Genomic DNA, 288,358 nt, shown 5'->3' with positions numbered 1-288,358 from the left:
GGAATTTATTTTTCTGCAATAACATGTAAGCATACAGTAACATACCTAAAAAGAAGGTATACTCTCTGTACCATCAAAGAGGAAACATGAGAATATTGTTAGTTGAGCAAGAAGAGGAAATGAAAGGTGATTATAAGTTTGAATTGATTCATAAGATTAATAAAATTATTTAAATACCACAATTCCATATAGTGAATCTATCCATTAGCTTTTAAGATTATAGTGGCCCATGATCACACAGCCATCTCTGCTATTTTAAAGTTAACCTTGGCAAATAGATTTCAGTAGAAATAAAATTTGTAATTATTAAAAACTTGATCTTTATGTAAATTTTCTTCTTGAAGATCATGGAAAACTATACCCAAGAGTGACACCAATATCCACGGCGTCGGATAGGCACCAATTATGTTTTGTTTGCTGTATCCTCTATATCTATTTGAGTGTGTGTACACACACCACACACACATACACACACACACACATATAAAAAACAGCTATGTGAGCACATGTGCATGCACGCTCAGTTTCTCAGTCATGTCCATCTCTTTGTGACCCTATGGACTCTCGCACACCAGGCTTCTCTGTCCACGGGATTTTCCAGGCAAGAATACTGGAGAGGGTATTTAGCACATAAAAGGTGCTAAATTCATATGCTGAATAAATGAATGTATGCTGTAGTGATGTTTTCTATTGGTAATCTAGTTTAGTGCTAGAAGCACAGACTTGGGAAATGGAAAGACCTGCATTTGCAACCCATTTCTGCTGTTAACTAATTGCTGACCTTGAACAGTATTTAATTTTCCAGAGCTTCTGTTTGTTCACATGTAGAATAAAGAAAACTTACATCGTAAGTCTTTTGTCAGGATAACTGGAGGGGCCTATAAAGCACTTAGCATACTGTCTGAAACCTCAAAGCATCCAATACATGGAAGCTACTATAAATATTGAATGAAGCTCTTCTGTAGATAGTACATGCTTCTAGGGACTTAGAAATTTATTATATTTTTCCATAGAGAAAAGACTTCCTAATCATACGGATTGGAGATGGGGAAGAAGGATGATTCGAGTTACTGTTATAAGTTCCCTCTCTTGTTCAGAGAATAGTAAAGATAGTTGATAAGTACTTATATTAAAATGTTTAGTATAACTTCTAAACTATTAGACAAAAGGAAATGGTGTGAAGTACTCAAAAAGAAGAAAGGGAATAGCATAGAGAACACAACATAGAAAGAAAGCATAAAAATGAGGAAGAAATAAAATCAGGTGTATCAGTAATTATAGTAAGTGTAAATAGATTTGTCAGTAATTCAGTCAGACCTTTCTTGTAGCTTGCTATACCAGGCATGTGCTAGGCCCAGTATGTAGACTGGTAAGTAAAAGCAATGTGATGAGGATGCAACCTCTCTGCATCTCTTGTATTGCCTTTCCTGTGCATTCATTTCATTCTTAGCTCAGTTGTTTTTCCTTCCTGGAGCTGCTGAGAAGTGTTCTACCAACTTAGCAACCCTGGCAGAAATAGCGGAGCTCTGTCTCAGAGCTCCAGTGGAACTCCTTCAACAGAGTCTCAGGAGCCTGGCTCATGCCAGAAATCAGACTGGCATGAAAAAGGATCTAAAAGAGTGGAAAAGAATCTAAAACAGTGGGTATACATATATGTATATCTGATTCATACCATATGGAGAGGAATATGTTAGTTCAGATGTCCACTGACAGATGAATGGATAAAGAAGATGTGGCTCATACCGACAATGGATTGTTACCCAGCCATAAAAAAGAATGAAATAATGGGATTTGCAGTGACATGGATGGACTTAGAGATTATCATACAGAGTGAAGTGAGTCAGACAAAGACAAATATTGTATGATATCCTTTATATGGAGAATCTAAAAAAATGGTACAAATGAGTTTATTTATAAAACAGAAAAAGAAACTTGTAGAAACATGTAGAAAACAAACTTACGGTTACCAAGGAAGAAAAGGGATAAGGGCATAAATTGACACACTACTATAAATAGGGGCTTCCCCGATGGCTCAGATGGTAAAGCATCTGCCTGCAATGCGGGAGACTCAGGTTCAATCCCTGGGTCAGGAAGATCCCCTGGAGAAGGAAATGGCAACCCACTCCAGTACTCTTGCCTGGAAAATTCCATGGACTGAGGACCCTGGTAGGCTACAGTCCATGGGGTTGCAAAGAGTTGGACACAACTGAGCAACTTCACTTTCACTATATATAAAATAGATTACAAGAACCTACTGTGTAGCAGAGGGAACTACTCAATACTCAGTGATGACTTATATGGGAAAAGAATCTAAAACAGTGGGTATACATATATGTATATCTGATTCAATCTAAAAGAGTGGATATATGTGTATGTATACCTGATTAACTTTTCTGTATAGTAGAAGCTAGCACAACATTGTAAAAACTACTCCAATAAAGATTATTTAAAAAATAAAGACCAACTGGTGCTTTTGCCAATTTGAATGGCAAGTAGATCCCAGGTTGGCTCAAACTTCAAACATCTGCAACACTTGTACTCTAATTAATATCTGCTAATATGACAAGTAGTGAAGTAAAATTTGATAATTGCTGTGGTGTTGATGTTCAGTTGGTAACTCATGTCTGACTCTTTGTGACTCCATAGACTGTAGCATGCCAGGTTTCCCTGATAATTTCTAAATTTAACTTCAAAAGAAAAAACCAGAAGTTAAATATTAGGTACATGCTGTGGACATCTGTAGTGCCTGAACCTTCAGCAATAGGTTCTTTAGCACAGAATCCACTTCCTGGAGCTCTAGACCTCTCCCAGTCTTCTATGCCCTCTCCAATCTTGATATAGCTGGATTTAGAAAATAGGTTCAGAATAGTTTCCATTATAATTTGAAGTCATTGTTAATATTTTCATATCACTAATGAAGCTGATAAGAGGTATGAAGTCATTCTGATTTAAAATTTTTATTTATTTACTTATTAATTTATTGTCATGATGTGCTTTTTTCTGAAAGATTTTTTAAGAAAATCTTTCTGCTTTGATGTTCTGAAATGTCATAATAATTCATTTGTGAGTATTTTTTCATTAATTGTTTTTGGTACTTGATGAGGGTTTTTTTTTTAGTGTGCAAAGAGAAGTATTCTATATTTTCAGATCTTGAAAATTTTTCTATTTCTTTCATCATTTCCTTTTTGCTTCTTCTCTGTTTAAATTTCAAGTACTTGTATGTCTGATATTATGTTTTTCTCCTCCTAGCTTTTTTTTTCTGTTATAATTTCTGCAGGTATTTTTGTCTTCCTTTTTTTTTTTTTTTTTTTGAAAGGTTTTCTTCTTAAAGCCTTACATTATTTTTATTTTAAATAAAAATTAGTTTTATTTTTAAATAAAAATTAGTTTTATTTTTAAATAAAAATTAGTTTTATTTTTTTCTTTTTTTTATTATTATTTTTTTTTAGTTTACAATATTGTATTGGTTTTGCCATACATCAACATGCATCTGCCACGGGTGTACACGTGTTCCCCATCCTGAACCCCCCTCCCACCTCCCTCCCCATACCATCCCTCTGGGTCATCCCAGTGCACCAACCCCAAGCTTCCTGTATCCTACATTGAACCTGGACTGGTGATTCGTTTCTTATATGATGTTATACATGTTGTAATGCCATGCTCCCAAATCATCCTCCCTCCCTCGCACAGAGTCCAAAAGACTGTTCTATACATCTGTGTCTCTTTTGCTGTCTCGCATACAGGGTTGTCATTACCATCTTTCTAAATTCCATATATATGTGTTAGTATACTGTATTGGTATTTTTCTTTCTGGCTTACTACACTCTGTATAATATGCTCCAGTTTCATCCACCTCATTAGAACTGATTCAAATGTATTCTTTTTAATGGCTGAGTAATACTCCATTGTGTATATGTACCACTGCTTTCTTATCCATTCATCTGCTGATGGACATCTAGGTTGCTTCCATATCCTGGCTATTATAAACAGTGCTGCGATGAACATTGGGGTACACGTGTCTCTTTCAATTCTGGTTTCCTCAGTGTGTATATGCCCAGCAGTGGGATTGCTGGGTCATATGGCGGTTCTATTTCCAATTTTTTAAGGAATCTCCACAGTGTTCTCCATAGTGGCTGTACTAGTTTGCATTCCCACTAACAGTGTAAGAGGGTTCCCTTTTCTCCACACCCTTTCCAGCATTTATTGCTTGTAGACTTTTGGATTGCAGCCATTCTGACTGGCGTGAAATGGTACCTCATTGTGGTTTTGATTTGCATTTCTCTGATAATGAGTGATGTTGAGCATCTTTTCATGTGTTTGTTAGCCATCTGTATGTCTCCTTTGGAGAAATGTCTGTTTAGTTCTTTGGCCCATTTTTTGATTGGGTCATTTATTTTTCTGGAATTGAGCTGCAGGAGTTGCGTGTATATTTTTGAGATTAGTTGTTTGTCAGTTGCTTCATTTGCTGTTGTTTTCTCCCATTCTGAAGGCTGTCTTTTCACCGTGCTTATAGTTTCCTTTGTTGTGCAGAAGCTTTTAATTTTAATTAGGTCCCATTTGTTTATTTTTCTTTTATTTCCAATATTCTGGGAGGTGGGTCATAGAGGATCCTGCTGTGATGTATGTCGGAGAGTGTTTTGCCTATGTTCTCCTCTAGGAGTTGTATAGTTTCTGGTCTTATGTTTAGATCTTTAATCCATTTTGAGTTTATTTTTGTGTATGGTGTTAGAAAGTGTTCTAGTTTCATTCTTTTACAAGTGGTTGACCAGTTTTCCCAGAACCACTTGTTAAAGAGATTGTTTTTTCTCCATTGTATATTCTTGCCTCCTTTGTCAAAGATAAGGTGTCCATAGGTGCGTGGGTTTACCTCTGGGCTTTCTATTTTGTTCCATTGATCTATATTTCTGTCTGTGCCAGTACCATACTGTCTTGATGACTGTGGCTTTGTAGTAGAGCCTGAAGTCAGGCAGGTTGATACCTCTAGTTCCATTCTTCTTTCTCAAGATTGCTTTGGTTATTCGAGGTTTTTTGTATTTCCATGCAAATTGTGAAATTATTTGTTCTAGCTCTGTGAAAAATACTGTTGGTAGCTTGATAGGGATTGCATTGAATCTATAGATTGCTATGGGTAGTATACTCATTTTCACTATATTGATTCTTCCGATCCATGAACATGGTGTATTTCTCCATCTATTAGTGTCCTCTTTGATTTCTTTCATCAGTGTTTTATAGTTTTCTATATATAGGTCTTTAGTTTCTTTAGGTAGATATATTCCTAAGCATTTTATTCTTTTCGTTGCAATGGTGAATGGAATTCTATCCTTAATTTCTCTATTTTCTCATTATTAGTGTATAGGAATGCAAGGGATTTCTGTGTGTTGATTTTGTATCCTGCAACTTTACTATATTCATTGATTTGCTCTAGTAATTTTCTTGTGGAGTCTTTAGGTTTTCTATGTAGAGGATCATGTCAGCTGCAAACAGTGAGTTTTACTTCTTTTCCAATTTGGATTCCTTTTATTTCTTTTTCTGCTCTGATTGCTGTGGCCAAAACTTCCAAAACTATGTTGAATAGTAGTGGTGAGAGTGGGCACCCTTGTCTTGTTCCTGACTTTAGGGGAAATGCTTTCTATTTTTCACCATTGAGGATAATGTTTGCTGTGGGTTTGTCATATATAGCTTTTATTATGTTGAGGTATGTTCCTTCTATTCCTGCTTTCTGGAGAGTTCTTATCATAAATGGATGTTGAATTTTCTCAAAGGCTTTCTCTGCATCTATTGAGATAATCATATGGCTTTTATTTTTTAATTTGTTAATGTGGTGTATTACATTGATTGATTTGCGGATATTAGAAAATCCTTGCATCCCTGGGATAAAGTCCACTTGGTCATGGTGTATGATCTTTTTAATATGTTATTGGATTCTGATTGCTAGAATTTTGTTAAGGATTTTTGCACCTATGTTCATCAGTGATATTGGCCTATAGTTTTCTTTTTTTGTGGCATCTTTGTCAGGTGTTGGTATTAGGGTAATGGTGGCCTCATAGAATGAGTTTGGAAGTTTACCTTTCTCTGCAATTTTCTTGAAGAGTTTGAGTAGGATAGGTGTTAGCTCTTCTCTAAACTTTTGGTAGAATTCAGCTGTGAAGCCGTCTGGACCTGGGCTTTTGTTTGCTGGAAGATTTCTGATTACAGTTTCAATTTCCGGGCTTGTGATGGGTCTGTTAAGATTTTCTATTTCTTCCTGGTTCAGTTTTGGAAAGTTGTACTTTTCTAAGAATTTGTCCATTTCTTCCACGTTGTCCATTTTATTGCCATATAATTATGGATAGTAGTCTCTTATGATCCTTTGTATTTCTGTGTTGTCTCTTGTGATCTCTCCATTTTCATTTCTAATTTTATTGATTTGATTTTTCTCCCTTTGTTTCTTGATGAGTCTGGCTAATGGTTTGTCAATTTTATTTATCCTTTCAAAGAACCAGCTTTTGGCTTTGTTGATTTTTGCTATGGTCTCTTTTGTTTCTTTTGCATTTATTTCTGCCCTAATTTTTAAGATTTCTTTCCTTCTACTAACCCTGGGGTTCTTCATTTCTCCTTTTCTAGGTGCTTTAGGTGTAGAGTTAGTTTATTTATTTGACTTTTTTCTTGTTTCTTGAGGTATGCCTGTATTGCTGTGAACTTTCCCCTTAGCACTGCTTTTACAGTGTCCCATAGGTTTTGGGTTGTTGTGCTTTCATTTTCATTCGTTTTTATGCAAATTTTGATTTCTTTTTTGATTTCTTCTGTGATTTGTTGGTTATTCAGCAGCGTGTTGTTCAGCCTCCACATGTTGGAATTTTTAATAGTTTTTTCTCCTGTAATTGAGATCTAATCTTACTGCACTGTGGTCAGAAAAGATGCTTGGAATGATTTCAATTTTTTTGAATTTACCAAGGCTCGATTTATGGCCCAGGATGTGATCTATCCTGGAGAAGGTTCCATGTGCACTTGAGAAAAAGGTGAAATTCATTGTTTTGGGATGAAATGTCCTATAGATATCAATTAGGTCTAACTGGTCTATTGTATCATTTAAAGTTTGTGTTTCTTTGTTAATTTTCTGTTTAGTTGATCTATCCATAGGTGTGAGTGGGGTATTAAAGTCTCCCACTATTATTGTGTTATTGTTAATTTCCCCTTTCATACTTGTTAACATTTGTCTTACATATTGTGGTGCTCCTATGTTGGGTGCATATATATTTATAAGTGTTATATCGTCTTCTTGGATTTATCCTTTGATCATTATGTAGTGACCATCTTTGTCTCTTTTCACAGCCTTTGTTTTAAAGTCTATTTTATCTGATATGAGTATTGCTACTCCTGCTTTCTTTTGATCTCTATTTGCATGGAAAATCTTTTTCCAGGCCTTCAATTTCAGTCTGTATGTGTCCCCTGTTTTGAGGTGGGTTTCTTGTAGACAGCATATGTAGCGGTCTTGTTTTTGTATCCATTCAGCCAGTCTTTGTCTTTTGGTTGAGGCATTCAACCCATTTAGGTTTAAGGTAATTATTGATAAGTATGATCCCATTGCCATTTGCTTTATTGTTTTGGGTTCGAGTTTATACACCGTTTTTGTGTCTCTTGTCTAGAGAATATCCTTTAGCATTTGTTGGAGAGCTGGTTTGGTGGTGCTGAATTCTCTCAGCTTTTGCTTGTCTGTAAAGCTTTTGATTTCTCCTTCATATTTGAATGAGATCTTTGCTGGGTACAGTAATCTGGGCTGTAGGTTATTTTCTTTCATCACTTTAAATATGTCTTGCCATTCCCTCCTGGCCTGAAGAGTTTCTATTGAAAGATCGGCTGTTATCCTTATGGGAATCCCCTTATGTGTTACTTGTTGTTTTTTCCTTGCTGCTTTTAATATTTGTTCTTTGTTAATTTGATTAATATGTGTCTTGGGGTGTTTTGCCTTGGGTTTATCCTGTTTGGGACTCTCTGGGTTTCTTGGACTTGGGTGATTATTCCCTTCCCCATTTTAGGGAAGTTTTCAACTATTATCTCCTCAAGTATTTTCTCATGGTCTTTCTTTTTGTCTTCTTCTTCTGGGACTCCTATGATTCGAATGTTGTAGCATTTAATATTGTCCTGGAGGTCTCTGAGATTGTCCTCATTTCTTTTAATTGTTTTTTCTTTTAATTTGTTTTTCTTTTTTCCTCTCTGATTGAATTATTTCTACCAGTCTATCTTCTATTTCATTAATCCTATCTTCTGCCTCCCTTATTCTACTATTTGTTGCCTCCAGAATGTTTTTGATCTCATTTATTGCATTATTCACTATATATTGACTCTTTTTTATTTCTTTTAGGTCCTTGTTAAACCTTTCTTGCATTTTCTTAATCCTTGCCTCCAGGCTATTTATCTGTGATTCCAGTTTTATTTCAAGATTTTGGATCATTTTCACTATCATTATTTGGAATTCTTTATCAGGTAGATTCCCTATCTCTTCCTCTTTTGTTTGGTTTGGTGGGCATTTATCCTGTTCCTCTACCTGTTGGGTATTCCTCTGTCTCTTTATCTTGTTTAAATTGCTAAGTTTGGGGTGGCCTTTCTGTATTCTGGCAGTTTGTGGAGTTCTCTTTATTATGGAGTTTCATCGCTGTGGGTAGGGTTGTATCGGTGGCTTGTCAAGGTTTTTTGGTTAGGGAAGCTTGTGTCGGTGTTCTGGTGGGTGTAGCTGGGTTTCTTCTCTCTGGAGTGCAATGAAGTGTCTAGTAGCGAGTTATGAGATGTCAATGGTTTTGGAGTAACTTTGGGCAGCCTGTATATTGAAGCTCAGAGCTGTGTTCCTGTGTTGCTGTAGAATTTGCATGGTATGTCTTGCTCTGGAACTTGTTGGCCCTTGGGTGGTGCTTGGTTTCAGTGTAGGTATGGAGGCGTTTGATGAGCTCCTGTCAATTAATGTTCCCTGGAGTCAGGTGTTCTATGATGTTCTCAGGATTTGGACTTAAGCCTCCTGCTTGTGGTTTTCAGTCTTATTTTTACAGTAGTCTCAAGACTTCTCCTTCTATAAAGCACCATTGATAAAACATCTAGGTTAAAGATGAAATGTTTCTCCACAGTGAGGGACACCCAGAGAGGTTCACAGAGTTACATGGAGAAGAGAAGAGGGAGGAGGGAGTTAGAGGTGACCTGAATGAGATGAAGTGGAATCAAAAGAGGAGAGAGCAAGCTAGCCAGTAATCACTTCCTTATGTGCACTCCACAGTCTGGACCACTCAGAGATGTTCATGGAGTTATACAGAGAAGAGAAGAGGGAGGAAGGAGACAGACCTGGCCAGGAGGATAAAAGGGGGGAATGAAAAGGAGGGAGACAGATCCAGCCAGTAGTCAGTTCCCTAAGTGTCCTCCACTGTCTGGAATACACAGAGATTCAGAGAATTGGGTAGAGAAGAGAAGGGGGAGGGAGGAGACAGAGGCGACCTAGTGGAGAGAAAGGAGAGTCCAAAGGGGGAGAGAGCAGTCAAGCTAGTAATCTCGCTGCCAAGTAAAAATAGGTACTGAAGACTGGGTTCTTAAGGGTATAAAATTGATAACAAATACCAAAAAGCAAAGATTAAAATTCTAGAGTAGAGGTTGGATTTTCAAAAATACTATATTAAAGCAAAGAAGAAAAAGAAAAAAAAAAAACAAAGTCACAAAAGTTATTTAAATACATATATGTATGAAGTTCGCTTTAAAAATAGGTTTTTAAAAAAAAAGTAATAGTAGGTTATAAAAATGAAAGTTAAAGGAGTAATAGAGGACTTAAAAATTTTTTTTAAGTTACATAAAAAAAGAAAAGAAAAAGAAAAAAAAAGAATGATCATAAAAATAGTGAAAATATATCTAGGACTTTCTCTGGTGGTGTTGTGGGTAGTGTGGGGTCAGTTCATTTTCAGATAGTTTCTTGGTCCGGCTTATATTTCTCAAGATCTATAGGCCCCTTCCTATGTATTTGGTACTAACTACAGGGTTTTAATCTATTGCACCTGTCACTCCCAAGGTGGTTCCCTCTGTTTCAGCTTCTTCTGTTTGCTGGTATCTTCAGTGTCTGATTTCCGCCCTGACACAAGGGGGCGGTGGTGGACACTTTTTTTTTTTTTAGGCTCACTTGTTCAGTTGCACTGTGAGGAGGGAGGGACACTGCAAACAAATAACACTGGCGTGTGCTCGTAGTGTCTCAGCCACACTGGGCCTGCCCCCGCTCATGGCGCGTGCACCCTCCCTGCCCACACAGCTCAGGCTCTAGGTTGCTCCGCCGGGAACCGTCCAAGGCCGGCCCTGGGCTGCATGCACCTCCCAGGTCTAAGCCACTCAGGTTCAGGCACTCGGGTAGTACTCAGAGGCGCAGACTCTGTTGGGCCTGCGTTTTGTACCCTTCCCAGCTCCGAGCAGCTCAGGTGATGAGGTGTTTGGCGAGTGCGGTCACTGTGACTTATTGCCTCTCCTGTCCCTGCCGCTCGGTTTTCTGGGTGTACAACCAGCCCACCTTCTCAGGCAGATGACTGTCCAGAACCCCAAGAAGTCTTAGTTAGCAAAGAAGCCTGCTTGCAGTTTGGTAGATAATGTCTCTCTGGGGCTGTGATTGCCCACTTAGGGCTCTGGCTGCCTGTCACCGGAGGGGGATGGTCTGCAGCTGGCTAGTTCTGTTCTGCCCTTTGTTCTGTGTGCGGGCCTGGTGGTGTCTTAGGGCTTTTCGCGTGGTAGCTATCCCACAGTCTGGTTTGCTAGCCCAAATTAGTTCGCTCTGATTACCTTCGGGGGCATTCAGGCCCGATCCTTACTCTAATCAATGCAGCCCGTGCCTCCCTGCCCAGCCCCCACTTGCTAGTGGTGGGCACAGAAGTCTGCGCTTCTTCTCTGCTGGGGGAGTTACCATTGGGCTCGTAATCTGTGGGTTTTAATTATTTACTTATTTTTCCTCCCTATTATGTTTCCCTCTGTGCTTCCAAGGCTCGGCACAGACTCAGCAGTGAGAGTGTTTCCTGGTGTTTGGAAACTTCTCTCTTTTTAAGACTCCGTTCCAGAGATGAATCTCCGTCCCTACCACTTTTGTCTCTTTTTTTGTCTTTTGTATTTTTCCTACCTCCTTTTGAAGATAATGGGCTGCTTTTCTGGGGGCCTGATGTCCTCTGCCGTCATTCAGAAGTTGTTTTGTGGATTTTACTCAGCATTTAAATGTTCTTTTGATGAATTTGTGGGGGAGAAAGTGGTCTCCCCGTCCTATTCCTCCACCATCTTAGGACCGCTTCCTGTCTGAAACTTTCAAAAGTCAACGTTATATTTAGCAGAGTCTCATTCCCTAAAGATATTATTTAGTTGTGATTTAAGGCCAGTTCAGTTCAGGTGCTTGGTCGTGTATGACTCTTTGCCACCCCATGAACTGCAGCATTCCAGAGTTCCTGGTCTATCACCAACTCCCGGAGTTTACTCAAACTTATGTCCATAGAGTCACTGATGCCATCCATCCATCTCATCCTCTGCTGTCTCCTTCTCCTTCAGCCTTCAATCTTCCCCAGCACCAGGGTCTTTTCCAATGAGTCAGTCTTTCACACCAGGTGGCCAAAGTATTGAGGTTTCAGCTTCAGCATCAGTTCTTCCAATGAATATTCAGGACCGATTTCCTTTAGAATGGACTGGCTGGATCACCTTGCAGTCCAAGGGACTCTCAAGAGTCTTTGCCAACACCACAGTTCAAAAGCATCAATTCTTTCAGTGCTCAGCTTTCTTTATAGTCCAAATCTCACATCCGTACATGACTACTGGAAAAACAATAGCCTTGACTAGACAGACCTTTGTTGGCAAAGTAATGTCTCTGCTTTTTAAAATGCTGTCTAGGTTGGTCATAGCTTTCTTCCAAGGAGCAAGCATCTTTTAATTTCATGGCTGCAGTCACCAACTGCAGTGATTTTGGAGCCCAAGAAAATAAAGTCTGTCACTATTTTCATTGTTTCTCCACCTATTTTTCATGAAATGATGGGACCAGATGCCATGATCTGGGTTTTGGAATGCTGAGCTTTAAGTCAGCTTTTTTCACTTTTCTCTTTTTCTGTCATCAAGAGGCTCTTTAGTTCCTCTTCACTTTCTGCCATCAGGGTGGTGTCATCTGCATATCTGAGGTTATTGATATTTCTCCCGGCAATCTCAATTCCAGCTTGTGTTTCATTCAGCCCAGCATTTTGAATGATGTACTCTGCATAGAAGTTAAATAAACAGGGTGACAATATACAGCCTTGACATACTCCTTTCCCAATTTGGAACCAGTCTGTTGTTCCATGTCCAGTTCTAACTGTTGCTTCCTGACCTGCATACAGATTTCTCAGGAGGCAGGTCAGGTGGTCTGGTATTCCCATCTCTTGAAGACTTTCCCACAGTTTGTTGTGATCCACACAGTCAAAGACTTTGGCATAGTCAAAAAAACAGAAATAGATGTTTTTCTGGACCTCTCTTGCTTTTTCTATGATGCAATGGATGTTGGCAATTTGATTGTTTGTTCCTCAGCCTTTTCTAAATCCAGCTTGAACATCTGTAAGTTCATGGTTGATGTAGTGTTGAAGCCTGGCTTGGAGAATTTTGAGCTTTACTTTGCTAGTATGTGAGATGAGTGCAATTGTGAGGTAGTGTGACCATTCTTTAGCATTGCCTTTCTTTGGGATTGGAATGAAAATGGACTTTTCCAGTCCTGTGGCCACTGTTGAGTTTTCCAAATTTGCTGGCATATTCAGTACAGCACTTTCACAGCATCATCTTTTAGGATTTAGAATTCAAGGCCATATATATTTTGAAAATCCATGTACTCAGCGTTTGTTTTTACATCACTTCTGTATATTTCAGTTATGCATGTTTATACTAAAATTTCATGTTAGTACATAAGAAGTAAAGTGAAAGGTAAAAGATCTTCATCTTATAACCAAGATTAGAGGAATGAAAAGTAGTTTTGTTAGATATTAGCTAGCTGGGGGCTTCCCAAGAGGTGCTAGTGTTTAAAAGTCTGCCTGCCAGTGCAGGAAACTCAGAAGACATGGGTTTGATCCTTGTTTTGGAAAGATCCCTGGAGAAGAAAATGGCAGCCCACTCCAGTATTCTTACCTGGGAAATCCCATGGACAGAGGAACCTGGTGGGCTGAGTCAGACATGACTGAGCACACACATAGAGATATTAGACAGCCAGTTTATGGTGCAGCTGAAAACACCAAGAATTAATAGTACTTCACAGGTTTATTACAGTCATGGAATATATTGACAAGGAGAGAGGAGGCAAATCTGATTAAAGTCATATGTGCTATTTTCTTTCCCCCTCTATTCAATCTCTATGATATCAATTGTGAGAAGTAAGCAATGAAAGTTAGCTAGCTGGGTCTAGCTTATGGTTTTCTGCCCTGTGAGCTTGGGAAGAACACCTGGGCAGTCAGGAGTCCCATATCCATATACATATCTGTACCTATGTCCATATCCATATGTACTTAGGTTGCATTTTAAAAGCAGAGCTGCTGAAACATCAAGCCTCAGTTCTTTCCTTTTCTTAAACTCGTGGCATGAAAAGAATCCCTGACTGCCTGTTCCTTCCATTCCCTATTGTCCCATTTCCTTCACAATCTGAAATGGATTCAGTCTGTCTTTTCACTCTACCCAGTTTTTGGAGCTTTTGTGTCACAAGATCATATCCATTGTGCTTTTCTCATAGCAATTTATTATGCCACAAATACAGGAATAATAATAATAAATGATTGAGCTTCCCTGGAGGCTCAGATGGTAAAGAATCTGTTTGTAATGCAGAACACCCGGGTTCAGTCCTTGGGTCAGGAAGATCTCCTGGAGAAGGGAATGGCAACCCACTCCAGTATTCTTGCCTGAAAAATCCCATGGACAGAGGACCTGGTGGGCTACAGTCCATGGGGTCACAAAGAGTTGGACACGACTGAGTGACAAACACTTTTACTTTCACAATAATAAATATTAAGTATGCTTATTGTTTATGGGATTCTCCAGGCAAGAACACTGGAGTGGGTTGCCATTTCCTCCTCCAATGCATGAAAGTGAAAAGTGAAACTGAAGTCGCTCAGTCGTGTCCAACCCTCAGCGACCCCATGGACTGCAGCCTTCCAGGCTCCTCCATCCATGGGATTTTCCAGGCAAGAATACTGTAGTGGGGTGCCATTGCCTTCTCTGCATTGTTTATGAACTCCTTGCTAAATGGTAATAAAGAAAAATGATTTAGAGCACAGCCTTTATATTGCTTAGATTTCAGTCTTTGTTTTGTCACATAGCTATTTCATAGTGAGTGAATTAATCAGTCTCTCTATATCTTAGTTATTTCATCTGTGAAGTGGAGATAATATTCCTGAACACATAGGGCTAAGATGAGGATTATATGATGATTATGAAGTACTTAGCACAGTGGCTGGTATTTAGTAAGTACTCCATTATACTCTGGTGGCTTATTTAGGAAGTTTATATAACTCTTTGAACTTCCAGCATCTATTATATATAGTGGATAAAAATTGAAATCATCAGACAGGCAGCTGTTAATCTTTACCTTTAAACATAACAGTGGACACAAATTCTCATCCATTTTAGCTTTGTTCTATCATCTCTTCTTCCTACATCTTTATTATTCTTATGCTTTCTGAATTGGAGATTCTCAGAGAATTATTTTCCTTTTTCCTGCTTCCTTATTTCTGAAAATAATCATTGTTTTAGCCTACGCATTGAGCAAAATTTCTTAACTTTTCATCGAGTTTTTGTGATTTATTCTCTCAAAAAAATTCATTGAACACTTACTTTGTACCAGATACAGGGGATAAAGATATGATATGCCCTAATGATGCTAAAGCTGAAACTCCAGTACTTTGGCCACCTCATGTGAAGAGTTGACTCATTGGAAAAGACTCTGGTGCTGGGAGGGATTGGGGGCAGGAGGAGAAGGGGATGACAGAGGATGACATGGCTGGATGGCATCACGGACTTGATGGATGTGAGTCTGAGTGAACTCTGGGAGTTGGTGATGGACAGGGAGGCTTGGTGTGCTGCGATTCATGGGGTCACAAAGAGTTGGACACAACTGAGTGACTGAATTGAACTGAACCGAATTGTGTCTGGGGACAGTGAGGTTCAGGAAAAAGCTTTCCATCTAAGTGCATCTTTCTCCTGGCCCTGCTGTGTGTTTCATGGGTTTTTTGTTTTTTGTCTTTCTTTCCAAGCTTCTGTTCAAGTGTAGAAGTGTTCCAGCTTGGGGGACAGTTCTTGGTAGCTGCGTATTTCCAACCCCAAGCTTCTGATACAACTCTGGTGTCAGCTCTTTTATTTTTCCAGTTGTGTTTTGTTAAGAATACATTCTGTTACTAATTTTTTTCATGATTTTAGGTCACATTGATAGCTTTTATCTATGTAACAAAATAGTTATTTTATTCTTTTGAAACTCAGTTTCTCCTAGCCTTGTCTTTCTATTCTTTAGAATGTTTGAATTCTATAATTTTTATTCTTAAGTTCTTAAGTTTAAAATTTCTTAATTTCTTTGCCTTATCTTTTCCCTTTCCTTAGATCTCAATTTTCCTATTATTTAAATTTTTATACGTTCTCATTTTATTTCATTTATACAAGTGAGTCCAGTCTTAAAAATCATCTTATAACATTACTCTTATTTTCCCACTTGACAGTGTGGCAGTTGATACTCAGAGAGGGAAGGGCTTGTTAAGGTGGCAGAGATAGACTGGCAGGATTATATTTAAAGTATTCACTTAAGAAAAATTTTCATGTGTTTTTTTAAAATTCTTGGACCTTCCCTCATGAAGTCAGCTGGACATTTTGAGCTCAAATCTCAGGAAGCGATATTACAAATGAAACAGGATTATAAAAGAAAATTTCCTTGTGATTTCTTTGTTTCAACAGCAAAAGTTTAAGGTGAATGTAAATGACTCAAGAACAGATGAAAAGCATAAGGACAAAACTAGATAAAAGGAGCTGTTTTTATCCTTCTCCCAATCTCCCAGCCTTAGTGAGGAAATAATTATATTTGTTTTGTGAAGAGAAAAAGACTTGAAAAGGAAGTTATGAGGTCGTAGGTGAGTTTCTCTTAAAGAGTCCTATACATGCTTCCTCGGGGTGCAGGTGGCAAGATTTCCCAGCTATGCTTTTATGTTTGAAAACACAGATGGGAACTGTGCCTCAGCGTGTCATGGGCATTGTAGGCATAGGATGGTATGAAGACCCCAGGATGGAAAATGGCTCACTGTGTCCTGAGAGAGCCTTTCAAGAATGTACGAGACCCCATGTGTTGTAGAAACAGCAAAATCATCATGTAAACCCTGGATTGGTGTGAAAGATACAGAGAAATCTGTATATTGAGAACAGGAATAAGGGATAACTCAGGGACAACTTTCATGCACCGATGACAGAGATTAGTTGGGTTGATGGACATATCACAAATGTTATCAATCAAATCCCACCATCCCTTTTTTTAATGTCACAAAATGAATTATATAACATCTATTCTCTAAGAGGCTATTTTATTAGAATTAAATTCAAGGTGCACTTGTTTCATTTTTATAATCACACTGCATTTCCATATTTTTGCGGCTCTTTTCACTGCACTGGAACAATCAGGGAGATGAAACAGGAAAGGAATAAACTCCCCAAGGATATCCTTGCACTTTTCATTATTTGGGATCTCAGAACAGCAGAACACAGCGGATCCTGAAACATAGAAGTGTAATAATAAAGCCATTAAATTCCTTGAGAAACAGTGATGTCAGCAAAGCAATTACATACTGTATTGAAAAACTGAGTTGCCTATCCCCACCCCACTCCACCTTCATCTAGTTTACCTATAAGAAATACAGGATGGGGTGAAAACAGGACTTGAAATCAGCTATAACAGGAAGACCCCAGCTTTGAGCACCATTTCTTCTGGCTACATAATCACAAAGACATCCAAACCCTCTGCTACAGCTTATGATCAGCTTCCATCAATCCTAGAATCTAATCCCATGTCTAATTAGGGAAGAATAAATGGGTTCCTTAGTTCCTTTCTGTTTGTAGTGTGTCTACTACCTGCTAGATCCATTCCCCTCCTCTATTATTTGTTTCTATAATTTTAGATGAGTTTTCTTGACTCTTCATTCTTGATGTAAATGGGCTGACATGCTAGGTCTAAACCAACAAGGTATATAGCAGGCTAAAATTTAAATGCCTATCTTAAAATAAAAAGAAATCATAAAACAAGCAAACGATATAGGTAGAGAAGTGGGGAGAGACTAGGAAAGAGAGATGTTCTTAAGAACCAGAATTAGAAAGTCAAAGAATTCATCACAGAAGTAATTCCTCATTTACTCCTTGTTACTTGCTCTCCACTGTCTCCAGCACTCAGGACAGTCCTGGCAAAGAGTGTACCATCACTCAATATGCATTGAGTATATAAATGAACACACTGAATAAACACTTCATCCCTAAAGGTATGCTAGCTGGAGCAGATTGACATTTGTCAAGAAATGATGTAGAAAAGCTTTGTGCCCTGGGTAGAGTCTGAACCTTTGCCTCGAAGATCCTTGTAAGATTTTATCATGCCAATAATGTCAACTCATGTATTCTAGATCATTTCTCTAACCAGAAAACTATTGCATAATTGACCATTGTGGAGTAGACTGGTGCTTAGTGTTATACCAACTCCTCAAACATTTCTTTGAGATAGGTTAATACAGGTCTTTCCCAAAGAGGAACTTGCAGATAAAACCTTTTCTTATCCTTGTGACAATAGGAAATAGGATACAGTATATGAAAGAAGGTCTTCAAGTAGCCATCTTTTTTTCACAAAACCACTTAGGAATGTTTGAAAAGTCATTTTTTCTGTGAGTTCAGGGTAAAGAAGTTCATCAAAGAAAACACTCACGTTTTTCCAGCATGATACAACTCGAAAGCTTTGTGGAGCTGGTCAAAAGGCAACTGATGGGTTATTAATGGATCTATATTAATTTTATTTTGTAGGTAAGCAGTCACTAGTTGGGGAAAACAGTCTTTGGTTTTATAATCTGCAAAATAAAAAGGCTATTGTAATAAGATTTGAGAAATATCAAACTAACCAAAAGAAAAATAAGTAAGCTGTGGAGATGGGTAAAGTATTCTGAAAATTTGCCACTGATGAGTTCATTTGTACATCAGAAGTTGTTGGCTTTTGTTGCTAAGTGTGGCTGCTACAGACAGTTCTGTTACCTAGAACACCTTTGGAAAAAAAATTGGGTTGATATTCACATGTTATTGGGTTAAAAACTAATTAAAAATAAAGTAGAGTCTCCAGCCCACCTCCAGGGTTTAACATTATACAACGATTTCCTCATCTCTCTATTCACACACATTGAGATGGCATGGGAACTTTTGATCAGAGCAATGGATGGAGATGGGAATATTAATTAAGTAAAGCTATTGGTCAGTACTGCTCAGAAATAAGGGCTCCTATGGAAAGACAAATATCAGTGCCAAATACCAAGTTGGTGCCTGTAATTATCCAGAAAGCCTCACTGTTAAAATAGCACAACAAACTTTGAGTCCACCAGTGCAGAACTGAACTTGGCTGGATTATTCCAAACACTGGGGAAACCCAGAAACTATTTTGTAGGAAAACCCAGAAACTATTTAAAATTTTTTATTTAAATGTAAAAAAAAAAAAAAACCTATTTAATTAACTAATCTGCAAAATATACCAATTCATTGGAGAAGTCTTTGAAAACTTATACCATTATAGGTCTGTTTTCCAAAGGAGAAAATTTTTGAATTACGTTTCTACAAAGTTGAAAGAGATTTTGTGAAAGCATAAACAACTGACTTACCTCCTAAACACACACCCTTCAGTGTCCGACCAGTGGAAACTGTTTGAGCAGAAAGGGAAAACTTTGAATTTGGTGGAGACACTCCAATGATTATGCAGACACCATGGCTCACGTGGCAGGAGTCCCAAGCAGCAACCTGATAATGAAAATAATGACCATAAGTAGATGCCCACACATAAGGAACAACTATCTGCAGTGTTGGAAGGAATTGTGGAGTTCCTAGATTTCAGACCTCTTCCTAGGCAGATGCTACTTACTTTGAGCTCAACTTCAACACTGCCAGTGATGGAATCTCATTAGAGAACCAGTAGAGTTTAGTGGTGGAGAAGGCAATGGCACCCCACTCCAGTACTCTTGCCTGGAAAATCCCATGGACGGAGGAGCCCGGTAGGCTGCTGTCTATGGGGTCGCACAGAGTCAGACACGACTGAGCGAGTTCACTTTCACTTTTCACTTTCATGTATTGGAGAAGGAAATGGCAACCCACTCCAGTGTTTTTGCCTGGAGAATCCCAGGGACGGGGGAGCCTGGTGGGCTGCCATCTATGGGGTCGCACAGAGTCAGACACGACTGAAGCGACTTAGCAGCAGCAGCAGCAGAGTTTAGTGGTAAAGAGCACAGACCCTGCCGCAGTGTGACTTTAGGCAAGTTACTTAACCTCCATATGTCTGTTTATTTGTAAAAAGAAGAAGAATACCAACTATGTCATAGATTTGTTACAAGGCTTAAGTGATTAAAACATTTAGAACGTTATCTGGCACAAAGTACTGTGTGTTTATTTAATAAAATTACCCACCACCTCAAAGACCACACATACTATTATTCTTTGCCTGACCTTCTCACTTGTATAACTCTGTTCAGTTCGTTTATATTTAATAAAAGCAAATATATATACATATGTGTGTGTGAAGCTTCATTTTAAAAAACCCAGTTTTTTAAGGGTGTGGAGTATACTTCACGTCAATCTATTTGCTTCCTTTTCTGGTTCTTAACCTTCTATCTCGCCCCTTCCTGCATTTTGCCTATGTCTCTTTCCTGTTACATCACTGCATCTACTTCCTTCACCCTTTAACCATGTACATTAGATACACGCTGAAGTGAATCGAATGCCTAATTCTTTCCTCTACCCTGTCAGTTCTGAGTCTAGGGTCTACCTTATTCTCCCTGAACTTAACATACTGGTGCATAGGCTCATTTTTCAAATAATGAATGGTTCTGATACAGAACACACATGAATATCATATGTGAATTACATAATGTTGATACTTAAATATAAAAACATGTTCGTGGACAAAGAGCTAGGACTACAGGAAAGGAAATAGTGCTTGTTTAAACTTCATATATTATAGTGTCATATCTTTAAAGTATATGTTGCTTTTATTTTTAAGATGGATATTTTAGAGTGACTATAAATTCCATTTTTAGGTTTGGGGTCCACAGGTCCAAAACATATGTTCAGGGAAGTTTTATACTTAGTGTGTCCCCACCCACTAAGCAAGCATCTATAGACACAATTCGTTTTACTGTGCTTTGCATTTTTCAGATATTGTGTTTTTTACAGATTGAAGGTTTGTGGCAACCCTGTGTTGAGTAAGTCTATCAGCACATTTTTTCCAACAGCATTTGCTTCCTTTTTGTCTGTGTCACATTTGGTAATTCTCACAGTATCTCAAACATTTTCACTATTATTATATTTCTTATTGTGATATGTAATCAGTGATCTCTCTTACTATTACAAAAAGATATATTGTAAAGTAAAACAATAAATAAATAAATAAAACTGAGATAAAAAAACAAAAAGACAATGACTGTCACTGAAGGCTCAGATGATTAGCGTATTTTAGCAATTAAGTATTTTAAAATTAAGGTGTGTACATTGTTTTTTCTTAGACAAAATGCTATTGCATACTAATAGACTACAGTATAGTATATGTGGTGGAAAACCAAAAAATTACTTGACTAACTTTATTATAATATTCACTTAATTGTGCTGGTCTGCTTCTACTCACTGTGACCCAGACCCACACACCATGGTTTCTGCGAGTCCGATGGCCTCAAAGGCAAAGTCAACACCGATGCCTGTCATTTCCTTGACTGCCTCCTGGACGGGCTTCTTGAGATTTGAAGGGTTGAGACAATCTGTGACCCCTAATGCTCGTGCCCGAGGAAATTTTTCCTCGTTGATATCAACTCCAATGATTCTAGAAGCACCAAAGGCTTTACAGCCCATGACAATAGCTGAGCCGATTCCTCCAAGTCCAAAGACCACACAGGTAGAACCAGGAGTGACCTACAAATTCACAAGTCATGTGTGTGTTAGGAATCAAATCTGGACACTTGTATAATTAAGAAAACAAACAAAAACCACCATTGAGGCTTTTGGAACTATTGACCCCAGTTGAAACATTTGGACTGTTTTGGTCTTGTTTTTATGTTTTCTCGGCAGATCACTATAACATACTAATACAGCTATTTTCCTCACCTTGGCCGAGTGAACAGCAGCCCCATATCCTGTAGGCACCTCACAGCTTATGACACAAATCTTATCCATGGGAGCAGCAGCATCAATTTTTACCACCGAAATCTCAGGCACAACAGTATATTCGGAGAATGTACTTGTGCGGAAAGAATGATAGATCTTTTCTCCTTTGCAGGTGAACCTGCTTGTGCCATCCAGCATTAATCCAGAAGAGGGTAGAATGCTGTTCAGCAGTGACACAGACAGGCACAGCAGCAACCCAGACACACAGAGTTGTAAAGAGAGAAATGAACACCTTTAGCTCCAGGTCAGTGCTTGCACAATATAAGCGATTTAATAAAAAGTGAAAAGATAAACAAAAGATGGACAAATCTACTAACTCTTGCTTCTCACAGAAGTTTCCCTTGGGATTCAAGCAGGCACTGCATTCTCTACACTGTGGAACAATGAGTGTGAGGACTTTATCTCCTATATATAGGAAGAAAAAACCAAAAACATTAGTTTAAAATATTATTGAAACACAATAGTGCGGTGATAGAAATTTTATTGAATGATTTGATAACTTGCTGTGGACAGATTATGACAAATATAACATACCCCATAGCTATTTTGGAGGGAAAATCCTATAACCTGGTTTCAGAAATTCCATTATTATTTTGGGCAAATGATGGAAATATGGGGATATTCCTTGCTGGATAGATAATTGTAGGCCTGCTTTTACTCTGGAAATAAATAAAACTGGGAATGACCCTTAGAGATGTCATCTACTCTAACCTTTTGGTTTTCCTTTGAGAGATTTAAGTCTGCAGCGGTTGTTACCTGCCTGAAGCTGGATAGCAGCAGAAACCTTTCTATGGAGCCTGCTTGCCCCACGATGACACAGGGACCCACAGCAGGTCTGTGACATGTTTTCTTCAGGGGACTGTGGTTCAGGATATTCTCAGTTCTAAGAGTAAAACGAATAGGTTTCTTTCTGCAGAGAGAGGCTGCTTCTGGAGCGCTTACTACAGAGGGTAGTTTTTAGGTTGCACAGTTTTAGAGTGCATACTGATTATGTGTGGGTCCAAAATTTAACCCTCCTGGGACCTAGGGTTACAGGTTGGGAAGGTGAAGAGAATTAATGAACACAGTCATCACAGACTTATAAAACTGTACAAAGCCTTGTCAAAGGTCTACTACCTTGTCCCTAAACATGTGTATGGTTCTTACATGTATTTGTAATCTTTTAAAAATCTCTTTGAGTTTATGAGACTTCCCTGGTGGTCCAGTGGCTAAGACTCCACACTTTCAATGCAGACAGTCGTGGTCAGATTTGATCCCTGGTCAGGGAACTAGATCCCCCATGCCACAACTAAAAATCCTCCATGCCACAGCTAAGACCCGGTGCAGCCAGATAAATAATTATTTTAAAAAGTCTCTTGTAAGTTTAGATAAGGAACATCTTAACTTCACTGGCCCTAAAAAATTCCAAAGATACTGGATCTCAAAATCAGGAGAAGCTCAAATTCTGCTGCCTTATCCTGTCCCTCAAATATTCATCATTTTCCACAAAACTTTCACTGGGATTTGTTTAGTTAAAGAGGAGTTAGCTCACTAACTATTGGCATTATCTTCTTGGCGATGTGGAGAAGACTGTGTCTTTTTACTTCTGTCCCTCCTCCTAGGCCTAGTGTCAAGCATGGCAGGTACTCCATCATTGTTTGCAAAATGAATACCCTGACGATAGCTTTGTGAATGTCCTGACCGCATGCCCTTTCTTAAATCTCATTGTGTGCCTGGTTCCAAGCTGTGAGGTTCTGTGGACTCTTCACATGTGTGATTCCTCTTATTTACTCTGACCATTTCAGATGTGCCAAGAATGGCTGTGTCAAGGTCCCTTGCGATATGCCTGGGGAAGAGTGTTTACTTATTTGATTCTTTGAAATATCATTATCATCCTGTCAACAAAGTTCTATTAATACATTCTACTTGATCAGAACATTCATTCGTCAAACATTCAATGCATTCCAAACCTGAACAGGCACTATACTAAGTATGTGGGGGACACTATATATATATATAGAGAGAGAGAGAGAGAGAGAGTTGGCCCTCAAAAAACAAGCCAGTGGGACTACATTGGACTAAAAGACTCAGGCACAGCTAAGGAAACTATATAAACAAAATGAAAAGGCACGCCTACTGAATGGGAGAAGATATTTGCAAGCAATATATCTGATAAGGGACTTTCCTGGTGGCCAAGATGATAAAGCATCTGCCTACAGTGCGGGAGACCTGGGTTCGATCCCTGGGTCGAGAATATCCGATCCTCTGGAGAAGGAAGTGGCAACTCACTCCAGTACTCTTGCCTGGAAAATCCCATGGACAGAGGAGCCTGGTGGGCTACAGTCCATGGGGTCACAAAGAGTCGGACACGACTGAGTGACTTCACTCTCTGATAAGGGACTTATATACAATATTTGGGCTTCCCTGATGGCTCAGATGGTAAAGAATCTGCCTGCAATGCAGGAGACCCAAGTTCCATCCCTGGGTTGGGAAGATCCCCTGAAGAAGAGAATGGTTATCCACTCCAGTATTCTTGCCTGGAGAATTCCGTGGACAGAGGAGCCTGGAGGGCTATTGTCCAAGGGGTTGAAAAGAGTTGGACATGACAACGTAATAACACACACACACAATATATTCAATAAGCTTATACAACAATGAACTTAACATCAGGAAAACAAGCGACCTGATTTAAAAAATGGACAGAGAACCTGAAGAGACATTTTCCCAGAGAAGGCATATACAGATGGCCAACAGACACACGAAAAAGTGCTGAACGTTACCACTCATCAGGGAAAAGCAAATTAAAACCACAGTGAGATACCACCTCACACCTGTCAGAATGACTACTATCAAAAAGACAACAAATAAGTGTTGGTGAGGATGTGGAGAAAAGGGAGCCCTCATGCACTGTTGGTAGGAATGTAAATTGGTGCAGAAACTATGGAAAACAATGTGGAGGTTCCTCAAAAAATTAAAAATAGAATTTCCATGTGATCCAGCAATTTCACTCTTGGGTATTTACTCAAAGAAAACAATTAATTCAAAAAGATACATGAACACCAAGACTTATTGTAGCATTATTTGTAATAGCCAAGGTATCAAAGCAACTTAAGTGCCCACTGATTGACAAATAGATAAAGATGTGGAGTGTATATATACTATGCATATGTGTGCGTGTATATATATATATATATATATATACACACATATATATACATACACCCAGGGGAATATTATTCAGCTATAAAAAATGAAATCTTGTCTTGTGTAATAACATGGATAAATTTAGAGGGTGTTATGCTAAATGCTGTTGTCCCAGGTGATGCAGCGGTAAAGAATGTGCCTACTGATTTAGGAGGTACAAGAGACACAGGTTTGATCCCTGGGTCGGGAAGATTCTCTGGAGGAGGAAATGGCAACCTGCTCCAGTATTCTTGCCTGGAAAACTCCATGGACAGAGGAGTCTGGCAGGCTACAGTCCACAGGGTCACAAAGAGTCAGATAATACTGAGCGAATGAGCACACACAGGCAGGCTAAGTGAAAGAAGTCTGACAGAGAAAAGCAAATACCATGTCATCTCACATATATGTGCAATCTAAAACACAAAACAAAACAAGATGAAAACAGATTCATAGATGCAGAGAGGTTGCCAGAGGGGAGGGAATGAGAGGACAAAAGAGGTGATGGGGATTAAGAAGTACAGATCTCAAGTTATGAAATAAATAAGCTGTGGGGCTGTAATATACCAGCATAAGCAATATGATCAGTAATACTGAAATAACTTTTTTGGGGATAGATGATTACTAGACTTATCATGGCAATCATTTCATAATGTCTGCAAATATCTAACCACTCTGCAACACACCTGAAACTAGCATTATATGCATATACACACACACACACACACACACACAAAGAATGTTCAAACTACCGTACAATTGTACTCATCTCACACACTAGCAAAGTAATGTTCAAAATTCTCCAAGCCACGCTTCAATAGTGCATGAACCATGAACTTCCAGATGCTCAAGCTGGATTTAGAAAAGGCTGAGGAACCAGAGATCAAAATGCCAACATTTGTTGGATTATAGAAAAAGCAAGAGAATTCCAGAAAAACATCTACTTCTGCTTTATTGACTATGCCAAAACCTTTGACTGTATAGATCACAAGAAACTATGTGAAATTCTTAGAGAGATGGGAATACCAAACTACCTTACCTGCCTCCTGAGAAATCTGTATGCAGGTCAGGAAGCAACAGTTAGAACTGGACATGGAATAATGGACTGGTTCCAAATCAGGAAAGAAGTACATCAAGGCTGTATATTGTCACCCTGCTTATTTAATTTAAATGCAGAGTACATCATGTGAAATGCCAGGTTGGATGAAGCACAAGCTGGAATCAAGATGCCGGGAGAAATATAAATAACCTCAGATACACAGATGATTCCACCCTTATGGCAGAAAGTGAAGAGGAACTAAAGAGCCTCTTAATGACAGAGAAAGAGAAAAATGAAAAAAGCGGACTTAAAGCTCAGAATTCCAAAACTCAGATCATGGCATCTGGTCCCATCATTTCTTGACAAATAGGTGGAGAAACAATGGAAATAGTGACAGACTTTATTTTTTTGGGCTCCAAAATCACTGCAGATGGTGACTGCAGCCATGAAATTAAAAGATGCTTGCTCCTTGGAAGAAACGCTCCGACCCATCTTGACAGCATATTAAAAAGCAGAGACATTACTTTGTCAACAAAGTCCATCTAGTCAAGGCTATGGTTTTTCCAGTAGTCACATATGGATGTGATAGTTGGGCTATAAGGAAAGTTGAGTGCCAAAGAATTGATGCTTTTGAACTGTGGTGTTGGAGAAGACTCTTGAGAGTTCCTTGGACTGCAAGGAGATCAAACCAATCAATTCTAAAGGAAATCAGTCCTGAATATTCATTGGAAAACTGATGCTGAAGCTGTGGCCAATACTTTGGCCACTTAATGCAAAGAACTGACTCATTGGATAAGCCCCTGATGATGGGAAAGATTGAAGGAAAGAGGAGAAGGGAACATCAGAAGATGACATGGTTGGATGGCAGAGGATGAAATGGTTGGATGGCATGAATTCGATGGACATGAATTTGAGCAAGCTCTGGGAGTTGGAGATGGACAGGGAAGCCTGGAGTGCTGTAGGCCACGGAGTCCCAAAATATTAGACATGACTGAGCGACTGAACCGAACTGATAGGATCTTAATTCCCCAGTCAGGCATTGAACCCAGGCTGTTGGCAGGACAGCATGGAGTCCTAACCACTGGACTGCTAAGGAATTCCTTTAGCATAGTATTGTGTGTGTGTGTCAACTGTATTTCAATAAAAAAGGAAACAGTGAATTCTTCTGCAGTTATGTCAGAATAAATTAACTTGCCAGATTATAAAATTTCCCTTTCTGCTGACAAATAATTCATTAGAAAAAAGTTTTCGCTGACATATATTTGACAAACAAAATTGTAAGTTTATATTGATTTGACACATTTATATTGCAATATGATTGCCATTTTCATATTAGCTAACACTTCTATTGTGTCATGTAATTATAATTTCTTTTAGTTTCAGTAACAATTAAAACCTAGTCACTTAGAAAGTTTAATGTTTATAATATAGTTTTATTGTCTATTTGAAAAATAAAGAAGCAGCCCCTGCTCCTAAGGAGATTTTAATCTACTTAAAAGTACACTGGTCCTATTGCTGTGGCTTATCTCAGCCACTGCTACTCTGGATTGCTAGCACTGGCAGCAGAAAAACTGTGTGACTCTTGGAATCACTGGATATATTTATTACCACAATATGTGATTAGGTAAAACAATTTAGAGGCAAATCAACTTATTTCTCCTGTAAATATGTTAATACATTTTGGTGGTGGGTTGTTTGTGCAGAGGTTTTTGTGGCCCATTTCCTACCTGGTTTCACTGAGCTCACTCCTTCGCCAATACTCTCCACAATTCCAGCTCCTTCATGGCCTGGGATGAAGGGATACTTCAGTGGGATTATTCCTTTTATAGCATGATCGTCAGAACCACAGATCCCTGTAGATATCATCTGGGTAAGAATTAAGGGGCAAGGATAAATTAGTTTGGAATTTTTCTTCTGTCTGAGACTTATTATGAATAATTTTTTTTACATGAATGACCTCATTTGATCCCTATAATAATATTCAGAGAAACACAGGGCAGGTCTGCTGCTAAGTCGCTTCAGTCGTGTCCGACTCTGTGCGACCCCAGAGACGGCAGCCCACCAGGTTCCCCCGTCCCTGGGATTCTCCAGGCAAGAACACTGGAGTGGGTTGCCGTTTCCTTCTCCAATGCATGAAAGTGAAAAGTGGAAGTGAAGTCGTCTAGTCGTGTCTGACTCCTAGCGACCCCATGGACTGCAGCCCACCAGGCTCCTCTGTCCATTGGATTTGCCAGGCAAGAGTACTGGAGTGGGTTGCCATTGCCTTCTAATTACCCCTAATTTAAAGATGTGGAGAGGAAGACTCAAAGACTTAAAATGACTCACCCACTCTCATGGTGCATGTTCAGATCTGGAAATAAACTAGGCTTTTTGAAATCTACTCTGTACACCTTATGTCATCAACTAGTTTTGCAATATGAGAGTCTGTTCTATCCAATGAAGGATTTTTGACCACGTATCCATAGCACCACCATTGAGAAACCCAAAATTTTAAACCCAGTATTGTGGAATGTTTTCCCAGTCCTCTGGGAAAATAGATTTTAAACTAGCATATTGAAAACATTAAGTTAATAATATAAAATGTGTTTAACTGTTGCAAAATTTAATTGGCATTGAGAAGTTTTAAACCTTCTCAGTTAATAGCCTAAGTTTTCTTGTCTGTGGATAGACTCAATCCACTTATATTGATCATAGAAGTGAAACATTTCCTGTACCATAGCCTCTGTATTACTCCTCTGCCAGGAATTCATCCAGAAAGCATACAGGCAGGGATACTGACTAATTGTTTCAGTATCAGTAGTGGGAGTGCGGGAACACTGGGAACAGCTTTGATACATGAAATAAGATTTCCTTACACTTGCCTTCACAAGTTCAAAGATTTAAATTTACCTTAATACGACCTTCCCCAGCCTTTGGTGGCTCAACCTGCACTTCCTCAAGTGAAAGAGAAGAGTTTGTTTTCCAGGCAATGGCTGCCAGGCATGTGATTGTCTGTTGATACAAGGACAATAAGATGACATCATTTAGCGATAACATTTAACTTCTGATCATACAAATGACACTTACTTGCTAATTTGTAACAATAAGAAAATCACACACAAAAAGAAAAGAGATCATTGCAATTTCAGACATAAGCTGGTAAAATTTTATCATATTTCTTTTGAGTCTCTTAAAATATTTTTATACAGTAGAGATCATGTCATATAAGCAGTTTTGCATTTTAGGGTTTTTTGTTTGTTTTGTTTTAGCCAGTGAAAGCCACGATATATTGAACATTTACTGTTTGCTTGTTCTAAAATGTTTTCTCGTGATTTCAAAATGCTTTATAATTTTAAATAGCTGTTTTATATTTCATCATTTGAATATATCCAAATATTCTTAATCAGCAACTAAATCATTTCCATTGTTTTGACTATTATATATTGTTTATAATTTTGACTTGCCTGGTTCCCTTAAGCAAAAATTACTAGGGGAAGGATAGAGACATGGTTAGAGTGAAACTGATTTCTAAGTAATTCTACAGAAAATTTGAATGATTTTGCACAACTCCTAGAACTGTAAAACAGTATCTGTCATCATTTTTCCCACTCTCATTAGCATTGACTGTACTCATTAAAAACAAAGTGACTGTCGGAAAAAGCTATTTCTTTTTATTAGTATTTTTTAATTTTAAGAATGTTGAAACTTTTTATGTTTATGTGAGTTATACATATTTTCTTCTTTTTGTGGAATGTTTGGTCCTATATTTTATGTAAGTATCCACTGGCATCTTGGTACTTTTTTACTATCATTTGACCTATTTGTGCATTAAATGAGTGACTGGTTGTCCACTATCTTGTCATACATGATTTTTCCTTCTTGATTTTCGACCTTTAATTTTTTATGAAGCTATATGTGCATATACACGACTGAGCAACTGAACTGAACTGAACACACATTAACATTTTGATTCATAAAAGTATGTTTTCCTTTATTATTTAGTCCATTTCCATGGTTTGAGAATTCTCTCCATTGTTGATGTTGTTCAGTCACTCAGTCGTGTCTGGCTCTTTGCGACCATGTGAACGTCAGTGCACCAGGCTTCCCTGTCCTTCACTTTCTCTCCATATAAAGACCAAATAAATATTTGTTACCCTCTTTCTGACCTAAATCAAATCCCTTATGATTATACAGTGGAAGTGAGAAATAGATTTAAGGGCCGAGATCTGATAGATAGAGTGCCTGATGAACTATGGAATGAGGTTCGTGACATTGTACAGGAGACAGGCATCAAGACCATCCCCATTGAAAAGAAGTGCAAAAAAGCAAAATGGCTGTCTGGGGAGGCCTTACAAATAGCTGTGAAAAGAAGAGACGTGAAAAGCAAAGGAGAAAAGGAATGATATAAGCATCTGAATGCAGAGTTCCAAAGAATAGCAAGAAGAGATAAGAAAGCCTTCTTCAGCGATCAATGCAAAGAAATAGAGGAAAACAACAGAATGGGAAAGACTAGGGATCTCTTCAAGAAAATCAGAGATACCAAAGGAACATTTCATGCAAAGATGGGCTCGATAAAGGACAGAAATGGTATGGACCTAACAGAAGCAGAAGATATTAAGAAGAGATGGCAAGAATACACAGAAGAACTGTACAAAAAAGATCTTCACGACCCAGATAATCACAATGGTGTGATCACTGACCTAGAGCCAGACATCCTGGAATGTGAAGTCAAGTGGGCCTTAGAAAGCATCACTACGAACAAAGCTAGTGGAGGTGATGGAATTCCAGTTGAGCTATTCCAAATCCTGAAAGATGATGCTATGAAAGTGCTGCACTCAATATGCCAGCAAATTTGGAAAACTCAGCAGTGGCCACAGGACTGGAAAAGGTCAGTTTTCATTCCAATCCCAAAGAAAGGCAATGCCAAAGAACACTCAAACTACCACACAATTGCAGTCATCTCACAAGCTAGTAAAGTAATGGTCAAAATTCTCCAAGCCAGGCTTCAGCAATATGTGAACCGTGAACTTCCAGATGTTCAAGCTGGTTTTAGAAAAGGCAGAGGAACCAGAGATCAAATTGGCAACATCCTCTGGATCATGGAAAAAGCAAGAGAGTTCCAGAAAAACATCTATTTCTGCTTTATTGACTATGCCAAAAACTTTGACTGTATGGATCACAATAAACTGTGGAAAATTCTGAAAGAGATGAGAATACCAGACCACCTGACCTGCCTCTTGAGAAAATTATATGCAGGCAGGAAGCAACAGTTAGAACTGGACATGGAACAACAGACTGGTTCCAAATAGGAAAAAGAGTTCGTCAAGGCTGTATATTATCACCCTGCTTATGTAACATATGCAGAGTACATCATGAGAAACGTTGGACTGGAAGAAACACAAGCTGCAATCAAGATTGCCAGGAGAAATATCAATAACCTCAGATGTGCAGATGACACCACCCTTATGGCAGAAAGTGAAGAGGAACTCAAAAGCCTCTTGATGAAAGTGAAAGTGGAGAGTGAAAAAGTTGGCTTAAAGCTCAATATTCAGAAAAGGAAGATCATGGCATCCGGTCCCATCACTTCATGGGAAATCGATGGGGAAACAGTGTCAGACTTTATTTTTGTGGGCTCCAAAATCACTGCAGATGGTGACTGCAGCCATGAAACTAAAAGACACTTACTCCTTGGAAGGAAAGTTATGTCCAACCTAGATAGCATATTCAAAAGCAGAGACATTACTTTGCCAACAAAGGTCCTGCTAGTCAAGGCTATGGTTTCTCCTGTGGTCATGTATGGATGTGAGAGTTGGACTGTGAAGAAGGCTGAGTGCCGAAGAATTGATGCTTTTGAACTGTGGTGTTGGAGAAGACTCTTGAGAGTCCCTTGGACTGCAAGGAGATCCAACCAGTCCGTTCTGAAGGAGATGAGCCCTGGGATTTCTTTGGAAGGAATGATGCTAAAGCTGAAACTCCAGTACTTTGGCCACCTCATGCGAAGAGTTGACTCATTGGAAAAGACTCTGATGCTGGGAGGGATTGGGGGTAGGAGAAGAAGGGGATGACAGAGGATGAGATGGCTGGATGGCATCACTGACTCGATGGATGTGAGTCTGAGTGAACTCCGGGAGTTGGTGATGGACAGGGAGGCCTGGCGTGCTGCGATTCATGGGGTCATGAAGAGGTGGACATGACTGAGTAACTGAACTGAACCCTCTTTCTAGATTTTTATAGTTTGATTTTAAAATATTTAACTCTTAAATCTACCTCAAATTATTTTGTGTAATATAAATTTATAGAATCTAAATGAATTGTCTCAGCATGAACTCTTGATGAATTTTTCTTTCATTTATTCTTAAATTAGCACCTTTACTATAGAAGTTCTTCAATTTACAAGTTTCTTTTTGGAAACATAAATTTGTCTTACTGTCTATTCTTGCACTGACACCTCAGTAAATAACTTTTTGATATTTTTTAATACCTGGTGGTACTAGAGCCCTTCATAACTTTACTGGTGTTTCATTTGCAAGTTTACTGCATTAGTAACTGTAAGACATTATGAGCTGAGTAAACTATGTCTTCAAAAAACTTAGAAATCAATCAAGGAGATATAATGTCTTATAACACAAAGAAAAGGGAAAAATGCCACAAAAGAAGTTCAAATAAAAAAATAAAATTATATACTTTATGGAAAACGTCTTCTATTTCAGAAATGGTACACACTCAAGGTAGAAACTTGGAAAACTCAGATAAGGGAAAAGGAGGGAAAACTTCAAGTCTAGTACCCAGCAATCAGCATTTTTAAGATTTTATAAACAGATTAATTAAAACATTTTTAAAAAATTTTTATTGGAGCATAATTGGTTTACAATATTGTGCTGGTTTCTGTCAAACATCAGCATGAATTAGCCACAAGTATACATATGTCCCTTCCCTCTTGAACCTCCCTCACATTTCCCACCCCGTCTCACAGCGGTCAGAATGGCCATCATTAAGAAATCTACAAACAATAAATGCTGTTGAGGATGTGGACAAAATGAAGCATTGTTTTTAAGAGTATGACTCTGGAAGGAACATAACGTCTAGTACTAGGAAACTGAATAAGTAAATAAATAAAAACAGCACAATCATTTCCTTGGAATGAATTTCTTTGTTAAATGATAGGCACATTTTTAAGGCATTTAGTACAACACTGTCAAACTATCACCCAGTAAGTTTCTATCAGTTTACTTTCCTAACAGTGGTGCATGAATTTCCATAGGGAGGAAAACATTGAGTATTATCCACAGAAATCTTTGATAAGCTGTCTGGAGAAAGTATCTTAGTTTTGTTTCAAAGTGCACTTTTTGGATAACTAATAAAGATGATATAGACCTATTTGTAAAGTAGCACTTACCTTTCCCAAGGTGTCCATGAGGAGTCTCTTGTTTTTCTCTGTGTCTTATAATGTCCCAAAGAATATCACTTCTTTGAATCTGCTCCTGGGGAAACTGGACTATTTATGTGCTGAGAGTAATTAAAAATAATTACATAATGACACGACAACATCAGGAAACCAGAGAGGTGAACGGTTGGCAAATATGTGAAAGTGAAGGATAGCAAGGAATATGAGAGAATGATTCAGGAGTGTGTCGACAAGGATGCTCTATTGGGGAGAAGCAGTTTGAAGAGAAGCAATAGGTGAAAAGGCAATGAAGTGATTATAAAAAAAGGTGAATGAACTAAGAGAAAGATCAGCTCATAATTAGTTAATAAGAATTTCTGGAATATCAAGTAATGCCAGGAATTGCCAGATGCAGGTGATACCAATATAACACTGGGTCTCCAAGAGTCGAAAAGATGGAAAAGCACAAGTAATAATACAAAATACTGTTTAAAAGCTGAGAAATAAGTGATGACAAAGACATGACAAAGACAAATAGATGACAAAAACGATGACAAAGACAATGTGAGGTCATTATGAATGATGAGAGATGAGATTCAGATGAGACTTGCCGTCCTTGTTACTATCGTGGTGAGTATCCTGCCTGTCACCTGGGAGACTGAGGTTCCCTGGAGGGGAGGCAACAGGCTCTTTGGGGCTTCCCTGGTGGCTCAGATGGTGAACAGTCCACATGCAATGCAGGAGACCTGGGTTCGATACCTGGGTTGGGAAGATCCCTGGAGAAGGGCATGGTACCCCACTCCAGTATTCTTGTCTAGAGAATTCCATGGACAGAGGAACCTGCTGGGGTTGCACAGAGTTGGACTCGACTGAGCCACTAATACTCTTTCACTTTAGCTGCATTTTTATGTAAAATAAAAGAGTAGGTAACATATTCCAAATAGGGGGTTAAGCTCAATCAAGGTAAAGTGAAACTGTGTAATGTGGGCTTGGAGTAATGCTGCTGATGATGGCGAAGCCGCTGCTCCTGTTAATAAGGATGATATTTGGCTTGATAGTTGGCTTCTGCAAGAGATAGATCAGAGAAGGCAATGGCACCCCACTCCAGTACTCTTGCCTGGAAAATCCCATGGATGGAGGAGCCTGGTAGGCTACAGTCCATGGGGTCCCGAAGAGTCGGACACGACTGCGTGACTTCACTTTCACTCTTCACTTTCATGCATTGGAGAAGGAAATGGCAACCCACTCCAGTGTTCTTGCCTGGAGAATCCCAGGGACGGGGGAGCCTGGTGGGCTGCCATCTCTGGGGTCGCACAGAGTCGGACATGACTGAAGCAACTTAGCAGCAGCAGCAGCAGAGATAGATACTAAGGCAAATATTAGATCAGAAAACATCAAGGGCATTGTTTATTAACTTGCAGAGTAAGAAATGTGAGTTCTTTGCTGGTCACTCTGGAAGCCCTTGATTCACATCACTTAGACATGATTTATTCACTGTCATTCAAAGCTTCCCTCGAGGAAGTCAGTGAAACAGCTTCTTTGATGAAAACCTTTATAGTTCGCAGATGCCATGAGGGGTGAGTAATTTAGCTGTCAGTAGGTGTGAGAGAATAGTTTGAAAGTAGATTCAATAATTACATGTCTCTAGGCTTGGAGCGTTTCTAGCAAAAGAACTCTCTTAACCCCCTAATCACGTGTTCATAACTCTTTGTTTTCTTTCGTAAGGGTTTCATAACTGCTATCTAATTTTCTCAGGGCCTTGCCCTAATACTGCTTCTCTCTTGTTCTCCCTAGTAATTATTGAAGCTCGAATCTCAAGACTTGGGTGAGAAACTGGGCTGGGCAGAGAAGGCTGGCTTTCAAGCTCAGGAGAATCCTGGAGTCTTCTGTGGTTCAGCAACAACCTTTCACTAAAAAGGGTTTTTGTTTGTATAATTCATTTGGAACTTACCACATACTCTCTTTTTTGTGGTCTGTTTTATGGGTGGAGACTACTCTCTGGATTAGATTTGAGTCAAGAAATTCAGAAATCAAAACTGTAGAGTAAAACTTTTTTTCTTCTTCTCTTTTTCTTCCTCCTCTTCCTCTTCTTTTAGGAGAACTGGGTTTGAATCTTTATCCAGGACAGTTTAATGATGGTTATTTTTAGGGATTAAATTTGCTTAGATATTTTTAATCTTGAACATCAGTATTAAGTTGATTTCTATTCAATTCAATCATTATCAATCTTTCTTTTATATCAATCTCTATTTCACCTTGTAGAGCTGCTATCTGTCAAAACATATCTGTAGAGAGACTGGCGTTTGTTCCAGCACTCTCCTCCTCTTCACAGCACAGCAGTCAGACACCAATCAGTCAGCAAAGATGCTCACCTCCCCCAGTATTTCTTTCACTTTTAAAAATATTAATTAATTAATTAGGCTGCATCGGGTCTCAGATGTGGCACCGGGGGTCTTCACTGTGTCATGCGAGATCTTTCGTTGCAGCGTGCTCTCTCTAGTTGTGGTACCTGGGCTTCATAGTTGCTCTGGAGCATGTGGGATCTTAGACCAGGAATTGAACCCACGTCCCCTGCATTGCAAGTTGTATTCTTAACCACTGAACCACCAGGGAGGTCCCATCGTCCCTGGCATTTCTCCTCCACTCAGTACCAATCAGCACTGACTGAACACCTCCTCATTCCAGGCACTCGGGTGGGTTCAGCAGAGTGACAAAGATGGGTAAGAGTTGGCCTCTACCTATGCCAGGAGGCAGTATGGGCCAGTGGTTATAACACGGATATAGATTTGGGAAGATCCTATCCTTACTATCTATGTGAACTTGGAAGTATTAACTATCTTTGTCTGTTTTTAATCTACACAAAGAGGGGTGAACAAATGAGGTAATCCTTTTAAAGCACTTATCAGGGAGGCTGTCAGATAGGACAACCCTCAATAAACATTCACTCCAGTGATTATCCATAAAAAGAAGCTTATAATCTATGGGAAGGAAGACAGGCAGACCAACAAGTCTTGTATGTATCAGCCTGTCTGGGAAGTGCTGTATCATGGGTATAAACTAGTGCTTTGGAAGCAGAGAAGCAGATGGCATTCTGAGTGGAGGGCTCAGGAAGCTTGGTAGAGGAGCCAATGTTTGAGGTAGACTTTAAATAATCTTGGAGAACAGAGAATACTCACTGGGTCATTTCTACTGCCCTTTGTTCAGTGTAAGCAGTATGTGTATGGTTTCCAGAGAATAGGACTTTGATTTTTCTTCTGTCCACGTTTGGAGGCCTCATACAATCCATCATTTAATCGAGGTTGTCTGTCAATGTGGTGTCTGTCAATGTCTGTCAATGTGGATAAATCAACAAAAAAGACATATTTCCCTAGAATTATTGAGGAAACTTCCACGCTGGCTCAGACAGTAAAGAATCGCCTGCAATACAGGAGACCTGGGTTCAATCCCTGGGTTGGGAAGACTCTAGAGGAGGGCATGGCAACCCACTCCAGTATTCTTGCCTGGAGAATCCACATGGACAGAGGAGCCTGGTGGGCTACAGTCCATGGGGTCGCAAAGATTCGGACATGACTGAGCGACTAAGCACAGCACAGCACATTCTGTCAATGTGGATAAATCAATGAAAAGAACACATTTCCCTAGAATCACTGAGGGAATTATTTCATGACTAGTTCTTTGCCATGTAAATAAGCTTTAATTATGTAGTTGCTGAGAAAGGACTGAGGAACATTCATCCACTAGAGAGGCAAGGGTGGTCATACAATTTCAAGTTGCTTCCAATTTGGAAGGGTCTGAAGGAAAGAAGAAAGTCCAGATCTTGTGTTCGGTGTACAAGGTCCTTCACAATCTGATGCTAACCTTCTCATCCACCTGACCCCTTCCTACTCTCCAATACAGCACCTATGTTCTTTATAAAGCTTTTATTTTTGTACCCCAAACAGAAACCCATCCCTCATTTAACCCTTACCCATCATTTTCCTTATTCTCTTTTCTGTCCTCTTAGTCTATTCAAAGTGAAAGTCACTTAGTCGTGTCCAATTCTTTGTAACCACATGGACTATAGCCCCCCAGGCTTCTCTGTCCATGGGGATTCTCCAGGCAGGGATACTGGAATGGGTTGCCATGCCCTCCTCTAGAGGATCTCCCAATTCAGGAATCGAATCCAGGTCTCCTGCATTGCAGGTGGATTCTTTACCAACTGAGCCACCATGGAAACTATTCAAATCCTACCCAGATCTTGAGACTGAGGTCAAAAGGGCCTTCTATGAAGATTTGTTAGCTCTGTTTCATAGTCATCTTGTCAGCACCAGCAATACTTTTGTGTCATATGGGACACATTTTTTGCTTTGAACTTTTAATTTTGTGTTGGGGTATAGCCAATTAACACAGGTTTGATCCTTGGTTCAGGAAGATCCCCTAGAGAAGGAAATAGCAACTCATGCCTATATTCTTGCCTGGAGAATCCCATGGACAGTGGAGCCGGGCAGGCTACAATCCACAGGTCACAAAGAGTCGGTCAAAGAGATTGAAGTGACTTAGCATGCGTAGCCAATTAACAATGTTGTGATAATTTTAGGTGAACATCTAAGGGACTCAGCCATGCATATGCATGTATCCATTCTCCCCCAAACCCTTCTCCTATCCAGGATGCCACATAAGAGCAGAGCTCTTGTGCTATACAGGGGACCTTTTTTTTTTTTTCCTGTTGTTTTCTGTATTTGACATAGAGATCAATTACTTACTCTACTGGAAATTTCTGGTCTGGGGCCTTCTTAAATTTCATTTATGTTCTCAATGACATTTAGTAGCATGTATGCAATAGGTGTTTAATAAATAATTATTGGGTTCTTGTGCTTAGTTACCTTAGAGCAAGCTTGTGCTAACCATGCGATATCCAAGGAAGTCACTACTACCTGGCCTTAGACATCTCCCAGTGTGAAGTCTGTAGGTTAGCAACACTATTAAATGCTCACATGACTGAAAATGCTTGCATTCTGCTCTTTAATGCTGAATCCTCTGTCTGGGAAGTCCAGTTTTCTGTCTGTCAAACTCTCTGCCCATTTTTGGATTGGGTAATTTTTTTTTTTTTTTTAATTGTATGAGCTCTTTGTATATTTTAGAGTAAGCCCTTCTTGGCTGTATCATTTGCACATATTTTCTCCCAGTCAGTGGGCTATCTTTTTGTTTTGTTATGGTTTCCTTTGCTGTCCAAAAGACAGTAAGTTTGATTAGGTCCCATTTGTTTATTTTTGGTTTTTGTCTCGGGAGGCTGAAGAAAGAAAACATTGGTATGATTTGTGTCGGAGATTGTTTCACCTACATTCTATTTTAGGAGTTTGTGGGATCTTGTCTTATATTTAGATATCCTTTAAACCATTTTGAGTTTATTTTTGTGTATAGTGTGAAGATGTGCATGCAGCTGTCCAGCTTTGCCAACACCACTTGCTGAAGAGACTGTCTTTCCCCATTGTATATTCTTGCCTCCTTTGTCAAAAATTAATTGTCCATAGGTGTGTGGGTTTATTTCTGGGCTCTCTGTTCTGTTCCATTGATCTGTATGTCTATTTTTGTACCAATACCATGCTCTTTTGACTACTGTAGCCTTGTGGTATTGTCTGAAGTCTGGAAGGGTTATACCTCATGCTTTGCTCTTTTTCCTCAAGGTTGCTTTGGTAAATCTGGCTCTTTTTATGGGTCTAAATAAATTTTAGTATTATTTGTTCTATTTCTGTGAAAAATGTCTTGGGTAATTTAATAGAGATCACATTTAATTTGTAGATTGCTTTGGGAAGTATGGCCATTTGAAAAACATTAATTCTTCCAATCCAAGAGCATAGGATAGTTTTCCATTTCTTTGAATCATCTTTAATTTCCTTTATTGATGTTTTGTAGTTCTCAGCATATAATTCTTTCATCTCCCTTGTGAGGTTTATTCCTAAATATTTTATTTTTGGGGGTGCAATTTTAAAAGACTGCTTATATTCCTTTCTGATATTTCATCATTAGCATAAAGAAACACAACTGATTTCTGTATGTTAATTGTGTATCCTGCTACCTTTCTGAGTTTATCAGTTCTAGTAGCTTTTGTGTGGAGTCTTTAGGGTTTTCTGTATATATTATCATGTCATCTGCTGATGATAAAATTTTACCTCTTCTCTACTAATTTGAATACCTTTTAGACCTTTTTCTTGTCTGATTGCTGTGGCTAGGACTTCCAATACTATGTTGAAGAGAAGTGGTGAAAGTAGGCATCCTTGTCTTGTTCCAGATTTTAGCAGGAAGGCTTTCAGCTTTTCACTGTTGAGTATTGTATTGGCTGTGGGTTTGTCATAAATAAATTTTGTTATGTTGAGATATGTTCCATCTACCCACTTTCATAATGGTTTTTATCATGAATGGATGTTTAGTTTGGTCAAATGCTTTTTTCTGTATCTATTGAGATGACCATGTGGTTTTTGTCCTTTTTTAATTTAGGTAGTGTATCACATTGATGGATTTGCATATGTTGAGCCATTTTTGAGACCCTAGGATTAATTCAGCTTGGTCATGGTGTAAGACCTTACTTATCCGTCATTGGATTTTGTTGCTAATATTTTGTTGAGAATTTTTGCACCTATATTTATCAAAGATATTGGCCTGTAGTTTTCTTTTTGGTAGTGTCTTTGTCTAGTTTTAGTATCAGAGTGACGGTGGCTTTGTAGAACATCTTTGGGAATATTCCTTCCTCTTCAATCTTTTGGAAGAGTTTGAGAAGGATTGGTATAAGTTCCTCTTTGACATTTGGTAGAATTTCCCAGTGAAGCTATCAGGTCCTGGAATTTAGTTTGTAGGGAGTTTTAAAATTACAATCTTTTTTCACTTCTACTGATTAGGCTGTTCAAATTACCTATTTGTTCTTTATTTAGTTTTGGTGGGCTATATGTTTCTAGGAGGTTGTCCATTTCTTTGAGGTTGCCAAATTTGTTAGCATATAATTGTTATAACTGTTCACAGTATTCTCTCACGATTTTTTGTTATTTCTACAGTATCTATTATTATTTCTCCTCTTTGTTTTTTATTTTGTTCAATTGGATCTTCTCTTTCTTAATCTTGGTGAGCCTGGCCAGAGGTTTGTCAATTTTTTTTACCCTTTCAAAGAACCAGTTCTTGGTTTTATTGATTATTTCTATTAAAAAAAAAATCACTATTTTATTTTCCTTTTACCTCTCTGACCTTTTGTACCTCCTTCTTTCTGTTGACTTTAGGTTTTGTTTGTTCTTTTTTCTAATTCCTTTATGTACTGGGTTAGGTTGTTTATTTGAGACTCTTCTTGTTTGTTTTAAAGACACTGAATCAATATGAATGTCTTTATAAGAACTGTTTTGTTGCATTCTGTAGATTTTGTTTGATTGTGTTTTCACTGGCATTTGCTTCAAGGTATTCTTTAATTTCTTCTTTGAGTTCATGTTTGACCCATTGATTTTTTTAGTCTCCATGTACTTGTTTTTCTCATTTCTTTTTCTGTGTTTGATTTTCTGTGGCATGTAATTTCATGCCATTGTGGTCAGAAAAGATGCTTGAAATAATTTCTATACTCTTAAATTTGTCAAGGCCTGTTTTGTGCCCTAGTATGTGGTTAATACTAGAGAATGTTCCATATGCACTTGAAAAGAATCTGTATCTGGCAAGAGCTGGTACTTTGAGAAGATAAGCAAAATTGACAAACCTTTAGCTAGACTTTACAAAAAACAAGAAAGGGCTCAAATAAATAAAAGAGGAGAAGTTAGAACCAATAACATAGAAATACAAAGGATAATGAGAGACTACTAAGAATACTCATATACCAACCAAATTATCAACCTAGAAGAAATGGGTAAATTTTGGGAAACATACTATCTCCCAGGACTAAATCAGGAAGAAATAGAAAATCTGAACAGACTGATTATAGTAAAGAGGTTGAATCAATAATCACAAGCCTCCTGGAGTTTGGGGAGAATGGATACATGTATATGTATGTTGGGCACTTTGCTGTCTACCTGAAACTATCACAGCACTGTTGATTGGCTATACTCCAATATAAAATGAAAAGTTAAAAAAACTGATGAGGAGGGAACACTTTCAAACTCATTTTCTGAGACCAACATTACCCTGATACCAAAACCAGATAAAGACACTACAAGGGAAAAAAAAAAAAAAAGAAAGAAAACAGGCCAATATACCTGATGAAAAAGAATACAAAAATTCTCAACAGAATATTAGCAAACCGAATTGAACTGTACATTAAAGGAATCATATACCGAGAAAAAAGAAATAATCACAAATCTCCCTATGAGAAAAGTCCAGGACCAGACAACTACATTGATGAATTCTACCAAACATTCAAGCATTAATACCAATCCTTCTCAAACTCCCCCTAAAAATAGCAGGAACACTTTCAAGCTCATTCTAGGAGGCCAGCATTACTCTGATACCAAAATCAGGCAAGGATACCACAAGAAAAGGAAATTACAGGCCAATATCCCTGGTAAACATAGATGCAAAAATCCTCAGCAAAATATTCATAAACTGAATTCAACAATATATAAAAGGATCATATACCACAATCAAATCAAATTTATTCCAGAGGTGCAAGGATGGTTCAACACTCAAAAATCAATCAATGTGACATACTACATTAACAAAATGCAAGATAAAAATTATATAAACATCTTAACAGATGCAGAAAAAACATTAATAAAATTCAACATCTAATTATGATAAAAAAAAAAAAAACTTTCAACAGAGTGGGTATAGAGGGAATGTACCTCAATAAAGGCCACAAATGACAAACCCAGTGACACAATACTCAGCAGTGAAACTCTGAAAACATTTCCTTGGAGATGAGAAACAGGACAAGGATGCCCACTCCTGCCACTTTTATTCAACATAGTATTGGAAGACCTAGCCAGAGCAATTAGGCAAGAAAAAGAAAAGTCATCTAAATTATAAAGGGAGAAGTAAAACTGTCACTATTTGCAAATGAGATGATAGTCTATGGAGAAAACCCTAATGACTCCATCATAAAACTGTTAGAATAAATACAGTAAATTTGTAGGATATAAAATCAATATACCTAAATCTGTTACATTTACATACAGTTATAATGAACTAACAGAAAGAAAAAGAAAACAGTATCCTTTACCTGAAACCATAAAAATAGAAGAAAACATAGGCAGTAATCTCCTTGACATTGAACTTGGTGATGATTTGTATGTGTGTGTTTGACACCAAAAGAAAAAGTAATAAAATTAAAAATAAACAAGTAGGACTACATCAAATTATAAACCCTCCACAACAAAGAGACTAATAATAAAATGAAAAAAAAAACAACTTGCTGTATGGAAGGAAATATTTGCAAATCTATCTAATGAGGCTTTACTATCCAAGTAAATATATAAAGAACACATACAATTCAATAGGAAAAAACCAAACAACTGGATTAAAAATGTTCAGAGAACCTAAAGAAATATTTTTCCAAAGAAGACATTCAAATGCCCAACAGACACATGAAAAGGAGCTTGATATTACTAATCATCAGGTAAATGCAAATCAAAACCACAGTAAGATATCACCTCACACTTGTTAGAATGACTATTATCAAAAAGACAAGAAATAAAAGAGCAGGTTTAAGATCCAGCTTTCAAAAAACTAAGATCATCACATCTAGTTCTTTCACTTCATGGCAAATAGATGGGGAAAAAAATGGAAACAGTGACAGGCTTTATTTTCCTGGGCTTCAAAATCATGGTGGACAGTGACTGCAGTCATAAAATTAAAAGACTCTTGCTCATTGGAAGAAAAGCTATGACAAAGCTATACAGTGTATTAAAAAGCAGTGACATCACTTTGCTGATAAAGTTCCATATAGTCAAAGCTATGGTTTTTCCAGTAGTCATGTACAGATATGAGAGTTGGACCATAAAGAAGGCTGAGCACCAAAGAATTGATGCTTTTGAACTGTGGTACTGGAGAAGACTCTAGAGAGTCCCTTGGACAGCAAGGAGATCAAACCAATCAATCCTAAAGGAAATCAACCCTGAAGAGTCATTGGAAGGACTGATACTGAAGCCGAAGCTCTCATACTTTGGACACCTGATGCAAAGAGCCAACTCATCAGAAAAGACCCTGATGCTGGGAAAGACTGAGGGCAGGAGGAGAAGGGGAAAACAGAGGATGGCATCACCAACTCAATGGACATGAGTTTAAGCACGCTCAGGGAGATGGTGAAGGACAAGGAAGTCTGCATGCTGCAGTCCTTGGGATTGGAAAGAGTCAGACACAACTGAGTGACTGAACAACAACAGCAAAAACAAGTATTGGCAAGGATATGGTGAAAAAGGAATGCTTGCACAATGTTGATGGGAATGTAGAAATTGATGCAGCCACTATGAAAATAGTATGGAGGTTCCTCAGAAATTTAAAATAGAGCTATCATATGATCCAGTGATTCTACTTCTAGGTATTTAGGCAAAGAAAACAAAAGCACTAACTGGAAAAGATACATCCACCTACATGTTCACTGCAGTACTATTTATAATAGCCAAGCATAGGAAAAAACCTAAGTGTCCAGGTGAATCGATAATATATACTCTACTATGTATATATTGTGGAATTTTATTCAGCTATAAAGAAACTATAAAGAAGAATGAATACTTGCCACTTGTGACAACATGGATGGACAACAAGGACGTTAACCTAGGTGAAATAAGTCAGACAGAGAAAGGCAGATACTAAAAGTCTCCTAATTGGCAAGTTTAGACTTAAATTGAAGAAAGTAGGGAAACCACTAGACCATTCAGGTATGACCTAAATCAAATCCCTTATGATTCTACAGTGGAAGTGACAAATAGATTCAAGGGATTAGATCTGACAAAGTGCCTGAGAACTATGGATGGAGGTTCGTGACATTGTATAGGAGTGATCAAGACCATCCACAAGAAAAAGAAATGCAAAAAGGAAAAATGGTTGTCTGAGGAAGCCTTACAAATAGCTGAGAAAAGAAGAGAAGCTTAAGGCAAAGGAGAAGAGGAAAGATATACCCATTTGAACGCAGAGTTCCAAAGAAGAGCAAGAAGAGATAAGAAAGCCTTCCTCAGTGATCAATGCAAAGAAATAGAGGGAAAAAAATAGAATGGAAAGACTAGAGATCTCTTCAAGAAAATTAGAGATACCAAGGGAACATTTCATGCAAAGATGGGCTCGATAAAGGACAGAGATGGTATGGACCTAACAGAAGCAGGAGATATTAAGAAGAGGTGGCAAGAACACACAGAAGAACTGCACACAAAAATATCTTCATGACCCAGATAACCACAATGGTGTGATAATTCACCTAGAGCCAGACATCCTGGAATGTGAACTCAAGTGGACCTTAGGAAGCATCACTACGAGCAAGGCTAGTGGAGGTTATGGAATCCAGTTGAGCTATTTCAAATCCTAAGAGATGATGCTGTGAAAGTGCTGCACTCAATATACCAGCAAATGGAAAACTCAGCAGTGGCCACAGACCTGGAAAAGGTCAGTTTTCATTTCAATCCCAAAGAAGGGCAACACCAAAGAATGTTCAAACTACCACACAATTTGCACTCATCTCACATGTTAGCAAAGTAATGCTCAAAATTCTCCGAGTCAGGCTTCAACAGTTCGTGAACCTCCAGATGAACCTCATAAACTTCCAGATGTTCAAGCTGGATTTAGAAAAGGCAGAAGGACCAGAGATCAAATTGCTAACATCTGCTGGATCATTGAAAAAGCAAGAGATTTCCAGAGAAACATCTATTTCTGCTTTATTGATCACACTAAAGCCTTGGTCTGTGTAGATCACAACAAACTGGAAAATTCTGAAAGAGATGGGAATACCAGACCACCTTACCTGCCTCTTGAGAAATCTGTATGCAAGTCAAGAAGCAATAGTTAGAACTGGACATGTAACAACAGACTGGTGCCAAATTGGGAAAGGAGTATGTCAAGGCTGTATATTGTCATCCTGCTTGTTTAACTTATATGCAGAGTACATTACACAAAATGGTGGGCTGGAGGAAACACAAGCTGGAATCAAGATTGCCGGGAGAAATATCAATAACCTCAGATATGCAGATGACACCACCCTTATGGCAGAAAGTGAAGAGGAACTCAAGAGCCTCCTGATGAAAGTAAAAGAGGAGAGTGAAAAAGTTGACTTAAAATTCAACATTCAAAAAATGAAGATCATGGCATCCAGTCATATCACTTCATGGCAAATAGATGGGGAAACAATGGAAACAGTGACAGACTTTGTTTTGGGGGGCTCCAAAATCACTGCAGATGGTGACTGCAGCCATGAAATTAAAAGATGTTTGCTCCTTGGAAGAAAAGCTATGACCAATCTCAACAGCATATTAAAAAGCAGAGATATTACTTTGCCTCTAAAGGTCCATCTAGTCAAAGCTATGGTTTTTCCAGTAGTCATGTATGCATGTGATAGTTGGGCAATAAAGAAAGCTGATCCCTGAAGAAGTTGATGTTTTTGAACTGTGGGTATTGGAGAAAACTCTGGAGAGTCCCTTGGACTGCAAGGAGATCAAACCAGTTAATCCTAAAGGATTCAGTCCTAAATATTCATTGGAAGGACTGATGCTAAAGCTGAAACTCAGTACTTTGGTCACCTGATGAGAAAAGTTGACTCATTGGAAAAGATCCTGATGCTGGAAAAGATTGAAGGCAGGAGGATTAGGGGACAATGTAGGATAAGATGATTGGATGGTATCACCAACTTGATGGACATGAGTTTGAGCAAGCTCTGGGAGACAGTGAAGGACAGGGAAGCCTGGGTGTGCTGCAGTCCATGAGGTCATAGAGAGTTGAACACAACTGAGCAACTGAACTGACTGAAATAGTCTCATTTGCATATGGAAATTCAAAAAACTAAACGCAAAGATATAAAGAACAGAATGTTTACCATAGGTGGAGGTTGGGGGTGAGTGAAATAGGTATAAGGGTAAAAAGTACAAGCTTTCAGTTTATTATTATTTTTTTTGATTTTTTTAATTTTATTTTATTTTATTTTTAAACTTTACATAATTGTATTAGTTTTGCCAAATATCAAAATGAATCCGCCACAGGCATACATGTGTTCCCCATCCTGAACCCTCCTCCCTCCTCCCTCCCCATACCATCCCTCTGGGTCGTCCCAGTGCACTAGCCCCAAGCATCCAGTATCGTGCATCGAACCTGGACTGGAAACTCGTTTCTTACATGATATTTTACATGTTTCAATGCCATTCTCCCAAATCTTCCCACCCTCTCCCTCTCCCACAGAGTCCATAAGACTGTTCTATACATCAGTGTCTCTTTTGCTGTCTCGTACACCGGGTTATTGTTACCATCTAAATATCCCAAGGATGTAGTATATAGCATAGAGAATATAGCTTATAATATTGTAATGCATTTTTGAAAGTTGCTAGGAGAATAAGCCATAAAGGTACTCATCACAAGTAAAAAACCAATAACAAAAGAAATATTCAGTCCTCAAGTTATTTCTCAATCTCTCTCTCACCCATTCTAAAATTTGGAATTAGCTAGGAAACACTCATTATTTAAACTTAGAAAGTACTAAATTTCTCTTCACTTCAAAGTTGTAGTTATAACCCTTTAAGGCGATTAGGCATCTCCCAAACACTGGAAATTATTGGTTTGTTGGTGAATGGTAGTCTTTAAATATCATTTTTAGGTAAGAATTGTCTGATGACTTCTGACTTGTTCATAATAAACCTACTAAATTATTTGCTGACATGGCAAATACTTCAAAGAGCAAGACTGGACAAGGAAACCTCTGTAATTTCTTTGTTGTGAGTTATTTATTACCTTGTGAGTTATTCAGCAACCTCCAGGTTCTTTTGATGACTGAGATGAGATTATACAGATGATCTTCTGGACCTTGGATCCAAAGTGGATGAAATGAGCAGAACAAGGACACATGCATGATCATTAATTTCATCAAAATGGTGCTTGGCCTTGAGTGCGTATAGTGCTCTCATTCTAGTTTCATTCTTGCCACACTGAGTTTGGTTTCTCTTCCTATGCAATGTCCCGTTTCCTGAACATTGCTGCGTATTTTTTCAGATAAACGTAATTTAATTTATTTCAATAAAATTGTCCATTTAACATTTTTGGGGGACTACTTGGTAGAGGTTATTTGTTCAATAATCATTTGCTAATGGAATTAAGTATTAGGGTGTCTAAGAATATAATTATTAAATACATACTTGCTCTTACTCTACTTTAACTTTTGAGTAATTTTTGAATGCTTCTGTCAAAATGACTTTCTAATTCTAGAGTAGCTTGTATGATTTGTAAAGTAGCAAAGGATTAATTTAATTATATTATTATATAATATAATTTAATTGTATTACTTCTTTTTATTTACTATTTTTGGAGGAGCTAAGTCACTGTATCAATGCTATTAAACCATCAACATGCAATTACTCCTCTACAAATTTTGAAAATTTTCTTCATTTTGACTAAGCTTTTTGTGGTTGGCTGAAAGTGAGTGCAAGCTATATATATTCATAGTTAACACTTTTTAAAGCAAACCAGCAAATATGGAACCCACTCCAGTGTTCTTGCCTGGAGAATCCCAGGGATGTGGGAGCCTGGTGGGCTGCCGTCTATGGGGACGCACAGAGTCGGACACGACTGAAGCGACTTAGCAGCAGCAGCAAATTTGGAAATTCTTGATTCTAGAGTCAAAATTATCGCTGAAGGCCAGCAGGACACACTGACCGTGTGCACCATTACAGCATACCAGCCACTCTGTGGTTCCATTTTTCTACTTTGATTTCAACGTCCCCTTCCCTGCCAATGTCAATGTGAATAAAGAGGAAGTTTTGGGTGCAGAAGGCACCCCCACCTCCCTCTCATACACCTCATGGAGCATTGTGCCCCTCTGTGAGAACACTAATATGCTCACCAACCCCGCTCTCCACCTGCTCTCCACGCCTCGGGGGAAGGAACTGGATGCAGACCTCTGTGCAACCAGTAGGATTTTATGCCCACTATGTGACATGGGCCTTTAGAACCATCTCTTTGTCCTCAGTATCTCACATTATCAGCACCAAGATAAAAGCACTGGAGCACCCATCAAAATGAGAACGTAGTGTTCCATGATGTTAGGACATTCTGAAAACCTAGGGATATTCTGAAAGCTCCCCCAACCCTAAATATCTGCTTCAGTGTCTTTGAGAAGACCATGACACGGTTCCCTACATTTACATGGCAGTTCATAGTTGACAAAGCCTTTTCACTGGCATCATTCCATCTAATTTTCTATGAACCTGTAATCAGTTCATGACTTCTTAAAACAAAGGATAAAATGGGCTTAGAGAGGTTGAGTGATTTACTGAAGGTCACAAACAAGTGGTAGATTACTTGCTCTGAGTCTAGAGTCCTTTCTACAATATCGAAGCAAGTCACATGTAAACTAAACTAAACTAAGCTAAAACTCTTTACATGAATAAGCTTTCATTACACATTTAGAGATGAAGCTCAAAATGTAAATCTTCCTTAGAGAAAGGATTAACAAGTGGGTACCATAGGCTTTCACAAGTTCAAAACGATTAAATATTTTGGGGTTGCAGACTTAAGCCATGGTAGTTAATAGAAAAGTTCTCGTTCAAAAATACTTTTGCAAAAACATACATCTATATGTGTATGTGCATAGAAAATCCATTGCTTTGGATGTTTGTGCCATTTCTTAGTTACCCATTTTACATGCTGTGTCCACAGCTGCTTTATTCCCATCCCTAGACTTCAAGTTGCCATATTACTTTTTAGCTACCTTATGGCTCATTTTCAGTTAACTACAGTTGCAATGATAATAATTAAGATCTTTTAACCAATAAACTTCTTTCTTGAGTAAAAATTAGACTTTTTGGAATATGATTCTAAGAATAGTTCAGTTTTCAGATTTAGTATTCAAACTTCACATTTATCACATGTAGTGTGAAAATGTAGTATAAAAACACTTCCCTTCACCTTAAACGTGTGATATTTACCTTAAAAAATTTCCTTCATTTAGAATTTCTGGACCTTCTCCACTTATAAATCAGAGTGTATTCTTTTTCAAACTATAGTTTTTACTGTAGGGTTTTGCTACATTTCCTAAAGAGGAAAATACAGACAGTGGACATACAGGTAGACAATTTTGAGTACAATACACCATCACATATATGTTGAGGGGAAGTATAATAAGGTCCTTCTCAATGACTACGGCTAAAAGACTAAGGGTGGCAAAGACACAAAAAGTACAAGAAGTCAAAAGAAATACCATTCCTTAGTCTGAAAGGTGACATGATTCAACATGAGCAGAATGATTAAGAAGACTTTATTAGACTCAATTACACATATGATGGTTTATCTAGCTCTCACTTAAATTTTTAAAATTTGCTTGAAAAATGATTTCACATTGATTTTTATTTCTTTTGGAAAGCTCCCATGTGCAATTTATTGGTAGTACCTCTGAAGGACAGAATTATTGATGATGTTTGGCTGATGTTTCAGATGATAGAGGAGGCAGAAGACTGCCAGAAGTGAAGGTGTGTGTATGGTCTCAAAATGTCAGGATGGTACGGACACTGAAACCGAAAATAAAAGATAGAAATTGTTTTAGTGTTTAGATAATATACACTCTTCCATGGGAGAGTACAAAGAGCATTCAGTTTGTCTCTTTGAAAAGCTGTGTTTGTTTCCTGCTATTCCATTCCCATTCCTAATGCACTCAAGTCAAGTAAAAGGTCAGCTCATCTTTTCTTTCTGTTGTCTTTCTCCAACCTGAATCTCAATTATAACGTTCTGAGTGTGACTATCATTTAGGCTTCATTGTGTATTAGATTTTCAAAATATCATTTTTGAGAGTCTACATTCCTTATACAATAACAAATACAAAATAACAATTGATAATTACATGTAATAAGTTCATGCTATCTGTCACTCTGTAGAGCCTCATCATGTATTTAATCATTTAAACCTCTATTTAAACAACACTATGTGGCAGGTTCTAATATTATTTCCATTGTAGAGATGATAGATGCAGAGATTTAGAGAGACTTGTACCTTACTTTAAAACATACATCTAGTGTGGGCTCCTGGGATTTAAATCCAAATAGAAAGTTGCACAAATTACAAGATGATAGATAATGTGCCTAAAAGTGCTGATAATGTAATAAAGTTAAGACCATGCTAAAATTTTAACAGAGCTTAGATAAAGAAATGCTTAAGAAAACTTAAAAGTAGAAAAAAAGTTGATTTGTGTTTGGAGAGACTTTATTCTTTGGAAGATCAGAAATGTAACATTTTACTGGAACTAATGTCCTTTCTAAAAACCATCTTCTGATGGATAAATGGTTTAGAAAAAGATGATCTATGTATCTTAAAAAATTATTAGTATATATGTATATATGTGTGTGTATATATATACATATATATGAAAAAATGTATATAGATAATTTAGGAACTAAAGAACAATATAAAGAAGAAAGTAAAAATAACCTGTAATCCCACAACTTAGAAATAATCAATGTTAATATTTTCTTGAATTTTGATTATCTTTTTTCTAAACATATGTTAAGTTTTTATTGCTCTGATTGAAAACTTGGAACAGTATTATATATATAAGTTCTGTATTCTCTACTCTATAACCTAAAATTACATCAGGAGAATTTCCCAATTTAATGAAATCATTTCCTTTTAAATGGCTTAATTAATTTCTAGTAATGTTTGGAATTTATTTAATATTCTTTTAATGTTCAACTTTTAGGATGTTTCCAATTTTTGCTGTTATAGATAATAAACATGCTTAAAGATATGTTCATTTGCATATCTCATAATTTCTGTAGAATAGATTCTGAGAAATGTAACTGTTGGGACATAGGATCTACGTTTCTTTTTTTGAGGTTTCTTATACATATGACCAAACTGCTTTTTAGAAAGGATGTGATCTGGTACTGTTTGGATGCTAGTTTCTTTCCTTCTTCAATTATATTTATCAGACTAAGTGTCTAGTATATATTATGTGTATAGCTGCTCAAGAAATAGTGTTTAAAACCAAAAAACCTGATGAGCAGAAGTGTGAAGTCACAGAGAAAGCAGAGACTGTGGAACAAGAAGGTGGGAGTTAGGTAAAACTACCTATAACTAACTGTGTCTCATTTATAAATGCAAGTGATGAAATTCTTCTTTTTAGGTGTTTGTAAAAGATTAATATTAAAGGTAGAAAATGAAACTGACTTTGTTTTGTAAGTTTTGAAGAAAATGTAGATTTAAACATTTAAAATAGCATTTTGTACCCTTCCTCTTTGCAATAATTTTTATTTGTGAAAAATCCATTGTAGATGGAAAAATAAGAGTAAAAATAATAGTCAGCATTTTTTGAAAAAAGTAATATATGCATAGAAAATGATGCCTGTATAGCTCCACTGACTTCCATAATGAGTTTTTTGGATGTCTGGAATGTAATTTAAATTTGTAGCTATTAATAGTCAACCATTTTAAGTGGCCAGGCAGGGACTGGGATAACTCCATGTTATATGACTATATGTCTCTGATTCTTTTTCCTTGCAAAGCAGAGAATATTCTTGTGAAGATGGCAGAGGGTCTGATCATTCAGATTTGCTGTGACCAACATAATTTAGCTTCAGCAGAACAAGAAATACAAAGCATTTTAGTTTCTTGCAATATAATCTTATGTGTTCTACATGCAGAGACTGAACTGGGAATGGAAAACCAAGGCAATCCATCCTTGCCTTTCTCTCATCCTTCAACCTCTTTTTCTCTGTTAGTCAAACCCCACCAAAACTTAAAATCTACCTCATTCCAGAGCGAAGCAGGTCAAATCCTTCATTTATTTTTTCAAGTGGTAAAACATGGGTAATTAACTGATCCAGTGAAAACTTCTTAGCCATGAAATCAGTCACAAGTTTGGGGACAGATTCTTTACTTTTGAAGCCTGAAAAGAAAGTGACATCAATGTTAGATTCATCCAGATATAAGCAGAGGTTTAGAGACAAGACTTTCTACATAAAATTTAAATGAAAGTTTATAAAGTGTCCACAGACTACTGTTGCTGAGGTTAATAAGAGTGTATGTTTCAATATCTTTTTGAAGTGATTTGACTTTTAAAAAAATCTCCCCGCCCAACAAACCAGAGCCTTTGGTTATTAGTTCCCTCATAGAGAAGTTATAGTGTAGATGGTTGTTCTCAGAGTCAAGAAGAGATTCAGTAGTTGTCGACATCTGGGCAGTGAGTGCAGACATAAATTGTTGCTATGGGTTTCCTGGATCCTCCTAGGCATCTCAGTGCATTATGCAGTCACCAGTGTCAAAAGAGATGATGCTGAAAGATCCTAGTCAGTTTATGGGGACACCACTAAAGTCTACCTTGGGACTTTTTGGGTACATTAGTTCCACATCTAGTTGATTTGGAGCCTCTAGATACAAAGGAATCTTAGTGTATTTTTAACTACATTGCATTTTAAACCCTTGCCTTGTCACTTGCAAAAGGGAAGAATTCCTGACCTTAGTAAGAATTTAGCGCTCAAGCCTAACTGCTGCTGCTGCTAAGTCGCTTCAGTCGTGTCAGACTCTGTGCGACCCCATAGACAGCAGCCCACTAGGCTCCTCTGTCCCTGGGATTCTCCAGGCAAGAATACTGGAGTAGGTTGCCACGTACCACCAAAAATAGCTCCTTTCCAGGTACGTCCAGTCAACAGCAACATGGGGTTCACAGAGATATTTTGGGCATGAGGAGATACTCCTACAATGACGCTTACACCATATGCTTCTTGACAGCACAGCAAGGCAGACATCTGGAATAAAATTAATATGTAGCATCATTAAAGTGGATTCTCTGGTAGTCCCCATTTGTGAAACACAGTATCATGTGCTATGGATCTAGTTAAATTGTGAGTGTGTGGCTGGAAGAGATTGGCTTTTTCTTCACTTCCCATTATTTCCTAAAGCCACTACATGTGGCTTTAGAAGATGCCCAGAAAATATTTTGAATGAAACGGTAGATGAATGAAATTGTATGTTTTATGTACATAAATCTTCTTTAGAAAATAATAAAGATGAAAATACCATTACACATATATAATCTGATTCTTCAAATAAAGGTAACGTTTATCATCATGTGACCCCAGAGCAATCTGAAATGGTTAGTTCATTTAATTATTAAGTAGATATCTTGCACTAAGTACTTTGAACCAGGTATTTTGATGGTGAACCAGATATATGGTCAGTTATATCATCAATATTTATCTCTTCTCCTCTTGATGGTCTTCCTTTTTAATGGATCCATATTTCTACTGCCCATTTAAATGGGCACCTTTTTCCTAATTTATATACATTTACCCTAAAGACCATCTCCAAGAAAAAGAAATGCAAAAAGGCAAAATGGCTGTCTGAGGAGGCCTTACAAATAGCTGTGTAAAGAAGAGAAATGAAAAGCAAAGGAGAAAAGGAAAGATATAAACATATGATCAATGCAAAGACATAGAGGAAAACAATAGAATGGGAAAGACTAGAGTTCTCTTCAAGAATTTTAGAGATACCAAAGGAATATTTCATGCAAAGATGGGCTCAATAAAGAACAGAAATGATATGGACCTAACAGAAGTAGAAGATATTAAGAAGAGGTGGCAAGAATACACAGAAGAACTGTACAAAAAAAAATCTTCATGACCCAGATAATCACGATGGTGTAATCACTCACCTAGAGCCAGACATCCTGGAATGTGAAGTCAAGTGGGACTTAAGAAGCATCCCTATGAACAAAGCTAGTGGAAGTGATGGAATCTGGTTGAGCTATTTCAAATCCTAAAAGATGATGCTGTGAAAGTGCTGCACTCAAGATATCAGCAAATTTGGAAAACTCAGCAGTGGCCACAGGACTGGAAAAGGTCCGTTTTCATTCCAATCCCAAAGAAAGGCAATGCCAAAGAATGCTCAAACTACCGCACAATTGCACTCATCTCACTCGCTAGTAAAGTAATGCTCAAAATTCTCCAAGCCAGGCTTCAGCAATACGTGAACTGTGAACTTCCAGATGTTCAAGCTGCTTTTAGAAAAGGCAGAGGAACCAGAGATCAAATTGCTAGCATTTGCTGGATCACGGAAAAAGCAAGAGAGTTCCAGAAAAACATCTGTTTCTGCTTATTGACTATGGCAAAGCCTTTGACTGTGTAGATCACATCAAACTGTGGAAAATTCTGAAAGAGGTGGGAATACCAGACCACCTGACCTGACTCTTGAGAAACCTGTATGCATGTCAGGAAGCAACAGTTAGAACTGGACATGGAACAACAGACTGGCTCCAGATAGGAAAGGGAGTACATCAAGGCTGTATATTGTCACCCTGCTTATTTAACTTATATGCAGAGTACATTGGAGAAGGCAATGGCAACCCATTCCAGTACTCTTGCCTGGAAAATCCCGTGGACAGAGGAGCCTGGTAGGCTGCTGTCTATGGGGTCACATAGAGTCGGACACAACTGAGTGACTTCACTTTCACTATTCACTTTTCATGCATTGGAGAAGGAAATGGCAACCCACTCCAGTGTTCTTGCCTGGAGAATCCCAGGGATGGCGTAGCCTGGTGGGCTGCCGTCTCTGGGTTTGCACAGAGTCGGACACGACTGAAGCGCCTTAGCAGCAGCAGCAGCAGCAGCAGAGTACATTATGAGAAACGCTGGGCTGGAAGAAGCATAAGGTATCAAGATTGCCAGGAGAAATATCAATAACCTCAGATAAGCAGATGACACCACCCTTATGGCAGAAAGTGAAGAGGAACTAAAGAGCCTCTTGATGAAAGTGAAAGAGGAGAGTGAAAAAGTTGGCTTAAAGCTCAACATTCAGAAAACTAAGATCATGGCATTTGGTCCTGTCACTTCATGGCAAATAGATGAGGAAACAGTGAAAACAGTGTCAGACTTTATTTTTTTGGGCTCCAAAATCACTGCAGATGGTGATTGCAGCCATGAAATTAAAAGACGCTTACTCCTTGAAAGGAAAGTTATGACCAACGTAGACAGCATATTAAAAAGCAGAGACATTACTTTGTCAACAAAGGTCCATCTCGTCAAGGCTATGGTTTTTCCAGTAGTCATGTATGGATGTGAGAGTTGGACTGTGAAGAAAGCTGAGTGCAGAAGAATTGACGCTTTTGAACTGTGGTGTTGGAGAAGACTCTTGAGAGTCCCTTAGACTGAAAGGAGATCCAACCAGTCCATCCTAAAGGAGATCAGTCCTGGGTGTTCACTTGGAAGGACTGATGTTGAAGCTGAAACTCCAATACTTTAGGGCCACCTGATACGAAGAGCTGACTCATTTGAAAAGACCCTGAATCTGGGAAAGATTGAAGGCAGGAGGAGAAGGGCATGACAGAGGATGAGATGGCTGGATGGCATCACTATCTCAGTGGATATGAGTTTGGGTGAACACCAGGAGTTGGTGATGGACAGGGAGGCCTGGTGTGCTGCAGTCATGGGGTTGCCAAGAGTTGGACATGACTGAGCACTGAACTGAACTCCCGTTTTTTTGAAGTATGATTGACAAAAATCGTTTATTTTTAGGTTGTACGCCATGAGTTTTTAGGATGTATAGTGTGATGATTTAATATACATATGCCATGTGAAATAATTACCACAATTAAGTGAACACATTTATAATCTCACACAGTTACTAGTTTTTTTTGCAGTGAGACCATTTAAGATCTTCCTTCTCAGCAAATTGGAGTTATATAAAACAGTATTATTAACAGTATTATTAACTATAGTTAATAATACTATAGTAACCATGCTGTACATGGATGTCTCCAGAACTTGCTCATAACTGAGAGTTTGTACCGTCTGACATCTACCCATTATTCCTCCCCTACTTCCTCCAGCCCCTGGCCACCACTGTTCTACTCAATGGTTCTAAGAATTTGAATTTTTTTAGACTTCACATATAGGAAAGATCATACAATAATTGTCCTTCTGTGTCTGGCTTATTTCACTTTGCATAATGTCCTCCAGATTTTTCCAAGTTTTTGCAAATGTCAGTACTTCTTTTCTATGGCTGAATAATATTCATTCATATATATACATATATACAGTTCACAAATGTATATTATACACACACACACACCTCACAATTTCTCTATCTATTCATCCATATGGACATTTAGGTTGTTTCCATATCTTGGCTATTATGAATAATGCTGCAATGAGCATGGGGATGCTCATGTCTAAGATAGTGAGTTTATTTTCTTTGTATATATTTCCAGAAGTGGGATTGCTGGATCACATGATAAAAGATCTATCTTAAATCTTTTGAGGAGCATTTACACTGCTTTTCATAATGGCTGTTTTATATTCCCACCAACCGTGCACAAAATTCCCTTTTTTCCACACCCTCTTCAACACTTGCTATTGCTTTTTTTTTTTTTATAATATTCATTTGAAGAGGTATGAGGTAATAATCCCTTTGTGATTTTGATCTGCTTTGCCTTCTAATTAATGATGTTTAATTCAGTTCAGTTGCTCTGTTGTTTCTGACTCTTTGTGACCCCATGGACTGCAGCATGCCAATCCATCACCAACTCCCGGAGCCTACTCAAACTCATGTCTATTGAGTCGGTGATGCCATCCAACCATCTCATCCTCTGTCGTCCCCTTCTCCTCCTGCCTTCAATCTTTCCCAGCATCAGGGTCTTTTCTAATGAGTCGGTTCTTCACATCAGCTTCAGCATCAGTCCTTCCAATGAATATTCAGGACTGATTTCCTTTAGGATGGAGTGGTTGGATCTCCTTGTACTCCAAGAGACTCTCAAGAGTCTTCTCCAACGTCACAGTTCAAAAGCATCTATTCTTCGTCGCTCAGCTTTCTTTATAGTCCCACTCTCACATCCATACATGACTACTGGAAAAACCATAGCTTTGACTAGATGGACCTTTGTTGGCAAAGTAATGTCTCTGCTTTTTAAGAAGCTGTCTAGGTTGGTCATAGCTTTTCTTCCAAGGAGCAAGCTGTTGGCCAAAAAAGCCATATAGCTGTTGGTGAAAATGGGCATATTTTAAATGTGCTTTGACCTTCTGTGAGCTTTTATTTATTTTTACTCTGTAACTTAAAAAGAAAGCCTTTTCCCTCCAGTCAGGTTTTTAGACATGTGTGTAGTAAGAAAGTTGTTTAGGAAAACACCCCCCACCCTAGAAATATATAGTAGTTGACCCTTTGATTTTGGAGTATGACACTTGGACGATCAGAGAACCTCAGGACATGTGGCTATCAGATACTTAAAATAATCCAATTCCACAAGAGAAAATGGAGGAAAAACCATATTAAAAATGGCATAAGGAGCAAGTGACAGCCTTGGAAAGCGACAGCCTTGGAACATCAGTCGTCTATGGAATAACTGTTCCTGGTCAAGGCTGCAAAGAGCTTTACTCTTAAGGTGCTGCTTCCTGTTAGCAGCACTGCTGGGACTTACTGGAGAACCTAAAGAGAGTGATTGTGTTGGTCTCTGGGGGTTTATTCACTAGGATTCTAGAGAACTCTGCTTAGGGCGAATGTAGCTAGAGATGTGTTCTCTGTTGCAATTGATGATATCTGTAATTATTTGAAAGTAGTATCATGTATGGGGTTTCCCTGATGGTCACACAGTAAAGAAAGCCTGCAGTGCAGGAGACCTGGGTTCGATCCTTGGGTTGGGAAGATCCCCTGGAGGAGGGAAATATCATGTATATTTTAAAGATGATGTAAGTTTTGCACAGTTGGAAATGGTACTTCCTTTTGACAACACCAGATAACATTTATTAAGAGCTTACCACTGACAGGTGGCAGTTGCTAAATATATTACATGTGTCATCTCATGTAATCCGCAAACAACACTACAAGATACATATCACTTAAAATTTTTTGGTGGGAAAACCTGTTGACCTTTTAAATTATTCAGTTCAGCACACAGATTTGGATGCTTTTTATGTACCAGGCACTGTGCTGTCTGCTGTGATAAATGGGGCATATTTTCTGTTAATAAAATGATAAGGAGCCTAAAGTTTCTCATTGGTTTTTTTTTTTTTTTGGTCCAAGTATGGTCTTGAAAAAAGAGAATTCATTAAAACATACAAATATTGTTAAATCATTTTTTGTTAAGAATGTGTTGAAAAATCAAACTTGCCAACTTGAGAACAGAATTTATATTCTTTATATGTACTTGAGTTTGAATTTTTAAAACTAAAAATTAAATTTATGATGGCTCAGTAAACCCCCCCTCCCTCTCTAAACAGGACATGATACTCGTACTCGTGACAGGTTTTTTTTGTTTGTTTGTTTGTTTGTTTTTGACTGATGGAATGAGATTCCTCATCATAATAAATTAAGCAACCCAGGTAACAAATAGGAAATGGAAAATCATCATAGTTTTAAAAATATTCTTTCTATATAATGCTTATATTCTGCCACATTAAAGAAAACTCTAGAATGCAGAAGCTTATGTCTTGACACATTTCAAAATACATACCATGGTGTCAAGCCGACCGATGACTTCAAATGAAAAATCTACACCTCCACCACTCACTTCTTTCAGCACCTCCTCGATGGGTTTCTCGTAGTCCTGAGGGTTGATGCACTCCGTGGCACCCACCTGTTTGGCCCTTGCAAATTTGTCTTTGTTGATGTCCACTGCAATGATCCTGGCTGCTCCAGCTGCTTTGCAGCCCATGATAACAGACAGGCCAACTCCTCCAAGGCCAAACACGGCACAGGTGGAGCCCTGGGTGACCTGTGTTTTCAGAAAATGTGAAAATGGATTAAGTAATGATTGTTAAGGGCTTTCCAGGTGCCTCAGTGGTAAAGAATCCACCTGCCAATGCAAGAGATGCGGGTGCAATCCCTGGGTCAGAAGATCTCCTGGAGAAGGAAATGGCAACCCACTCCAGTATTCTTGCCTGGGAAATCCCATGGACAGAGGAGCCTGGTGGGCTACAGTCCATGGGCTAACAAAGAATTGGACATGACTTAGCAACTCAACAACCACCACCACCAACAACAATTGTTAGAAAGGGCCTAAATTGTATAAAGCGCCATGCTTTGTTTTTTTCAGAAGTTACTCAAATTATGTCCAACCTTTTGTAAAAACCTCTTTTGACTTTAGCTACCTCACACTTGAAATGACGGGTTTGAATTAGATTAGTGTTTCTCTAATGTTCCTGGACATTAGACTCACCTGCTGCTGCTGCTGCTGCTGCTGCTAAGGCACTTCAGTCGTGTCCGACCCTGTGCAACCCCATAGACGGGTGGCCATCAGGCTCCCCCATCCCTGGGATTCTCCAGGCAAGAACACTGGAGTGGGTTGCCATTTCCTTCTCCAATGCATGAAAGTGAAAAGTGAAAGTGAAGTCACTCAGTCGTGTCTGACTCTTAGCGACCTCATGGACTTCAGCCTACCAGGCTCCTCCGCCCATGGGATTTTCCAGGCGAGAGTACTGGAGTGGGGTGCCATTGCCTTCTCCGTTAGACTCACCTAGGAAGCTTTAAAAAAAATCTCAATACCCAGGTCACAGCCCATAAGCAATTAAATCAGACTCTGTGCCGGTAAGTGGAAAAAGATATGCAACCCACTCCAGTATTCTTGCCTGGGAATTCCCATGGACAGAGGAGCCTGGTAAGCTTCAGTCCATAGGATCACAGAGGGTAGGACACGACTTAGCAACTAAACAACGACAACAACTCTGCAGGCAAGACCAAGTCTCCAAGTGACTCCAGCGGGAAACCCAGGCTGGGAGCCAGTGGACTGGATGACCATTGAGCTCTAGATGCTAGTGACTCCCCTCTTGAAGAAAATCTAGTGCCTCAAATCTGTTGATGCCAGCTTCAGTCCATCACACATACACAAACACAATTCTAGGGAAATTAATAATAAATGGAAGAGAGGAGACTGAGAAAATAATCCAACTGAACCCTCAATAATTAACACCTTGGTTCAAAAACTTTCAGTAGTCATGATGTATAATGAGAGCAGAAAGAAGCTGTGAAGTAGAGAAGAGTTATCCCCAGCTTAAGCAAACTTAACAACAGGGGAAATTTAACAGGTAATTTTAAGATAATACAGCTTGAGATCAATGTGTTCTTAATGGGTCTTTATCTCTGCTTTAAAAAATACACAAATGAAAAATAATGCAATGAAAAGCTGGTTTATATTTTAATAATGGATGAAATCCATTATCACAAGTACCCTTGGCTTCCACTCTGTGCGCAGGTTCAATTAGACAATCTGTTCAGATGATGCAATTGCACAAGGGACTTAGTGCTAAGGTCACAGAAATTTGGAAAACACGCACTCACAATAGCTTAACTTACCTAAGGGACTGTTTAATAAACCTAGTCTGTTATAGTCAGACTTCACTGTGGATAAAATGTTCCTCCTGTACCAAGAAAACATTCTGTGGGGGTACAACACCACTTTTTTACCTTAGAAAAAGATGAGGCTTGTGATTGTGATTTAAAAGTGTTGGTAAATATCTACTGTGGTTTGTCATTCAGCAGGAGTTTTGAGGAGGCTAGTCGCAGTTGTCATGTTAACTACCTGTAAGATGTAGGGCAAATGGCTTTATGTCTCTGGGTGTCAGTCCATAAAACAAAAGGATACTACTAGATTTCCAACCTTTTAGGAAGAGAAGACTTTAAAGAATTTCTCCTTAAAACCTGCCACATTGAAGTTTGGGTGTGTGTGTGTGTTCATGGCTGGGGAGGAAGTATAGCAGTGGAATAAATGCTTCATGCATCATCGAAGCCTTATTGCTTTCCTCGTAGAGATACAGGGAGTGGGCATGTTGGTGACCCTCAGTTTGGAGGTATATCAGGATATCAGGTCAGGCTCTGGAATCTCCTGTTGATCCTAATTCTGGGAGTAGAGGATCCATGAACTAAACTCATAGTCAGCCCCTTCATTTTGTTTACTTTTGCTTCCTCAAAACTTAGCAGAACCTATTGTTCATGGCTCATGTAGGCACTAAATGAATGATAAAATGAACTCCTAGGTCTAAAACTTAGTAATACCACAAAGAACACGTACAGAAGAATAATTATGGAAAACACCTTTACTTGTTCTTAACTAATTATCAATAGCTTTTCATTTGTGGTAACAGATACATTTTCTAGGACATGCCCTGAATTCCTTCTGAGGGTATCTTCTACTTTTAATCAACATCCTCAATTCTGTGGAGCATAGCAATGCTATTATGGTAGAAGAGGGGAAAGCTTCCAATAAATGTGAAGAATGATCTCAGATTCCTGTGAGAAATTGCTTTGCTTTTAGCTCGTGACAGTCTGAGTGTAGCTGGTTTTATCACTCATTGTTATTCCTACCTTGGCAATTTTGACTGCAGACCCATAACCAGTAGAAAATCCGCAGCCAATGAGACAGACTTTCTCCAGTGGTGAGTCTGCATGGATCTTGGCCACTGACATCTCATCCACCACTGTGTACTGGGTGAAGGTGCTGGTGCCGAGGAAGTGGTGGATGGGCTTCCCCCTGCAGGTGAACCTGCAGGTACCATCATTAAGGGTCCCCCGAGGCTCCTTCAGCCTGGTCAGTGCAACACACAAACACAAGCGGGTATAAGACAGGAGCAAAACTAGCGTGCAGCTTCCTTCACTGCCAAGGAGAGTAACAGATACTCACTGGTGTTTCAGGCAAAGGTTGGCTTCTGGGTGTTTACAAACATTGCACTTTCCACACTGGGGAATAAAGAGTGGGATGACTTTATCACCTGGGGATGAGGATAAAACAGATTCTTCTTAAATTTCTACACAGGAATTAAGAAATTAAGTAAGAACTTAAAGCTTCAGTTCGGTCAGTTCAGTTGCTCAGTTGTGTCCAACTCTTTGCGACCCCATGAATCGCAGCACGCCAGGCCTCCCTGTCCATCACCAACTCCCGGAGTTCACTCAGACTCACATCCATGTCCATCGAGTCAGTGATGCCATCCAGCCATCTCATATCCTGTCGTCCCCTTCTCCTCCTGCTCCCAATCCCTCCCAGCATCAGAGTCTTTTCCAATGAGTCAACTCTTCGCATGAGGTGGCCAAAGTACTGGAGTTTCAACTTTAGCATCATTCCTTCCAAAGAAATCCCAGGGCTGATCTCCTACAGAATGGACTGGTTAACTTAAAGCTTATACATATGTATTAGAGGCACTTGACTTTGAGAAGTCTCCAAGAATAGGGTCCTGTCAGCATTATGTCTTGGTCATTGGCTGTCAGTATTGTTATCGGTTTGAGTTTATATATACTGAAGACGCCCAAAGAAATTGCAAATGTGGAAAACATGATTTTTAAAAGTAGTTCCACTGTGTTGATAGTTCTCTTTTATTGTGTGCCCTTTCTCTTAGGGATTTTATAGATATGATCTCATTTAATATTTAGTAATTAAACCTTAAATAGTCTTACTACTAATATAAGTATAAATATATATTTCAGTTGTGAGCAGTCTGCCATAGTTCCACTAGATAATCTGTTAATAGTTTATAGTAATAGTACAGTAATAGTAATAGTAATAATACAGTAAAAATAAGAACCTCAACATCCATTTCCTGGCTTTTCAAAGTGATTATCCTTATCTCTATTATGAAATGAATCCTTCTTTTAAAAAATTAATTCTTTTTTAAGGAAAACAAACAAAAAAAGGACAAGTAAGAATTTAAGACAGTCTTCTGAAAACCTCAACCGTCAATAATGAGTTAGATACTTTCTTTTAGGATAGGAACTGACTTTCAAATGTTTGTAGCTGATGATTTGTAGATAATTTATTTTTACTGGTGGAGGGAGCAGGGTGAAAAGTAGGGGTGTCATTTGTTATTAATAGATTTCTAACTAAAGGAAATATTAAGAGCTGAAACTCAAACCAGACAACTTATTTTATTGTTTTTGGTTTACAGGTCAATTAAATGTTTTGTAAGTTGGGAGGTCAAATCTACTAGCTAAAGTGATTTTTTAGAATTAAACATAATTTTTATTTTTAATCATCTATGCTACTTATCCAAAAGACTCAGAAAAATAACATTTAAGAGATTATATGCAATGATGGCATGGAAATTTTCTGTTTATTCACTGTTTACCTCTAAAAATATTTGTATTAATATATAATAATAGGATACAGTAAATATTCAAGAAAATTGGTAACCAGTCACGTTTAATCATCGTTTAAGGAAAAGTGGGGAAACAGTGGAAACAATGTCAGACTATTTTTTGGGCTCCAAAATCACTGCAGATGGTGACTGCGGCCATGAAATTAAAAGACGCTTACTCCTTGGAAGAAAAGTTATGACCAACCTAGATAGCATATTCAGAAGCAGAGACATTACTTTGCCAACAAAGGTCTGTCTAGTAGAGGCTTTGGTTTTTCCAGTGGTCATGTATGGATGTGAGAGTTGGACTGTGAAGAAGGCTGAGTGCTGAAGAATTGATGCTTTTGAACTGTGGTGTTGGAGAAGACTCTTGAGAGTCCCTTGGACTACAAGGAGATCCAACCAGTCCATTCTGAACCCTGGGATTTCTTTGGAGGGAATGATGCTGAAGCTGAAACTCCAGTACTTTGGCCACCTCATGTGAAGAGTTGACTCATTGGAAAAGACTCTGATGCTGGTAGGGATTGGGGGCAGGAGAAGAAGGGGATGACAGAGGATGAGATGGCTGGATGGCATCACTGACTCGATGGATGTGAGTCTGAGTGAACTCCGGGAGTTGGTGATGAATAGGGAGGCCTGGTGTGCTGTGATTCATGGGGTCGCAGAGTCGGACACGACTGAGCGACTTAACTGAACTGAAGGAAAAGTGGCCATATATTCAAAGGGGAAACCTGTGAATGGGCTCCACGTCCCACCTGAGAAGAGATTATGTTGATTCAGTCCAGAGCTCACAATCCCCACTGTGTGAAGTCAGCCCTGAACAGGTTCAAAACACTGATTATGTTTGTCCCCACTATGTCTAGACATGTTTTTTCTGTCTCATCAGTAGTTTTCTTTGGACCTGGTAGAAGACAGTGCTTGGCAACACTAACATGGGAATTAACTGATAATGAACTCTACCCTGGCAGACACTGGGTCTCTTTCAATCCTCATGTATTCCCAGGATCTAACGTGGTGCCTGACATCTAGTAGGTCCTCAAGAAATACTTGCTGATGTAGAGAATACAGTAGTGCATGGATGCATATATGCCTGAGTCAGGCAGGAAGCGGGTAAAGAAAGAGACCTCTGTCCCAGCTCAGCCTTAAATACGTCATCTCTCATTGCTTCAGTGTCATTATCCAGGCTACATCATCTTGGGGCCCTGAGCCAAGGCACATTTCCTAAGTGTGAATTCTGTACCTGGTCTTACTGTAGTCACCCCTTCTCCAACGCTCTCCACAATGCCGGCTCCCTCATGACCTAAGACCACAGGAAGACGTGTGACCAGAGATCCATTAACCACATGGTCATCTGAGCGACAGATTCCTGTGGCCACCATCTATAGGGTAAAGGGGGGTTGATTAGATTCAGATAAGACTATGACCCTCAGATTGACTTAACATACTCATTTTCCTGAAATTGCATTGAAGAATTTTAAAGCGTTTTGCTAATAATTCCTACACTTCCAAATACAGTTTCAAATTATACCTGAAGTTATTCAGCCTGGTAATGCTCCACTTTCCTTTTATGCAGAGTAATCTGTGAAATAATTGTTTCTGAACTATTGAAGTCATATAATATGCAGCCTTTTTGATAGAAATAGAAAATGCAGATAAGAAAATAAAGTTACCTAAGTGCCACCACATAATGCTAATTGATTTTAAATGATATATATTCGTTTGCACTTTTTTTTGTTGTTGCTGTTGTTATTTAGTTGCTAAGTCGTATCTGACTCTTGGCGATTCCATGGACTGTAGTCCACCAGGCTCCTGTGTCCGTGGGATTTTCCAGGCAAGAATACTGGAGTGGGTTGCCATTTTCTTCTGCAGGAGATATTCCCAATGCAAGGATCGAACCCACGTTTCCTGTGTTGGCAGGCAGATTCTTTACTGCTGAGCCACCACATAAATTCTTCTTCGTTTCACTAGGATTATACTGTACATACTCTTTGGTCTCTTTTTAAAAAATTTAACAATTTTGATTTACAGCTTCCCTTGACAACAAATGTAATTCCACTATCTGGATGACTGTATTACAAGTGCTTTGGTTACTTTCATTGTTACATTCTGAAAAATTTAAACCTAAGATTAAATAGAAATGGAAAAAATTTTACCTTAATACGAACTTCATGGGCCTTAGGGGGTGCAACCTCCACCTCCTCAATGGAAAATGGTTTATTGAGCTCCCACAGCACAGCTGCTTTGCATTTTATTACCTGAAAATTGAGCAGAGAGATGACACCATTGTCCCCCTAGCCTCGAATTCAGGGAATGTGCCTTTAATCTTTTTACATGTACCATCTAGCCCCATGTCTGAAACTTAATATTGTTCCATGAACATGAACAACCTCTGATTTGCAAAAAGAATAATAGTGACTTTTTATAAAAATGTGTAAGGCAGTAACACAAGGAAAGAGAAACAGAATTAACTGTAGGGAGACATTGAGATAAAAATGTAATATATTCTTCTATGAAGAAAGATCATCATTGTTTTTCCCTCTGAAGGTTCTATTTCCTAATGTGGTTCTGAAATTGGTTGTTTATCCAAAGCTGTTGTCTTGTCCATGAAGTTCTAAATCACTATCATATTACTACCAGATTCAGTGTCTGTTGACATGAAATTCATTTCCCTCTTGCTCAATTCTCCACTTAAGCCAAAATGATTTGACTTTAGAATTCCTAAGCCTCCCAGCCTAGAATTTCTTTCTCAATTTGCCTGCTCTTTTGATTTCTCTCTCTATTTCTTCTATGGGCTCCTTGTTTGCATCACTCATTTGGAAGTTAGATTTGGCAGCTCTGTTTTGTTATATAATTTATGAATAGAAATTTCTTTCAGATTGGATTTGAGCCTAAAATTGTAGAGATTAAAACTACACACACACATAAACACACACACACATACACACACACACACACACTTAAAAATGGGAGAACTGTGTTTGACTTTCTAGCTAGCATAGCTTACCTACAGATGTTCTTACAAATAACAGTTAAGCATATATGTTTAGTGCTTGGGAATGTAACATAAGGGTTGTCCTCACTTTTGCAAAGCTGGTGTAATTGAGAGTTTTTTCTAAAGAGAATTAACAACATACTACAAACATGATAAAAATTCAATTGAAATTTATCTGATAATTTATTTTTACTATATATACACCAAATCCTTCCACTTTGCAAAGTGTTCATCATGGCCAATGCCACAAGAAATATAAGAGTGCTTGGATATAATACACTAATGGTAGAGAGGTATTGAATTTTGGGGTGCCAATGATGTAGCAGGCACAAGTGGCTGTGTTGGGTGAAATACGAGTTTGACTTTTAAACTTCACAGGGTAGTATTACTGAATCATTAGTCTTATTTTTCAGATGAAAAGCTTGAGGCTCAACTGACTCAATAGTTGAGAGTACTTTTCCCAAAGTTACAAACCTGGGTGTCTGAAGAATGAATACCATTTTATCTTTCACTACTTGATGATAGTAAAAGATTAACAAAAGATTAGAAGTTAGATAACAATAATAGCAGTGATTAATATTTAGTGAGTTATTTCTATGTACCAGGCACTATTTTAAATGCTTTCCAGTATTAGTTTATTAAATTCTCACAACCACCTTACAAAAGTAGGTATTATTACTATTGTCATTTAGCATTTGAAGAAAATATAATGCCAGAAGGTTAAACATAAGTGAAGTGTTATCATATAGCTAACAGTTATTGACATTGTACCTGAGGAGGGGGGATTGATTGCCTGTAATTCATAAATTTAATTAATGCATTTGGCCTACCCTTTTGATCTCTGAACTCTGAGTTTTGAAAAATTAAAATTTTCTTTTTCTTAAGTATTCTTCATTTGAAATGTAATATGCTACTGTAAATGCCAATCAGCAACGCATGAAAATAAAGTTAAAATAAGAAAACTGCCAACTGATCATCTGTATGGTTTCCAACCAGTCTTATTGATATAGGCCTGATATATATATAGGCCTGATATAGGCCACACTATACAGGCCTGCCATTATAGCAAGATATTATATTGCACAATTCACTCCTTACACAGCAAGCCTACTAGAAACAATTGCACAGGCTTTTGCCATTAAGCAGTTAAACAACATGAATTGATTGTATTGAACAACCACGTGTATTTCTCTGTACCTGTAAGCACATTGAACAAATAAACATGAGTCTGTGGAAGGCTTAGAACCAAATATATCTGTTCTCAGTGTAAATAGTGGTTCCAACAGTATCAGTATTATTATTATTTTTTTTTGTTTTGTAAAATCACGTTGGCTTTTGCATGAAGATAACATTTCTATGGGAATTCCCTAAATTGTGCCATAATAGGACACTTTAAAATCACAATTTGCATGTTGATTCTGGTTTGCTTTATCTTTAAATTTTTTTTGTTTTTTGATTGGAGTATAATTGCTTTACAGTGTTGTATTAGTTTCTGCTGTACAACTGTGAATCAGCTACACGTATACATATATCCTATCCCTCTTGAATCTCCCTCTTACTACGCATTTCCCCCCCCATCCCACCCATTTAGGTCACCACGGAGCACTGAGCTCGGCTTCCTGCGCTTTACGGCAGTGTCGCACCAGCTGTCTGTGTGGTGTCGCACCAGCTGTCTGTTTCACACACGATATGCGTCAGTATATGCGTCAGTGCTCCTCTCTCAAGTCACCCCACCCTCTCCTCCCCTGCTGTGTCCACAAGTCCATTCTCAACGTCTGCATCTCAGTCGGTTTGCTTAGCCTTGATGATTCTAATGCTTTGAGGTCAATAAAAGTTTTGTCACATTTAACTTTCCTATATTCATAAAAAGAATGATTATGATCAAAGAGAATAACATTTATATTATAAAGAATAATATTAAGTTATATTATAAAGAATAACACATTTATATTATGATATCTTAATATAGACATAACTTCTTGATAAAAACATTTCATTTCTAACATTAGACTTGAAAATTACTCATGACTGGCTATAACTATTTCACATTTACTTAATATAGGAAATATAGATTTTAATATATATAGATGCTCTACATACTTCTTAAAGATATTTAGGTATTGCCCTTCTCAATTGTAGTTTAGTATACTTTGTATATTGAAGCATATATCTTAAGTTGTATTTCAGTATAAATTATTTCTAATTTATATATGAATTCTGTTATTCATTAAATAGTGTATCTCTATATATTGCATGGTTGATTCCCAGGTGGCTCAGTGGTAAAGGATCTGCCCACCAATTCAGGAGATGCAGGAGACATGGATTCAATTTCTGGGTCGGGAAGATCCCCTGGAGAAGGAAATGGCAAACCACGCCAATATTCTTGCCTGGGAATTTCCATGGACAGAGGAGCCTGGCAAGCTATAGTCCATGGGGTTGCAAAAGAGTCAGACACGACTGACCGACTAACACACAGGTTGCTGGCTGCCGGGGTCCAGCCCCGGTGGATCCAGGGAATTCGAAGCGGGGACGGCGTCGGCGAGGATCAGGAAACAATTGCTTAATTAAACGTTAATTAAGGATATAAAGAGTAATAGAATGAGGATAGCTCAGTGAGGAAATTTAGTGGAGAAAAGCGGCTGAAATAAGGATAGCTCAGTGAGGAAATTCAGTGGAGAAAAGAGGCTGAATAATTCAGCCAGAAGGTAAGAGAAAGAACGACATGGTGAGACCAAGTTTTGGTGAACAAGGCCCGCACTTTATTTTCCAAAGTAGTTTTTATACCTTAAGTTATGCATAGAGGATAATGGGGGAAGGGGTAGAGTCATGCAGCAAGCCAGGCTTTCTTCCTGCAAACTTATCATATGCAAAAGCTTAGGTGATTTGCATCATCTTCTGGCCCAGAGGCCTGTTTCTCTAAAGGTGATTATTCTAAAGTCAGGCGCCAGCCTCAAAAAGCATTAGATAAAGTTGCATTCCTACAGAGCAAAGGTGTGGTGGGCTATAACAAGAAAAAGAATTAACTCAAGGGTCCCAGGTTACAAACATTAAAGCTACTACTTACACCAATTATATTAATCAATACACTGCCAGGGACACAGCAGATAAGGGATATGGAAACTTAGCAGCAAACATTGGCCCAACAAGTGAAAATCCTTTCACCAATACAATTTCTAATCAATCTTTTAACTGCTCAAAGGAATCTGTATTTAGACAGTTTAGAACATCTCATGCCTCTCACAGTTGGGAGGCTCTGAACAATCACGTGTGGCCGGAAAAACCTATTCAGGCAGGCTAGAGGATTTCCAAAGGAGTTTGTAGGTTAAACACTGTCACACCCAGGAATTATTAACTGGAGCTGTAAGCTAACTCTTTTTTTCAGAGAGAGGTAGTGGGGGACAGCCCCCCATAAAGTCAGAGGTGTAGGTGAAAGCACAAAGCAGAAAGTAGGCAGACTCTGGTTTTGGGGGTAGATGGGGGACTCCTGAGGCTTGATCCCGCCTTTGCGTATGCCGAGCCTCCTTCCTCATGACCTTTGTCATGGGCGGAGTTCCTCACACTGGCTATGGGCAGTGATAGAATTCCAGTTGAGCTATTCCAGATCCTGAAAGATGATGCTGTGGAAAGTGCTGCACTCAATATGCAATATGCACTCAAAATGCAATATGCTGGCTCCCGGCAGCTGGCCTCCTGAATAAAGGAAACTTTCCTTTCTAGCCAATGCTTGTCTCTCGAGCAGTCAAACATGAGTATTACATTAATTAGAATAATTCTAAAAAAAAAAAATTGCCTTACTTTTCCTGCTGTGCTCATGTTTCTTCTTTTCTCTGCTGGCAGGAGATGTGAATTACAGACTTACAGGCTCTTCCCTGTTCAAGTACATACAAGAGATAGATTGCACAGATTCTTATATGCTTGAACACCATCCTGTTACCCACATGTGATCTGGGATCTTTAAGCCCTGCCCATCAGCTTATTCTTAGACCTAGTAAAACCAACAGTAACAGGGCACTGAACCAGCACTCAAATATTAACTTTGTTTGCAATATGCTAATTTCAAATAACATCTTGACTTCATTAGTTAAATATTTTCTTACATGTACCTTTTTTTTTTTTTTCTGGATTACATATTTCTCCTCTCTCATTCCCACATAGGATGTTCAGAGTTCTGTTTTCCCTTTGTATAAACTGAGCTCCGACTTCAAATCAACATAACACAGTTAGCAAGGAGGAGTAAGAAAGCAGCACAAAAGGCATAGGACAGAGAGAGCTACAAGCCCGAGCGATGTGTTTGCTCCAGCACGCTCCCACTCTTCACAACAGAGAAATCAGACACCAGTCAGTGACAGCAAAAGTGGCATTTCTGCTCCATACAGTATCAATCGAAACTGACTGAGACCCTCCCTGTTCCAGATATTCAAGTGGGTACTATGGGGTGACAGTGATGGATAAGAAATGACGTCTACCCGTGCGAAGAGGCAGTATGAGGCCGTGGTTATAGCATGACCTTGGAGTCGAGCCGACCCTGTCCTTACTAGCTGTATGAATTGGACTTGTTGTTAAACTGTCCTTGGCCTTAGTTTCCTTATCTATAAAATGAAGATGAAGAGTATTGTCACCTGGAAAGGTTGTTTGATGAACAAATGAGTTAATCTTTTTAAAGCACTTAGGGATCCTGACAAATAGGATGGCCTTTAATAAATATTAGCTACAATGATCATCCAAAAAGTAAACTCATAATCTATGGGGGGAAAAGGCACAGCAAACCAAGTCAGACGATCTGTAACATTCTATATCAGAGAGAGAGCATCCTGTCTGAAGAACTCAGAGGAGGCTTTGTAGACCTTTCAGTTAGAAACTAAATAATGATCATTTTGGCAATTATTCAAGAAAACTCACTGTGAACTTCCATTGTTATTTGTTCAGTGCAGTGAGTATGAGAAAGAGAATATGAGCTTGATTTTTAATAAATCTCAAGTCTTTTACCAACAATTGGAGGATATGGTTCATTCAACTACTTAATTAGACTTAGTCTGTCAACATATGTTAACAAACAGGGTATATTTCTCTAGAATTGTCAAGGGAACAACACCACTGTCTGTTGTCAAATTTACATATGCAGACATGGAAAGCCATACTACAGCTACACTGTCCACCCAGCAGAGAGGGTCGAAAGGTCTTCTGTCTCACTGTGGTCTTATAAACATTGATTAGACACCACTTCTACTGAATGGCTACCATACTGCTCTCACTCACCTTGACTCGTGAAGCACAGCAGTGCAAAAAAAGGGAGTCTGACCACTTCTCAGAGATTCTGGATGGTATCAAAGGGCTGATATGTTCCAAGCAATTCAAAAGACTCGTTGGGTTGACTTGTTTATAGGATAATGGAAGGATAAGGTATTGGCAATACTGTAAATTCTTAATAAATTGTTGGTTTATTTATGAGATATAAATTTGCAGGAAGCTAAAGGCCACAATTAACTGAGCATCTACTATATTTCTAGAACTCCACTGGGAGTTTTTCATGCATTCTCACCTACTATCCTCAGAGCAATCCTACAAGGAAGATACTCTTATTATTCCCATTTCATAGATTAAGTAAGAGAAGCTCAGAAATTATAGGTCCCTAAGTATCCTTTCTAGATCAGAAATATTGGCTTCAAGAACATCAAGATACTCAGGCTGATGTTAGTAAGAATGAATGCATGCTAAGTCCCTTCAGTTGTACCCGACTCTTTGTGACCCTATCTACGGACCATAGCCCACCAGGCTCCTCTGTCCATGGGATTCCCCAGGCAAGAATACTGGACTGGGTTGCCATGCCCTCCTCCAGGGGATCTTCCAAAGCCAGGGATTAAACCCGCATCTCTTACATCTCCTGCATTGGCAGGCAGGTTCTTTACCACTAGCACTGCTTGGGAAGCCCATTAATAAGAGTGTTAGGGTGTAAATATAATAGACAATCACATAAGCATCAAAGGGCTTGCATATGGAAGTGAATTGCATATGGAATATCAGGGCTAACTGACTATTTCACATCTTTGATTCTCCCTCTCTGTTTGAACATAGCCTGGCCTTGGCTTCTGTCTTTTAATTAAAGTCTTTCTGTCAAGCAGTTGGGTCAGATATTATTTTATTCTGTCTCAGCTGCTATTAATATATAAAAAATATCATAGACTGGGTAGTTTAAACAGAAAATGTTAATTTTTTACAGTTCTGGAGGCTGGAGACTCCAAAGTCAAGGTGCTGGCAGATTCGGTGTCAGGTGAGAGCCTACTTCCTGTTCATAGATGACCATCTTTTCACTGTGTCCTCACATGGGTTAAGGAGCAAGGAAATCTCTAGGGCCTCTTTTATAAGAGCACTAATCTCACTCATGCTAGCTCTACCCTCCTGACCTTATCATGTCCCAAAGGCCCTGCCTCTAAATACCAGCTACTGGGGACTAGGTTCAAACTTATGAATTTTGGGAAATGCAAACATCAGTCTATATCAGGTGCCCAGTCATGAAATAATTAGTATAAAACAGAGGGTTGAGGTTTAGCAGGTGTAGAGTTATACCATCTCTAATGGTATCATGAAGTTAGAAAGTGGCAGTGGCAGAATTCTAGCCAGGTCTGCTCAATTCAGAAGCCTATATTTTCCCCATTACTTTATAAAAATAAATCAGGGCAGAACAGGGTTTGAGTAAGATATTTATCTGTCCACAAAGGTAGCCCCCACATTATATAAGGCTTGACAAAGAATACTTTATCTAGCAAGGAGATTAGAAATCCAATTCAAATTCCTTATTTTATAGGCCAAATGACTTGGCAAAGCAATGTGGTCAATATTTACTTAAAAGATATTCGGAAAGGAAAAAGATACCAATACTTCCCATGGTTGCATAAATAATCTAACAGCTTCAACTATTGTGTGGTTTGGGCAGATAAACAGAAAGATTAGTAATAGCCAAACATTTAAGTTGCTATGGCAATATGTTTAATCTGCTCAAATCCAATACCATAAATCAAGTATTTACTTAATACTTTACTTTGACATTGAAGCCTAAGTTAGTGAAGGAGTTAAAGTTATCTCTTTTTCCCCTAAATTAGAAAATATTTTGGCAACTTTGACTCTTGACCATGACCTAAAAAAACATGTAGAGAATGTTTAAAATATTTGTTTGTAGATCTTGTGAAAGGTGCTAGGAAATAATCTCAGAGAAGTGTTAAGGCAAAGCCATGCAGATTTTCTTGACAGTTTTCCCTGAGTTCCAAACTTGAATGATCTTAATATGTAGGTGAAAGGCTTTGGCATAGTCAATAAAGCAGAAATAGATGTTTTTCTGGAGCTCTCTTGCTTTTTCCATGATCCAGGGGATGTTGGCAATTTGATCTCTGGTTCCTCTGCCTTTTCTAAAACCAGCTTGAACATCAGGAAGTTCACGGTTCACATATTGCTGACGCCTGGCTTGGAGAATTTTGAGCATTACTTTACTAGCGTGTGAGATGAGTGCAATTGTGCGGTAGTTTGAGCATTCTTTGGCATTGCCTTTCTTTGGGATTGGAACGAAAACTGACCTTTTCCAGTCCTGTGGCCACTGCTGAGCTTTCCAAATTTGCTGGCATATTGAGTGCAGCACTTTCACAGCATCATCTTTCAGGATTTGAAATAGCTTAACTGGAATTCCATCACCTCCACTAGCTTTGTTCGTACTGATGCTTTCTAAACCCACTTGACTTCACATTCCAGGATGTCTGGCAAGTCAGGGAGCAACAGTTAGAACTGGACATGGAGCAACAGACTGGTTCCAAATAGTAAAAGGAGAACATCAAGGCTGTATATTGTCACCCTGCTTATTTAACCTATATGCAGAGTGCATCATGAGAAATGCTGGACTGGAAGAAACACAAGCTGGAATCAAGATTGCCGGGAGAAATATCAATAACCTCAGATATGCAGATGACACCACCCTTATGGCAGAAAGTGAAGAGTAACTAAAAAGCCTTTTGATGAAAGTGAAAGTGGAGAGTGAAAAAGTTGGCTTAAAGCTCAACATTCAGAAAACGAAGATCATGGCATCTGGTCCCATCACTTCATGGGAAATAGATGGGGAAACAGTGGAAACAGTGTCAGACTTTATTTTTCTGGGCTCCAAAATCACTGCAGATGGTGATTGCAGCCATGAAACTAAAAGATGCTTACTCCTTGGAAGGAAAGTTATGTCCAACCTAGATAGCATATTGAAAAGCAGAGACATTACTTTGCCAACAGAGGTCCGTCTAGTCAAGGCTATGGTTTTTCCAGTGGTCATGTATGGATGTGAGAGTTGGACTGTGAAGAAGGCTGAGTGCCGAAGAATTGATGCTTTTGAACTGTGGTGTTGGAGAAGACTCTTGAGAGTCTCTTGGACTGCAAGGAGATCCAACCAGTCCATTCTGAAGGAGATCAGCCCTGGGACTTATTTGGAAGGAATAATGTTAAAGGTGAAACTCCAGTACTTTGGCCACCTCATGCGAAGAGTTGACTCATTGGAAAAGACTCTGATGCTGGGAGGGATTGGGGGCAGGATGAGAAGGGGACGGCAGAGGATGAGATGGCTGGATGGCATCACTGACTAGATGGACGTGAGTCTGGGTGAACTCCAGAGTTGGTGATGGACAGGGGGGCCTGGTGTACTGCGATTCATGGGGTCGCAAAGAGTCGGACACGACTGAGGGAATGAACTGAACTTAACTGAATATAGGTGTTTTAGTGAAATATTGTGGTTCAGTGTGGTGAAATGCTATGTAAATATAATTTTTGAGATGATACAGACACAAAAATATTAAGTAATGATTTTTGAAAAATTAAGTATAGTTGATTTACAATGTTGTGTTAATTTCAGGTATACAGCAAAGTGGCTCAGTTATACATATCTATCTATCTTTTCTTTTTTGGATTCTTTTCCCTTGTAAGTTATTACAAAATATTGAGTAGGTCCTCGTTGGTTACCTACTTTATATATAGTAGTGTGTATCTATTAATCCCAAACTCCTAATTTATCCCTTTCCCCATTCCCCTTTGGTAACCATGTTTATTTTCTATGTCTGTGGGTCTATTTCTGTTTTGTGAATAAGTTCATTTGTATCATGTTTTTAGATTCTGCATTTAAGAGATATCATATACAATGTTTAAAGTAATGCAAAATGGCATGAATTCCACACTTCAATAATATGAAAGTATGTACCAAGGAAAGATGTGATCTACACACTGAAAACTGTTGTTTAATGATGAAGAAGACTATGGTGATTTTCCACAGGATAGAATTATTTTTATTGATCATCACATTACATAACAACTTTTCTTGAGTAATTACTTTATTAGTGCTTTATTTACATTGGTTTAATTTTTATTAGTGCAATATTATCATACATCACCTTTTGTAGATGGGTAACTGAAGATATTAGATTAAAAAACAGATTGTGATAAGTTTCTAAGAAGTTTTCTCCAAAGTTCTTTTTTTTAAAGTGTTTATTGAGGTTGTTACAGTATTTTTTCTGTTTTCTCTTTTGGGTTTTCGGCCAAGAGGCATGTGGGATCTTAGCTTCCCAACCAGGGATGGAAAGGGAACTCTTAACCCTCACCCCCAGCATTGGAAGGACCTCTAGCAAGTCCCCAAAGTTTTTAATAAAGAATAATAATGATAATACTAGTAGTTAACAATTATGTATATTTTGTATCTGCCAGGCACTGTTCTAAGTGCTTTATATTTACCAAAAATTCTCAAATCAATCCGATGCAGTAGAGTATTCCTTTTTACAGATGAGGAAATGGAGGCCCAAAACCAAGTTCTTCAGCCAGCATGGGGCAGAATCAGGATTTGAACAATTGAGCTCCAAAGCCCACACTCATCTGTTTACTGCTCTAGTCCCAGGACTTAGTGAAAGTAGCAAAGGACGAAAAGAGAAATTACAAAGGAAAAATTAAAGTACATGTGATAAAATCTGAAAAACTCCAGTGTTTCAGTGCAAATGAGTGGGAGAAATCAGTTTTATTGATTAACAGGAGAAGTTGATTTGAACATGTTGAATTCTAGATAACCTTGAAATATTCTGAGAGGAATGTCCAGTTGGGAATGTAATAAGCAATATAAAAGGACTCAATGTATAGATTTAAAGAGTATGCAAAGAGAGGTCAGAGAACTTCTGGTTTTCAGTCTGTCATGCAAGAAGCTTGGAAGTCACCACACCATCCTAACAGCAAGTAAAATGTTGAATAAACTGAGAAATCAACTCTTCATAGATCCATAAGAGAAATGAGGTCTCAGGGCAGAATGGTTCCTCCAAATTGGAGAAGTCAACAGGTGAATACAAAGCATCACAACTTACTGGTGTAGCAACGTCTGCAGGAACCAGCCTTGAATAAGACCTGAATTGTAACTGATGAATTGCTGAGGCTCAGTTAAAAACTGAGGGAGTTAAACAACTTCAGGGGGGGATCCAGTCAGAAGGAAACCCCCACACTTTTGTGAGTTTTGTCTCCTGGATCTTGACCAAATTCTCAGTTATTGGAGAAAAATCCCCTCCTGCTTCTTGCAAGGGGAGAAGAGCCTTTTGGAAATAGGCCAGTATATTTTGTTCTTCTTAACAGGCCTTTGATGGTTCCACTAGTCATGTACTGATGTGAAACCCAGACCATACAGAAGGCAGAGTGCCGAAGACTTGATGCTTGCGAACTGGTGCTGGAAAAGACTGTTGAGAGTCCCTTGGACAGTAAGGAGATCAAACCCATCAGTCTTAAAGGAAATAAACCCTAAATACTCATTAGAAAGACTGATGCTGAAGCTAACTTTGGTCACCTGGTGCAAAGAGCCAACTCATTGGAAATGAGTTCAATACTTTGGCCTCCTGATGTGAAGAACTGACTCATTGGAAAAGACCATGGTGCTGGAAAAATTGAAGGCGTGAGAAGGGCAACAGAGGATGAGATGATTGGATGGCATGACCGACTCAGTGGACATGAACTTGGGCAAACTCTGGGAGACAGTGAGGCATAGGGAAGCTTGGTGTGCTGCAGTCCATGGGGTTGCAAAGAGACAACTTGGCAACTGAACAACAACAATGCCTTCCCTCAGAGAAGCTAGTTCACCAAAGCCTAACCTTCTGGGGTTTTCATGAGAGCCTAGATTATCTGGGCAAAGGGAAACACCCAACCCCAGCCAGCTCTAGCCATCTTGTCCCACCTAAGGGGGCTTGAGAGGTGGGCTGAGAAGCCCTGATGAAGTGCACGGTGCAGGGGCCCAAGCTCACTGAAAGACTGTAGAACCATAGAATCTTCCCCTCTCTCACACCTCGCCACTGCATTCCTATTTTCAGCAGTTCCTTTTTGCCCAATATAACATGTCCAGATATCAAGAAAAAATTACAAACTATACTAAAAGCAACAGTTCAGTTCAGTCGCTCAGTCATGTCCGACTCTTTGTGACCCCATGAATCGCAGCATGCCCGGCCTCCCTGTCCATCACCATCTCCCAGAGTTCACTCAAACTCATGTCCATCGAGTCAGTGATGCCATCCAGCCATCTCATCCTCTGTCGTCCCCTTCTCCTCTTGCCCCCAATCCCTCCCAGCATCAGATTGACTTTTCCAATGAGTCAACTATTCGCATAAGGAAAAACAACAGAGTAAGCCTCAAAAGCAGACTCAGATATGGCAAAGATACTGGAATTACTGGACTGGGAATTTAAAACAGCTATGATTAAGATGCTAAGGTCTCTCCTGGATAAAGCACACAGCACGCAAGAGCAGATGGACAGTGACAGAGCAGATGCAGAGAGATGCCCTGTCCTTTCCTCGAAGGAAGTCGGGATGAGTGGAGCTTGGCATTAAATAGGTATAAATGTTTGGTGCTGAGACCAGCCCAACAATGAACTGACCTGAGGGAGTTGTGCTGCAGAAGAATAAAGAAAAATAAGACTCAGAAAGAAACTGGGGATCATGGGGCTGATGCCATTCACAGGCAAAAGCTCGGATCCTAATCCTAGCATACCTTTTCTTGTTAACATCTACTTCCTGTACATGCTCTAGAGATATCTGTTCTTTACAATCTTAGATTGGGGATAAAGATACACAATGCACAGCCCTCAGTGTCAAAGCTTCAGGCCTTTCATAACTTTGTAGCCCTTCGGCTAGTGATTCCTGTCTCAGCAACTCCCTCAAGGCTCTGGTTATGGGAACAGTCAGTAATGGTTTTCTGTCACTCACATCAGTATTTCAACATCTTGTTTTCAAGATGTCTTTCCAAGATGTCCCTTTTATTGCTCCCAGCCCTTCGCTTGGGGGTGATAAGAAAGTCATTCTTATTTTTCAAGGAAGCCATGTTAATTATAGTACAGGTCTGTGCATAGCATATTCCCTACAGTTTTGCTCTTAATATTGATCTGTTGTCATGGTTTACACTTTCATAGTCTGCTCTGTGATGTTGGGACTGTGCCTTTGCAAATTCAGTTTCTCCAAGTCCCTTGATATGTAGCTTCCCTAAAGTTTCTGTCACAGAAATCTGAACACAGGAAAAAGGGAGGAGCCTTTCTTTGCAGTTCTCATTACTGTTATGCGTGTCACACAGTTGGCTCCACTGGCCAGGTGCTTATAGGCGCTCGGGGCTCCAGGCTTGCTTCATGCATCAGAGGAAGCAACGGTGGCAGCAGTTGAGTGCTCTCTTGGCAGAGTGAGTGTGAGCTTTGGCTTCTGAGCAACCACTGTGCTGTATCCTGTCCTCAGAGGCCTAAGTCACAACCCTGGGGGGCTCTTTTGCTCAGGCTTCCGTTTTGGCTACCCTGCCGCATTTTTTTCACTCTCCCAGCCCTTTTGAGGCTTAATGCTCTTTGTGATCTCAGTATGCCCTTGTGGCTCCCGACTATCCTATAACCCATTTTCTGAATTAAATCCATTTTATTTGAAACATAGAGTTTTCTGCTTTCCTAACTGGACACATTGATACAGCTTTGGCACCAGGATTGGTTCCAGAAGCAGACCCTCAAATAAATGTTAATGCCAATTGAGTTGATATCATGTTTATGGTCTTAATTTGTTGAAACAGAAAGCACTGGGATGAGTGTGTTTAAGGGATGTGAGAAGAAAGGCGAAGATCTAGAATTGTCAACAGAGAAGCCCCTGGAGCAACTGGGTTAACAAGGCCCAGTTGCTCTTTCCCATGGCAGATTTATACGGGCCTGACTTACAGTGTTCTGTGCACCCTCCATGTGCCTACAAGTAGAAGTTTTCCAGAACACTTCTGTCAGGGGAGTTTGTAGTTTCTTTGGTTCTGTCTTGCAACAGCAAAAATTTGAAGCAATGGATAGACCAGTGTTATAGCTCAGTTTTACTTGGCAAGCGAAGGAAATCACATCCTCGAGGTGTGAGGGTGGGCCTCCACCCCCCACCCAAAAGACACAAAAAGAAGAGGGGCCTGAAGCTCAGTGTTGGCTCCTCTTTTATATGTTTTTTTCTCCTCCCCTTGAGCCTTCCCTGTGTAAATTGGGCTAGCCAGGAGGGCTGTTGCTTCACCTGAGGTTCTCACTCTGGTCCTTGGACCTTCCTTTATTCCTTTTTCGTGGGCTTTTCACTGCATTGTCTTTTAGCTACCACCATTCAGGACTTCCTTTTCCTATTCTAACTACCTGACATCCCCTCCTCAAGAGATGGGAGGTCTAATTCTTTGGGAATAGGGGCATCGAGGTCTCTCTGGCTACTTCCTGCTGAACTCGGGTGGCAAGGGGCCTTGAGCTGCCCCCTCTTGCTAGTCTCAGGCCTCAGAGTCCGTATAGTGGTGTCCATAATAAGTAATGCCCAATGCTTTTGAATCTATGGGGCTGCACAGAGTCTGACATGACTGAAGTGACTTAGCAGCAATGCTTTCGAGACCCCTTGGGTGACCTTAGAAGTAAATGATGTCCCATTGTCACTTTGTAATGACCTGGGGAGACCAAATCTCAGAATGATTTCATGGAGCAGTTTTTTTTTTTTTTTTTTTTTTTACCACCTCCTCAGCCTTCTCAGTCCTGGTGGGAAAGCCTTCAATCCATCCTGTGAATGTGTCTATCATGACCAATAGGTATTTATACCCTTGAGAAACTGACATCTGGGTGAAGTCCATCTGCCAGCCCTCTCCTAGGTATGTCCCATGTCATTGGACGGGCTGGGCCAGCTGGGTCTTTGAACTCCTTGGGAATTGTTTAACTGGCAAGTGGGACAAGAGAAGACCACTTGCCTTATAGTCATTTGGAGGCCTGTTCTTCTGAAGGACCTTTTTAGTAATCTTTGGAGGACCTTCTTCTCTAAATGGTGTCATGTAAGGAGTTAACCAACTTCCATTGGAGGTTCTCAGACAGAAAAAGGAGTCCCTCCTTTAGGAACCACCCCTAAAAAAGGGGTGGTTCTTGAAAGCCCTCACTCTTAGCTTTAAGAGTCTCAACTTCAGTATATGAAGGAGTTTCTGGAAAATTAGTCTGTGGAACTAAGATGGCAACTCCTATTAAGTCATTATTCTATAATGCTGCTCTCTTAGCTGCCTGATCAGCTGCCTGGTACCCGCAGGCCCCTTCCATGCTCACTTTTTGATGTCCTTTACAATGGGAGACTGAAAGCTCAGTAGGCAGATGGACTGCCTCCAAGAGCCTAAGGATATGATTGATGGAACCCTCGGGTGGTCAAGTGGCCTGTTTCTTTCCAAATAGCAGCATGTGCATGTAGCACCAGAAAGGCATACTTGGAGTCAGTGTAAATGGCTACTTTTTTTCCTTTTCCCAGCTCTAAATCTCGAGTCAGGGCTATGTCAGCTAACTGGGCGGAAGTAGCTAGCGGCAAAGGTTTAGCCTCTAGGGTCTCAAAATTTGAGACTACTGCATATCCAGCTCTTCTTTTCTCATCCAAGACAAAGCTGCTTCCATCAGTATACCAGATTTCCTCAGGATTGGTCAGAGGATCTTCTGACAATACCCCTCGGGGTTTTGTCTAGTGGTCCAAAGTTTTTAGGCAAAATTGAAAGGGGAGAGGGCTCTTGGAGGTAGGCAGAGGGTGGCGGGTTAAGAACCTTACAAGGAGATATAGTAAGGCCTGGATTTTCCATCAGCCCTACTTTATATCTGAGGACTCTTTGATCAGACATCCATAAATGGCCTTTCCCATTCAGGAGTTGTTTCACTTGATGACTGGTAAAAATAGTTAGTTTGCCCCTGAGAGAGTTTTAAACCATCTTCTATCAGGACTGCAATAGCTGCAACATTTCAAAGGCAGGGTGAGATCTCTTCCCAATAAGGGAGTAGGACACTCAGAGGCCACCAGAACCCGGTGGGAAAATATTTGTCCATCCCAGCAACATAGAAGTACTCAGGTGAATCTTCTTGTAATTTTTTTTCCTGTAGCAAAATGGTACTGCCTTGGGAGGAGAAGCTTCCAGAGTAGAAGTTCAGGTCAGGAGCCCCTGTGTCAACCAAGAAATTCTCAGACCCACCTGCCACATCCAGTTGTACCCTTGGCTCCAGCCCTGTCATGTTTATCTGTGACAGGCGGGCTGGCTGAAGCAGGCTGCTTCAGTTCTGTTGAACCCATCGTGAGGGAAGGCTTGGTGCTTGACCTCAAGGCTCTTGGGTCCCAAGGGAAGAGTGCCACCCAATGTCCCAATTGATGGCATTTGTAGCAAGCCATTCTAGGAGACTTGTCACAGTTTGGACACTCTTTGGCCCAATGTCCTGCCTGTCTACATGCTAGGCATTTGCCTTGTGCCCTGTCTTCAAGGAGTTGGGGTTTGTGATAGGGCTTTCCTGGAGGGCAGACAGCATCTGAGCATGCCTTGTCTCTTTTCTTTTCTCCCTTTCCTGGGCCTTGGCTTTTCCTGTTCTCTGTTATAAGAGGTATGGGAGGCTGTCTGAACCATCTCATCCAAAGAGGCAGCGGGGTCCTGCTGCTGTAGCTGTTGTAACTTTATCCTGATGTCTGATGCACATTGGGACAGAAATTTGTCCTTTAAAATCACCTGTCCCTCATAAGAGTCTAAGTCCAGATTGGTAAACTTGTGGAGGGCCTCTTTTAGCCTTTTCAGAAAGGCAGTGGTGTTCTGGTTGGATTCCAAAGCTATTGCTGAGACCAGGCACAGCCCCACAACTAACATGCTTCCTTCTGTTTCCATGGGTGGACTTCCTTAGGGGTGAGTCTTTCTGAAGCTTATCCTACCCAATACTGTTGCAAGAGTATTGCAACTGAGAGCCAGGCGTCCCCGGGTTAGGATGCAGATGCCCAGGCAGGCTGAAGCATGACAGCCTCCTAGAGATCAACTCCCCGGGTAGGTCGAGGCAGGTAGGCCTCACGAGAATTGGATCCCTGGGCAGGTTGAGGCATGTAGACCTGCTGGGCCCCCCAGACTGGTTGATCCCTGAGCACATTGAGGCATGATAACCTCCAAGGACAAGATCCCTAGGCAAGTCAAGGCAGGTTGACCTCCTGGGACCCCTGGACTGGAGTTGGGCATCCCCAAGATCTCCAGCATGATTAATGCTGGGTAGAATTAAGGGGTTGTAATCTTAACTCATTGCTGATTTGTCAACCGCAGATAGCAATAGATATCATGATGTAAAGCAATCCAAGTCTTTGTCCTGAGATTGGGAACCTAGCGAAACAGTGATAAGCCTTATTCTCTTATTGCTCTGAGGGAAAGCAAGTCACTGATTTCCTTCCAGGTCCTCCATAAGAACAGCTTAGGGTTTTTCCATTGGTAAACCTTTCACTGTCATCAGTTCAGTTCAGTTCAGTCACTCAGTAGTGTCTGACTCTTTGCGACTCCATGGACTGCAGTACACCAGGCCTCCCTGTCCATCATAAACTCCTAGAGCTTACTCAAACTCATGTCCATTGAGTTGGTGATGCCATCCAACCATCTCATCCTCTGCTATCCACTTTTCCTCCCACCTTAATTTTTCCCACCATCAGGATCTTTTCAAACGAGTCAGTTCTTCGCATTAGGTGGCAAAAGTATTGGAGTTTCAGCTTCAAGATCAGTCCTTCCAATGAATATTCAGGACTGATTTCCTTTAGGATGGACTGGTGAAATCTCCTTGCAGTCCAAGGGACTCTCGAGAGTCTTCTCCAACACCACAGTTCAAAAGCATCAATTCTTCAGCTCACTCAGCTTTCTTTATAGTCCAACTCTCACATCCATACATGATTACTGGAAAAACCATAGCTTTGACTAGACGGACTTTGTTGGCAAAGTGATGTCTCTGCTTTTAAATAAGCTGTCTAATTTGGTCATAACTTTTCTTCCAAGGAGCAAGCATCTTTTAATTTCATGGCTGCAGTCACCATCTGCAGTGATTTTGGAGCCCAAGAAAATGAAGTCTCACAGTTTCCACTGTTTCCTCATCAATTTGCCACGAAGTGATGGGACCAGATGCCATGATCTGAATTTTTTGAATGCTGAACTTTTTGCTAATCTTTTCACTCTCCTCTTTCACTTTCATCAAGAGGCTTTTGACCTCTTCACTTTCTGCCATAAGAGTGGTGTCATCTGCGTCTCTGAGGTTATTGATATTTCTCCTGGCAATCTTGATTCCAGCTTGTGCTTCATCGAGTCCAGCGTTTCTCATAATGTACTCTGCATATAAGTTAAATAAGCAGGGTGACAACATACAGCCTTGACATACTTCTTTCCCGATTCGGAACCATTCCATTGTTCCATGTCCAGTTCTACCTGTTGCTTCCTGACCTTCATACAGATTTCTCAAGAGGCTGGTAAGGTGGTCTGCTATTCCTGTCTCTTGAAGAATTTTCCACATAGTCAAAGGCTTTGGCGTAATCAATAAAGCAGAAATAGATGTTTTTCTGGAACTCTCTTGCTTTTTTGATGATCCAACAGATGCTGGCAATTTCATCTCTGGTTTCTCTGCCTTTTCTAAACCCAGCTTGAACATCTAGAAGGTCATGGTTCATGTACTGTTGAAGCGTCATAGACCCACTCTATGTTACCATGTCATAACAGAAGTAATGACAAAGGAGTGGGTTATCTGGTTCTGTCAGGGGCATTAAGAGTATTTTAATAATAAGCAGGGTGGAGTGATATTGCCTAGAGGGGGGCAGGGTCCTGGTTGTAGGAGTTAGTAAATGGCTTAAGAACAAATTGATAAGAAGGAACAGACCAGATGTTCCATAAAAGTGGAGTGGAGATTTGATCTGGGGGTATGTTTGTAACTTTAGGAGAAGGATGGCAAGAGTTTGTGCCCAAACAGCCTGCAGGGCTAACTCCTGCAGTGGCAAACATTATCCCTGGAAGCCCAATTGCCCTTGAAGGAGGCCACCAATAGATGGACTTCTAGCAGGCATTGTGTGCCTGTCATCTACCCTAGGGGGTTCACTGAGAAATGCTATTGTTGCACACGTTGCAGAAAGCTTATCTAGAGAGATTGGAGTTTGCTTCTCTCTGAATCTGAACAAATCTACCTCTTTTACCTATCACTGTTTTTTTCACTGAATTTTTTTCAATGAGACATCAAGAGCCTGAGCTTCGTTACTTCCTGAAAACAGGCACCATGGGTTTTGGCCAGGTTCAAGCCCCAGTTGGATACAACTGAGTGACTAAGCATAACACAGAGTCCCTGCCATATGGATATGAGTCCCAAACTTAGGTAAATGATTTCAAGCACAACTTTCAGAAATGGAAAGATGATGACCTAACCAATACTTTGTAAGCAGTAGCATAGATGGAGAGAGGAGCTGAAGGATGGGAGGAAAAAGCAGTGGGGAAAATGTGCTGAGGAATCCCCTTCATAACCTGCCAGAAAATCTGCTAAATACCTGACCTGTGCTCACAGTTTTCATTGGCCTAATCCTTGGCACAAAGAAGATTAAGGAAAGAAGAATCCCCACCCACTTGGGCAACAGCTACTAAGGCACAGCAAATAGTAGGGCCTTTGGGACACCCTAGGGCACCCACTGCCACTTGCCTGTTTGCAGGGGGTTTGAGGAAAGAGGAAATGAGAGATTGTAAGGAATTAAGATTTTGTTAGACATATGTCCTTCCAGCCATGGCAGCAAGGTCTTCCTACCCCAACCAGAGATTTTCTGGAATCTGAGACTGAGCTGTGTGAGCTTATACCTCTTTTGTTTTTGCTGTTCCAGTTTCCAGCACTCTGGGCTTCTTGTCACTTGCACTGCACTGGATTTCTTCGCATTCAGATTCCACCGTGGGAGCTTTTGCTGAGTTGGGCTTCTGTTGTTCTTGGCCTCTGCCTTGCAGGGGTGTCATGTGGTTGTTTCAGCCAAGCAAAATCTGAGAAATGGCACCATATATGTCAGGGGAGTTTGTAATTTCTTCAGTTCTCTCTCGTTGCAGTAAAAATTTGAAGCAACGGACAGACCAGTATTACAGTTCAGTTTTATTTGGCAAGCAAAGGAAAATACATCCTCGAGGTGTGAGGGTGGACCCCCACCCCCACCCCCAACCCCCACCCAGAAGATGCGAAGAGAAGAGGGGCCCAAGGCTTAATTTTGGCTCCTCTTTTTATATCCCTTTTCTCCTCCCCTTGAGCCTGCCCTATGTAAACTGGGCTAGGAGGGCTATTTTTTTCACCTGAGATTCTCACTCTGGTCCTTGGACCTTCCTTTGTCCTATTTTTGTGGGCTTTTCCCTTCTTTGTCTTTTATCCACCACCATTCTGGACTCTTTTTTCTTATTCTAACTACCCAGTCCTGGGTGTTTTTTGGAAGGAATGATGCTAAAGCTGAAACTCCAGTACTTTGGCCACCTCATGTGAAGAGTTGACTCATTGGAAAAGACTCTGATGCTGGAGGGATTGGGGGCAGGAGGGAAAGGGGACGACAGAGGATGAGATGGCTGGATGGCATCACGGACTCAATGGATGTGAGTTTGAATGAACTCCAGGAGTTGGTGATGGACAGGGAGGCCTGGCGTGCTGCAATTCATGGAGTCACTAAGAGTTTGACACGACTGAGTGACTGAACTGAACTGAACTGAATACTTCCAAGGTGTTGCAACATAGTGCCTTTTGAATTCTTATTTGATGCAGTCACTGAAAACATAACATTCAGCTACATATACCTATTTTTGTACATGCTATGAAATTGGTTTTAAAACATTCATTTTATGCTTTATGAATTTTGGAATGTAACCAATTTTTCCTGTCTTCAGCATTTTTCCAGTTTTTTATTTTTATTTTACCAAAGTGATACAGGAATATACAAATGCAAAAATGTTTCCTGCAAAGCCTAACCACAGCATTCACTTTACCACTTCTTCCTACATTTACTCCTCCCTAGAAGCCACTGCTTTCAACTTTTGAAACTTACTATTTTGTGTTTTCTCTCTGCATCTCTAAGGAGCATGCATATATTCCTAACTTGGTTTTTCTTTGGGCTTTTGTTGTTCCCATTTTGATGGATGAGAATTTGGGGCCATCATTACCACAAAAGGACTATACTTCCCCCCATTTCCCAACAAAATAATAGATGTTAGGGTAATTTATATTATAACGGCTATGTAAAGGCTACTTACACATGAGTCATGTAGTTTGCACTGCCTTTTTTCTTTTTACCTGAACAGTTTTGCTTTTTCCTAGGATTAAATACTGACTTTAAAAAACTATTTTGTTTTTGTCTTTATACTTAACTAACTCAAAGCCCAAAGCATCACCAGCTGCCTAATTCTCCACTCAAGACATACAGATGCATCAGGAATCCCATGAATTTTGTCTTGATGGGAAGTCTCTCCTGCAGTGGTTGACTTGCTCCAGGATGGCCTGGGTGTGCTCTGCATCTGGGGTCAGGTCTATCTGTTGGGTTGCTTTCTTGTGTCTGCTGTAACAAATTATAGTGTGTGCATGTGTGCTCAGTTGCGTCAGTCGTGTCTGACTCTTTGTGACCCTAGGGACCACATAGCCCACCAGGGTCCTCTGTCCATGGGATTCTCCAGGCAAGAATACTGGAGTGGGTTGCCATGCCCTCATTGCCCTCTATTTCAGGTGCATTCAGTGACTACTAAAAATATGAAGATTAACTTCCTCAGTTCTATAACATTTAGTTATGTTGCTTTGTTAATGTTCTTCCCTCTCTGCCCCCTCTCACTCTGCTTTGTCTGTTCTTTGATTCTGAAACTCCTACTACTCAGACATTGAATGTTTTGATTTGGTACTCTAATTTTCTCTCTCCCTGCCCTTCTCTCCATTTTTCTCTTTGTGTATTTACTCCCTCTAGCTTCAAATCCCCTCTTAAAATGAAGGTGCAGGTGGCAGTGTCAGGGTTTGCAGAGCATGGTACTATCTTCTTAGGGGTTGGGGGCATTTACAAGCCTAATGTTGGCACTTGGTTCTTAGTTCTAGTGGTGAGGACACAGATGGGTTGGAACAGAGCCTTAGTAACGTCATGCAGTAGGGTACCATCTCAGAGCACCCTCCTGGCTTCCAGCAATGACAAATTTGATTTCCAAGATCAAGAAATTCTATTGATTTCCTCCAAATGGTTACAACTTATATTCAAGGAAATAGGGGCCCTAACTTTTTGCTTACCATCCTAGCTAGTCCCCTGATACATTGTGAATGATATTTATATGATGATTGATAAATTTATGGTTCACTTAAGACTTGTGTTACTGCTTGAACATTTATAGCTGGGTAATAAAAGATCTCAGTTTGCCAGAGACAGTTACTGTTGTCCCAGTGTTATTACTGATAGCTCATTTTTCACTTTCAGGAGTGTTCTAGTGTCATTGTACTTATGCCTAGATATAATTTAGGTTTCAGTTCAGTTCAGTTGCTCAGTCGTGTCAGACTCCTCAGGATCCCATGAATCGCAGTATGCCAGGCCTCCCTGTCCATCACCAACTCCCGGAGTTCACTCAGACTCACGTCCATCGAGTCAGTGATGCCATCCCGCCATCTCATCCCCTGTCGTCCCCTTCTTCTCCTGCCCCCAATCCCTACCAGCAACTCTTTTCCAATGAGTCAACTCTTTGCATGAGGTGGCCAAAGTACTGGAATTTCAGCTTCAGCATCATTCCCTCCAAAGAAATCCCAGGGTTGATCTCCTTCAGAATGGACTGGTTGGATCTCCTTGCAGTCCAAGGGACTCTGAAGAGTCTTCTCCAACACCACAGTTCAAAAGCATCAATTCTTTGGCGCTCAGCCTTCTTCACAGTCCAACTCTCACATCCATACATGACCACAGGAAAACCATAGCCTTGACTGGACAAAGCTTTGTTGGCAAAGTAATGTCTCTGCTTTTGAATATGCTATCTAGGTTGGTCATAACTTTCCTTCCAAGGAGTAAGCATCTGTTAATTTCATGGCTGCAGTCACCATCTGCAGTGATTTTGGAGCCCAAAAAAGTAAATTTAGGTTTAGTCAGTTACAAAAGGCTTCCTTGGGATAAAGAAAACTTTTCAAGTTTCAAGAGTTAGAGGTTTATGTTAATTATTTGAGCAATATTTTCTACAGTGGTGACCTATTCCAATAATATTGTAAAAATTGAAAAAAAAAAAAGAGTAATGTGGAAGAACACTTAACTAATTTTTACTATTTTATGAGTCATACAACTAAGTAGGATTAGAAAGAGCAAAGGTTAATGTAGCTTAAAAAATTAAATAGACTCATAAGGAAACTATTCTCAGAAGCTGTGTTAGAATGAGTCAAAGTCTATATTAATTAACTACAAAATATTCAATTTTGATAGGAACTGATTATTACAAAACCTCTGTTAAATATTCACTGAAAGATTTTAAAGTCATGATTGTGTTGAAGTATGTCAATTTTATTTGTGTAAAACTTGCAATAACCTGGAAATGGGCCATTGCATGAGAATAGATAAAATTATTGAAATTAAAATGTGTGAGAAGTACAATAGTTATATTGTAGCTTTATCAAATTGGTGTGTGAATTTGAGATTAACTCAATGAGATTAATGGTCTTATGTGTGGACTTGATTTTCTTTTTTTAACTTACAGTCCAGAAGATGTTCTGTGTGCTGCTGGCACACACAACCCTACAAAACCAGAACTTATTTATTAGCCTAAGCTGCATGCTAAGGGGAATTAAAAAAAAAATCCTAGTGTGCACATATGTGTTAAATATTATCTAGATAGGATATTTAACATATTATGCTGCTACTGCTGCTAAGTCGCTTCAGTCGTGTCCTACTCTATGCGACCCCTGAGACAGCAGCCCACCAGGCCTCCCCGTCCCTGGGATTCTCCAGGCAAGAACACTGGAGTGGGTTGCCATTTTCTTCTCCAATGCTTGAAAGTGAAAAGTGAAAGTTAAGTCACTCAGTCATGTCCGACTCTAGCGACCCCATGGACTGCAGCTTACCAGACTTCTCCGTCCATGAGATTTTCCAGGCAAGAGTACTGGAGTGGGGTGCCATGTTCTTTTCAATGAAAGCAAACCAGAAAAAGAACAAGATCTTTCTTATGTAAGCATTCTGTTTTTGTTCCACCACTCCCCAGAAATTGCAGGTAACCTTGGTGGTATCCAATTACCTTAAGGTAGATCGCTGGAGCCTCAAAACAGAATTAGTATTTGTTTATTCTAATGTCAAAAATAAATATCCTCCTAGAATGCTTTGTCTGTAATGTGAATTGCAGGGAGGGCAACCAAAGAATGTCAAAAAATATCTTAAGGACTAGTTCTGCAGTCTAAATTCAGGCCCTGGGAAAGTAGAAGTTAAAAGAAAGCTAGAGTGAAGTCTATTCCTCTATTTATGAAAGAGAGTTAAAAGCAACCGCCCAGCCCCCACCAAAGCTCAAACAAAAATAAATAGCAGGAAGGGTTTGGAGGAATCATGACCTATTTGTGTGACACACAGAACCTTCCTCTCTTATAGAGATATTCCAGGGTACATAATACTCAAGTCACCGATTATTTCCAAGTATGAGGATTTTTAAGCCATTTTTATTTATTTATTTCATTATTTATTATGACATTAACTTTATTGATATAAACTTTTTATACAAAAAATGCACCCATTTCAAGTTTACACATTGATAGGTCTTGCTCAATTAATATTCCTCTAAATCTACCACCACAAACAAAGTATGGAAAATTTCCTAAAAAATTCCCTCATGCCCCTTTGCAGCCAGTCTACCTACACACACCCAGCCCCAGGTAACCACTGATCTTTCTATCTTTAGCTCAGTTCAGTTCAGTCGCTCAGTCGTGTCAGACTCCTCAGGATCCCATGAATCGCAGCACGCCAGGCCTCCCTGTCCATCACCAACTCCCGGAGTTCACTCAGACTCACGTCCATCGAGTCAGTGATGCCATCCAGCCATCTCATCCTCTGTCGTGCCCTTCTCCTCCTGCCCCCAATCCCTCCCAGCATCAGACTCTTTTCCAATGAGTCAACTCTTCACATGAGGTGGCCAAAGTACTGGAGTTTCAGCTTCAGCATCATTCCCTCCAAAGAAATCCCAAGGTTAATCTTCAGAATGGGCTGGACTGGTTGGAACTCCTGCAGTCCAAGGGACTCTCAAGAGTCTTCTCCAACACCACAGTTCAAAAGCATCAATTCTTTAGCGCTCAGCCTTCTTAACAGTCCAACTCTCACAGCCATACATGACCACAGGAAAAACCATAGCCTTGACTAGACGGACCTTTGTTGGCAAAGTAATGTCTCTGCTTCTGAATATGCTATCTAGGTTGGTCATAACTTTCCTTCCAAGGAGTAAGTGTCTTTTAATTTCATGGCTGCAATCACCATCTGCAGTGATTTTGGAGCCCGGAAAAATAAAGTCTGACACTGTTTCCACTGTTTCCCCATCTATTTCCCATGAAGTGATGGGACCGGATGCCATGATCTTCGTTTTCTGAATGTTGAGCTTTAAGCCAACTTTTTCACTCTCCTCTTTCACTTTCATCAAGAGGCTTTTGAGTTCCTCTTCACTTTCTGCCATAAGGGTGGTGTCATCTGCATATCTGAGGTTATTGATATTTCTCCCAGCAATCTTGATTCCAGCTTGTGTTTCTTCTAGTCCAGCATTTCTCATGATGTACTCTGCATAGAAGTTAAATAAACAGGGTGACAATATACAGCTTTGACGTACTCCTTTTCCTATTCGGAACCAGTCTGTTGTTCCATGTCCAGTTCTAACTGTTGCTTCCTGACCTGCATACAGATTTCTCAAGAGGCAGGTCAGGTGGTCTGGTATCCCATCTCTTTCAGAATTTTCCACAGTTTATTGTGATCCACACAGTCAAAGGCTTTGGCATAGTCAGTAAAACAGAAATAGATGTTTTTCTGGAACTCTTTTGCTTTTTCTATGATCCAGCGGATGTTGGCAATTTGATCTCTGGTTCCTCTGCCTTTTCTAAAGCCAGCTTGAACATCAGAAAGTTCACGGTTGACGTATTGCTGAAGCCTGGCTTGGAGAATTTTGAGCATTACTTTAATAGCATGTGAGATGAGTGCAATTGTGTGGTAGTTTGCGCATTCTTTGGCATTGCCTTTCTTTGGGATTGGAATGAAAACTGACCTTTTCCAGTCCTGTGGCCACTGCTGAGTTTTCCAAATTTGTTGGCATATTGAGTGCAGCACTTTCACAGCATCATCTTTCAGGATTTGAAATAGCTCAACTGGAATTCCATCACCTCCACTAGCTTTGTTCGAAGTGATGCTTTCTAAGGCCCATTTGACTTCACATTCTAGGATGTCTGGCTCTAGGTCAGTGATCACACCATCGTGATTATCTGGGTCGTGAAGATCTTTTTTGTACAGTTCTTCTGTGTATTCTTGCCATCTCTTCTTAATATCTTCGGCTTCTGTTAGGTCCATACCACTTCTGTCCTTTATCGAGCCCATCTTTGCATGAAATGTTCCCTTTGTATCTCTAATTTTCTTGAAGAGATCTCTAGTCTTTCCCATTCTGTTGTTTTCCTCTATTTCTTTGCAGTGATCACTGAGGAAGGCTTTCTTATCTCTTCTTGCTATTCTTTGGAACTCTGCATTCAGATGCTTATATCTTTCCTTTTCTCCTTTCCTTTTCGCTTCTCTTCTTTTCACAGCTATTTGTAAGGCCTCCCCAGACAGCCATTTTGCTTTTTTGCATTTCTTTTCTATGGGAATGGTCTTGATCCCTGTCTCCTGTACAATGTCACGAACCTCATTCCATAGTTCATCAGGCACTCTATCTATCAGATCTAGGCCCTTAAATCTATTTCTCACTTCCACTGTATAATCATAAGGGATTTGATTTAGGTCATACCCCTATGGTCTAGTGGTTTTCCCTACTTTCTTCAATTTAGGTCTGAATTTGGTAATAAGGAGTGCATGATCTGAGCCGCAGTCAGCTCCTGATCTTGTTTTTGTTGACTGTATAGAGCTTCTCCATCTTTGGCTGCAAAGAATATAATCAATCTGATTTCGGTGTTGACCATCTGGTGATGTCCATGTGTAGAGTCTTCTCTTGTGTTGATGGAAGAGGGTGTTTGCTATGACCAGTGCATTTTCTTGGCAAAACTCTATTAGTCTTTGCCCTGCTTCATTCTGTATTCCAAGGTCAAATTTGTCTGTTACTCCAGATGTTTCTTGATTTCCTACTTTTGCATTCCAGTCCCCTATAATGAAAAGGACATCTTTTTTGGGTGTTAGTTCTAAAAGGTCTTGTAGGTCTTCATAGAACCGTTCAACTTCAGCTTCTTCAGTGTTACTGGTTGGGGCATAGACTTGGATTACTGTGATATTGAATGGTTTGCCTTGGAAACGAACAGAGATCATTCTGTTGTTTTTAAGATTGCATCCAAGTACTGCATTATGGACTCTTTTGTTGACCATGATGGCTACTCCGTTTCTTCTGAGGGATTCCTGCCCGCAGTAGTAGATATAATGGTCATCTGAGTTAAATTCACCCATTGCAGTCCATTTTAGTTCACTGATTCCTAGAATGTCTGTATTCACTCTTGCCATTTCTTGTTCGACCACTTCCAATTTGCCTTGATTCATGGACCTGACATTCCAGGTTCCTATGCAATATTACTCTTACAGCATCGGACCTTGCTTCTATCACCAGTCACATCCACAGCTGGGTATTGTTTTTGCTTTGGCTCCATCCCTTCATTTTTCTGGAGTTATTTCTCCACTGATCTCCAATAGCATATTGGGCACCTACCGACCTGAGGAGTTCCTCTTTCAGTATCCTATCATTTTGCCTTTTCATACTGTTCATGGTGTTCTCAAGGCAAGAATACTGAAGTGGTTTGCCATTCCCTTCTCCAGTGGACCACATTCTTTCAGATCTCTCCACCATGACACAGCCATCTTGGGTTGCCTCAGGGGCATGGCTTAGTTTCATTGAGTTAGACAAGGCTGTTGTACTAGTGTGATTAGATTGACTAGTTTTCTGTGAGTATGGTTTCAGTGTGTCTACCCTCTGATGCCCTCTTGCAACACCTACCATCTTTCTTGGGTTTTTCTTACCTTGGGGGGGGGGGTATCTCTTCACGGCTGCTCCAGCAAAACGCAGCCACTGTTCTCTATCTTGGATGAGGGGTATCTCCTCACCACCACCCTTCCTGATCTTGAACGTGGGATAGCTCCTCTAGGCCCTCCTGACCTGCGCAGCCACCACTTTCTCTCTTAGTATAGATTGTTTAGCTTGTTCTGTATTCGTATATACATAAAATCAAGCCAGGACAAACTCTCACACATTTAGCTTCTTTCTTCATCATCATGTTTTTGAGATGTGAACATTTGTGTATATTTGTACTCTGTTCCTTTTTATTGTGAGATAGCAGCTCACTGTATGGATTTACTGGATTTGTTTACCCATCCATTAGGGGATGGACATTTCAGTTGCAATTTTGGCTAGTGTGAAAATAGCCACTATAAACACTTGTAGACAAGTGTTTTTGAAGACATATGTTTTCTTTCTTTTGGATAAATATCCAGGACTGGAATCACTGTGTCATATGGTGGAGAGATGTTGAATTTCATAACGAAATAGCCACACTGTTTTCCAAAGTACATTTTACATTCCCACTAACCGTGTACATGAATTCCAATTGTTCCACATCCTCATCAACACTTGCTATTGACAGTCTTTTAAATTTAAGCCAATCTAGTTAAGTTCAGTGTTATTCCAATGTAGTTTAAATTTTCACATACTTCAACACTAATTTTTTGAGCCTTTTGTTCTTATTGACCATTTGTATAATTTCTTTTGTGAATTGTTTAAATCTTTTAGTTATTTTTGTTGGGCTATTTTCATCCTATTTGTTGGCAAGAGTTCTTTGTATATTCTAGATACAAGTACTTTGCCAGGTATGTGCTGAGAATATTTAATTCCATTCTTTGTCTTGCATTTTTGTTTCCTTAGTGGTGTTATTAGAGGAGTATAAATTTTTAATTTCAGTAATCTCTTAGTTATTAATTTGCTCCTTTATAAGTAGGGTTTTGTATTCTAAGAAATATTTGCATGAGCCAATATGCAAAAAATTTTCCAATGAAGTCTTCTAGAAATTATACAGTTTTACCACTCACATTTATGTCTATGATCCAATTTAAGTGATTTTTGTGTGTGAGTATCAGTTCAGTTCAGTTCAGTCACTCTGTCGTGTCCGACTCTTTGTAACCCCATGACTCTCAGCACGCCAGGCCTCTCTGTCCATCACCAACTCCCAGAGTTTACTCAAACTCATGTCCATCGAGTTATTGATGCCATCCAGCCATCTCATCCTCTGTCATCCCCTTCTCCTCCTGCCCCCAATCCCTCCCAGCATCAGAATATTTTCCAATGAGTCAACTCTTCGCATGAGGTGGCCAAAGTATTGGAGTTTCAGCTTTAGCATCAGTCCTTCCAATGAATACCCAGGAGTGACCTCCTTTAGGATGGACTGGTTGGACCGCCTTGCAGTCCAAGGGACTCTCAAGAGTCTTCTCCAACACCACAGTTCAAAAGCATCAATTCTTCAGCGCTCAGCTTTCTTCATAGTCCAACTCTCACATCCATACGTGACTACTGGAAAAACCATAGCTTTGACTAGACAAACCTTTGTTGGCAAAGTAATGTCTCTGCTTTTGAATATGCTCTCTAGGTTGGTCATAACTTTCCTTTTCCAAGGAATAAACATCTTTCAATTTCATGGCTGCAATCACCATCTGCAGTGATTTTGGAGCCCCCCAAAATAAAGTCTGACACTGTTTCCACTGTTTCCCTATCTATTTCCCATGAAGTGATGGGACCAGATGCCATGATCACAACCAAGATAATCATGATGGTGTGATCACTCACCTAGAGCCAGACATCCTGGAATGTAAAGTCAAGTGGGCCTTAGAAAGCATCACTTCAAACAAAGCTAGTGGAGGTGATGGAATTCCAGTTGAGCTATTTCAAATCCTGAAAGATGATGCTGTGAAAGTGCTGCACTCAATATGCCAGCAAATTTGGAAAACTCAGCAATGACCACAGGACTGGAAAAGGTCAGTTTTCATTCCAATCCCAAAGAAAGGCAATGCAAAAGAATACTCAAACTACCGCACAATTGCACTCATCTCACACGCTAGTAAAGTAATGCTCAAAATTCTCCAAGCCAGGCTTCAGCAATATGTGAACCATGAACTTCCAGATGTTCAAGCTGGTTTTAGAAAAGGCAGAGGAACCAGAGATCAAATTGCCAACATCCTTTGGATCATCAAAAAAGCAAGAGAGTTCCAGAAAAACATCTATTTCTGCTTTTTCGTGTGTGTATAGTAGGACATTGAGGTTCCTTTTTTTTTTTTTCTGGGCTTCATTTGTTTTCATAAGCTACTTATTCCCTCACCATTTCTTGAAAATCTCTCCTTTTATCTGTCACATTACTTTGGCACTTTTACTTAAACACATGCACAAACACACATGGGTGTATTATTTTTGGATTCTGGAATCTCTAATATGTTCTATGGCTATTTGTTTATTGGTGTGCTAATGCTGAACTATTTTGATTGACATAGCATTATGATAATTCATAAGTCATCCAACTAAGTTCTTATTTTTCAAAAGTGTTTTGGAGACTCTATGTCCTTTGAAATTTCATCCAAGTTTTAGAACTAGCTTGTCATATTCTACAAAACAAGCCCACTGTGAGTTTGGTTGGAATTGTATTAACTCCATAAATCAATTTGGGGTCAAATTATATCATAACAAACTTGAGTCATCTAATTCATAAACATGGTTTTATCTCTCCTTTTAATATCATCAATAGTATCTAACAGCACTGTTTAGCATACTTGAGGGTATAATTCTTATATATATATTTTGTTCATTTTATCCCTGAGTATTTCATATATTGAATGATATGTAAATGAAATTTATTTTTCAACGTTTAATTATTACTATATTAAAATATAATTGATTTTTGTATATTGACATACATATTCACTAACCTTGCTAAATTCACTTCCTAAGTCTGGAAGCTCTTTGTGCATTCCTTTAGGGTGTTTTCTGTATATAGTCACAATATCTGTTAATACAAGCAGTTTAACTTCATCCTTTCTAATATTGAGGCTTTTTGTTTTTTTTGGTCTTAAGAAACTTGTTTAGACCTTCAGCACAATGTTGAAATGGTGAGAATGGAGTTCTTTGCCTTGGTTCCAAATAGGCATATGGTCTTAAACTAAGTATGAACTAGCTTTAGATTTTTTCATAGTTCTCAGAGATTTTTCTTATCATGCATGAATGTTAGATATTGTCAAAGGTTTTTCTTGCATCTGTTGAGATAGTCATATGAGTTTTCTCCTTTACCCTGTTATGAATTACACTTACTCTGTGGTTAATTACATCAATATTTGTATATATTTTAAAAAATTACTTATTTTATTTCTTTTTGGTTGTGCTGGGTCTTTGTTGCTGCATGTGGGCTTTCTCTAGTTGCAATGAGTGGGGGCTACTTTTCATTGCAGCTCTTAAGCTTCTCATTGCGATGCCTTTTCTTATTGCGGAGCACAAGCTCTAGGCATGTGGGCTCAGTAGTCATGGCTCTTGGGCTTTATAGTACAGGATTTAGTTGCTGTGCAGCATGTGGAATCCTTCCACAGCAGGGATCAAACCAGTGTCCCCTGCACTGCATGGAACATTCTTCTCCAATGCACCACCAAGGACGTTCAACATTTGTATACTAAAGCATCTCCCTTCCTAGGATAAATCCCACTTGATTATGACATTATCATTTTTACATATTATTGATCTGCTAATATTTTGTTAACGATTTTTGTGTCTGTGTTTATGAACTCTAGTTTTGCTGTAAAATGTTTGTCTGGCTTAGACGTCAGAGTAGTAGTGACGATAAAATGGGTCCCCTCTTCCTCTATTTCCTAAAGTTATGGAGTAAATTGTTATTCTTCCTAAATATCCCTAGTTAGAAGTGGAGTTTACTTTGTGGGAAGAGTTCTAGTTAAGAATCCAATTTGAAAGATAGACAGGAAAGAGGTGCAGGATTAAGCAAAGTGCCTGAGCCCTTAATCATAATGTGAGTTTGTGAAACTTCCAAAAGTAATAAGTACTTGAAAAGAATAGAACATGGAAGTAATATTAGAAAGTAGAATTAAGCAAGAGATTATAGTGCTTTCTCTCCCTAACATAAACAAACTTTTGAACTTCCCACATGTATATTTATTCTGTAATTCAGAACTGCATAATTAGTGACTCTGAATTTAATATCAACATTATATAATATTCCATAAAGAATATGGTGAATTTAAAGTTCTGTGCTTCTTGATAATTTGAGCACCTCCACTCTATAAGGTCTTTCTGACTCTAAAACCTTGTAGGAAGAAGAAAACTCTTATTTTACTTTGAGGTTTTGTCACAAACATTCAATGGTTGGATGGGATCCTTTGGTTTACATTATTTTTATATAATAAAATTGAAGGTCCTACATGAGATTATGCAATTTACTCAGGTCATGTAGAGTTTATGAAACATCTGAAATGGGAACTCCGTGCATTTCCTAATATACCTCAGTAATATCGGGGTCTAGGCATTGCATCCCTGGGTTCAGTTATAGGGTTAACATGATAGAAAGTAGCCATGCCTGCTACCCCTCCATACAACCAAGCCAACAAAGATTAAAAAAAAAAAAAAAGAAAGAAAGAAAATGTCATCCACAGTAGAAATCCAAAAGGTCGGAGTAGATTTCCTGTCAAATCAGAGTAGATGTCATATCAAATCAGAGTAGATTTCCTGTTTGTATTGAGAAGTGTAGACTTTGAGACACACCTCGTACTTTAGCCTTTGAACCATATTGTAACTTAACAGAGGAAATAAGAATGTATTTTGTTTTACCTCTCTTCTCTGTGCTTTTTTTTCAACTTGAAGGGCTGTACAGACGACTGGGAAAAGTGGCCATTCCTGAAGTATGAAGTGTTGACTTTGTTCATTATAATTATTCTACTGTCCTGGACAGGTCCTACAACATTACTGCCTCCCTTTCTCCACCCAGGCTTTTCCATAAATGCTATGTGTGAAATGAAAGGGGTCTGGAAAAGGCACATGGCAACCTTAGGTGCTTAGTGACCTAAGCAAAATGGTTGCAAATGTGGATAGAGTGTAGGAAGAGTTCACAGAAATGTCTAGTCCCATGCATAATATTGTTCAAATAGAAACTGCATTCTGCATGGCAGTTACGTTGCTAGTCTGCCTAAAATGAACTAGGAGCTAAGCACCTAAATTAGCTTTAGCTACAGAATGAGGCTAAGGTAAAGGTTGGAGTCCAAGTGGTATCTGAGTGAGTGGGAAACTTATACAATAAGCTATAGGTACAAGTTTAAAGAGCTTCCCTGGTGGCTCAGCAGTAAAGAATCCGCCTTCCGGTGCAGGAGACGCAAGAGACATAGGTTCGATCCCTGGGTTGGGAAGATCCCCTGGAGGAGGGCACAGCAACCCACCAAGTACTCTTGTCTGGAGAATTCCATGGACAGAGGAGCCTGGTGGACTACAGTCCATAGGGTTGCAAAGAGCTGGACACGACTGAAGTGACTTAGCACGCACGCACAAGTTTAAAACGGCTTCCCAGGTGGCACTAGTGGTAAAGAACCCACCTGCCAATGCAGGAGATGCTGGGGATGCACATTCTATCCTTGGGTTGGGAAGATCCCCTGGAGGAAGGAATGGCAACCCACTCCAGTATTCTTGCCAGGAATATTCAGTCATGTCCGACTCTGCTACTAACACACATGCACACACACAAGTTTAAAAATCCCCTCAAAATGGAAGCAGTAGAGAGTAGAATGGAGAAGGCAATGGCACCCCACTCCAGTACTCTTGCCTGGAAAATCCCATGGACAGAGGAGCCTGGGGGGCTGCAGTCCATGGGGTCGCACAGAGTCAGACACAATTGAGCAAATTCACTTTCACTTTTCACTCATGCATTGGAGAAGTAAATGGCAATCCATTCCAGTATTCTTGACTGGAGAATCCCAGGGATGGTGGAGCCTGGTGGGCTGTCGTCTATGGGGTCGCACAGAGTTGGACAAGACTGAAGCGACTTAGCAGCAGCAGCAGAGAGTAGAACTGATACTCTTGACAGTAAATCAGTAACCTAAAGAACAAACTTGAGACACTCATCAAGAAACCCTACAGTTGGTTAAAAGAAACATAAAACTTCTTAAGACAAATGATGGTTAAAAATAAAAGAATAAATAATAGGTAATAATGATTTATTCATTCAGTTAATTTTTATTGAGCATGCTCAGTCGCTCAGCCATGTTTGACTCTGTGACCCCATGGACTGTAGCCTGCCAGGCTTCTTTGTCCATGTTTTTCCTGGCAAGAATACTAGAGTGGGTTGCCATTTCCTCCTTCAGGGTATCTTCCCAACCCAGGGATCAAGCCTATGTCTCCTGCTTAGCAGGAAGATTCTTTACCACTGCACTTCCTGGGAATCTTTTATTGAGCATCTGTTGTGTTTTAGGCATGTATTTGGCAAATTCAAACAAAGAGAAATAAAGATGGTTTCATAAATATCATATAGAGTTCAAAATGAAGAAGCATGAGACCAGATAAAGAGGATCATCTTGTATTGATAAGAGGAAAGCTGAATTATCAAGAAATATCCTGGCATTAAATAATATTATGTTTTACAAGTTTTATTATAGAGAAAATGATAGAAGCAAACAATGAGAAGTTGGAAGTGCTAATCTGCTGTAAGAAAGAGGAATGCATACAGATTGAAACTCTTTATCCATGAGAATTCTTGGGCTCCAAATTACAAAATACAAATGAACAATGACTTTAACTCCTGCTAATTAATGTGAGGTCTACAGACCAACAGCATGGGCATCACCAGGGAGTTTTTTAGAGATGAAAAATCTCAGGACCCACCCCATACCTACTGAATCAGAATCTACATTTTAACAAGGTCCCCATCTGATTGAAACACATGTTACTTATTAATATTCACACATATACTTGATATGTAAAGATTTTGAGTAATAAAATAATTTTATATGTGTGTATAATAAAGTTATATGTGCTATATACTCTGCTTACAGAGTTAACCTCTTTTTTTGAACATTTATGGAAGACATAAAAAATTCCTCACTAGGCTATAAACAAGATTCCTATTTGCTCCAAAGAGTAGAAATTGTGCAAAACATATAGTCTGAGAAGTAGATTAAAATTTAACTATACTGATTTGAACAAAAATCAGTCAGCCAAACAATAACAAAACTCTATAACAACAAACAGAAACTCTCATTAGCTATTGTTTCAAAGAAGTAATTAAAATTATCTTCCAATCCAAGAATGCGGTATATTTTCCATCTGTTTGAGTTGTCTTCAATTTCTTTCATCAGTGTCTTATAGTTTCAGAGTACAAGTCTTTTGCCCCATTAGGTAGATGTATTCCTAGGTATGTTATTTTTGATGTAATGGTAAATGGGATTGTTTCCTTAATTTGTCTTTCTGATAGTCCATTGCTAATGTATAGAAATGCAATAGATTGCTGTATGTTAATTTTATATCCTGAAACTTTACTGACCTCGTTGATAAGCTCTAGCAGTTTTCTGGTGGTGTCTTTAGGACTTTATATGCATAGTGTCTTGTGATCTACACACAGTGACAATTTTGCTTCTGCCTTTTCAATTTGGGTTTCTTTTATTTTTTTCTTCTCTGACTTCTATGGCTAGGATTTCCAAAACTAGGTTGGACAAAGTCATGAGAGTTGGCATCCTTGTCTTATTCTTGATTCTAGAGGAAATGCTTTCAGTTTTTCACCTTTGGTATGATGTTACCTGTGAAACCCACTTGTCACATATGGCCTTTATTACTTTGAGATATGTGAGATATGTTTCCTCTGCTGCTGCTGCTAAGTTGCTTCAGTCATGTCCAACTCTGTGCAACCCCGTAGATGGCAGCCCACCAGGCTCCTCTGGCCATGGGATTCTTTAGGCAAGAATATTGGAGTGGATTGCCATTTCCTTCCCCAATGCATTCATGCATGCTAAGTCGCTTCAGTCATGTCTGACTCTGTGCGACCCTATGGACAGCAGCCCACCAGGCTCCTCTGGCCACGCGATTCTTTAGGCAAGAATGTTGGAGTGGGTTGCCATTTCCATCTAGGCCCACTTTATTGAGAGCTTTTCAAAATAATGAATGGATATTAAACTTTATCAAAAGCTTTTTCTGTGTCTATTGAGGTGATGATATAGTTTTATTCTTCAATTTGTTAATGTGGTGTATTGCAATGATTGATTTGTGGATACTGAAAAATCCTTTCATCCCAGATAAATCCCACTTGATCAAGTTATATGATCCTTTCAGTGTGTTGTTGGGTTTGGATTATGGACTTTTTAGAAAGCTACATACCAAGAAGTGTCAAATAGGCAAATATGCTTATAGGGTCAGAGTTCCAGAGAGAGGCCTGGGCTGGAGATGTAGACTTGAGGGCATTAGCACAGAAGATTTGAAACCAGGGAGTGAATGAAAGCACCATCAGGGGAGGGATGATGACAAAAGTATGTTAAGGAACAACATTAAAACAATATTTTAAAATTAAAACAATAGGAAGTCTTTAGGTCGTCTTTGGTCCAATATATTAATAAGATTGATATTATAATATATTAATAAAATTGATACCTAAGGAGTAGAAAAATTTTCTAGAAAAGGTATAAAACATCAGGATATGACTGGTTTAAAGACCTGTGACTTTAACTGTAGAGGCAATAGTGAAGTCAGTTTGTGTAGCAAAATTGGCAGTTTCCTTCTGTAAGGCAGGAGAATTTAACAGTCACCAAGGATGATACAGGAGCCAAGATGTGATCAAATGTGTAGGTTGTTGGAGAGGGGTCAAAAGCTCTACTGGTTAACAATGAGATTGCTATCTTTTCCTCTCTTGTCCTGTATACATTGCTTGCTTTGCTTGCCTTTCTGGTTTCCTTAAAATCCCTGTTGGTTAACAACTCATGTACTCTTCCAGTGATATTTCTTTTCACCTTCAGTTTGTCATTAATCAATCCATGCTGTCTTTATTCTGGGGTTTTGGGGTGAAATTGGAAGGTAGGAAGGGGAAGAACATGAAAGTAGAGCTGGTAAAGACAAGAGCAGGTCCTATTGGCTTTGCCAGAGAGCATGTCTTTGTGGGATACAGTGGTCTGTGCAGGAAATGTTTAGGTTGGGAGCTGTGGTTCTCTTTCATTAAAGCTTGTAAAGAATCCTGAGTGGATGGGAAGGATCAAACATAAGAGGAAGACATCACCTTTTCTTTAAAAAATGCAGGGGGTGGTCCTAAGATGTCGGAGGAATAGGACGGGGAGACCACTTTCTCCCCAACAAATTCATCAAAAGAACATTTAAACGCTGAGTAGATTCCAAAAAACAACTTCTGAATGCCGGCAGAGGACATCAGGCACCCAGAAAAGCAGCCCATTGTCTTTGAAAGGAGGTAGGAAAAAATATAAAAGACAAAAAAAGAGACAAAAGAGGGAGGGGTGGAGCTCCATCCCGGGAAGGGAGTCTTAAAAAGAGAGAAGTTTCCAAACACCAGGAAGCACTCTCACTGCCAAGTCTGTGGCGAGCCTTGGAAGCACAGAGGGCAACATAACAGGGAGGAAAAATAAATAAATGATTAAAACCCACAGATTATGAGCCCAGCGGTAACTCCCCCAGTGGAGAAGCAGTGCAGACGCCTGCACCTGCCACTAGCAAGCGGGGGCTGGGCAGGGAGGCACAGGCTGCGTTGCTTAGAATAAGGATCTGGCCTGAATGCCCTGAGTGCAATCTGAGGGAACTAACTTGGGCTAGCAAACCAGACTGTGGGATAACTACCACGCAAAAAGCCAGCCCTAACCTAAGACACCGCCAGGCCTGCTACAGAACAAAGGACTGAACAGAGATAGCCGGCTGCAGACCATACCCCTCCAGTGACAGGCAACCAGAGCCAGAAGAGGGCAATCGCAGCCCCAGAGAGACATTATCTACAAAACTGTAAACAGGCTTCTTTGCTAACTAAGACTTCTTGGGGTTCTGGATGGTCAACATCCACCTGAGAAGGTGCACCAGTTGTATACCCAGAAAACCAAGCGGCGGGGACGGGGGAGTCGATAAGTTGCAGCGACCGCACTCGCCAAACACCCCATCACCTGAGCTGCTCAGACCTGGGAAGGGCACAAAACACAGGCCCAAATGAGTCTGCATCTCTGAGGACTACCTGAGTGCCTGAACCTGAGTAGCTTAGACCTGGGAGGTGCATGCAGCCCAGGGCCAGCCTCTGATGGTTCCCAGTGGAGCAACCTAGAGCCTGAGCAGTGTGGGCAGGGAGGGTACACAGGCAATGAGCGGGGGCAGGCCCAGTGTGGCTGAGGCACAGCTAGCACACGCCAGTGTTATTTGTTTGCAGTGTCCCTCCCTCCCCACAGCGCGACTGAACAAGTGAGCCTAAAAAAGTGTCCACCACTGCCCCTATTGTGTCAGGGCGGAAATCAGACACTGAAGAGACCAGCAAACAGAAGAAGCTAAAACCGAGGGAACCACCTTGGAAGTGACAGGTGCAATAGATTAAAACCCTGTAGTTAGTACCAACTACATAGGAAGGGGCCTATAGATCTTGAGAAATATAAGCTGGCTCAAGGAACTATCCGAAAATGAACTGACCCCACACTGCTCATAACAACACCAGAGAAAGTCCTAGACATATTTTTACTATTTTTATGATCATTCTTTTTTTTTTTAAATTTTAATAAAACTTTTAAGTCCTCTATTACTCCTTTAATTTTCATTTTTATAACCTACTATTACTTTGCAAAAAAAAAAAGACCCTATTTTTCAAAAGCAAACTTCATATATATATATTTAATATTTTTTGTGACTTTGTTGTTTTTTTATTTTTTTCTTCTTTTCTTTAATATTGTATTTTTGAAATTCCAAACTCTACTCTAGATTTTTAATCTTTGCTTTTTGGTATTTGTTATCAATTTTGTACCTTTAAGAACCCAATCTTCAGTACCCAATTTCACTTGGGAGTGAGATTACTGGCTTGACTGCTCTCTCCCTCTTTGGACTCTCCTTTTTCTCCACCAGGTCGCCTGTGTCTCCTCCCTACCCCCTCTCTTCTCTACCCAACTCAGTGAATTTCTGTTTTCCAGATGGTGGAGAACACTTAGGGAACTGACTACTGGCTGGATCTGTCTCTCTCCTTTTGATTCCCCCCTTTTATCCTCCTGGCTACCTCTGTATCCTTCCTCCATCTTCTCTTCTCTGTATAACTCCATGAACATCTCTGAGCAGTCCAGACTGTGGAGCACACATAAGGAAGTGATTACTGGCTAGTTTGCTCTCTCCTCTATTGATTCCACCTCATCTCATTCGGGTCACCTTTAACTCCCTCCTCCCTCTTCTCTTCTCCATGTAACTCTGTGAACCTCTCTGGGTGTCCCTCACTGTGGAGAAACTTTTCATCTTTAACCTAGATGTTTTATCAATGGTGCTGTATAGAAGGAGAAGTCTTGTGACTACTGTAAAAATAAGACTGAAAACAAGAAGCAGGAGGCTTAAGTCCAAACCCTGAGAACACCAGAGAACTCCTGACTCCAGTGAACATTAATTGACAGGAGCTCATCAAACACCTCCATACCTACACTGAAACCAAACACCACCCAAGGGCCAACAAGTTCCAGAGCAAGACATACCATGCAAATTCTACAGAAACACAGGAACACAGCCCTGAGCTCCAATATACAGGCTGCCAAAAGTTACTCCAAAACGATTACATCTCATAACTCATTACTGGACACTTCATTACACTCCAGAGAGAAAAAATTCAGCTCCACCCACCAGGACACCAACACAAGCTTCCCTAACCAAGAAACCTTGACAAGCCACCTGTACAACCCCACCCACAGTGAGGAAACTCCACAGTAAAGAGAACACCACAAACTGCCAGAATACAGAAAGGCCACCCCAAACTCAGCAATATAAACAAGATGAAGAGACAGAGGAATACCCAGCAGGTAAAGCAACAGGATAAATGCCCACCAAACCAAACAAAAGAAGAGATAGGGAATCTACCTGATAAAGAATTCTGAATAATGATAGTGAAAATGATCCAAAATCTTGAAATCAAAATGGAATCACAGATAAATATCCTGGAGACAAGGATTGAGAAGATGCAAGAAAGGTTTAACAAGGACCTAGAAGAAATAAAAAAGAGTCAATATATAATGAATAATGCAATAAATGAGATCAAAAACACTCTGGAGGCAACAAATAGAATAACGGAGGCAGAAGATAGGATTAGTGAAGTAGAAGATAGAATGGTAGAAATAAATGAATCAGAGAGGAAAAAACAAATATGAATTAAAAGAAACAATCTCAGAGACCTCCAGGACAGTGTTAAACATAACAACATTCGAATCATAGGAGTCCCAGAAAAAGAAGACAAAAAGAAAGACCATGAAAAAATACTTGAGGAGATAATAGTTGAAAACTTCCCTAAAATGGGGAAGGAAATAATCACCCAAGTCCAAGAAACCCAGAGAGTCTCAAACAGGATAAACCCAAGGCAAAACACCCCAAGACACATATTAATCAAATTAACAAAGATCAAACACAAAGAACAAATATTAAAAGCAGCGAGGGAAAAACAATAAACACACAAGGGGATTCCCATAAGGATAACAGCTGATCTTTCAACAGAAACTCTTCAAGCCAGGAGGGAATGGCAAGACATACTTAAAGTGATAAAAGAAAATAATCTACAGCCCAGATTACTGTACCCAGCAAGGATCTCATTCAAATGTGAAGGAGAAATCAAAAGCTTTACAGACAGGCAAAAGCTGAGAGAATTCAGCACCACCAAACCAGGTCTCCAACAAATGCTAAAGGATATTCTCTATTTCTGCTTTATTGACTATGCCGAAGCCTTTGACTGTGTGGATCACAACAAACTGTGGAAAATTCTTCAACAGATGGGAATACCAGACCATCTGATCTGCCTCTTGAGAAATTTGTATGCAGGTCAGGAAGAAACGGTTAGAACTGGACATGGAACAACAGACTGGTTCCAAATAGGAAAAGGAGTACGTCAAGGCTGTATATTGTCACCCTGCTTATTTAACTTATATGCAGAGTACATCATGAGAAATGCTGGACTAGAAGAAACACAAGCTGGAATCAAGATTGCCGGGAGAAATATCAGTAACTTCAGATATGCAGATGACACCACCCTTATGGCAGAAAGTGAAGAGGAACTCAAAAGCCTCTTGATGAAAGTGAAAGTGGAGAGTGAAAAAGTTGGCTTAAAGCTCAACATTCAGAAAACAAAGATCATGGCATCCGGTCCCACCACTTCATGGGAAATAGATGGGGAAACAGTGGAAACAGTGTCAGACTTTATTTTTCTGGGCTCCAAAATCACTACAGATGGTGACTGCAGCCATGAAATTAAAAGACGCTTACTCCTTGGAAGGAAAGTTATGACCAACCTAGATAACACATTCAAAAGCAGAGACATTACTTTGCCAACAAAGGTCCATCTAGTCAAGGCTATGGTTTTTCCTATGGTCATGTATGGATGTGAGAGTTGGACTATGAAGAAGGCTGAGCAGCGAAGAATTGATGCTTTTGAACTGTGGTGTTGGAGAAGACTCTTGAGAGTCCCTTGGACTGCAAGGAGATCCAACCAGTCCAGTCCATTCTGAAGGAGATCAGCCCTGGGATTTCTTTGGAAGGAATGATGCTAGAGCTGAAACTCCAGTACTTTGGCCACCTCATGTGAAAAGTTGACTCATTGGAAAAGACTCTGATGCTGGGAGGGATTGGGGGCAAGAGCAGAAGGGGACGACAGAGGATGGATGGCATCACTAACTCGATGGGCGTGAGTCTGAATGAACTCCGGGAGTTGGTGGTGGACAGGGAGGCCTGGAGTGCTGCGATTCATGGGGTCGCAAAGAGTCAGATATGACCAAGCGACTGATCTGATCTGATCTGATTCTCTAGACAGGAGACACAAAAACGGTGTATAAACTCGAACCCAAAACAATAAAGTAAATGGCAATGGGATCATACTTATCAATAATTACCTTAAATGTAAATGGGTTGAATGCCCCAAACAAAAGACAAAGACTGGCTGAATGGATACAAAAACAAGACCCCTATATATGTTGTCTACAAGAGACCCACCTCAAAACATGGGACACATACAGACTGAAAGTGAAGTGCTGGAAAAAGATTTTCCATGCAAATAGAGACCAAAAGAAAGCAGGAGTAGCAATACCCATATCAGATAAAATAGACTTTAAAACAAAGGCTGTGAAAAGAGACAAAGTAGGACACTACATAATGATCAAAGGATCAATCCAAGAAGAAGATATAACAATTATAAATATATATGCACCCAACATAGGAGCACCACAATATGTATGACAAATGCTAACAAGGATGAAAGGGGAAATTAGCAATAACACAGTAATAGTGGGAGACTTTAATATCCCACTCACACCTATGGATAGATCAACTAAACAGAAAATTAACAAGGAAACACAAACTTTAAACAATACAGGAGACCAGTTAGACCTAATTGATATCTATAGGACATTTCACCCCAAAACAATGAATTTCACCTTTTTCTCAAGTGCACACGGAACCTTTTTCAGCATAGATCACACTGGGCCATAAATCGAGCCTTGGTAAATTCAAAAAAATTGAAATCATTCTAAGCATCTTTTCTGACCACAATGCAGTAAGATTAGATCTCAATTACAGGAGAAAAACCATTAAAAATTGCAACATATGGAGGCTGAACAACATGCTGCTGAATAACCAACAAATCACAGAAGAAATCAAAAAAGAAATCACAATATGCATAGAAACGAATGAAAATGAAAGCACAACAACCCAAAACCTGTGGGACACTGTAAAAGGGGTGCCGAGGGGAAAGTTCATAGCAATACAGGCATACCTCAAGAAACAAGAAAAAAGTCAAATAAATAACCTAACTCTACACCTAAAGCACCTAGAAAAGGAAGAAATGAAGAACTCCAGGGTTAGTAGAAGGAAAGAAATCTTAAAAATTAGGGCAGAAATAAATGCAAAAGAAACAAAAGAGACCATAGCAAAAATCAACAAAGCCAAAAGCTGGTTCTTTGAGAAGATAAACAAAATTAACAAACCATTAGCCAGACTCATCAAGAAACAAAGGGAGAAAAATCAAATCAATAAAATTAGAAATGAAAATGGAGAGATCACAACAGACAACACAGAAATACAAAGGATCCTAAGAGACTACTATCAGCAATTATATGCCAATAAAATGGACAACGTGGAAGAAATGGACAAATTCTTAGAAAAGTACAACTTTCTAAAACTGAACCAGGAAGAAATAGAAAATCTTAACAGACCCATCACAAGCACGGAAATTGAAACTGTAATCAGAAATCTTCCAGCAAACAAAAGCCCAGGTCCAGACGGCTTCACAGCTGAATTCTACCAAAAATTTAGAGAAGAGCTAACACCTATCCTACTCAAACTCTTCCAGAAAATTGCAGAGGAAGGTAAACTTCCAAACTCATTCTATGAGGCCACCATCACCATAATACCAACACCTGACAAAAATGCCACAAAAAAATAAAACTATAGGCCAATATCACTGATGAACATAGATGCAAAAATCCTTAACAAAATTCTAGCAATCAGAATCCAACAACACATTAAAAAGATCATACACCATGACCAAGTGGGCTTTATCCAAGGAATGCAAGGATTCTTAAATATCTGCAAATCAACCAATGTAATATACCACATTAACAAATTGAAAAATAAAAGCCATATAATTATCTCAATAGATGCAGAGAAAGCCTTTGACAAAATTCAACATCGTTTTATGATAAAAAAAACTCTCCAGAAAGCAGGAATAGAAGGAACATACCTCAACATAATAAAAGCTATATATGACAAACCCACAGCAAACATTATCCTCAATGGTGAAAAATTGAAAGCGTTTCCCCTAAAGTCAGGAACAAGACAAGGGTGCCCACTTTCACCATTTCTATTCAACATAGTTTTGGAAGTTTTGGCCACAGCAATCAGAGCAGAAAAAGAAATAAAAGGAATCCAAATTGGAAAAGAAGAAGTAAAACTCTCACTGTTTGCAGCTGACATGATCCTCTACATAGAAAAGCCTAAAGACTCCACCAGAAAATTACTAGAACTAATCAATGAATATAGTAAAGTTGCAGAATACAAAATCAACACAGAAATCCCTTGCATTCCTATACACTAATAATGAGAAAATAGAAAGAGAAATTAAGGAAACAATTCCATTCACCATTGCAATGAAAAGAATAAAATACTTAGGAATATATCTACCTAAAGAAACTAAAGACCTATATATAGAAAACTATAAAACCCTGGTGAAAGAAATCAAAGAGGACACTAATAGATGGAGAAATATACCATGTTCATGGATTGGAAGAATCAATATAGTGAAAATGAGTATACTACCCAAAGCTGCTGGGGTCCAGTCCCGGCTGATCCAGGGTATTCGAAGGAGAGACGGCCTAGGTGACTATTTATATTCTAATTAGAGATATAAAGAATAACAGAATGAGGATAGCTCAGTAGGAAAATTCAGTGGAGAAAAGAGGCTGAGTAGCTTGGTTTACGCGGGAGACCAATAAAACTTCAAGACAAGAAGTTTGCACCACTTACGTAGGCCGCAGGCGCCCTCTCGAATAGCGGAAGGTGCCCCACCCTAGACACCTGCTCAAGTGGGTCTTAGAAGCCCAGGCATAATTAGTAAGCATGGTGGGTTCCGTGCTCCAGATGGAGACTTCAGCCAGAATTTAAAGGCAAGAATGACATGGGGAGACCAAGCGTTGGTGAGCAAGGCCCGTAGCTTTATTTTCAATAGGGGCTTATATACCCTAAGTTACACATAGACGATAATAGGGGATGCAAAGTCAGCAGTCTTTGATTCTTATCAAAAACCAGGGTTTCTTTCCTGCAAATTTATCGTATACAAATGGTTTAGGTGATTTACATCATCTTCTGGCCAGAAGGCCTACTAACATTTTATGACTCTTGACAAGGACTTATCAACAAAGACTTATTTTCTCTAAGAGTAATTATTTTAAGGTTTGGTGCCATCTTCCAAAGATAAAATTGCATTCCTATAGGGTGGATGTGTAATGGGTTTACAACAAAGGAAAGAATTTATTACCTTAAGGGTCTAAAGTTACTAACACCAAGGCCACTACTTATTTTTTCTACATACCAACTATTAATTAATACACATTCAAGGATACAATTTAGGGGATGTGAAAACTTGGCAACAAGCATTGGCTCATCAATGAAATCCTTTACTAGTCTTATTCTGACAGTTTTTAACTCTCTGAGAGGCTCTAAGCTATTTGAATATCTTAAGCTTCCCATGCCTCTCAAGGCTGGGACACTGTAAACAATCGTATGCATAGCTGTAGGAGTCCGGGTAAACTTGTCAGGCGAGTTAGAGAGCCATCTGAGGGGTTTGGATTTAAACATTCCTAATTGCCCAGGAACTTTATTAATTGGAGCTGTAAGTTAACTCTTTGACAGAGAGAGCGAGATGGTGGTAGGGGACAGCCCCCAGTAAAGTCAGAGGTGAGAGCACAAAGCAATAAAGTAGGCAGACTCTGGTTTTTTGGGGGGTAGATGCTCGAGAATATCCGGGCGGACTCCTGAGGCTCGATCCCGCCTTTGCGTATGCCGAGCCTCCTTCCTCATGACCTTTGTCATGAGTGGAATGCCTCACCAGCTCCCGGCACAAAGCAATTTATAGATTCAATGCAATCCCTATCAAGCTACCAATGGTATTCTTCACAGAGCTAGAACAATTAATTTCACAATTTGTATGGAAATACAAAAAACCTCGAATAGCCAAAGAAATTTTGAGAAAGAAGAATGGAACTGGAGGAATCAACCTGCCTGACTTCAGGCTCTACTACAAAGCCACAGTCATCAAGACAGTATGGTACTGGCACCAAGACAGAAATATAGATCAATGGAACAAAATAGATAAATCCACGCACCTATGGACACCTTATCTTTGACAAAGGAGGCAGTAATATACAATGGAGAAAAGACAATCTCTTTAACAAGTGGTGCTGGGAAAACTGATGAACCACTTGTAAAAGAATGAAACTAGAACACTTTCTAACACCATACACAAAAATAAACTCAAAATGGATTAAAGATCTAAACGTAAGACCAGAAACTATAAAACTCTTAGAGGGAAACATAGGCAAAACACTCTCCAATATACATCACAGCAGGATCCTCTATGACCCACCTCCCAGAATATTGGAAATAAAAACCAAAATAAACCAATGGGACCTAATTAAAATTAAAAGCTTCTGCACAACAAAGGAAACTATAAGCAAGATGAAAAGACAGCCTTCAGAATGGGAGAAAATAATAACAAATGAAGCAACTGACAAAGAACTAATCTCAAAAATATACAAGCAACTCCTGCAACTCAATTCCAAAAAAATAAAGAACCCAATCAAAAAATGGGTCAACGAACTAAACAGACATTTCTCCAAAGAAGACATACAGATGGCTAACAAACACATGAAATATGCTCAACATCACTCATTATCAGAGAAATGCAAATCAAAACCACAATGAGGTACCATTTCACGCCAGTCAGAATGGCTGTGATCCAAAAGTCTACAAGCAATAAATGCTGGAGAGGGTGTGGATAAAAGGGAACTCTCTTACACTGTTGGTGGGAATGCAAACTAGTACAGCCACTATGGAGAACAGTGTGGAGATTCCTTAAAAAACTGGAAATAGAACTGCCTTATGATCCAGCAATCCCACTGCTGGGCATACACATTGAGGAAACCAGAATTCAAAGAGACACGTGTACCCCAATGTTCATTGCAGCACTGTTTATAATAGCCAGGACATGGAAGCAACCTAGATGTCCATCAGCAGATGAATGGATAAGAAAACTGTGGTACGTATACACAATGGAGTATTATGCAGCCATTAAAAAGAATACATTTGAATCAGTTCTAATGAGGTGGATGAAACTGGAGCCTATTATACAGAGTGAAGTAAGCCAGAAAGAAAAACACCAATACAGTATACTAACGCATATATATGGAATTTAGAAAGATGGTAACGATAACTCCCTATGTGAGACAGCAAAAGAGACACAGATGTATAGAACAGTCTTCTGGACTCTGTGGGAGAGGGAGAGGGTGGGATGATTTGGGAGAATGGCATTGAAACATGTATAATATCATATATGAAATGAATCGCCAGTCCAGGTTCGATGCATGATACTGGATGCTTGGGGCTGGTGCACTGGGATGACCCAGAGGGATGGTACGGGGAGGGACGAGGGAGGGGGTTTCAGGATGGGGAACACGTGTATACCTGTGGCAGATTCATGTTGATGTGTGGCAAAACCAATACAATATTGTAAAGTAATTAACCTCCAATTAAAATAAATAAATTTATATTTTAAAAAATAAAAATTCAGTTCAGCCAACTCATTGCTCAGTTTGAGACAGGTGCAAAAATACTGTGATGAACTAGATTCCTAAAGGAACTTAAAGGCCAGAAGATTGTGTAGGGAAAACTTTAACAAATCCTGCATTAGAAGCATAAAAAGGAGTTATCAGATAAATCCATCCAGAATGATTGGGAAAAGTCATGGAGATGACTTTTAACCAGACCTTATATATTTTGACAAGTACACACATGGAGAAAGTATAATTTGCAAAGGAGGAATGCCTTGAACAGGTTGGGACAATGTAGGGCATGTTTTGATTGGATGTAAAATTTGTGAAAGCATAAAATTTTGAGAAGGAATATTGAAAAGTGTGCATGTGTCTGTTTGTCCCTCAGTCACATCCAGTGCTTTGCGACCCCATGGACTGTAACCTCCAGGCTCCTCTGTCCATGAGATTCTCCAGGCAAGAATACTGTAGTGGGTTGCTATTTCCTCCTCCAGGGGATCTTTCCCACCCAGGAATGGAACCCAAGTCTCCTGCGTTGTAGGCAGATCTATTTCTGTTTGAGCTACCAGGGAAGTCCATATTGAAAAGTAATAAAGTCTAATTATGTATTACTTCAAATGCCATATTAGAATTTGCATTTTCTTTTTCAAAGGAAGGGCGCTTTGAACATTCTCAGTGTTAAGTAAAAGGATCAAAATTGTGTTTTTAGATAATTTCCTAGCCTTGTACAAGAAGATTTTGAGGTATGTGTGTAGAGGGGAGGAAGGTAAGGGTTCTTCCAGTAGAAATAATCCGTTAGGTGTGTGTGTGTGTGTGTGTGTGTTAGTTGCTCAGTCATGTCCAACTTTCACAATCCCATGGACTATATCCCACCAGGCTCCTCTGTCCATAGAATTTTCCAGGCAAGAATACTGGAGTGGGTAGCCATTCCCTTAGGGGGTCCTCCTGACCCAGGGATTGAAGCTAGGTTTTCCATATTGCTGGCAGATTCTTTACCAACTGAGCCACCAGGGAAACCCTTTGACTAATTTTTATATTTATACCTTATTTTTAAAAAACAGTCATTGAGCTGTCAGCTTTATCACCAAAGACTTTCTTTAGATAGGAAGATGTAGATATTCCAAATTAGAGCAGCAAAATTCTAATGGAAGAGACTGTGCTCAAACCCCTAATTATCAGTGCATGGTATTATTGAGGTACAGGTAGCAGCACCTTTCTATTTCTGGTGGAAGCAATGGATGGCCAGGGAAGGGAACTAAAACTTGCTGAGCATTTTCCATGTGTCAGTCACTTTGAACAACTGTCATCTCACTGAGTCCTCATAACATCATTTTAAGGTAGTTATGACTTTCTCCATTCTACAGTTAAATTGGGGTTCAGATGGATGAAGTAACTTTTCAGAAATCACATAGCTAGAAAAGAAGCAAAGCTGAGAGTCAAACCTAAATCTGCCTGCTTGAATTATTGTTACCATCATGCTAAAAATAGTAAAGTTTTCTTCAAAAGGAATTTTTAAAAATTTAAACAACAAATTGAGAAGATGGATAAAAAGAACAAAGAGATGCAAGTGTAGTTAATTCTAGGTTTACTATAATTTCCTGTGGATGTTAGTCTACAGGCGATGCGAATTTTCTCTTTAATAATCAAATACAAGGTTGACTTTCTCACCATAGGCAATATTGATGAAACAGACTATTGTAGTATAAACTATTTCTTGTGAAAGACCTGTGGAACCAGCCAAATGTTCATCTAAGCAAACAGTTTACTGCTCATCTTAGCTTGGGCTACCCTAACAAAATACAACAGATGGGATGGCTTAAATAACAGACATTTATTTCCCACAGTGCTGGAGGCTGGCAAGTTTAAGATCAAGGTGCCTACTGATTCGGTTCCAACAGTGAGAGCCCTTTTCCTGACTGGCTACTATTGCTGTTTAGTTGCTAAGTCATTTACAACTCTTTGCGACCCCATGGACTATAGCCAACCACACTCCTCTGACCATTGGATTTCCCAGGCAAGAACACTGGAGCAGGTTGCCATTTCCTTCTCCAGGGGATCTTCCTGATTCAGGAATCAAAGCCAAGTCTCCTGCTTGGTGGGCAAATTCTTTACCACTGGGCCATCTGGGATGTCCATTCTCCTGGCTTAGCTGGCCACTTTCTCTCTATGTCCTCACAAGGTGGAGAGAAACAGTGAACTCTCCAGGGTTTCCTTTTATAAGAACACTAATCCTATCATTTAGGGCCCCACCCCTGTGAATTCATTTGTTATTACTTCTTTACTCCAAATACAGTCACACTGGACGTTAGAAATCAAAATGAATTGGGGGAACACAATTCAATCCATAGCAATAACTATAACAAAATTCAAAAAAGTATTATCTATTAAGTTTCAGTTCAGTTCAGTCACTCAGTCATGTCTGACTCTTTGAGACCTCATAGACTGCAGCACGCCAGGCTTCTCTGTCCCTCACCAAATCCCAGGGCTTGCTCAAACTCATGTCCATTAAGATGGTGATGCCATCCAATCATCTCATTCTCTGTCATCCACTTCTCCTGCCTTCAATCTCTCTCAGCATTAGGGTTTTTTCAAATGAGTCAGCTCTTAACGTCCAGTGGCCAAAGTATTGGAGCTTCAGCTTCAGCATCAGTCTTTCCAATGAACACCCAGGACTGATGTCCTTTAGGATGGACTGGTTGGATCCCTTTGCAGTCCGAGGGACTCTCAAGAGTCCTCTCCAACATCACGGTTCAAAAGCATCAATTCTTCGATGCTATGCTTTCTTTGTGGTCCAACTCTCACATCCATACATCACTACTGGAAAAACCTTCGATTTGACCTTTATAGGCAAAGTAACGTCTCTGGTTTTTAATATGCTCACTAGCAGGAGGAGAAGGGGACGACAGAGGATGAGATGGCTGGATGGCATCACCGACTCCATGACATGAGTTTGAGTAAACTCCCAGAGTTGGTGATGGACAGGGAGGCCTGACATGCTGCAATTCATGGGGTCGAAAAGAGTCGGACATGACTGAGTGACTGAACTGAACTGAACTGAAGGTTTGTCATAGCTTTTCTTCCAAGCAGTAAGTGTCTTTTAATTTCATGGCTACAGTCATCATCCAGTGATTTTGAAGCCCAAGAAAATGAAGTCTGTCACTGTTTCCATTGTTTCCCCATTTATTTTCCATGAAGTGATGGGACCGGATGCCATGATCTTAGTTTTCTAAGTTCTAAAACTCAGAATGCTGAGTTTTAAGCCAGATTTTTCACTCTCCTCTTTCACTTTCATCAAGAGGCTCTTTAGTTCTTCTTCGATTTCTGCCATAAGGATGGTGTCATCTGCATACCTGAGGCTATTGATATTTCTCCCGGCAAACTTGATTCCAGTTTCTGCTTTATCCAGCCCTGCATTTCACATGATGTACTGTGCGTAGAAGTTAAATAAGCAGGGTGACAATATACAGCTCTGACCTAATCCTTTCCCAATTTGGAATCAGTCCATTGTTTCATGTCTGGTTCTAATTCTTGCTTCTTGACCTGCATACAGATTTCTCAGGAGGCAGGTCAGGTGGTCTGGTATTCCCATCTCTTTAAGAATTTTCAACAGTTTGTTGTGATCCACACAATCAAAGGCTTTAGTGTAGTCAATGAAGCAGAAGTAAATGTTTTTCTGGAATTCTCTTGCTTTTTTCTATGATCCAACAGATCATAGAAAAAACGGATTTTGTTTGTCACTGGTATATAGAAATATAATTTTTTAATGGTCCTGTACCAGTGATATATCTAAATTTATTTATTAGTTTTAATAATTTGAAGATTCTTCTAGATGTTCTAGATATATGTCATCTGGGAGTAAAAGCTTTATTTCTTCCTTTCAAATACTGAAAGATTTTATTTCTTCTTTTTCTCTCCTTGCATTAGCTAGAGCTTTCAGTAAATGTTGAAGAAGAATTGTGTTTTTATTACTATTCTTGCCTTATTGTCAATCTCAGTAAATAAGTATGATGTTCACTGAAGGCTGACGTATAGATATGCTTCATCAGAATAAGGAAGTTCCTTTTAATTCATATTTTGCTCAGAATTTTTATCATATTGCAATTTGAGTTTTATCATATGCTTTTTTGCATCTATCAAGATCTTTGCTAATGTACTAAAATACATTGATTTTCAAATGCTAAACCAATTTTGCATTCCTGAATAAATCTACTTAGTCTTGATATATTATCTGTCCTATATTATGCTCAATTTATTTTGCTTAAAATATTTGCATATATTTTTGTGAGCAAGATTGGTTTGTAATTTTCCTTTTTTTCCCCCTGTGATGTGCTTATCAGATTTTGGTATTATAGTTTTGCTGGCTTCATAACACAAGTTGGAGAATGTTCCCTCCTTTTCTGCTCTCTGGTGGAGACATAACTCATCATCAGAAAACTGTAAATCAAAACCATGAAGAGATAGCAATTCATGTCCATTAGGATGACTCCACTTAAACAGAACAGTTGTTTGTAGGAATATGGACAAGTCAGAGACCTTGTGCACTATTAGTGGAATTGATTGATTATATTCTTTGCAGCGAAAGATGGAGAAGCTCTATACAGTCAGCAAAAACAAGACCAGGAGCTGATGGTGGCTCAGACCATGAACTCAGACCATGAATTTGACCATCGCCAAATTCAGACTGAAATTGAAGAAAGTAGGGAAAACCACTAGACCATTCAGGTATGACCTAAATCAAATCCCTTATGATTATACAGTGGAAGTGAGAAATAGATTTAAGGGCCTAGATCTGATAGATAGAGTGCCTGATGAACTATGGACTGAGGTTCGTGACATTGTACAGGAGACAGGGATCAAGACCATTCCCATAGAAAAGAAATGCAAAAAAGCAAAATGGCTGTCTGGGGAGGTCTTACAAATAGCTGTGAAAAGAAGAGAAGCAAAAAGCAAAGGAGAAAAGGAAAGATATAAACATCTGAATGCAGAGTTTCAAAGACTAGCAAGAAGAGATAAGAAAGCTTTCTTCAGCGATCAATGCAAAGAAATAGAGGAAAACAACAGAATGCGAAAGACTAGGGATCTCTTCAAGAAAATCAGAGATACCAAAGGAATATTTCATGCAAAGATGAGCTCGATAAAGGACAGAAATGGTATGGACCTAACAGAAGCAGAAGATATTAAGAAGAGATGGCAAGAATACACAGAAGAACTGTACAAAAAAGATCTTCATGACCCAGATAATCATGATGGTGTGATCACTGACCTAGAGCCAGACATCCTGGAATGTGAAGTCAAGTGGGCCTTAGAAAGCATCACTTCGAACAAAGCTAGTGGCGGTGATGGAATTCCAGTTGAGCTATTCCAAATCCTGAAAGATGATGCTATGAAAGTGCTGCACTCAATATGCCAACAAATTTGGAAAACTCAGCAGTGGCCCCGGACTGGAAAAGGTCAGTTTTCATTCCAATCCCAAAGAAAGGCAATGCCAAAGAATACTCAAACTACCACACAATTGCACTCATCTCACATGCTAGTAAAGTAATGCTCAAAATTCTCTAAGCCAGGCATCAGTAATATGTGAAGTGTGAACTTCCAGATGTTCAAGCTGGTTTTAGAAAAGGCAGAGGAACCAGAGATCAAATTGCCAACATCCGCTGGATCATGGAAAAAGCAAGAGAGTTCCAGAAAAACATCTATTTCTGCTTTATTGACTATGCCAAAGCCTTTGACTGTGTGGATCACAATAAACTGTGGAAAATTCTGAAAGAGATGGGAACACCAGAACACCTGATCTGTCTCTTGAGAAATTTGTATGCAGGTCAGGAAGCAAGTTAGAACTGGACATGGAACAACAGGCTGGTTCCAAATAGGAAAAGGAGTACGTCAAGGCTGTATATTGTCATCCTGTTTATTTAACTTCTATGCAGAGTACATCATGAGAAACGCTGGACTGGAAGAAACACAAGCTGGAATCAAGATTGCCGGGAGAAATATCAATAACCTCAGATATGCAGATAACACCACCCTTATGGCAGAAAGTGAAGAGGAACTCAAAAGCCTCTTGATGAAAGTGAAAGTGGAGAGTGAAAAAGTTGGCTTAAAGCTCAATATTCAGAAAACGAAGATCATGGCATCCGGTCCCACCACTTCATGGGAAATAGATGGGGAAACAGTGGAAACAGTGTCAGACTTTATTTTTCTGGGCTCCAAAATCACTACAGATGGTGGCTGCAGCCATGAAATTAAGACGCTTACTCCTTGGAAGGAAAGTTATGACCAACCTAGATAGCATATTCAAAAGCAGAGACATTACTTTGCCAACAAAGGTCCATCTAGTCAAGGCTATGGTTTTTCCTGTGGTCATGTATGGCTGTGAGAGTTGGACTGTGAAGAAGGCTGAGCGCCAAAGAATTGATGCTTTTGAACTATGGTGTTGGAGAAGACTCTTGAGAGTCTCTTGGATTGCAAGGAGATCCAACCAGTCCATTCTGAAGGAGATCAGCCCTGGGATTTCTTTGGAAGGAATGATGCTAAAGCTGAAACTCCAGTACTTTGATCACCTCATGCGAAGAGTTGACTCATTGGAAAAGGCTCTGATCCTGGGAGGGATTGCGGGGAGGAGGTGAAGGGGACGACAGAGGATGAGATGGCTGGATGGCATCACTGACTCGATGGACGTGAGTCTGAGTGAACTCCAGGAGTTGGTGATGGACAGTGAGGCCTGGCGTGCTGCGATTCATGGGTTGCAAAGAGACAGATACGACTGAGCGACTGATCTGATCTGATCTGTAGTGGAAATTCCTAATAATGTACTTTCACAACCTTGAGAAATTCCACAGAAAAACAGCATATATTAAGAAACTATGTTAATGATTATCTTTCATGTTTTTCTTAAGAATAATCACCTTATTACAAATCCCAAGGCCAGACCCAGCAGGGAGTATGACTGGGGTCACGAAAGCACGGACCTTGGAATGCTGGGCTGGTGTCAGGCATGAATGCTGCCTAGACACTTGCTGATTGTTCCCAGGACTCACCCAGAAGGGAATGGCCAGGGGTAAAAACAAGGAGTTCAGGACTATGTCACTATAGTCCATGACATTTAGTAGTACATCATTAAAACAACAAGTGTTGAGAAAGATAAAGCCAAAGAAACTCTTGTAGTCTGCAATTAGGAATAAAAACTGGACTCAGAGTGGACTTTGCACTGAAGGAAAGTTAAACAGCTCAAAATAGCCTGGAGTTAAAACTCCCCTCGGGTCCTCCCCACCATTCTATGCAAAACAAAGAACTCTCTCACCGGAAGGAAAAAAATGACATTAAGGTTGATTAAGCCCAGCTCCCAGAGGGTCCCAGCCCCTGGCGATCTCCAGAATTCCTTGCCCCAGCCCTTTTAAGAGATAACTACTCCAAACAACCTTGGAGAAGAACAGGCCCCCTTAAGACAGCAGAGTTCCACAAATATGCCTATGTATACTTACTCTTTTCTTGGGTTAGTGCTGCAGCTCACTAATCTGATTGCTGCCTCTTCTCACCTCATTAAAGGTGATCTGTTCCTGTCAAGTGCCAGTCTCATTCTTTTTCCGAATCTCGCCTTCTCTACCTCCCTTACCCTACATGCATTTCAGTTCAATAGAGGCTACAGGTCCCCTGACGCATTGCACCAGATTTTGTGTTTTTTCTTTATTCTCATCGCTGGCTCCCAGACCATTAGAGCAACAATTGGAGCCCAACCTGGGGCTGGAGCGAAAGACCGCTATGAGCAAAAGTGAAACTACAGCGACACAGAACCTGGGACAGTTGAGAGGCCTCTGAAAATTCCCACTTGTACGTCCTTCAGGCATTTAATCAGGGTTGAAGTGGGAAATGTGGAGCGTACAGAACACTATTGCACCTATATTTATTTATTAAGACAGCCCTTGAAAGCGAGAGGAGCTTCTATTAGTGAAGGGTGATTATTAGAATTGTAAGCAGTGGATAAATATTGCTGCTGGTTCCCGTCAATAGGGACCTTAGGTCTAAAAGTCTGGGAAAAGGTTGGAGCCGGGTTAAAGAAAGAACATACAAAAAGAACTCCGTTCCCTTTTTCTATTTGAACTACATGGGCCTTAATTAAATCAGTACTGGAACTTTTGCAGACTTCTGATTCTTTTGATGAAAGTGATGATGACTCTTTAGAAAGAATTTCAAAGTCCAGAATACGTGGAGTCTGAGGGAAAGGGCAAGCCATCTGCAAAACCCGCCCCCTTGGCTCCCCAGGAGGATGATGAGGGATTTTTTTCTCTGCCTCCTTCCCCATCCTCCACTCCCACAACCTGCTTCTGGAGAAAACATCTTCAGTCGAGAGTCTATGCCCACGCCTCATCTTTCATCCATACACAAAGGAATTTTACAAGCACAACAGGAAGGAAATTTAGAGGCTTTTCATACTGCCTTGCCCGTGCCTATTCATGAGAGGGTAACTCCTGGTGTGAATCCGAACAACCCTAATGGAGTCTATGAGGCTGTTCATGAACCTTTTCCTTTTAAAATCCCAAAGAAATTAAAACAAGCAGTACAATATTATGGTGTAAATTTCCCATTTATGGTGGGAATAGTTTAGGGTGTGGCAGAGGCCAATCACCTCATTCCAGCAGATTGATCGACATTAGCAAAAACAGTCTTAGCTGTGGTGATGAAAGGACGAAAGAGCAGATAACCAAGGAGGGTCTTGGAATGCAGGAATGGAAAAACCAGACCCTTGTGCCCTTCCTTCCCCCATGTTGTAACTATTAATGGAACAGTATAATCTGTCTCCCCTCCTACCTCATATGGAAGAGGTATTTGCCTTACTCTTCCCCTCCCACCAAGTATACATGCCTCATCCAATCAGCAAATGACCCACAAGACCCCTATCCCATTCCTCCTACCCTGGGTATAAAAGTGGACTAAGGACTCCCATTCAACGTTGGTTCTCCCTTGAGCTGGCCCACTGTTCTAACAGCATCTACCATTCTGATAAACTTTATTTCCCTCTCATTCTGTCTCATGTCTGGCAATTCTTTTCCAACATGCACCCAGACCATGACATTAGCCCCAGGGGAATTTCTTCAATTTAGAACTTGGTGGCAAGACCATGCTGAGACTTTGACTGCACATAATCAGACTCATAATATCCCTATTTTGTTGGAAAAACTGTGGGGATAGGTCCATGGGGGAGAGTGCAAGATTAAATACGTATGAATGATCAAGCCATAGAAAAATTGCGAAGATATTGCTTAAGGGCCTGGGAAAAAATGGAGTAAAAAAGCAAGACTTCTGTTTCCTTTCAAAAAATTGTCCAGGGTCCTAAGGAACCCTATACTGAATTTATTGCCCAATTATGAGAGGCAAACTGCCAGCAAGTTACAAATGCTGAGGTGGCAGATGTCATATTACAATTGTTGGTTTATGATAATTCTAACACTGATTACAAGAAAGTAATGAACCCTTTCAAAGGAAAAGCTAGTTTGAATGATTATGTTAAACTATGCCAGGGAGTAAGAACTGTTAAGTAGTTAGAATAGGAAAAAGGAGTCCAGAATGGTGGTGGCTAAAAGACAAAGACGGGAAAAGCCTGCAAAAATAGAACAAAGGAAGGTCCGAGGACCTGAGTGTAGACCTGATGCAACACAAACACCCTTCTTGGCTAGCCCAATTTACATAGGGCAGGGTCAGGGGGAGAAGAAAAAACATAAAAAGAGGAGCCAAAATTGAGCTGGGGTGGGGGTGGGGTGGGGTGGGTGCCCGGGTGGTGGTGGTGGTGTGTGTGTTGGGCGGAAGGTGGGGGTGGGGGGTGGGAGGATGGTTCTCTCCTCTTTGCATCTTTTGGGTCGGCCCTCCCTCATGCCTCAAGGATGTATTTTCCTTTGCTTGCCAATAAAACTGAGCTATAACACTGGGCCGTCTGTAGCTTCAAATTTTTGCTGTGGAGAGACAGAACCGAGGAAATTACAAACTTCCCCAACAGAACCAAATCCTTTAAAGCTGATTTATTAGCTCAGGCTATGGCTGGATTATGACTTCCTTAAACTCTCCGATTCTTGTTTTAATTGTGGGAAACCTGGACATACTAGAGTTGAATGTAAGTTCAAAAAAGGGAACTTTCAAAAGAGTAATTCACAAAAGGAAAATGTCCCTGGCCTCTGCACAAAATGTAAAAAAAAGAAGCCATTGGGCAAATCAATGCCATTCTGAATTTCATAAGGATGGCCCCTTTTGGGAAATGGCCTCTGGGGAAATCTCCCAGCCCCAAGAAACAAGGGAGCCTATCCTGTTCAGACTCCACAAATGTCTTTCCCAACTACTCCTGCCAGGAACAACAACAGTCAGAATTACTATGCTGTGTCTTGGAATTAAAAGATGCTTACTCCTTGGAAGAAAAGTTATGACCAAACTAGACAGCATATTAAAGACCAGAGACATTACTTTGCCAACAAAGGTCTGTCTAGTCAAGGCTATGGTTTTTCCAGTAGTCACATAAGGATGTGAATTGATGTGAAGAATTGATGTGGTGTTGGAGAAGACTCTTGAGAGTCCCTTGGACTGCAAGGAGATCCAACCAGTCCATCCTAAAGGAAATCAATCCTGAATATTCATTGGAAGAACTGATGTTGAAGCTGAAACTCCAATGCTTTGGCCACCTGATGTGAAGAGCTGACTCATTTGAAAAGACCCTGATGCTGGGAAAGATCGTAGGTGGGAGGAGAAGGGGAAAACAAAGGGCGAGATGGTTGGATGGCATCACCATCTCAATGGACATGGGTTTGAGTAGACTCTGGAGTTGGTGACGGACAGGGAGGCCTGGCATGCTGCAATTCCAGGGAAGCCTGGAATGCTGCAGTCCATGGGGTTGCAAAGAGTCAGACATGCCTGAGAGACTGAACTGAACTGACTGAACTGTCATGGAATTATCCCCAGCAACCCAAAGAAACACAGCCCTTGATATAAATAGTAAACAGGATATTATTGTTACTCCTGGAGAGACACCAACTATTATTTTGACAGGAATATTTGGATCACTTCAACAGGGGACTGTTGGATTATAGTTAGGAAGATTGGGATTAACTTCCCAGGGAATTCAAATTCATACCAGAGTTACAAACATGATTATGAAGGCAAATTAAAGGTTATGGTCTCTATCACTCTTCCTTGGAAGGTTTCTAAAGGGGATAGAATTGCTCAGCTTTTAATTCTACCTTATGTGGAAAAAGTTGGCTTAAAGCTCACCATTCAGAAAACGAAGATCATGGCATCTGGTCCCATCACTTCATGGCAAATAGATGGAGAAACAGTGGAAACAGTGTCAGATTTTATTTTTTTGGGACTCCAAGATCACTGCAGATTGTGATTGCAGCCATGAAATTAAAAGATGCTTGCTCCTTGGAAGGAAAGTTATGACCAACCTAGATAGCATATTGAAAAGCAGAGACATTACTTTGCCAACAAAGGTCCATCTAGTCAAGGCTATGGTTTTTCCAGTAGTCATGTATGGATGTGAGAGTTGGACTGTGAAGAAAGCTGAGTGCCAAAGAATTGATGCTTTTGAACTGTGGTGTTGGAGAAGACTCTTGAGAGTCCCTTGGACTGCAAGAAGATCCAATCAGTGCATCCTAAAGGAGATCAGTCCTGGGTGTTCATTGGAAGGACTGATGTTGAAGCTGAAGCTCCAATACTTTGGCCACCTCATGAGAAGAGTTGACTCCTTGGAAAAGACCCGAATGCTGGGAAGGATTGGGGGCAGGAGGAGAAGTGGACAACAGAGGATGAGATGGCTGGATGGCATCACCAACTCGATGGACGTGGGTTTGAGTAGACTCTGGGAGTTGGTGATGGACAGGGAGGCCTGGCATGCTGCAATTCATAGGGTGCGAAGAGTCAGACATGACTGAACTGAACTGAACTATGTGGGTATAGGATATTCAGACAAAAAGTGGGGCTCTGGAGGATTTGGAAGCACAGGTCAGGCTGTTATTTTTCTCAATGAAAAGATTTTGGAATCCAGATCCCCTTGTCAAGTCAATATAAGTGGCAAACACTTTCAAGGTTTACTAGATACTGGAGCCTATGTTTCTATCATCAGCTCTCAACAATGGCCTAAAACATGGCCAACTAGGCCTGCTCCAATATCTGTTGCAGGTCTAAGACAGACACAAGGACTAAAACAAAGTGCTATGGTATTGTCTTGTTCAGGGCCTAATAAGCAACCAGTCACTATCCAACCTTATATCGCTGATATACCTATCAATCTATGGGGTCATGATCTCTTAAAACAATGGCATGCTGAGATACATATTCCTCCAAATCATTATAGTCACCAAATTATGTTCAATCAAGGTTATATACCAGAATTGGGACTCGGCAAAAATCAACAAGAAAGAATTTATCCTTTGACTATTCAAGATTTCAAACCACCTCCTTTTCACTAGTGGCCACTTCTCTTATTAATCTTCCTCCACTCACACCCATACCTCTTAATTGGAAAACTGATCAACCTGTGTGGATAGAACAGTGACCTCTAAAACAAGAAAAATTAGAGGCTTTACATAAATTAGTTAATGAACAACTTAACAAGGGACATATTATTGAGTCCTTTAGCCCTTGGAATTCTCCAGTGTTTGTGATACAAAAGAAATCTGGCAAATGGAGAATGGTTACTGATATGAGAGCTGTTAATGCTGTTATTGTTCCAATAGATGCTTTGCAGCCTGGTCAACCTAATCCTAGTATGATTCCAAGAAATTGGCATTTGTTTGTTATTGATCTCAAAGATTGTTTTTTCATTATTTATTCCTTTATATCCTGATGATCAACTTAGATTTGCCTTTTCAGTTCCTTCCATTAATTTAAAGGTGCCACATAAAAAATTTCAATGGACAGTATTACCTTAAGGTATGCTTAACTGTCCCACTATTAGTCAAAATTTTGTAGCTAAGGCTTTACATCCAATGCTACAATTCCCTCATGCATATATCATTCATTATATGAATGATATATTATGTGCCTTACCTGAAATTGATAGCCTGCAGGAGTTGTTTTTAAAGCTAAAGGTATGTTTAGAATGTGTTGGCTTATATTTCACTCCTGATAAATTACAATACACTGAACTTTTTCAGTACTTAGAAAATATAGTCATTTGTACTACAATCAAACCACAAAAGGGACAAATACACAGAGACTTAAAACTTCAAATGACTTACAAAAATTACTAGAGATATTAACTAGATTCAGCCTAAGTTAGGGATTCCAACTTATTTTTTATCCCATTTACTCTCTCTATTAAGAGGAAATCCAGAGCTTAATAGCTCCCAACAACTAACTCCTGAAGCTAAAAAAAAAAAAAAACCCAAAAACTAAGAATTATAAAACAAACTGTACAAAACTGCCAAATAGACAAAATGGACCCTTCAGAGCCTCTCCAGTTATTTGTCTTTCCTACCCCTTATTCCCCTACTGGGTTGATTATACAAACTCCTTTAATAGTTAAATGGATATCCTTAGCTAATTCACAAACAAAATCTATTACCCCTTATTTAGCTATGATACCCACTATAATTCTAAAAGGAAGAGAGATTGTTCAACAACTTACTGGACATGATCCCTGCCTTATTTTCACTACACTAACTTCCAAAAAATTAAAACATTCTCTTCAAAATTCATCATCTTGGCAACTAGCTCTAGCTGCCTATGCTGGACAAATTGACAACCACTATCCTGATTTGCCTATCTTACACTTTTTAAAACAAACAAGATGGATTTTGCCTAAAATTACTAATGTCAACTCCATTCCCTCCATTCCTTTCATTATTACAGATGACACTCAGATCAGATCAGATCAGATCAGTTGCTCAGTCATGGCCAACTCTTTGCAACCCCATGAATAGCAGCATGCCAGGCCTCCCTGTCCATCACCAACTCCCAGAGTTCACACAGACTCACGTCCATCGAGTCAGTGATACCATCCAGCCATCTCATTCTCTGTCGTCCCCTTCTCCTCCTGCCCCCAATCCCTCCCAGCATCAGAGTCTTTTCCAATGAGTCAACTGTTTGCATGAGGTGGCCAAAGTACTGGAGTTTCAGCTTTAGCATCATTCCTTCCAAAAAAATCCCAGGGCTGATCTCCTTCAGAATGGACTGGTTGGATCTCCTTGCAGTCCAAGAGACTCTCAAGAGTCTTTTCAAACACCACAGTTCAAAAGCATCAATTCTTCGGCGCTCAGCCTTCTTCACAGTCCAACTCTCACAGCCATACATGACCACAGGAAAAACCATAGCCTCGACTAGACAGACCTGTGTTGGCAAAGTAATGTCTCTGCTTTTGAATATGCTATCTAGGTTGGTCATAACTTTCCTTCCAAGGAGTAACCGTCTTTTAATTTCATGGCTGCAGTCACCATCTGTAGTGATTTTGGAGCCCAGAAAAATAAAATCTGACACTGTTTCCACTGTTTCCCCATCTATTTCCCATGAAGTGATGGGACGGGATGCCATGATCTTCATTTTCTGAATGTTGAGCTTTAAGCTAACTTTTTCATTCTCCACTTTCACTTTCATCAAGAGGCTTTTGAGTTCCTCTTCACTTTCTGCCATAAGGGTGGTGTCATCTGCATATCTGAGGTTATTGATATTTCTCCCGGCAATCTTGATTCCAGTGTGTGTTTCTTCCAGCCCAGCATTTCTCATGATGTACTCTGCATAGAAGTTAAATAAACAGGATGACAATATACAGCCTTGACGAACTCCTTTTCCTATTTGGAACCAGTCTGTTGTTCCATGTCCAGTTCTAACTGTTGCTTCCTGACCTGCATACAAATTTCTCAAGAGGCAGATCAAGTGGTCTGGTTTTGCCATCTCTTGAAGAATTTTCCACTGTTTATTGTGATCCACACAGTCAAAGCCTTTGGCATAGTCAATAAAGCAGGAATAGATGTTTTTCTGGAACTCTCTTGCTTTTTCCATGATCCAGCGGATGTTGGCAATTTGATCTCTGGTTCCTCTGCCTTTTCTAAAACCAGCTTGAACATCTGGAAGTTCACGGTTCATGTATTGCTGAAGCCTGGCTTGGAGAATTTTGAGCATTACTTTACTAGCATGTGAGATGAGTGCAATTGTGAGGTAGTTTGAGTATTCTTTGGCATTGCCTTTCTTTGGGATTGGAATGAAAACTGACCTTTTCCAGTCCTGTGGCCACTGCTGAGTTTTCCAAATTTGTTGGCATATTGAGTGCAGCACTTTCATAGCATCATCTTTCAGGATTTGGAATAGCTCAACTGGAATTCCATCACCTCCAAAGCTCACTGGCTTTGTTCGAAGTGATGCTTTCTAAGGCCCACTTGACTTCACATTCCAGGATGTCTGGCTCTAGGTCAGTGATCACACCATCATGATTATCTGGGTCGTGAAAATCTTTTTTGTACAGTTCTGTGTATTCTTGCCATCTCTTCTTAATATCTTCTGCTTCTGTTAGGTCCATACCATTTCTGTCCTTTATCGAGCCCATCTTTGCATGAAATGTTCCCTTGGTATCTCTGATTTTCTTGAAGAGATCCTAGTCTTTTCCCATTCTGTTGTTTTCCTCCATTTCTTTGCATTGATCGCTGAAGAAGGCTTTCTTATCTCTTCTTGCTATTCTTTGAAACTCTGCATTCAGATGTTTATATCTTTCCTTTTCTCCTTTGCTTTTTGCTTCTCTTCTTTTCACAGCTATTTGTAAGGCCTCCCCAGACAGCCATTTTGCTTTTTTGCATTTCTTTTCCATGGGGATGGTCTTGATCCCTGTCTCCTGTACAATGTCACGAACCTCATTCCATAGTTCATCAGGCACTCTATCTAACAGATCTAGGCCCTTAAATCTATTTCTCACTTCCACTGTATAATCATAAGGGATTTGATTTAGGTCATACCTGAATGGTCTAGTGGTTTTCCCTACTTTCTTCCATTTCAGTCTGAATTTGGCAATAAGGAGTTCATGGTCTGAGCCACCGTCAGCTCCTGGTCTTGTTTTTGCTGACTGTATAGAGCTTCTCCATCTTTGGCTGCAAAGAATATAATCAATCTGATTTCGGTGTTTACCATCTGGTGATGTCCATGTATAGAGTCTTCTCTTGTGTTGTTGGAAGAGGGTGTTTGTTATGACCAGTCCATTTTCTTGGCAAAACTCTATTAGTCTTTGCCCTGCTTCATTCCGTATTCCAAGGCCAAATTTGCCTGTTACTCCAGGTGTTTCTTGACTTCCTACTTTAGCCAAAGAAAAAGAAAATATATAGGCACATTTACACTAGTTATTGAAACACCTAGATATTCTACACAACAAACAAAAATTCCAGCTATTACACACACATTACAAAATATTCCCAATTAATATCTTATCTGATTCTCAATATTCTGTACATGTCACTATATATATAGAAACAACAACTATTAAAGATACTATCCCTTTCATATTATATACACTTTTTACAAATTTACAACAAGTGATTAGACACCAAGAATTTCCATTCTACATTACCCATATTTGGGCTCAGACTAATTTACCAGAACCTTTAACAAAAAATAACGCTCAAGCCTTTTATTTCCAACCTTTACAGAGACATCAGCCTTTCATGATCTGACACATTGTAATTCAAAATATTTAAAAACCAAGTTTCATATCACTTGGACTCAAGCTAACAGATTATATAGACTTGTCCTACATGTCAGACTGTTGCAATAACCACATCTCCAACAAAAGGCAGGGAAATTAATCCCATGGCCTAAAGCCAAATCAGATCTGGCAGATGGATGTAACTCACATTCCATCCCTTGCAAAGTTTGCTTATATACATATCACGGTTGATACTAACTCTAAAGTTATCTGGACAACTGCTTGCTCTAGAAAATCTACAAAACATGTGATTACACATTTGCATAGGTGCTTTGCTACTATGGGCCTCCCACAAAATATAAAAACAGACAATGGACCAGCTTACACTAGTACTGCTTTTAGAGATTTTTTAAAATCTTGATTTATAAAACTTCATGCAAAAATCCCCTGTAATCCCCAAGGACAAGCTATTGTAAAATGAGCTAATCCCCAAGGACAAACTATTGTAAAATGAGCTAATCCCAAGGACAAGCTATTGTAAAATGAGCTAACAGATCTCTTAGAAAAATATTACAAAAACAAAAAGGGGGAGATGGACTGTCACTTCCCCCACAGCAAAAGTTACATAAAGCATTATTTACTTTAAAATTTTTGCATCAAGATAATGATTTCACTGCAGCAGAATGACATTTTACAAAGGAACAACAACAGCAAAAAAATTCACCCCAAACCATCTATTACATGGTATGATCCAGTAACACACTCATGGCATAGGGGGGAAATCTGATAACCTGGTGAAGGGGTTTCGCTTGTGTTTCACCAGGTGATTCAGAAACACTTATTTGTATTCCCTCACCACCATCTGAAACTGTATCATGAGCGAACTCCTGCAGAAGAGATGCTTTGTATGGGACAGAGAGCACCCAGTAATGAGTTTCAAAGGCCTGAGTCTGAAACAAAGATAACGATTTCCTTCCCTTTGATGCATCAGAACAAGATCCCCAACTGGGGACAAATTAAAAGATTAACACCGAAATCAGAGGAGATCTTACAAAGTGAAGGGAAAGTTGTCACTTCTAACAATCTGGCTGTTGCCCTGTTTGCTGTTATCATCAACACAGTGAGTATACCCCTAGCAACAGCTGAATCTAAAAATCATACTTATTGGGCATATATACCTAACCCTCTATTAATAAAACCCTTTGATTGGGGGGATTCTATGATCCCCATTTATGTTAATGATTCTTCCTGGATACCAGGACCTGAAGATATACATCTTCCTCTTTTTAAACAAGAGGAAGGGACTCCCTTCAATGTTACTTATGGGTATGTATCCTGGCCAATTTGTGCAGGACCAGCTACAGAATGTCTTAAATTTATCTACGCAAGCATGGCTGTTCACTAATTCTTTAAATAGTAACTATACTAAGGTTCCGGAGAAGTCAATGGCACCTCACTCCAGTACTCTTGCCTGGAAAATCCCATGGACGGAGGAGCCTGGTAGGCTGCAGTCCATGGGGTCGAGAAGAGTCAGACACGACTGAGCGACTTCACTTTCACTTTTCCCTTTCATGTATTGGAGAAGGAAATGGCAACCCACTCCAGTGTTCTTGCCTGGAGAATCCCAGGGACAGGGAAGCCTGGTGGGCTGCTGTCTCTGGGGTCGCACAGAGTCGGACACGACTGAAGTGACTTAGCAGTAGCAGCAGCATACTAAGATTCAGGTACATCTTCTCTCTGGTCTGAGTTTTGCTTATAACAACTCAGAACCCAATAATGACACCAACTCAGACAGACCTTTATACGAGCATCACAAGCTGTAGACTGAAAAACAAGATCGTATTCAGTGGGATAATTGCTGTGGGACTGAGGGAGTAATTTTGATTAATGGTTCTTATGGAATTGTATAGGACTGGTGCACTATTGGGTATGCAGTCTCTAATTGCTCTCATCAAAATCAGTACTGCAATCCTCACAAAAGGCTGCATTGGCAGGTTCATAAGGTCTTTAACCATACTAATATTACCACCCATTCAAATCATCCAATTATATGACGTAGTAATGGCATGTCATCCCCCCTTGCCACAATTAGATCAAGAAAAAGGACAAAGAGATATTTGGAAATTGGCTTTAAGGCCTAAAAAATTCCGAATTTGGGATGGACATTATTCTGATAAAACTAATTATTCATTGACATTTAATATCAGTTCAGTTCAGTTCAGTTGCTCAGCCATGTCCGACTCTTGGCAACCCCATGAATTGCAGCACACCAGGCCTCCCTGTCCATCACCAACTCCCAGAGTTCACTCAAACTCATGTCCATCGAGTCGGTGATGCCATCCAGCCATCTCATCCTCTGTCATCCCTTTCTCCTCCTGCCCACAATCCCTCCCAGCATCAGAGTCTTTTCCAATGACTCAACTCTTCACATGAGGTAGCCAAAGTATTGGAGTTTCAGCTTTAGCATCAGTCCTTCCAATGAACACCCAGGACTGATCTCCTTTAAGATGGACTGGTTGGATCTCCTTGCAGTCCAAGGGACTCTCAGGAGTCATCTCCAACACCACAGTTTAAAAGCATCAATTCTTCGGCACTCAGCTTTCTTCATAGTCCAACTCTCACATCCATACATGACCACTGGAAAAACTGTAGCCTTGACTAGATGGGCCTTTGTTGGCAAAATAATGTTTCTGCTTTTGAATATGCTATCTACATTGGTCATAACTTTCCTTCCAAGGAGTGAGCATCTTTTAATTTCATGGCTGCAATCACCATCTGCAGTGATTTTGGAGCCCAGAAAAATAAAGTCTGACACTGTTTCCACTGTTTCCCCATCTATTTCCCATGAAGTGATAGGACCAGATGCCATGATCTTTGTTTTCTGAATGGTGAGCTTTAAGCCAACTTTTTTACTCTCCTCTTTCACTTTCATCAAGAGGCTTTTTAGTTCCTCTTCACTTTCTGCCATAAGGGTGGTGTCATCTGCATATCTGAGGTTATTGATATTTCTCCTGGCAATCTTGATTCCAGCTTGTGCTTCTTCCAGCCCAGCGTTTCTCATGATGTACTCTGCATAGAAGTTAAATAAGCAGGGTGACAATATACAGCCTTGACGAACTCCTTTTCCTATTTGGAACCAGTCTGTTGTTCCATGTCCAGTTCTAACTGTTGCTTCCTGACCTGCATATAGGTTTCTCAAGAGGCAGGTCAGGTGGTCTGGTATTCCCATCTCTTGAAGAATTTTCCACAGTTTATTGTGATCCACACAGTCAAAGCCTTTGGCGTAATCAATAAAGCAGACGTTTTTCTGGAACTCTCTTGCTTTTTCGATGATCCAGAGGATGTTGGCAGTTTGATCTCTGGTTCCTCTGCCTTTTCTAAGACCAGCTTGAACATTTGGAAGTTCACGGTTCATGTATTGCTGAAGCCTGGCTTGGAGAATTTTGAGCATTACTTTACTAGCGTGTAAGATGAGTGCAATTCTGTGGTAGTTTGAGCATTCTTTGGCATTGCCTTTCTTTGGGATTGGAATGAAAACTGACCTTTTCCAGTCCTGTGGTCATTGCTGAGTTTTCCAAATTTGCTGGCATATTGAGTGCACCACTTTCACAGCATCATCTTTAAGGATTTGAAATAGCTCAGCTGGAAATCCATCACCTCCACTAGCTTTGTTTGAAGTGATGCTTTCTAAGGCCCACTTGACTTCATATTCCAGGATGTCTGGCTCTAAGTCAGTGATCACACCATCGTGATTTAATACCAGTACAAAATATTATTTTCAGGCTTGCATAAGAGATCCTTATGTACTCTTGAAAGGAAGAATTTCTATCAATGAAGTGTACAAGAACTTTCTTGTCAAGGCTGCAAATTATATACCCATTTAAATTGGTCACTTTATAGTTTTAATCACTCATTTGTTATATTAAGAAGGAGATTGGGAATATGGCTTCCAGTAAATCAAACCAGACCTTGGGAAAACTCCCCTGAAACACATGGTCTTTTAAAGGTTATAAAGAAAGTACTGCAATGTTCCAAAAGGTTTATTGGGCTCCTTATAGCAGTTTTGTGGAAATTATTGCTATATCCATGACTGCAGCAGCAACCGGGGTGGCACTGCATCAAACTATACAAATGACTACATTTATACAGCAGTGGCACCAAAGTGCAAATTCTGCCTGGGAAGTCAAACCCACATAGACCAAGAAATTAATAAAAAATTCACTGATTTAGAAGATGCAGTTCTCCTACTAGGGGATGAAGTACAAAATTTAAAATTACAAATTCATCATAAGTATGATTGGAATATCTTCATTTTGTGTCACACCTCATAAGTATAATCAAAGTGCATATCAGTTCAGTTCAGTTCATTTCAGTCACTCAGTCGTGTCTGACTCTTTGCGACCCCATGAATTGCAGCATGCCAAGGCCTCCCTGTCCATCACCAACTCCCAGAGTTCACTCAAACTCATGTCCATCGAGTCCGTGATGCCATCCAGCCATCTCATCCTCTGTCATCCCCTTTTCCTCCTGCCCCCAATCCCTCCCAGCATCAGAGTCTTTTCCAATGACTCAACTCTTTGCATGAGGTGGCCAAAGTACTGGAATTTCAGCTTTAGCATCATTCCTTCCAAAGAACACCCAGGATTGATCTCCTTTAGAATGGACTGGTTGGATCTCCTTGCAGTCCAAGGGACTCTCAAGAGTCTTCTCCAACACCACAGTTCAAAAGCATCAGTTTTCTTCACAGTCCAACTCTCACATCCATACATGACCACTGGAAAAACCATAGCATTGACTAGATGGACCTTTGTTGGCAAAGTAATGTCTCTGCTTTTGAATATGCTATCTAGGTTGGTCATAACTTTCCTTCCAAGGAGTAAGCGTCTTTTAATTTCGTGGCTGCAATCACCATCTGCAGTGATTCTGGAGTCCCCCAAAATAAAGTCTGACACTGTTTCCACTGTTTCCCCATCTATTTCCCATGAAATGATGGGACTAGATGCCATGATCTTAGTTTTCTGAATGTTGAGCTTTAAGCCAACTTTTTCACTCTTCTCTTTTACTTTCATCAAGAGGCTTTTGAGTTCCTCTTCACTTTCTGCCATAAGGGTGGTGTCATCTGCATATCTGAGGTTATTGATATTTCTCCTGGCAATCTTGATTCCAGTTTGTGCTTCTTCCAGCCCAGCATTTCTCATGATGTACTCTGCATATAAGTGCATATACTTGGGATCAATTATCTAAACATCTGAGAGGACATGTTCATAATAATCTATCCTTAGATATTTCCCAATTACAGGCTGCTATTTCTAATATGCAGATTGCTCACTTACAATTACTCCCCAAAACTGATTTATTTGAAAAAATTGATGAAAGTTGACATAAAGTTAACCTCATGATGTGGATTAAAACTTTAAGAAGAGGATTGCTTGGTACTATATCAGGATGTATATGCTTAACTGTTTTATGTCTAGTCCTCAGATACACAAGAGAAACCATCTGAGAATTGATGAAGAAAGAAGTTGTTCAAATGACATATCTACACCTGCAAAAACAAAAAGGGGGATATGTACTGGGAATTCCTAACAATGTATTTTCACAGCCTTGAGAAATTCCACAGAAATAACACCTGGAAAAACAGCATATATTAAGAAACTATATTAATTATTATCTTTCATGTTTTTCTTAAGAATAATCTCCTTGTTACACACCCCAATGCCAGACTCAGAAGAGAATATGACTGGGATCATGAAAGCATGGACCTTGGAACACTGGGTCTGCGTCAGGCATGAACGCTGCCTACACACTTGCTGATTGTTCCCGAGACTACCCCAGAAGGGAATGGCCAGTGGTAAAAACAAGGAGATCTGGACTATGTCAATGTAGACCCTGACATTTAGTAGTACGTGATTAACACAACAGGTGTGTTGAGAAAGATAGGGCCAAAGAAACTCTTGTAGTCTGCAATTAGGAATAAAAGCTTGACTCAGCGTGGACTCTGCACCTCAGTCCAATAGAGGCTACAGGTCCCCTGACCCATTGCACCAGATTTCGTGTTCTGTCTTCATTCTCATCACTCGCTCCCAGACCATTAGAGTAACAATATGGCACAACTATGCTATGAAAAACAGTGTGGCAATTCTTCAAAAAATTAAAAATAGAACTACCATATGATCCAGCAATCTCATTTCTGGGTATATACCCAAAACAATATAAAAGATCAAAAGCACGATCTCAAAGAAAATCACACATCATGTTTATAGGAGCACTATTTGCAGTAGCCAAGAGGTAGAAGCAATTCAAATGTATATTGATAGATAAGTGGATAAACAAATTGTGGTATATACATACAAAGGAATACTATGTAGCCTTTAAAAGGAAGGAAATTCTGTTACATACTACAACATAGATGAACCATGAGGATATTTTGCTAAGTTAAACAGTAACAAAAAGAGAAATGCCATTTGATTCCACTTATATGAGGTATCTCAGTAGTCATATTCATATAAATAGAAAGTAAGGTGATAGTTATGGGGAGGGAGGAGTTGTTACTCAATGGGTATAGAGTTTCACATTTGCAAGGTGAAAGAGATCTGAACATCTGTTTTACAATAATGTATATATACTTAACACTACTGACCAGTACATTTAAAAATGGTTAAGATGGTGAATTTTGTGATATGTGCTTTTTACCACAATGAAAAAAGAGACAGCTTTTTGTCCCATTGAACTTTTAGATGTCTGAAGTGAAAAATAAACTAGATGAGATTAAGATGTTGCTGGAAAAAAGACTGGTGAATTTTTAAAAACCAGTAAATAAGAGAAATTATCCAAAATTAAAAACAGAAAAAAAAAAATAAGAAAGCATTAGTGATATGTGAGATAACTTCAGGAGGACTAATACATGTACAATTTTAGCCCTAGAGGGGAAAAAAGTAGGGGAAGATACTATATTTGAAGACATAGTTGGTTGACAATTTTCTATATTTGGTGAAAATTATAAACCCACAGATCCAAGAAGTTCAGTAAACCCCAGGTGCAAGATACATAAACTATGCCAAAGCAAATCAGTCACATTGCTCAAAACCAGTGATAAAGAGAAAATTTTAAAAAGAGCCAGAGAATAAAGACTGATGCACAGCTCTTTTTGGGGGTTACAGATGTGTTTTTATCTTGACTGTAAACATATGTAAAGTGTATCATATTGTACATTTTATATTTGTGCAGTTTTTTTTTTGTCAACTATAACACAAAAGAACTTTTAAAAAAGTCAATTGGTTGATCAAAGAAATCTGTCTTCATTACTTCTCTAACAGTTATTAGGCTGGCTTTATCTTCCTTTTATTCAGCTGTGTTCATGGCCCCATAACAGGGAAATATTTTTTTAAAAAACGGAAACTTCAGATTGCAGTAAGAATGCCTTTGATTAAAGGCATAAAATCATAAATTCATGTTTTTAAAATATAAAATTAAACATCAAAAGACAATCTTTCCTATTTCTTTTACAAAGGAAAAAAAATATTTATTTTCCCACATGACTATTTAAAATTTCCCTGGGAGAGGAATTTTTTAAAAATTCTCTATTTTTTAATTGAAGTATAGTTGATTTACAATGTTGTAGGATTTTACTGAACAGCAAAGTGAATCAGTTATATATACATGTATGTACGCATTCTTTTAAAATATTCTTTTACATTATGGTTTATCTCAGGAGACTGGGTATAGTTCTGTAAGCTATACCATAGGGCCTTGTTCTTTATCCATTCTAAATGTAACAGTTTGCATTTACACTCTAAACTCCCAGTCCATCCCTCTCTTTCTTCCTCCCTCCCTCTTGGCAACCACGAATCTGTTCTCTATGTCTGTGAGTCTGTTTCTGTTTCCAAGATAGATTCAATACTGTCATATTTTAGATTCCACATATAGGAGATATTATACGGTATTTCTTTTTCTGACTTATTTCACTTAGTATGATAATCTCTATTTGCATCCATGTTGCTGCAAATGGCATTATTTTATTCCTTTTATGGCTGAGTAGTATTTCATTGTATATACATACCACATCTTTCTTATCTATTCATCTGTCAATGACCTTTATCCATGTTTTGGCTATTCTGAATAGTGCTGCTATGAACATACAGACACATATATCTTTTTGAATTATAGTTTTGTCTGGGTATTTGTCCAGGAGTGGCATTTCTGGATCATATGGCAACTCTATTGTTAGTAAGGAACCTCCATACTGTTTTCCATAGTGGCTGTACAAATTTACATTCCCACCAACTGTGTAGGAGGGTTCCGTTTTCTCCACGGTTTCTCTAGCATTTGTTGTTTGTAGACGTTTTAAAGATGGCTGTTCTGACTTCACTGTAGCTTTGACTTGCCTTTACCTGATAACTAGTGATGTTGATCATCTTTTCACGTGTTTCCTGGCATCCATATGTCCGCTTTGGAGAAATGTCTATCAAGGTCTTCTGCCCATTTTTTGATTGGGCTGTTTGTTTCTTTGTTGTTGAGCTGTACAAGCTGTTTATCTATCTTGGAGATTAAGCCCTTGTCAGTCTCATCATTTGTAAATATTTTCTCCCATTCTGTAGGTTGTCTTTTTTTTTTTTTAATGGTTCTCTTTGCTGTACTGTAGCCATGAAATTAAAAGATGCTTACTCCTTGGAAGGAAAGTTATGACCAACCTAGATAGCATATTCAAAAGCAGAGACATTACTTTGCCAACAAAGGTTCATCTAGTCAAGGCTATGGTTTTTCCTCTGGTCATGTATGGATGTGAGAGTTGGACTGTGAAGAAGACTGAGTGCCAAAGAATTGATGCTTTTGAACTGTGGTGTTGGAGAAGACTCTTGAGAGTCCCTTGGACTGTAAGGAGATCCAACCAGTCCATTCTGAAGGAGATCAGCCCTGGGATTTCTTTGGAAGGAATGATACTAAAGCTGAAACTCTGGTACTTTGGCCACTTCATGCAAAGAGTTGACTCATTGGAAAAGACTCTGATGCTGGGAGGGATTGCGAGCAGGAGGAGAAGGGAACGACAGAGGATGAGATGGCTAGATGGCATCATGGACTCGATGGACGTGAGTCTGAGTGAACTCCGGGAGTTAGTGATGGACAGGGAGGCCTGGCGTGCTGCGATTCATGGGGTCGCAAAGAGTCGGACACGACTGAGCGACTGATCTGATCTGATCTTGCTGTACAAAAGCTTGTAAGTTTGATTAAGTATCAATTTGTTTATTTTTGTTTTTCTTTCTTTTGCTTTGGGAAACTGACCTAAAAAGAAAGCAGTCTGATTAATGTGGAGACATAAGTGACTGATACAAAACCCTTTCTAAGAACAACTCTTTAAGGGAGGAGAGAGAGAGTGAAAAGCTAAAGGCAGGGTGACTATATGTTTCAGTTTTTCTGGGACCCTATTTGTTTGTGCTTTTTGTCACAGCATAATTATTAATAATACTGCCATTTTTTCTTAAGATGATATTAGTTTAAATAATAAATTATATGAACATCTACCAAGTCTGGCTAAGATGTAGGAGATGGGAAAAAGAGGCAGAAGTACATGGAGAACACAAGTCAAGTTTTTCTGTATCTCATAGTTGCCTAAATCTTCTGCTTCCATATCAACCTATCAAGAGGGCATGAATCAGTGGCAGGAATGGTACTAATCCAAGTACATGGAGAAAACCAGACTTTAGTAAAGGAAAAAGAAGTCAACACACAAATAGAAACAGATAAAATGACAAAAGGAAGTCTGGGCTGAGGCCAAATTCCATTCCTGAGTTCCATTATTGCTGAGGGAGTCCAGCTGTCTTCATATCCTGTTTATTGCTTGTGTTTATTCTTCTTTGGATTCCATGAGTTAACACATTCTCAATTTGTCATGGACATCTGCTTTATTTAATCTGGAACATTCCATTATTTCTTCTTCAGTTAAAAAATTTTTTTGACTGCTCTAGGTCTTCATTGCTGCATGTGGGCTTTCTCTAGTTTTCAGGATTGGCAGCTACTCTCCGCTTGTGGTGCATGGGTTTCTCATTGCCATGGTTTCTCTTGTTACAGAGCTTGGGTTCTACAGCACAGACTCAATAGGTGTGAAACATGAGCTTAGTTGTCCCACAGCATGTGGAATCTTCCAGGACCAGGGATCAAACCCATGTCCCCTGCATTGGCAGGCAGATAATAACCACTGGATCACCAGGGAAGTCCTCCATTATTTCTTCTTTTGAAGTTAAATCCTTTTTCCTTTGGGAATTACCTTTTCCTGACTCCATGTTTTTCCAATGGAGCTGCCTCTGCAACATCCTTGTTGTGGGGATAAGCACAAGGCCCAGACCAGGCCAATCATAGCATCTCACCCTTCCAACAGTGACCCTGGGATGGGCTCAGGAACCCTGCCCCACTTGTTTGAACTTTTCTTTGGGATTTTTGAGTGAAGATCCTTAAAGAGGAAAGTTGTCTTTCTTCTGGGATTTATATGCTGGGATGACTTGAGTTCTGAGCTGTTCACAGAGAGAGTTGTCATGTGTAAACCAAAGTAAGGATGGACTCAATTAAAATGAATATAAATATTCAAATCAGCATCACTGATTTCACTTTTTTCTGTCCTCTTGTAGCACCTATGGAGGTTTTAGGTAAGGTTACAGGATTTGTGTTAGAATGATTTTAACACTTAGTGATACAGCCTGAGGCTGAGCCTGTGATCTCATTGAGGCTGCATTTTTATTGGAGAGGTTTTATTGGAGGGCTTTTCAGGTAAAGAGACTTCCCGGGTGGCTCAGAGGTTAAAGCGTCTGCCTGCAATGCGGGAGACCTGGGTTCAATCCCTGGGTCGGGAAGATCCCCTGGAGAAGGAAATGGCAACCCACTCCAGTATTCCTGCCTGGTGAATCCCATGGGCGGAGGAGCCTGGTGGGCTACAGACCATGGGGTCGCAAAGAGTTGGACACAACTGAGTGACTTCACTCACTCACTCAGGTAAAGAGCTAAAGAAGGAAGTACCATCCACCCTAAAGTCCTTCTCCTCACAGCCTTCTAATAATGTCTCTGCAGTTCTCCTTTATCCTCTCAAGGGATTTATTGCCTGCTTTTGACAATAAGTTGCATCCACTGATTATCTTCTGTCACTTCACTGTATCCCACCATTACCTCAGCAAGGAGATGGGGTGGTGTTGGAGCTCTGACTAACAGGTGAATTGGGAGCTTCCAGAGGGAGGCAACTCCCTTCCAGCAGTAGAGGCAGTCACCTGCTCTGGTCTCCCCAGGTCTTTGTCAGGGAGCCTCCAAAATCTCAAGGGAGGGGGCTCTGGGTTTCTCCATGGGCATAGCAGCTTCCAAAGGAGGTGCTCTTCTATACCTAAAGGCTTTTTTATTTTGGTGTCTGTTCTTATGTTCATGTAGCTTAAAATATGTAGGCTGGGTCGGGGGGCAGTCCTAAGATGGCAGAGGAATAGAACGGGGAGACTACATTCTCCCCTACAAATTCATCAAAAGAACATTTAAACACTTAGTAAATTCTACAAAACAACTTCTGAATTCCCGCAGAGGACATCAGGCACCCAGAAAAGCAGCCCAGTGTCTTCAAAAGAAGATGTTTTATCAATGGTGCTGTATAGATGGAGAAGTCCTGAGACTATTGTAAAAATACGACTGAAAACCAGAAGCAGGAGACTTAAGTCCAAATCCTGAGAACACCAGAGAACTCCTGACTCCAGGGAATATTAATCGACAGGAGCTCATCAAACGCCTCCATACCTACACCGAAACCAAGCACCACCCAAGGGCCAACAAGTTCCAGAGCAAGAAAGGAAAGGAAAGGAGAGTGAAGTCTCAAAGTTGTGTCCAACTCTTTGCGACCCCATGGACTGTAGCCTACTAGGCTCCTCTGTCCATGGGGTTTTCCAGGCAATTGTACTGGAGTGGATTGCCATTTCCTTCTCCAGGGGATCTTCCCGACCCAGGGATCGAACCCAGGTCTCCCACATTGTAGACAGACGCTTTACCGTCTAAACCACCAGGGAAGTCCCCAGAGCAAGACACACCATAACACAGGAACACAGCCCTGAGCGTCAATATAGAGGCTCCCCAAAGTTACTCCAAACCCACTGACATCTCATAACTCGTTACTGGACACTTCATTACACTCCAGAGAGAAGAAATCCAGCTCCACCCACCAGGACACCAACACAAGCTTCCCTAACCAGGAAACCTTGACAAGCCACCCGTACAACCCCACCCACAGCAAGGAAAACTCCACAATAAAGAGAACTCCACAAACTGCCAGAATACAGAAAGGCCACCCCAAAATCAGCAATTTAAACAAGATGAAGAGACAGAGGAATACCCAGCAGATAAAGGAACAGGATAAATGCCCACCAAACCAAATAAAAGAGGAAGAGATAGGGAATCTACCTGATAAAGAATTCCAAATAATGATGTGAAAATGATCTAAAATCTTGAAATCAAAATGGAATCACAGATAAATATCCTGGAGACAAGGATTGAGAAGATGCAAGAAAGGTTTAACAAGGACCTAGAAGAAATAAAAGAGTCAATATGTAATGAATAATGCAATAAATGAGATCAAAAACACTCTGGAGGCAACAAATAGTAGAATAACAGAGGCAGAAGATAGGATTAGTGAAGTAGAAGATAGAATGGTAGAAATAAATGAATCAGAGAGAGAAAAAAAAAAAAAAACGAATTAAAAGAAATGAGGACAACCTCAGAGACCTCCAGGACAATATTAAACACCCCAACATTTGAATCATAGGAGTCCCAGAAGAAGAAGACAAAAAGAAAGACCATGAGAAAATACTTGAGGAGATAATAGTTGAAATCACCCAAGTCCAAGAAACCCAGAGAGTCCCAAAAAGGATAAACCCAAGGCGAAATACCCAAAGACACATATTAATCAAATTAACAAAGATCAAACACAAAGAACAAATAGTTAAAGCACCAAGGGAAAAACAGTAAGAACAACAAGGGGATTCCCGTAAGGATAACAGCTGATCTTTCAATAGAAACTCTTCAAGCCAGGAGGGAATGGCAAGACATACTTAAAATGATGAAAGAAAATAACCTACAGCCCAGATTACTGTACCCAGCGAGGATCTTATTCAAATATGAAGGAGAAATCAAAAGCTTCACAGACAAGCAAAAGCTGAGAGAATTCAGCACCACCAAACCAGCTCTCCAACAAATGCTAAAGGATCTTCTCTAGACAGGAAATACAAAAAGGGTGTATAAACTCGAACCTAAAATAATAAAATAAATGGCAACAGGATTATACTTATCAATAATTACCTTAAATGTAAATGGGTTGAATGCCCCAACCAAAAGACAAAGACTGGCTAAATGGATACAACAACAAGACCCCTATATATGTTGTCTACAAGAGACCTACCTCAAAACAGGTGACACATATAGACTGAAAGTGAAGGGCTGGAAAAACATATTCCACGCAAATAGAGACCAAAAGAAAGCAGGAGTAGCAATACTCATATCAGATAAAATAGACTTTAAAACAAAGGCTGTGAAAAGAGACAAAGACGGTCACTACATAATGATCAAAGGATCAATCCAAGAAGAAGACATAAAAATTATAAATACATATGCACCCAACGTTGGAGCACCACAATATGTACGACAAATGCTAACGAGTATGAAAGGGGAAATTAGCAATAACACAATAATAGTGGGAGACTTTAATACCCCACTCATACCTATGGATAGATCAACTAAACAGAAAATTAACAAGGAAACACAAACTTTAAACCATACAATAGACCAGTTAGACCTAATTGATATCTATAGGACATTTCACCCCAAAACAATGAATTTCACCTTTTTCTCAAGTGCACACGGAATCTTCTCCAGGATAGATCATATCCTGGGCCATAAATCGAGCCTTGGTAAATTAAAAAAATTTGAAATCATTCCAGGCATCTTTTCTGACCACAATGCAGTAAGATTAGATCTCAATTACAGGAGAAAAACCATTAAAAATTGCAACATATGGAGGCTGAACAACACGCTGCTGATAATCAACAAATCACAGAAGAAATCAAAAAAGAATGAAAGCACAACAACCCAAAACCTGTGGGACACTGTAAAAGGGGTGCCAAGGGGAAAGTTCATAGCAATACAGGCATACCTCAAGAAACAAGAAAAAAGTCAAATAAATAAACTAACTCCACACATAAAGCAACTAGAAAGGAAGAAATGAAGACCCCCAGGGTTAGTAGAAGGAAAGAAATCTTAAAAATAAGGGCAGAAATAAATGCAAAAGAAACAAAAGAGACCATAGCAAAAATCAACAAAGCCAAAAGCTGGTTCTTTGAAAGGATAAATAAAATTAACAAACCATTAGCCAGACTCATCAAGAAACAAAGGGAGAAAAATCAAATCAATAAAATTAGAAATGAAAATGGAGAGATCACAACAGACAACAAAGAAATACAAAGGATCATAAGAGACTACTATCAGCAATTATACGCCAATAAAATGGACAATGTGCAAGAAATGGACAAATTCTTAGAAAAGTACAACTTTCCAAAACTGGACCAGGAAGAAATAGGAAATATTAACAGACCCATCACAAGCACGGAAATTGAAACTGTAATCAGAAATCTTCCAGCAAACAAAAGCCCAGGTCCAGACGGCTTCACAGCTGAATTCTACCAAAAATTTAGAGAAGAGCTAACACCTATCCTACTCAAACTCTTCCAGAAAATTGCAGAGGAAGGTAAACTTCCAAACTCATTCTATGAGGCCACCATCACCACAATACCAAAACCTGACAAAGATGCCACAAAAAAAACTACAGGCCAATATCACTGATGAACATAGATGCAAAAATCCTTAACAAAATTGTAGCAATCAGAATCCAACAACACATTAAAAAGATCATACACCATGACCAAGTGGGCTTTATCCCAGAGATGCAAGGATTCTCTAATATCCGCAAATCAATCAATGTAATACACCACATTAACAAATTGAAAAATAAAAGCCATATAATTATATCAATAGATGCAGAGAAAGCCTTTGACAAAATTCAACACCCATTTATGATAAAAACTCTCCAGAAAGCAGGAATAGAAGGAACATACCTTAACATAATAAAAGCTATTTATGACAAACCCACAGCAAACATTATCCTCAATGGTGAAAAATTGAAAGCATTTCCCCTAAAGTCAGGAACAAGACAAGGGTTCCCAGTCTAACCATGACTATTCAACATAGTTTTGGAAGTTTTGGCCACAGCAATCAGAGCAGAAAAAGAAATAAAAGGAATCCAAATTGGAAAACAAATAAAACTCTCACTGTTTGCAGATGACATGATCTTCTACATAGAAAACCCTAAAGACTCCACAAGAAAATTACTAGAGCTAATCAATGAATATAGTAAAGTTGCAGGATACAAAATCAACACACAGAAATCCCTTGCATTTCTATACACTAATAATGAGAAAATAGAAAGAGAAATTAAGGAAACAATTCCATTCACTATTGCAGTGAAAAGAATAAAATACTTAGGAATATATCTACCTAAAAACTAAACACCTATATTTAGAAAACTATAAAACACTGGTGAAAGAAATCAAAGAGGACACTAACAGATGGAGAAATATACCATGTTCATGGATCAGAAGAATCAATATAGTGAAAACGAGTATACTACCCAAAGCAATCTATAGATTCAATGCAATCCTTATCAAGCTACAAACAGTATTTTTCACAGAGCTAGAACAAATAATTTCACAGTTTGTATGGAAATACAAAAAACTTCGAATAGCCAAAGTAATCTTGAGAAAGAAGAATGGAACTGGGGGAATCAACCTGCCTGACTTCAGGCTTTACTACAAAGCCATAGTCATCAAGACAGTATGGTACTGGCACAAAGACAGACATATAGATCAATGGAACAAAATTGAAAGCCCAGAGATAAATCCATGCACCTATGGACAGCTTATCTTTGACAAAGGAGGCAAGAATATACAATGGAGAAAAATAATCTCTTTAACAAGTGGTGCTGGGAAAACTGGTCAACCACTTGGAAAAGAATGAAACCAGAACACTTTCTAACACCATACACAAAAATAAACTCAAAATGGATTAAAGATCTAAATGTAAGACCAGAAACTACAAAACTCTTAGAGGAGAACATAGACAAAACACTCTCTGACATAAATCACAGCAGGATCCTCTCTGACCCACCTCCCAGAATACTGGGAATAAAAGCAAAAATAAACAAATGGGACCTAATTAAAATTAAAAGCTTCTGCACATCAAAGGAAACTATAAGCAAGGTGAAAAGACAGCCTTCAGAATGGGAGAAAATAATAGCAAATGAAGCAACTAACAAACAACTAATCTCAAAAATATACAAGCAACTCATGCAGCTCAGTACCAGAAAAAGAAACGACCCAATCGAAAAATGGGCCAAAGAACTAAACAGACATTTCTCCAAAGAAGACATACAGATGGCTAACAAACACATGAAAAGATGGTCAACATCACTCATTATCAGAGAAATGCAAATCAAAACCACAATGAGGTACCATTTCACGCCAGTCAGAATGGCTGTGATCCAAAAGTCTACAAGCAATAAATGTTGGAGAGGGTGTGGAGAAAAGGGAACCCTATTACACTGTTGGTGGGAATGCAAACTAGTCCAGCCACTATGGAGAACAGTGTGGAGATTCCTTAAAAAACTGGAAATAGAACTGCCATATGACCCAGCAATCCCACTGCTGTGCATACACACCGAGGAAACCAGAATTGAAAGAGACACATGTACCCCAATGTTCATTGCAGCACTGTTTATAATAGCCAAGACATGGAAGCAACCTAGATGTCCATCAGCAGATGAATGGATAAGAAAGCAGTGGTACATATACACAATGGAGTATTACTCAGCCATTAAAAAGAATACATTTGAATCAGTTCTAATGAGGTGGATGAATCTGGGGCCTATTATACAGAGTGAAGTAAGCCAGAAAGAAAAACACCAATACAGTATACTAATGCATATATATGGAATTTAGAAAGATGGTAACGATAACCCTGTATGCAAGACAGCAAAAGAGACACAGATGTATAGAACAGTCTTTTAGACTCTGTGAGAGAGGGAGAGGGTGGGACGATTTGGGGGAATGGCACTGAAACATGTATAATATCATATAAGAAATGAATCACCTATCCAGGTTTGATACAGGATGCTTGGGGCTGGTGCACTGGGATGACTTGGAGGGATGGTACGGGGAGGGAAGTGGGAGGGGGGTTCAGCATGGGGAACGTGTATGCCCGTGGTGGATTCATGTTGATGTGTGGCAGAACCAATACAATATTGTAAAGTAAAAAAAAAAAAAATATGTAGGATGGAACTAGAAATGCTTTACAGGTAGAACTGGGGTGAAGTCCTTTAAAATATTTATTCACCCAAAAGGGCCTCTTGAGGGCTGAATGCTCCATGGACTATATCCTAAGCATACAATAAACAAGGCAGGTTCTCCTACCTTCTTGCCCCAGCTCTCAGAGCTGCACTGATCAGCCCTCACCTCATTCACAGTAATAATGAACAAATACTGAGATGAGCCAGGATGCAGTCTCACTCTCTCTCTCCATTGCTACACAGGGGCATCAAAGTAAGAAGCATTCAAAAGCTCAAAGGCCAATGGAAAGGATCCTTCACCCTGACACAGAGTTGTGTGTGTATCTCCTGTATGTCCCTGAGTTCTCAGAAGGGCAATGCCTCCCCTAGTTCCATCCCCCCGATCCCAGGGAACTCCTCCTTACTTAATGAAATCCATGTTCTTAGCCAGGAGAAAGCTAACTTGTTTGTTGTGTACAAGTCTATTAAAAAAAAAAAAGGCCAATTTGGATTTTTTATCACAGTCTCTTTTTGCCACATGGTAGGCAGCTGAAGCCAGAAAGGACCCAAGGCACTCATATACACAGTGAGCACATGTCCCTCTTCCACTGTGACCAAGCGAAGTGACCCCTTTGGCCCTCCCGAGACCAAGGCCACACCAATGGAGACCATTGCAGTCACTTCTAGGACACTTCTTTCACTATTCCTGAACTATAACATGACTTCAGTTCTATACAGTTGAAAGGAAAGCTGCTCTTAGGTTTTCTTGAATCCCACATACCACCTAGGGAATACTCGGTCTACAGAGAAGGCCCTTCTTTCAAAGGATCTCTGACTGGCAGGCTTCATTTTTCTCTTTGAGAACACTTGCTAAAATTGAGCAAAATTTGTTCTGGTGATTTCTACTGCATTTCTGAACTTTGGGTAGATGAAAGGTGAATGAATTATACATAGGATTAGCCACTAAAAGTTGATTGTTAATGAAGAGATAGAGAGCAAACTAGTGGTTACCAGTGGGGAGGGTGTAGGAAGGGAAATTTAGGGGTGGGGGAGAGGGAGGTACAAATTACTGGATGTAAGATAGGATCAAAGATGTTTTGCACAACATGGGGAATATAGCCAATATTTTGTAATAACTGTAAACAGAAAGTGACCTTTAAAGTTACATAATGTTTTTTAAAAAGTTAATTGTTAATGATGACAATAATTATGTCCTTGATTCTCCCTAAAACTGGTTTTTGTTTCAAAGTTCAAGACAGAAGCCAGCCAATACTAGCTTTGAAACAAATTGCAAATTCTGTTACTGCATCTTGAGCCTGTAATAGCTAAAGGACACTGATAATTCAGTGTAGTCTTTATATCTGCCCAGAATTTCAAAAGTGTCTTATGTGAAAGAATTAGCCTGAGGCTGATACCAAGAGTAGTGCCGCTAAATATACATAGAATTCTAACCTTGGTTCTCAAAGAATAAGATTTTTATTCCCCTTACATAGAGAAAGAAACTGTTACATAAGACAGATCCAGTGACACAATGAATGGTGGGGATGATTGGAGAAGCTGTGGAGGCAGATGTCCTGTTCAGAGACCTAGGTGTGTTTCATAGATTTGTAGGTTAATATAGCAGAGAAAATGGTTTCTTCTGTCCCAGTACTTTGTCTTGTCAAGACACAAATCTTCTTTTAAGCACTGCATTATTCTATATCTCTGAAAAAAAATTTATATATAGAAATACATCATATATTCATATCATAAAAGGGGAGGATGGTGGTCACAAAGTCAATTGCAGATTTCATGCTGGCTTTAATTTCTCCCTAGAACACCATTTTATCAAATTTCAAGACAATCTATTGGCTCTCCATCTTAGAGATCCTGGAACTATGTGAATGGACTAATGGGGGCAAAGAGCTACTTAGGATATTAAAGAAGCATACATCTTTTCTTAATAAGACTGCTAAGAGGTCAAATTGCTTTTCTTTCAGTTGGGCTATGTAAACTCAGTGTGGTAACCTTAGATATCTTATGCTGATAAGAACCTGGTGACAATGTATGGTTTGTATTGATAATAACTGCTTTAAAATTATGTTTGGTAAACAAATTGTTGTAAAACCTAAAGTCCATGAGAGGGTTACAATAGTGTAAGTGGAACAGTTGTGAATCATCAGAGACCTACTAGTAATATGAAGGAGCACTATGGTCAAATCATCCAAGTCTTTGGTTGGTAAGTAATTTCATGAGAAATTCTCAGTCACTTTTGGATCAGCTTAGGTTGTCTCTGAATAATTCCCGAGGGAGTCATTTATTTACTAAATATTTATTGGTGAAACCCTATGGTGCTTCCCTACCATGTCCTCAGCCTGCCTTTTGTCTGAAAAATATTTAGGCAAGGAATAAGTTTAGTCAGAGATGTGAGAAAATGCAGAAACAAAGGGAAACAGTCCAATAAGACCAAATAAAAATAGTTTACTCATTAAACATAGTTAAGGATCTCCTCAAGGGCTATAGATAATATTCTGAGCCATGTCCTGTGACTTGTCTATTAGATACAGAAACCTCCACCAGGAGGAAGAAGTTAACTACATGATGACTAGACTATAGCCATGACATAAGCTGCCATACTTCCAAGAACTGGCCTCAAGAAAATGGGAAAAAGCTGACCATGGAACTGAAGATTAACTCTACTTTAAGCAATCAAGATGATGCTGATCAGACCACTGATGACCAATTTCAAAATGACTGTCCAAGATGACCGTGCTGTTTCTGAATGTAGCCCCTTCCCTCTGTCTATAAAAGCTCTTGCCCACTGATTGGCAGTAGAGGGGGGAATCAGTTTTTGGATAGGAGTCTGCTTCCCCCTCGTCCCCATCCTGAAATAAAGCAAACTTTCCTTTCCACCAGCCTTGCCTCTTTATTGGTTTTTGAGTGGCGAGTAGCCAGACCCTACTTTCAGTTATATTGAGACCTAGGTGACAAGCACTGTGCCAGGTACTGGGGAGAGAAAGAAGAGTGAGGTAGATGCCCCATGCTTGTGATACACTGCCTGACTTTCAGATCATTCTCTGTCCTGCTCTGTGCTCTCAGGAGGCTGATCCCAACAGCTGGAACAACAGGCCTCCCTGGCCTATGGATTCTGGCTGGGTCAGGTCAAAGAGGTTACCAGCAGATGATCAAGGGTGAAGGACAGAAAGACTGGGATATTTCTTTCCTGTCTTCCTCATCACCCATCCTGGTTGGGCAGGGACTGTTTCTTCTGCTCTTGGCCACTGCTCCTGTCAGGCAGCCCATCTGCTATGTCTCCAGCTCTTGCTGGCTTCTGGTAACTCTTCCCTGCCCTTGCCCTTCAGGCCTGGAAGTGATACCAGTTTCCCACTGTAATAAGACTTTGAATACTTCATCACCCCTTGTTGGAATGACCCACACTGCCTACAGTTCTTAAAAGAAAAAGGAAAAAAAAAAACAAAAAACAAAACCCTTCTTAAACTTTCTTCAATTAAACTCTAGTTTGATTAAGTTTACTATTTCCTGCTAGGTTCCTGACTGACATTGCTCTTGCCCTCAAGTTAATTTCCAAACAAGTCAATAAGCAGCAGCGATTCAATGTGAATATGACTGTGATGAAAATTCTAGTTTCTGGCTTCCTGGGTTAGAAATTCACCAACCTGTGGAAGAAAGACCAGAATATGACATGAAAATGTTAGTAACAACCAAGGTAAACACTTAGAGATCACTGAACGAAAAATGTCATTTCAACCTATGCTTATTGGTTTAGAACATAGGTGAGGAAATGTAGGGGTAGGAGGTTTGAAGAACATAAAATAGGAGAATGGGGTCAATTCAGTGGGATTGAGCTAATATTAATAAAGGTAAATAAAGTATAAAAGAAAGACTTTCCCCAATAGCTTCCTAAGTTTTCAAAATCATTTGTAAACTGGAAAATTATTTATATACTGATTAACAAATAATTTTCTGTACATTCCCTCTCATTTGTGAAGCAATCCCTAAATCAGGCATGATAAACATGGAAAGATGTGCTTTGTTCAAGTCACATGGTGATCCAGCATTTCATTTTGGTGTTTTCATCAAGCACAAAATATTCAGCTGTTGCTTCATTTTCCCCAACTCTACTACAAGAGAGAAATGAACAAGGCAGTTGAAAAAGTGTCCCAAGGTACATGTAAAAGGGAGCAGTGGTTTCTGATTTTTCTTCCTATTTTAACTATGAACTTGCTCATAACTCTTTGGCCTAGACAGTGCCAATTTCAGCCTCTTTCCAAGTCCAGAGGAAACCAGTCCTCAGGGGATCTTTTTTTTATACTTTTATTTAAGAATCTGTATGCATTTTTTAAGAAACACTATTGTATGTCTGTTCTTGTTAGCCTCTCCTTTGGCAGCTGAAGACAGACACAGAGACTTGTGAGGAAACAAACACACACAGAATATGACAATCTAACATGGCACACAGAATGACCAACTCACACTTAGGCTATTGAGAGAGCAGACAGGCGATGAGGTCAGAGGGAGTGTTCTTGAGGAGTGAATACTAAAATGAATCCTAAAGGAGATGCAGGAATTTGCTAAGACGAGGGAGAAAATTGGGGGAATAGTCTAGGAATAGGAATAGCAAGAGAGAAAGCAAGCAGGAAAAAGACAGCCAAACATGGTGAGTGCAGAAGAAACCCAAGCATTTTAGTGTTGCCTGAGTGTGGTGAGAGGGAGGGCCCTTCAGGAAGGGCCTTAGACTCGTGTTCATGTCCAAGAAGCAAAGTGAAGTTCTGGAGTCACTTGTAAGTAAAGGAGCGGCTTGTTCAGATTTGCTCCTTGGCTATCTCATTCTGGAGATGGTGGGAAAGACAATTCTGAGGGGAATAAGACAAGAGGCAGGGTGTAGGGAATTTCCCAAAGCTCTCTCTGTAACTACCTTAGAGGAAGATAATAGGATATCAAAACATTTCTCTTTAAGTAGGTAATTTCCCAAAGATTAGGGAAAATGAAGTTACACATACTGTGTTTTGGTTGAGTACATTCATCCCTTGATATCCATGTGCAATTAGTTCCAGTACCCACTGTGAATGCTCAGATTCCATCATCTTCCTTCCATATCCACATGTTTGACATCCAAGGATATGGAGGGCTGACTCAAAAAACGTACACTTAAAAACTCAGTAAATCAGTGACTTCGCTGGTGGTCCAGTGGTTAAGACTTCACCTTCCAATACTGGGTGTACAGGTTTGATGCCTGGCCAGGGACCTAAGATCCCACATACCTCCTGGACAAAAAACCCAAAAACATAAAACAGAAATGGTATTAAATGGCTTACATCAAAACAACAACAACAAACCCAAACTCAGTAAATCTAACTAAAACAATGCCATGATTCCCAAAGTATCACTAAACTTGTTTTTGGTAAAAGGTAAAGCAGTTAAGTCCATGGTATTTAGACTCAGAATCCTCAATCTTGGTTTTCAGGGGAAATAAACCAGTGAAAGATAAATCTACTTTTTAAGAGAAAGGGAGCAGTAAGTTCTTGCTCTGATAGGAAGTTCTCACATCAACGAGGTCTGTCAATAGAGTGCACCTGAGCTTGGCATTCTCCCCACCCTTTTCAGGTGATGTCTATTCCTCTCACACTCTCCTAACAGGAGTCAACCAGGGCGGAAGCCAAGCTGCTCCACAGTGAACAGGCCTTCAGTCTCCACCCTGCACTTCCTGTCCATGCGGAGGCTGGGAAATATCCTGCTCTGAGCCTCAGGTAAGAGAATGTAGTACAAGGAGGTTGGTGCCACTTCCTACTTTGCTCTCAAAAGGCTTTTTGGTATTTTAAAGAACAGAAAAAGAGTGCTCATTGTGGGCCTTCCTGTGGATAGACTTGGAGGATTTGAACAAGTCTGTTCAAAGCTGTACTGTAATAGGCAGGGACTTGTGTTGATGTTTGTTGTAGGAATTTGGGCAAGAGATGAGGGAACAAATCACAAACTGGGGAAACTTGGTAGTAGGGAAGAGGGCAAGGGAATTGATTGGTTCGTGGTTTTGGAGGTAAAATCAAGAGGTCTTAATAAATCATTTGCTGTGGAAGCTGGTGGAAAGGGAAGATTCTAGCAAGGGGCCTGGCTTTTGAGTTCGAGTGGATGGTAGGGCCACAGACCGAAGTGAGGAACCAGGAGGCAGATCAACTTTGGAGATACTAAGGGTTTAGTTTTGGCCGTGCTAGTTTGCATTGCCCCTGGAATAGTGAGGTGGTTATTTCCAGGCGGTGGAGAGACAACCCATATGGGTGCAGTCAAAATGCCGGGCTAGTCTCGGGGTAAAGTAATCGGGATATAGACGCTCAGAGATATTTCCTTGTGTAAATTTTAAAAAAGAGAAAAATATTATTGGTTAAAAGGGGAGAGACCTCATGTGGGAGGCCTCCTAAGTGTGGTGTGGAGACTTCTGGGGATGGCTAGGTGTTTTCTTTCAGGGCCCGTTGCTGTTCCTACAAGCATTGCCTGCTGCACTGACACCAAAGGAGCGTGCTTGATCTCTTCTGTGAAAGTCCTAAGTCTAGTGGCTGGGGGCCAGTTGAGCCTCTGAAATATACATCCAGTGTAGGGAAGTTACCCAGTTTCTTCACTTTTACTCCGACTATAATTAGAGGAAATCATTTGGATGAACTGAGATATTCAAAGCAACGAAAAGAAAAAGATAGATATTAATATCCTTCACACAAGATGAACTGTAGAATTTGGAGAAATTGGCATTCTTACAAAATGACATGTTATGATGATAATTTGTTTCAAAGGGACAACAGCCCAGATTAGGCTAGAATTCTGCCATACCAAGCTTCTAGAAGCAGGTAGAGGTGAAATAGGGCCTCTTGGTAGTGCCAGGGCTGAGCTCCTGATGAGAAAACTGTGTTCTCTCTTTCTCTACCCCACTTCCCCCTCTTTCCTGCCCCTGCTGCAAGTTATTTTCTCCTTAATCAAACTCAAGAATTTCTTTCAGATTCAGCCAAGTGTTCCCCAGAACCTTCAGTGGTTTCCTGGGGAATGCCTTTTTTTTTCCTGATTTTCAGATGCCATGATTAATTCACTAGCATGTGTCCCCTATTTTGCAAAAATAAGCTGAAAGTGCTTTCAGTTCAGTTAAGTCCCTCAGTCGTGTCTGACTCTTTGCAACCCCGTGAATCGCAGCATGCCAGGCCTCCCTGTCCATCACCAACTCACAGAGTTCACCCAAACTCATGTGCATCAAGTCGATGATGCCATCCAGCCATCTCATCCTCTGTCGTCCCCTTCTCCTCCTGCCCCTAATCCCTCCCAGCATCAGAGTCTTTTCCAATGAGTCAACTCTTCACATGAGGTGGCCAAAGTATTGGAGTTTTGGCCTCAGCATCAGTCCTTCCAATGAACACCCAGGACTGATCTCCTTTAAGATTGCTTTAGCTCCCTTCATTCCTGAGAAGGTGTTCTTCAGTCATCTTTTCCAAAGTAAAGAGAAACCAAGAGCCATCATTCCTATTACAGCTTTTGAAAGTTAGAGCTAGGTGGGACCTCAGGAAACAGGTACTGAGTTTCAAACCCAGACCTTCTGAATCAGGTTACCACATCATGCTTTTGACTAAACCTGTGTAATCTACAGTCATAGTACAGTATTTGTACTTCATGGGTTTTTGGTAGGAAAGTTTGTTTTACACAAGGCTATGCTGAATGAAGCATACTATATTTGAGGCATTCCAGGTCATTGTGAAAGATTTGGTTCTTTGACAAAATTTGCACTGAAACATAAAATGCTAAACAAGCTAAAAGAATTTTTCTCCAAATGTGCAATTGCAAATCCAAAAAACTTTTCTAATTAAAATGTTGACTTGACTTTTAAATTAGTCTTATTCATTTACAGGAGAGAAAAATAAATCCAAATTTGCAATTAAATATTTGACTACTTGAAAGAGTAGTTGCTACTTTAATTCTTTGACTAGCATGATGATGTATTTAGTTGGACACTTGACACAGCCAGAAATATATAATCCTCTCAACTTAATTGTTGAATCAGTCAGTAATGTCTGCGTAGTGTTCATTGGGCATAGAATGTTTTACTAGGCACTGTTTCAAGAAAAAAATTTTAGCACAGTATCTTCTAAAACTTTGCATGTGTAGTGCATTGAATTCTCACAGAAAAGACATACTTCACTTTTCTGTAGCCTGTTGGGTGACTGGCAATGTCAGAAGAGTGGTGGAAAGAATTACAGGAATCTAAGGCTGATTGGTGAAGGGAATCCAGTTCTATGAGGGAGTCAGAAACAAGAAGATGAATAAAATAGATATCCATGAAGGAGGTGAATATGGCAAGCTAGTTTATGAGGCCTCAGTCAGCTAATTGTTACAGAGGAATAGAAAAACTTTTTGATACAGAGAGGAGTGAGAAATAAAGAAAATGCTGATGGGAAGAATTTTGTAGGTTGGAGTTAAGGTCATGGGGGAAAGAGTATTCCTGGGAAAGCTATATCTATCCATCTACAGCCATTTTCTGGAGAAGGCAATGGCAACCCACTCCAGTACTCTTGCCTGGAAAATCTCATGGATGGAGGAGCCTGATAGGCTGCAGTCCATGGGGTCTCGAAGAGTCAGACACGACTGAAGCGACTTAGCAGCAGCAGCAGCATAGCCATTTTCTTCTTCTAAATAAAAATCATTTGATGTTAATCTTGGTAATAACTAAAGCACGTTCTTTTCTGGACAAGTGCATATAAAAGCTGACTATTGAGATAAATATATAAAAGTCTTCATAAGGAATCAGCATTTAGAATATTATTAATGTTTTGAGGCCATTCTAACCTGTTCTAAGTTCCCAGTAGGAGATGGTCAACTTTTCCAGATTACTGGCCTTTGGATATGTGGTTCCTCCAACTGGGAGAATTCTGCCCCTCTCTTCATGGGGCCTGTTCCAGCTCATCAGATGTAAGCTTAAATTGCACCTTCTCAGAATGGCCTTCTAAGACACGTTATAGAAAGTTGGAAGATTCCTTCCTTCCATTTTTTTCTCTAACACAGTGCTTTAGTCACTGCCCTACTTAACACATCATGTGTTTAAGTGATATATTTGTATGTTTATTTACTTTCTTATTAAGTGGGTGTCTTGCTACACTCTATGCTCTGTGAGGGCAGAGGCTACATCTGTTTTACTCACCACCATGAGCTACGTGTTTACCTAACTCATTGCTTGGTATGTGGTTGAAATGAAAAGAAAAATTGCATAATAAATTCATACCTTTCATTCATGATTTAAGTAGATAAAATTGTAGATTATTTTTTAAATAAGAAGTTGGATGTTTATTTAACATTCTTATAGCTATTTCTTTAATCCTCTGATTTAACAGCCAAGGACTCAGTTTGATACTGCTTCATGGCTTTGTTGATTAGAAATGAAAAATACATAAAAACTATGAGTTTCCTGATCTCTCCTTGCTGCTGCTGCTGCTGCTAAGTCACTTCAGTCGTGTCCGATTCTGTGCGACCCCATAGATGGCAGCCCACCAGGCTCCGCTGTCCCTGGGATTCTCCAGGCAAGAACACTGGAGTGGGTTGCCATTTCCTTCTCCAATGCAGGAAAGTGAAAAGTGAAAGTGAAGTCACTCAGTCGTGTCTGACTCTTCACAACCCCATGGACTGAAGCCCACCAGGCTCCTCCGTCCATGGGATTTTCCCGGCAAGAGTGCTGGAGTGGGGTGCCATTGCCTTCTCCGGATTTCTCCTTAGGACCAGCATTTTCTGTGATATGAAAAACTGCTCATAGGCAGGTTTCCCTGCGAAGACTGAAGAAGGTTTTTCTGTTTGGCCATGGCGAGCTCAGAAGTAAGAAACGATTTCACAAAGTTTCATAATAAGCACTAAAAATACAAAATTGTGACATACACAACATTTTAAAAAATAAAATTTATAAGAAACTCTAGGCATAAAGTGGAGTTCATTTAAAAAGCTGGTCTGAGAGAGATAAATGTTTATTCCTTTTTAGATTCATTTCTTCTGATGTAATTATACTTGTATATAACTTTAGATATCCTTGTGTAACAAGTTTTCTCAAAATTTGAGGTAAGGGTCATAAACATTAATATACTTTATGTATTTTTCTGGTTAAAAATGCTTTTGGGGATCAGTTTTCCTTCATTAGGTGTTTGGGTTGTAACTGTAGATGTTGCTAATGGATGAGGGAAGTCTCTGAATGATTCTTAGGTAGAGAGAGAGTGTGTGTGTGTATTGCTTGTATATGTATATATTTTCTAATAAATTGTAACTATAAGTGCTTTGAGAATTGCCATTGCTAAACAGTTGATGATGAAGGTACTTCACAAAGGAATTTAATATGCCTTTTTAGCTATTTCTGCTGTTTTTTGTTTTGCTTTGTTTTTCAAACCTAGATTAAGTGTAGATCAATAACGCAAAGGAAAGAAATTTTACCCCTTGGGTTCAAGCCACTTTCCATTGGGAAATACTCATCATGTAAAAGTAAATACTCTTAAGTACCTAGACTTTTTGCAATCTTCCAAGGTAGGAATGTATAAGCTGTATTGCAACCTTATATTGAAACCTCCAATTTCTATTGTACCCACATTACTTACTTTTCTTACAAAGTATTTCACATGTTTCATGTAGATGTCTTAATGCTTTACCCTTAGAGAATAAAAGTTTTATAATAAATAGAACTACCCTCTTAAAAAATCACCACAAAACATTTTATAAAATCTTTAAATTTTATTAAGAATTTTAAGTATATTGTGTATATAGATACAGGGCTTCCCCAGTGCCTCAGAGGTAAAGAATCTACCTGCAATACAGGAGATGTGAGTTCAATACCTGGGTCAAGAAGATCCCCTGGAGAAGGAAACGGCAACTCATTCTTGCCTGGAGACATGGACAGAGAAGACTGGTGGGCCATGGGGTCACAAAGAGTTGGACACGACTTAGCAACTAGACAGCAAAAATGTAAATAGATATAGCAAGCTATGCCAGTACAGATGTATACAATTAAAAACATTATTTTGTTAAATGGAGTCATTACTAAGCAAATCAGGACATAGGGACTGCTTTATTGAAATTACTATTAGGATATATATGTAATATATATATTACACTGTGATTGTAGCTGAACTTGTATGTTTAATAGTATTATCAGTTCAGTCGCTCAGTTGTCCGACTCTTTGTAACCCCATGGACTGCAGCACGCCAGGCCTCCCTGTTTATCACCAACTCCCAGAATTTACTCAAACTCATGTCCATTGAGTCAGTGATGCCAGCCAACCAACTCATCCTCTGTTGTCCCCTTCTCCTCCTGCCTCCAATCTTTCCCAGCATCAGGGTCTTTTCCAAGGGGTCAGTTCTTCACATCAGGTCACCAAAGTACTGGAGCTTCAGCATCAGTCCTTCCAATGAATATTAAGGACTGATTTCCTATAGGATGGACTGGTTTGATCTCCTTGCAGTCCAAGGGACTCTCAAGAGTCTTCTACAACACCACAGTTCAAAAGTATCAATTCTTTGACACTCAGCTTTCTTTATAGTCCAACTCTCACATCCACACGTGACTACTGGAAAAACCATAACTTTGAGTATATGGACCTTTGTTGGCAAAGTAATGTCTCTGCTTTTTAAAATGCTGTCTCAGTTGGTCATAACTTTCCTTCCAATGAGTAAGCGTCTTTTAATTTCATGGCTGCAGTCACCATCTGCAATGATTTTGGAGCCCCCCAAAATAAAGTCTGTCACTGTTTCCACTGTTTCCCCATCTATTTGCTATGAAGTGATGGGACCAGATGCCATGATCTGAGTTTTCTGAATGTTGAGTTTTAAGCCAACTTTTTCACTCTCCTCTTTCACTTTCATCAAAAAGCTCTTTAGTTCTTCACTTTCTGCCATAAAGGTGGTGTCATCTGCATATCTGAGGTTATTGATATTTCTCCCGGCAATCCTGATTCCAGCTTGTGCTTCATCCAGCCCAGCATTTCTCATGATGTACTCTGCATATAGGTTAAATAAGCAGAGTGACAATATACAGCCTTGACATACTCCTTTCCCAATTTGGAAATAGTATTATAAAAAGACATATTTTCCTGAAATATTCATGTATGCTGACAAATCTCTTATACTATGCTTTTCAGTTTCATCTAGTTATAAAATGATTCTTAATCATTTAAAATGCACTCCTCCCTTGTATCCTCCCTTTCACTATTTCTTTCCTAATCAAGTAACTTACATTATGCAATGAGCTGTTTTCAAAACCTAATTCAACTTATCTTGTAACAAGTGCTTTTTAAAAATATTTACATTTGAATCAAAAAAAAAATGGTTACAATGTGTTAAAGGCTATCCATAAAATTAATATTAGTGTAGGAAATGCATGTGTCATATCTTTATGTCTAAATCTACTGTGTAAAATTCTTTTAAAAGTCTTTATTCCAACATAAAAATCCAAGTATATATATATATGTATATGTACTTGATATATATTATATATGTACTTATATGTATGTTATATATTACATATATACAATCTTAAAATATGTAATTTTGGCTTTAGAACATGTAAGTTAAAAATGTTAATATTGCTGACCTAAGAACCCAGATAATTCCCAGGTGCTCATAAGACACTGAATGTTTATTTCATGAAGACTATATATCTTCATATATATATATCTGTCTTCAATCTTGTGCTTCTGCTTGTATTTATGAAACAGATCCATGGTCACAGCAGAGAAAGTATAAAAAGGGAAGGTCCAGGTCACCATTACACAACACAGACCTTCTGTCACCTAGAACCTCAAAATGTTAGGACTGAATTTAACTAAGGTAATAACTGTGCAAAATGAGAGCAAGCATGCCCCTGTTCACTGCAGCACTGTTTACAATAGCCAAGATGTGGAAACAACCTGTGTCCATGAATGGATGAATGAATGAAGTGTGTGTGTGTGTATAATGGAATATTTAGTCATAAAAGAATGAAATTTTGCCATTTACAACAAAACGGATGGCCTCAAGGGCATTATGCTAAGTGAAATGAGTCAGTCCAAGACAAATGCTATATGATCTCACTTGTATGTGGAATCTAAAATAACAACAACTTCATAGATACAGAGAACAGATTAGTGGTTGCCATAAGCAGGATTATGGGGTGGTAGAAATAGGTGAAGGGAATCAAAAGTTAAAAAAACAAGTAAGCAAACAAAACCTAATCTTCAAGGATCAGAAGAAAACACACTTTTAAAAGCACTTTAAAAACTATAAAGTAAGGAAATTTTGTGGCAATACTTGAAGAAGTGAGGGGGTTTGTGATGAAATAAAAATACCTAAGATGAAATCAATCTACTATTAAAAAATCAGAGGTTTTAAAAATTGGTTTTATAGGACAATGACACAATAAGTCTAAGAAGAAGACTTATTCTTTTTGTAAGTCTATATCAATCTTGCTACATAAAATAATATAAAATATGAAGGAAACATACATTTATAAATATTAAATTTAAAAAGTAGCCTATGGGGAGAAGACAAAATAACCATAAAAAAGAAGGTACCTTTGTCCTGAGTTAAGCAGTTCAAATCTTTCATTGAATTTTCTAAAAGGTAAATCATGTGTTATCAATTTGTCCAGGTCAAATTCTTTTCCAGGAAATCAGTCACTAGGTTTGGAACATAATTTCTGCTTTTCCAACCTGTAAACAAGCTCATGTGTTCTCTTTGCTGCTGCTGCTGAGTCGCTTCAGACTTTACTAAATGATTTTTATATTTTTTTATCTTCTATTTGTTCCTTCTCTCTCTTGCCCTGTTACCTCTACCCTGGATGATGCTATTCTCAGCAGCACACAATGGAACTGCATTTCTCCCTTCTTAAGAAACAAATGCAGAAACCCCATGAAAAACCTTTCTTGCCCCCACATCTTCTAGCTACCCCATATCTCTTCTCCTTTTGCAGAAAAACTACTTTACAGGAAGAATTGTCTCCAGTTCAATGTTCTTGGTTCCACTTCCTTTTCTCTTATTTTCTCTTGAGCCCACTCAGTACCTGGCTGCTATAGTTCTTGTCAGGGTCGCCAGAGACACAGACTATGGTCAGTGTGAGCCCAAGCCTTTTCTCTTTCCACAGTACCTGGGACACAAAAAAGGAGAGGCTGGTTGGTACAGATGAGATTCTTCAGAGAGGGCTCTTTAGAGAAAATAAGACTACTTGAGAAATAAACAATAAGAGATATAAGTTGAGCTTCCTCACTTTGACTATTTGTGTGACGTGGGGATATTATGGATTATTGATGAGTTAGAAGTAGAATTCACATATTAACTGAATGTCTTTTGAGTATATGCTAAGTACCAGGTGGCTTCCCTGATGGCTCAGATGGTAAAGAATCCACCTGCAATATAGGAGACGTGGGTTCAATCCCTTGGTTGGGAAGATAACCTGGAGAAGAAAATGGCAACCCACTCCAGTATTCTTCCCTGGAGAATCCCATGGACAGAGAAGCCTGGTGGGCTACAGTCCATGGGTTTGCAAAGAGTTGGACATGACTGAGTGACCAACACTTTCACTTTAAGTACCAGGTACCATTTCAGAGATGGGAACATAATGGGGGTCAAAATGCCCTGTCCCTAATCTCAGGAAGAACAGGAAGCCTAAGAATCCTCTCCCTTTAGTTCAGGGAGACTGACAGTAAACAAATATTGCAGAGCACATCATCAATGACAAGACCGAAGGAGAAAAACAGAGTAGGAGCAGTAGGTTGTGCAGAGGCCGAGGCTAGGCAGGTGGGGAGGGAATGTGATTTTTCAACGCTTAGGGAAGGCCAGTCTGATAGGGTAACATCTGAACAAAAACATAAAGGACAGGAACTATCCAGAAATCTTGGGGTAAAGTAGTTCAGGGAGAAGGCAGAGTCATTATAAAGGTGTTGAGGTGAAGTGTTGGCCAATGAGAACAGTGAGGAGGCCAGTGTGGCAAGAAAAGAGCAAGAGCAGTAGTAGCAGCTGGGGTCAGAGGGCCGGATCATAGGGGGCCTTTCGGCCATTGCATGTTTGAGAGTTTATTCTGAGTGAGAAAGGAAGACATTAGAGAAGACATTAGAAGAAGACATGGGAGAAGGGTGACCTGATCGGATTTCCCTTTTAATAGTCTCACTCTCTGGCTGCTCTGTAGGGAATACTCTAGGAGACAAAGGGCAAAAGCAGGCAGACCATTTAAGTCATTGATGTCACGCAGGAAGAGGTGATGGTGACTTGGACGAGTGATGGTGCTGGTGAGAAATGATCAAATCCTGGGTATACTTTGAAGGCATAGACAACAGGCTTTGCTGAAATAGTCATGGTATGAGAGAAAGAGCATAACCCAGGGCTTGAGGGCTGATTAACAGGAATGATGGAGTCATCATTTATTGAGATGGGACGGCTGGGAGGCAGGAGTGGTTTGGGGCAGGTAAAGTTCACATGTCTATCAACTATCCAAGTGGACGTGCCAGGTAGGCAACCTTTGTATCTTCAGGTCTAGGCTGAAGACATAAACTTAAGTGTTATGGGTAGAGTGTATTTAAAGTCTTGAGACCACAGAAAATCACCTTGGAAGGAAGTGTAAATAATGAGAAGAGGACTGAGCGCTGAACCTTAGGACACACCAAAGTTAGAATCTTAGGGATGTACGGGAACCCAGCAAAGATTCCTGGAAGGAGTGACCAATGAGGAAGGAAGAGGAGGAGGAATAAAGGAGAAAGAAGAGGAGGAGGAAGAGAGGAGGAAGAACAATAGCAGCAACAACAAAGTAATATCTAGAAGTGAGGTGAACAGAGTGTTTGAGAAAAAGGGAGCCATCAGCTATATCAAATCCTACTGATAGTTCATTTAAGACCAGGACTGAGTTGACCATTGTCTGTGTCAGTCTTTCTGGTGTTAATTTCAATCATCCCCATAAAATAGGACAATCCCTTTTATTTTGGGTTTAGATCCAGAACTTTCTGTTGACGCTATTTAGTGAATCAAATAAATTCTATTTTTCATACACATTCTCACGTATGTTGAAAATAATAGATTAAATCAGAAATTTCTGTTCCATAAAATCATCCCAATAGGGAGTGCTGGAGCCTCTCATTCGGGCCTTAGGAGAACTTGAGTTGCGGATGCTAATACTAAAAATATGCCCACCAATACTAGCACTAAATCAAGGTAGGGGGATTATCTTTTGTATCATATGGCCACAGTCTCTTTTTAAATCACTTCATAACCATTCTTGGAAGAAAGACTTTTCAGGGAAGATATGATGAGAAAACAGACTTCTCATTGTCAACAGAGTTAAAGCCACACTCTCAGGCCAGAGGCTCTGTCGTTCTTACCTTCAAAAATGCACCCTTTCCACATGTGTCCAGTGAAGAGCAGCACTGGGTGGACATGAGCATCTTGGCTGATGGAGGAGCCCCTGCCACCACACTGACCACTTAGTTCATGCTGCAGATGCAAAGGCATCAATCCAAGTGTAGAATGAAGGAGAATGTGTCTCATCTCATGTTATAGACTCAGAAATACCCTATGTACATTCTGGTTCTAATAGTTGATTTATTTTCCAAGTCATGAAGTAAAATTAGGCCCACATGCCTTTTGCTTTATGCTTATTTTAAAAAATTCTCAACACAATTTTAGTCACAACTTAAACTTGTTCATACATTTGACTTTTAAGGCAGAAAGTAGAATGTGGTCAGTGTTCATGGCATTTTCAGTTTACCATGGACCAAAATGCAGGGGGAAATTTCCTATATTTTCAGAACAATATCACCACTGAGAAGGTTTAGAAAGCCATTTGAACTAAACTAAATCAAATTACCTATACTGAATCAATTGACCCAGTTTTCTTTTATTAAACTTTAATATGAAAATGAAATCAAATGTTAAAATGTAGGACAAAGAAATCCCTTTCTCGGTTGCATCTCTGAGACTAATCCCACATTTGCTGGTCATCCACCCATTAACTATTCGTTAATGGTTTTTCTGAATACTTGATAGGTTGTAGCAATAGATATTATTTATTAGAGATACATGTTCATTAAAGTATCATCTGGAAATCAACAGACCCTAACAATATCCAATATTGCATATTGACTGTATAAACGTGGTATTTGTTGCTATGTAATAATTCTAAGTGACACCAGGGAAGGGGAATAACAACAGTGGTAAAGACTACTTATTCCTAAGGTACCAAAAGTATTAGAGCAATTTTAGTCTACTGCTCAATTGGAGCAGAATTGACTGTGTCCCATATTGTCCCATATTGCAGTTCGCCCTTCTTACTGTGGAAGGGATGCATTTTTGAAGGTAGGAACAACAGAGCCTCTGGCCTGAGAGTGCGGCTTTAACTCTGTTGACAATGAGAAGTCTGTTTTCTCATCATATCTTCCCTGAAAAGTCTTTCTTCCAAGAATGGATATGAAGTGATCTAAAACGAGACTGTGGTCATAATGATACAAAAGATAATCCCCCTACCCTGATTTAGTGCTAGTATTGGTGGGCATATTTTTATGCCCACCAATCTAAGCAGATCTAAGAAGATCTGCTTAGATCTTCTGACCTCAGATCTAAGCAGAAGTCTGGTGCTGCTGACTGCCACAAGGGAGGCGTATTTTAGAGAATTGAAGGCTTCTATTTTGAGAGAATTCAGATAAGAGACGGAGCAGGCAATGGCAACCCACTCCAGTACTCTTGCCTGGATAATCCCATGGATGAAGGAGCCTGGTGGGCTGCAGTCCATGGGGTCAAGAAGAGTCGGACACGACTGAGCAACTTCACTTTCACTTTCCACTTTCATGCATTGGAGAAGGAAATGGCAACCCACTCCAGTGTTCTTGCCTGGAGAATCCCAGGGACCAGGGAGCCTGGTAGGCTGCCATCTATGGGGTCGCACAGAGTTGGACACCACTGAAGTGACTTAGCAGCAGCAGCAGCAGATAAGAGAAGGCAAAGGTCAGGTATACAGTGAGAAATTGGCTACACCATGGTTTTGAGGGAAGATGGCCAAATTTGGAATAGCCCCTCTACCCATGCCCTTTGCTCCTGCTCTTTCCCCAGAGAGTCACTTTAGGCTATTTGGCTTACAAAAGTTCAAGAGATGTAATCATTGTTCAAAAAAAAAAAAAAAATGCCATATATACAAAGCAGAGTAATACTTGAACAATTTTCCCTGATGGTTGACTCCCTCGCAGTGTGGTCACAGGAGAGTGGTATGATGTGATACTTAACTTTACAGGTAGACCTGCATGTAGGCTTTTGTGTGGCTTCAGGCACAACTGCTTCATGATTACCAGGTATTTTGCCTAATAGGTAGTTACTATTAGTAAAGCTATGGAAAATGAGTTTACCTTTGTGCAATCAAGGTAGCTTGTGTATTGTGTGGCTCCCGTATCATGGCTCTTACCATAGTTTCAAGATGCCCAATAACTTCAAAACTGCAGCCTGTAGTGTCACCTGTCATTTCTGACAGCACCTCACTGATGGGCTTGGTGAAGTCCTTGGGGCTGATGCACTCAGTGGCTCCTACAGCCATGGCCTTTTCAAATTTGTCTTTGTTGAGGTCAGCCCCAATGATCCTGGATGCACCAGCTGAATTACAGCCCATGATGACCGAAAGGCCAACTCCTCCCAGGCCAAAGACCACACACATTGAGCTAGGGGTGACCTGTGGGGAGACAAGTGTAAATGCTAGACCTAGGGTAAAAAGGTAGAACCTGCAAAGTATCTCCAATCTTAGAATATGAAATTCAGAAGATCACTTTGATGAGTTACTAGGACCGAATGACTCATTCTCGTGAGAGTGTCACAAAGAGAACCAGAAACAGCACAAACCCATGCCAAATTTGTTTTAGATTTGGTTTAACCAGCATGTTCTTAGTGATCATAACTGAGTCTTTTGTAAATAAATTATTTTTCATCAAAGTTGAACCTCCATGTTGCAATAGATTATCGATCCATGCATAGCTTCAGAAAGAAAATATAGTTAAATCAGTTGGGGGATTTGTACCCTGTACTATGTATTATTAGGGTTTCCCTTGTGGCTCATATGGTAAAGAATCTGCCCGTCATGCAGGAGACCCAGGTTCAATCCCTGGGTTGGGAAGATCTCTTGGAGAAGGGAATGGCTACTGATTTCAGTATTGTTGCCTGGAGAATTCCAGTGGACTATGCAACCAGCACATAGTCCCTGGGTTGCAAAGAGTCAGATGTGACTGAGCAACTAACACTTTTACTTCATGCTATATTAAAGAAGATTCTAGCCAAAAGTCATCTTCCTGCTATGCTATGCTAAGTCACTTCAGTCGTGTCCGACTCTGTGTGACCCCATAGACAGTAGCCTACCAGGCTCCCCCATCCCTGGGATTCTCCAGGCAAGAACACTGGAGTGGGTTGCCATTTCCTTCTCCAATGCAGAAAACTGAAAAGTGAAAGTGAAGCCGCTCAGTTGTGTCCGACTCTTAGCAACCCCATGGACTATAGCCTACCAGGCTCTTCCGTCCATGGGATTTTCTAGGCAAGAGTACTGGAGTGGGGTGCCATTGCCTTCTCCGCATCTTCCTGCTAGAACACTCTTAATCCTATTACACAGCAGCGAGCAAGGAAACCTGAAAACAGAAAGACCTGTATCTATATATGCATGTGTTTTGAAATGTCTAAACTTATAAGCAGAGATTTATGTGGGTAAGGCGATGGCACCCAACTCCAATACTCTTGCCTGGATAATCCCATGGATGGAGGAGCCTGGTGGGCTGCAGTCCATGGGGTCAAGAAGAGTCGGACACGACTGAGCAACTTCACTTTCACTTTTCACTTTCATGCATTGGAGAAGGAAATGGCAACCCACTCCAGTGTTCTTGCCTGGAGAATCCCAGGGACAGGGGAGCCTGGTGGGCTGCTGTCTCTGTGGTTGCACAGAGTCGGTCACAACTGAAGCGACTTAGCAGCAGCAGCATGTGGGTCCAGAGGTGCCATACGCACTCTCCGTGAGCTGTAATTTCATCTATGGCCTCCCAAGCTCTCGGTTCAGTTCCTGAACTTGGAGCTTTGAAATCCGTGTGGCCATTCTCTCAAATATCATTCATCATTCACTCATCCACACAACACATTTTATTGATGACTTCTTTGTGGTCAGAAAGTAAACTGGGCATGTTCTGCCTTTTCTCGTAATTTCTCTGGTAGTTTTACTAGCACAGTAAAAAAGTAGAATACTAATTTAAACTATATCCAACATCCCTTCTCTCATCTCTTTCTTGGAATAAATCTGTTTCAACAGCCATATGTATATTTTCCACAAACTCCTCACCTTTTTAGTCTTCCACATATTTGGACATCCCTTTCCTTTATTCATTCATACATCTCTTTTTTTCCCCAATTATTATTTATTGAGTCATTACTATGTCCAGGCTCCTTGCTAAGCAGTGCAGTGAACAGAGACTTGGCCCACACCTTTCTGGAGCTTGTGGGCTAACGAAAAGAAGAGGTATGAGAACTTGAGATTTGGGACCATACTATTAATGAAGCAGTCATGTTACCTTGAATAACAGAAAGAGATTCCTGCTTAGATGGAGTAGATAGAAAGAAATAAAGAACTTCTTTGAGCAAGCAGATGATTTTTTTTTTTTTTGAGAAACCATTTATTTCTCCTTAATTTTTAGATTATATTTTACTAGGATGCAAATCTAAATTGGTAGTCTTTCTGTTTCTTCCCTGGTGGCTCAGTGATAAAGAATTTGCCTGCAATGCAGGAGACCTGGGTTCAATTTCTGGCTCAGGAAGAACCCCCTGGAGACAGGAATGGCAACCCAGGAATGGCCACCCAGGAATGGCCATCCAGTATTCTTGCCAGGAGAATCCCATGGACAGAGGAGCCTGGCAGTCTACAGTCCATGGGGTCACAAAGAGTCAGGCACGACTGAGCAGCTAACACTTTCACTTTCCTGTTTCTTCCAGTATTGTATCTTTTCCCAGCAGGTGATCTTTAAACTGAGAATAATGTTAATGAAGCAGCCACATAAGGGCTCAGTAGATGAGCATTCCAGACAATCAGAATACTTCGTGTAAATATTTTCATGCAAGACAGGGACAGCTCAGCAGGCTTACAGATCTCATGAGAGGCAAGTGTGAGTGGATCATAGTGAGTTAGATGAGATTGTTCCAAGAATGGGAGCTATTGAAGGATTTTTAACAAAAGGGTGGGAAGATTTGGGAGAATGGCATTGAAACATGTATAATATCATGTATGAAACGAGTTGCCAGTCCAGGTTCGATGCACGATACTGGATGCTTGGGGCTGGTGCACTGGGATGACCCAGAGGGATGGTATGGGGAGGGAGGAGGGAGGAGGGTTCAGGATGGGGAACACATGTATACCTGTGGCGGATCCATTTTGATATTTGGCAAAACTAATACAATATTGTAAAGTTTAAAAATAAAATAAAATTTAAAAAAATGTAATGCAGACCAATTTATGTTTTATAAAATTACTCTGATTTGTAAATGGAGACTTACTGGAGATTGTCCAGAGGAGTAATGAAAACAATAAAAGGAAGGCCGTTGCATCCAGTGAAGATATGATGAAGAAAGTGGAAAGATTTAAAATATACCTTGTAGGTAAAGTTAGCAGGACTTGCTGCTGGATTGTATATAAGGTGATGGAGAGGGAAGATCGAGGATGAAGAAAATTAGAGTGGGCATAAATATGTCTGGGTGATAGGGAGGAAGAAAATTAAGAATTCCATTTGATACATACTCAGTTTGAGATACCTGTGAGATCCTCAAAGGGAGATGTCAGGTATGGCATTGGATGAAAGAATTTGGGGTTCAGAGAGAGTACTGGAGATAGAAATTTCAACTCAACTAATATATGGACCATTTTTTAGACTTTGGAGTTGGATGAGACCACCACATATGCGATTGTTTTGGGGAATGGTTTAGTTTATGAATTGTGTGTTATTTTACCCACTTCTTCTATTTATTAAGAGTGACATAGAGAGTCAGTTTAGTTGCTCAGTTGTGTCTGACTCTTCGTGACCCCAGGCACTGCAGCATGCCGGGCTTCCCTGCCCATCACCAACTCCTGGAGCCTGCTCAAACTCCTGTCCATTGAGTTGGTCATGCCATCCAACCATCTCATCCTCTGTCATCTTCTTCTCCTCCTGTCTTCAACCTTTCCCAGCTTCAGGGTCTTTTCCAGTGAGTTAGTTCTTTGCATCAAGTGGCCAAAGTACTGGAGCTTCAGCTTCAGCGTCAGTCCTTCTAATGAATATTCAGGACTGATTTCCTTTAAAATTGACTGGTTTGATCTCCTTGCAGTCCAAGAGACTCTCAAGAGTCTTCTCCAACACCACAGTTCAAAAGCATCAATTCTTCAGGACTCAGCCTTCTTTATGGTCCACATCCATACATGACTACTGGAAAAACCATAGCTTTGACTCTATAGATGGACCTTTGTAGGTAAAGTGATGTCTCTGCTTTTTAATATGCTGTCTAGGTTGGTCATCGGAGAAGGCAATGGCACCCCACTCCAGTACTCTTGCCTGGAAGATCCCATGGACAGAGGAGCCTGGTAGGCTGCAGTCCATGGGGTCAAGAAGAGTCGTACACGACTGAGCGACTTCCCTTTCACTTTTCACTTTCATGCATTGGAGAAGGAAATGGCAACCTACTCCAGTGTTCTTGCCTGGAGAATCCCAGGGACGTGGGAGCCTGGTGGGCTGCCGTCTCTGGGGTCGCACAGAGTCGGACACGACTAAAGCGACTTAGCAGCAGCAGCAGGTTGGTCATAGCTTTTCTTCCAAGAAGCAAGTGTCTTTTAGTTTCATGGCTGTAGTCAGCAACTGCAGTGATTTTGGAGCCCAAGAAAATAAAAGTCTGTCACTGTTTCCATTGCTTCCCTGTCTATTTGCCATGAAGTGATGGGCCCAGATGCCATGATCTTAGTTTTTTGAATGCTGAGTTTTAAGCCAGCTTTTTCACTCTCCTCTTTCACTTTCATCAAGAGGCTCCTCAGTTTCTCTGACATAAGTTGAGTCCCAATAATCACTCTTAAGCTTTCACATTTTCATACTATATATGCTAGCCATTAGAGGTTGTATTTTGTCCCTCCACCTAACTACTTATTCATATGTTGAAGTCTTAACTCCCAGTACCTCAGAATGTGATCTCATTTGGAGATAGGGTTTTTGCAGAAGTAATAAACTTTAGAATAAAGTAATTAGGTGGGTTCTAATCCAGTATGATTGATTTCCTTATAAAAAGGGAAAATTTGGATAAAAAGACTGGCATAAAAGGAAGGTGATATGAGGAGACATTGGGAGAAGATGGCCAAGGAGAGAGACCTGGAACAGATATTTCATTCACAGCCCTTAGAAGAAACCAGTCCTGCCAGTACTTTGATTTGGGGTTCCTAGTTTCCAGAATGTGAGACAATAAGTTTCTGTTGTTTAAGCCACCCAGTCTGCGGTGGTTTGCTACAACAGCCTTAGCAAGTTAACACACTAGCATTAATAGTTATTTTGTGAAAAAAGATTAATTTTAGATGTGAATCTAAATTTTAGAAAAAAATCTGAAGGAAATACAGAAGAAACAAAATTAAATCTAGAGATTTTATTTTCTCTTATTCAGAAATAAAATTTTGAATCTGAATTTTTCATTTTCTTCCAGTTGATTTGGCATTGTGTAGAAACAGCCTGCATAGGAGATGCTTTCAACAGTTTTGTTTTTTTAAAAAAAATTTCAGTTTTCCTAAATAAAAAAATCATTTAAAAAATAAAATAGGAACTAGCCCACCCTGCTTCTTACCTTGCCAATCTTAATAGTGGCCCTGTACCCAGTGGAAAATCCACATCCAGTTAAACAGACTTTCTCAGGAGGAGCTGCATCATCACTCTTAGCGATGGAAGTTTCATCCACCGCCGTGTACTCAATGAATGTACTGGTGCTCAAGAAGTGATAGACTGGCTTGCCCTTGCATGTAAATCTGGTGCTGCCATCAGCCAGGACTCCATGACCAGTGATGCTGTTTGATATGTCAAATACTCACATTAATTCAATTCAAAAATTAGCACAGGAACAATCAAATGGCATTAGAGAAAAGTGACTGAAACCTACTCTGTCCTTATACCAGGGTTGCCATCTGGGTTGTGACAAGCATTGCATTCTCTACACTGAGGCAGAAAGTGGGGGATGACTTTGTCATCTAGAGAGAAAACATGATATAATGTGTTGGTCATTAATGTTAAAGGATAAAATAGATGAATGTGAATTGAGCCCATGCCACATGCAAGAAGCCTAAGAGTAGAGGCATGCCTTGGAGATATCACAGGTTCAGTTCTAGACTATTGTTGTAAAGTGAGTCACACAAATTTTTTGGTTTCCCAGTGCATGAAAAAAAATCATGCTTATACTATCCTGTAGTCTATTAAGTATGTCATAGCATTGTGTAAAATAGCAGTGTATATATCTTAATTTAAAATTTTGCTATTGGAAAAATGGCACTGATAGACTTGATTGAGGCAGGGTTGCCTCAAACTTTCAATTTGTTAAAAAAAATGCACTTTCTTAGAAGCATAATAAAGCCAAGTGCAATAAAAAAAGGTATGCCTGTATTCTAAAGTTTATAAGCACACCAAATTTGTTTGCTAAAGTTTGAGACTTTGCCAAATTAAATTTCACTCTATACAACCCATTTTCCTTGTGTTCTTTTATCCTCCTCAATTCATTAAGGCTCCTCTAATAATTCCTAGTTTGCACTATTTCCTTTGATAGGATAGACAACCCTACTTATCTCAGACTTGTGGCTCGACATTTGCACACCTGGTTTCACTGTAGTGACTCCTTCTCCAATGCTGTCTACAACCCCAGTGGCTTCATGTCCCACAATCACTGAAAACTTAGACACTATTGCTCCCTTTTATCACATGGTCATCTGTTTGACAGATTCCCATTGCCAACATCTGGGTTCAAAGATAAGAACATTCACCAACCAGCAAAGGGGTTGTTTTACAGTTGGGAAGACATTTATCTCTTTCTTGAAAAGACTATAATTGTTTATGCTGGATGACTGCCCAATATAATAGTGTTGATTCTCAAATTCTGAGCTAAGGATCAACCATCAAACCAAAATCTCTCTCTTTAAGGAATTTATAGTACTGCTGCCTCTGGCTGTATTTTTGAATCTCAGTCTTTTTGAAGTAAACTGATGCTCCTGTGAGGGAACTAGAATGCAGTTTGTTACCAGGCACAAAAGTAGATTTTTACAGTTAGTTCCTTCTCTTGATGAAAGATAGAGGGAATGGGAATGGTTTGCAGAAGAGAAGTGAGCAAAATTGTATGTTACCACAGTGCTCAGATAACAAGAGATGGCCAAAGAAAGATGGCAGCAATGACTATTCAATAACCTGGTGATCAAAACAATGGTTAGGCTCTGTCCAAAGGAGTGGGGGGAATGTTCCAGGAAGCTGTCATTTCTCCAGGCACAAATGAGTTCCTTATTCTTTGTGAAAAGTAATCTCAATGTTATTTGATACCCAGAAGATTTTAAAAATAGTCATTAGTGATAATGATTAACTGTTTTTATCAGTGTCAATAAAAATTCAACAAATAAAAGTTATATAGAGCAGATTAGTAGACTTGTTTTTAAAAATCAATAACTAAGTCATTAATTTTATACCCACTATGGCCTTATCAATTAAAAAAAAAACAGAATGAGAATTAATAACTGAAAATTGGGAAACATTTCCTTATTTAAGGATCCCACCTCACAATAATGACATACTCAAAGTAGGGGTGATAAAATTTTAGGCTTATATGCACTCTCAGGTGATTACCTTAATACGGACTTCTTTTGCCTTTGGTGGAACAACTTGTATCTCAGTGGAAAAGGGTTTCTTCTGTTCCCATAGCAGAGCCACTTTACATTTAATAACCTAAGAAATTGGTGAGAGTTATAAACAGGCTCCAACTTTGTCTTTGCAGTTACAGACCCTCTGAACGATACGAATCTGAACAGATCACTTTGTAATCTTTAGAGATCATCTTATGTACACCTGTGATATACGAGGAGAGCAGCCCAGAGACACTAACAACTGGATCGTGATCACAGAGCACATGGTAAGCAGGGCTGGATCAGATTCTGAGGTACACCCTTTCCGGCCCTTAGCTTTTTCTCTGCCTGTGCTCACATAATACTTTACTAAACTAGGTTCTTTTACTACCATTTCAAAGTAACAAAATGTCACCTGTGTATCACTCATTCACAAGGGCAGATTTATAAAAGAGAAAATGTTGTTGCTATATCTTTAAGAATCTAAGCCAGTATTTAATAGCTGTGTAATCATGTAGCAATGGTGAGGTTATTAGAAAATTAGCTTGTTTAGAGATGAAGGAAACCATGAACATCATGATGGGTATAGACTGTGAATTCCTGGATGACTGTGTCTTTGCACCTCCTAATCCCTTTTTGTACCCAGCCCAGTTCTTGCATCTCATGGGTCTAGATAGGTGAGGTAAAGCTTCTTATCTCTGCTGCTGCTGCTGCTACTAAGTTGCTTCAGTCGTGTCTGACTCTGTGCGACCCCATGGACATCAGCCCACCAGGCTTCTCCCCTCACAGAAGTGGAAATTAAAGGGTGGAGCGTCTCAGTGAAGAGCCTTCAGCTGTTCAACTGGTTTTGGTAGTTATTTAATTAAAGAATTTTGCTGACATTACTGAAATCAGAGAAGGGGAGAGAGAGAGAGATTGTTTTCTTGACTTGGCATCCTCAAGTCTGCTTAGGAATCCTATAAAATATTTTAATTCATTTGTTCAGACACCAAATGAGTTATCAGTTGTCTTTCATCTTACTTGTCAACTAATACACCATTTCTAAGACCTGCTTTAGATGGAGAGTTACATGGCTCTTTTACAAGATATTTTGAGAAATGATATGCTGGAAACAGTTGGGACACTGAAAGCCATCAGTGATTTTAACATTCACCCTCTGCCTCTCTGAGGCAAATGTCATGGGTCACAGTGTTGCTGACTCTATTGTTTTATTCCTGTCCTCTTTGTTGTCGTTGTTCAGTCACTCAGTCTTGTCTGACTCTTTGTGAGCCCATGGACTGCAGCACACCAGTCTTCCCTGTCCTTCACCATCTCCTGGAGCCTGCTCAAACTCATGTCCACTGAGTCAGTGATGCCATCCAACCACCTCATCCTCTGTCATCCCCTTCTCCATCTGCCTTCTATCTTTTCCACCTCTGCCAGCAAGTAATGTCTCTGCTTTTTAATACACTGTCTAGGTTTGTTGTAGCTTTTCTTCTAAGGAGCAAGTGTCTTTTAATTTCATGGCTGCAGTCACCGTCTGCAGCGATGACCCCATGAACAGTATGAAAAGGGTCACAGTGCAATGTGGTCCAATCTTGATGCTAGAAATTTCACATCACAATCCCACACTAATTCCTGCTGGATTAATAGTTGAGATTTAAAGTCAAACTATAAATATAAAGTACGTGGAGCATTGAGGAGTTATTGTGCTGGAGAATGACAGAAAAAAGTCATACTGGAAACATCTACGAATGAACATTTTGTGTCTCAAGAAGTAGTAAGTAGCAGTATGTGCCATTGAAAGTCAATTTATGGAAACATTTTGCTTACCAAAACAATTGCCCAGCTATCCTGAAATTCAGTTATTAATAATGTCAATAGAAGCCACATTTTTCCATTTTTCTTATTGAAAAAGCTCCCATATGCTGTTTTATCCTATTTCTACTGGCATTCTCTGAAATCCTAACCCTTTGCTCTCCCTCATCCCCCAGGGTATGCTTGCTCAACAGGCATTTAATTCCCCAAGAAATAACCCCAAGTATTTAATTATGTTAAGATATTCAAGTTCTAACAACCAGACCCACATTATTAGATCATGAGGATACAGAAATGTTCTGCTTAATTTCCCAGCAGTGCCCATTTTGTCTTTCTTTTTGCGCTGTATTTCAGTAAACAGACTTTTTCTGCCTGTTGTTTAGCTCAGTCTGCTGTAAATAACAGCGTCTTGTGCCCTCAGATAAATGGTCTGGCTCAAAAGTTCTGCCTTGAGTGATATGACTCATGTCTTCAAGACTTCCAATGAGCCATAAGCCTCACCCTTGGCAGTCAAGTTTTGAAAAGAAATATGGTAACCTGTAATGATCAAACCATGAGCAGAGCTCTAACAAAGGCAAGATAGTCAATCCTATTGAAGATGACTGAAAGCTTTTTTATCCATCTTATTTCTGGGGATATAAAAATATATAAGGTTAGTTTAGCTCAACATAACTCAGTAAAAATGGATTGTGTGCTTCTTTAGCTGCTCTGCAAGGCACAGCTGATTTTAGGGATGTGTGTGTATGTATTTATTGATGTTCTATTAATACTTCACAACACAGAGACTTGATGTAGTTTGTGGAAAACATGTAATTAAACATAAATGAAAACAAGGCCAAGAAAATGTAAAAGATTGGAATAGAAGGTCAAAATTAGAAAAGAGGAGTCAAGGATATATAGAACATGGGTATGGGTAACTATGGTTTCTAGATATTTGAGGGAATAAAAGATATGTAAAATTTGTTAGCTCTGCGTGTGGACAGATTATGGACTGAACTCAAATCACCATTACACACAGCTGTCTTGTACAGTTGTAAAGTTGCGTACAGCACAAAGTCATACAGTGCAGAGGAGAAAGGGAACTGAAGTCCAGCCTGTATCCGGCTCTCAAATGTTAAGGGTTTTCATTTACTTGGCAAGTGTTTCACTCTTCTGAAGTAGTTGTTTAACTACTTTGAGGGACTTTTTCTGAAAATAAGATACAATGGTGCTGGAATCTTTGAGATTTACTGACTATTGATAGGAGAATACCCAGGATGGATTTTATTTTTTACACTATTTGGGAGTGCACTGGCACATTCACCTCCAAGTAAATTTATTTTACACAAAGCAGATTTTACTCTTGTGGAATCAGGCAGTAGGGCAGGTTTTCCAAGTCTACAAAGCTGTTCAGATTGTGAAATATACTTTTAGACAACAAATATGAGCAAAATTTTCTTTTAAAAACCTGACATAAGCTTTGCCCACAGATACCTCTCTCAGTGTAATATATTAAATGTTGTAGGTCCACCTTAAAATCTACATACCTAATTCAGGATTATGAACTAGAAGGACCTTGTTTATCCATCCTATATGTAGTACTTACGTCTGCTAACTCCTGTCTCCCGCTTCGATCCCCAACCTCTGTCCCAGTCAGCAATCACAAGTCTGTTCTCCATGTCTATGAGTCGGTTTCTATTTTGTAGTTAGATTCATTTGTGCCAATTTAAGGTTTCACATAGAAGTGATATGGTATTCTCTTTCTTTTTACTTCACTTAGTATGATAATCTCTAGATGTATCCATGTTGCTGCAAGCGTCATTATTTCACTCTTTTTCATGTCCGAGTAGTATTCCATTGTATATATGTGCCACGTCTTTGTCCATTCATCTGCCAATATACCTTTAGGTTGCTTCCATGTCTTGGCTATTGTGAATAGTGCTGCTGTGAATACAGGGGTGCATGTATCTTTTTGAATTATAATTTTGTCCAGAATATGCCCAGGAATGAGATTGCCAATATATTTAAAATTAAAAGAAGAAGAAGAAAGTACATGAAAGAAAAAAAAATTATCAATTAGAATTAGTCATGCTAACTTACATACATGGGTGCATGTATCTTTTTGAATTATAATTTTGTCCAGAATATGCCCAGGAATGAGATTGCCAATATATTTAAAATTAAAAGAAGAAGAAGAAAGTACATGAAAGAAAAAAAAAATTATCAATTAGAATTAGTCATGCTAACTTACTGGCCAGTTTAAATCCACAGATAAAAGCATTGCCAGTCAATCAGCCTTGACTGGGAGCACCATTTTCTTAGCAGCAAAACACTGAAGAAACCCAGTATGTCTCACAGGTATTACCAGACAGAGTTAAGAGTTAAGTGAACCAAACATCTATTCTGAGTCTTAATCTTCAAATCAAAGACGGCAAAGTTTACGTCAGCAACAAAAAGTTGTTTACTTAAGAACATAGGCAAAAGAGTACCAACACGCAAGCTGCCAGCACAAATACAGAAGTCCTCACTTGGTAAACTCCCTCATGTGAAATTTTCTCAGTCATTTCCAACTCTTTGCAAATCATCCTGGTTTGCCAGGATTGAGGGGGTTCTCAGGACACAGGAGTCTCGGTGTTAAAGCCAGGACAGTCCCAGGCAGCTGAGTTGGTCACCCCTGTGCGCCGGCATCATCACACAGTCTGTGTGTGTGGTGGGCAGAGTCACATGAGCTTCAGGGTGTCAGCTGTCCTCTCTGAGTCCTGGTTGTCCCCCTCCATCCTCCGTCATGGACCTCAGTCAGGAGTTGGATCACCTAGTCTCACATTGACAGCTGCTGCTGCTGCTAAGTCGCTTCAGTTGTGTCCGACTCTGATAGATGCCATAGATGCGACCCCATAGATGCCAGCTCACCAGGCTCCCCCGTCCCTGGGATTCTCCAGGCAAGAATACCGGAGTGGGTTGCCATTTCCTTCTCCAATGCATGAAAGTGAAAAGTGAAAGTGAAGTCGCTCAGTCGTGTCCGACTCTAGCAACCCCATGGACCGCAGTCTACCAGGCTTCTCTGTCCATGGGATCTCCCAGGCAAAAGTACTGGAGTGGGGTGCCATTGCCTTCTCTGCACATTGACAGCAGGGGAGTCATACTAGTTAGTGGAGTCAGGAGAACTAGGTCTGACTATCAACTCTAGCAGTGACTTGTAAGTGCTCGTGACAAGACACTAAATGCTCTGAATTTCCCAGTGAAAGGGAATGATCTGACTTCAGGGCTTGTCATGAAGCTGAAGTGAGGTACTGTGTGTGGAAGTGCCCATCAAACTGTGGAACACTCAGTGTATTAAAATTACACTAAGTGATATCTCTAAAGTTAAAAAGGTAGGAAAGAGGCCTTTGTGTGCAAAGGGAAATGGACCTCTGTTTATTGCTGAATCATTCTTAATGAGCAGAAATAGTTACACAGTTGGAATATCCCAAGGCATTAAAAAATCTGCTAGTAACTTGAACCACAGTGACTTTTCTGCCTTAGCAAGCCAAACCTGAAGGGGAAATTGCACTGTGGCCTCTGTGGCTAAAATTTTCAAACTCAGGTGGTAAGTCAAACAACCAGCTGCAAACTGAAACTTATCCTTTAATCCTTGAGCTATGCCAAGCCAGGCGAGGATGAGGCCAAGCTGGAAAGTGGGGTTGAGATGGGGTTTCTGCAGCTTTGCCCTGACAGGCGAAGATTTTGCTAATCCTTTTTCAGGTACGCAGTGCCAGCTCTCAGAACTGCAGTGTGAGATTATGCTTGACAGTTTCAGAAAATTTTCTTCTGCACGCAGAACCTGAGCAGGGAAAGAATCCCGAGAAGATATTTCATAATAATGCCAGGGCTTCACATCACTCCAGCACATCTCCATTGTGCTCAGCTTGCCAGCCCAGTGTGCTGGTTGATGAGAATTTCCATTTAAATAGGTCAGGAATTGTGGGGAAAGTATAAATCCAAGCTGTTTTGTCCTCCTGTTGAGCTTCCCTTAAGAATAAAACAAACCAGATAGGGAAATTGGTTTTGCTATGTGTCAGGCTGAGGACTAGTTGAAAATAATTCTAGAGCGCCAAGGCCTAGCAGTGCTTCATTACAGACATGGCCTAGGGATTGCTTCTTGCAGAGGACGAACCACAAACTATCACAGCAACAGGAAGGGAGCTGCCTTAGGACCAGAAGACAGGAGACCGTGGCCTTGGGAAAAAGGCAGAGATGGCTCTGGGAAGCACTACATGGCATTAAGTCAAATTCATTGGTTTCTTCTCTCTTTGCATCTGTTTCTAGAGTTCCCTTCAGGGCTTGTCTGGATAAAACATGGAGTAAGAGTCCGGAATATTAGCACCAGACGTACCCACAGACCACTCCTCTATTACAAAAGCCCACTCCATATTCAGAAGGAACTCTTCATGGCACAAGGAGAATTTGGCTTTCATAGTCAATCGGCTTTTTCTGCAGTTTCACCCAGGCTCTCCTTGTGTTTTAAATTATCATTAAGATGGTTAGAGGGTAGATCCAGAGGAATGTTGAATCCCATCTCCGTGGGTTCTGTGGCCTAAGAACTTATCAGTTTTGCAAGTTCAACAACTTGATTCTATTAGTATGCCTAAGTTTGATTAGATTCTGAAGGCTGATTCACATGAACCACTCTCATGACGAATTGATACCCTATATCAGTTCAGTTCAGTTGCTCAGTCGTGTCCGACTGTTTGAGACCCCGTGAATTGCAGCATGCCAGGCCTCCCTGTCCATCACCAACTTCTATACCAATTCATTATTTTATAATTTATTAATTTATAATACCACTATAACTTTGAACAGATTCTGCACAAGGAACATAATAGATGTAATATTCAAAATATTTATCAGACCTGAAAGGCATGAGCACCAATTAATCAGAATGGGTCCACAATCCATTATAATAGATGCCAGCTGGCTTGCTATTTTAGAACATATTAGGAAGACAGCCCTAGAAATAGAGGCAAGAGTTCATATTTAAGTAACCCACTTCCTGCCAGATACTAATATGCGATCAATTCACTTGGATTTTAAAAATCAAAACCTTACAATGATCCTTTGAGGAAGGCATTAAAAAACTGACTATAGATTTCAGACAACCTGTCCTTGGTCCCACAGGTAGTTAGATAATCTGGGTTTACATGCAGGTGCATATGTATCATACTGCAAAAGTAAATCCACCTCACCCCACCCCCAGTACATTCATACTGGAAGCAAATTTAGATCATATGGTCAGCTAGTGTTGATATTATAAGAGGAAAGAGATTAAAGGAATTTTAAAAATTTTAAGGTTTTCCTTAAGAATGCCAAGATTGTCTCAAAAAAAAAAAAAAAGAGTTAGACTTATTTTATTTTGGCTCAGTTGGGCTAGAAAAGCTAACCTCTCTGGACCTGCATGGTTATCCTGCATAGGACAGAGTTGAGTGTGTGTCCATGCCTGGCAAGAATGAAGCTAAAATAAAAGTGAGGCATTTAACTCTGGAGCAATTGGCTGAGTACCAATGCTGAGAGTATTTAGAAAACTTTATAGCAACTTGACAGAATAAGTATATATCTATTGAATCTAATAATTAAAAAAAATACAGGCTAGTATTTTTATATCTTTGTTTTTTATTTCATTTTTCTGGTAATTCATTTATATTATATTGTACAAGAGGATCAGTCCATGATGGAGTCGGGGAGGGAAGGTAACGGTTTTTCACCATAGATGATTTGGAAAGCACAACTTGAAACCATCTCTTTGGATAACCTTGGGTATGTATTAGTTGCTCAGTCATATCTGACTCTGTGACCCATGGACTGTAGCCCGCTAGGCTCTTTTGTCCATGGAATTCTCCAGGCAAGAATACTGGAGTGAGTAGCTATTCCTTTCTCCAGGGGGTCTTCCTGACCTGGGGATCAAACCCAGGTCTCCTGCTTTGCAGGCAGATTCTTTACTGTCTGAGCCACCAGGGAAGACCTTGGATTACCTTGTGTCATGCTAAAGGCCACACTTTGAGGGAGATTCTCCCTGTACCTGCTGCCCTTCTCAGGCTGTCATTGGGTCCTTTATCATCTTTGGTTTCATTATCAGGGTCAAATGTAACATCCTCAGGGGTAGGCTTGTCTCTGCCAGTTCTTCTCAGAGGACATGGTTGCAGCACTCTTTCTTTTCTCTATAATATACCTGGAAAAAATGGCATATATAAGTATAAAACATGAATCTCCACTAAGTGGTAAAAGAAAAAGGCAGGGCTCAGTTGCGCTTGGAGATTAGCAGTGGGTGCCTGGGTGTCTAAGGCTGACTTGGAGGCTCCTCAGCCAGCTGCACTTCTGAGGGGAAGAGCCCAGGGCATTGTTAAAGATCTGTGATTAGGCAGAATCATGGTCATGCTTTTCTTTTCTGGTCTGAGGAATGATGGTATGTGACAGGATGGAGCCGTATGGCAGTTCTCACTGAGGACAAGACCCAGGCTTGCATAACATGAGAGAGCCAGTGGCTAAATGAGGTCTGAGCTATCCTGTGGGGGAGGACTAAACTGTGAATAACTCTGCAGCTTGTCCTGGATCATTTCAAATCAAGAAACTTCTGACTTAAATATAAAAAGTTTAATTATGCCCCAATATAGAGAATTTTATTTTTCTAATTAAAAAAATCAACAGAGTCTAGGACTTTCCTGGTGGTGCAGTGGATATGAATCCACCTGCCAGTTCAAGGGACATGGGTTCAATCCTCTGTCTGTGAAGATTCCACATGCTGCAGAGCAGCTAAGCCCATGGACCACAATTGCTGAGCCTGAGTGCTGCAGCTACTGTGCCTTGGGCCTGTGCTCTGCAACAACAGAAGCTGCTGCAAAGAGAGGCCTAAGCACCACTACAGAGAGTAGCCTCTGCTCATCACAACTAGAGAAAGCCCACACACGGCAACAAAGACTCAATGCAACCAAAAATAAACAAATAAAAATTTAAAAAATAATAATAACAAATAATTGTTCCTAATATAAAAAATCAAAACAGTCTAATTAAGGGTTTGGTTTTGATGTTGGGGCTTCCCAGGTGGCCCTACTTGTAAAGAACCCGCCTGCCAATGCAGGAGACATAAGAGACATGGGTTTGATCCCTGGGTCAGGAAGATACCCTGGAGGATGAAATGGCAACCCACTCCAGTATTCTTGCCTGGGAAATCCCATGGACAGAGGATTCTGGCAGGCTATCATCCATAGGGTCACAAAGAGTTGGATACAACTGAAACAACGTAGCAAGCAAGCAAGATATCACTTCCTTTAATACTTGAGATCTCGGATGTGAGAGTTGGACTGTGAAGAAGGCTGAGCGCCGAAGAATTGATGCTTTTGAATTGTGGTGTTGGAGAAGACTCTTGAGAGTCCCTTGGACTGCAAGGAGATCCAACCAGTCCATTCTGAAGGAGATCAGCCCTGGGATTTCTTTGGAAGGAATGATGCTAAAGCTGAAACTCCAGTACTTTGGCCACCTCATGCGAAGAGTTGACTCATTGGAAAAGACTCTGATGCTGGGAGGGATTGGGGGCAGGAGGAGAAGGGGACGACAGAGGATGAGATGGCTGGATGGCATCACTGGCTCGATGGATGTGAGTCTCAGTGAACTCCAGGAGTTGGTGATGAACAAGGAGGCCTGGCGTGCTGCGATTCATGGGGTCGCAAAGAGTCGGACAGGACTGAGCGACTGATCTGATCTGATCTGAATAATTTTCCAAAACATTTTAGTGCATAAAGCACTAAGGAAGGACAGAAAAATAGAGTATTTTGTATCAGAATATGCTTGAAAATAAGAGATATGGCCACATTTCTGCCAACATGATCTCTGATTCCTCTGCCTTTTCTTAATCTAGCTTGAACATCTGGAAGTTCTTGGTTCACGTGCTGTTGAAGCCTCACTTGGAGAATTTTGAGCATTACTTTGCTAGTGTGTGAAATGAGTGCAATTGTGCAGTGGTTTGAACATTCAAAGCTATGGTTTTTCCAGTAGTCTTGTATGGATGTGAGAGGTGGACCATAAAGAAGGCTGAGAGCCGAAGAATTGATGTTATTGAGCTGTGGTGTTGGAGAAGACTCCTGAGAGTCCCTTGGACTGCAAGGATATCAAACCAGTCAGTCCTCAAGGAAATCAGTCCTGAATATTCACTGGAAGGACTCATGCTGAGGGTGAAGCTCCAGTACTTTGGCCACCTGATGGGAAGAGCCGACTCACTGGAAAGGACCCTGATGCTGGGAAAGATTGAAGGCAGGAGGAGAAGGGGATGACAGAGGACCAGGTGCTTTGATGGCATCACTGACTCAATGGTCATGAGTCTGAGCAAGCTCTGGGAGATAGTGAAAGACAGGAAAGCTTGGTGTGCTGCAGTCCATGGGGTTGCAAAGAGTCGGACACGACTTAGTGACTGAACAACAACAACTTCGGTCACATTGGTCTCTCTCTCTTTTTAACTGAATGTTCTTTCAATTAATGACAGCTAATATTTATTTTCTCATTAATTCATTATCTCATTTAATGTTCATAAACTCCCTCCAAGGAAAATGGTGTTACTATGTTTATCAATTTTATACATAGTAGTGTATATCTGTTAATCCCAAATTCCAAGTTGATCCCCCCCGAACTCTTTCTCCTTTGGTAACCATAAGTTTGTTTTCTATGTCTGTGAGTCTATTTGTTTTGTAAATAAGTTCATTTCTACCATTTGTTTAGATTCTACCTATAAGTGATATCATATGATATTTGTCTTTGTCTGACTCACTGCAGTCAGTATGATCATCTCTAGGTCCATCCATGTTGCTGCAAATGGCATTATTTCATTCTTTTTTGTGGCTGGGTAACATTCCATTGTGTGTGTATATATATATCATGTCTTCTTTATTCATCTGTTGATGGAAATCTGGATTGCTTCTGTGTCTCGGCTGCTGAAATACTGTTGCTGTGAACATTGGGGTGCATATATCCTTTCAAATTAGTCTTTGTCTTTTCTAGAATTATGCTCAGGGCTGGGATTGGTAGATCATATGGTAACTTTTTAGTTTTTTAAGATATATCCATACTGTTTTCCCATAGTGGCCGCACCAATTTATATTCCCACTAACAGTTTAGGAAGGTTCCCTTTTCTCCACACCCTCTCCAGCATTTATTATTTGTAGACTTTCTGATGATGGCCATTCTAACAGGTGGGAAGTGATACCTCATTGTGGTTTGGATTCATATTTCTCTAATAATTAGCAACATGGAGCATCTTTCAATGTGCCTATTGGCCATTTCTATGTTTTCTTTAGAGAAATGTCTACTTAGTTCTTCTGCCTATTTTTTGATCAGGTTTTGTGTTGTTGTTGATGATATTGAGTTGTATGAGCTGTTTGTATATTTAGAAATTAAGCCCTGTTGGTTGCACTGTTTGCAAATATTTTCTCCCATTCCATAGATTGTCTTTTCATTTTGTTTATGGTTTCATTTGCTGTACAGAAGCTTGTAAGTTTTATTAGGTCCAGTTTATTTTTGCTTTTATTTATAGTGCCCAGGGAGACAGACTTAAGAAAAATTGCTATGATTTTTGTCAGAAATGTTTTGCCTGTGTTCTCTTCTAGGAGTTTTGTGGTGCCATGTCTGTCACGTCTTATGTTTAAGTCTTTAAGCCATTTCGAGTTGAGTTTTGTCTATAGTGTGAGAGTGTTCTGACTTCAGTGATTTGCATGTAGCTCTGTCCAGCTTTCTCAATACCACTTGGTGCGGAGGCTGACTTTTCTCCATTGTATATTTGTGCCTCCTTAGTTAAAGATTAATTGACCATAGATGTGTGGGATTACTAAACCCATTTTAGAGGTGAGGGGTATAAGTTAAATAAACCTCAAAGGTAATCTCAAAGGGGAAATGATGTACTACTTGAGTGACATGAAAACTAAGTGTGGGTCATGGAAGTGTTTATAGGACAGCCGGACAAAGGTAGGAAGATGAGGAGGAGAAAAGGGGGAGGAAAAGAGCTGGAAGACAAGTAGTCTGAGATCTAAAATCAAGTTCTACATTGAGCCGTTATTCACAGCATGAAGAACCCTGTACAATAGTCTGAGTGGCCCTAAATCTGAGGAGCAGAGAGCAGCATGAAGCCCTTATTGACTTGCTCACCCACACACACAGTCAGCCTCAAGGAGGAAGGAAGGGTTCTTGAATACAAACTACCAGGCACATCCAGGCCAGGGTAGAATTACCAGACTCTTGGGTAAACACACCCAGGTCATCATCTGTGGTTCTACCTCATTTAAAAAAAATCATCTCTATTCTCAAAAGAGTTAGCCACCCTCTTTTCCCCATTGCTTTCATCACTGGGCACTATAAAGCCTAAATAGCTAGTCAAGTGCTATATAAAGAATTTAGATGGAAACAAGACAGATTTCAGCGGGTTTGCATTTCAGACTTACTGGCTAGGAAACTTCAGGCAGTTGATATAATTTCTTATACCCACATTTTTCTTATCTGCTAAATGGAGGAGCTAATGTCTTTCTTGTAGGGAGACTGCATTGAACAGTGCTTAAGAGCTCAATCTCTGGACTCTGACATCCATTTGAGAATGCCTCTACCTTTGATAAATTACCTGATTTCTTCAAGCCTTAATTTCTTCATCTATAAAATAAGAATAACACTAATAGCAACTATTCCACAGAATGGTTATGAGAATTGAATGAGATACCATATACTTGACACACTCCCTGAGAAATGGTTAATGATCAACAAGTATTAGCTTTTATCATTATTACTGAAGCTCACACACAGTGTAGATCTGTCCAATGCATGGTAACTACCCTTAATAGGATACACATGGTGAGATTTGAGTCTTTTTTTTTTTTTTTGGCTGCATTCGATCTTAATCACAGCATTCGGGATCTTCGTTGCAGAGTGCTGGATCTTTAGTTGCAGCATGTGGGCTCTAGTTCCCTGACCAGGGATCGAACCTGGGCCCGCTGCACTGGGAGCTCGGAGTTTTAACTGCTTAATTCTCAGACCACCAGGGAAGTCTCAGCTTTGAGTGATTTTATGCACATTGTTTTCTCTGAATTGCCACTCTTGTTAATACATGTGTATTTGATGATGAAAGGCTGGTTTTCTAGATCTCTTCTCTTTAGATATGTAAGTCTTCACACAGATATAGGCTCAAGGTGTGGAGAAAGTCTTAAGCAAGCTTGAATACTGCTCTATACATCTGTGAGGTCTAGCTTGGAAGAAAGCAGTGGGTTGAATATTCTCTTAACCAGAACCTCAGAATACAATCTTGTCTGAAAGTAGGGTCTTTGTGATGTAAATAATTGAGGTCATGCTATGTGTGCGAAGTCACTCAGTCATGTCCAGCTCTTTGCAACACTTTGGACTGTAGCCCATCAGGCTCATCTGTCCATGGGGTTCTCCAGGCAAGAATACTGGAGTGGGTTGTGATGCCTCTTCCAGGGGGTCTTCCATACCCTGGCCGGTGGGTTCTTTACCACTAGCACCACCTGGGAAGCCCAAATCTAATGCTAGTGTCCAGATAAAAAGACCATGTGAAGATACAAAGCGGGAGACACAGACGAGAATGCTCTGTGACCACAGCAACAGAGAGCAGAGCCATGCAAGGACAAGCCAAGGACGCCAGGGAGTGCTGACAACTGCCGAAATCTAGAAGGGAGGTTGGGGCAAAGGTCCGTCTAGTCAAGGCTATGGTTTTTCCAGTGGTCATGTATGGATGTGAGAGTTGGACTATAAAGAAAGCTGAGTGTCGAAGAACTGATGCTTTTGAACTGTGGTGTTGGAGAAGACTCTTGAGAGTCCCTTGGACTGCAAGGAGATCCAACCAGTCCATCCTAAAGGAGATCAGGCCTGGACTGATGTTGAAGCTGAAACTCCGATACTTTGGCCACCTGATGCGAAGAGCTGACTCATTTGAAAAGGCCCTGATGCTGGGAAAGATTGAGGGCAGGAGGAGAAGGGCACGACAGAGGATGAGGTGGTTGGATGGCATCACCGACTCAATGGACATGGGTTTGGGTAGACTCCAGGAGTTGGTGATGGACAGGGAGGCCTGGCGTGCTGCGGTTCATGGGGTCGCAAAGAGTCAGACACAACTGAGCAACTGAACTGAACTGTCTCAATGACTCTAGAAGAATGCAACCCTGTGGAGAATTTTATTTTGAATTTCTGGCCTCCAGAAACTATGAGAGAACAAATGCCTATTGCTTTAAGCCACCAAGTTTGTGTAATTTGTTAGCGTAGCCCTAGGAACTGATACATGAGGGATCTCCATCCAAAAGAGGGAGTAAGTGTCACAGTATCTCTCTTCTGCAGCAAGGAGGAGTGAAGGGGCACGTGTGGGGTCCTGAATGGCACACCAAAAAATGGGTTCCAGTAAAGGCAGGTGCAAAGAGCTGACTCATTGGAAAAGACCTTGATGCTGGGAAAGACTGACAGCAAAAGGAAAAGGGGGGGCGGCAGAGGATGAGACAGTTGGATGGCATCACTGACTCAATGGACATGAATTTGAGCAAACTCTGGGAGATGGTGGAGGCCACAGGAGCCTGGCGTGCTGCAGTCCATGGGCTCACAAAGAGCTGGACATGACTGAGCAACTGAACAGCAACACTGACCAGAGGGCAGGTGTGTGTTCTCTCAGTGGCCTGTTGGGTGTCTGGGGGTAGTGCTGTGGCATGAGGAGCTGAGTGCCAGGCAGAAAGGGGCAGTGAATTATGATCACACTGAAAGGGACAGATGAGCCGAAATTGGGCCCCTGAAGTTCTACCAGGGTGACCCACCACACAGATTTGGGGGCTGTGACACACTAGGAAACACTCACTCACAAAGTCATGAATCCTTTTAAGTATAAAGCCGAAAGCTGACTACCTTCTTATGCTGCAATGACAGCACTGACATTCAACTACTGTATTAAAACAAGTTCTATCAGCCAGTTTTAAATTTAATGCTAACAAATTTTAATGCAGAGATAGCCTGTTAATGAAACAACTAAAAAAAAAATTTTTTTTTAATGAAAGCTTTTTCTGCTTTAGATATCCCAGGGCTCAGGATGGGGACTGTCCTGAGTTGTCCTGCCAAGACTTCATTTTAACACCTCCTAAGAAACCTTTCTTGCCAAATTCAAACAGGGGAATCTATTCAAAAAGTAGCAAATCAAACAAGCATTCAGAAAGAGCTAAGTCATGGTAAGAGTGGAACCTCCCTCCAGCAGCTGGAAGAACCCAAAGGATGTAAGGGCTTGACCAGTTTTACAACAGGATGGCTTGACTGGGCAGCTGAGAAAGGGAAAAACTAAATCAAATTGGAGTCTTGGAAACTCAGTTCAGCTGAATCTCCTATTTAAGTCATAAATGTCACCAGTATAAATGGCCGTTCAGTTATCCCAACACTCAGTGAATCTTCCACACATCCAGTGAGGTTTTATTGGTTTCTACTATGGTATAGGTGCTGGGATATTGGTGGAGGGTACTGAAGTGATTAAGAGGTACTCTTTGTTCCAAGAAACTTAGAGTAGAATAGGTTATCAATAATTTTTTTGTCTCATCTAAATAACCCTAAATTTTTTAAAAGAATAAATAGGGTGACGAAGCATGGCCACTCCAGCAGATGTACACATGTATACATACGCACACAAGAACATTGCCCACATCACAAAAACAACCAAACATTCTACTTTCCTACTTTGGTTGTCCACACAGTTTTGAATACTCTTCCCTTGAGGAGGTGGAGTTTCCCCTCTCCCTGAGTAAGCTGGACATGGTGACTTGATTGGGCTTCCCTCATAGCTCAGTCAGTAAAGAGTCTGCCTGCAATGCAGGAGACCTGGGTTCAATCCCTGGGCCAGGAAGATCCCCTGGAGAAGGAAATGGCAACCCACTCTGGCATTCTTGCCTGCAAAATCCCATGGAGAGAGGAGCCTGGAAGGCTACAGTCTATGGATTCACAAGAGCTGGACATGACTGAGTGACTAAGCACATAAGTCAGTGACTTTATTCTAAGGTATAGACTTTGGTGGAGGTGATGAAGTGTAGTTCTGAGACTAAACCATAAAAGTCATTGGCATATGTTCCTTCCATGCTCTCTGTCTTGGGTCACAAGGGAAGCCCTGTACTGAACAGCCCCATGGAGAGGACCTGAAGTTTCCTGCCAGGAGCCATGTGAGTGAGATTGGAAGTTGGACTTTGACCCTGGTCAAGTCTTCAGGGACTGCAACCCCAGCTGACAGTTTGAAGGAGACACCAAGAGAGACCCTGAGCCAGACCCAAGTTAAGCCTTCCTGGATTCCAGATGCTCAGCAACTGTTGTCATTGTTTAGTCACTAAGTCATGTCCAGCTGTTTTACAACCCCATGTACTATAGCCCGCCAGGCTCCTCTGTCCATGGATTTTGCAGGCAAGAATACTGGAGTGGGTTGCCATTTCCTTCTCCATTTTCTTTCTCCTCCCTTTACTAACTCCAGGGGATTTTACCGACCCAAGGATTGAATTCACGTCTCCTGTGTTGACAGGTGGATTATTTTGTGTGAGGTCATAAATGGTTGTTATTTTAAGCTGGTAACATTGGGGATGGGAGAAGGCAATGGTACCCCACTCCAGAACTCTTGCCTGGAAAATCCCATGGACGGAGAAGCCTGGTAGGCTGCAGTCCATGGGGTCTCGAAGAGTTGGACACGACTGAGTGACTTCACTTTCAGTTTTCACTTTCATGCATTGGAGAAAGAAATGGGAACCCACTCCAGTGTTCTTGCCTGGAGAATCCAAGGGATGGGGGAGCCCGGTGGGCTGCCGTCTATGGGGTCCCACAGAGTCGGACATGACTGAAGCGACTTAGCAGCAGCAGCAGCAGCAACACTGGGGATGGTTTATTGCACAGGAAAGATAACTAAAGCAGCTGGTTAAAATGAATACTGCTTCCTTACCAATCACAACAGATTCATTTCTGTTGCCTTCTTGATAAGTGTCTTGATGTTATTCCTGATAAATGTTTTTGAAATGCTCAGTCAGAATTGCTTCTGTTTCCTGACAGCATCCAATCCAGGACAAAGCTCCACTTCCTGAAACCCTCCGGAGACTCACCTAACAGAAGCCCAAGTCTTAGAAAATTTTCTAACATCCCCTTGTTAAGATGACTCATGCTTCTGATGACACTCTATCTCTTACCACAACAGGCAGATAAATCCAAACCTTTGTTACAGTGCGTTCCTGGTGGACTTGGACTAAAGTTGTCACAATAGTGTGGCGCTGTACCGGGCAGTAAATTTCATGTACTGTGCAAGGATAAAAATCAATTCAGTCTGTTAATAGATATAATTATAAAAATATTAGCTAATATTTACTGAATGCTCACCATATGCCAGATATAGTGCTAAGTGCTTTACATGTATTATATTAGTTTAGTAAAATAACTTTATGTAGTGGCTGACGTTATTATCCCCATATTAGAAATGAGTAAATTGAGGTGTTGAAAGGTTAGGAACTGACCTAATGTCACACAGCTAGGAAGCAGTGGAATTTAAATGCAAACTTTCTCCAGACCAACATTCCTAACCATCAGTGGATTATCCCCCATCAATGTATATTATGCTGCTGCTACTGCTAAGTCACTTCAGTTGTGTCCGACTCTGTGCGACCCCATAGACGGCAGCCCACCAGGCTCCCCCATCCCTGGGATTCTCCAGGCAATACTGGAGTGGGTTTCCATTTCCTTCTCCAATGCATGAAAGTGGAAAGTGAAAGTGAAGTCGCTCAGTCGTGTCTGACTCTTAGCGACCCCATGGACTGCAGCCTACCAGGCTCCTCTGTCCATGGGGTTTTCCAGGCAAGAGTACTGGAGTGGGGTGCCATTGCCTTCTCCAATGTATATTATAACATTTACTTAAAATTGGATAGCCAGTGATTCCATAGTATCTCCTTCAGCCTGGTTGCAACCTACCCCACTAACTGGCAGTATTTCTGGAGTGCTACCTTTTCTAATCATCTAGAAGCAAATTTAAAATGTTTTTTATTAAGTTCTCAGCAGAAGAGAAGAATGGGGAGGGCTCAACAGCTAAAGAAATTTTGAAAGCCATGAATCTAACCTTCTGTTCTATAATCATCATGAATCTGGACTCCAAATACTCTACAGACTCTTGTTCTTAGGAGATTTAAGTATAAAAATCTTTTTTTGGAAATAAAATATGATTTCTGTTTTTTTCCAACCCAGTAAGTAATTGAAGAAATAATAAACACACTAAGAAACTTCCTAAGCAGTTAATCTAATTTCCCATTTGCTTCTAAATTATCACTTCTCATAAAAAATAATGTTCCTGCAGAGTTAGAAAAATAAAGTATGAGAGACTTGGGGCAGTGTTGGCATGACAACCAGGGAAGAGGAGAGCCTTGGGATAAAGGACAGTGATTGAGGAAGAGGAATTACCTCCGAGGAGCAGGCTCTGAGAGAAGAGTTACATGCATTTAAGCCAGAAGAAGAAAACCAGGAGACTGGAATTGTCTGATGATCAATCATGCCTAAGGAGCTGTGAAGTGAAATATGATCACTGCTTCAGACTCCCCTTCAACACCTCTTCCCTGCTCTGCCCTTGTCTGCAAAGACGCTTCATCATCCCTTCATTCCACTCATTCATTTAGATATTCATTCTCATCACACTACATGCAAAATAAAACTCATGTACAGTATGGTTAAAAAAACAAGGCATAGTCACATAAAAAATGTAGTAAGAATACAAGCAGTGAATGTTAAACAAGGAGTGTTGCATTAATTCAGAAGACAGGGGCACAGTTTAACACAGCCTCAGGGACAAGCAATCCCACAGAATGGCTTTTGCCTATGGCTATTCTCAGATATAATTATTTGGATTTATTCACACATCTCCTCCATTTCATCAGTCTTTGCCTTGTCTCCCATTAATTGCATCATACAACTTGGGTCCCCCAAGTAAAGTCCCCTTCTTTACATGTTTTGGGGTCTGAGGCTTTCCTACATCTAATTCCCCAGACAAATTCTCTTCCTGCCTGCCTGTCTTTGTTCTGTGCAAGGACAGGACTCACCAACCCATCTAAGAAATGAATTTAGGTGCAAGAATTAAAGGAAATGTACTGGCTCCAGATTTCTTCTACCACTTGATACCTTTTAAAAAGGTAATCAAGTTTGGGGATAGCCTGAGTCATGCCAGAGTCACACCATATTCTGCCTATTCTGGTTTTTTTTGGTTTGTTTGTTTGTTTTGTTTTGTTTTAATCTTGGCTTCCAGAAGCCCAACCTGAGTTTACACTCTATAGCACAGCCACCATGGAAATGCAGATTCTGCTCCTCCCCTCTCCATGTACCCCAGTAGAAAAGTGAAAGTCAACAAAACAAATTAGGTGATATAAAATTATTCATCAGGATAAACAAATTATCAACTTTTTCAAGTGCACCATGAGGTTGGAATAGTTCCTTTTAAAGAGAAAAATGAAATTAGACTAAGCAACATAAATTAATTTTACATTTGAATGCATGTGTGCTAAGTTGCTTCAGTTGTGTCTGACTCTATGCAACCCTATGGACTGTAGCCTGCCAGGCTCCTCTGTCCATGGGATTCTCCAGGTAAGAATACTGGAGTGGGTTGCCATGCTCTCTTCCAGGGGAATCTTCCCAACCTGGGGATTGAACCCATGTTTCTTAGGTCTCCCCCACTGGCAGGTGAGTTCTTTACTCCTAGTGCCACATGGGAAGCCATATATTTCAATGATCCATTCTAAAAACTTAAGAATTCATCTGAAAATATTAACTATATTTCCGTCCCCATATCCTTTTTGTTTTTCAGTCACTCAGATATGTCTGACTTTGTGACCCCATGGACTGCAGCACAACAGGCTTCCCTGTCCTTTACCATCTCTATGAATTTGCTAAAACTCATGTCCATTGAATAGGTGATGCCATCCAGCCATCTCATCTTCTGTTGTCTCCTTCTCCTCTTGCCTTCTCTCTTTCTCATCATTAAGGTCTTTTCCAGTGAGTCAGTTCTTCACATCAGGAGGCCAAAGTATTGGAGCTTCCGCTTCAGCATCAGTCTTTCCAATGAATATTGAGTACTGATTTCCTATAGGATTGACTGGTTGGATCTCCTTGCAGTCCAAGGGACTCTCAAGAGTTCTCCAACACCACAGTTCAAAAGCATCAATTCTTCAGCGCTCAGCTTTCTTTATAGTCCAACTCTCACATCCATACATGACTACTGGAAAAACCATAGCCTTGACTAGACAGGTCTTTGTTGGCAAAGCAATGTCTTTGCTTTTTAATATGCTGTCTAGGTTGGTCATAGCTTTTCTTCCAAGGAGTAAGCATCTTTTAATTTCAGGGCTGCAGTTACCATCCTCAGTGATTTTGGAGCCCCCCAAAATAGTCTGTCACTGTTTCCACAGTTTCCCCATCTATTTCCCATGAAGTTATGGGACCAGATGCCATGATCTTAGTTTTCTGAATGTTGAGTTTTAAGCCAACTTTTTCACTCTCCTCTTTCATCAACAGCCCCTATAGTTCTTTGCTTTCTGCCATAAGGGTGGTGTCATCTGCATATCTGAGGTTATTGATATTTCTCCTGGCAATCTTGATTCCAGCTTGTGTTTCTTCCAGTCCAGCGTTTCTCATGATGTACTCTGCATATAAGTTAAATAAGCAGGGTGACAATATACAGCCTTGACATACTCCTTTTCCTATTTGGAACCAGTCTGTTGTTCCGTATCCAGTTCTAACTGTTGCTTCCTGACCTGCATACAAATTTCTCAAGAGGCAGATCAGGTGTTCTGGTATTCCCATCTCTTGAAGAATTTTCCACAGTTTATTGTGATCCACACAGTCAAAGGCTTTGGCATAGTCAATAAAGCAGAAATAGATGTTTTTCTGGAACTCTCTTGCTTTATCAATGATTCAATGGATGTTGGCAATTTGATCTCTGGTTCCTCTGCCTTTTCTGAATCCAGCTTGAACATCTGGAAGTTCATGGTTCACGAACTGTTGAAGCCTTGTTTGGAGAATTTTGAGCATTACTTTGCTAGCATGTGAGATGAGTGCAATTGTGCGATAGTTTGAACGTCCTTTGGCATTGCAGTGAAAACTGACCTTTTCCAACCCTGTGGCCACTCCTGAGTTTTCCAAATTTTCTGACATATTGATTGCAGCACTTTCACAGCATCATCTTTTAGGATTTGAAATAGCTCAACTGAAATTCCATCACCTCCACTAGTTTTATTTGTAGTGATGCTTCCTAAGGCCCACTTTACTTCACATTCCAGGATGTCTGGCTCTAGGTGAGTGATCACACCATTATGGTTTTCTGGGTCATGAAAATCTTTTTTGTATAGTTCTTCTGTGTATTCTTGCCACCTCTTCCTAATATCTTCTGCTTCTGTTAGGTCCATACCATTTCTGTCCTTTATTGTGCCCATCTTTCATGAAATGTTTCCTTGGTATCATTAATTTTGACAAGATCTCTAGTCTTTCTCATTCTGTTGTTTCCCTGTTTCTTTGCACTGATCACTGAGGAAGGCTTTCTTATCTCTCCTTGCTAGTCTTTGGAACTCTGCATTCAAATGGATATATCTTTCCTTTTCTCCTTTACCTTTTGCTTCTCTTCTTTTCTCAGCTATTTGTAAGGCCTCCTCAGACAATCATTTTGCCTTTTTGCATTTCTTTTTCTTGGGGATGGTTTTGATCTCTACCTGCTGTACAATGTTATGAACCTCCATCCATAGTTCTTCAGTCACTCTGTCTGTCAGATCTAATCCCTTGAATCTATTTGTTACTTCCACTGTATAATCATAAGGAATTTGATTTAGGTCATACTTGAATGGCCTAGTGGTTTTCCCTTCTTTCTTTAATTTAAGCCTGAATTTTACAATAAGGTGTTCATGGTCTGAGCCACAGTCACCTCCTGGTCTTGTTTTTGCTGACTGTATAGAGCTTGTCCATCTTTGACTGCAAAGAATATAATCAATTTGATTTTGGTATTGACTATCTGGTGATGTCCATGTGTAGAGTCTTCTCTTGTGTTGTTGGAAGAGGGTGTTTGCTATGACCAGTGCATTCTCTTGGCATAACTCTGTTAGCCTTTGCCCTGCTTCATTTTGTATTCCAAGGCCAAATTTGCTGTTACTCCAGGTATCTCTTGACTTCCTACTTTTGCATTCCAATTCCCTATAGTGAAAAGGACATCTTTTTTGGGTGTTAGTTCTAGAAGGTCTTGTAGGTCTTCATAGAACCATTCAACTTCAGCTCCTTCAGTATTACTGATTGGGGCATAGACTTGGATTACTGTGATATTGAATGGTTTGCCTTGGAAATGAACAGAGATCATTCTGTTGTTTTTGAGATGCACCTAAGTACTGCATTTTGGACTCTTGTTGACTATGATGGCTACTCCATTTCTTCTAAGAGATTCTTGCTCACTGTAGTAGGTATAATGGTCATCTGAGTTAACTTCACCCATTCCAGACCATTTTAGTTCCCTGATTTCTAAAATGTCAATGTTCCCACCAACAGTGTAGGAGGGTTCCCTTTTCTCCACACCCTCTCCAGCATTTATTATTTGTAGACTTTTGGATCGCAGCCATTCTGACTGGTGTGAAATGGTACCTCATAGTGGTTTTGATTTGCATTTCTCTGATAATGAGTGATGTTGAGCATCTTTTCATGTGTTTGTTAGCCATCTGTATGTCTCCTTTGGAGAAATGTCTATTTAGTTCTTTGGCCCATTTTTTGATTGGGCCATTTATTTTTCTGGAGTTGAGCTGTAGGAGTTGCTTGTATATTTTTGAGATTAGTTGTTTGTCAGTTGCTTCATTTGCTATTATTTTCTCCCATTCTGAAGGCTGTCTTTTTCACCTTGCTAATAGTTTCCTTTGATGTGCAGAAGCTTTTAAGGTTAATTAGGTCCCATTTGTTTATTTTTTTGCTTTTATTTCCAATATTCTGGGAGGTGGGTCATAGAGGATCCTGCTGTGATGTATGTCGGAGAGTGTTTTGCCTATGTTCTCCTCTAGGAGTTTTATAGTTTCTGGTCTTACATTTAGATCTTTAATCCATTTTGAGTTTATTTTTGTGTATGGTGTTAGAAAGTGGTCCAGTTTCATTCTTTACAAGTGGTTGACCAGATTTCCAGCACCACTTGTTAAAGAGATTGTCTTTAATCCATTGTATATTCTTGCCTCCTTTGTCAAAGATAAGGTGTCTATATGTGTTTATCTCTGGGCTTTCTATTTTATTCCATTGATCAATATTTCTGTCTTTGTGCCAGTACCATACTGTCTTGATAACTGTGGCTTTGTAGTAGAGCCTGAAGTCAGGTAGGTTGATTCCTCCAGTTCCATTCTTCTTTCTCAAGATCGCTTTGGCTATTCGAGGTTTTTTGTATTTCCATACAAATTGTGAAATTATTTGTTCTAGCTCTGTGAAGAATACTGTTGGTAGCTTGATAGGGATTGCGTGTACAGCCACTATGGAGAACAGTGTGGAGATTCCTTAAAAAACTGGAAATAGAACTGCCTTATGATCCAGCAACCCCACTGCTAGGCATACACACTGAGGAAACCAGAAGGGAAAGAGACACGTGTACCCCAATGTTCATCGCAGCACTATTTATAATAGCCAAGACATGGAAGCAACCTAGATGTCCATCAGCAGATGAATGGATAAGAAAGCAGTGGTACATATACACAATGGAGTATTACTCAGCCATTAAAAAGAATACATTTGAATCAGTTCTAATGAGGTGGATGAAACTGGAGCCTATTATACAGAGTGAAGTAAGCCAGAAGGAAAAACATAAATACAGTATACTAACGCATATATATGGAATTTAGAAAGATGGTAACAATAACCCGGTGTACGAGACAGCAAAAGAGACACTGATGTATAGAACAGTCTTATGGACTCTGTGGGAGAGGGAGAGGGTGGGAAGATTTGGGAGAATGGCATTGAAACATGTGAAATGTCATGTATGAAATGAGATGCCAGTCCAGGTTCAATGTACGATGCTGGATGCTTGGGGCTGGTGCACTGGGACGACCCAGAGGGATGGTATGGGGAGGGAGGAGGGAGGAGGGTTCAGGATGGGGAACACATGTATAATTTTTTTTTAATTAAAATTGAAAAAAAAAAAATAAAATGTCAATGTTCACTCTTGCCATCTCCTGTTTGACCACTTCCTATTTACCTTGATTCATGGACCTAACGTTCCAGGTTCCTGTGCAATATTGTTCTTTACAGCATCAGACTTTACTTCCATCAGCAGTCACATCAACAACTTGGCATTGTATTTGCTTTGGCTTCGTCTCTTCATTCTTTCTGGTGTTATTTCTGCAGTCTTCTCCAGTAGCATGTTGGGCACCTACCGACCTGGGGAGTTCATCTTTTGTGTCTTATCTTTTTGCATTTTCATACTATTCATGTGGTTCTAAAGGCAAGAATACTGAAGTGGTTTGCCATTGCCTTCTCCATTTTCAGTTTGGTTAATTTTCAGTGTTTTAGAGGGAAAAGCAAATCATAGGTTTGGGAATTAGTGACTGACCTTGGCTGGGTACTAGCCATAAACTTTGACCAAGTTACCACATTTTTCCAAGCTCCAGGAAATGACGCATGTCTTAAAGGAATGTTTTAAAGATAATGTAATTAATATGCACCTTGTAATAGGTAGTTACTAGGGTAGTTCTATTTATTTTTGATTGCTAATCATTATTTTGGAGTGTAATACTTCCTATTTGTCAACCGAGTACCTACATAGTTTAAGTTCATACAAAGCTTCCAGGTATAAACTGTTTACTCTCCAAGGTTCCGCCTCCCCCTGCTCTGTCCTCAGGGAAGGCTCACTAGCTTGTTTAGTTGAAGGACTCTCTTGCCCTCTGGTTGGGATTTGGCCAAGTGGGGATCAAAAGCAGAATAAAGGCAGAGTCAGGTTGAGGGTTTATCTCCCAGGTACCTCCCTGTGGGTCCTGCTACCAGAGGCCAGAGCTACAGTCAGGAAGCCCCTCTGTGTAGCCACCCCTCTCTCTTTCTCAGTTCCATAAACACTCCCCATCTCTTCCCCCTACTATCTTCAGGGTACTAGACCACTTCTTGTTTGCTGCTTTAAAAAAAAAATTGCTGTCAGCAACTTTATAATCTATTGAAGCCTTCTCAGTAATTCAGCTTGGAGACAGCGTCTGTTTCCTGCTAGTGTGCATATGTGCATGCTAACTTGATTTAGCAGTCTCTGATTCTTTGTGACCCCATGGACTGTGGCTCTCCACAGGATTCTCTAGGCAAGAATACTGGAGTGGGTTGCCATGATCCAAGATCCTCCAGGGGATCTTCTGATCCAGGGATCAAACCCATGTCTCTTATGTCTCCTGCATTGGTAGCCGGGTTCTTTACCATTAGTGCCACCTGGGAAGCTCATTTCCTGCTAAAGCTAGAAATAATACAAGGGTTATTACACTTCCACTATTCAGTTCAGTTCAGTTCAGTCGCTCAGTCGTGTCCAACTTTTTGCGACCCCATGAATCACAGCACACCAGAACTCCCTGTCCATCACCAACTCCCAGAGTTCACTCAAACTCACGTCCATCGAGTCAGTGATGCCATCCAGCCATCTCATCCTCTGTCGTCCCCTTCTCCTCCTGCCCCCAATCCCTCCCTGCATCAGAGTCTTTTCCAATGAGTCAACTCTTCTCATGAGGTGGCCAAAGTACTGGAGTTTCAGCTTTAGCATCAGTCCTTCCAAAGAAATCCCAGGGCTGATCTCCTTCAGAATGGACTGGTTGGATCTCCTTGCAGTCCAAGGGACTCTCAAGAGTCTGCTCCAACACCACAGTTCAAAAGCATCAATTCTTTGGTGCTCAGCCTTCTTCACAGTCCAACTCTCACAGCCATACATGACCACTGGAAAAACCATAGCCTTGACTGGACGGACCTTTGCTGGCAAAGTAATGTCTCTGCTTTTGAATATGCTATCTATGTTGGTCATAACTTTCCTTCCAAGGAGTAAGCGTCTTTTAATTTCATGGCTGCAGTCACCATTTGCAGTGATTTTGGAGCCCTAAAAAATAAAGTCTGACACTGTTTCCACTGTTTCCCCATCTATTTCCCATGAAGTGATGGGACCAGATGCCATGATCTTAGTTTTCTGAAGCTTTAAGTTTTCTGAGCTTTAAGCCAACTTTTTCACTCTCCTCTTTCATTTTCATCAAGAGGCTTTTTAGTTCCTCTTCACTTTCTGCCTATTATTACTTCCAAATTTCATTAGATTTTGTTTAATATGTGTGTATAGTTATAGTCATCAATCAGGTTCTTCCATGAGGCTTTCCGTCATAGCTAACAGAAACGTGTTATGAAGGAGGTTTGGCTGGACAGAAGCTTTAGTTTTAAGCAACAGGGTTCTGGTCATGATTCTGTATTTCTGAGCTCTGTAGTGTATCCCAGACCTCTGTCTAAGCCTCAGTTCTTTCATCTGTGAAATAGGGATAATAGTAGTTCCTATCTCATGGGATGGTTAGAATACATGTAACTGTTCAATTAATGTCAAGTGTTATATTACTATTATTATGCCCAAAACAAGAAAAGAATATCCAGCTGATCATGAATGAGCAGCGGAGCTGTCAAGTCTGCCTTCAATACTGTAACATTTCAGGCCAAGGTGGAGGTACTTAAAAACCAGGACTTGTGTGAACCCAGTGTGAACAGGAAACCAGGTGGCTGGGTGCTGGAAGAACAGTCAGCACCCTCTGGTTACAGAAAAAGTCTTGCAGGAAGCTTGGTTCCACTGCTATTTTTTTTTTTCCAACCCAGACTGTGCATCAACCTACCAGGAAAGGTTTTTTAAAACAAACTGTAGGATGTATTCCAGAGCTTTAGAATTTTCACAGAGCTACTGAAGTACTTCTGATATTCAGCCTGGGCTATCAGCCTTACCCCAAGGAGCAAGGTATTACCCTGGGTAGAGGTCACCCCCTGCTGTACCCTGTGGCCCTCCTCTGCTCCATAGCCACACAGGGACCAATCGTATCAGTCTTCAAAGAAAGCAAATAATTAGACAATTTTAGGGCTAGGATGCTAGCATTTACCTTAGGATTACCAGCCATAGATTATAAGTGGGAGTTGTTTCTTCAACTCAGATATAGAGTCCTGGTGCCAGATATTAATAAACTCAGTATTTTCTGGTGGGGGAGAGGGGAATCTCAGCCTACTGACTTCTTTTTTTGAATGTGTTTTTTTCAGCGTACTGACTTCTGACATGGTCAGTTAGGGCAAGATGTAGAAGGTCAATTTTGCTAGTGGAAGCAATCTATTGCAGATGTTCCAATTTATCAGGAGTATCTTATCAAAAGGGCTATACATAAGTCTTCACTGAGTTTTACCCTTCTAAACGGTTTATTAGTTTAGGAAACAGAATGGCCACAGCAGTTCCTGTTTCTGAAGGCTTCCATTCCAGCTCTTCCTGCCCTAGCTGACCGGAGCATGGGCAAGTCTGTGGATAGCATGTTGCCGCCACCTAGTGGTGAATGTGGCACTTTAACCTTGTGGGGGGAATAAAAATCTCTTTAGAAGAGAATTGGGTTTCCCAGGTGGCTCTGCTGGTAAAGAATCTGCCTGCGATGTGGGAGGCCTGGGTTTGATCCCCGGGTTGGGAAGATCCCCTGGAGAAGGGAAAGATTACCCGCTCTAGTATTCTGGCCTGGAGAATTCCATGGACTATATGGGGTCGCATGCAACTTTCACTTCATTTCACTTCTCTTTTTAGGAGAAAATTGGGAGAGTGGATTAGCAACATCATTTTGAAAACAATGTTGAATCCCCTATTACCTTCCAATAAATAAATAAAACCCACCCAATATATCCCTTTGACAAATTTGGATATTCTATAACTAGCTGTTATTAAAAAAAAAAAAAAAAAAAGAACAGCCATAATCATTTCCCCTCTTTTCTCTATTTACACACTACAGTAATTTTTCCTTAATTAAAAAAAAAATCAGAAATAAACTATCACCCTAACTTCTTAATATTTGGGAGGTATCTAATGTGGATATACCAATGACAGACAATGCTCTTTCAACCTTTTTAATGAACCCTTAAATATCAAATGCACAGCACTTCTGATGAATGAAATGTTTCTTCTCAGAGCCAGGAGAGCAGTTTGGAAGCACTTGGTTTTGAGTTCTAACAGAGATGAATCTCACCTTCAGAGAGATCACTTTGATAGGAATTGATAGTAATTAGATTTAGAAGCTGGAAAAAGTCAAGGTATCACCTTCCCTTTGCTGTTTTGTTGGTTGGTGATCTGACGTAAGCTCGTCCATCCTGAATTTCCCCAAGGAACTCAGAAAACATTTCTCTTTTTTTTTCTCTCTCTTACTCAGATGAGGGACTAGAAGTGTGAGAAAGAAATCGCTCATGCATTTAAGTCTGAGTTTCGCAACGCTGTCAGCATCCTCAGGCTGATGACGCCTCTCTTCGCTCAGTTCTTCTCAATGTGGTACCAGTTTTGCCGCCGGCTCTCTGTGTGATCCTGGGGAACTTGTGCATGTCAGCTGCATTTCAGTTGGACACACTTAGAAGAATGTTTTCCAGGTAATTATATTAGGGGTGAGATGGGAAGTCTGGAATCCAGAACAGAATCACTGTGAGATCCTTAGGCTGATTTTTTATTTTATTACTTTATTACTTATTTAAAAATTTATTTGCTTGCTTTATCTTCTAAATTCCACATATAAGTGGTAACCTGCAGTATGTTTCTTTCTCTGCCTGATGTATTTCACTTGGCATAATACCCTTCAGGTCCACCATGTCACCGCAGTATCTTTTGGCTGTTTGAAATGGATGGGCCTAAGAGCAGGCAAGGGAACTGGATTGCAGGGCTGGCGCTCAGCTCTCCTCTCCCAGCCGCGACCATGAGCAAAGTACACTTCCCTGTTTACAAAAAAAAAAAACAAACAAACAAACAATTCTAGCATGTTCACCATGTTCCAGACGTTGTGCATGATCACATTCCATTCTAAAGATTTCTGAGGCTGAGTTTTATTGTGTACAGTGAACAGATAAGGAGACTGAAGCCTCAGCAGTGAAGTAAACTGACCCGGAATCACACAAGGAGTATTGAAGCTGAAACATAAGCCTGTTTTGGCCCAGGCTCAAAATCATCTGGGTTTAAAATCATCTGGTTTTGCTGCATAAATTAGCACCTAAGAAATCTTTTATAGAAAGCCATTTGCTTTTAAACCAAGAACGTGCTGTCCCTGTGTGCTGCCTTATAAGAAAGAAGTAACTTGGTGCAGAGGAGGCACAGTACACACTCAATAAATGTTTGTTGAATTAATGAATAATTAGTTTATAATTGCATATCTTGCAGTGTGATATAGCTGAAAACTTCAGCTGCATATTAATAATTTTATATCTCCAGATTTTAGAATTCTTCCTTAATGACTATAAAGAACTCTACTCTTAAGACAGAGATCAGAAGCCATGTAGAAAATAAATTATAGACAGCCAAAATGAATATGCTTAATCTGTGAGACACATTTCTTTTTTCCATCTTTCCTCTCTTCACAAATTTTCACTTTTATTGTCATTTTCTGAATACTGCAAAGAAATGTGTAATGTCATTACAATTACAGATATTAATAGCATGATATAATTCAACAAATAATTTTATTTAGTGAACTCAATTTAAATATATTATTTTTCAGAGGCAAACACTAGCTAGAGATGTCATGCAGAGAAAAAAATCTAGGGGTGATCAAGTTTGGAGAAATATTTCAATCTGAAGCTGCCAGTGATTGGAGAGAATTTTAGGATGTGGTAAATATGGCATTGAGGAATGTGGCTATACATGGGCTCAGATTAAGTAGAAAGTTTGTGAGGTCAGGATACAGCTAACAATATAGGGGTGAGAGGTTGAGTTGTCTTGACTCCTACTGTGAATAGTTCAGACTTGGCTAAATGGAGGAATAGGAAAAAAAATTATAATTGGAAAACAAAGCCACAATGATTCAAACATTTCAGATTTTTCCTTTTGTAAAAATTGTGATGATTTCATGTCACCACATGCTTCCTTTTCCCCAGAAAGGAACTCGTGACATAATGGGACCATTATGGGCCTCCATTCAGGAACTTTATTTATTATTTTGGGGCACTTTCTATGTATACCACAATGAAAGCATTTTCTAGTCATTATTGTAAAACATTTTTAAATTGCAATAAAATACATATAACAAAATTTACTACCTTAACCATTTTGAAGTATACAATTTAGTGGCATTAAATAGTTCACATCATGCAACCATCACCATGATAGCTTACAGTGAAGAGTGTTGGATTCATGATCTCCAAGGAAGAAGATTTAGCTTCAGGACCAGGGACCAGACTTGATCACTCAAGAGCTTTTGTGTAGCAGAGTTTCATTAAAGTGAAAAGGGACAGAGAAAGATTCTGACATAGACATCAGAAGGGGGATGGGGAGTGCCCTTCTTGCTAGTCTTTAGCAAGCTGTTTTATGTCTGTTAGAACGTTATTGATCAGATAAGAGCAACACCTCAAGGCTGAGGGAGTTTCACCAGGCCCCTCACCCACAAAATGCATTTTTGAGATAGGATGGCAGGAAGTGTGTCATCCCCCAGCCATAAAACAATTGATATGAATACTGGTTTGTTGAGCTACTATCAGCCAAAAGTTAGTCTTGCTGCTGCTACTGCTAAGTCACTTCAGTTGTGTCCGACTCTGTGTGACCCCATAGATGGCAGCCACCAGGCTCCCCCATCCCTGGGATTCTCCAGGCAAGAACACTGGAGTGGGTTGCCATTTCCTTCTCCAATGCAGGAAAGTGAAAAGTGAAAGTGAAGTCGCTCAGTCGTGTCCGACTCTTTGCGACTCCATGAATTGCAGCACTCCAGGCCTCCCTGTCCATCACCAACTCCCGGATTTCATTCAAACTCACATCCATCGAGTCAGCGATGCCATCTAGCCATCTCATCCTCTGTCGTCCCCTTCTCCTCCTGCCCCCAATCCCTCCCAGCATCAGACTCTTTTCCAATGAGTCAACTCTTCGCATGAGGTGGCCAAAGTACTGGAGTTTCAGCTTTAGCATCATTCCTTCCAAAGAACACCCAGTACTGATCTCCTTTAGAATGGACTGGTTGGATCTCCTTGCAGTCCAAGGGACTCTCAAGAGTTCTCCAACACCACAGTTCAAAAGCATCAGTTCTTCAGCACTCAGCTTTCTTCACAGTCCAACTCTCACATCCATACATGGCTACTGGAAAAACCATAGCCTTGACTAGAGGGACCTTTGTTGGCAAAGTAATGTCTCTGCTTTTCAATATGCTATCTAGGTTGGTCATAACTTTTCTTCCAAGGAGTAAGCGTCTTTTAATTTCATGGCTGCAGTCACCATCTGCAGTGATTTTGGAGCCCAAAAAAATAAAGTCTGACACTGTTTCCACTGTTTCCCCATCTATTTCCCATGAAGAATCTCAAGGTAGAAATAAATACAGATTTTCTATGTCTTACGTTAATACTTTTCTTAGGCTGCTAAGATTCTTTGTGACCCATGGACTGTAACCTGCCAGGCTCCTCTGTCCATGGGATTTCCCAGGCAAGAATACTGGAGTGGGTTGTCACTTCCTTCTCCAGGGGATCTTCCTGACCTAGAAATCAAACCAGGGTTTCCAGCTTTGCAGGCAAATTCTTTACTGTCTGAGCCACTAGGGAAGCCCCAAGACTATCACAGTAATTGGAAAACTAATAGTTCCTGCGTTTAAGAACTGAAATGGGTACTGACTCCTCTTCTTTGACCCTCCCCCTTCCCCAGCACTCATCTCTCAAATAGAGCTTTGAAGGTGTTCTTACATGTCAGATCAGCTATGGAAATTTTCAAAATGGGTGCTCTTAAGTTTAAATGCAAATTAAAAATCTTTGGAGCTATGGTTCAGAAGATTTGCCTAGATATGAGAATTTATCTGCATTCTAATGACTTTTTTTCTCTCTGGTTAAGAGAAATACGAAGGGAACATCTGAAGGCCACCAAAGAAGAGAGGGATTAGAAGAGTGCAGTCATTGCTTATACAATTTTATGGTGCGTGTGGTGAAGACATATATATTCACCTGAAGATTTATTAGTCTGGACCCCCTCATTTGAACATTCTGTATCAGGAATACATAAATCTATAGGAAATAAAAATGTTTTATTCTTACATAAGATGGGAATAAAACAATCTATTGTGATAATGTAGAATAGAGGTCATCTAAGAAAGTAACGCTGATATGTATTGTTACTTCAATTTTAGTTCAAATTGAAGCCCCCCTTTCTTTGTTGGTGGAGAGCCTTATATTAACACACAGCTCTTTCCTGAATGATGCAAGTCAATTCCTTCCTGAATTTGTTCTCTGTGCAACACATGAGTTATTAATGATCCATATTAATCATTTTTTGGCCATAAAATCAGACACGAATTTAAAGCCACTCTCTTTGCTCCTGAAACCTGAAACAAACAAAATCAAAACACGTGCCACCATATGGGACTTTTTGTTGGGTTACATTTTTATGTTACCAGGAAGACTAGTTACTAGCAAGGTTATTAATAAGATGGTTTTAATTTTATAAACACTTACTTAAGTTAGAAAAATAATTTTAATTACATTTCTGCCTTTGTTTTAAAGGTTTCTAGAGAAGTGGCTCTCAGGTGTCACAAAGCATTAAAATTGCCTGGGATTGGGGATCCTGCCTAAAATTCAATATCTAACTTCTCTTCCCAGGAATTTTAACTCAGTAAGTCTAAGGGGTGGAACCCAGGAAATTATATGTTAAAAAACTTTTAAGACATGTGAGTTGGTGACGGACAGGGAGGCCCGGCATACTGCGGTTCATGGGGTCGCAAAGAGTCCGACACGACCGAGCGACTGAATGGAACCAAATATTCTATCAGCAAGGTGTCCACATCATTGGTGTGGAGCTCAATGAATTCTCACAAACTGAACCCACACATGTAACCAGCACCCAGTTCCAGGAACAGAATCTCCTGGCACCCAGAGCCTTCCTGTGCTCTGTCCTCGCACTCCCCTGTCACAAGGAGGACATTACGCACACCAGGACTCCAGAGGTTAGTTTTGCCTGTTTCTGTATTTCGTGGAATCAGAGGATTGTGCAATTTCTACTCTTTGATTCTGTCTTCTCTCATTCAACATTATGTTTATGAGGTTCGTCAGTATTGTTGCGTGTAATCAGATCATTCATTCTCACTGCCATGCGGTATTCCATTGTGTGACTATACCCCAATTTATGTATTCACTTGATTTTTGTTGGGTATTTGGGTCACTTCCCATTTGGTCTATTAAACTGGTCCTGCTGTAAACACTGCTGCTTGAACAACCAGTGAAAGGGGAGCCCTACAATCAAGGTTCATAAAAGAAAGTCTCAGGACCTATAAGAATAGTGCCTTAAAGCTAAAGGGGAAAATAATAATGTCAGACTTGTTTTCTGAAAAAAAGTGCTAAGAGCAAATAATAAGGCTTTTAATGTTTTAATGCTATGTCTTAAACAAGAATAGAGGGAAAGAACAGATAAAGAAAGCAGAATGACTTGACTCTTCTTACGTCTTTTCAATAAGGAAAACACTGGCAGGAAAACAATGGGTAGAGTGCACATGGTTAAGACAAAGCTGAGTCCCAGTATAGGCTAGAAGGTAGTGAGTTAATCAGTGGCAAAGTCAAATGCTAGCAAATACATCCCTTATAAAAAAAATTTTTTTAATCTGTTAATTGAAGGATAATTGCTTTACAGAATTTTGTTGTTTTCTTCCAAACATCAACATGAATCAGCCACAGATATACATATGCCCTCTCCCTCTTGAACCTCCCCTCCCATCTCCCTCCCCATCCCACCCCTCTTAGTTGTTCAGTTCAGTTCAGTCGCTCAGTCGTGTCCGACTCTTTGAGACCCCATGAATCACAGCACGCCAGGCCTCCCTGTCCATCACCAACTCCCAGAGTTCACTCAGACTCACGTCCATCGAGTCAGTGATGCCATCCGGCCACCTCATCCTTTGTTGTCCCCTTCTCCTCCTGCCCCCAATCCCTCCCTGCATCAGAGTCTTTTCCAATGAGTCAACTCTTCACATGAGGTGGCCAAGGTACTGGAGTTTCAGCTTTAGCATCAGTCCTTCCAAAGAAATCCCAGGGCTGATCTCCTTCAGAATGGACTGGTTGGATCTCCTTGCAGTCCAAGGGACTCTCAAGAGTCTTCTCCAACACCACAGTTCAAAAGCATCAATTCTTTGGCACTCAGCTTTCTTCACAGTCCAACTCTCACATCCATACATAACCACTGGAAAAACCATAGCCTTGACTAGACAGACCTTTGTTGGCAAAGTAATGTCTCTGCTTTTAAATATGCTATCTAGGTTGGTCATAACTTTTCTTCCAAGGAGTAAGCGTCTTTTAATTTCATGGCTGCAGTCACCATCTGCAGTGATTTTGGAGCCCAGAAAAATAAAGTCTGACACTGTTTCCGCTGTTTCCCTATCTATTTCCCATGAAGTGATGGGACCACATGCCATGATCTTCATTTTCTGAATGTTGAGTTTTAAGCCAACTTTTTCACTCTCCTCTTTCAACTTCATCAAGAGGCTTTTTAGTTCCTCTTCACTTTCTGCATAAGGGTGGTGTCATCTGCATATCTGAAGTTATTGATATTTCTCCCAGCAATCTTGATTCCAGCTTGTGCTTCTTCCAGCCCAGCATTTCTCATGATGTACTCTGCATATAAGTTAAATAAGCAGGGTGACAATATACAGCCTTGACATACTCCTTTTCCTATTTGGAACCAGTCTGTTGTTCCATGTCCAGTTCTAACTGTTGCTTCCTGACCTGCATACAGATTTCTCAAGAGGCAGGTCAGGTGGTCTGGTCTTCCCATCTCTTTCAGAATTTTCCACAGTTTATTGTGATCCACACAGTCAAAGGTTTTGGCATAGTCAATAAAGCAGAAATAGATGTTTTTCTGGAACTCTCTTGCTTTTTCCATGATCCAGCGGATCTTGGCAATTTGATCTCTGGTTCCTCGGCCTTTTCTAAAACCAGCTTGAACAACTGGTAGTTCACAGTTCACATATTGCCGAAGCCTGGCTTGGAGAATTTTGAGCATTACTTTACTAGCGTGTGAGATGAGTGCAATTGTGCGGTAGTTTGAGCATTCTTTGGCATTGCCTTTCTTTGGGATTGGAATGAAAACTGACCTTTTCCAGTCCTGTGGCCACTGATGAGTTTTCCAAATTTGCTGGCATATTGAGTGCAGCACTTTCACAGCATCATCTTTCAGGACTTGAAATAGCTCAACTGGAATTCCATCACCTCCACTAGCTTTGTTCATAGTGATGCTCTCTAAGGCCCACTTAACTTCACATTCCAGGATGTCTGGCTCTAGGTCAGTGATCACACCATCGTGATTATTTGGGTCATGAAGATCTTTTTTGTACAGTTCTTCTGTGTATTCTTGCCACCTCTTCTTAATATCTTTTGCTTCTGTTAGGTCCATACTATTTCTGTCCTTTATCAAGCCCATCTTTGCATGAAATGTTCCCTTAGTGTCTCTAATTTTCTTGAAGAGATCTCTAGTCTTCCCCATTCTGTTGTTTTCCTCTATTTCTTTGCATTGATCACTGAGGAAGGCTTTCTTATCTCTTCTTGCTATTCTTTGGAACTCTGCATTCAGATGCTTATATCTTTCCTTTTCTCCTTTGCTTTTCACTTCTCTTCTTTTCACAGCTATTTGTAAGCCCTCCCCAGACAGCCATTTTGCTTTTTTGCTTTTCTTTTCCAGGGGGATGATCTTGATTCCTGTCTCCTGTACAATGTCATGAACCTCAGTCCATAGTTCATCAGGCACTCTATCTATCAGATCTAGTCCCTTAAATCTATTTTTCACTTCCACTGTATAATCATAAGGGATTTGATTTAGGTCATACCTGAATGGTCTAGTGGTTTTCCCTACTTTCTTCAATTTAAGTCTGAATTTGGCAATAAAGAGTTCATGATCTGAGCTACAGTCAGCTCCTGGTCTTGTTTCTGTTGATTGTATAGAGCTTCTCCATCTTTGGCTGCAAAGAATATAATCAGTCTGATTTTGGTGTTGATCATCTGGTGATATCCATGTATAGAGTCTTCTCTTGTGTTGTTGGAAGAGGGTGTTTGCTATGACCAGTGCATTTTCTTGGCAAAACTCTATTAGTCTTTGCCCTGCTTCATTCCGTATTCCGAGGCCAAATTTGCCTGTTACTTCAGGTGTTTCTTGACTTCCTACTTTTGCATTCCAGGGGCCTAAAGGAGCTATTCCACATTCAATGTTAGAAAGGGTGGTGGTGAGGAGATACCCCTCATCCAAGGTTAGGAGCAGCGGCTGTGTTTGCTGGAGCAGCCGTGAAGAGATACCCCATGTCCAAGGTAAGAGAAACCCAAGTAAGACGGTAGGTGTTGCAAGAGGGCATCAGAGGGCAGACACACTGAAACCATACTCACAGAAAACTAGTCAATCTAATCACACTAGGACCACAGCCTTGTCTAACTCAATGAAACTAAGCCATGCCCATGGGGCCACCCAAGATGGGCGGGTCATGGTGGAGAGATCTGACAGAATGTGGTCCACTGGAGAAGGGAATGGCAAACCACTTCAGTATTCTTGCCTTGAGAACCCCACGAACAGTATGAAAAGGCAAAATGATAGGATACTGAAAGAGAAACTCCCCAGGTCAGTAGGTGCCCAATATGCTACTGGAGATCAGTGGAGAAATAACTCCAGAAAGAATGAAGGGATGGAGCCAAAGCAAAAACAATACCCAGCTGTGGATGTGACTGGTGATAGAAGCAAGGTCCAATGCTGTAAAGAGCAATATTGCATGGGAACCTGGAATGTCAGGTCCATGAATCAAGGCAAATTGGAAGTGGTCAAAGAAGAGATGGCAAGAGTGAATGTCGACATTCTAGGAATCAGCGAACTCAAATGGACTGGAATGGGTGAACTTAACTCAGCTGACCATTATATCTACTACTGCGGGCAGGAATTCCTCAGAAGAAATGGAGTAGCCATCATGGTCAACAGAAGAGTTCGAAATGCAGTACTTGGATGCAGTCTCAAAAACCACAGAATGATCTCTGTTCGTTTACAAGGCAAACTATTCAATATCACAGTAATCCAAGTCTATGCCCCAACCAGTAACGCTGAAGAAGCTGAAGTTGAACGGTTCTATGAAGACCTACAAGACCTTTTAGAACTAACACCCAAAAAATGATGTCTGGGTTGTTACAGAGCCCCTATTTGACCTCCCTGAGCCATACAGCAAATTCCCATTGGCTATCTATTTTACATATGGTAATGTACGTTTCCATGTTATTCTCTCCATACACCTCACCCTCCCCTTCCTCCCTTGCCAGTCACGTCCATAAATCTGTTCTCTACATCTGCATCTCCATTGCTGCCCTGAAAAGTTCATCAGTACCATCTGTATAGATTCCATATATATGTGTTAGCATACAATATTTTTCTTTCCCTTTCTGACTTACTTCACTCTGTATAATAGGCTCCAGGTTCAGCCACCTCATTAAAACTGACTCAGATGTGTTCCTTTCTATGGCTGAGTAATATCCCATTGTATATAGGTACCACCGCTTCTTTTTCCATTCATCTGTCGATGGACATCTAGTTTGCTTCCATGTTCTAGCTATTATAAATAGTGCTGCAATGAACACGGGTACATGTGTCTTTTTCAATTTTGGTTTCCTCAGGGTATATACCTAGGAGTGGGATTGTTAGGTCATATGGTGGTTTAATCCTAGTTTTTAAAGGAATCTCCATACTGTCTTCCATTGTAGCTGTATCAATTTACATTCCCACCAACCGTGCAAGAGGGTTTTCTTTTCTCCACACCCTCTTCAGCATTTACTGTTTGTAGACTTTCTGATGATAGCCATTCTGACTGGTATGGGATTATATCTCATTGTAGTTTCGATTTGCATTTCTCTAATAGTGAGCAATATTGAGCATCTTTTCATATTTGTTAGCCATCTGTATATTTTCTTTGGAGAAATGCCTGTTGAGGTCTTTTTCTCACTTTTGATTACACTGACTGTTTTTCTGGTATTGAGTCATTAAACTGCTTGTATGTTTTTTTAAAATTAATCCTGTGTCAGTTGTTTCACTTGCTATTATTTTCTCCAATTTGGAGGGTTGTCTTTTCACCTTGTTTATAGTTTCCTTTGCTGTGCAAAAGCTTTTAAGTTCTATTAGGTCCCACTTGTTTATTTTTGTTTTTCCATTACTCTAGAAGGTGGGTCATAGAAGATCTTGTTTTGATTTATGTCATTGAGTGTTCTGCCTATGTTTTCCTCTAGCAGTTTTATAGGTTTATGGTCTTACATGTAGGTGTTTAATCCATTTTGAGTTTATCTTTGTTTATGGTGTTAGCAAGTGTTCTAATCTCATTCTTTTACATATGGCTGTCCAGTTTTCCCAGCATCACTTATTGAAGAGGCTATCTTTGTCCTATTCTATCTTTGCCCTGTATATTCTTACCTCCTTTGTCAAAAATAAGGTACCCATAGATGAATGGGTTTATTTCTGGGCTTTCTATCTTGTTCCATTGGTCTGTATTGCTGTTTTTGTGCCAGTATCATACTGTCTTGATGACTGTAGCTTTGTAGTATAGTCTGAAGTCAAGAAGGTTGATTCCTCCAGCTTCATTCTTCTTTCTCAAGATTGCTTTGGTTATTTGGGGTATTTTGTGTTTTAGCAAATACATTCTTATCAAAAGAACTTGTACTTGTGATTCTTATAGCCAGAGCAGAGTCCAGACCCCTGGCCTGGCAGCAACTCAGCATCCACTAGTCATGGGTAAAAGCCCTGGATTCCGGGTCTGACAGACATTGGTTTAACACCTTTGCTGTTACCTCACACTGGGTGGGGACTGTGGGCATGGCTTAACTTGAGCCGAATCTCCAGATCAGGGTCTCATAAGGCTGCAAGCCAGGGGCCAGCTGGGGCTGGGCTTTCATCTGTGGCTTGGGGTCCTCTTCAAGCTCTTGTGGTTGTTGGCTGACTTACTTCCTGGCAGCTGTAGACCTCATGACTGCTTGCTTCTTTAAGGCCAGCAGGTGAGCTGTCTGTTCTTGTGTATGCCTGCTTAGTCACTCAGTCATGTCCAATTTTTTGTGACCCCATGGACTGAAGCCTGCCAGGCTCCTCTGTCCATGAAATTACCCAGGCAAGAATACTGGAGTGGGTTGTCATGCCCTCCTCCAGGGAATCTTCCTGACCTAGGAATTGAACCAGGGTCTCCTGCATTGCAGGCGGATTCTTTACCAGCTGAGCTGCTGCTGCTGCTAAGTCGCTTCAGTCATGTCCGACTCTGTGCGACCCCAGAGATGGCAGCCCACTGGGCTCCTCCATCCCTGGGATTCTCCAGGCAAGAACACTGGAGTGGGTTGCCATTTCCTTCTCCAATGCATGAAAGTGAAAAGTGAAAGTGAAGTCGCTCAGTGGTGTCTGACCCTCAGCGACCCCATGGACTGCAGCCCACCAGGCTCCTCCATCCATGGGGTTTTCCAGGCAAAAGTACTGCAGTGGGGTGCCATTGCCTTCTCCGTACCAGCTGAGCTACTTCAACCTAAATCTCTTTTAAAGGGCTCACCTGATTAGGTCAGAACCATCCCAAATAATCACCTTTTGGTGAACAGACTTTGATAAACTCTAAGTAATTCTGATTTTAGATCTTAATTATATCTTCTAAATCTCTTCATCTTGCTTATAGAATATAATCACAGGGGTGACCTTTATTCTATTCACAGGTGCTCCCACAGTCAAGGGAAGGAGATTCCACAGGGTGTGGATACCAGGGAGAGAGAATTTGGGGGCCAGTTTATAGACACTTGCATAAGTACTATTTTCTGGGATTGCAGATACTTGATGCAAATTTAGTATTGAATCAGTGCTTTCAAAATGGACAGAAGAGAGTACTGGATGGGTAAGATACCAGATGAAATTTTATTTTTGTATTGTTTTAAATTAGCATTTTGCCTTTCACAAATTATTTGCATTACCTTCTTATAAGTTAATCAGACACTAATGACATTTTTATAGTAAATGCAAAATGAGGATAAAAATGAATAGGCCTGATCCATTCATAGCTCCAAGATGCAGCCACTTGGAGCTTGCACATGGAGAAAATGGACCTACGAGTTACCTACATATTCACACCTGTGTGAATCTGCTAGGGCTGCCATGACATAATGCCATTGACATTATGTGGCTTAAACAACAGAAGTTTATTTTTTTCAGAGTTGTAGTGGCTGGAAGTCTAAGATTAGGTTGCTGGCTGGGTTGGTTCCTGGTTAAACCACGCTTCCTGATGAGTAGATGGATGCCTCCTTGCCGTGTCCTCACATGACCTTTCTTCTGTATGTGCAGAGAGAAAAAGAGAGAGAGCGCTGGTGTTTCTTTCTTCTCTTCTAAGGATGCCAGTCCTAGCTGTTTAGGACCCACCCTTATGACCTCATGTAACTTTACCTCCTTCTAGGTCCTGTCTCCACACACAGTCATGCTGGGGGTGAGTGCTTCAGCACAGGCATCTGGGGGACACAGTTCAGTCCACAGCAATACTCAAAAGTATCCGTGGACCGTGAACAACCTGTGGAGCTTCCTGCTGCTGATTACCTGTGTTTTAGAGATTACTAATCACCATTCATAGATTCATGCATATATCCCAAGAAATCTCTCCATCTGTTTTCTACCTTTGCTGAAAATAACAGCGTCTTGGACTGATAGTCTGTTACCAAGGTAACAAGGACACACAGGCTGCCCTGAACAGTGCCCCACAGCCATCTCAGTCCACGGTTCTGACAGAATTACTGCAAACTGTGCCCAACCCAATGAGTTGTATCATTTTTTTCTGGTAATGAGAGAAGACAGGTCCTCATAAAGGGGATACAACAGAATTATGGTTACATGCCAGAAGTATATCTCCTTCTAATGGATGATGCTTGTCTCTCTCTAAGGAAAGGTGTAAACCACAAGAATATAGACACCTCTCACACATGATTTAGGTATGCCGGGCTCTGTGGTAGAGATTACTGCTTATAAACCTAGATTATGTTTTCTAAGCCTCTGTTTTAGAAAGGGGTGGGAATGTACCCTGTGAGGAAACTACATTTTCTGTGTCCCCCCACCTCCGCCTTCCTTCCCCCCTTCCTCCTGCTCCAGCTACAAGTGATCAGCGCATCCAGATTACTGCCTGGGATTCACAGAAAGGCTCTTACAGGAGGGGCACATGGCTAGCTTGTGCCCCTGTCTGTCCTTACCCGCCCCTGCCTTTCTTCTTGTTTTCTTCCTGGATTATTGATGTGATTCCTGGCAACAGAGTAGCCATTTGGATGATTAGAACTTCAGGCACTATCTGGAATAAGAGTTAAACTCCAGAAGAGAAGCTGCACCTTAAGCAAGATGGACCTAAATGTGGAACAAGCCTAGGTCCATAATGACACTATGAAAGTGCTGTTATCAACCACGGAACTCTTTCACATGAGGGAGAAATAATCTCTGCTACTAGCTGCATAAAGCCAATTCCTAACTGGTAGAAAGTATAGAAAGAAAATCTCAAAATGCAAAAATTATTTTGGAAAATCCTTTAAACCCCCCATAAATAATATGTAAATCCTGAATGGGTTCCTTTAATTCTTGGAGCCAGTCAGGAAAACAAGATTGTATTAAATTCTATCCTTGTATTGTTGTAAATTAAGTGTTTGCCCTTCAGGAATTAGCTACATTGCTTTCAGAGACAGTAATTCAGCTATCAAAAGTCATGTGTGGTCTGAAAAGAAAAATATTGGGAAGCACCAGTATATATAATCCTGACAGTTGACAGCAACATATATGTTTGTACACTTGTGTGTGTGCATAGTAATTTCATCTTTAATTTTCATAGAGAACTTTATGACTTTAATTGTATTACTTAATATATGTTTATGATTTTTAATTAACATTTCAATTCTTTTTCAAGGCTGTTGAACAGTCATCAGCATGGTCATCCTGATTATTCGAGCAGGATGACTGGGCTTCTTTAAAGTCATTCACACTTTCTCCCTACGTCGTTTTTGATGAGCTAAGTTTGGTTACATCTGCATGGTATGTGTTCTTTAAGCAAAATTCTGCAGAGAATTATCGAAATTCTTCCCCCACCCTCTGTTGTTCTTTCTCTTGCATTTGATTCAGCTCTATTTTACATTCAGAGATGAGAAAAGTCATTGCTGCCAAGTGGCTCTGTCAAGCTGTGGGTAGGTAGAACTCTAAGAAGAATGACAAGTGGAGAGGTTCTGGAACTCAGATTTCCCCAAGGAATGTTACCAGGTTGCTAAGCTATATAGAGTATCTTAACAACCAGGGAGCCACATAGGGCTCAGCCCTTGGAGCAAGAGTGGGAGAAACTGGAGGGAGACAGTTACATTCATTTGGAAGCCTTGGACATTAGTCTGTCTCTGCCAATTAAGGATTCCCAGCTCAAGTACAAAGATTTCAGGAAATCAATGACAACTGAAGATAGACCCATTACAAGGCTTGAAGGGTATCACAAGCCTTGAGTTCCTGTCAGCCAGACCACCTTCCTTTAAAATTGACCTCAGGTATAATTTTAAATTCATCATTAAAATAATTTTTTTAAGTTTTAGGTTTGATTTAGTTGATGGACCACAGTTGAGCTGACCTTTTCAAGACTACATAAAAGCCAATTAAATCTGTTTTGAGGAAATGGGGCATTGCCTTTTAAAGTAAACCACCTATTTTTGAGAGATCAACAAATAAAAAAATGCTGAATTTGTGGGATAAGAACATTCATTCTTTGAAAAGCTTTACTTAATATTTATTGAGCATAAACAATGTGACAGGTGGAAAATTGGACTAGATCACTGTCTGCTTGATACATCCTACTGAGAGAAGCAAAAAATAAACACAGAAATGTAAAAAAAAAAGTCAGAGTGACATACATTATGAGTTATGAAGACAATTTAAAGAGGGTTGAGGGAAAGAGAATGGGATAATGGTAGAAATGACTTTGGAGAGGGGTAGGAAGCCCTCGGAGAAGGAAATGGCAACCCACTCCAATATTCTTGCCTGGAAAATTCCATGGACAAAGGAGCCTGATGGGCTACAGTCCATGGGGTTGCAAAGAGTCGGACATGACTGAGCACACACACATACACAGGAAGCCTTTTGGAGAAAGTCTTACCAGACAAAGCCATGAACAAGGTGAGGGAGGAAGTGATGGGAAGATCTGGGTGGCTAGGGGCTCTGCAAATGTAAAATGGTTCTGCATTCATCACCTAAATAACAGTCTTCACATCTGAAGGAATTCAGAGTAACTTGGCTGCTCATTGATCAGCTATCATTGTCTTCTTTTGTAAGCATACATTTTGCATATGTGCTATTTTGGACTAAATTAAATCTGTATTTAATACACATCTGCATGGTATTTTCCAAGTTAATGGCCAGGACTAGATTGATTAATAATATTTTTAAAACTACCTATTCTGAGGATTTTGTGTCATGTGGTCTAGATAAAATTTAATAATTTACTAATATATAGGTAGATTTTAGAGGCTTTAGAAGAGGAAATATTTTTCCCAGTCCTTACATGATTCCGAGTGGTGAATGGTAATTTTAATTAGATTTTCCCACAGAGTTACCTTTATACAGGTTTTTCTTCTGTTCTTCAGGATGAAAGCACAGTTTTAGACTCACAATTAAAATAGAATTATAAACAGAACTTGGCTACTTTGACTCAGCAAATCTTTTGGATGTATCCTCTTAAGATATTTCAGCCTAGGTTTTATAATAAGGCAGTCAGGCAAGTGGTGATGGAATTCCAGTTGAGGTTAAGGAAGTCCAGTTGAGCTGTTTCAAATCCTAAATGATGATGCTGTGAAAGTTCTGCACTCAATATGCCAGCAAATTTGGAAAACTCAGCAGTTGCCACAAGACTGGAAAAGGTCAGTTTTCATTCCAATCCCAAAGAAAGGCAATGCCAAAGAATGCTCAAACTACCGCACAGTTGCACTCATCTCACACGCTAGTAAGTTCAGTTCAGTCACTCAGTTGTGTCCGACTTACAATGACCCCATGAACTACAGCATGCCAGGCCTCCCTGTCCAACACCAACTTCCGGAGTTCACCCAAACTCATATCCATCGAGTCGGTGATGCCAACCAGCCATCTCATCCTCTGTCATCCCTTTCTCCTCCTGCCCCCGATCCTTCCCAGCATCAGGGTCTTTTCCAATGAGTCAACTCTTCACATGAAGTGGCCAAAGTATCAGAGTTTCAGCTTCAACATCAGTCCTTCCAATAAACACCCAGGACTGATCTCCTTTAGGATGGACTGGTTGGATCTCCTTGCAATCCAAGGGACTCTCAAGAGTCTTCTCCAACACCACAGTTCAAAAGCATCTATTCTTCGGCACTCAGCTTTCTTCACAGTCCAACTCTCACATCCATACATGACTACTGGAAAAACCGTAGCCTTGACTAGATGGACCTTTGTTGGCAAAGTAATGTCTCTGCTTTTAAATATGCTATCTAGGTTGGTCATAACTTTCCTTCCAAGGAGTAAGCGTCTTTTAATTTCATGGCTGCAATCACCATGTGCAGTGATTCTAGAGCCCCCCAAAATAAAGTCTGCCACTGTTTCCACTGTTTCCCCATCTATTTGCCATGAAGTGATGGGACCACATGCCATGATCTTCGTTTTCTGAATGTTGAGCTTTAAGCCAACTTTTTCACTCTCCTCTTTCACTTTCATCAAGAGGCTTTTTAGTTCCTCTTCACTTTCTGCCATCAGAGTGGTGTCATCTGCATATCTGAGGTTATTGATATTTCTCCCAGCAATCTTGATTCCAGCTTGTGCTTCTTCCAGCCCAGCGTTTCTCATGATGTACTCTGCATATAAGTTAAATAAGCAGGGTGACAATATACAGCCTTGATGTATTCCTCTTCCTGTTTGGAACCAGTCTGTTGTTCCATGTCCAGTTCTAACTGTTGCTTCCTGACCAGCACACACTAATAAAGTAATGCTCAAAATTCTCCAAGCCAGACTTCAACAGTATGTTAACCGTGAACTTCCAGATGTTCAAGCTGGTTTTAGAAAAGGCAGAGGAATCAGAGATCAAATTGCCAACATCTGCTGGATCATCAAAAAAGCAAGAGTTCCAGAAAAACATCTACTTCTGCTTTATTGACTATGCCAAACCCTTTTACTGTGTGGACCACAACAAACTGTGGAAAATTCTTAAAGATATGGGGATACCATACCATCTTACCTGCATCTTGAGAAATCTGTATGCAGGTCAAGAAGCAACAGTTAGAACTGGACATGGAACAACAGACTGGTTCCAAGTCGGGAAAGGAGGATGTCAAGGCTATATATTGTCACCCTGCTTATTTAACTTACATGCAGAGTACATCATGAGAAATGCTAGGCTATATGAAACACAAGCTGGAATCAAGATTGCTGGGAGAAATACCAATAACCTCTGATATGCAGATGACACCACTCTGATGGCAGAAAGTGAAGAAGAACTAAAGAATCTCTTGATGAAAGTGAAAGAGAAGAGTGGAAAAGTTGGCCTAAAGCTCAGCATTCAGAAAACTAAGATCATGGCATCTGGTCCCGTCACTTTATGGCAAATAGATGGGGAAACCGTGGAAACTGTGACAAACTTTGTTTTTTTGGGCTCCAAAATCACTGCAGATGGTGACTGCAGCCATGAAATTAAAAGACGCTTGCTCCTTGGAAGGAAAGTTATGACCAACCTAGACAGCATATTAAAGCAGAGACATACTTTGACAACAAAGGTCTGTCTAGTCAAGGCTATGGCTTTTTCAGTAGTCATGTATGGATGTGAGAGTTGGACTATAAAGAAAGCTGAGTGCTGAAGAATTCATGCTTTTGAACTGTGGTGTTGGAGAAGACTCTTGAGAGTGCCTTGGACTGCAAGGAGATCCAATCAGCCCATCCTAAAGGAAATCAGTCCTGAATATTCATTGGAAGGAGTGATGTTGAAGCTGAAACTCCAGTACTTTGGCTACATGATGCAAAGAACTGACCCATTTGAAAAGACCCTGCCTGATGCTGGGAAAGATTGAAGGTAGGAGGAGAAGGGGACGACAGAGGATGAGATGGTTGGATGGCATCACCTACTCAATGGACATGAGTTTGAGTAACTTCCAGGAGTTGGTGATGGACAGGGAGGCCTGGCATGCTGCAGTCCATGGGGTCACAAAGAGTCAGACATGACTGAGCGAAGCAACTGAACTGAACTGAGTCAGGCAAGACCCAAGATATTTAGTAAGAATAGTTTAAATGTTCACATTTGCAAATTGTTTAGTTTAAAAAAGGGATTAATATAAAGAAGGGTAAGTTTTCTAACACTATCACTGGCATTTAGTTGCAATGTCCTGTTCTTACCTGAGTGGAAAGCTTGGAGTTTGAGCCTATTTATATAGCTCTGCTGAGCAGCAGTTACTGACACCCACAGTTAGGTGACTAAAACATGTTTTTAGTACTCTGCTTCTCACCATTTGGGGATATGCTCTTTAAAATCTGAACATGTGATGGGAATGCGTCTTCCATGTGAACATTACCGTCATGTGTAGCACGGTGGGGAAAGAGGCTGACAACTCCTACTGTCTATTATATAGTAAATACCTATGAAGCTAGACTACTAGAAAGTGTGTTTTCCCCCCCTTGTGTTGTTTTTTAAACTTTTTTGGCTTTTAAAATATGTCTACTATTCATCATATGACTGTATTTCAAAGTGAAAGTCACTCAGTTGTGTCTGACTCTCTGCGACCCCATGGACTATACAGTCCATGGAATTCTCCAGGCCAGAATACTGGAGTGGGTAGCCTTTCCCTTCTCCATGGGATCTTCCCAACCCAGGGATCAAACCCAGGTTTCCTGCATTGCAGGCAGATTCTTTACCAGCTGAGCCACAAGGGAAGCCCAAGAATACTGGAGTGGGTAGCCTATCCCTTCTCCAGCAGATCTTCCCAACCTAGGAGTTTGGTCCCTAGTAAATAATCCATGGAAAATTTGTAGAAGTAACTAAAGTTGATTTAGTCTACTGAATCCATCCATCATATATATGTGTTTTCCATTGATGGATTTCTCTAATACTGGTTTAGGGAAACTTTTAGTTACTTCCTTACAAAATCAGTGAGATTTCTGTTTCTCTAATAAAGATAATACTTATGAGTAAGTAAGTTATATATTTCCTTGTCTCTACTTCTATTAATTCCTTACTTTAGTAATATGTTCTATTTTTTCTCTTGTTTTGAGAGGAAAAAAATCCACCCTTTATGAGAATGAATGATCGTTTCATTTCTTCTAGATTTGTGTCTTAAAAAGTTACAGTCCAAAATCAATTGTTATAAAGAGAAATCTTTAATAGATAAATATTATTTCAAGCCAATTAATGGACTTGAAAGCTGTTAAAATCACTGAGCAATGAATTATCAATTAAAAAGTGCTGAAATCAATATAGGCAATAGGAAGGAGAGTAAGATGTGGGCCATTATTAATAACAAAATGTTCCTAGTTTGAGGTGGTGGTGGTTTAGTCACTAAGTCGTGTCTGACTGTGAGCGACCCTATGGCCTGTAGCCTACCAGGCTCCTCTGTCCATGGGAATCTCCAGGCAAGCGTACTGGAGTGGGTTGCCTTTTCCTTCTTCAGGGAACCTTCCTGACTCAGGGATTGAACCTGCACCTCTTGGGTCTCCTGCACTGCAGGCAGATTCTTTACCGACTGATCCACCAGGGAAGCTCTAGTGAGGTAGTTGTTTTTCAATTGCTAATATTTTTAGAGCGGTTTTTAAGCTTATGGAAAAACTGAGCAGAAAGTACAGGGAGTTCCATATCCCTCTGCCCAGCTTCTCCTATTATTAACCTTGCAGTAGTGTGGTACATTTGTTACAACTGATGAACCAATACTATACATTATTAACTAAAGTCTATAGTTTACATTACAGTTCACTCTCTGTTGTATAGTTCTGTGGGTTTTGACAAAATGCATAATGTCATGTATCCATTTTCATGGTATTGAACAGTATAGAGGTTTCACTGCCTCCCAGATCCCCTATGCTCTACCTATTCATTACTCCTCCACTTCCCCTCTGGAACCCTTGGGAACTGCTGATCTTTTTTATAATCTCTAGTTATCCTTTTTCTGGAATGTAACATATTTAAAATTACACAGCATGTAGCATTTTCAAATTGATCTCACTTAGTAATATGTGCTTGCCGTGCTGTGCTTAGTAGCTCAAATCAGATCAGTCGCTCAGTCGTCAGTCGTGTCCAACTCTCTGAGACTCCATGAACCATAGTCCACCAGGCTCCTCTGTCCATGGGGATTCTCCAGGAAAGAATACTGGAGTTGGTAGGTTCTCTCTTCTCCTGGGGAACTTCCCAACCCAGAAATTGAACCAGGGTCTCCTGCATTATAGGTGGATTCTTTACCAACTGAGCTACCTGGGAAGCCTGTTTAAGTTTCCTTAAACATGTCTTTTCAGGGCTTGAAAACTCATTTCTTTTTAGCACTGAACAGTATTCCAATGTATGGAGGTACACATTTTGTTTACCCATTCCTACTGAAGGACACCTTGATTACTTCCAATTTTTGGCAATTATGAATAAACATTATTTGTAGGTTTCTGTGTGGATGTGTTTTCAACTCTCTTTGAGTAAACTTGGAATGCGATTGCTAGATCCTGTGATAAGAGTATATTTAGCTTTGTAAGAAACTTCTAAACTGTTGTCTAAAGTGGCTGTATCATTTTGCATTCCCATCAATGGTGAATGGGCATTCCTGTTGCTCTACATCCTCATCAGCATTTGGTGTTGTCAATGTTTTGGATTCTAGCCATTTTTAACAGGTGTAGCAGTATCATATTGTTTTAATTTGCAATTCTCTAATGACAAATGATGTTGAGTATCTTTTCATATGAATGCTTATTTGCCATCTGATAATCTTTGATGGGCTTTCCTGGTGGGTCAGATGGTAAAGAATCTGCATGCAATGAGGGAGACCTAGGTTTGATCCCCAGGTCGGGAAGACCCCTGAAGAAAGGAATGGCAACCCACTCCAGTATCCTTGCCTGGAGAATCCCATGGACAGAATCTTCTTTGATGAGGTGTTCAGATCTTTTGCCCAGTTTTTAAGTGGGCTATTTATTTATCTTTTACATCTTAGGCCTATGACACTGGGTCTAATAAACAACTGTTGAGTGGTTGAAGAAAAATCATTAATTACCGAATACAGCAAATAACATGTCCAAAACTCTCCAGTTTATTATCTGTAGATGTAATATCATTCTTTTGCTATGGGATTTTTTTTCTCCTTCAAGTTTTACCATCCTCTCAGAAGATACAAATTTAAGATGCTGGTTTTCTTAAGAGTACAGTATGAAAAGTCCTCATTTACAGTAAACGGAATGTAAAGCACATTTGTGGCTATTTTATTTTAAAGTTAACATTACATCAAAATTGATTGATAATCATGTCATATATTTTATGTTGGTGATGTTTTACGTTTCTCACAAGTGCTTCAATTTTTGCAGGGAAAAATTTTTATCTGTTCCGCTTATGTCTATCTTGATTTTAATGTTTACAAAAATTTGGTCTTAAAGTAAAATTAGCCTCACATTAACAAGTAACATTCTTAATGTCTTTCTTCTGACTTAAGAGACAACTCGGGGCAAACAAAGATGATGGAGAAACGTTTGATGTGCAAGAAAATGTCTAGAACCCCTTGTCTAAACAATTGTCATGCTGTGATTTCAGGGTCTGAGCACCTCTGGAAGTGAGGTTAACAAGGTACACTCCAAGACCTTCTGTGCCAAGAGTGGAGAGGAGGAAACCAACACTCTGTGAACATGAGCCTCAAATCCCCGATGTCTGCTCCTCAGTTTGAGAGCAAAGGCAGCCATATTTCAGCTAGAAATGGAAGCTGTTTTCTAGTCAGGCACACTCCTCATCCCAGAAGGGTCTGCCACATCAAAGGTGAGGTAATTCAGAGTCCTAGAATGTCTCTCTCTCCTCTATATTTGGACTACTTGATGATTCCAGTCGGTAAACACAGGGGTGTTATTCAAAACACCAAACCACTGGTGAGGCACAGGCGCTGACTGTTGGGACCAGATGCCAGCACTGGAGCCAGGGCAGAAGAGGCCTGCAGACAACCCCTGTGCAGGCACTTACCCCTGGATTACTTGGTTGATAGGAAAGGGACCTGGAGAGGTGCCAAAGGGGCCACTCAGGAAGCTCAAGGCAGCAACTGACGCAGTGGTATGAAAGTATCTCAATTTTTGACAACCTGTACAGTCGTGTTAACATCTACATGTTAAATACCAGCCTGGAGAACCATGCATGTCATTCACTCTTTCATTCTCTCTCAATCCTTTTTCTCCTCCTTCTCCCTTTCCCCCTTTCCTCCCTCTCTCCACCTTTCCCTCTCTTTATCATTTTGAAAATTTAGTTTTGGTCATACTGTACACTCCTGAATTTTTTCCTCTATTCCTGTAGTTTCTGTTTTTTTGTTTTTTTTAATTCTGCAGTAAATGTTGGAATCCCTTCACAGGTAAGTCCTTGGCCATTTTGTCTTTTTAGTATATACCATAATCCTAGTCAAATTTACTAATTCTCACTGCAAAACATTATCCAGAAGCTTCTTGTGCAATTTCTTGGGAAACAAAGCAGCCATCTGTCTCTAATAATTCACTTATTAACAGAGCTGTGTCCTGCACACATATGCTTCCTAAGCTGCCCAGTTTTATATAACATGGCATTGATACTAAAAAGAGGGCCGGGATATAATTCAATATGAGCCAAAAGCAAATAGCTATTATAGGAGAATGAATGAACCCAGAAGGCTCTGAGGAAGGAGGTTCCTTTTTTTCTAGGTTTTCCTTCCTTCCTTCCCACACAACTTACCTTGTCCTGCCTCCTGTTCCTCACTCTAATGACTCTCTCTTCTGCCAGCACAGAAGAGCCAATGTGTCTTTTATGGGGCCTTGTTACGTTGAGACATTCTAGATTCTTTCAAAAATCTAAATCTGATATTCCTAAAGAGGGCTAACATAGTCCCTCTTAGTCATTATTAAGACATGGGAAATGAGAGGTCTGTCTGGGATAGCAGTAAATCTACTCCACTTAACTCCCAAAGATCAAAGATGTGGGCCTTGGTTCTCAAAGCTAACAAGATGGCAGGACATTTTAAGAAGGGATGTGTTGCAAACATAATTTGCTACACTGACTTTTAAAGATTGTCCACCCAGCACTGGTTCATAAAATCAGAAGTCTGACATCTTTACATACATTTTATAATATCTAGTTTGAAAATTGTTGGGAATTCAAAGAAAACCTGCCAAAAACCTAACCTGGTGGTTTGTTCTTCTTATCTGTACTCACTTAGGTTTGAATAACATTCCAATCTGTAATGTGAATGATGATGAGAACTCATTTAGAACATTGTGGGGTGTTGGCCAGTCCCACCACTCACAGAAAGATGAGATACCATATGCCAGATGCAGCTACCCACCCAGTGCTGTGGCCACGGAGAGCCCTGTCTCGCCAGCCCTTAACGGGGTCAAAGTGCCCCCACGGCCTCATTCTGGTGAGTCCCTCCCAATTCATGAAATCTTTTCTGAGGCTTCCTGCCAACTCTCAGGAGGGAAAATATCTATATAATTGCTCACATAGCTGCAGTCATTTTCAAATAGTCATGACATTTTCCTACTGTGAAATAGTTATTCATTATAAAAATTTCCACTCACCTAATCTCAATTCAGTTCAATACTGTTAATAAATATGATTTAAAAAGATCATTATTATTAATTGTGCCCAAGCCAAATTTGGCATGGTTCTAGTCTCTAAGCCCTACAAAAGTACCTGAGAGAGACCAAAAATGAATGTTAGCCAACATTGGTAGAGAAACTACTCCAGACCAAAACTGTGTCAGGGAAATGCAGTGAGGATGGAATGTCATGTTCACCTTTTCCTCACTGGATGGTCACCTCCTTAAAGTCAGGGCCCAGTTTTACTATTCTCCCAGGTCCTGAAACAGAACCTGATCTTTAGCAAACATTTAATTCAATTAATTCATGCTTATTAAGTTAAATTTAAAGTGATTACTCAAAAGTACAGCATGATGACTGTAGTTAGTAATACTATATCATATATTTGAAAGTTAACACAGTAGATTTTTAAATTTCTCATTACAAGAAAAAATATGCAACTAATAATCATTTTACAATATACATATATCAAATCATTATGTCATACAGGGAGTTCTAGATGGTAGAAATTATATCCAGTACTTTTCCCTCTGTCCTTTATAATTACAAACTATTACTAACACTTTCAGGGCATATGAAAATTATTTTGGCATAATGTGGTAAAACACATATATCTTCTAAAAGGTAACAGTAAGACGAATAGATTCCATTCTAGAGTCTTCACATGAGTTAATTCATTTCATCCTTTTCACCAGCAATGAAGAATTAAAACCCACTTATTCCACCATCTTTCTAGTGTCCCTTCTTGTATTGTAGAACCTAGAAACCTACAAATTACTTTTGCAAGAGTCCCTTGATGAGAATGAGGAGTTGCCATCTGGTAAGACTTATACTGCAGACGTAGGGCTAAAGTCATCTTTTTAGCTGCTGTCTGCTATCAAGTGTGGCTGGAGACATGGAGCTTTCCTAAGACAGCATCTCAGTGTTCAGATACTGGATTTATGAGTGTTAAAAGGCAAAGTCAGCCAATGTGGTGATCTTCTGATTGCAACAGTGATCCAATGCCTAAGATTTAGCCTCATGGATATTGTGACAGCAGTTGACATGGCCATGGCCTCCCGAGTTTCCTTCCTCCAATTGTGATAAAGGCTGTGCCCGCCCTGGTGGGTCAGGCACATGGTATTGTTCTTGAAGTGATTTGTGAAGATCAAGACAGAGTTCACTCTCACCTTCTCCCACTGTGTCCATAAGTCTATTCTCTACTAGCACTGACATATATACACTATCATGTGTAAGATAGTGAGAAGTTGCTATATAACACAGGGAGCCCAGCCTGGTGCTTTGTGATGACCTAGAGGGGTGGGGAGAGTGGAGGGGAGGGAGGCTCAACAGGAAGGGGATATACATATATGATAATTTATATATTAATATATAATAATGTATATATATTAATGACAATTCATGCTGTTGTGACTATACAGGGGATATATATATTTATATAAAAGGGATATATATAATTTTTATATATGTGATAATTTATGTATATATGTGACAATTCACATTGTTGTACAGCAGAAACCAACACAATGTTGTAAAGCAATTTTCCACCAATTAAGAAAAATCTATATAAAGAGTTCACTGCTCCAACTGTAATATTACAAACAGCTAAATTCTATGTATTATTTACATTTTTGCTTAAAATAGATGAGAGGTTTCTGTTTCCCACAAGTGGACACTAAGCAGAATCACTATCCATAACTTCCTTCTCACTACTTGGAGAGAGGTAACTTTATATTAAAAAAAAAAAATCTTTCCTCAGCTAGAACTAATGAATTCAGTTACTACTGTGTATATGCACAAAATCTTTTCAGCTTTTAAAAAATTGTTTTGTTAACTATGGCTTCAGTGGTGGGGGGGGGGGGAAAAACAGCATCACACAGAATGTTTATTTAAATGAATGCAAAAGGAAATTAAGCAAATATTTAAGTGTAATTAAGGGTAATTTAATTAGATGGCTATGTGAAATTGGCAGGGTTGCAAGACAGATGAAGTACATAGAATAAAGAATGTAATTATAACTCAACACACATCTCTTTTTGTCTACAGGGCAAAGAGTACACATGTAATCTCTTTAGTTAGAGAAAGTGACAGTCATATGGACAGAAAACAAAGAAAACATGTCTTATACTGAAATACATACTTTTTAAGAACCAGTTTACCCAGATCAAGAAAGTTCTTGTAGTATTTCTTTATCGCTTCTTCATGGGCATAGAATTCATTTTATAAATACACTTTTATTATGTTGTTAAAGTATAATTCTACCTGCAGGTTTTCTAGTATTTATAAACAGATACCTGGGTTGACTCTAATTGAAATTCAGATGTACTCTCATCCATTTCAGCAAGTGATGGATGTATCATGTGGTAGAAATTATTTTTCAGTTTGATCTAAATAAATATATTTTTCCTGTCATTTCAGAGCCCTGTCGAAAAGTCAAGGAGTGCTTCAAAACTTCCAGTGATAATCCCTTAGTAATTAAAAAGGTAAAGAATCAACTATTTATAGCTACCTATTTGGTTTTGACTTCTATCATTTCCTCTCCTTCTCTTCACATATATATCTTTCTGGAAAAGAGTTTTTCACAATATTTTTTTTTCCTACAGCTTTAAGTATAATTAACATGATATAAAATGTACATTTTTAAAGAGTTCAGATTGATGAATTTTGACATACTTATTCACAGACTGAAATCAAGAGAATAAAGACTTCCCGAAATTTTCTCATGACCCTGGCCCTCCCACAGGCAAACATTTATCTGCTGTCACTAAAGATTACCATGCATTTTTTAGGATTTTAGGTAAATGAAATTTACAGTGATCTTTAAAAAAATCTGGTTTCTTTAACTCAGCATGTTTAAGACTCATTCATCTTGTTATGCGTATCATTCCTTTTTTTATTGCTGAGTAGTATTCAATTATATTGGTATCTCACAATTTGTTTATATGTTCACCTGTTGATGGACTTACGTTGTTTCCAGTTTTTAACAAAGCTGATATGAACATTTGTGTACAAATCTTTGTATGGATATATATTTTCTCTTGGGTACATAAGTAGGAGTGGAATGACTGGGTCTTACAGTAGTGTGTGTGTTAGCCATTCAGTCGTGTCTAACTCTTTGCAACCCCATGGACTGTAGCCTGCCAGGCTCCTCTGTCCACAGGATTCTCCAGGCAAGAATACTGGAGTGGATTGCCATTTCCTCCTCCAGGGGATCTTCCCAACCCAGGGATCAAACCTGGGTCTCCTGCATTGCAGGCAGATTCCTTACTGTCTGAACCACCAGGGAGGCCAGGTCTTACAGCACATGTATGTTTAAATTTTTAAGAAACCGCCAAAGTTTCCAAAGTGGTTATAGGATTTTACATTCTCACCAGTTATATATAATGGTTTTCTTTCCTGCATATCCTGTTAAAACTTAATATGACCAATATTTTATTTGGCCAATCTAGTGGGTGTGCAATGGTATCTCACTGTGGTCTTAATTTACATTTGTCCAATGACATGTTTTCATGTTTTTACTTGCCATCCATGTATTTTTTTTACATAAAGTATATGTTCAAATATTTTGTCAGTTTTTTCAATTAGGGTGTTGGTCTTTTTATCATTAAGTTTTAAACATTTGTTATATATTCTAGATACAATTCTTTTGTCACACATACATTTAGCAAATGTTTTCTTCCAATTGAGGCTTACTGTTTTTTTAGGTATTAGTGTCTTTTGAAGAATCAAAATGTACAATTTTTATAAATCCCAAATTAAAAATCTTTTTCCTGTGGTTTCAAACTCACATGCTGTTTATTTGTTTCTTGTGCCTTACTGCAATGGCTAACCTCTAGTACAATGCTGAATTTAAGTGAGGACAGCAGACATTCTTGCCTTGTACCTAATCACAGGGGGAAAACATTCAGACTTTTGCCATTGTGGTATTAGTTTACTTTATCCAGAGGTGCCCTTTACATGGCTGAAGCAGTTTCTAGTGTTCTGAGAGTTTTTATCAGAAATGGGGGTAGGATTTTGCCAAATGCTTTTGCAGCATGTATTTGAAATGATCATGTGATTTTTCTTTTATAGTCTGTTAATAATGGTGAATTGCATTGGTTAACCAAATGTTAAACTAGACTGCACTGCTGAGGGAAAACTCCACTTGATTATGATGTATTATTCTTTTTATATATTTAATTTCATAAAACAGTGGTTAGCATTTTTGTGTCTATGTGCATAAAGGATATTTGTAGTTTATTGGTAATGAATGTCTTTCCCGGTTTTGGTAAATGGGTTTATAAAATCAGTTGGAAACTCCTTTTAATAGTCTAGGAAATTTTATGTATAATTAGTATTATTTTTTGTTTAAAAGTTTAGTAGAATTCTGCAGTGAAACCATCTGAACCTGGAGTTTTCTTGAAATCAAGATTTTGGTTATGTTTTTCAAAAAATGTGTCCATTTCATCAAAGTTGTTGAATTTACTGATAAGAAGTCATTCATAAAATATCCTTTAAAATATTATATAATCTGCAGATGTTCTGTCTCTCACTCTTGATATCGGTATGTAACTTGTCTTTTTTTTTCCTGATGCTCCTAGAGGTTTATTAGTTTTATTATTAAAGAATCAGCGTTTCATTTCATTGATGATCTCTATTTTTTGTTTCTATTTCACTGACTTTGGTTCATGTCTTTATATAAGATGAAAACTTATGTGTTGAATTGAGACATTTTCCCTTTCTAATATAGGCATCAGTTCAGTTCAGTCACTCAGTCGTGTCCGACTCTTTGTGACCCCATGAATCGCAGCACGCCAGGCCCCCCTGTCCATCACCAACTCCCGGAGTTCACTGAGACACGTCCATTGAGTCAGCGATGCCATCCAGCCATATCATCCTCTGTCGTCCCCTTCTCCTCCTGCCCCCAATCCCTCCCAGCATCAGAGTCTTTTCCAATGAGTCAACTCTTCACATGAGGTGGCCAAAGTACTGGAGTTTCAGCTTTAGCATCATTCCTTCCAAATAAATCCCAGGGCTGATCTCCTTCAGAATGGACTGGTTGGATCTCCTTGCAGTCCAAGGGACTCTCAAGGATCTTCTCCAACACCACAGTTCAAAAAGCATCAATTCTTCGGCGCTCAGTTTTCTTCACAGTCCAACTCTCACATCCATACATGACCACTAGAAAAACCATAGCCTTGACTAGACAGACCTTTGTTGGCAAAGTAATGTCTCTGCTTTTCAATATGCTATCTAGGTTGGTCATAACTTTTCTTCCAAGGAGTAAGCGTCTTTTAATTTCATGGCTGCAGTCACCATCTGCAATGATTTTGGAGCCCCAAAAAATAAAGTCTGACACTGTTTCCCCATCTATTTCCCATGAAGTGATGGGACCAGATGCCATGATCTTAGTTTTCTGAATGTTGAGCTTTAAGCCAACTTTTTCCCTCTCCACTTTCACTTTCCTATATTACTATAATTTTTCTACAAACACTGCTTTGGCTGCATCCTCCAAATTTTACTTGCTGAGTTTTCCTTTTCATTCTGCTCAACATACTACCTACTTTCTTTTAAACCTCTTGTCTCGTGAGTTACTTAAAATTACATTAATTTCCAAATATTTGGGGATTTTAAAGTTATCTTTATATGATTGATTTCCAATTTAACTCCATTATGGTCAGAGAACACCCTTTACTTTGAAACTTTTTATTTATTGAGATGTTATATGGTCCAGAGTATGTCCAACCTTGATAAATTTTCCATATGTCTATAAAAAGAATGTTCACTCTTGAACATTGTCTATAAAAAGAATGTTGGTTCTTGGGAGAGTGCTATGTAAATATCAATTAGGTCAAGTTGGTTAATAATGTCGCTCAAGTCTTTAATAACCTTACTGATTTTCTTTTTTCCATCACATTATGGTTTTTATTTTTTAAATTTACTTTTTAACTGGAGTATAACTCCTTTACAATGTTGTTATTTTCTGCTGTAAAACAACATGAATCAGCTATAAGTATAATGTCCTCACCCTCCTAACCCTTCCTCCCATCGAGCCCCTCTCCCCTCCACACACAATCCCCTCCTTCTAAGTTGTCTCCTTTTTCTATCAGTTATTGCTTTTTTCCCTGGGTCCCGGCGCACACTAGACCTTGTATGTACCCTCCAAGAGTAGATTGTCTTTTTCCCCCAGTCCTGTGGAATTTTTGCAATCAAATATTTCCAAGCCAGATTCTCTGGAGCCTTCTCGTACTGTTGTCAGACCCCCAGGCTAGGAAGCCTGACGTGGGGCTCAGGACTTTCACTCCTGTGGAGAACTTCTGTGGTATAACTATTTTTCAGTTTGTGGATTATCCACCTTGTGGATATGAGATCTGATTTTACACGTGTCCCTCCTACAGTCTTGTTGTGGTTTCTTCTTTATCTTTGTGTATAGGGTATTTTTTTTGGTACACCCTACATTTTTTTTTTCTTTTTTGATGGTTGTTTGGCAGTTAGTTGTGATTCTGGTGTTTTTGTAAGAAGGAGCCATTTTGATGACAAGTCCTTTTTCTAATTCACATTATAATTTCTTCTTTGACTCATGATTTAATTATTAGACATTATTTATGAAAAATCATTTATAGGAATCTGAAGATCATGATAAATGCATTTTCTTCCAGAGAATTGGTGTTTGCTTCTGTAGGAACCCTGAGGCCCTACCAGCCTCGACCAATTTACCCAAGTTCAAGCCTTGATCTAAGGCTACATTTCTTCAAGGACTTTGCATTTCTAGGTCACCTTGACCTTGAGGGTGTATATCTTTGTTGGCCTTTATTTGGGTCCCATCTTTCAGGAACTTTAAGACTGTCAAAAGGAAAGTTTTCATTTTCTGGAATAAGACAATGATCTCAGCGAAAAAATGGCTACTGTACACCCTACACCTCAAGTGTCTCATTTCTATTTTATTTTTTGACCCATTAATTCCTAAGTTATTCATGCAACAGTTTAAACTTAAAAAGTATTTTAATCTACCATTTTAGCTGTGTTCAGTGCAGGGTTGAACATAAATATATACATGCACATACACATATATATACATTATGTAAATGTGTGTGTGTATATATACATACATACATACATATATAATATTGCTATTCCCCTAAACAATAAGTCTGTATAATAAACCTTAACAGAAGAGTGCATTTACAATATGTATATACAATACAGCTTTATTTTCTCTTGTGTTGTTGTTTACTTGCTCAATCATGTCCAACTCTTTTGTGACCCCTTGGACTGTAGCCCACCAGGTTCCTCTGTCCATGGGATTTCCCAGGCAAGAATACTGGAATGCATTGCCATTTCCTTCTCCAGGGGATCTTCCCAACTCAGGGATCAAATCCATGTCTCCTGCTTGGCAGACGGATTCTTTACCACTGAGCCACCTGGGAAGCCCTTATTTTCATTAAACATCAACAACTGAATATTGCTTTAGAGATTGTAATCACTGCAGTCCCTAGCTGACACATTCAGCTACCAGCTTCTGTGTACCTTTATGTATTACTTTCTTCTGAAGATGAAAAAGCCTCTCTTGGAATAGACAATACAGTTTTTTTAAAAAGACTGCAAACAGTATATTCACCTCCCAGAACAAAAAAATAGCCTTTCTATCTCCTTTTCCAACTAACCAAGGGAAGTACCTGAGTTTACTCCTCCAATTCTCCAGCTCTCAGCTGTCATTTAGCAGAGCCAGGAAGCAGTGGCTCATACCATGTAGTTTCTTCACAGAGAGCATAAAAACTCTTGGCTGACTTTCTCCAGTCATAAAAGAACAATCTCAATAGAAAATCTCATGTGTCGTGAGTTGGCTGTTACCAGAAGCAGCAGGATAAATGATGGTTACACATTAAACGTTGTAGAATTATCTTTTAAACCAAAGGTTTAAAATGGTTTTATAAAAAGTAAATAACATATCATTAATTTGTTCCATCTTCAAATGTAAATATTTGATAATGAGCTTTTTAAGGGAGGATTAAAACTAACCTCTTCTTACTTTCATGTATGTGTCTCAGTTACATTTCTCATTCATTTTACATTCAATTTTCATAGAAAATATAAGTGGATGCATATGCATATTGATTATATTATACCTATGATTTAGGATGAAATGAAGGTAAAAAATCCACCACGGACTCCAAAGTCATGCTCTACTGCTAGTTCTTCTTCAGAGGTGACGAGTACCAAGACTGCCATCAAAGAGAACACCATCTGCATACCAAACTATCTGGATCAGGAAATCAAAGTAAGAGGCAGGTTTAATAAATCCATAACTTGGGAACACCATGAATGTACAAAAAAATCACATCACTAGCATCCTTAAAACTCTTTAATGGTTCCCATTGACAACTGAATTGAGTTAAAACTACTCAGCCTGAAATCCAAGGCCTGCTCTTGTTTTTTACTTGCAGATTTCTTCCTGGGACACATTCCTAAATCACGGCACAGAGAAGTGGAGGCCAAAAAGGGAGTAAGAGCTTCACTAGGTAGAGAAAAGAGAGTTTAGAGTTTGGGGATGCTGAAGTGGCTGGAATTTGCAAATTAAGATACTGAAGAAGTAGCTGTGCAGAGAATGAGCTTCAGAAATCTGTACAAGATTGCCTGAGTCTTTAGCCCAATACAGACTGCACCTGCATAGGATGGGAGTCTGAGACCTGGCAGAAGACAGCTAATGGGAGGGAATGTGCTGCTTAAAGATACTGGAGTTGTGATCTTGGTGAACACACCAAGGATACAGCTGAGACACCAGAAAGGTCACACCTTAGAAAAAGAATAGGGGGCTCTGACCCACATTTGTGGCTAATCTAGATCTACACTCTCAAATCCTAAAATCAAATTTCAGTAGGTCAAAATCACCCACTTTATTTATCACCACTTATTATAACTGCTTTCCAGAATAAAAATGAAGAGAAAGCAGGGTTCTGAGGAAGACATCTTCTATTTTCTTTCACTGAAATGATTAATTACATTCTTTCAGAGTTGATCAGTAAATGACCTATGAGTTAGAAGAAGCCAGGGGTGATGTGCAATCACTATATTGATGACAAAACCGTGGGAGGCAGAGTGGCCTGGAAAATACCACAGGGCTATTCTTCTACTTTTGCTATTTCCATTGATTTGCCATGAAATTAGAAACAAATTTAATTTGTTTTCTTCTAGGATAAGGCATCAAGGACAGGAATCTTAATAAAAAAACAAAGCTGAATACAGGACAGCAGATTTTTCTGCCCTTTAAATTCTGTATTTCCAGCACCTAAATCAATGATAGACACAAATATTGATATCTGTTTAATTAATAGTATTGTAATAAAAGTTTTCAGGCAGAAAGTCTAGGAAAAAATATGTTTCAGTAGCTCAAGCAAGAATTGATGGTTTACACTGTGTCAAGCAAGGCTGTGGGGATAAAGAGAAATGGAGATTTGAGACATATTTACAAGAAAGAATCTACTGAACTTGTTTGGCAGTGTGACATAGAAAAGGACAAGGGAATCATCTAGGGTGAATCCCAGGGTCTTGCTTGGACATACATTAAACGTATGCAGGTGCTGTCCACTGAGATGGGGAACCAGAAGGGACAGCAGGTTTGGAGCAAGTTTTATAAAGAAAAAAGATGGGTGAAGTTTTAGGTATTTGGGGTTCAAATTACCTATAGTATGTCTATGGCCACAGATGGACTGATGTTCAGGAGACAGGTTTAAATTTCAGGTATGTCTAAATTCCAAAAGCAGATACAATTTAGAGTAAATCTGGAAACATTACATGTGCTTAATATTTTGAACTTTTAATAAACTCCAGTACTTTGGCCACCTCATGCGAATAGTTGACTCATTGGAAAAGACTCTGATGCTGGGAGGGATTGGGGGCAGGAGGAGAAGGGGACGACAGAGGATGAGATGGCTGGATGGCATCACTGACTCGATGGACGTGAGTCTGGGTGAACTCTGGGAGTTGGTGATGGACAGGGAGGACTGGCATGCTGTGATTCATGGGGTTGCCAAGAGTCGGACACGACTGAGCGACTGATCTGATCTGATCTGATAGTCCATTTTTATTATTTCCTCTATCACCAACACAGCAGTTAGCTGCCAAATGAAAAAGAAGTCAATGAAGGATTCTGATTGACTGAAGAGAATTATATTCCTATCCGATTGGGCCAATCACTGTGTTCTGGGGCCTGAGGAACAATGATAAATCCAGCTAGGTTCACTCACTACAGAGAGGAGCAAAACTGATGGGGCAGTTCTGTGACCAGAGAATCCCATGATGCAGTAGGAAAGGATCAGTTCCCAAAGAGAAGAAAAGTGAATCACTCCTCTATAAGATGTTGGTACTGAAGAGACAAAACAAGAGAAAACTGCATGGTTTAACCTAAACTATTTGCAGTTGACCCTTGAACACTATGAGTTTGAACTGCGTAGGTCCACTTATACGTGGATTTTTTTCAGTAGTAAACATGACAGTGCTACATGATCCATGGTTGGTTGCGTCCATGGATGTGGAATTTAGAATATGGGGGAGCCACCTATACAGAGGGCTGACTCTAAGTTATAGTTGGATTTTTGACTGCCTGGAGGGTTGGCAATAGACTAACCTTGCCTCGCTCAAGAGTCAACTGTATTTGTACTGAAGATGTTTTTTTTCCTATTTGAAATCTGGCTTCCAAGTTAAAATCCCAGTTGACTTGAATACTGTGTACAGAGTTACATTTGGGACGACAAGATTGTGGAGACAGTAAAGGAAACCTTATAAACTGCTCACTATGTAACCCTAATATTCTCTGTCAGATTCTGGAAAAGCTGTGTAACATTTTACGCACTGATTCTCTGGCAGAAGTTCTACAGTGGCTGCTCCATGCAAGTTCAAAAGGTGAGATTATGTATTTGTGAATACTGAGCTCAATTTATGGCCAGAAACTAGGAAATGTGCCAATGTCTGAAGTTTTCCACCTTGGATTTGCAAAGATAATGCTGCAATTTTATTTCCCTAGTGTTCAGTATCAGAGCCCTGTATATGCAACTGCACACAAGCTGGTCATGCCCCAAACTGAACTTCTGTGGGTGATGTGAAACGCTTGTGTCCAGAGCTGGTTTGTGCTTCTCCTCGCGAGCCCATGCACCCATGCTCTCCCTGAGCATATCTCTGGCCTACTGGGAGCCCTCCACACAGCCTGTTTCCCCTCTTCAATGTGGATGGCAGGAGCACACCCTTCCAAGTTCCAGATTCTAACACCTCTGCCAGTTCCTCACCAAAACAATCAAGTCAGTCATCTCCCAGCCTCCTTTAGGCTCTTTTTGTTTCGTTCCATGAAAAATATATGCCAGTCCCAAGTGGGAAAACCATAAATAACACAGAGCAGCTATCCTCAAACCTAGCTGGTTATCTGACTGATTGAGGCAAAACTTCTGAGGTGGGTGGGGCCTGAGAATACGCGTTTCTAACAAGTTCCCAAGTGATGCTGATAAGCCTGGTCCGGGGAGCACCCTTTGAAAATCACTGTAGTAATCAGAGTTGGGAGATACCCATGTGTTACGGACAGATTAATAATTTTAAATGGAATTAAAGGCATTTGGAATACCTTACCTCAGGAATTCAAGATTACTTGGCAGGCAACTGAGAAGTATTTGGGGGTAAGGAGTTTTTATTTTTTATTTTTCCTTTTTAAGAATATAACTTTAAAAAATTTATACAAATAATGAGTGCTTACTGTTGGGCAAAAAAAAAAAAAAAAAGGTAATGTATAGAACAGTCCTTTGGACTCTGTGGGAGAGGGAGAGGGTGGGATGATTTGGGAGAATGGCATTGAAACATGTATAATATCATATATGAAACAAGTTGCCAGTCCAGATTCGATGCACAATACTGGATGCTTGGGGCTGGGGCACTGGGACGACCCAGAGGGACGGTACGGGGAGGGAGGAGGGTTCAGGATGGGGAACACGTGTATACCTGTGGTGGATTCATGTTGATATATGGCAAAACAAATACAATATTGTAAAGTTAAAAAAAAAAAAAAAAGGTGAGCCAGTCCAAAAAAAAAGAAAAATAAAATTATCACAGACACCATTTTAGTAATGCTTTGATATGTATCTTTTCAGAGATGCTTATAACTTATTTAAAATATTAGTTTTAATTTTCATGAGCTCCTCCTGTACTTAGTATTTTTTATAGGTATCTTTGTTTTTATCTGGCAGTGGCCTGTAAGGCTGGATTCAGTACTCAATATTTAAAATCTATTCTACTGCCACTCAGGGACAAGTACCCCGTGAGTTAACTATTCTGAGTAGTCTGTCATATCACAGGTGGAGAGAAACTAGGTTGATGTGAACCACCTTTTCTACACAAACGTTAACTCACACAAAGGTGCTTACCCAGAAAACAGGCTACCTTTCACACTGGAGTGCTGGGTGAAAGAACTAATCCTGTGTTTCTAGCCAACATGATAAGTACAACCTTCATGACCCCTCTCTTTTTTAAATCAGAAAAGGAGTGGGTCTCAGCTTTGATTCATGCTGAACTGGCTGAGATAAACTTGTTAACTCGTCTCAGAAGAAACACCTCAGCTGAACCAGCAGCAGAGACTGGGAGGCCACCCAAAGTCAAGTCACCCTCAAATTCATCAGCAAAATCAAAGGTGCTAATCAGTTCTAAGGAAGGACATCAACAGAGGAGGTAATCAGGCTTGATGGCCAGTTATGGAGCATGTGGCTCATAAAGACTTTAAATTCCCTTTTGGTTATCTTTCAAAACACTAAAATTGCTGAAGTTTTAAGTATCCTCCTTATTCAGTAAATGACAACAATGTACTTGTTTTTTCATATTACATTTATGAAAATGAAAGAAATCATTCTAAATTCTACTATTTAGAGCATGTTGGCAGAGGCCATGTCTTCCTTACTCAACAACCTACCTTTTTGAGAAAAGTTCCCTTTCCACTCAGAGGAGCCACCCAGAAATCTAAGAAAATGTAGTGTGGTTCTCAGTTTACTGAAAAACAGAAGCAATAAAGAAAACCAAAACTTCATTGTTACTGTATACTTTTCAAGAATGCATATCATATAGGTATCACTTTTTCTTTCTGTCTAGAACAATGCAGGATTAAAATATATTGCTTAACCTAACTTCCCCTGACATATGCCTGGGGGGTACCAGAGGGAAAAATAACTATTAAGGGAATTAGGAATTATTTCAGCAGAAACTTTTCTCAAGCCTTGTAATTTTAATGACAGAAGAAAATACATACTTATGTGTAACATCATAGTGAAAGAATATGGTAAGATATTGTTTAAGCTGGGAGAGAAAATCATTTTGCTTTAAAAGCAAAAGTTGGGTAAATCTTAAAATTGGAGAAATATTCAAAACAAGTAATATGTCACTTTAAAAAGCATTAAGATGGAGGAGAATTTTACATTGCAAACAGTTGCCACCTTGAAGTTTCCATACAATTGGAGACTGGGAGATAGGGTCAATTCCTCTACCCTAGTGAGAAATATCTGATGTACTGTTCATATGTTTACTCCAAGTCAGAAGAATTTTTCATCAGAAAGTACATTTAATGCTATCTGCATCAAAAAAGAGATGTTTATTTAAGAAACATACATTTCTTAGTGTGATGATGACGGTTCGGTCTATAGAAAATATTTGTATCTGTGAATTTCATTTTGTTTCTCCAATTGATTTAGAGTGTCAAGTCAAGGATCTGAAGAAAATAAGGAAGTACTGAAAGGTTAAGTACAGTTTGTGATAATTACTGAATTGATATAAGGAAACCAGTAAGTATCTAACTAGTTGGAGACACAGGTATTACGGATCTATGGTTTTAAAGGGAGTATAATGCAATAGTGATTTACAGCTACTCTTAAGGGACAGCATCTGCTGAATTTCTCGTAGAGGTAAATCTGACCTATTTTTGACTTTGTTTTGAAAGGCAAAGTGGCTCCTCACACTATTTGAGAAGCAAGACAGCAGGAACTCTAGGTCTGGTCATTTCAATCCAGTAACCGGAAAAGACCTGCACTGACCTAACAAAAAAAACAGTGGTATCAGTTTGGGTTTTTCACAGCTTAACTGTCATTGAACTAAATGATTTTCACTTGAAACAAAGTCAGCCTGAGAAAACAGTAACATTTTGGCAATCAGCCACAACATATGTCTGAGACACAGCTTGAATACAGTAGCAGTAGAGCAGCAGCTTTGTGTCCCTGTCAGAAGTCCAGCCCCAGCCTGCAATTGGGAACAAGACTTATCAAGAATTGTGGAAAGCCCTGGTTTGGTCCAAAACAGCCCAAATGAAATATCCCTGTGGGTTCCGCCAACTCCTAGCTTTAAAACAAACAGCAACAGTGACTACAGAGCAGCCACTATGAAGCATGTTTACAAGTCTCAAATTGTCTTACAAGTCCTTCTTACATCAGGAATGATACAGCAATCGATTAAGAGATCCATGAGGTCACTCTAAACCCCAGCGGTTTCTGTTGGGGTTAATCAAACCCAAAAGAAGTGCTATTTGCTAATATGAGGCAATAATAAGAATAGTTTAGAAATTAGAAAACATTCCCTTACTCGGACACTCCAAGGATGGTCTATTGTATCTGACTCCTCCTAACAAATTCTTTACCCTAGGACCATAAAATCCTGACAGTGATGACATCTATTATTCATGTCTTATCTGTAGGTCACAAATATATTTTACTGTGTCTAGATACTTATATACAACCCCCCAAATCATACCCCTTGGCCTTTGGTATAGGTATTCAGTTCAGTCGCTCAGTCGTGTCCGACTCTTTGCAACCCCATGAACCGCAGCACGCCAGGCCTCCCTGTCCATCACCAAATCCTGGCATTTACCTAAACTCATGTCCATTGATGGTGATGCCATCCAACCATCTCATCCTATGTCGTCCCCTTCTCCTCTCACCTTCAATCTTTCCCAGCACCATGGTCTTTTCAAATGAGTCAGCTCTTCACATCAGGTGGCCAAAGTATTGGAGTTTCAGCTTCAGTACTTCCAATGAATATTCAGGAGTGATTTCCTCTAGGATGGACTAGTTGGATCTCCTTGCGGTCCAACGGACTCTCAAGAGTCTTCTCCAACACCACAGTTCAAAAGCATCAATTCTTCGGTCCTCAGCTTTCTTTATTCTCCAACTCTCATATCCATCCATACGTGACTACGGAAAAACCATAGCTTTGATGAGACGGACCTTTGTTGGCAAAATAATGTCTCTGCTTTTTAATAAGCTGTTTAGGTTGGTCCTAACTTTCCTTCCAAGGAATAAGTGTCTTTTAATTTCATGGCTGCAATCACCATCTGCAGTGATTTTGGAGCCCCCCAAAATAAAGTCTGACACTGTTTCCCCATCTATTTGCCATGAAGTGATGGGTCCAGATGCCATGATCTTAGTTTTCTGAATGTTGAGTTTTAAGCCAACGTTTTCACTCTCCTCTTTCACTTTCATCAAGAGGCTCTTTAATTCTTCTTCGCTGTCTGCCATAAGGGTGGTGTCATCTGCATATCTGAGGTTATTGATGTTTCTCCCAGCAATCTTGATTCCAGCTTGTGCTTCATCCAGTCCAGCATTTCTCATGATGTACTCTGCATATAAGTTAAATAAGCAAGGTGACAATATACAGCCTTGATGTACTCCTTTCCCGATCTGGTATTCATTGTCTCCCCAAATCCTTCTTTCTGCTTGGATGTAGCTAATGCAGGCCTTGGGAAGGTCTTATCAGTGCAGTTGTTTTAACCTGCTTGTCTGCTTTGCTTTTTTGTCTGTCAGGACTGCAGATACTTCACCTTTCTCTCACTGGCCCCATTCTTTGCCCATCACCAGCTCTAAATGGTTCCTACCAAAATGATGTTTGATTCTAACTGAAAGAACATATCCTGCATGTTGTAGTACAAATAGCTCATTAAAGATGCTGCTGCTGCTGCTGCTAAGTCGCTTCAGTCATGTCCGACTCTGTGCAACCCCAGAGACAGCAGCCCACCAGGCTCTCCCGTCCCTGGGATTCTCCAGGCAAGAACACTGGAGTGGGTTGCCATTTCCTTTTCCAATGCATGAAAGTGAAAAGTGAAAGTGAAGTTGCTCAGTCGTCTGTGACTCCTAGCGACCCCATGGACTGCAGCCTACTAGGCTCCTCCGTCCATGGGGTTTTCCAGGCAAGAGTACTGGAGTGGGGTGCCATTGCCTTCTCCCATTAAAGATGAGCAGGTGGTAATAAAGATGAGAATAAATAATTTTTATGAAATTTGGGTATATCTGAACCACCTAAACTTCATACAGTTTTTTTTTTTTTGTATGTCATTTGCTACTAAGACATGACAGAAGTTAATATATTTGGATGTCTCAATTATGGTCTTATTGAGACTTTTTCTATTTCAGAGGGCAAGCCTCCATTGTTTATAAGAAGAAATCAGACGAAAATACCTGTTGCAGAATATTTCAGCAAGCCAAAATCTCTTCCCAGGCCTAAAACTCAGGAGAGCACATCAACAAAGCCAGTGTCAGCAAGGAGTATACAACAAGGATACAATCTCTCTGCCCAAAGAGCATTTTATCCTGTAACATACCGAAGGTAGAAATGGTAGACTGGGCTAAACCTTTCAGAAACACGAGTTTCACTTTGTTATGACATCAATTATGAAAAACACATTTTTGGTATGGAGGAATCAACAGCTCCTCTATATGGTGGTACATGTAAATCTCAAAGCAACTGTATATAAAGCTACTAAATAAATATTAATGGAAAAATTTCTATTTGTAGTTAATTAGTACCTTGTATAAAAGAAATGTTTATTTATATACTACATTTCTAGTCTTGGGCTACTATTAATATTAATACATAAGTATTGGACTCTGATACTAGAAAAATCATCCATAATCAGAATTCAGGCAATTTAAATTCAACACTACCCCAAACTCTGATAGAAAATCAACAATAATAAACAAACTGAATTTTAACATCTGAGCTACTTCTCGCAATGTACTGTGTTCAATAATATAGACTATTGAAAAAACCATTTGTTAAACATTTGTAACAAATGTCATAAGTTAGGAATAATTTTTCTTTTTGTGAGGAGGTGAGCCTTTTTCTAATAGTCTAACTTATGAGTCAGAAAGGAACTACTGCTGCTAGTTCCTTTCTATTCACTGCAAATTGTGAATGATATTAACAACGTTTCCTAATATTGAACTTTTGGTATTTCTAAAATAAACCACATGCTGACCTGCCTCTTGAGAAATCTGTATGCAGGTCAGGAAGCAATAGTCAGAACTGGACATGGAACAACTGACTTGTTCCAAATAGGAAAAGGAGTATGTCAAGGCTGTATATTGTCACCCTGCTTGTATATGCATGAATACATATATATGCAGAGTACGTCATGAGAAACGCTGGGCTGGATGAAGCACAAGCTGGAATCAAGATTGCTGGGAGAAATATGAATAACCTCAGATATGCAGATGACACCATCCTTATGGCAGAAAGAGAAGAACTAAAGAGCCTCTTGATGAAAGTGAAAGAGGAGAGTGAAAACATTGGCTTAAAACTCAACATTCAGAAAACTAAGATCATGGCACCTGGACCCATCACTTCATGGCAAATAGATGGGGAAACAGTGGTGGAAACAGTGCCAAAATCACTGCAGATGGTGATTGCAGCCATGAAATTAAAAGACACTTACTCCTTGGAAGGAAAGTTATGACCAACCTAGATGGCATAATCGGAGAAGGCAATGGCACCCCACTCCAGTACTCTTGCCTGGAAAATCCCATGGACGGAGGGGCCTGGTAGGCTGCAGTCAGTGGGGTCGCTAAGAGTTGGACACGACTGAGCGACTTCACTTTCAGTTTTCACTTTCCACTTTCATGCATTGGAGAAGGAAATGGCAACCCACTTCGGTGTTCTTGCCTGGAGAATCCCAGGGATGGGGGAGCCTGGTGGGCTGCCGTCTATGGGGTTGCACAGAGTCGGCCATGACTGAAGCGACTTAGCAGCAGCAGTAGCAGACAGCATATTAAAAACCAGAGACATTACTTTGCCAACAAAGGTCCGTCTAGTCAAGGCTATGGTTTTTTCAGTGTTCATGTATGGATGTGATAGTTGGACTATAAAGAAAGCTGAGCACTGAAGAATTGATGCTTTTGAACTGTGGTATTGGAGAAGACTCTTGAGAGTCCCTTGGACTGCAAGAAGATCCAACCAGTCCATCCTAAAGGAGATCAGTCCTGAGTGTTCACTGGAAGGAATGATGTTGAAGCTGAAACTCCAATACTTTGGCCACCTGATGCAAACAGCTGACTCATTTGAAAAGACCCTGATGCTGGGAAAGATTGAGGGCAGGAGGAGAAGGGGATGAGAGAGGATGAGATGGTTGGATGGAATCACTGACTCAATGGACATGAGTTTGAGTAAATTCTGGGAGTTGGTGATGGACAGGGAGGCCTGGTGTGCTGCGGTTCATGGGGTCACAAAGAGTCAGACACGACTGAGTGACTGAACTGAACCGAGGGCCATGCTATGTTCTTCTTTCACTGTATTGCTGAATTCTATCTACCAATTAGCCAATCTTTTGTTTAGAATGTTGGCTGTGATATTGAAAACAAAAAATATTCTTATAAATTTCGTGTGTGTATGCGTGCTTGCACACAATCTTAATACTAACACATACCGCATTTACTGTGTGTCAGGAATCATTCTAAACACTTTAGTTATAGTAACTAATTTTCGCAGTAACTATTTGAGATCACTATTATTGATATCCTCCCTTTTTTTTTTTTTAAATAAGAAAACTAAGGCTCTGAGAGTTGTACTCACTGGAATGAGACAGAACAGTTGTAACAAATGTCATCATTCAAATACAACAGAGGTTTTTTCTGCATGTGTCTGAAGTGTGTGTTTTCAACCAGCAGATGACTTCACTTCACTTGGTGATTCACAGGCCCTTTATCCTTCCACTTTGTGCCTCTACCATCATCAAGGTTTCACTGTTAACTTCACCTTCCTGGAAAGAGAGGAAAAAGTAAAAGTGGAAGAAAGTATTAACTTCCAATAGCTGCTATAGTAAATTACCACAACTTAACTGGTAAGCCAACACATATTTAAATTCTTAAAATTCCAGGGCTGAGGTCCTAAATAGATCTCCTTGGGCTAAAACCAAGGTGTTGGGAGGGCTTCACTTCTTTTGGAGGCTTTAGGGGGGAATCTGTTTCCTTGCTTTTTCCAACCTCTAGCAGGTACCCACACTCCCTGGCTCATGACTCCCTCTGTCTTTAACGCCAGCAGGGGCTGGTTGAGTCTTTCTTGTAACACATCACTGATACTGACTCTTTAGCTTCCCCCTCTTCCACTGTTAAGGATCCTATGGTTACACAGAGCCTGTCTGCTATCCAGGTTATCCAAGATAATCTTAAAGTCAAATAATTAGCAATTTAATTCCCCTTTACCATGTAACACCATAGGTTCCAGGAATTAGGATCTCTGGGAGAACATTATTCTGCTACCAAGGGAGGGGACATCTGCTTCAAGTCTTGGTCTTGAAATGGGAATTGTTACTTCTGGTCACCTTCCATGGTTGAGAATTAGTCTAGCTGAAAGGAGGCTGAGAAAATTATTAAGCAGGAATCGTATTTCCAGCTACAACTATATTCTGTGGTGGACAGTTAACTCTGACACAAAAGTGACTGGTTTAAAGTGTAGCTGGAATCTATTTGCATAACCAGTAGGCACCACTAATATTTATCAAGACTATGCTCCTTCATTAAATTCATTTCAAAGCTTGCTCTCTCTCTCTCTCTTTCCTGTCAGGGAGAGGTTGCAATAGCATTGTAGATTCCTTTTCCTTGCAAACTTAAGTAAAATTTGGGCTTCCCTGGTGGCTCAGAGGGTAAAGAATCTGCCTGCAGTGTAGGAGATGTGGGTTTGATCCCTCAGTCAGGAAGATCCTCTGGAGGAGGAAATGGCAACCCACTACAGTATTCTTGCCTGGAGAATTCCATGGACAGAAGAGCCTGGTGGGCTATAGCCCATGGGGTCACAAAGAGTCAGACACAACTTAGTGAGTAATACTTTCACACTTTAGTAAAATTCACCTATCAGACCATGTAGGTTTGGTGTCTTGGGAGTGGTAGTCCTTTGACAATTTTATTTCTTCTGTGATAACTGGTCAGTTTATATTTTCTGTATTTTGGAGAATCAATGTAATACAGCACATTAACAAAATCAAGGACAAAAATCACACCATTATTTCAATCAATGCAGAAAAAAATCTAACAAAATTCAACACCTTTTCATGATCAAAACGTTTCAACAAGCAAGGAATTCACGGAAAGCTACCTCAACATGCTGCTGCTGTTGCTAAGTCGCGTCAGTCGTGTCCGACTCTGTGCAACGCCATAGACGGCAGCCCACCAGGCTTCCCCGTCCCTGGGATTCTCCCAGCAAGAACACTGGAGTGGGTTGCCATTTCCTTCTCCAATGCATGAAAGCAAAAAGTGAAAGTGAAGTCGCTCAGTCGTGTCCAACTCTGGCGACCCCATGGACTACAGCCTACCAGGCTCCTCCATCCATGGGATTTTCCAGGCAAAAGTACTGGAGTGGGGTGCCATTGCCTTCTCCGTACCTCAACATAACAGAAGCCATATGTGAAAAGCCCATAGCTAACATGGAATTCAACAAGGGAAAGTCTGACAACTTTTCCTTGAAGATCAGGACCAAGGCAAAGATATCCATTCTAACTACTTCTATTCAACATAGTCCTGGAAATTCTAACCAGAGCAATCCAGACAAGATATAAAAGGTATACAAATTGGAAAAGAATAAGGGGAAGAATATAATTAAAATGATTTATTTGCAGATGATATGATCTTATATGTAAAAAACCTTAAAGATTCCACATACAAAAAAAATCCCCTTTAGAACTAACAAATTCAGCAAAGTTGAAGATGCAAAATCAACACTTAAAAATCAGTTGCATTCTGATACACTACAATGACCAAATCAAAAAGAAAATTAAGGGGAAAAAAATCCCACGTCCTATAGCATTAGCAAGGATAAAATACTTAGAAAAAAAATTAACCAAGGAGGTGAAAGACTTATACACTGAAAGATAAAAGACAATGCTAGGAGAGATTAAAGAAGAAAGGAAATAAATGGAAAGACACTCCACATGTATTGACTGAAAGACAATAATGCTAAACTGTCCGTACTACTCAAAAAGATCAACAGATTCAGTTCAATCTCTGTCAAACTCTCAATGACACTTCTTATAGAAATAGAAGAAAAACTGTAAAATTCATATGGAATTTTAAAGGACCCTGAATAACCAAAACAATCTTAAAAAAAAAAAAAAAGGCAGCTAGCAAGCCTCAGACTCTTTGATTTCAAAACATATTACAAAGCAACAATAGTTAAGACAGGGTAATACTGGCATAAAGATAAGCATACAGACCAATAGAAAAGAATAGAGGGCCCAGAAATAAACTCTTGCATACATGGCCAGATGATTTTCAACAAAGGGCTGAGACTACAATGGGAGACAAATGATGTTGGGAAAACCAGATATCCATATGCAAAGGTATAAAGCTACCTTATACTTTATAAAAAATTAACTCATTTGATTAAAGACCTAAATGTATGAAGCTATGAGTCAAAAATAAATAAATAAATAAATAAATGTAAGACCTAAAACTATTAAGCTCCTAGAAGAAAACAGGGGAAAAACTTTAGGACATTCAATTCAGCAGTGATTTCTTGGATATGATACCTAAAACACAGGCAATAAAATTAAAGATAAATGGGACTCCATCAAATTTTAGAACTCCATGGCACAAGAAACAACATAGTGAAAAGGCAACCTATGGGATGGGAGAAAATATTTCCAAATTATATATTTGATAAGGGATTAATATCTAGAAAATGTAAGGAAATTTTATAACTCAATGATAGAAAAGAAACCAATTTTAAAATAAGCAAAGGACTTGATTAGACATTTCTCCAAATAAAATTTTACAAATGGCCAATAAAAATGTGAAAAAATGTTCAACATCACTAATCATTAGAGATGATCACAATGAGATATCCCTTCTTTTTTTTTTTTTTATACCCATCAGAATGGCCACTATCAGAAGAACAGAAAATAAGTTTTGGTGAGATACAGAGAAGTTGGAATGCTCACACATTGTTGATGGGAATGTAAAATGGTATACCTATCATGGAAAACAGTATAGATTCCTCAAAAAATGGAATTAACATACAATTCACTAATCCCATTTGTGGGCATATATGGAAAAGAAATGAAAGCAGGATTCAAAGAGACAGATGTACACTCATGTTCATCACAGCATTATTCAAAATAGCCAAGAGGTGGAAGCAATCCAAATATTCATGAACAGATGAATGATAAAGAAAATGTAGTACAATGGAATACTGTGCAGCCTAAGAAAGAAATCCTGTCACATACTATAACTTGCATGAACCTTGAGGACATTATGCTAAGTGAAGAACCAGTCATAAAAGGACAATATTGTATGACTCTACCATATGAAGTATCTAAAGTAGTCAAAATGATAGAAAGATAGTTACCAAGGACTGGTGGGAAGGAGGAAGGGAAATTAGTGAGTATAGAGTTTCAGTGTTGCATGATGAATATGTTCTAGAAAGCGATTCCCCAACAATGTGACTATACTGGGTTGGCCAAAAAGCTCACTAGGGTTTTTCTATATAATCTCACTAAACCATACACTTAAATTCGATGTTATATGTTTATCATAACAAAAACCTAAAGTGGAAAATATATAACTTGAACAGCATAGTTAACAAACTTCATAAAATGAGTGTTCCCTCATTTTTAGTTCTCTACAAAGAATCTGTGTAAAATAGGTATTTGCTTTTGGTATGTCTCACAGATATTCCCATAAAACATTTGGTCCTGGATTTTATGATACTAAATCAAATTACTTAGAACTATAAAATTATTTATGGTACTAAATTTTTTTGGTGATTTTAATTTTTATAAGTCATTTCACATAAACTTTCATGTGTATTGACACAAAGTAGTTTAAAATTCCCATTTGTTTACAATTTAATATCTCCATCATTTCTATATTGTCTTGTCTCCTTAAAGTTTTCTTCTTTAAAAGACTACTATTTTTTTAAAAAAATTGTTGCCTTCAGCCTCTTAACTGTATGTTTGTTTTACTTTTAATGCTGATTTTATCTTGTTTCCCTCTTTCAACTTTGAATTTTATTCTGTTCTTTTATAACTTGTTAAATTAAATACATGGCTCAATAATGCTAGTCCTTCTTTTTCTAACTTAATGGGCTATAAATTTTCCTCTAAACTGTTTTACTACATTCCACAAGTTTTCATACAGATTGTTTCATTAAATTTACTTTTAAATATTTTCTAATTTTTTCTTCTGTAACCTATAAGCTGTTTTGATAAGCCTTTTCAAAAAAAATTTCTCAAACATATGCTTTTTAAACTTGTTGTATTTTTTTTAATGATTTATAATTTAATTGCATTGTGATCAAATAATATGATAGGCAAAAATGATCCACAATAATTTTCTTGTGGGTAGCTTTGAGGGTTAGCATATGGTCAATGTTATAAATGTTCCATACAACTTGAAAATAATGTGAATTTTAAAGTCGTTAGATACACAGGTATATCCATTAAACCAAGCTTGTTAATTGTGTTGTTCAAATCTTACATATCCCATCTAATTTTTCTCTTCATGCTTATTTTCTAACTATTATGGTAGATGATGTAGTTCTGTGGTCTTTGTAATTTTGTTCACTTTGATTCATGCATTTTGAAATGACGTGTAAATGTAGTTTAGAATTTTATAATTAAGTTATAAGAAATTATCTGCAATATTGTTTTTTATGGTTCTAGGTTGCAAGCCTTTCCTCTTGTCCCACAAGTTTATTTTCTACTTTTACTTTATTAGAGAAGTTGCCTATATTATTTTTACTTTTGAAATTACTTTCCTTTGTGATTTAACAGATACTTTTATGAATGTCCCTTATGCACTGGAAAACTTTTCACCTATAGAACTGGATATATATCAATTATATCTCTTATTAATTCTAGCATTTACATCTTCCATAAATTTATATTTTGTCCGCCTGAGCTATCATGTATTGAAAAGAATGAATTAAATTCTCCTTATACAACTGCATTTCTTAATATTTCATATAATTCTCAGTTTTCTTTCAATGAATTTGAATATTATGCTACCTGGTGCACAGATATTCATAACTATGATATGTTCACTAAGGATTACTTTCTTGAACACTACAACATGACTTTCTTTTGCTTGTTTCACTATAAAGTGTTGAACCTTCCACCCAATGTTAAAACTGTGACTTCTGTCTTCCTTTTTATTATTACCCTGATACGCTTCTATTTTAACATTGCTGAGTAAACTTACTAATACAGCAAATACAGCATAAGTAATAAAGTAAATACAGTAAATACAGCATAAGTTTAGGTTTTGAGTTTTTAAAATCTCATCTGAGTGACTTTAGACCATATCTGGTGATGGGACAGACAGATACTGTCTTGTGTGGTCACTGTTTTATGTTAGTACTGTTTTTTCAATGTTTCCTAAAGCAACTCTGACTTCCATACTTTGATAAATGTTCGTTCTAATAATTTAGAAAGTTTGAATATTCAGAATCTTATCAATTCAAAATCCTTAAAGCAAAGCCTAAAACAAAGGGTTTTATTATTCCTTTTGGGGGGCAGGCAATGTCAAAAAGGAAGAGTGAGAAATGAAGAAAATGAGACAAGAAGTGAAGGGATGTCAATATGAGAAGGTATTATCAAGTTAGGTGCTGTTTGGTTTCAAACCAGTTGACTGCTTAACCCTAAGGGATAGGCTAAATGGGATAACATTCCCATTTTACAAATCAGGACTCTTGAGACCTAAAAAGGTTGAATAACTTGCCCAGAATTACACAACTATCATGTTGCAGTGGGGAGATTTAAACCAACTCTTTCCACTAATTGTATTATCTCTTGATTCTGTCACTGGTTCTCCCCTTCCTATTTAAGTGCCTACTATATGTGTCTAGCAAGAAGCCAAGAAAACAGAGATAAACATCTCTTGCTAACTGCAAGAAATTTCAGTGAGCATTCTAGAACACTGCTGTCATTAATTCTAATCTCTGCCATTCTTTTTTCTTATTTATTCACTTTTTACAACAGTTGTCTGTACTATTCTTGGCGCTGTATGGACAATTCTTGCCTTCTATCTATATCATCTCAGTGACCATTCCCAGCTATAAGGTGAAATAATATATAATTTTACCTTCTAATTATAATTGGTGGGTTTCATAATTGTTCATTCACCTCTTAAAGCATTCCTAAAAGGAATCTTCAGAATGGCTTTCTTTTGGCTTTTCCAAAGCCAAATTAAAATTCTCCACAGTGCAAACACTCTGATCTCTGGAGAAACAGTCTCAACAATGTCCTTTCCCTTAAACAGGAGCTTGCTTTATAAAGACCATGCATTTTTAAAGAAATGAAATGAGAAAGCAGCCAAGATGGCGGAGTAGAAAGACCTTGAGTTCACCTCTTTTTAGGAGCACACCAAAATCACATCTGCATAACAATCACTGATGAAAAAGACTGGAAGCTACCAGAACTAAACACATCAAGAAGGAACCACAAGAGGGCCAGGAGGGGCAGATTCACAATATAATCAAATCCCATACCCTCCAGGTGAGTGACCCACAAACTGGGGAATAATTAGGCTGTAGAGGTTCTTGCACAGGAGAGTTCTGAGCCCCACATCAGACTCCTCAGCCTGGAGTCCGGCACTGGGAAGATGAGTTCCCTGAACGTCTGGCTTTGAAGAAGGAGCAGGGCATGCAGTCAAGAGCCCTATAGGACTGGAGGAAATAGAGACTTTACTCCTAAAAGGCACACACAAAGTCTTAAGCACACTGGGACCCAGAGCAAAAGCAGCAATTTGATAGGAGCCTGGGCCAGACCAACCTGCTGGTTTCGACCAGTCTCCTGGAGAGGCAGGGGTGGCTGTGGCTCACACTGGGGGCACAGACACTGGTGATGGACACACTGGGGAACATCCAGCCTGGTGAACACTGTTGCTGTTGACAGTTAACATCTTGGCTCATTAGCACCAAGACCATCAGATCCATCCAATAGCCTGTGGACTTCAGTGCTAAGATGCTTCAGGTCAAACAACAAATTGGGCAGGGACATAGCCCCACCCAACACAAATAGGCTTCCTAGAGAACACTCAGCCCAAGCCTCTGGACTCACCTCTAGACACTGCCCAGCCCACCAGAGGGCCAAGACAAATCAAAATCAAACAAACAAAAAAAACCCAATCAAAAACGTACAGATAATCTAAATAAACATGTCTCCAAAGAAGATATACAATAGCCAATAGGCATGTGAAGAGATGTTCACATTGCTAATTATTAGAGAAAAGCAAATCAAAACTACAATAAGTTATCACCTCACATCAGGCAAAATGGCCATCATCAAAAAGTCGACAAATAAACGCTGGAGAGCATGTGGAGAAAAGAGAACCCTCCTACACTGTAAGCTGGGCATGTAAATTGGCACAGCCCACTATGGAGAACCGTATGGAGGTTTCTTAAAAAACTAAAAATAGTTACCTTAGAACTCACCAATCACAATCCTGGGCACATTTCCAGAAAAGACAAAACTCTTAATTCAAAAGATACATGCACTCCAGTGTTTGCTGCAGCACTATTTACAATAGCCGAGACACACAAGCAACCTAAATGACCGCTGACAAATGAACAGATAAAGAAAATGTGGTGTGTCTGTGTGTATATATTTAACACAATGGAATGTTAAAACAGAATGAAATAATGCCATTTGTAACAACACTGATGGACCCAGAGATTACCATACTAAGTCAAGTAAATCAGATAAAGACAAATATCACATCACTTACATGTGAAATCTAAAAAGTTATACAAATGAATTTATTTACAAAACAGAAACAGACACAGAAAGCAAAATTAAGTTACCAAAGGGCAAAGTGGGGGATGAGATACGTTAGGAATTTGAGATTAACAGATACACACTACTCCATACAATATAGATAAACAAGGACTTACTATGTAGCATAGGGAACAATATTCAATATCTTCTAATCACCTATAGTGGAAAAGAACCTGAGAAGGAATAAAAAATATATTTTATAAATATAGTGTGTATGCATAACCAGATCACCTTGTGATACACCCAAAATCTTGTAAATCAACTAAACTTCAATAAAAATAAACTTTTAAAAATTAAAAAAAAAATGAGAGAAAATCCAATTATTTCAGCAGACATATCTCATTTTGATGCATTTAAATACTAACTAAATTCCCCACCTTTACTATGTTCCAATACAAGTGACTTTAATATTACTTAAGTTTTTAAATAAAGTACCTCAGATAAACCAAAACAATTTTGAGAACATAGTAAAATAAGAAAAAAATTACAATTATTTAAATAAAAACAAAATTTTAAATATCTCAGAAATTAGTCATTTCTAATTGTCATCTTCACCTTCTTGTCATCAGCAATCCAAATTAGATATGGACTTGGAGTGAACAGAATTGTATCCACCCAAAAGATATAGTTCAAATCCTAATATATGATACCTGTGGATGTGAACTTATTTGAAAACAGTTTTTGTAGATAAAATCAAGTTAAAATGAAGTCACAGTGGATAATGGTGAACCCTAATCCAATCACTGGTATCCTTAAAAGGACACAATACAAGCACAAAAGACAGAGGGCAGAACTCCATGTGATGACAAAGATTTAGGTGATGCAGTTTCAAGCCAAGGAACGCCAAGGATTGCTGGCAACCACCGACAGCTAGAAGCAGCCAGGAAGGAATCTTCACTAGCCTTCTGAGGGAGTATGAGCCAACCAACACCCTGATTCTGGACTATCAGTCTCCAGAACTATAAGAGTACATGTCTTTTGTTTTGAGAATAAACTACTGTTGTTTTTAAATAAACTACTGTTGTTGGCAGTATTTTGTTACGGCAGCCCTGGAAACAAATGTAGGGCTTATATAATTAGTGAAAATTAAACTACATGGTGCTTGTAATGACCTTTCCCCACTTTTCAATATCAAACTGAGCCTTAGTCCATATGGAATGATTTAAATTATAAGCCTAACATTTCATGCTACTAACTATACTTAGAAAAACCTGTAACTTTGAAAAACACAACTTAAGACACAAGCTCTATTCTTCTACAACTGTGGGGGCTTTTCTTTATTTACATACATTTCTCACAGACCTTTAAATGGGTTACTGTAATAGATTACTAAGAATAAAGCAACAAAAGAGACAGTGAATGTCAATATTAAATTCAGTGAATTTTTGATCAAATATGTATATAATCTGAGATGCCAATAAGTAAAAAAAAAACAGAAACTTAATTTATCCAAACCTAGTAACTAAGGCTTCTGAAGTGTTACTTTAGCTGTGACAAAGAATAATCACGTTAAATATAACTGCTCTACATTTACTGGCAGGAACTAAAACATCTACTAGCTCCACCATCTCTTGCCAATGCCCTCATATAAATGTTTGGTTATAGATATTTACATTTCATGAAATTTAAATTCCTTAGTGTTTTTCAGCACATTCACACAAATAATACAAATATGGCAACTCAATCCTATCATCAATAACAGAATTATACATGATGTGGACAGACACATGTATATACAATTATACGCATATTTTCATACATGCTTATAGTATTTACAGAAACATATTTACATTAGCTTAAATATTATTATACGATAGACAGATGCACATATAAAGTTAACTTTATTTGCTTAAGAACCAACATTATTTTAAAGAAGTACATATGGAAAGAAAAGGATAGCTGCCAAGGGCTACTTTTTTAAGAGCTGTTTCTTTTTAAATTTGGGTAATGACAAAAATGGATCACTATGCCTTTTTTAAAAATAAGTTTATGTATTTATATTTGATTGGGCTGGGTCTTCACTGCTACATGTGGGCTTTCTCTAGTTGCTGTGCATGGGTTTCTCATTGCAGTGGCTTCTCTTCTGGAGCACAGGCGCTAGAGCACGTGGGCTTCAGCAGCTGCAGCTTGAGGGCTCTGGAGCGCAGGCACAGTAGAGTGCACGTGCTTAGTTACCCAAGGCTTGTGGAATTTTCTCAGACCAGGGGTCGAACCCGTGTCCCCTGCATTGGAAGGTGGATTCTTAAGCACTGGACCACCAGGGAAATCCATCAACAGCTTTTTAAAATAATCTAGCCTGAAAAATGGGCTTCTCTGGTGGCTGAAAAATTAATTTTGTAATTGAAATCATTTACCTTGATTATTTAAATTAAGAAAATATATTAAAGTCTTAAGTCCTCAGTGCTTGCCTTAGAACCACAAAATGCATCACACACACACAAAAGGATAGAGATGGGTCCATATTCCAAAAGACATCAATGTTTGAATATAATTCAAACAAATTCAATCAAATCCAGGAATACTGGAATGGGTTACCTTTTCCTTCTCCAGGGGATCTTCCTGACCCAGGGATTAAACTCATGTCTTCTGCACTGGCAGGTGGATTCTTTACCACTGAGCCACCACAGAAGCCCCTTATCAATCCAATACTTCTTTCTTCCTAAAATCACTATATTCCTTTGAAATAATTAAAGTGAATATAAAAGCTGCAAATAGAAGGTAATTTCCCATTCAGAAAATTTTGTTAGACTTAAAGGAGATTTAGGATACTTGCCTCCACAAATAAGTAGGCAATAAATCAGAAAGACACTGATATAAACATATAGTAATAAAACTGAAAGGTCTGAAGGCACATTCTGAAGAACACAATCTTGTAAATAAAAGAACATAGATTTACTAATAGGGTAATATTCTCAAGTAATGTTTGTTTGAGGCTTAGAAAATTTTTTATTTTACATATTTAACTCTTATGCAAAAACAAAAAAATGCTTTCTTATGAGTATTTTTTATCACTTAATTCAAAAAGTTAAAAAAAATTCACAACAGAAATAAAAGAAAATGAAATTTCTTTCCAATTCAAATATTCTGTGAAACACCTCACTTTCTCCTGATTTTTCCTTAAACTTAAGGAAAAAAAAAAAAGTGATATTAGTGTGGTACAGAGTTCACTGTAGATTCAGTGCTATTTTCTTTATCCTGCTTTTCTTCCTCGTTCGTTGAATCTAGTTCATGCCTATTTTCCTCCTCACTGGAATCACTGTTTAATCCACCTTCAACTCTGGCGAATTTCTTGTCATGTGAACAACTTTCACAGGCTTGGTCTGTGGGAACAGCTCCTTTCCTTTGGGGTAAAATAGTGAAAAATGCTTCTTGCCAGTCTCTTGTCTCCAGGTATTCCAAAATAATCTCAAACACTGCAACGAAGACAAACTCCGTTTGTTTCTTAGCCTAGCTCATCACAATGCTGTATACTTTAAAATACATTGCTTTTGTGTTAAGAGTGCTAGCATGTCCTAATAACTACTTTGTTCTTATTACTTTCTTCTCCTGTATTAGCTGTCAGAGCTAATATGTCCCAAGGCTCTCAAGGCTGCTACTTTGTAGCTTTTCCTCATATCCTTTCTTAAGCACTCAGAGGTTTACCATTATCCATTGTCAATTATAATTAATAGACAGAGGACCCCTCTTTGGTTTCCTTCTTATTCTTCATTCCTTCCATATCTCTATCCTTTATATGCAAACAAACAAACAAAAAAGGTGGGGGAGAGCTACCATTAATCTAAATTTCTTCTAGCTTTCCACTCACTCTGGGGAGTGTCTTGTCTCCCTTTTTTTTTTTTAAATACTGTCCCGCCAAGTTCTTCTCACTTTAACACATTGATGAAAGGGTAAATTTGGATTACTTTATGATAGAAAAGGAATCCATTATATATCAAAAGTCTTGGAAGAGGTTCATTCCTTGAATCAATAAATTCATTTCTATAACTCCCTAGAGCCTGCTACAGAGAAATTTAAAAAACCCAATTAATAGTTGTGTACTAACAAAAATCTCTACTAAAAAAAATTTCAAAAAGCAAAACTCCAGGCAAAGACTTAAGTCTGAGGATATCTATTATAATATTTACAGCATATTATAAATATTATAATATTTACTATAATGTAGTAAAAAGAAAAACATGTCAACAGAATGGCTGTATTATTGTATTGATATATTCAGATGAAGAAAAAGTTACACAGCCATTAACAATGATTCAATAAATATAAACGGAGGGAAAACACCCCACATTTGTAACATTTTATGTAATAGAGTAAGAATCCAATTATATAATAAAGGATATATATGCAAAGGAACGGAGAAGGCAATGGCACCCCACTCCAGTACTTTTGCCTGGAAAATCCCATGGACGGAGGAGCCTGGAAGGCTGCAGTCCATGGGGTCGCTGAGAGTCGGACACGACTGAGAGACTTCACTTTCATTTTTCACTTTCATGCATTGGAGAAGGAAATGGCAACCCACTCCAGTGTTCTTGCCTAGAGAATCCCAGGGACGGGGAAGCCTGGTGGGCTGCCATCTATGGGGTCGCACAGAGTCGGACACGACTGAAGTGACTTAGCAGCATGCATAGGAAAAGAACTTGGAGAAACACCAAAAAGTTACTATGAAGTATTTCTGGGTAGTGAAATGACACCTACTTATTTTTCTTTACACTTTTTTATACCTTCAAAACTTTCTAAAATATGCATGTATCAGTCAAACAAATCATAAATGACTACATTTTAATTTTCCAAAGGTATATATTTTCTATTTTTACAAAATGTGAATAGAAGGTTATTTTTCAGTGTTCACTCAGGTAAATTTTTAGCTTATAAGCTTATAGCTTACCATGATTAACTGCCAAAACTTTTCTACTATTCATCTTCACAAAATTCCCAAGGGGAAGCTGTGCATGATCAATTCCATGATCTGATGCTTGTTTATACGTGAGTCCCTAAAACAAAGACATCATCACCTGGACTAGAACATTATATTATTTAAACTTAAGTCTATGATAGAATAAATAATTTTTAGGAAAGACTTTAGTTCAGAGAATGTAATCTGAATTTGTGTGTGTATATTTAACAGCTAATTTGAAAACATTCTCTTGATAATAAGTATAGTCAGAATGTTGCTGGTATTTATTTTAACCAAACGAGGAAACCAAAGACATTAAGCTGTCTATCCTGTCACAAAGTTCGTCAGTGGCAGAACCAAAGGAAAAACCTGGCTCATGCCTCCTGACTCAAGCAGCTTCTCATCACTCCACACTGCCTTATTCTCAGCTTATTCAAACTGAATTCTTATAGAAGCATCATCACTCTTCTCATGAATCTGAACGATAGAACTGTTTCAATTATATAGCACTAAGAGGCACAAGTGGCAAAAACTGATGAGATAAAAACCTGAATGAAAAAAATTTCCTATTGTCCATAAATTTTATTTTTTCATTTCTGTCAATTAAAAGAATGCTGAATTATGGGGGAAAAAAAAAAAAAACAAAACCCAAAACCCAAAACCCAACCTTAGCATGGTAGCATGGTAGAATAAAAAGCTTTAGAAAGGAAATCAACTTAAATCCTGTCTTAGGACTTTGCTTTAATGAAATGTAAACATTTTAGAAATTCTATTAATGTTACACTTAATTTATGTGTGAGAAACAGAAAAGTAAACAAATAATACAACTTTCAGCGGAACAATACTTAACTGGATGCATGAATTTCAACTTAAAAAAAAACGATGAGTATGAATTATCTTTTCAAAATTAAAATCCTTAAAGCCTGGGTCTAATCAGGACTAAAAGAGCCCAAAGACATAACACAGGAGGAAAAAGAGCTAAATTTCTCAACTAATAATTTGCATTTTCCAAAAAATAATTATTCATTTATTGGCCACTCCATGCTACACATCTTGTGGGATCTTATAGTTCCCCAAACACAGATTAAACCCAGGCCCTTGGCAGCAAGAGCACAGAGTCCTAACCACAGGACTGCCAGAGGAATTACCAATAGTCTGGATATTTTAGAGGCCAATATTTGATAATAGATCAAGTCAGGTCTTTTTGAAAACAAAATTGTTTTACTTCAGAGAAACATACAACATCAAAGAAAAAAACTAGTTCTACAGAAATAAGAAAACAGAATTTTTCTAAGAAAAAAATAGGCTAAAGACCATTCTGATAAAATTCCCTACGATGCTATAGAGCTGTACCGTCCAACTATAGCCACATGTGACTATCTAAACTTATTATAATTTTTAAAAACTCAATTTCTCAATCATACTATGCACAACTCATGCTCAACAGCCAATGGGTTACCATACTGCAACATGATGATATAAATACTTCCAACAATGCATAAAATTTTCCTGCACAGTGGTGCTATATGAGAATAATGAATTACTGTGTATTATTCTGCTGACAACATTTCAGCAGATACTCAACTAAATAAGTTGACCTTAACTTAGCACAATGCAACATAGCTGGAAAAATACAAAATAATGTTTTCTTTTAGAAAGTGTATTTCTATAATTTTTTGTTTTTTTATTATTATTATTATTTTTACTTTACAATATTGTATTGGTTTTGCCATGCATCCGCCACAGGTGTACACATGTTCCCCATCCTGAACCCCCTCCCACCTCCCTCCCCATACCATCCCCCTGGGTCATCCCAGTGCACTAGCCCCAAGCTTCCTGTATCCTGCATCGAACCTGGACTGGCGATTCATTTCTTATATGATATTATACATGTTTTAATGCCATTCTCCCAAATCATCCCCCCCTTCCTCTCCCACAGAGTCCAAAAGACTGTTCTACACATCTGTGTCTCTTTTGTAACTTTTCATTTGAATGAGGGTAAGGAGGTGGGAAGAGACAAAAGTACAAATTAAAGAGGACAGAAAACACATCCCATATAATCACATATTTGAAAATGGGCATAAGTTTACCAATTTGGATATAAATTTTGGTATAAATTAATATAAATTTTACCAGCAGCCTAGAAATTGATTAGCAAAAGCAGCATTTATCAATACAGAAAATCATTTAAGCATGTGGGCTCCAGAGCAATCTGGAGTTTCAAGTGTCTGCTACCTATTATTAATGATTTTAGATTTAATTTTTATATGCCTCTGGTTCCTCATCTGTAAACTGTGCATACTAACAGCATTGACTTCACTGGGTTGCAGTAAGGATAAAGCAAGCTAACATATGTGAAATGCTTTGCTTAGCTAGAAAGGTGACCAAAATATCACTGTACTCAGGAAACACAAGCACTCAGTACTTACTATCAAGAAAATTAACATTACTATCAAGAACACTGGTACAGCAATTTTTTCAAGTATGAGCAAAAGCAAAAATAAAAACTTAATAGTATGTACCTTGTGATGGTTGTGATCTACTAATCCTCCAATCACATAGGCCTTTGATTCATCTAATTCCTTTAATACATTAGGTGAATCTGAAGTAAGATAAATCAGGTCTTCTTTCTGTATGAATTCACTATAGTGCTCTGGTTTGATATGGATATCCTTTAAAACACAAAGAGAAAGATGCTATTAATTAATAGGATTTTGTGAAAATTGGCTAAAAATGATTATTTTCTTTTCCCTAGACAAACCCACCCAAAAAACATATGACAGGAAGTCTGAAAGAATATTTTAACAATGTCTTATTTAGAACCTATCACTCGAACATCTTTTCACCTCACATCTCAATTATTTAAGTAGCCTCCTGATGCTATTTCCACCTCTAGCCTCAGATCCCTCCAATTTACTTCTTCACATGGCTGGGGGACTCGTTTTCTGAAAACACTATTCTCAATGTTTCATATTTATGTGTAGGTTAAAATTCAAGCTCCTTAACTTAGTAACTCTCACCTCAATACAGCACCAATCTATCTTGCTAACTTTCTGTTCCAACAAAACAAATGCATTTGTTATATATTCGCTCACATTGTTCTCCAGCCAAAGAATGCCTTCTCCAATTACTTCCTTCTCCATTTATATGAATCATCAAAAATAAAGGGCTTACAGATTTAATAATTTTCATGTATCGACTTCCACAAAAATAGACATTTGAAATCTTCTTTACCAAAACTATCAGGTCAGAGGTACAGGCTGAACAACAGTAGGCAGAATTTTGCAAATTGCACCAAAAGAAAAAAGGAAGATACATCACAAGGTTTAGATGGCACTTCTCAATAATTTTTGTGGAAATAAAAAAATGAAGCAGGAGACCTCTCACATAAGTGTATATAGCCTATTGATTAATAAGCAGCCATTTTTCTGGAAAATGATATACGATAAATATGATGCCTATGCTTAATAAAGGCCCCAAGAGGAATGTGCATAATTAGAAACTTGTGAACTCATATGTCTCTGGAAAACTGGTGGTATAAAGTAATAAATTTTACAAGCCATAACTGAAATAACTGAAAGTACGCCTACTCTAACTCATTACAGTATTTCTTAGGAAAACAGGCATGAACATAAAACTTTGTAAATATACTATACTTTAGAACTTAAAAAGACTTTTGAAAATGTTTTATACTATAGACTATTAATAAAATAAAAAATGCAGTCATTATAGGATTAGTGAGTGAGACAGGGAAAGTCTGTCACAATGAAAACTGGCTTGGAGAAAGGGAAAAAGTATAAGAATAACCCACCACTTCTCTGAGTAGAATAGGATTAAGGTTCCTTAGGGATTGGTACTAAAGCCAATCTATACATCTGTGTCTCTTTTGCTGTCTCGCATACAGGGTTATCGTTACCATCTTTCTAAATTCCATATATATGCATTAGTATACTGTATTGGTGTTTTTCTTTCTGGCTTACTTCACTCTGTATAATAGGCTCCAGTTTCATCCACCTCGTTAGAACTGATTCAAATGTATTCTTTTTAATGGCTGCATAATACTCCATTGTGTTTATGTACCACAGCTTTCTTATCCATTCATCTGCTGATAGACATCTAGGTTGCTTCCATGTCCTGGCTATTATAAACAGTGCTGCGATGAACATTGGGGTACACATGTCTCTTTCAATTCTGGTTTCCTCGGTATGTATGCCCAGAAGTGGGATTGCTGGGTCAAATGACAGAGTAGTTTAGTTCAATAGAAAAAAAAAAATGTGAGCCACATACGTAATTTGAATCCTTCTAGTAGCCACATTAAAAAACAAATGACAAGGGGCTTCCCTGGTGGTCCCATGGTTAAGATCCACCTTGCAATGCAGGGTACATAAGTTTGATCCCTGGTCTGGGAAGATCCCACATGCTGCGGAACAACTAAGCCCATGCACCATGACTACTGAGCCCCAAAGCTGCAACTACTGAAGCCCTAGTGCCTAGAGCCTGTGCCCTGCAACGAGAGACGCCACAGTAATGAGAAGCCTGCACACTGCAACTGGACAGTAGCCCCCGCTCACCACAACCAGAGAAAGCCTGGGCACAGCAACGAAGGCCCAGCACGGCCAAAAATAAATAAATAAGAAAATTTAAAAAGTGACAAGAAATACTTGAAATTAATTTTAACAATACATTGTATTCAACACAATATACCTTAAATGTTATCATTTAAACTTATAATAAATGTGTTTTTTTCATTTTAAGCAGATATCTTACATTCTTTCTCTTTTTTGTACTATCTTTGAAATCCAGTGTTTATTTGACATTTATAGCACATCTCAAATCACCAGTCACACTTTAAGAGTTCAGTAGCCATGTGTGGATAGTGGACATCAGAGGGTATAGAACAGATTTAGAAGAAAACAAATACATTTCCAAATTTTAGAGTGACTTCACTCTTATAAATAATGTATAGCCAGTTTGCTGGGTTGAGATTGCATATAGACCTTTAAATTCTTTCTTTTTTCAAAAAATATGTTTTAAAGTTGGCAGTAAAATAGCAAGTGAGATTTCATGAAAGAAGGTACAAACTATATCTCAAGTCTCTTAGCGTCTCTCCTTGGTAAACTTAGACTTAGGTACAGTGGTACACAGGGTTTGGAGCTGCTGACTCATATTTGTTAGCACTATGTAGAACTCAGGTAAAAAATGTAGACCTTTAAGCCTAAAAATACTTTGTATTATATGAGAGTTAATCGATTTTAGTTACCTTCCAGTTGACCCATCCTTTGTCATTTTCATCCATATTCTTTTTCAGCTGGCCTCCATGGCTTGTCAAATAAAACTGATAAAGAGATTGGCAGGCATAGAAAAAGAGACTGAAAGACTATTAAAGTCAATATTTTATTTCCTCTCTCACTAATTTGACTATCAATGAAACACAAAATATTTTCATTCTGGACAAAAATTAATTTATGACATTAATTTAAAAATTAATTTATGGCTTTAAACATGACAAGATTTATCTTTGATAGAAATGTGTATTTTTGTGCATCTCCTAACCCACTAACTTCTGTATTCCACTTACATTTTCATTCCATTTTCTAAGCAGTTATAATCTGCTCTTGTTTAATGATCACTTTTCTATAAAATTCCTGCTTCCATGTCATTTCCCTTCTCCTTCTTTTGCCACCACTGTTATTTTTTACTAGTCCAAAGTCTTCATAATTTTGCTTTGACTTTAAACCCTGAAACCTATTTGAAATCTAATCAAGGGTGAAAATAATCTAAAATGTGAAAATATAATATTACTATCACTTGATAAAAAGAAAATATCTAACCACAATTTTAACAAGATTTTCTAGTTTTTAACATCAGTGAGTCAGAGTTAATTTTTAGCGCACTTAGAATTAAAACAATAAGAAAAATGACCCTACTCTTACGAGCAGTCAATTAGTCTCACAAATCACTCCCTCAATCCTTCAAAATTATCAGTGACTCAAAATCCTTTTAAGTAGAGAAAATCTGGCCAACAGGCACAATGGCACGTATCAGCCTGGGGCAGTTCCCCTACTCCCCAGAAATGAAGGATTGAGAGCTGAGAAACTGGTATGAAAATACGCGTGTGTCCTTTAATGACGATGGTCAACTATACAACAATGAACAGGTCAAGATGTATAGGACTGATGACTGGGTACAGTGTGTTTGAAAATAATATATGAAAAACATTTAAAATATTCTCTTTTTGTAGAAAAATAGAACATTTTCCCAAAGAGACATTTAGCTTATTAAAAAATATTACCTGTAACACTCATTCTTGTAAAGGCAATCAGGATTATGTATGCCTTTTCTGAAGGAAGATATAAAAGGAAACTGGAAGTTTGTTTTAAATTTCTCAAACATACCTGCACAGGGTGCAGTGCTCGTCGATTTTCTGCATAACATCGTTGAATCTGCTTATGAAGTTTCTTAATGTCCTATAAAAGAGTGCAATTTTTAAAGTAATATTTTCAAAATTACCTGTGGCCATTTCATAATCTGAGTGGAACAGAATAAGCAGGAAGGATAACTAGATAGGTACATTTCTTCTTTAGAAATACAAGTCCTTTCTGACTAATTTCCATTCAATTTCCTAACATATTATTTAATAATTAATATAAGTCAATACTCTGTAAGTGACCCATAATTTCATATTTTGTATCCACTTAAAATATAAGTTCATGAAAACTTTCACTCTTCTTAGGAGACAACAAAAGAAAAAAATAAAACTCTTAGAGCCATAGTATTAAAATTTTCACAAGTTAAAAAAGTTTAGAAAGTAATTAAAACATAGTAGCATTGTTTAAACAACCAAGTTTCTCAGACTATTAAATAATCCTCTTAAGCCAATCATATTTTTCCCCTTCCTTTCAGTTAGGATTAATAACAAAACCCCCTATAGCTCTTTACGATTAGTATGCAGTTACTGAGTTTCATAACCTATTACAGTACCTGTCTTTCCCTCTGTCTATACATATACATATAAATAAAAGTAAGTTATTAGCTATTTAATACTTTAATTTAGGGCCACAGATTTTGAAAAGCTTAACTTAGGAAGCATTTTTTAAGGAAAAAATTTAAAAAACAATTTTTTTAAAATCTAAAAGTTGGGTTTTTTTCTGGCCACTCTGTGCAGCATGTGGGATCTTAGCTCCCTAAGCAGGGATCAAACCTGTGCCCCTCCACATTGGAAGTGAGGAGTTTTAACCACTGGACCACCAGGCAAGTCCCAACTTAGTATGTAAAGCTGGTTTGGTGGTGCTGACTTCTCTTAGCTTTTGCTTGTCTGTAAAGCTTTTGATTTCTCCGCTGAATCTGAATGAGAGCCCTACTGGGTAGAATATACATTCCTATACTCTAACAACAGAAGATGAGAAAGAGCAATCAAGGAAAGAGTCCCATTTACCATCTCATCAAAAAGAAAAAAATACCAGGAATTAACTTACCCAAGGAGGGAAAAGACCTGGACGCAGAAAACGAGAAGATACTGATGACAGACATCAAAGATGTGTGACACAAACAGATGGAGAGATAGTATACCATGTTCTTTGATTGGAAGAATCCATACTGTGAAAATGACTACACTCCCCAAAGTAATCTACAAATTCAATGCAATCCCTATTGAATTACCAATGGCATTTGCCACAGAACTAGAACCAAAAAATTTTACCATTTGCATGGAAAAACAAAAGATCCTGGAGAGCCAAAACAATCTTGAGAAGGAAAAATAGAGCTGGTGGAATCAGGCTCCCTGACTTCAGGTTATACTACAAAGAAAGCTACAGTCATCAAAACTGTATGGCACTGGCACAAAGACAGACATAGTGATTGATGGAACAGGACAGAAAGCCCAGAAATAAACCCATGCATCCATCATCAACTCATCTATGACAAAGGAAGCAAGAGTACATGATGGAGGGAAGACAGTCCCTTCCATATGTGGTGCTGGGAAAACTGAATAGCTACAAGAAAAAGAATAAAATAGAACACTTCCTAAAAACATACACAAAAATAAACTCAAAATGGATTAAAGAGCTAAATGTAAGGCCAGGTAGTATAAAACTCCTAGAGGAAAATATTGACAGAACACTCTTTGACATAAATCACAGCAAGATCTTTTCCAATCCACCTCCTAAAGTAATGAAAATAGAAACAAAAATAAACAAATATGACCTAATTAAGCTTAAACACTTTTGCACAGCAAAGGAAACCATAAACAAAAAAGGTAACCCTCAGAATGGGAGAAAATATTTGCAAAAGAAGCAATCGACGAGGGATTAATCTCCAAAAAAAATAGAACAGCTCTTGCAGCTCAATATCAAAACAAACAACTCAAAAGATGGGCAGAAGATCTAAACTGACATTTCTCCAAAGAAGACATACAGATGGCTAAAAAGCACATGAAAAGATGCTCAACATCACTAATTATTAGAGAAATGCAAATCAAAACTACAATGAGGTATCATCTCACACCTGTCAGAATGGCCATCATCAAAAAATCTACAAACAATAAACGCTGAAGAGGATGTAGAGAAAAAGAAATCCTCCTACACTGTTGGTGGGAACATGAACTGGAATAGCTACTATGGAGAATAGTATGGAGGTTCCTTAAAAAACTAAAAACAGAATTACCATATGATCCAGCAATCCCATTCCTGAGCATACATTCAGAGAAAACCATAATTCAAAAATATACATATATCCCAATGTTCACTGCGGCACTATTTACAATTACAATAGGACATGCAAGCAACGTAAATATACTTCATCAGATGAATGAATAAAGACGATGTGGTACATACATACAATGGAATGTTACTCAGCCATAAAAGGAAAGAAATTGGGTCTTTTGTAGTGATGTGAATGAACCTAGAGTCTGTCATACAGAGTGAAGTAAGAAAAAGAGAAAAACAAATATATTAATGCATATATGTGGAATCTAGAAAAATGGCACTGACAAACCTATTTGCAGGGCAGGAATAGAAGACACAGATATAAAAAATGGAGTTGTGGACACAGGGGGAAGGAGAGGGTGAAACTGAAAGAGTATGCACGACCACATGTAAAACGAGTACCTAGTGGGAAGCTGTCGTGTAAACACAAGGAGCTCAGCCCAGTGTTCTGTGATGACGTAGACAGGCAGGATGGACGGTTCAAGAGGGAGGGGATATACACATACATATAGCTGATTCACACTGTTGTACACTAGAAACCAATACAACATTTTACAGTGATTATACTCCAGTTAAGAAAAAAAAGAAGACATGGTACATTTATATAATGGGATACTACTCAGCCATAAGAAAAGAAATAATGCTATTTACAGCAGCACGGATGGACTTAAAGAGACTATCATACTAAGTGAAGTGAGTCAGGCAGAAAGACAAATGTGTGTCACTTCTATGTGAATCTAAAAATATGACATAAATGGACTTATCCACAAAACAGAAACAGACAGACAGAGAATAGACTTGTGCTTGCCAAGGGGTGAGAGAGAGATAACTGGGGATCTGGGATTTAGCAGATGCAAACTACTACACACAGAATGGATAACAACAAGGTACAACCGTATAGCACAGCAAACTATATTCAATATCTTGTAATCATAATGGAAAAGAATATGAGAAAGGATAAATGTGTGTATATATATACATATATATAAATGCATAACTGAGTCACTTTACAATAGAAACTAACACAACATTGTAAATCAACTATACTTCAATAAAATAGTTTAAAAAACACATACACACAGGAAACCAACAAAATAGCCTAGAGATGGAAGCAACATAAATGTCCACTGACAACAGATGAATGAATAAATAAAAAGTGGTTTATATATACACTAAAATAGTGTTCAAGCTTAAAACGTAAGGGAATCCTGACACACACTACAATGCAGGGGCTTCCTAAGGGGTGCGGTGGTAAAGAACCCGCCAGTCAATGTGGGAGACATGGGCTCCATCCTTGGGTCAGAAGATCCCCTGGAGTAAGAAATGGCCACCCACTCCGTTATTCTCGCCTGGGAAATCCCATGGACAGAGGAGCCTGGTGGGCTACAGTCCATGGGGTTACAGAGAGTTAGACATGACTGAACAACTGAGCACAGAACAGTGAAGACATAATGCTCAGTGAAAAAAATCTGTCACGAAAGTAGGATTCCACTTATATAAGATACACAGAGTAGACAAATTCATAGAGACAGAAAGTAGAATGGTGATGCCAAGGGCTCAGGGAAGGGGAATGGAAATGGTTGTTCAATGGGTATAGAGTTTTAGTTTTGTAAGATGAAAAAGAGTTCTGGAGACTGGCTGCACAACATAAGTGTACTTAGCGCTATTGAACTGTACACTTAAAAGTGGTTAAGATGGTAAACTTTGTTATGTACATTAAAAACCACAATTAAGAAAAAAAGATGCATTTTAGTACATAAATTATATCAAAGTAATATTACATATTAAAGCAAGAGTTATTAAACCTAGTTCAGCTACAGGATTTTTCTGACAATGATTCATGATACCTTTAATACCATCAAGCTGTCAAAACTGCAGTCAATGATAAGGCGGAGTGGGCTGTGAACAACATCTCTTCGAATACGTTTTCTGTCACTTCCATCTGAATTTGACTCAGGTTGACATTGTCGCTCTAATTGCTTTCTCTTGCGTTTTTCCTTCCGTTTTTGTCTAAAATTAGTAGAAAACAACTTTTTGTTATTTGGATATTTACAAAACTTTTCTAAACAAAAAAAAAATTATTTTAAAATCAGTAGGCTAAATCATAAAAAACTGCTACTTCTGTGGATCAAAAATTGTCAAATACCAGAAATTTTAGATAGTCTAAAAGTTTTACATAATAAATGAGTCTGCAAAAGCAAAATATTTTTTACACAGATCTGAACTATAAGTTCATTTATTATTGGTAGCACGTTATATGGGGCTTCCCTGGTAACTCAGCTGGTAAAGAATCCACCTGCAATGCAGGAAACCTGGGTTCAAGGTTCGATCCCTGGGCTGGGAAGATCCCCTGAAGGAGGGCATGGCAACCCACTCTAGTATTCTTGTCTGGAAAATTCCAATTTCAGAGGAGCCTGGTGGGCTACAGTTCATGGGTTCACTAAGAGTCAGACACAACTGAGTGATTAAGTACAGCACAGCACACAGCCCATTATATGTACTTAGAAAACTTTTAAAATACTGAGTTTGAGAGTTATAAAAAATTTTACTTTTATCATTTCCCTACATGATTTTCAAGCAACAATTATAACCATATGTAAAAAAAAGTAAAATTGTTATTCAACATAGATTCAGATATCCTAGCCACAGCAGGCAAAAGAAAAAGAAATAAAATGAATCCAAATTGGAAAAGTAAACTGTCATTGTTTCCAGATAACACAATGTTGTATACAAAAAATCCTAAGGATGCTAAAAGAAAATAACTGGAGCTCAACAATGAATTTGGTAAAGTTGTAGGATACAAAATTAATACACAGAAATCGATTGCATTTCTACACACAACAAACATCAAAAAGAGAAATTAAGGAAACAGTCCCATTTTACCATCTCATCAAAAAGAATAAAATGCCAGGAATAAACCAACCTAAGGAGACAAAAGACCTAAACTCTGAAAACTATAAAACACTGATGAAAGAAACTGAAGATTACACAGATACAAAGATATACCGTGTTCTTGGATTAGAAGAATTAATATTGGGAAAATGACCATATTATGCAAGCAATCTATAGATTCGGTGCAATTCATATCAAAATATCAATGGCATTTTTCACAGAACTAGAACAAAATTTTCTGAAGCTTGTATGGAAACACAGAAGACCCTGAATAGCCAAAATAATCCTGAGAAAAAAGGATGAAGCTGGAGGAATCATCTTCCCTGACTTCAGACTATACTACAAAGCTATAATCATCAAAACAGCATCACACTGGCACAAAAATAGAGGCACATACATCAATGAAACAGAAAGCCCAGAAACATGTCAATTAATTAATATCAATTAATCTATGATGAAGAAAAGAGTACAGGAAGGAGGAAAGACAGTCTCTTCAGTAAACGGTCTTGGGAAAACTGAACAGCTACAAGGAAAAGAATGAAACTAGAACACTCCCTAACACCATACACGAAAATAAACTCAAAATGGATTAAAGACCTAAATATAAGGCCAGATACTATAAAGCTCTTAAGAGAAAAATATAGGCAGAAAACTCTGACATACATCACAGCAAGATCTTTTCTGATCCACCTCCTAGAGTAACAAAAATAAACACAAAAATAAACTTAAAAGCTTTTGCACAGGAAAAGAAACCATCAACAAAATTAAAATACAACATATGGGCAGGGGGTAAATATTTTCAAATGATATAACTAACAAGAATTTGCTTCCAAAATAAACAAAAAGCTCATACAGCTTAATATTAAAATAGAACAAAACAAAACTGAACAACCCAAACGAAACTTGAGCAGAAGACCTAAACAGACATTTCTCTAAAGAAAACATACAGATGGCCAATAGGCACATAAAAAGGAGCTCAATGTTGCTTTGGAGAAATGCAAATCAAACTACAATGAACTATCATATCACCTCACACCAGTCAGTATGGCCATCATCAAAATGTCTATGAATAACAACTGCTAGAGGATGAAGAGAAAAGGGAGCCCTCCTACATTGTTGTTGAGAATGTGAATTTGTGCAGCCACTACAGAAAACAGTATAAAGATTCCTTAAAAAACTGAAAATAGAGTTACCATATGGTCCAGCAATCCCACTCCTGGGCATATAGCCAAAGAAAACTCTAATTAAAAAAGATACATACACCCCCAACATTCATAGAAGCACTGTTTACAAAAACCAAGACACAGAAGCATCTAAATGTTCACTGACAAATGAATGGAGAAAGAAGACGTGGTATATATACACAATGCAATGTTACCCAGCTATAAGCAAGAATGAAATAATGCCATTTGCAGCAGCATGGATGGATCTAGAGATTATCATAAGTGAAGTAACTCAGACAAATATGTTAGCACTTACATGTGGAATCTAAAAAAAGTGATATAAATAAAGTTATTTACAAAACAGCAGTAGACACACAGACACAGAAAAGAAACTTACGGTTATAAGAGTGGATAGTAAGGGCGTAGGAAGAAAAGTTAGGAGTTTGGGATTAACATACACATTCTGTGCTCAGTCACTTCAGTTGTGTCCAACTCACTGCAACCCTAAGGACTATAGTCTGCCAGGCTCCTCTGTCCATGGGATTCTCCAGGCAAGAATACTGGAGTGGGTTGCCATGCCCTTCTCCAGGGGATCTTCCCAACCCAGGGATCAAACCCATGTCTTACACATGTTCTGCATTGGCAGTCGGGTTCTTTACCATTAGCACCACCAACAAGGACCTACTGTATCACACAAGGAACTATATTCAATGTTTTGTAATTATCTATAATGGAAAAGAATCTGAAAAAGTATGTATGTATATGTATATATGGGGCTTCCCTGGTGGCTCAGATGGTAAAGAATCTGCACAGAATATGGTAGACCCAAGTTTGACCCCTGGGTCGGGAAGATCCCCTGGAGAAGGAAATGGCAACTCACTCCAGTACTCTTGCCTGGAGAATTCCATGGACAGAGGAGCATGGCGGACCACACTCCATGGGGTCGCACAGTTGGATACAACTGAGCAACTAACATATTCACTTTTTCATATATATATATTTCACATATATATATATATATATGTGAATTAACTATGAAAAATAAAGTGTTAGTTGCTCAGTCGTGTCTGACTTTTTGTGACCCCATGGACTGCAGTGCGCCAGGCTCCTCTGTCTGTGGAATTCCTCCAGTCAAGAATACTAGAGTGGGTAGCCATTCCCTTCTCCAAGGGATCTTCCTAACCCAGGGATCAAACCCAGGTTTCCTGCATTGCAGGCGGATTCTTTACCCTCTGAGCTACCAGGGAAGCCCATAAAAATAAAATGAAGAAAAAAGTGTTAGTTACTCAGTAGTGCCTGACTCTTTGCAACCCCATGGACTGCAGCCCACCAGGCTCCTCTGTCCATGGAATTCTCCAGGCAAGAACACTGGAGTGGGTAGCCATTCCCTTCTCCAGGGAATCTTCCCAACCCAGGGATCAAACCCAGGTCTCTCACATTGCAGGCAGATTCTTTATCATCTGAGCCACCAGGGAAGCTCTTCAATAAAAATAAAAGTTCTTTTTTAAGAAAAAGCTGCTCCCATTTTTTTAAAAGTAAAATTATGAAAAAAAAAAAAAAAACCTCAGGTTTTTCTCTCATCTACATCAACAATTAATTTTCTAATAAATTTTATCTTTCTACAATAACAGCTTAAGCCTAACTGCTCTTACCAAAACCTGTAATAGTTCTAGCAAAATCAATGTTAGGCCCAAACTTGACCTTTCTGAGATGATTATTTTTGTTCCATATCTAGGACATGGATGCTAACTATATCCTTTTTATAAACTGGTTACTTTAGAAATTGGGGTGCTACTCACAATACGTGTGGGTGAGAAAAGTGTATTGTGTAAATTCAGCAACACTGCTAAAAAAAAGAAAACAATTTAAAACAGTTTTAGTAGCCAACTGACAAAGTGAGCTAACAATATGTACAGTCCCAATTTAATTAACATAATTACTATTGCATAATTATGTAACTGCATAATTACTATATTGAAGGTTCAACATTCCATATCTCTAAATAGGGGTAGAATATATGCATTTTTATACATACTTGCGGAGTTCTCGTTGTTCTTCCCATTGTTTCTGTTTCATTAGCTTCTTCATTTGCCGTTTAGATATTGGTTGAAACCTTTCACTTGATCCAGGCTTCTGATTTTGCTCTCCATCTTCACTTAAGTTTTTCTGTCTTTCAACATTACAAGTCTCACTAAATGCTGGCAACATTTCAGATGACATTATTTGATGCCTCTGAAAAATTGAAAAGCAACTCTGACATGAACAGATGATTTACAACCAAAAAAAAAAAGTTAAAAAAAAAGACCAAAGGATGCGATTAAAATGAAACCATATTAGTAATGAAAAAAGTGCAAATTTAGGCAATCGTCATTTACTGGCAAAGATCATTTGATGAAATGGGCTATTTTCATACACTATTGGCAGCACAGAACAATTTTCCCAGAAGACTACTCAGACCTGTATGTTTGAAGAGATTTAAAATGTTGATACTCTTTCTTACAATAATTTATTTCCTTAGAATTCCTGTAAATTAATTAGAAATATAAACAAAATTAATAGAAAAGAATACATGTATTACTGCTATTTTTAACAATAAAAAATTAGAATATCACCAAATGGGGACTAAATATAAATTACAGTTCACCTATAACACTGGATTGGAATACTAAGCAGCCAAGAAAAATGTTTCTCAATATTATTTAGTGATAAAGGGAAATAATTATGTTAAATAAGAAAATCAAAACAAAAAATGTTCAATTTTCTTTATATATATATATGTGTGTGTATATATATATACACACACACACACACACACACACACACATACACACACATTTTAATTCTGACCCACCCATGGCTTTCTGCATTTTCCAAATTTTATATAATGAAAACATAGTTTTATAAAAGAAAAACATATTATTTTTTTTTTAAGATATGGAAAGCACATTTTTGTACTTGTTTTTAATACTGTCATACAGGAAAAGTGCTAATTTCACTATCTGGGTGGACACTCAACAACTGATTTTTGACACAAGGTATGCTATACATTTCTAAATTTTGGACAGTACAGAAAACAAATTGAGTTGCCCCCCAACATATTTCATTATAAATATGTAATTATAAATTTTTCACTTAAGTCACAGCTGAAAAACAAAATATGTAAACTGACTCTGTAATCAGTTTACATAATATGTAAACTGACTCTGTAACTCAGGGCCATCTAAAACATCTTATTTAGATTTAACCACCCACTCTGGTAGCTCAGTTGGCAAAGAATCTACCTGCAGTGTAGGAGACCCAGGTTCGATCCGTGTGTCGGGAAGATCCCCTGGAGAAGGAAATGGCAACCCACTCCAGTATTCTTGCCTGGAAAGTAAAGTCCCACGGACAGAGGATTCTGGCGAGCCACACTCCATGGGGTCGCAAGAGTCAGACACGACTTAGCAACTAAACTACAACCCACATCTTTACATCCACTGTTTAGAGCTAAACTTGCCTTTAGAGCAGGGAAAATGATAGAAATACTGAAATATCTTTTCTCTTTAATTATTAACACCATAGCTTAAGAATATGTGTTCTTTATCCCTATCAAAGACTAAGCATGAAGTCTGCAATATTCTATCAGTCTTACACAAAAATGGGTAATTCTTCCCTTTCACAGGGATAGCTAACAAGTCTGTGCGGAGAAGCCAACATCTAAAAGGAAAAAGAACAATCGCCACAATTCAGAGACTGGAAAGAAAAGAACTTCACAGAACATAATTTGAGCAGCAGTTTCATTACATGGTTCTTGCCTTCTTTAAACATGCAATGATGTAATAGGACATATGGGGTACCTAAGAAAAGTTAGAAAGTTTATCAAATTTTGACTGCAAGACAAGAAATTTTAAGATGTATGATTTAGGGGCTAGAGCAAAGCCCTGACATGTTACTTCACTGCAAAATTACTAAGAGGGGGAAGAATCATCTAGGAATACAAGAGTTCACAAGTTTTCTTTATGCCACCAACCACTTTTTTCCACTGGATCATAGAAAAAACAAGAGAGTTCCAGAAAAACATCTATTTCTGCTTTATTGACTATGCCAAAGCCTTTGACTGTGTGGATCACAGCAAACCGTGAGAAATTCTGAAAGAGATGGGAATACCAGGCCACCTGACCTGCCTCTTGAGAAACCTGTATGCAGGTCAGGAAGCAACAGGTACAATTGGACATAGAACAGACTGGTTCCAAATAGGAAAAGGAGTACATCAAGGCTGTATATTGTCACCCTGCTTATTTAACTTATATGCAGAGTACATCATGAGAAACGCTGGGCTGGAGGAAGCACAAGCTGGAATCAAGATTGCTGGGAGAAATATTAATAACCTCAGATATGCAGATGACACCACCCTTATGGCAGAGAGTGAACAACTAAAGAGCCTCTTGATGAAAGTGAAAGAGAAGAGTGAAAAAGTTGGCTTAAAGCTCAACATCAGAAAACTAAGATCATGGCATCTGGTCCCATCACTTCATGGCAAATAGATGGGAAACAGTAGCTGACTTTATTTTTCTGGGCTCCAAAATCACTGCAGATGGTGACTGCAGCCATGAAATTAAAAGACGCTTACTCCTTGGAAGGAAAGTTATGACCAATCTAGATAGCATATTAAAAAGCAGAGACATTACTTTGCCAATAAAGGTCCATCTAGTCAAGGCTATGGTTTTTCCAGTGGTCATGTATGGATGTGAGAGTTGGACTGTGAAGAAAGCTGAGCGCCCAAGAATTGATGCTTTTGAACTGTGATGTTGGAGAAGACTCTTGAGGGTCCCTTGGACTGCAAGGAGATCCAACTGGTCCATCCTATAGGAGATCAGTCCTGGGTGTTCACTGGAAGGACTGATGTTGAAGCTGAAACTCCAATACTTTGGCCACCTCATGCAAAGAGCTGACTCATTGGAAAAGACCCTGATGCTGGGAAAGACTGAGGGCAGGAGGAGAGGGGGATGACAGAGGATGAGATGGTTGGATGGCATCACTGACTCAATGGACATGGGTTTGGGTGAACTCTGGGAGTTGGTGATGGACAGGGAGGCCTGGTGTGCTGCGATTCATGGGGTGGCAAGGAGTCAGACACGACTGAGAGACTGAACTGAAACACTTCTTTTAAGGGACATCATCTCCTAGAAATGACAACTCAACTTTGACTCTCCACTGGAAAGTTCACTCGGCAGGGCTAACATCTGCTTTTGCCCAACATTACACTGGCAACGCTAACACAGTGCCAAGCACTTTGTAGACGCTTATTATGTACAGGTAGAACGAATAAATGAGTGAGTGTGATATTATAAAGGGCTTCTAAAGGCAATGAAAATTGTAACATCAAACATTTATTAATTCTTACTATACTTAATAAAAAAGTTATTATCTAATTTACTCTCTTAAAAAACCCTACACACAGAAGTCGCTCAGTCGTGTCTGACTCTTTGCGACCCCATGGTTTGTAGCCCACCAGGCTCCTTGGTCCATGGGATTTTCCAGGCATGAATACTGGAGTGGGTTGCCGTTTCCTTCTCCATAAAAAAAACCCTAAGGGGTAGTCATATATGCCTACTTTGCAAAGGAAGAGGTACAAAGATTACTTGCCCAAAGTTACAAAGCTCTTATATAATTCCTAAGAAACAAGGCACCTACAGCAAATGTTGCACAAAATAGGTCCGCAAATACTTGTTGAATGAAGTAATGGAGCGAAGATTCAAGCCCACATCCAACTCTACTGTCTTCTAGAAATCCAAAGTCTTATTTAGAAAATGGGAATTTCCAAACAATGTTAAAGAGCTGTGTTGCTTTCACCCACCTGCTGTTGAAAGGCTTGGGGAAGACCTGTGTCACCAAAAGGTAATGGACGGGAAAAACCCTTTGGTTCTACTTGTATGCCAGTGCACCAAAAAAAAAAAAAAACAATCGGGAAACTTCCTAGAGATCACTGCCAAAAGTTTATGTCTGTGACATCCTGCCTTCCAAGCTTGCAACACATGACAATGGCAGATAAAATATTAAAAGGGGAAACAAAAAAAGTATAGCTTTTCTCAAAATTAAGAACAAGGTCTGCTGTGTTAAAACAGCTGAGAGTTTTCCTATCTTTAAAGAGAAAAATAATAATACAAGACAGAGGATGGGAGACAGATGGGAGGCAATTTAAGATGAACCCTTACACTGGTGTTAGGGGTGAGGCTCCTCTTTCCAAGAAAAAATGCCTAACAACAGGTAAAATTAAAGATAGCTTATACAAAGCTGACTACTTGGGGGAAACAGACACCAGCCTTTTGGCTACAACCTGGGCCCAGATATGAGGTGACATATGAACGTACAATATGACTGAAATTCTCAATCACAGATATAGGCTCTGCTATTGGTCTGAAGCACTGAAAAGGGTCATGGGGTGGAAGGAACCACAAAATCAGTAGCAGACAGAGGTAGTTTGGAAAGGAAAGCTATAATTCCATTCCAGATGAGTCTGCAAAGCAAAATTATAAAAGGACAGGAAATGAGGGAAAAAAAGAGTTAATGAAGAATAATAACCATAAAAACAAAAATTGAGAAATTGATACACAAAAACGGGCATAAAAATAGCAAAACAAGAATTCATTAAAAAAAAAAAAAAGGACCAATTTGGAAACCAGGAAGTGAAGTCATAAAAATTTCAACATACGAGGCAAACTCCAGATTATTGGAGTCCAAGAGGTAATTGATGAATTAGAAGACAACCTCACAATCTGATTCAGAGTTCAGACAGAAAAATAAAATGAAAAAAATCGTATGTCTGAGCATTTAAAAAATGTGAGTAACAGCTTGAGAGAAACATAGGCCAAAAAGGTAACTGGAGGTAAATGTAGAACCTTGAGCACATTCATTAACTTTTTTTAATCTAGAAAATAAGGTTACTACTCAAGAAACAGGAGACAGAGGGAACACAGTAAGCCTGAAAAGATAAGAAAAATTTTAAACATGAATTGTGATTCCGAGGATCACTTTTATTTCCTTTCCAAAAATAAACACATGAATAAAAATTAGCAATGAATATATCCAAAACAATATAGAAAACATAAGCTAAACCTGCCCCTTAAGCTAAATGTGCGGGTTTCCCAGGTGGCACTAGTGGTAAAAAAAAAAACTAAAAAAACCTGCCGGCCAACACACCGTGGGTTCCATCCCTGGTCAGGAAGATTCCCTGGACGAGTGCATAGCAACCTACTCCAGTATCCTTGCCTGGAGAATCCTCGCACAGAGGAAACTGGGCTACAGTCCACAGGGTCGCAAACTGTCGGACACAACTGAAGCGACTTGGCATGGAGGAACACAAGCCAAACGTGCAGACTTTAAGGCACAATTAAAAATCAGAGGAAACAAATTGCTTTCTTCATGAAATTGATTAATATTGTAGGAGAGAATATTTCTATCATCAGTGGCATCGGTTTTCACTAGTTTCCTACTATGATCAAAAGAGCAAGTGTTGATTGGCTCTAGACTGTGAAAATTTTAATATAACAAAGTACAGTAAAATTTTACAACTCATGCACACCAGGGGGAGCTTTCGCCTTTCCCAAGAAGTCCAAGTTAAATTTAATTTGCTTATCATTGCATACTAATATTTTTAAAAAGCCTATCAAATACAAAGGTCATGAGCTTGTCAATATCATTATCACCGCTATTTTAAAAGTTATTTTCAATTAAGAAAAAGGAATGTAGTAAAAGAAAAGTTTTTAAAGCTTTGAATAAGCTAGATACATTGCAGGGAATGATGCAATGATCAAGCATCAAATGATGCTAGATTGAGATCCTTTCATTATTGCTTTCAACACACTTTACAAAGACATATACCAACTCCTACTGCCTGTAACATACGGTAAGCATTTAACTATGCACTAGTTTGTTCAGATTAACCTGTTAAGTAAAATATAAACACCATGGCAGAGTTTGCATTCGTCCCTCACATGCAGTGCTATTCACTGCACATTTTAATTCATTCACCAGGTTCAACCAACTTTGTAGCAATTACAGAAATAATTGTGCCAAATTTAGTTTACTTGAGCACTGAATTTTTTTAAATGGTTCGTTTAGTTAGATATAGATTATCTGGTGGTTTTATGAAACTATGGATAAAGATGACTAAGGCAATTTTGTGTGGGATAGATTAAAAAAATTGTATCTCTATTATCCTTGTATTTCCACTTCTCAGCACAACTCCTGGCAGGGAGATTACACATTATGAGTGTGACTGGCCGAAAGTTTAAAAACAAAAAAAAAAATCATGGCTTTATTGATTGGGCTAAAGTCTTAATAATTTATAACACAGCCTCCTTTCCAGAAACATCCAAAGGAATGTCGAAATAACCGCAGAACGGAATTAAATGACCTAACGGTGGTAAAGAAGGAATATCCTTTTTTAAAACGCGAGGGCCAGATTTGCAATAACGACTCGGTTCAGCTGTGAGGTCCCTTAGGCAGAGGCCTGGGCCATGATGGGGAAAGGCGGAGGATTTATAACAAAAAAAGCGAGAAATGTGCTGTTGCTATCCTCTGTGTACCTCTAGAAAAATTCCTGAATTTAAACACAAAATGTTTCAGGGAAATTCAGTAACACCTTGGACTTCTTAAAATAGTCCTCAGCTCACCACGGTGGGGCCTAACAGCACCTGCAGCAACTTTCCCCTGGCCTCTCCCCACATTTCACAGCGCTCAGAGACATCAGCCCTCGTAGGAAAAATGAGGAAAATGAGGAAAAACGAGGTTTAAAGACGAAAAGCGACTTGCCCACGGTCACTTGCCAATAAGTGGCACAACCACAACTCGTTTTCCGGCCTTTCAGAGTCCAGATTTCCCTCTCCCTTCATTCTTGGGAAGCGAACACACTTCACATACTAGGACCCGTATCTTGACCCCAAACAGAAGTCGACAGCAAGAGGTCCTATACTAGTGACCAGAGCCGAGCCCGACTCTCGCCTCCATGTCTCAAATGCGTGGACGCATTCCAGAGGCGGGGTTAATTTGCAGCCGACGAATCAGAAAGCTGTTTGGCGAGCCGAAGGGGCGCGCTCTCTCTGACGTCACTTCCTTCCGGAGCTGGGTCTTTGCTACCATTTTCCATTATCCCACTTACCTCTTGCCCGGAAGCCCTATTGCTAGTGGAAGGCGGGATCGGCACGCGCTCCTTTTGCTCCCGGATTATATCAAAAGGTAGATGAGCGCAAGCCTCCGCGCCAAGACACTTACCGAACAGAGGAGTTGTCGGGAAATCTGATAACCTCTCAGAAAGCTTTTTGTAGTGGTCTTTACCACTCGAGAAGGTCCTCTTTCGGAAACTTCAACTCCCAGAGGCAGAGCCGGTAGCTACACGTAGAAGGCTACGGAGGTTACGTCTTACGTCAGCCCACTGCGCCAACTCCGGACCCGCAGTGGGAGAAAGGGGCGGGGTTTGTGTGGGGCGGGGTCTGGGGTTAGCGTTTCTGGAGTGGGAGGTGTTTGAGTAATAATACCTGTTTTTCCAATACAAGGCAGGCATACACCTGCCGGCATTTATTCATTTATCCTCGTGGGCATGGCAAGGGATGTTAAGACATTCCTACTCTTAAAAATGACCAACACTAATAAAGGGCTTATAATTCTTCCACGTTTGAGATGAGAAGAAAGCATCTCTTGCCTAAATTATTTGTATTTATAATACAGGAGGTTTTCAGTATCACATAATTTTACACAACTCAAGTGGAAAATTAGATTTTAAAAGTGAATCAAGCTCCCAGTAAGAGGTAATTAAATCTAGAATGTTTACGCCTTTTCTACCTTACAACCATAAGTCTTACTCTCCATTCATTCTTTGAGCTGTTTTTCATATACTGTTTTGTAAGACATCGGGTGACGTTTCATTGTTTATAATGGCTGACTTTCCTATGTAATCTTTTTGATATATATATAGATCAAGTCACCTGAGGGAGAGCTGTAACCTAATCTGGTTGATGGTCATTTTCTATTTAGTTTTTAATTTGGTCCTACTTCTAATAAGTGATTATTGCAGAATTCGAAGATAAGAATGATGTTTGAATCAGTGAATAGAAGACTGCCCTCTCAGTATGGAAAGAACTCTGGAGTGATTTATACTTGATATTTGGAAACATTCTAACATGTTTAAAGGTTTCTGTGAATAGGAAATTAAATTCCAGATTTGACTTTTCTGAAAGAATTAAAATTTCTGTAAATTTAGTTACAAAACTGAAATCACTCTTGCTTTAAACCGTCGAATTTTACTTGAAAAACTGTAACTGCAACATGGTTGTAGGGCACTCTTTGTTTCCTCATTATGTCAAGTCGAAAAGATCTTTTAACTAAGAATTGGCAAGGAAGTCTGGATCCATTTCTGATCTGTTAGTAGGGCATCTTTTTTCAGCTACCTCCATATCAGGCCAAAGAGTAGCTGAGGGAGGATTAGTAATTGGATATTTAGCCCTTCACATGTAGGTCATTAAGCTCAGGCTGGCATAGTGATGTGCCAGAACTTTCAACAGCTGTTCAGTTGCCCCTCAGGGATCTGTTTTATGAATAATTATATATTTTTCAGGGCTAATACCTGATAGCCTCATTAAAACAAAAATTTTAAGTTACTTACATGTTTTCTTTTGACATAGCCCTTAACTTTATAGTCATAGGATGTGAATTTTAAAATGATTCTAGTATCATCCAAAGCAAGCACTAGCAAAAAATGGACAATTTAACCAAACATACAGAAAGCATATAGAAAATACAGGAAGGCAAAAACCATAATATGAAACAGTATTGTTTTCATTAATTTGTAAAACTCATTTATTTATTTGACATACTTATTGAGTCCCATGTTTTTCTGTCTTAGTATTGTTGATACAAAGATAACTAAATCGTGATCTTTGTTCTTGAGGAATCCTTAGTCTAGTGGGAGAGCTGGTGTTAAATATCATACAGTATAATGTACTTGAGATGCCTGTACATGGAAAGGAGCAACTAAATGTTCCTGGAGGTGAGTGACATAGTTTCAGAAACTGAATAATTTGTTCTATCTTAGAAAGTAAATAGAAGTTCTCCAGTTATCAAGATGGAAAAGTATTTTAAATATTGGGAACAGTGAAAACAAAGGCATGTCATAGTTTGGTACATGACTGATAAGCAGTGGGTAGGATGAGAAAGGAGGAGGAAAGACTGACCCTAAGGGTTTTTCTAATTTAGACAACTGTGTTAGCCCCTCAGTCATGTCTGACTCTTTGTGACCCCAGGGACTGCAGCCTGCCAGGATCCTCTGCCCTTGGGATTTTCCAGGAAAGAATACTGGTGGGTTGCCATTTCCTTTTCCAGGGGATCTTCCCAATTCAGGGATTGAACCTGGGTCTCCTGCATTGCGGGCAGATTCTTTACCATCTGAGTTCTAATTTGGACAACTGTAGGAATGTAATTCTGTTAACTGGATCATTTGGCAAATAGTAGAAGAAAATTAGGTTTTTAAAAAATTAGTTTGGTTTTGAATATATGGGTTCTGGGGAGTCTGCAGAACATCTAAGTAGAAACAGATCTAGAAATTATCAGCACATATTTGGTATTTCAAGCCAACATCAGAGGTTGAAATCAGAGATGCTAGATCATAGGTTACAAACCTTTAATGTCTATTATGACTAGAAGGTAAATGGCACAAGCTGCCTAGAAGAAAAGTGCCACAAGCCTGAGAGCATAGTCTCTGTTTAATCAGGGAACAAGTTCCAAGTAGTGGGCCTAATGCCATCAGAGCTCAATTTTTTAAGAGCAGCCAGAGGTCTGGTCTTCTATATGAAATCTGATTTTTAAGTGTTGGTAACTTATTTTGTTTGTTTTTAAGTACTAAGCAAAGCATGTCTTGGACCACATTTAGACAGCAGCCAGTTTGTTAAATTGGACTGTAGATCACAGGTCCCCAACCCTCAGGGCCATGGACCAGTTAGGAACCAGGCTGCACTGCAGGAGGTGAAGGGTGGTAGCAAGCAAAACTTCATGTACGGCGCCCAGTGGCTCACATTATCACCTGAACCAATTCCCCCTCGGTCCCCCTCCCACCACCACCATCCATGGAAAAATGGTCTTCCACAAAACTGGTCTTTGGTGCCAAAGAGGTTAGAGACTGCTGCTATAGATTGTAGAGAAGAGGGCTACAGATAAAATCAGAATGTTAGGACACAAATATGGTAATAAATAAAGTGATGAGCTCCTCCAAGATGCTTGGCCTGAAAACATAGAGCAGTCATCACAAATTATTTTAAGCCTAGTTCTGATGTTTTATACATATGATAGTACTCTTCAGCAGGTTGGGGTGGTATGGGAATAGAGTTATACTTGTAGGTATATTAATTTGAGGCTAAGCAAAAAAAAAAAGGCCTATTTTAAATGACATGAAAGGTATCTAAAAGGCAGAATCAACCTATCATCTGTAATCATTTCAACTTGCATTTGGATTGCCTTCAAAAATATAGAAAAAGCTTGTAAAAATGTTTTTAAAAATACCGTATCCCCCACCATCCTGAGTAATATGTGAATATTGAAGACTCTAGGAAGACGACTGGAGACAGTGTGGTCTGAATCTCCTCATAAAACAGATAGAGCATCTAGGATAGCAAAACGACAGTAATTACAAGAACAAATCATGGCTACAACAAGAAAGAATCCTTTTAAAGTTCAAAATGTGAACAGGTGGGAGCAAACCTCCAACTTAATATCAGAATCTGCGTAAGAGGAAATAGTGGGAAGACAACAGAGTAGCCAAAGGCCATGAGAACCTCTGACTGCCAGCAGGTATTCACTGACAAGCAAGGGAGATCAATATGAAATTAGCAGCAGAACTGACAGACTCTAATTTCAGAGTGAATACAGACGGATGAGCAGGAAGGTCTGAAGGTGCTCATGGGGTGTGGGGGGGTCTATGAATTCTCAAAACTTAATAAACCTGAGCTTCCTTCTTGGAAAAGAGCCCAACACTAAGGGGAAACTTCTGGGAGTAGAATTCCAAATTAGATAAGAGACCATAGAAGCAGAGAGAAAAGGTCCAGATGACAGTGGGAGAAGAGAAGACAGAGCTAAGAAATGACCAGAATATAAAAGTGTCGTTTTATGAAAACATCAGAAAAGGAAGCTCTGGAAGCTAGAAAATCTATCCTACACACACCTGTCTCTTAAAACTATAGAATAGCTTATTTAAAGTAAAAATGTGCCATGAAAAGAATTATAATTGAATTCTATGTAAAGCTGTTATAATAAAAATATGAAACAGCAAAAAAGATGAAAACTGTAACCCAATATTTCAAAACAAGGGAAATTTTTTTAAATGCTAGAAGATAGAACAACATAAACCAGAAAAACTCAGAAATAATGTGATTGGAGAAAAGATTTGAAGAGGAGTAACAGAACTCAGAAAATATGAAATATAAAAAGTACATAACATACTGAAAGTGTGAGCAAATATAAGAGGAAAAGGAAATAGAAGTAAAACTGTTCTCAAGTGACGTGATTGTCTATGAAAAACATCCCCCAAAACCAAAAACTACTCATGGAATTAATAATTGATTATAGCAAGGTCACAAATGACGAGGTTAATTTAGGAAAGTTCCTGTCTACCATCGATGAACAGTTGGAACTTAAAATTCAAGAAAACATTAACACCAAAAACAAAGGTATGCATCTAACAAAATATACAGGATCTATATGAGTGAAACTACAAAACTGATGAAAGAAAGATTAAATAAATACAAGATTCTGAGTACATGGATTAAAAGACAATATTGTAGGGACAAGCTCAGGTCTTGCTTTCCCATACCATTTTCCAATAAAAGGGACCAGAGCTCCTTGGAGAAAGGGCTGACTCTAGGATTGGGGTAAAAACATACAAGATGAGCCTGGGGCATGTTGTAGGACCAGAAATGAAGGAAATGCTTGAACACACACACACATACAAAGATGGGATATGTCAAAGGAACATAGCCAACTGAATGAGCTCCTGATGGCTAAAGCTGGAACAATTGTAGAAATAAATTTAAAAGTCATATTGGATTATAACCCCAAATATAAAATACATAGTTGTTCTTATGCTGTTATAAATCATAAATAAATATGGAGGAAGAGATCAATCCCTCATGCAAAGAAACTCCAAATAATTTATATAGATGCTCCATCCTCAAGGAGGAGGAATATAACTCCTTAATCTTTAGGTATGAGCTGCCCATAGCACTTCCTTCCAGAGAGTTCAGTATGGAAGAGAAGGTTTTAAAAAAGTAACTTTATAGTGGAGAAGTCTGACAACATTTGTCAGGTGATCAAGGTCAACATCAACAGTGATAAATCATACCTTTGATATAGTGTGATGAAATGGCACCTCTATGGTCTTCCTCCAAACCTACAAGCCGACTCGTCATAAGAAAAAATATTCCATAAAACTAATAAAGGAGCATTTTATAAAACACCTGTCCTGATCCTACAAAACATGTCAAAGCTGTCAATGCCATCAAAAATGGGGAAAATCATTATATGTGGAATCTAAAAAAGGAAGGGGGCAAAGGAACTTACCTATAAAATAGAAAGAAAGTTACAGATATAGAAACCAAACGTATGGTTACTGGGGGGGGGAGGGGAGGAGGGGGACAGGGATAAACTGGAGGATTGGGATTTACATACACACTATTATATATAAAATAGGTAACTAACAAGGACCAGCTGTGTAGCACAGGGAACTCAACTCAGTACTCTGTAATGGTCTATTTGGGAAGAGAATCTGAAAAAGAGTGGATATATGTGTAACAGACTCACTTTGCTATGCACTGGAAACTAACACAACATTGTAAATAGTCCCAGAAATTTTTTAACTGAAGAAAATTAGAGAAACTCATAGCTAAGAAACGCCTAAAGGTACATGACAACTAATTTTAATGTAACCTGGATAGAATCTTGGAACAGAAAAAAGCGTTCAGATCAGATCAGATCAGTCGCTCAGTCGTGTCCGACTCTTTGCGACCCCATGAATCGCAGCACACCAGGCCTCCCTGTCCATCACCAACTCCCGGAGTTCACTGAGACACACGTCCATTGAGTCAGTGATGCTATCCAGCCATCTCATCCTCTGTCGTCCCCTTCTCCTCCTGCCCCCAATCCCTCCCAGCATCAGGGTCTTTTCCAATGAGTCAACTCTTCTCATGAGGTGGCCAAAGTACTGGAGTTTCAGCTTTAGCATCATTCCTTCCAAAGAAATCCCAGGGCTGATCTCCTTCAGAATGGACTGGTTGAATCTCCTTGCAGTCCAAGGGACTCTCAAGAGTCTTCTCCAACACCACACTTCAAAAGCATCAATTCTTCGGTGCTCAGCCTTCTTCACAGTCCAACTCTCACATCCATACATGACCACAGCAAAAACCATGGCCTTGACTAGACGAACCTTTAACATTAGATTAAAACTAAGGAAATCTGAATAGAGTATGGGTTTTAGTTACTATTTCAATTATTAATAAATATACCACATTAGTGTAAGATATTAATAATGACAACTGGGTACAGTGTATATGGGAAATCTCTGGAATGTCTTAGTAAAAAAAATGATTCTGATCAAAATTTAAGCTTTGTTTTCTTTACAATAGTTCATTGAAAGAAAGCCATCAGTTTTCTTCCTAAATGCTAGAAATTCAGTTTGTGACCAAAAATAAAGTTAGGCTCCTCTTAGGGTGAATATTATTGACCCACAACGAGTTTTTGGTTGTTGTCAAATACATGTGTGTGGAGGTGTGGGAGGTAAAGGTAGAGTTTGTTTAATAACTCCATTATGCAAAAATGATTATCCTTTTTGCAAGTCTTGGATTCCATATATTTCAAAACTGTATCGTTTATTCTTTTTAAGGAAAAGCATTTTCCTCAGTGCATTTTTTCTTTTATTAAAGAGAATTCTTAAACAATACCTTTAAAAATAGTATATGTATTCTCATATAATTTTTGCTTAGTATAAAAGAGAGCATCACTTTATGAGACTACAGTCCCTAAATTAGGACTGGAATTGACATATACATATTACTATATATAAAATAGTTAGCTAATAAGAACCTACTGTATAGAACAGAGAATTCTACTCAATAATCTGTAAAGGTCTATGGGAGAAAGATCTAAAAAAGGGTCAGTCAGTTCAGTTCAGTCACCCAGTCATGTCCGACTCTTTGCGACCCCATGAATCGCAGCACGCCAGGCCTCCCTGTCCATCACCAACTCCCGTTGTCCGGAGTTCCCACTCAGACTCAACTGTCCATCACTCAGACTCACCTCCATGCCATCCAGCCATCTCATCCTCTATCATCCCCTTCTCCTCCTGCCCCCAATCCCTCCCAGCATCAGAGTCGTTTCCAATGAGTCAACTCTTCGCATCAGGTGGCCAAAGTACTGGAGTTTCAGCTTTAGCATCATTCCTTCCAAAGAAATCCCAGGGCTGATCTCCTTTAGAATGGACTGTTTGGATCTCCTTGCAGTCCAAGGGACTCTCAAGAGTCTTCTCCGACACCACAGTTCAAAAGCATCAATTCTTCGGCACTCAGCTTTCTTCACAGTCCAACTCTCACATCCATACATGACCACTGGAAAAACCATAGCCTTGACTAGATGGATCTTTGTTGGCAAAATAATGTCTCTGCTTTTGAATACGCTATCTAGGTTGGTCATAACTTTCCTTCCAAGGAGTAAGCGTCTTTTAATTTCATGGCTGCAGTCACCATCTGCAGTGATTTTGGAGCCCAGAAAAATAAAGTCTGACACCGTTTCCACTGTTTTCCCATCTATTTCCCATGAAGTGATGGGACCGGATGCCATGATCTTCGTTTTCTGAATGTTGAGCTTTAAGCCAACTTTTTCACTCTCCACTTTCACTTTCATCAAGAGGCTTTTGAGTTCCTCTTCACTTTCTGCCATAAGGGTGGTGTCATCTGCATATCTGAGGTTATTGATATTTCTCCCAGCAATGTGGATTCCAGCTTGTGCTTCTTCCAGCCCAGCATTTCTCATGATGTACTCTGCATGTAAGTTAAATAAGCAGGGTGACAGTAGATATGTGTATATGTGTAACTGATTAACACAACATTGTAAATCAACTCTGCTCCAATAAAAATTAAAAAACAGACAAATTGAGAAAGTATTAACTGACAAAAGGCAAAGACAAAAACTACAGTCCTCTCAGTATCTGTGTGGGATTGGTTCCAGGATCCCCACAGTCAGCAAACTCTGTAGATGTTCAAGTCCCTTACAGTTGTCCCTCCTGGGTATCCCCTGGTTCCTCATCTGCTGATGCAAAGGGTGGACTGTATTCCTTACCTACCAAAAATATTTTTTGCAGGATTCCTTGAGAATGCTAATTCCCTCATTGAATTGAAAATACTAGTAGAATTTATTATGACCACTTAGGGATAACTTGAAGAGTCCCTTTAAAAAGTTTTTTTCATTAGTGTCGCTTCTTTCTAGGACAAAGTAAAGTCTGTCTTTACTTCCCTCCATAGATAGCTATCATACATTTTGACTTCCATAGATAGCTATCATACATTTTGACTTAACTATATCTAGAAGGGTCGGAGAAGACAATGGCACCCCACTCCAGTACTCTTGCCTGGAAAATCGCATGGACGGAGGAGCCTGGTGGGCTGCAGTCAATGGGATCACTAAGAGTCGGACACGACTGAGCGACTTCACTTTTACTTTTCACTTTCATGCATTGGAGAAGGAAATGGCAACCCACTCCAGTGTTCTTGCCTGGAGAATCCCAGGGACGGGGAAACCTGGTGGGCTGCCATCTATGGGGTCACACAGAGTCGGACGCGACTGAAGCGACTTAGCAGCAGCATATCTAGAAGGGTAATACATTTCCTGTCAGCCTTTAGTGGGGTAAAGTTCATTCATCTTCTAATCTAGGAAATGAGTTAACTCCTAGCAACCTCTGATACTTATTAGAAACACAACTGTACTTTGGAATTAGTTAGCCGTTTTTATTTCATAGTCTCTTATTATCACTGCCAAATAGAATAGCAGATATTCCATACTAAAATATACTTACCAATGGATTTCATTGAAGAGCATTGTTTTAAAATCTATTACTTGATTGTGACCTGACTAGCACAGATCAGTTTTTTCCCGGAGACAATCTGTTCAGCCTGGAACGTCTAACCACAGCAATTTAGCTACCTGTTAGCCTCCACACAAAAGTGTGATGGACTTATTAAAAGACAGTCTGAATTGATAATTCTATGTCATACCTAATAAATCAATTTTCTACCTCCTATCTCTAATATTGTTTAAGTAAAGGAGAAATTGGATTTAGGTTTCAATGTTTGTTTTTCTATGATCCTTAAATCATTTTACTAAATTAATCTGAATGTCATTTTGCTAACATGTGAAATAATGGTTGTTCAGCTATACTACAAAACGTTCAGTGCTTGGCATAGTGTATTAACCTAGTAATTGTACCATAGATGGCAAGCTCTTATTTTTGTATCTTGCTGTGCTTCTGCATTGCTTCACATGCTGTGTAAATAGCTGATTTGCACATGATAAGATTTGGAGGTATCTCCCACAGTATTATAAAATGTCACTTTGCTTGGTCAACAGACTAACCAAGGAGAATGCCTCTCCTTTGGTATACAGAATTCACTGGATATGAAAAGGCTTTGGCAATCTTATTTCATCTCTGAAACTATCTTAAGAAGTCTTTCAAATATCTTTGTAAAAAGTTAAGGATGATGGTTTTTATTACCAATAGAAGTAGCCTTATTTGAACATCCTATATTTAAATGACTACTTAATACAGTGACTCATAGGTGCTTTCTAGTGGAAAGCAAGTGCTCAAATGAAACAGATTTTGTTAGGCAATAGTGATATGCTTTTAACTGGTTAGACTCTGGTAAACACCTGAAGACGAATAGTACTTTAACCGAATAGACAAGTGTCATGCACCACATAGTCGAACCAAAAGCATGTAGCTGTAAACCTCAAATGAAAACAAAAGGCTGTTCTCATAAAATTTAAAATAGTCCTTAATCTAAACAAAAAAGTGTGTAACGTTTAAATGACTATAGTGGCTTCATATCACTATATATGCAATGCAGAAATTGTGGGACTACATTGAAATCTATTCAAATGTAAAGCAATAAAGCACTTTCACGTTATCT

General features: G+C 39.3%; 5 protein-coding genes across 8 annotated transcripts; 1 reads left to right on the top strand and 4 right to left on the bottom strand.

The window, feature by feature from the left end:
• Positions 1-16,572: 16,572 nt before the first annotated feature.
• Positions 16,573-33,053, bottom strand: LOC102284515 (alcohol dehydrogenase 1). Its single transcript, XM_005898812.2, has 9 exons — positions 32,949-33,053; positions 28,463-28,564; positions 27,301-27,439; positions 21,693-21,780; positions 21,316-21,535; positions 20,863-21,123; positions 18,834-18,969; positions 17,900-18,038; positions 16,573-16,707 (listed from the first exon to the last, which is right to left on the bottom strand). The coding sequence occupies exons 1-9, from the start codon at positions 32,964-32,966 to the stop codon at positions 16,683-16,685; spliced, it is 1,128 nt and encodes a 375-aa protein (XP_005898874.1). The 5' UTR covers positions 32,967-33,053; the 3' UTR covers positions 16,573-16,682.
• Positions 33,054-46,247: 13,194 nt separating this feature from the next.
• Positions 46,248-69,993, bottom strand: LOC102284797 (alcohol dehydrogenase E chain). The gene is made up of 9 exons (XM_005898813.2): positions 69,879-69,993; positions 65,245-65,346; positions 64,332-64,470; positions 61,648-61,735; positions 61,332-61,551; positions 58,486-58,746; positions 52,657-52,792; positions 51,795-51,933; positions 46,248-49,564 (listed from the first exon to the last, which is right to left on the bottom strand). Exons 1-9 carry the CDS (start codon positions 69,894-69,896, stop codon positions 49,540-49,542), a joined length of 1,128 nt encoding a protein of 375 aa, XP_005898875.1. The 5' UTR covers positions 69,897-69,993; the 3' UTR covers positions 46,248-49,539.
• A 10,732-nt stretch (positions 69,994-80,725) lies between these two features.
• On the bottom strand, positions 80,726-174,932 carry LOC102269619 (all-trans-retinol dehydrogenase [NAD(+)] ADH7). The gene is given in 13 exon segments (XM_070372902.1): positions 80,726-81,061; positions 84,969-85,041; positions 160,530-160,614; positions 160,617-160,667; positions 163,323-163,379; positions 163,382-163,444; positions 165,379-165,652; positions 170,788-171,004; positions 171,097-171,184; positions 171,802-171,889; positions 171,891-171,941; positions 172,815-172,915; positions 174,917-174,932. Coding segments are annotated over 13 exon segments (1,500 nt in total).
• Positions 152,604-241,720, top strand: C6H4orf17 (chromosome 6 C4orf17 homolog). Its single transcript, XM_070372106.1, has 10 exons — positions 152,604-152,741; positions 200,983-201,193; positions 222,484-222,702; positions 224,114-224,314; positions 226,914-226,978; positions 232,612-232,752; positions 235,292-235,373; positions 236,987-237,176; positions 238,187-238,230; positions 240,890-241,720. Exons 3-10 carry the CDS (start codon positions 222,576-222,578, stop codon positions 241,084-241,086), a joined length of 1,047 nt encoding a protein of 348 aa, XP_070228207.1. The 5' UTR covers positions 152,604-152,741; positions 200,983-201,193; positions 222,484-222,575; the 3' UTR covers positions 241,087-241,720.
• Positions 232,602-278,615, bottom strand: TRMT10A (tRNA methyltransferase 10A). 4 transcript variants are annotated; one of them, XR_011464476.1, is made up of 12 exons: positions 278,418-278,615; positions 271,201-271,397; positions 266,958-267,120; positions 262,804-262,875; positions 261,669-261,743; positions 258,931-259,080; positions 256,400-256,505; positions 251,634-254,930; positions 243,324-243,510; positions 239,422-239,674; positions 237,415-237,491; positions 232,602-232,734 (listed from the first exon to the last, which is right to left on the bottom strand). XR_011464476.1 is itself a non-coding variant. In XM_005910302.2 (8 exons), exons 2-8 carry the CDS (start codon positions 271,383-271,385, stop codon positions 254,665-254,667), a joined length of 1,017 nt encoding a protein of 338 aa, XP_005910364.1. In that variant the 5' UTR covers positions 271,386-271,397; positions 278,418-278,615; the 3' UTR covers positions 251,481-254,664. The 4 variants fall into 4 exon arrangements, 1 of the variants encoding a protein (XP_005910364.1); XR_011464477.1 differs by lacking the exon at positions 278,418-278,615 and adding an exon at positions 277,959-278,164; XR_011464478.1 differs by lacking the exon at positions 239,422-239,674.
• Between the last annotated feature and the right edge of the window lie 9,743 nt (positions 278,616-288,358).

Source organism: Bos mutus, chromosome 6 (assembly GCF_027580195.1).
Source record: "Bos mutus isolate GX-2022 chromosome 6, NWIPB_WYAK_1.1, whole genome shotgun sequence".
Classification (NCBI taxonomy): Eukaryota; Metazoa; Chordata; class Mammalia; order Artiodactyla; family Bovidae; genus Bos; species Bos mutus.
The sequence above is the reverse complement of the archived record's forward strand: the minus strand, read 5'-3'. Positions and strand labels throughout refer to the sequence as shown.

Excerpts from the sequence above, each read along its gene's own strand:
- TRMT10A (XM_005910302.2), bottom strand. The coding sequence starts at position 271,385 with ATGTCATCTGAAATGTTGCCAGCATTTAGTGAGACTTGTAATGTTGAA. Across the intron at positions 262,876-266,957 it reads ACAGCTTGATGGTATTAAAG|GACATTAAGAAACTTCATAA; the intron begins GTATCATGAATC and ends ACTCTTTTATAG. Across the intron at positions 261,744-262,803 it reads GAGCACTGCACCCTGTGCAG|TTTTATTTGACAAGCCATGG; the intron begins GTATGTTTGAGA and ends TCTCTTTATCAG.
- LOC102284797 (XM_005898813.2), bottom strand. Across the intron at positions 51,934-52,656 it reads GAAAGGAGCTATTTTTGGTG|GCTTCAAAAGTAAAGAATCT; the intron begins GTACGTGGCAAC and ends CTTTCTTTTCAG. Across the intron at positions 49,565-51,794 it reads CTGCTTCGCTCTGGAATGAG|TGTCCGTACCATCCTGACAT; the intron begins GTAGATTTTAAG and ends TTTCGGTTTCAG.
- LOC102284515 (XM_005898812.2), bottom strand. Across the intron at positions 21,781-27,300 it reads AGTGAGCTCAGTGAAACCAG|GAGATAAAGTCCTCACACTC; the intron begins GTAGGAAATGGG and ends TCCTATATATAG. Across the intron at positions 18,039-18,833 it reads GAAGGGTGTGTGTTTAGGAG|ATTATAAAACCAAAGACTGT; the intron begins GTAAGTCAGTTG and ends TTTATTTTGCAG.
- C6H4orf17 (XM_070372106.1), top strand. The coding sequence starts at position 222,576 with ATGAGCCTCAAATCCCCGATGTCTGCTCCTCAGTTTGAGAGCAAAGGC. Across the intron at positions 237,177-238,186 it reads GAAGGACATCAACAGAGGAG|AGTGTCAAGTCAAGGATCTG; the intron begins GTAATCAGGCTT and ends CAATTGATTTAG. Across the intron at positions 238,231-240,889 it reads AAATAAGGAAGTACTGAAAG|AGGGCAAGCCTCCATTGTTT; the intron begins GTTAAGTACAGT and ends TTTCTATTTCAG.